This window comes from Mesoplodon densirostris, chromosome 11 (genome assembly GCF_025265405.1).
Source record: "Mesoplodon densirostris isolate mMesDen1 chromosome 11, mMesDen1 primary haplotype, whole genome shotgun sequence".
In the NCBI taxonomy this organism is placed as follows: Eukaryota; Metazoa; Chordata; class Mammalia; order Artiodactyla; family Ziphiidae; genus Mesoplodon; species Mesoplodon densirostris.
Genome location: NC_082671.1, coordinates 70,207,580 through 70,450,670, shown reverse-complemented (window position 1 = coordinate 70,450,670; position 243,091 = coordinate 70,207,580). Strand labels below are relative to the sequence as shown.

The following is a 243,091-nucleotide window of genomic DNA, read 5'->3' as shown; positions in this document are numbered from 1 at the left end:
TGAAGGGCCGGCTGATGAGGTCCCACTGTCTCACTGCTCTGGGCTCAGTCCCTGCCCTTGAGGAGCTCATAGCCTGGTGACCTTGGCACTCGTTATGTTAGCTCTCGTTGTCAGCCTAGCGCTTGGGACGTGGTACTAGGGAAACGTTTATGGGATTGAATGGGGTGATGGTTGAGACAACCCCGCTGCTGGCATGATGAAGTGTACAGATGGAGGCAAGGTCCGTGTCTGGCCTGGAAGCAGAGCAATGGACGTGGAGTAAGTGAGGAGCGATGGCTGGGCCCTGCGGCCGGTGAGGGCGGGGTGGTGACGGAGGTCAAGGACAGGGAGTCAGGCAGCCCTGAGTTTATGTCCTCATTCTGTGACCTCCTACTTGCAAGCTAGTTCCCTGCTCTGAGGCTCAGTTTCTTTATCTGTCAAATAGGGATAATAGGATCTATTTCAAGGTGTTGTCCTGAGACTCAGGAAAGGTAAAACATGCAGGTTCTCAAGTGCATGCACGCTGGGCACTCACACAGTGTGACATGAACAGAGGTCTTTGGAGAGAACGGATATAAATTATAGAAATATTTTATAGAGACACAGTTGACAGATACAGAAATAAATACAAGTTGCCTTGTCTTAGATTCATAGAGACGAAAGATAGATTTTTAGGGGAATTCATGAATTTACTCATTCTGTGGACAGTGCCTGAGTGCCTGCTCCGTGCTGCCTGTCTGCTGGCCACCAGGGATACAGAGAGGAATCAGGCACTGCCCCTTGACCTTGAGGTTCATGATGGCCCTGAGGAGGAGATGGTAGATAAACACCTAATTCATTGTACCCAGTAGTGGTCAGCCTTGGGGGGTGACAATACCAGGGGGTATCCTCTTAACTTTTGGCAGGGAAGGCTTTTTCTTGACCCAGAAAAAGTTTGAGAACTAAAGAAAAAATCACTAGCTTCAAAGTATGTGAAGAAGGTGGCAAAATAGAAATTAGTCAAAATTTTAAATGAAGAATCACAAAAGTCCTTTAAAACTTGTTTAAAGCTAAATGATTATATTTATTGGGTTGGCCAAAAAGTTCATTTGGGTCTTTCTGTAACTAACATCTTACAGAAAAATCAGAATGAACTTTTCGGCCAACCCAATAGTATGTGATGTGAATACATTTTAATGTGTTTGATATGATGTGGGATCAGTTTGGTACCCGCTTATGAAATGATTCTACACACCAGGGACTGAAGGTGCTTAGCAAAGGGAGCTGTGCCTGCGGCAATCAAGGAAGGCTTCTCAGTGGAGGTGATATTTGGGGGCAAACCTTAAAGAGAGAGAAGGGGTTGAACAGAGGGAAAAGCAGCCTAATGGCAATTGAAGTAGAAGCAGCCTAGTGGCAACTGAAGCAAAGGCACAGAGAAAAGGAAGCACGTGGAGAATTTGGGAGAAGAGCAAGATGTTTTGGACTTAGGGTATGGAGAACAGGGGAGGGTCCAGAGTGACACTAGAAAGGTTGGCAGGGGACTTTATCTTGAGGACAGTGGGGAGCCATGGAGAAATTTTAAGAAGGAGAGGGGGGTGGTGACACAGTCAGACTTTTTAAAGTTCACTCTCAGAGCATCATGGAAGATGCATGCTGTGGGGGAGGAGAGGGAGGTGCTGGAAGAGACTGGAGGCAGGGAGGCCAGCTGAGAGGCTGAGGTGTTAATCCCAGTGGAAGATGATGAGGACCTGTGCTGGAACAAGGCCAAGATGGAGAGAGAAGGGGAGGAGAGATTTAAGAACTAATCAGGCAGTGGTTGGGGTGAAAGATGCTGCTGGAAACAGGTAGTAATACCAACACCTGCTATTCCCCGAGTGCTCTCTGTGGGCCTGGCGCTTTCGTGATGTATCTCCTGGCTGAATCTTCATAACAGGAGACAGGCTTCACTTAACAGAAATCTGCATTGTGTTATCCTTCAACTAACCATAGTCCTAGGTGCCCTATGTTTAAAAAAATGTTGGGGAATTCCCTGGAGGTCCACTGGTTGGGACTCTGTGCTTTCACTGCTGAGGGTGAGGGTTCAATCCCTGGTTGGGGAACTAAGATGCCGCAAGATGCATGGATGACCAAAAAAAAAAAAAGTCAAAAAAACATGTAACTGAGATATAGACAACTTAGAAAATATAGAGAAACAAAAAGAAGAAAGTAAAACTCACTCTTAATCCCATTGTTCAGAGAGTGGTAATAGTTTGATGTAAATGTTTCCACACTTTTATCCCTGTGTATGTGCAGCTATGTGTGCATCTGAATGTGCCTATGTGTCTGTGTGAGCAGTTCAACACACAGCAGATGAGCTTGTCTCTAGGTGGAGGACACAGTAGGTGTTTGGGGTTTATCTGTGTACGTGTGTGTGTCTGAGAGTTTGGGTTTACATCAGCTTCACGGGCAGCAAGCTGTTCTGGTCCTTATTTATTTTTTAAAATAAATTAATTTATTTATTTTTGGTTGTGTTGGTTCTTCGCCGCTGCGCGGGCTTTCTCTAGTTGCTGCGAGCGGGGGCTACTCTTCGTTGGGGCATGCGGCTTCTCATTGCGGTGGCTTCTCGTTGTGGAGCATGGGCTCTAGGTGCGCAGGCTTCAGTAGTTGTGGCACATAGGCGCAGGCTCAGTAGTTGTGGTGCAAGGGCTTAGTTGCTCCGCGGCATGTGGGATCTTCCCGGATCGATCCCGTGTCCCCTGCGTTGGCAGGTGGATTCTTAGCCACTACGTCACTAGGGAAATCCCATGGGTTCTTATTTATTTTTGCTCACTGGATCTTTCAGGGACTGAGAGAAGCTGGCTGAAGTCCCCTATTCTTAACATGCTTCAATTTCTCCTTGAATCTTCTAGAGTTTTCACTTTATCAATGTTGACACTATGTTATTTGGTGCATAAATATTTATATTTTTATATCCTTATTATGTTCAGTTTTAGCTTTATAAATTTTACTTTCTCATCATTGTTAATGCTTTTTGACCTAAATTTAACCTTGTCAGATCGTAAGGCTGCAAGCCCTGGTCATCGGTGTTTTCTTGGTATGCCGTCACCATCAGCAAACAAATACACGCTGTAGATATTTAAACGTTTGAACTCCAGAGGCCAACAGAACTGAGCTGGAATCCTGATTCTGAGATTCAGTGGGTGTGTGGCTGGGGGTGAGTCCCTTAATATTTTAAATCTTGATTTTCAATGAAAGAGACTAAGAGCCACTTCACAGCGTTATTGTGACTAGAGGAGAAAAGTCTTGCATTAAAAGTAAAAGGTTGTTGGGACTTCCCTGGTGGTTAGGACTCCCCGCTTCCACTAAAGGGGGCTGGCCTCCGTCCCTGGCCCTGGCGGTGTGGCACGGCCAAAAAATTAAAAAATAAATACAATTAAAAAATAGGGGGCTTCCCTGGTGGTGCAGTGGTTAAGAATCTGCCTGCCAATGCGGGGGACACGGGTTCGTGCCCTGGTCTGGGAAGATCCCATATGCCGTGGAGCAACTAAGCCCGTGTGCCATAACTACTGAGCCTGCGCGTCTGGAGCCTGTGCTCCACAACGGGAGAGGCCGTGACAGTGAGAGGCCCGCGCACCGCGATGAAGAGTGGCCTCCGCTCGCCGCAACTGGAGAAAGCCCACGCACAGAAACGAAGACCCAACACAGCCAAAAATAAATAAATAAATAAAGTTAAAATCCTTTAAAAAAAAAAAAGGGACTTCCCTCGTGGTCCAGTAGTAAAGAATCCACCTTCCAATGCGGGGGATGCGGGTTCAATCCTTGGTCAGGGAACAAAGAGCCCACATGCCGCGGGGCACCGAAGTCCACGCACAACTACTGCGCTCTCGAGTCTCAACTAGAGAGAGAAAACCCACACGCCACAACTAGAAAGAAGCCTGCGTGTCACAACTAGAGGGAAACCCTGAGCGCCCCAACTAAGACCTGATGCAGCAAAAAAAATAAGGAAAAATAAATAAATAAAATAATAAAAAAATAAAAGATTGTTTCGAGTGGGCACCCGCTGTCTGCAGGGCCTTGTGCTGTCAGGGGTTCGAGGATTTCTGAGTAGCCGCTTACAGTGTTCCTGGGTTGAGAGCACTTTCCTATGCAGAAATGAAAACAGTGCCAGGTGGGGCACCCGATTTCTGCACAAGTGGCTGGGAGAAGGGCTGCTGGAGCTTGGAGGATGGAGACAAGAAGCCCAAAGGTCTTTGGGGAAGGCTCGAAAAATCTGGAAGGAACTTGGATTTTACTAGTAACAAGAGCTCCATTTTTCAGTGAATAAAACCAAGAGGTCCAGTGAGGGTCAGGGATAAGCCTGAGGTCACCAGTGGTGAGCTGAGCTTGGGAACTTGAACCTGACTCCTGACTTGAGGTCCAGCACACAGTGCTGGGCACCCCGGGAGCCTGTGGGGAGCAGTACGACAGCAGTGACTGTGTCTGGCTGGCCCCCATCCCTTCCTCACTGGGTCTTCTGACAGCACCTGCCCCAGACTGCATCTGGGGGTAGGGGCACCTCCTGAGAGGGCGGCGGGTGGAGGGAAGCAGGCAGACCTATGCTTGGAGACATAGCAGACCCTGAGGGGTGGCTGTGTGGCTCCCGGGCAGGAGGGGGCACCCAGCTGCAGGGACCGGGGTCTTAACCTGTGAGGATGAGCCAGAAAAAAGAAGGCCCTGGGCTCAGAGGAGGTGGGGAGAGGGGCAGGAGCCATGATAGCCGTGGTAGCTTCCTCCTTCTTGGTGGAGAAGCCGAAGCATCTGGTGGTCAGAGGCGGGGGGTCAAGCTGGGCTCAAACTGTGGAGCAGCCGCCGTGCCTCCAAGCCCCGCTTCCACAACTACAAGATGAGGGTGGGAACGATGCCTCCAGGGGGTTCTGGTGGGGGGCAAACAGCATAGCTGGGGCCACGGGGCCTCTGGTTCCCAAGAAGGCGGGCCTGGGGCACTCTGCTCCTTACAGGTGCCGTGCACACGCAGCAGGCCCTGTAAATACTTGCTGAATAGTGAACACATGAATACCTGAGTGAGGGAGAGAGGGAACTAAAACTAGTTGTAGCCGAGGCCGATTTCTGTCCTGAGAACATTGTGAATTACAGTATTGTCGGCTCCCTGTGACCCGCTGGCAGGATCATGCCCCACTCAGAGTGCGGTCTACGTGTTACCACATTCCCCCTTGTCTCTCTCTCTCTAACTCCCTGCCCCCCGTTTTGTTTTGGCCAGGCCACGCAGCATGCGGGATCTTAATTTCCCAGTCAGGGATTGAACCGGTACCCCGTGCAGTGGAAGTGTGGAGTCTTAATCACTGGACCACCAGGGAGGTCCCCCCGCCCCCTTTTTAATGAAGCCATTTGTATTTTATGGACCCTTCTACTGTCTCTCTTGGACCAAGGCAGAGAGAACACCAAGAAGAAACCAGGAAGGTTCTCGTTGTTATAAGATCTGGTTCAACCTCTGGAATTGGGGTAGGGGTGGGGCCTGGATTCCAGTGGTTGGGAGGAATCGGGGTGTAGCTCTCAGGTGTGACCAGAAGCTGAGACCTGGTGACCCAGTCCCTAGGGAGGAGATGGCAGACACACTGGTTAAGAGCAAGGCTCTGGAGTAACCCTGGGCACGCTCAACCTCCCTGTGTGTCAGTTTTCCCATCTGTAAAGTGGGGAGAATTACAGTGCCCCCTTCTGGAGCTCACTGTGATCTATGAAAAGCACTTAGAACACTTGGAATACAATACACATTCCTTTAACAAACATTTATGGAACACCTACTAGGGGCCCTCAGGCCACATCAGTGAACAATAACAAAAATACAAACTCCAATTGAGGGAAACAAACAAAACCCAAAATAAGTTCATCGTATATGATGTAATAAGGGGGGAGGTCAAGCAGGGAAAGCGATGTCAGGGGTGGAGGGAAGGGTGGCTCACAGCTTTAATCAGGGTGATTAAGGTAGGCCTCACTGAGTAAAGACCTGAGGTTTTTGGGGTAGTTGAGCATAGGGGTGTCTGGAAAGAACATTCCAGAGGGAGGGAGAGTCAGGACACAGGCCCTAAGGTGGGAGTGTGTCTGGGGTGTGGAGAGACAAGAGCAGTGAGTGAGGGGGCCTGAGAACCGCCTGAGGGGCAGGGCAGGAGCCGGGAGACCAGTGAGGAAGCAGCCGAGGTAATTCAGAAGATAGGTGGTGGCAGCAATGGCCGGGTTGGCGTCAGCGTAGCTGTGGGTGGTAGGCAGATTCCTGGCTGTGTTTGTTTCTCCTTTTTAAAAATTACTATTTTGGGGGCTTCCCTGGTGGTGCAGTGATTAAGAATCCGCCTGCCAATGCAGAGGACACGGGTGCGAGCCCTGGTCCGGGAAGATCCCACATGCTGCGGAGCAACTAAGCCCATGCACCACAACTACTGAGCACATGTGCTGCAACTACCGAAGCCCGTGCGCCTAGAGCCCATGCTCCGCAGCAAGGGAAGTCACCGCAATGAGAAGCCCGCACACCGCAAAGGAGAGTAGCCCCCCCTTGCTGCAACTAGAGAAAGGCTGTGCGCAGCAACGAAGACCCAACGCAGCCAAAAATGAATACATAAATAAAATAAAAATAAATTTATAAAAAAATTAAAGATTACTATTTTTGACAGCTTTATTGAGGTATAGTTGACATACAATAAACTGCACATATTTAAAACGTGCACTTTGATGAGTTTTGACACATCCGCATACACGTGTGAAACATCACCACAGTCAAGAAAATAACATATCCATCACCTCCTAAACCTTCCTCCTGTCCCTTGGTCATCCCTCCCCCCACCCCCACCCCATCCCCAGGCAACCATGATCTGCTTCATTCACTGTAGATTTATTCACATTTTCTAGAGTTATATCTAAATGGAATCATACAGTGTGTACTCTTTTTTCTTTTTGGCTTGGCTTCTTTCACTCAGCATAATTGTTTTGAGTTTATCCATGTCATTGTGTGTATCAACAGTTTATTCTTTTTATTACTGAAGAATATGCCATTGTATGGATAGACCCCAATTTGTTTATCTGTTCACCTGTTGATGGACATTTGGGTTGTTTCCAAATTTTGTCTACTACAAATAAAGCTGCTGTGAACTTTCATGTAAAGTCAGTGTGTACATATGATTTCATTTCTAGAAGGTAAATACCTAGGAGTAGAATGTCTGGGTTGTATGCAAGGTGTATATTTAACTTTTTAAGAAACTATCAGGGCTTCCCTGGTGGCGCAGCGGTTGAGAATCTGCCTGCCAATGCAGGGGACACAGGTTCGAGCCCTGGTCTGGGAAGATCCCACATGCCGCGGAGCAACTAGGCCCGTGAGCCACAACTACTGAGCCTGCGCGTCTGGAGCCTGTGCTCTGCAACAAGAGAGGTCGCGATAGTGAGAGGCCCGCGCACCGCGATGAAGAGTGGCCCCTGCTTGCTGCAACTGGAGAAAACCCTCGCACAGAAACGAAGACCCAACACAGCCAAAAATAAATAAATAAATAAATATGTATATATATGTATATATATATAAAAAAAGAAACTATCAAACCGTTTTCCAAGTTAGTTGTACCATTTTACATTCCCACCAGCAGTGTATGAGAGTTCGACTTCCTCCACAGACTTGGTATGGTCAGCCTTTTTAATTTTAGGCCATCTAATAAATGTGTAGTGGTTTTAATTTGCATTTCCCTAATGATGAATCATCCTGAAAATCTTTTCATGTACTTATTTGCCATCTGTATATCTTGTTTGGTGACGTGTCTCTTCAAATCTTTTGCCCATTTTTAAAATGAGGTTGTTTATTTACTTATTATTGAGTTTTGAGCGTTCTTCATTATTCTGATCAGAGTTTTTTGTTAGATGTACAACTTGCAAATATTCTTCTCCCAGTTTTTGGCTTGTCTTTTCATTATTTTAATTGTGCCTTTAGAAGAGCAAAATTTTTAAATTTTGAAGAGGTCCAATTTATAAATTTTTTCTTTTACGGGTTGTGCATTTAATGTTGTATCTAGGAAATCTTTGCCTGACCAGGGTCCCCAAGATTTTCTCCTATATTTTCTTCTAGAAGTTTTATAGTGATCTGCTTGGAGGTGATGAGATGTTGGTTTTTTTTTTTTTGCATATTGTGTGTGATAAGTGTCAAGGTTTTTGTTTTTGTTTTCTTTTTTTTGTTTTGCCTTTTGTTTTTTGGGTTTTTTTTTGCAAGTGGCTATTCAATTGTTTGAGTACCATTTGTGGAAAAGACTCTCCTTTCCCTGATGACTTGTCTTTTGCACTTTTGTTGAAAATCAATTGACCATATGTGTGGGTCTATTCTTAAACTCTCTGTTTTTTTCCATTCATCTATAAGTCTTTCTTTATGCTAATACCACACTCTTGATTATTGTAGCCTTATAATAAGTCCTGAGATCAGGCAGTATAATTCCTCTGATTTTGTTCTTCTTCAAATTGTTTCCACTATTCTAGATCCTTTGCATTTCCATATAAATTTTAGAATCAGCTTGTTAATTTCTCCAAAATAGCTTGCTAGGATTTTTATTAAGATTCAATTAATCCAATAGAGCAATTTTGGGGGGTGAATTGATATCTTAACAATATTGAGTCTTTTAATCCACGAACATGTTATATCTCTCTATTTACGTCTTCTTTAATTTTTTTTTTTTAATATTTATTTATTTGGTCGTGCTGGGGCTTAGTTGCGGCAGGCCGGCTCCTCAGTTGCAGCATGTGAACTCTTAGTTGTGGCATGCATGTGGGATTTAGTTCCCTGACCAGGGATCGAACCTGGGCCCCCTGCATTGGGAGCGCAGAGTCCTATCCACTGCACCACCAGGGAAGTCCCTAATTTCTTTTTTAAAACAATAAATTTATTTATTTTTATTTTTGGCTGCATTGGGTCATCGTTGCTGCATGCGGGCTTTCTCTAGCTGAGGCAAGCAGGGGCTACTCTTCGATGTGGTGCTTGGGCTTCTCATTGCAGTGGCTTCTCATTGCAGTGACTTCTCTTGTTGTGGAGCATGGGCTCTAGGCGGGGGGGCTTCAGTGGCTGTGGCACGCGGGCTCAGTAGTTGTGGCTCGTGGGCTCTAGAGCGCAGGCTCAGTAGCTGTGGCGCATGGGCTTTGTTGCTCCGCAGCACGTGGGATCTTCCTGGTCCAGGGATTGAACCCGTGTCCCCTGCACTGGCAGGTGGATTCTTAACCACTGTGCCACCAGGGAAGTCCTTCTTTAATTTCTGTCAACAATGTCTTATAGGTTTCATCTTTTGTCCAGCTTATCCCTAAGTATTTTGTATTTTTATGCTATATTAAGTGATAAGGTTAAAATTTTTTTTAGTTTGAAATAACTTTAGACTTACAGAAGAGTTGTAAAGACAGTACAAAGAGTCCTTGTATATCCTTCATCCAGCTTCCTCTAATGCCCTTTTTTGTTCCAGGATCCAAGCCAGGATCCCACATTGCATTTAGTTGTCATGCCTCCTTAGTCTCCTCCCATCTGTGACAGTTCCTCAGGAGTCTTTCCTTGTGTTTCATGACCTCAACATTTTTGAAAAGTGCTGGTCAGGCATTTTGTAGAATGTTCCTCAATTTGCGTTTTTCTGATATTTTCTCATTATTAATCTGAGCGTATGAATTTTGGAGAAAACCATTGCATAGGGGATGTCTCCTTCTCATCACGTCATATTAAGGGGAACATGACATTGATAAGCCTTATTAATGGTGATGTCAACTTTGACCATTTGGTTAAGGTTGTGTTTGCCAGGTTCCTCCACTGTAAAGATACTATTTTTCCTATTCGTACTCTGTTAGAAGCGAGTCACTCAGTCCAGCTCACAGACAAGGAGAGGGAAATTAATCTCCTTTTCCAGCACCACAGGGTTTATTCTAGGCTTTCCCCATTACTTATTTGTGATTTCTTTCTCTAACAGTGAGAAATATGGCTCTCATTATCTGTAGCATACTTACCTATTTGTTCAAACTTAGTGTACATATAAAATTGCCTCAGAATTGCCAACCCATGCCTTGTGAAAAACTAATTTACCAACGTATAGTATTTGTATACAGTTCCTTTTGTTTCTTGCTTTACAGTATCTAGTAAAAATACCATTGTACAAAGTTACTTAGGTCAGGTCTTTTCTTCTCTAGCCTCTTAAGTCTTATTATATCATGCTTTTTTTTTTATGGAGTACTCATTTTCTTTTTAAAAACGTTTAAATTTATTTATTTATTTATTTATTTAGCCCGTGCTGGGTATTAGTTGTGGCATGTGGGATCTTCGTTGTGGCATTTGGGCTTCTTAGTTGCGGCATTTGGACTCTTAGTTGCGGCATGCATGTGGGATCTAGTTCCCCGATCAGGGATTGAACCCAGGCCCCCTGCATGGGGAGTGTGGAGTCTTACCCACTGGACCACCAGGGAAGTCCCATGCATTTGTAATATGAATTTATCCCTAAGTATTTCACATTTTATGGTTTTATTTTAAATGATATGTAAAAAATTTTAATTTCTGTTTTCCCAGTAATTGTTTTTTTTTTGTATATTGATATTGTATTTTGCAACCTTGTTAAACTCACTCATTTTTTTATAGTAGTTTTTTTTGGTAGATTATTTAGGATTTTCTATATAGATGATTATGTTGCTTGTGGATAAAGGTAGTAATCCTTCTTCCTTTCCACTCTATATGGCTTTTATTTCATTTTCTTGCTTTATTGCGCTGGCTAGCACTTCTCGTACAATGTAGAATAGAAGTGAGATTGGGCATTCTGGATATATTTTGAAGATAAAGCTAAGGTGATTTCCTAAAGGATTGATATTTAGTGATTATTATGAACACTGGCTTTCTTCTGCTGGAGGAATAGTCAGTGCCCACAGAAGGAGCCTGAGGCCCCAGCAGGAGTAGTAGGGATGGTTTGTTGGGGGCAGGAATGGTCAGGGTGTTGTCAGGAGGTCCCTGCTTAGCAGAGGTGAGAGGTGGGTGAACAGGAGACTTTCCTATGCATCTTACTTCTTCCAGTTTGGGCTTAAATGTGAAGGGACTAAGAGGATTCCATGTGATTTTTTTTTTTTTTTTTTTTTTTTGAGGGAAGACGGGCTGAAGTTCACTGTGGGATTAGCTCCCAAATAGGTCGTTTAGTACTCCTCTGTCCCATAATCCCAGATTCCTAATTTGAGTGTCCATCCCAAAGCAGTTAAGTAGGCAGGATTCCTGGATTTGGAGTATGGAAACTTGGGTTGGAATCCTGGCTCTGTAAATGCCAGCTGTGATCCAAGGGGAGTCCCAGCCTAAGTTGCCCCATCTATGGGACAATGTTATGAAGCTCAGGGTGGCTGTGAGCACCACAACCGTCACCACCACCAACAGTAATAAAAATGGTCACAGCTATTGAAACTTACTACTTTGTGCCAGGCTCTTTTCTAAGTACCTTATTTGGATCAATTCATCTTCCCAAGTACCCTGTGAGATGGGTATTTTCCTTATCCCCAAGTTGCTAACAAAAAAGCTGTGGTAAAGTGGTGGAGGAGGGTGTCTGATTCCCGGGCGCCTCTGGGAACTGTCTGTCGTGCCGGTGCTGCCTCCTCAGCTCAAGCATCACGTCCTCCTGGAACTCTCCCTTGACTGTCCTCCTTACTACCTGCCATGCACCAGCAGTCTCAGGCCCACTTCCCTGGGCTCCCACACACTCATCACCTGTGCTTCCCCAAATTAGGGACTATGTCTGGCTTATCCTCACATCCCAGCATCCAGTGAGGAGCTCAGCACCCACTAAGACATCAGAGAATGAATCTTTTGCCCTGAATGCACTGCTCAGGCAGCAGCCCAGGTCGCCATCTTGTAGACCCAACTGTGGCTCTGGTCACAGCCTTGGGGGGTCACTAAGAAGAAGGCCTCCACCAATGAGGCCGTGACTCCAGACGAAGCCCCTGGCCTGAAGGCATCTTGGAGTCTGCTCCTCCCTTTGCGCCAGCCAACTCCAGGATGCTCCAGGAAGTGCTGTGCATGACACCCGCCCCCGCTCGCCACCTCCCAGAGAAGGGACCATTGTGTCCGAAGGGTTAACGAGGGATGAGAGGAAGGGGCCCTTTAGCCATGATGCCCTCTGACCTTTCATAAATCAGAGGGGCTAGGGGACGAGGGGGCTGCTTGGCAGGACTTGGTGGGGTGGGGGCTTAGAAGCAGCTGCGCGCGACGTTGACATTGTTCCCACCATTCTAAGTGCAACAAATCCCTCTATTGTGTTCCTGGTTTATCTGGTTCCTCTTGTTTATTAGCAGGGCTCCTTTGGCAGTGGTTCCAGCCCTGGGCGGGTGGAAAGAGTGCTGGCACGCACCGTGGGGGGAGGGGGCCGGGAGGGGGCCCTCGTCAATGCCCGCATTGTTCCCGCGCTTTTTGTTTCTACTGTAATGACATGTTGGAAGAGAGAGAGGAGGGAAAAAAAGACGTGAGTTGGGGAGGGAAGAGGAGGGCAGAAGAGAAAGAGGGAGCAAGGGCCCTGGTGTGGATTGATGTCTGGGCTTGGGCGGATGTGCCGGCAGCTGGGCGGCCGGTGGATGGAGCCAGGCCGGGGTGCCTGGGGGGCGGTGGCGCAAGGGGCCATGCAGTCCCCCATGCCAGCCTCTGCTGCCTGGCACCAGGTCCCCCCACCATCCTCCAATACTCCTGGGGCAGCTGTGGGGCCATGTGAGTGGGAGAGGTGCCAGGGTCTGGGGTCCACATCCTGGTGTGTCTCTGCCTCGCTGTGCCACCCAAGGCAGGCCACTGAGCCTCTCTGGGTCTTGGTGTCCAAGGTCTACAAAATGAGGATGATGGGGGAGAAAGGCTGCTCTGGCATTTTGAAAATGGTGGCATGTCCTCCCAGTCCTGGGTGTGTACTTCTGAGCCTGCGGCGGAGTGGGGACTCACACTGGGGCAGAGAGCCTGGCACTGCCCGAGAGTGACAGCGCCTGATGCCAGCTTGGCAAGGTGGGCCTCATCTCCCATCTACGCCTGGTCCAGACAATGTAGAGGGCTGGTGAGAGGAGCCTGAGCAGGGGAGGGTGGAGCTCTGGTTCCACCTGGTTGGGCTGGGTCTCTCCCTCCTCAGATGGTGGGACTCTGGGCCTTCCAGGTGTGGCCACCTGGGCTGTATCTAGGGGGCTGCTGGGTTGGGAGGAAGAGTTCAGAGCATGTGAATGAGGCACGAAGCCTCCTTGACATCTCGGGTCTGGAGGGGCCCTCCACTTCCTGCAGGCCTCTCCGTAGCACCAGCCAACAAGTCCCCCACCTCTGCTGGCACACCTCCAGGGACATGGAGCTCAGGCCTCTGCATGCGGCTCGTCCTGTCCTTGCCCAGCCCAGAATTTTGGGAAGTTCTTTCTGAAATGTGTCTCCCTATAGCTTCTGCCTTTTGGTTCCAGTTCTATTCATTGGAACCACAGGGAACAAGTTAAGCCTCCCTGAGAATCCGTTTCCTTGCCTGTAAAATGAGAAGGATAGTCCCTGCCCTCCTGCCACGTGGCAAAGGCTGTCATGTGGCTCTTGTGGAAAGTTCTCCAGATTTTCCTAGGCTTCAGCTAGGGTTTCCTGTCCTTGGGAAGGGAAGGTGGGGCCGTTGCTTCTGTGAATAAAGGCAGAGTTTTCTGAGAGGACTGGCTCAGGGTGAGGCCCCAGGCTTTGGTCAGGATCCGGGCTAGGCTGCAGTCAAGATTAGCACTCAGTTTGGGGCCAGGGTCAGGGCTCAGGCTGTAGCTGGGGTGAGTTCATTCTGGGAGAGGGTAAGGGCTCCGTCTGGGGTCAAGATCAGGATTCAAGCTTGACCCAGGATAAGGGTTCATTCTGGGGTCAAGATCAGGATCATTATGGTTTGGGACAGGGCTCAGTTTATAGATAGTGTCTGAGACAGTTTATCCTGGAGCTAGAGTAACGGCTCAGTCTGGGGTCAGGTCTCAGCCTGTGAACAGGGGAAGTGTTCGTTTTTGGTGTCAGGATGAGGATCCAATCTGTGGCCAAGAAGGCTTTACTAGCATCCATTTTGGGTTTAGAGTCAGGCCTCTGGTTGTGGTCAGGGTCAGGGTCAGGCCTCAGGCGCAGGCTGGGGTCGAGGCTCAGACTATCACCCAGGTTTGATGGACAATCTCTAACTGGAGTCAAGGCCCGTCTGTGGCTGGTCAGAGCTCAGCTGTGATATGGGTCAGGACTCAGTCGGAGGCTGTGTTTTTTACTATTAGGTGACATTGTTTGGGGCTGAACTCTTGAATATGCTTTTTTTTTTTTTTTTTTTTTTTTTGCATCTCTCTCTCTAATGGCTCAGCTCACCAACGTTTTTCATGGCAGACCCCAATCTCCAGAAGCCGTCACCAGAGCTGGCAGCACCAGGGTGTGCCAGGAGAGCACAGCACAAGGGTTGCCAGTGAGGCAACATCTCTCCATGCAGCCCATGGGAGAAGACCAGAGTGCGATACATGTGAGCAGGGGAGGCTGGGGGTCAGATACGGGTCAGGGTCAAGATGGCCTGGGCAAGTGAAATCCTCTCCAGACTCTCCAGAGGTGTGAGAACCAGGCCACTGCCCTCAGGATTTCCAACAGATTCTTGGGGGTGGTTTGGGGTTGGGAAACATGGCTGATGTGGAGAAGAGTGGCCAGGGTGGAAGAGGGTGGAACAGGAGAGAAAGAGCAATTTCAGGGGCATCTGGCCCTTCTTTCTGTGCAGACATGCCTTGCATGGTGAATCGTGAATGTGTGTGTAGACGTGTGCAGGTATGTGGGCTGGGAGTGTGTCAATGGAGAATTACTTGTGCCTGTGGGCTTGTGTGTATGGATGTGCCTATGTCTGGGAGTGTGATGGTAACAGCATGCATGTGTTTGGGGGGGCATGTGTATGGCTGTGGGTGGTGTCATCATGGGGGTGGGGTGACACTGTCCTCCACCCTCTACATTCCCTCCGTCCCCAAGCTGCTGGTGCCCCTTCTTCAGCCCTCAGCCTCGGCATCCCCCGAGGGTCCTGGCCATCCCACATGACTGGCATCTGAGCCCTTGACAGCCCATCAGCTGAGAGCCCGTGACCCACTGTCTGGTAGCAGGAGGCACTCCGGGAGCAGCCCTCTCTGGAACAGTCCATGACCTCGCCAAGAACGTCCTCAGGAGGCGGTGGGGAAGTGAGACTCTCAGGTTATGGGTCCTGGTTATGACCCTGTGGACCACACACCTCCCAGATCACCCAAGCACAACCTAAATTCACAGGAACCTGTCGAGGGAAATAGACCAGCCCAAGGCAAACAGAGGGGGTCCTATGGGAGGACAAGGGTGGGCACAGAGTGGGGGCACCAGCTGAGGCCAGGCCACTGTCAGGGAGGAAGGTGGCATCCCTTCATCACGTGGGTGTGGCGGCTCACTGCAGCTGGGATCTTCAGTGCCTTTTGAGAAGGTCAGGTGGTATTTGAAGGTCTCCTGCTTATCCCCCCGGCCCATTGCCACTGTTTTCTTGGTTCTTTTTTGCCATCACCGTCCAGGAGCCGAATAGGTGGAAGATGGCCCCTGGACATTCCTATGCCCTGGTCCTCTTGTGTTCTCCTTCTCCTTTTTCTTAGCCCCCCTACCCCCAGATCTCTGGGGTTTCTTTCTCATCCATAGGTCAGCTGCACATTCACTTACCTCAAGGTCATTATAGGGTGTCATTGTCTGAAGGGACTTGAGTGCCACACCCACACGTGCGGCCCGAGTAAGAGGGCTGCTCTGTGTATGTCACTCCTGCCCCTTCACTCAACCATTCACTGAGCCCTATCGTGTACTAGGCCCCCGACCAAGCATCCAGGGCACAGAGGAGGGTCCTTGGGGAGCCCACTGCCACCTTGGGGGACAACAGCCAGCAAGGGAGGGCTAGGCTAGGGGGCTGCCCAGCTGGGGAAAGGCGACCTTGAACCTTATTCAGGTGTGCAGATAAGGAGGAAAAGGCCAGGCAGGGTGTGTGTGTGGTCGGGGAGTGGCCCAGAACTTGCTGATAAAGAGGGAGCTTGGCCTCGGGGGTGCTTTGCCGAGCTCCTCCTCATGGCTCGTGGGGAGAAACTCCAGAATAAATAGTATAGTTCAAGGGTTAGACCCAGGTGATGCTTTCTAGCCTTGTAAACTTGGAGAAGCTAATGAACCTTTTTTTTCTTTTCTTTTTAAAAAAGATTTATTTTGTACTTATTTTATTTATTTTTGGCTGTGTCTGGTCTTATTGTAGCACGTGGGATCTTTCGTTGCAACGTGCGGGCTCTTTATTGTGGTGTGCAGGCTTCTCTCTAGTTGTGGCGTTCAGTTTTTCTCTCTCAAGTTGTGGCGCGCGGGCTCTGTAGTTTGCAGCACGTGGGCTCTAGCTGAGAGAGTGCGGGCTTAGTTGCCCTGCAACATGTGAGATCTTAGTTCCCTGACTAGGGATCGAACCCATGTTCCCTGCATTGTAAGGCAGATTCTTTACCACTGGACCACCGGAGAAGTCCCGCTAATGAACCTTTCTGAGCCTCAGTTTCATTATCTATAAAAGGGCATAATGGCATCTGTCTCCTGGGAGAGGTGTGAAAATGACAGTCTCACCTCTTCCGTCCTTTAAATGGGGCCACAGACTTCATTACTCTAATGGTCCAAGCAGCTGTCTCTGACTTTTTTTTTTTTTCCACGCCGCGCCGCATGGCATGCGGGATCTTAGTTCCCAGACCAGGGATGGAACATGTGCCCCCTGCAGTGGAAGTGCAGAGACTTAACCACTGGACCACCAGGGACGTCCCTGTCTCTGACTTGTTTGATTGTGTGTCCTTCTCAGTAAAAATGTGGGGGGCACAATGTCCCAAATATATACAAATATTCCTCACTATCAGAATCTGTCTAGCTCCTGAGTTTGAAGGGCAAGAATCCAATGCCAAGTTTGATTACTGAGGTCATTATTGAAATACATTTGGTTCCTGAGTTTGGGGTATAAAAGATATCACAGAATCTATTAGAACAGAATAGCTAGAACAGAATCTATTCAGTTCCTAAGTCAGGTCTCAAGGTGTACCTGTTTGTTTATTTATTTACAAATTATATACGTGTACTCTATATTAAACATATGCAAAGTAGAAGTTTCCAAAAAATGAGTCAAAAATTTTTTTAAATTATTTTATTTTATTTATTTATTTTTGGGCTTCCCTGGTGGCGCAGTGGTTGAGAGTCCACCTGCCGATGCAGGGGATATGGGTTCGTGCCCTGGTCCAGGAAGATCCCACATGCCGCAGAGCGGCTGGGCTGGTGAGCCATGGCCGCTGAGCCTGCATGTCTGGAGCCTGTGCTCCGCAATGGGAGAGGCCACAACAGTGAGAGGCCCGCATACCGCAAAAAAAAAAAAAAAAAAAAAAAGTTTTATTTATTTATTTTTGGCTGCACTGTGTCTTTGTTGCTGCACACGGGCTGTCTCTAGTTGCGGTGAGCGAGGGCTATTCTTGGTTGTAGTGCGCGGGCTTCTCACTGCGGTGGCTTCTCTTGTTGTGGAGCACGGGCTGCAAGCACAGGGGCTCAGTAGTTGTGGCTCGTGGGCTCTAGAGCACAGACTCAGTAGTTGTGGTGTACGGGCTTAGTTGCTCTGCTGTATGTGGGATCTTCCCGGACCAGGGCTCGAACCTGTGTCCCCTTCATTGGCAGGTGGATTCTTAACCACTGTACCACCAGGGAAGCCCAAGAGAGTCAAAATTTAAATGGAAAGAAATGCTAATATTTTCTTTCTGCACCCCACTGGGTCATTTTGTGTTTCCCCTGGGGTGCCTTACCCCTCTTGGAAGATTCCTAGGCTGAAATGAGAGGTGTTGAGGGGGAAGGATGCATCCAGAGAGGTTATCCCAGAGGGTCTGAGGGAACCTAGTCACAGAAGCCATTGGTTACCAACACACTTCACTGTGCATCTGTGCCTCCCCCACCCTGTGCTGGGCCTGAGGTGTCAAGGAGGAGACACAACATCTGCCTGAAGGGAGTCGGTGATGTCTATTCATCTTTTTCTATTGTTCTTAACAGGTTACACAGAAAGAAAACTGTTTCTCTTTTTTAAAAATTTATTTATTTTTAATTGAAGTATAGTTGATTTACAATGTTGTGTTAGTTTCAGATGTACAGCAAAGTGATTCAGTTATATATATACATATACACATAAATTCTTTTTTTTTTTTTTTTTTTTCTTTTTTTGCGGTACGCGGGCCTCTCACTGTTGTGGCCTCTCCCGTTGTGGAGCACAGGCTCCGGACGCACAGGCTCAGCGGCCATGGCTCACGGGCCCAACCGCTCCATGGCATGTGGGATCTTCCCGGACCGGGGCACGAACCCGTGTCCCCTGCATCAACAGGCGGACTCTCAACCACTGCACCACCAGGGAAGCCCTACACATAAATTCTTTTTCAGATTCTTTTCGCATATATGTTATTACAAAATACTGAGTACAGTTCCCTGTGCTATACAGCAGGTTCTTGTTGTTTATTTTACATATAGTAGTGTGTATATGTTAACCCCAAACTCCTAATTTATCCCTGCCTCCTACCTTTCCCTTTTGGTAACCATAAGCTTGTTTTCTGTGTCTGTGAGTCTGTTTCTGTTTTGTAAATAAGTTCCTTTGCATCATTTTTTTTAAGATTCCACATGTAAGTGATATCATATGATATTTGTCTTTCTCTGTCTGACTTACTTCACTTAGTATGATAATCTCTAGGTCCATCCATTGTCTATATATATATATATATATATATACCACATCTTCTTTATCCATTCATCTGTCGATGAGCATTTAGGTTGCTTCCATGTCTTGGCTATTGTAAATAGTGTAGCAATGAACACTGGGGTGCATGTATCTTTTCGAATTATGGTTTTCTCTGGATATATGCCCAGGAGTGGGATTGCAAGATCATACGGTAACTCTATTTTTAGTTTTTTAAGGAACCTCCATACTGTTTTCCATAGTGGCTGTGCCAATTTACATTCCCACCAACAGCGTAGGAGGGTTCCCTTTAAGAAAATAGTTTCTTAAACTCTAAAAAGAACTTCCTTGAAAAACTGTCTGTGCCTGGTGCCTTTTTTTCCCCAGTGGTAAACTACACATGACATAAAATTTACCATGTTAATGATTTTTAACTGTACAATTCAATGCCAGTAAGTACATTTACAATGTTGCACAACCGTCGCCATCATCCACCTCCAGTACTTTTTCATCTTCCAAACAGAAACTCTACCCATTAGACAATAACTTCCCATTCTCTCCCCACCCCACAGCCCTTGATAACTACTGTTCTATTTTCTATCTCTGTGAGTTTAACTACTCTACGTATCTTATATGAGTGGAAGCTAACACTATTTTTCCTTTTGCGTCTGACTTCTTTCACTTAGCATCACGTCTTCAAGGTTCACCACATTGTAGCATGTGTCAGAATTCCCTTCCTTTTTAAGACTGAATGACATTCCATTGTATGTATAGGCCACATTTTGTTTATCCATTCATCTGTCAGTGGACACTTGGGTTGTTTTCACCTTTTGGCTATTGTCAATAATGATGCGATGAACACAGGGGTACAAAAGACCTGTTTGAATCCCTGCTTTCAATTCCCGGTGTCTTTTACAGAGAGGATTCTTTGACAAGTTTTCCTGTGGTTCTGGGTCCAGTGATCACAGTTTTGTAAATTACAGCATGCTGTGAAGCTGGTCACAGTTGTATGTGGGAGCACAAGACGTTATGGCGGCGCAGGAAGGTAGGGGAAGGGACAAGTGGGGGGGTACGGGCACTTGGTGGCTGACTCAGGATTCCCCAGGCCGACGGTGTGGGGAGGGCGACGCTGGGAGGGTGGCTGGAAGGTGGTGCATCTGCGCAGGGCACGTGAATCGACCTGGCTGAAGAGTGGGGAGAGCGGGGCAGGGACCAGGCCATGGAGGGTGTAGTCGACCCTTCGAAGAACCCGGGTTTCTCCTGGAGGGAAGAGAAAGCCAGGGAGATTCTTGGATAAGCTTGGGGGGGGGGACCTAGGTAAGATTGTTCCACCCCAAGGTCAGGCTCAACTGCAGGTACCTCCCTGAACCAGCGGAGGCCGGGTGGAGAGGAGGCCTCTGCCCCACAGTACGTTTCTCCCTTCTTGGTGTCTCCCGGCCTCTTGCCCACCCGAGGGGCCTGGTCTCCTTTCTGGTCTCTCCGGCCGCCTTGAGAAGACATTCTCCGGCTGCTTGACTTCTTCACGCATTTGACATTTCAGTCTTAGCTCAGTCCCCTTCCCCAAGAAGCATACTGGATGTGATTCTGTCTCCACAGACACATGTGCATGCACACTCACTGTGCACTTGCACACAACCAGAGCACCACGCACACATGTGCGTGTGCATACAACACCCCTCACTCCTACATGCACACGTGCACACAGTCACACACACACTCACACATAAACACACTCTCCCATATGCGTGCACACATGTGACCGCAACACTCACACACACACAGTCTCCCCTCCCCCACTTCCTCCCATCTCTCTCGTTTCCAGACTTCTGGGGGGGTGAGGGGCAGAACTAACATTTACTGAGAAACCACGGGGTGTCAGTCACTGGGCTCTTCCCACGTCTCCTCACGATGGTCTTCCTGGGTGGTTACCATCGCCGCGTCGTACAGGTGCACGAACACCTGGGGAGCTGACGGTCCCCCAGGAGCTGCCGGATCCGAACTCTGCAGACCCCCGCGGCACTTTTCACGGCCAGCTCAGGGCTTTTCCCTGTCATAGACTCACCTCATCAAGTTGACCCCAGGGTCAGAGCCACGTTCTCTCCTCTTGTGTCTCCTACGTGGGCTGGAACTCTGAAGATGCTCAATAAATTCTCTTAGGACTTCTCTGGTGGAGCAGTGGTTAAGAATCCGCCTTGCTACTGCAGGGGACACGGGTTCGAGTCCTGGTCCGGGAAGATCCCACATGCCGCGGAGCAGCTAAGCCCGTGCGCCACAACTACTGAGCCTGTGGTCTAGAGCCCATGCTTTGCAACAAGAGAAGCCACTGCAGCGAGAAGCCCACGCACCGCAACTAAGAGTAACCCCTGCTCGCCGCAACTAGAGAAAGCCCGCGTGAAGCAACGAAGGCCCAACGTGGCCAAAAACAAACAAACAAACAAACAAACAAACAAATTCTCTTAAATCAATGATTCTGACTTCTGACTGCAAAGGGTGGTCTCAGGTGCCTCAGCTGTGTCCTTGTGCTGTCCCCACTGCCTGGAATGTCCCCCCACCCCACTCTCAGACTCCCTTTCAAGGCCTGGCCCTGGGGCCACCGTCGGGAGACGCCCCTCAATATCCTTGTCCGCCATGTTTGCGTCGTTCAGTTTGGGCCTCACCTCCCCACGGGACTCTTTCATGCTAGTGGTTTGTTTATTCATCTGTCGCCCCCATGGGACTAGGAGCTCCCTGGGGACAGGGCTGTCTCCAATTCACCTTTGGGAGCCCAGATGCTCCTGTGGACCACACACAGCAGGCTCCTCAGGAATGTGCCTCGGTAGGGAGAACAATGCAGCAACCCGAACCTTCTCTGAACATGCATTTGGTTCAGGTCCAGATGAAGGGGGGCTCTCCTGCCTGCTCTTGGGAAGGCTTTGGTGGAGGCCTCCTTACAGGTGCCACTGCCTGAATCCCCCATCGCCCCAGGCATGCTGCCTTCAGATGCACCAGGCTGGGGAGGATGCAGGCGTGGTGGGTGCCCTTGGCCATCCTCCTGGGCACTGAAGCCCCGAGTGGGCAGCTTACGAGCAGAGCCGCCCAGTTTCTTCCTCTCTCCTTCATGCCTAGGGCAGCCGGCTTGGTTGACCTTGGGGACCTGGGGCCCCTTCCCTGGGTCCCCTTCCCTTCCAGCATGGACAAGGCAGTGGGTACAGATGCAAGAGTCCAAGGGACTTGGGATCAGCCCGTTCTCTGCCACCAGCCACCTCTCTGGGCCTCAGTTTCCCTCTCTATACCACTGGAGGGGGGTTCCCTGACCCTCGGGCCCTCCCCAGCTGTGCCCTTCTTGGACTGTGAGATTCTGAGAGCCGAGGCGGGAAGGAGCGATGGCCCCTCTCTCCCCACCACCTCTCCCTGTCCCTCAGGGTCACCCCAAAGACGCCCCCTCCCCCGGCTCCCTGGAACTTCCCTGCAGCTGCAGGCCTGGTGAGACAATTGGGTGTTTTAGAGAAATACATTTTTGGGCTAATTTGCCATGCATAAGTGTTTCTCTTACCCTTTAAAGGCGGAGAACAAAGAGGCCTTTCTGCACCCGGGCAGGCTGCTGGGGAGGGGACCGCAGCTGTACCGGGCCGAGACCCTCCTCCCTCCCTCATCATTGCGAGCGCCCCGCCATGCCGCCCACCGCCCCCCAGGAGAGACAGACTGGACTTTCCCAGCCTCCCCCAGCCCCCTGCCCCCACTGCCTCTGAGGCCCCTCTGGCCCTGCCCCTCCCCCGCCCCCACCCTCCCACCAGCTGCCCCAGGCGAGAGGGAAAGTGTGCGCGGGTGGGAGGATAGATGGGGAGGGGGCACGCGGGGAGAGAGCAGCTTTCCACGTGGCTCGCTGGGGTGGTGATGGCCTGGCGGGGTGTGTGTCAGAGTTCCTGCGGCTTATGCCCTATGGTTACAGGGTGCATGATGGTGTCCGTCATCGGGTGCATCGCCAGTGTGTAGGGGGACACGGCAGTCACTGCCTTTGTTCACTCGTTCATTCATTTGTTCATTCATTCAGCTAATCACTATTGAGTCCCCACCATGGGCGGGTCTCGGGTGCGCCCGTCCCAGAGGGATAGAGAGGCCCCGATGATTACAATGAAGCGCACTAACTTCACATGCTGCTTGGAGGGGGTGGCACCTGTGGGAGGGGGCTTCATGATCGACGGTGCAGAGGCATGAAAATAGGTGTGTCGTCCTGCATGGGGATGGGGCCCTTGTGCATAAGGGAGCACAGAGGGTCAAGAGCAGCCTCCTGTGCTGGTGGGGATGGTCCTAAAGCCGGGGGATTCTGCAGCACGCCCTCCCTGACCAGAGTTCACCATCTGCACCTTTGCTCAGGCCGTTCCTCCACCTGGAACCCCTTCCTCTCACTCTCCTCTGTTCTGAGGCCACACCTCTCCCCCTGGCTCCTGACCCTCCGCCATCAGGGCTGGCCCCTCAGCTGTCCTGGTCTGTCTCCCTGGCACACCCAGAGACAGCCTGAGAGCTGCTCTTTCCCTGTCTGCACCCTCCCCCATCTTCAGAAGCTCACGGAGGACATGGCCTTGGGTGTCTTCCCAGCACCCAGCACAGGGGCTGTGCTCAGGAATGGAGCAAGGAGGGCTGGGCGACCCTCTTCTGTACTTCTAGCAGCAGCGCTAATGTTTCCTGAGCACTTACTGCATGCCAGACACCAGATGCAGGCACATCTGTCAATTCACTCAGCTGTGACAACTACATAAGGTAGGCACTGTGACCTACCACTGTTCTACAGATGGGGAAACTGAGATACGGAGAGGTTAGGATTTTGCTAAAGATCATCCACCTCCCAAGACAGGAGGCATCAGAGTCTGGGCTGTAAACCCTTACATCAGCATCGCCCAAGAGCCACCGCTCCCTGGAGCCTTCTGGGATGGACTGGCCCACCCTGGGTTCTCCTTCCCACGTCCTGTGGTTTGCTCTGTTCGCTTCATGCCTGGGCCCTGACTCTGCCCCTGTGCCTGTGAGAGACTGTGACACCCTGCGTTGAGCTGCAGGGTGTCGCCCCACGAGAGCCAGGAGGGGCTTGGTGACTTAGACAAAGAGGCAGGGCCAGGGTGGGAGGCCTGGCCGCACAGCGCTGCCTTAGGGGCAGGGATAGCCTTTGGTCCTTGGATTTCAGAACCAACAAGGGATTCAGAGCCCCTTCTAAAAATCCCACCTGGTCCCCCCTTGCTCAACAGGCCCAGTGGCACAAGTGACACCTCTCTGCGCTCCAAACGCCAGCGCACGTTGACCGCTCCGTCGCTTCAGGACTCTCTGAGTGTGTGTGTGTGTGTGCGCGCGCGCGTGCGCTCTCAGGAGGTGAGGAGAGGGCAGGGGGTGAGAGGGCCGCTGGCTCCACAGCCACCTGGGGAGGAAGGGGCTGTCATGTACCCCACCCCCCAACACATGCACTCCTGGATGCACGCACCCTATGAAGGTCAGAGCAAAACAGGCAGAGAGCGGGATGTGGCTGTTGACCCCCGGGGGGCTCCAGGGGAAGCCCGGCTGTGAGGGGCAGGCGGCTCCGGGCCTGTCTGAACAGGGACGCTGAAACTAGCCAAAGGCCTTGCAAGTCCTGGCTGCTCCATCACGGCCCGTTGACTGGCACTTATGGGTGCTGACTGCATGCCTGGCCTGTGGGCAGGGCCAGGGGTGGGTGCGCAAGGCCCCTGCCCTTTCAGAGAAACGCCTGGTCTGAAGGAAAAGAGCACCCAGGACAATGGAGCCCAGGGGCCTGAGCCTGAGCCGTGTGTCGGCTGCAGGGTGTTTGCGGGGAGAGGTGAAGGCAGCAGAGGAAGGGGTGTCACCCACTGGGGAATTAGGGAAGGAAACTAGAAGGTGAGAGGCTGATGGGGGGGCGGGAGGGGGATATATTCACAGACCCTTAGAATGTGAGAGGTAGGTCCGTGGAGATTACCTCGTTCAAGTCTAGTTCATACAGGGGGGAAACTGAGGCCCAGGGAGAAGAGGGACTTGCCCAAGACAGCGACGGACCCAATTCAACAAGCAGTTCCTAAGCCTGTGGGGCACCAGGCTGAGAGATCAGCCTTAAATAAGGGCCTGTCGTGCCTCAGTTGGCCGTGGTTCAGTGGAACGTTGGACACACAGACAGATAAGCACTGCCCAGAGCCATGAGCGTGACCATCAAAGAATGTACAAGGCAGAGGGGTGAGGGGGTGATGGAAGACTATGATCTGGGCAAGACCTCCTGGCAGAGGTAGCATCTGAGTTGGGCTTTGAAGGGTGAAGAGGAGTTCAAAAGGCTGAACAGGGAATGAAGGGATTCGTTTCTGGGTAACCTGGGTGGTTTAAGTTGATTCTTGCTTCTGCCACACCAGTCTGTTCTCCATTAACACCCCATTCCGTTGGAGACCACAAGCAGGCTGGGGGTGGCAGGAGGGTATTGGTGTGCTTCTGTCCTGAGGCAGGGGAATGGATTCAGGGTTTCCCAGAGCCCCAGGCTCTGACAGAGTAAGGAGGATTTCAAGAGGCAGAGATGAGGGAACGGCATTCCAGAAGAAGGGAACAACATAAGCAAAGGCCTATTCAGCAAGGCTCATCTGTTTTTCTGTAGCTGGAGCACAGGGGCAGGAAGGGAGCAGTCCAAGATGCAACATGAAAGATTGGCTGATGCTGGGACTGGACTGCCCTGTGGCAGGAAGGAGATCCCACTAGATTTAGCACAAGAGCAACTCCCCCAGGAGCCCAAGACTGGGCTGAGAGAACCCAGAAGCCTCCAGCGGAAGCCAGGAGGTGGGACTCCTGGACAGTGGTGTGCTGGTAAGTGCTTACCAACCAGCTCTGTCAGGGAGGGGGTGGCCATAGAGGGATGAATTGCCAGTGTTCACACTGTAAAAACTCCCACCAGGGCCAATTTCAAGCTTCCAAGGTGACATCAGCAGGCTTGGAAAATTCCAGAAGATTTAGCAATTGGGTCTCATGAGCTGGTAGGAGCTGATACCAGCGCACTACTGCACCCTGAGTTTTAAGCTGTAGTTCCAGTGCTCAGCCCTCCTTCTCTCCTGGTTCACTCCCAAGGTGACCATAAATGGGAGCCCGAGGATGCAGAAGTACAAAAAGGGACCACTCCGTGGTCTGTCCAAGCTCAGGGGCCTCCGCCACAGTCTGAGACCCCAGGCCCTGTGGGTTTGAGCCTTAGCTCAGCTGCTCACATGCTGGGTGACTCAGGCCAACCCCTCCCTCCTCTGTGCTGAATCGCTTTTGCAGGATCACTCCTGGGATGGGAAGATGGCACAGTGGGAAAGAGGGGATGGGGCAGGATTGGGCTGTGAAGGCCATGGGAGCAGGGGCAACGGTTCCCTGGGGATAGGGGACAGGCCCACCCCCAACCCCTCTACCCCCAGCTCATTTGCCTGACAAATCCATCAGATCACCAGTAGGGGGTGGCACAGGTGAGGTCCTGTGAAGTGAGGGGCTTGGGAAGGTGGGGTGGGGAGCAGGGTAGGAGGCCCTGGGCGAGAGGTATGAAGGTGGGCTTACAGAACAACACCTCAAACCCTGACAATGGAAGGGTGGGCTTCTGGGCCTTGATACATGTTGGTGCCTCTGCCTGATGACGCCCCCTCCCTTTCTGTCACTTGGAAAACTACTCATCCATCAGGCCTCCGTTCCAGAACACCTCTACCAAGAAGCAGAGCTTAAGAGCACGAGTTTGGGCATCATCAGACCTGTGAGGCCCTGGACCATCTGCTTAGTTTTCTCAACCTCACCTGTCCAATGGGGACAACGAGGCTAGTAGCTTGTAGGATGGTTGCAAGGGTTACATGAGATGCACATGGCACAGGAGCCCCACTTCTGATAACCGTGATATTACTATTCCTTGTTACTCCCCCTTCCCCCATGCCCTCTGCACCCCCCCATTGCCTCGTGGATACCCCTGCGATCAGGTTGCAGTTATGGCCATGTCTGTCTCTTCCAGGGGACACCGAACCCCTGAAGGTGGGGACTGGGTCTGATTTGCCTCCGGGACTAATCCTGGCCAGGTCCCCAGCCTCGGCCATGACATCGACCCATGCAGTGTCCCGGCCAAGTGGCTGCTCCTCCCAGAGCCTCCGTTTCCTCACCTGTGACCTGGATGATCTCTGAGGTTGCTTCCAGCCCCAAATGCTGTGAGTCTATGTCCCAAACCCAAGTCACCATCCTGCCCCCAAACCAGCCCCCACCCCGCTTCCCCGCCCCATCAATGGCTCCACTGTTCTCCAGCGACCCCGGCGTGAAACTTCAGAGTCATTTTCGACTCATCCGCCCCTTCATTCCCCTGCAGCTAATCATCAGCCACGACAGTTTTTCCCTCAAAACGCTGCTCACATCCGTTGTCCCTCCCTGGTAGTCTAGTCCCCTCTGTCTGAAGTCTGGATGATTTCGTCTGCTTTCTAACTGGCCAGTGTCCCCTCACCTTCCATCACACCCAGCAGAGCTCCGGAAACGCCACAAGTACGCTGCTCCTAGGAACGCACCCCTGTGACCTGGCACGGGATTAGCTGCCCTGACTCTGTCAGCGAGGACCGGACTGCTCCCTCAGGCTGCGTGGGCCCGGGGGAGGCTGGGGTCTCGGTCTTGGGGGTAGAGGGAGCCCCGGCTGGAGTCTGGGGGTGCACATAGTAAACGCTGACCCTTCCCCGGCATGTCCCGAGTGGGTCACCTCCCGAGACAGCCCTCCTGGCACGCACAGACATGTCCACGCACACGTTGGCTCAGTCACACCTGTTGACTCTGTTCTTTGTCATGTGTAGTGCTGAGCGTGGGCAGGGACTCCAGGATGGTTAAGACACGGGCCCTGCCCCCATGGAGCTCACGCACTTGTTGGGACACTAAGATGGCTAATGCCACACCCATCAGGTTCTTCCGGCCGGACGTACCAGGGGCAGTGGGTGCTGCTCAGTCCCCAGGAATCAGGGTGCTTCGCAGAGCAGGGACCGTTCAGCTGGGTCTTGGAGGATGAGGCGTAGTTCGGCTGAGGAATGATGTTTCCGGCGGGGCAGGCAGCCTGTCCACGGCGTGGGTAGAGGGGCTGGGAGGCATTCGGCGTGGCCAGTGCTGAGAGGGACCGGGTGGGCCAGGGACTGGCTCCCCGCTGCTCAGGGGTGAGCAACGGCAGGGACCCCTTATCGCCATCTGTAATTCACATCCCCTGAACGGAGCTGACTCCCCCAGCCACGGAGGCAACTCCTCTGTAAAAAAATCAGAGTGACAATCTGTGGGCCTAACACTTTACAGTTTACACAGTGCTGTCCTTCCCTAGGTCCTTGTCTTTCTTTCCTGTGAGGTGGGACTGGACAGGGCTTGTTGCTCGCATTTTACAGATGAGGAAGCTGAGGCCCACAGAGGGGTAGGAGCTTGCCCAGGGTGACCAGCTGGTCTTGGGCAGAGTCAGGCCTGGAAGTTCCCTGGTCCTGGATCCCAGAGTCTAGAGGTTGCTGGGAAGAGAGGGAGGAAGGGAGGGGGCTCAAGCCTGGTGTCCCAGGTCCTCCTGGGGAGGGGCAGCCTCTGTGGGACTAAATGGGCCGATAGGTCCAGCTGCGGGGAGCCCAGGACCGAGGATCGTGCCCACTGGGTCTTGCCAGGGCAAATCATGCTGGGCTGGCCCGGCCTCTGCCACTGAGCCCCCTTCTGGGGTGCGCTAGGGGTGGGGGTCTGGCCCGAGGAAGCGGGAGGGACTGGGTGGCGGATTTGTGTTTCCACTTGATTTCCTCAGTTGTTTTCCAAGAACGGTGGCAAGATCCCCAGGGGCGGGGTGGAGGCGGGGAGGCCACCGGAAGGCACCGCGGCCCCGCTGCCCGCCCCCCACGTGACTCCCCTGACTGACGCCAGTGCCGCGTGGAAGCGCCTCGAGGCTTCCGTCCTGGCGAGGGTGTGACGTGGGCCAGGGCACCGGGCCCGCGCTTGGTGACTTCCCGCGTGACCCGCAGCGTCTCCAGTGCTCTTTCTACTGGGCCCAAACCTTAGACTGTGAGTGCCTGCGATAGCCACCTGACCCCGCTTGCAGCACAACCCCATAGCCGGGCACCCAGGACCCCAGTTCTCCCAGTTCCCCTCCGACCTCTCCAGCTGCCCCTCTCAGCTCCATGGCCAGTTCCCCCTCCTCCTGCTGCCTTGCCACGGGCCATCGGTCCCCGACTGCCCCAGCCTGGCCACCTTGGGCTCACGTCCCTACTGGTTGTCTTTCCTGCCTTCCAGGGCTGCCCTCGCTCCGGTCCCTGGCCTCAGGCCTGGCCTCTCCCCTTTAACTCCGCCCTGCGTCCTGGGCCTATTTGCACCTTCTCAGACTGGTGGCGCGAGGAGTGGGGTCAGCTGCTCCTGGCTTCAGGATCCGCTCCGCCACCTCCTGGCTGAGTGGCAGCAGTTGAGTTGCAGCCCTTCTCTGTGCTTCAGTGCTGGGTCTAAGGAGATAAAGGTGCTTGGCACAGGGCGGGGTGGGGGAGGTAACGAAAGAGTTCAAAGGAGCCAGGCTTCTCCCAGCGTTAGAATCCCAGCTCTGACACCAGCTGTGCACCCTTCAACAATGATGATGACATCTCCCTGAGCCTCAGTTTCCTCCTCTGTAAAATGGGTATAATAATGGTTCCTTCCCATTGGGACGGAATGAACTACTCCCACAGGTGGAATTCCCAACCTGGCTAGGGAAGGCTTGCTAGAGGGAATTGTGCCATACAGCTCTGAACAGTGGGTCAGAATCAGCCAGCAAAGACAAGGCGGGTGGGTGCTCCACAGGGAGGGCAGGGCTTGAGCAGAGGCTGGAGATGGAAACCGGGAGCTTTAAGCCCAAGGCTGGAAGAGGTGGAGGTGAGACTCAGAGCTCTGGCCTAGGAGGGGCTGGGGCTACCCAGGATCCCACCCCGGCCTCCCCAGCCCACCTTGCCAGCCAGGGCGCTACCCTCATCTTTCCTGCTCTCCCAGCTGGTTCCCTGCTCCGTGCCTTTATTATGCTGGTCCTTCCACCTACAAGCCCTCCTGTGCCTCCTGGCCTATGCAAACCCTACCCATCCCCCATGATACGTACAACTACAGCTTGCTTCCTCCAGGAAGCCTCTGGACCCCCTGCCATGGCCATGCCCCTCTCCCTCCCCCACTCCTTCTCTCTCCTGCTCCTGTTTTCTCTCACTCCTCTGCAGCCCTGCCTGTTGCACAGATCCACCATGTTAGACCATCTTGTAAGTGGTGCACAGGCCTGGAAGCCAGCAGGACCCCGTGACCATTAACCACCGTCAATAGCGCCTCCCTGCCAGCTTTACACTCACCCCAGTGCATGCACAGCTCTCACCTCATCTGATCCTCACCACCACCCTCTGGGGCCAGAAAGGATGAGGTCCATTTGAGAAATGAGGATGCAGAGGCTTGAGAGGCCTGGGCTGCCTACAGCAAGTCAGTGGGGGCAGACAGGATCACAGGGGTCTCTCTCTCACCTGTCCCACGGTGTCTACCACAGCTGGGGTGCTTTCTGTTCAGTTGGAACCCCCAAATCTGTCCTGTTTTGTCCTTCTGGGCCTCACAGCCTCCCTCTCCTACCCACTGGCCCCTCTGCTGTCTGAAGCCCCCTCATACTGTCACTACTTTCTGTAGCAACTGCCCCGCCCCACCTCACAGCTCCAGGCACTTGACAGGGCTGAGCTGGGGCCACAGGTGCATCGGAACCAGCAGAGGTGCAGGGAAGGACCTAGCATTCGGGGTCGGGAGGCACTGCCCCTTCAGCTGGTGACCATGTGCCATCTCTCATCTCTTAGAGCCTATTTCCACCCCCTGAGGATTGATCTGTACCCACCAGACCTGCGAGGCGCATGTGGTGTTACAGATGAGGAATCTGAGGCTCTGGGAGGCCAGGGACCTGCCTGAGGTGGAAGGCAGGGTGCTGAGCCCCTACTTTTCTGGGCTGTTTGCTGATGTCACAACACAGTGGGGCTGGGGGGAGGGGGCTCCCGAGAGCCCTTTGTGAAGCTCGAAAAACTGCCTGAAGAAGAGGCTTCGTTCTTCGACCAGGGGTCCACAGGCAAGGATCACGCTCCAGTGGGTCCCCTTCGGACGCCTGGGACCCCAGCATCTGTGAACCGCTCCCCACCCCCGGCGGGGGAGCCTTGCTCTCTTTAGGGCCCTGCCTGGCCCAAGGACCTTGTGCCCCATTCTTAGCACCTAGAGAGTGCTGGGCCAACACTTAATCAGAGAATGGTTGCACCTATGATGGCAGGGTGGGAAGCTGGGGAGGAGGAGTGCGAGAGGGGAGCATGCAGGGTTAGGGGCTGCGGCAAAAGTCTGCTGGGTCTCCAGCTCGCGCCCTTGACCTCTGCCGTTTATCTCGCACACGGCAGCCAGAGAGTCCTTGTTGAAATGGAACTCAGACGACACGAGACCTGCTCCAAGCTCCTGTGGGCCCTTCACACCTGGGCCCCTCCAGCCTTCCCGGTGATCTGACCCCCCGCTCACTCTACTCCAGCCACTCTGGTCTCCTAGCTCTTCTGAGACTCACCAGCCCAGTCCCTCTCAGGGCCTTTGCATGCACTGTACCAACTGACTGGAATATTCTCTGCCCAGACGTTCCTCCTCTCTCCATTCAGATTTTGTTGAATGGCACACCCTTGCAAGGGCCTTCCCTGACCACCATTTCTTTTTTTTTTTTTTTTTTCTGTACGTGGGCCTCTCACTGTTGTGGCCTCTCCCGTTGCGGAGCACAGGCTCTGGACGCGCAGGCTCAGCGGCCACGGCTCATGGGCCCAGCCGCTCCGCGGCATGTGGGATCCTCCCAGACTGGGGCACGAACCCGTGTCCCCTGCATTGGCAGGCAGACTCCCAACCACTGTGCCACCAGGGAAGCCCCCTGACCGCCATTTCTAATGTAACCCCTCCTGTCACTCTCTCCCTTTGCCCTGCTTTGTCATCATCGAGCTTGTAGCCACCTGCCATTAGCCTGTTTACTTGTTCATCACCTGCTCCCTGAGGGCAGGGTGGTCTGTTTGGTCCACTGCTGAGCCCCAGAGCTGGGTCAGTGCTGGGCACAGGGCTCCACGTGTATTTGTGGAGGAAGGAAGGACCTCTTTCTTCTGCTTATTCATGGGGTGCCTCCCACACGTGGCCCAGTGTCAGGTGCTTTTAGAACGACGGGCATCAGCAGAAGGGACCACAGCTCACCTCAGCCAGGCTGGCCCCAAGGTACACGCGAAGAGCCCAGAGCACGGTAATGTCTACCAGTATCCTTTGCCTTCATAACAGATGTGGTCTCTAGAAGCCTGAGAACCAGGGCTCGTGGGTAGAAGTGGGAAGGGGAGAAAGCTGGGTGGGGCTGAAAGAGATTTAATTAAATTTTAGAAAAAACTTACAGCAAAACTATGCAAAGATGGAAGGGACTTGCTCAGGAGGAAATATACCGCCTGTCAGCAGAGGGAGGCTGGTGGAGGCTCGGCAGCCCTGGAGCGGGGACCAGCCCTAGGACCTGCGGCCCTACTGCCAGGACTCAGAGTGGAGGGGTGCCCTCGGGGTGGGGTGGGCCAGCCTTGAGGCTGGAAGCAGGCAGGGGGTCACACATCTGGCCAGGCCCAGGCAGCAGAAGCCATGGCTCCAGTCTCTCGTCTAAAGGTAGCTGGGCCTCGGCCAAGTGGCCATCTTGGGGCTCTGGGCCCTCCGACCGCAGACCAGGCCTGGGAGACAGGAAATTGCGGGCTCAGGGCCGGAAAGGCCCCCCAGTGGGCCCTCGCTCCCTCCCACCTCCCAAAGTGGCCTCGGGCTCCTGCGCCCCGCGCCCATGGGGTTAACTCTCTCCCTGTCTCTCTCTGCTCCAAGTTGTTTTCCAAGCGAGGCAGAGAATGGTTCTCTTGTTACCAACATGGCTTCTGGGCATTGGGTAATGTGCTCCTTTTCTCCCGGCTGCTCCACAAAGGGACCTTTTGTTCCCCTCCCTGCCCCTCTCTCTGGCTCTTCCCCGGCCCCCCACACACCCACCCGCTCCGACTCCCTCCTGCCCGCGCCTCCCGCCCTGCACGGCACCCCCGGGCCGCCAGGAGTGACCGTGGCCTGGCCGTGGCGCCCTCCGTCCCCTGACGCCCCGCGAGCGGGCGCAGGGCCTGGTGGCCGAGGCGACCGCGTTGCGGGTGGCCAGGTGGCTTCTGGGAGGCCACGGGGGGCAGGGTACGGGGTGCCTGGGGCGCCATGTGAGTTCTTGTGGTGCACCTCCTGTCCCAGGGACGGGGACCCTCCGCCCTCCACCCCAGGCCTCTTCCCTGCTCCTAGACAAGCTGCCCCTCCCATCCACCATCCCGCTCCAACGGCACAGCAGACTTGGGGTGGGAGTGACGACCCATCTTCCCCCCAAGGTGGAGGCTGAGGCTCAGAGGGTGAGTGTCTTAACCAGGTGCTACAGCTGGATCCAGCCGTGTGCCCCTCCCCCCAAAACCTCCCTGAGAAAGAGCCCTCAGGATGCACCCCGTCCCACGGGAAACACCGAGATGGGTCTGAGCCTCCAGCGAAAACCTAAAACCAAGTTTTCTGGAATTTTTTTGAAAATGAAACAGAATGTGTCCAAGATGGGAGTGTCAGGAAGCCAGTCGGTATTGAAGTGCCTGCTCTCAGGGAAGACAGTCTCTGTCTACTGTCCCCTCCCTTTCCCCTCCTGACAGCCCTGCAAGGCAAGTGAGGATGGGCTGACGACGCATTTTTCAGATGAGGAAACTGAGGCACAGAGAGGCTGCCCAGCCAGGACTTGGGGCTCACCCAGGTGGCTCCTGCCCTGGTCATCTCTCTCCAGCGCTGCTGCCCACCCACCCCTTGAGAGGTCTGGGGCCTTGGGGAGGGGACTTAGGCAGATCCCAGCAACCCTGGTTCCCTTGTCTGGAATCACAGAAGCCAGAGGCCTGAGGAGGTTATACTCAGATGCTCCAAATATTCACCAATTCCTCCATCTCATGCTGTCCCCGAATTTACAGTGACGTGAAACAAAGCGAAGTGACCGCTCGCGGAGCGCCCGCACGGTGCTAGCAGTGTACAGTCACCTGTAGCCTCCGTGCTGGGCTGGGGCCTTTGGTCCATGGCAAGAAGAGGTAAAATTGGTTGACATGGTGATGGATGGGATGGGTGGGGCAAGGGGGCCAGAGGGAGAGGGAAGCCCCTAGTCCTGCCCTCAAGGAGCCACAGTCCAGGAGGAGTGACATATCAGTAAAGAGCCAGCATGTTGCAAGACAGGCAGCCTGGGAGCTCATCACCAGGCTGGGAGGTGGGATGGGGGAAGCAGGGCTTCCTGGAGGAGGTGACCGTGCATGGAGCCTCAAAAGATGAGTGAAAGTTCACCAGGCAAAGAAATCTAGAGAGAAGGTGGGGATGGAGCTGGTGTCGGGGGTGAGGCTGGGAAGACAGCAAGCGGTATGTGTTGGTGTGGGGAGGCCCCACTAGGCCCGTGTGCTGGAGCAGAGAGGGGGCAGGGAAGGTGGGAGAGCTGGGCAGAGGGAAAGAGCCATGTGGGATGCAGAGGGCAGGGAAGAAGGGCTCCTGAAGACTGCACTGGATCCTGAGGGCAGTGGGGTGGTCACTGAAGGATTTTAAAGGGGTCGGATTTGTGTTCTAGAAAGATCTTATGGGCTGGATCTATGCCAGTCTGGTTTATGACTGTTTTCCCAGCACCCAGCTCAGTAAAGGGCACACAGTAGGGGCTCAATAAATGTTTTCAATCAATACATGAATGCCAACAGTGTACCCTGAGGCTGTGGTTGACTCCAACACTGGGACCTTGGGCCCTCAGTTTCCTTACTTGTAAAATGAGGGTAACAACATCTGCCTCTTGGGAGGTGAAAGGAAATAGCACGTGCAAGGCCTCCCTCGGTGTCCTGCACGTGGTCAGCCCGCCATGACCCAAGCAGCATGTTCTGTGTGCAAGACAGAGGCAGGGACCTGGGTCAGGAGCGGCGGAGTCACCCAGGTGAGAGAATCACATTAACAACAACAATAATGTTTATTAAGGGCTTAAATTCTGGGACTCCCTTAGTGGTCCAGTGGTTAAGATTCTGTGCTTCCATTGCAGGGGCGTGGGTTCGATATCTGGTCGATGAACTAAGATCCTACATGCCGCATTGTGTGGCCAAAAAAAAAAAAAAAGGGCTTAAGTTCTTCACGTATTTTATTCATATAATCTTCAAGACAAGTGAATGGAGAAGGCAGTATTTTATAGGTCATCCCAATTTTATCGTCCAGGAAACTGAGGATCAGACAGGTGAGGTGACTGGCCCGAGGCCCCAAAGCCAGTGAGTGGTGGACAGAACTGCACTGGACACCAGAGCCCAGCTTGTGACCACTAAGCTGGTGATGGAGACAGGTCAGGGCAGCCGCCAGGGGCAGGAGAGGTTGGGGGACAGAGTCAGACTGATGGACCAGATGGTGGGGGCAGGCCTGGGAGAGGGAGGCATCAAGGATGCCCCTAGGTTCTGGCCTGGATGACCAGGTGGAAGGTCATTCCATTTCCTGAGTGAGGGACACAGCAGGATAGGCAGGCTTGGGGAGGAAGGACACGCTGAGTCTGAGGGGCTGTTAGGGTGTCTGGGTGGGTATGCCCGGGAGGTCTGGAGTCTAGGCGGGGTGGTCTAGATGAGGGCGAAATGAGCTCATAGGGCAAGTGGAAGGCATGTGGGTGGATGGAGAAGTCCCAGCCCTGGAGATGATGTCGACAGCAGACGTTACACAGCGTTGACTCTGGGCCAGACATGATCCTAAGCCCTGGTATTATTTAAATTCTCCCAGCAAACCCTGTGAGGGAACACCATTACCATCCCCATTGTATTGATGGGGAAACTGAGGCAAGAGAAGTTCCATTTGGAATGTCCTGAATAGGTACACCTGTAGAGACAGAGAGTAGAGTGGTGGTTACCTAGGGCTGGGGAGTTAAGGGAGTTGAGGGATGATGTCTAAGGGGTACAGGGTTTATTTTGGGGGGGGCGATGAAAATGTCCTAAAATGATTGTGGTGATGGCTGTACAACTCTATAAATATACTAAAAAACATTGAATTGTGTACTTTAAATGCGTGAATTGTATGGTATGTGAATTACATGTCAATAAAGCTGGGGGAGAGAGAGGCGCCCAGCCAGTAGAGAGAAGCAGGGCTTGGAGGGGCAGGGGAACCTCAGGAGCGGGAAGGAGGGCGGAGGTACAGAGGCAGTTTGGGTGAGAAGCTGGGGGAGGATGCTGTCTGCAGCATCAGCTGCTCCCGACTGGTCCAGGGTGTGAGACCTGGACGTTCCTTGGGGTTTGTCTGTCCAGGTTCCCTGGTGACCTGGTCCACACTGGTTGGGGACCCGGCCCTGTGGGTGGACGGGCCCTTCTGGCAGTGGAGATCACAAGAGGAGTGCATCATCCTTTGGGACCTGGACATCCTTGCCCCTGGATGGAGATTTCTCCACCTCAGGAAGCAGTAAACCCCCAACCAGCAATTTTTGGAGGCTTGTTGCACCTGACTTTGGGTGGAGGCTGGGCAGGAATGAGGGTAGGAAAATGCCTCAGTTGCTCTTCCTGAAAGAGCGAGACCCCCAGTCAACAGCTCACCCAGAAGTTTCGCACCTCAGCTTCTCCCACAAGAGGGCCCCGGGGTCTGCTGGGAGTCCAGGAGGACGGGAGGGTGTGAAGTGAAGGTTGGGGTATGGCGGTCCCCCTCCCTCCCGGCACTGATGGTGGTCACCGCCAGGATCACATCCAGGCCTCCTGACTGAGAATGGGAGTCCAAACTGCGCCGGTGCCCAGGGCTGCGACTGACCCATGGTCCCAGCCAAGGATGGGGATGCGTGGAGAGGCTCGAGGGGCCCCCTGGGCGTGAGCCAGCCATGGGGCATCTGAAGAGCAGGAGATAAGGCAGCTCTGGGCAGCTCCCCAGGCCTTCTGTGGCCACAGCCGCCATGCCCCTTCTGTTCAGGGTTCATTCAGCACCCCTGCACCCCCGCCCCATGCCTCAGGACTTGTCTCCGTGATGCAGGAGGCTGGCAGGGAGACTGGGCTAGTCCTGCGCTCAGGACCTCCATGGGGCCAGGAGCGGGGCGGAGCACGCGTAATTCCTTCAGGAGGCTGAGGCTCAGAGGAGTCTTGCTGGAGTCCCCACACCCCCATCAGGCACTTCTCCCTGGGGAGCCCCTCACGGCCCCACTCAGAGCCCATTTCTTCTCCTTTTTTTTTTTTTTTTTTTTTTGCAGTAAGCGGGCCCCTCACTGTTGTGGCCTCTCCCGTTGCGGAGCACAGGCTCCGGATGCGCAGGCTCAGCAGCCATGGCTCACGGGCCCAGCCGCTCCGCGGCATGTGGGATCCTCCCGGGCCGGGGCACGAACCCGTGTCCCCTGCATTGGCAGGCGGACTCTCAACCACTGCGCCACCAGGGAAGCCCCCTCTTCTCCTTTTTGATGCAGTTGTGGTGCTTTGATTTCCTAGATCAGAGCAGAATCGAAGAAGATCATTAGAAACATGCATGGAGGGAGGGTCCAGAAAGAGGGAAATAGTTGCTAAAACTCAAACATTTGCCGAGAGGGTCTGTCTTATATTAAGTATTCTTATCATAAAACAAACACAAACCACAGTTGCTGACTTGGCTTTAACAACATTTGTAGCGCACTCTAAGGGAGGACCCAGAGCCACTGTATAACCACAGGCCACCTGTGGGCACTGCCAGGCGGCTGGTCACAGGACCCATGGATGCTGTCCTGGCTGTCACTGCTGAATGCCTTGATACAAGTGGAGGCTGCATTTGTAGGACATTTTGTTAAAGCAAACTAGGTATAAATAAAGACTTATGTCCACAGATGTCTATTGCAACTCACAGAATAGTGAAAAACTGGCCACTGCCTTAGTGTGCAGCATTGGGGGCTTGGGGTTTGGTGAAATGAATCACAGCACCTTCCTATGACAGAATGTGATGCAGCCACTAAAAATGATGCTTATGAAAAATTGTAATAACATAGGAAACGCTTTTGGTATAAAACCAGGATACAAAATGGTATAGGCATATATATTACATCAATAAAAAGAGAAAAGGAAAAACTAGCTGCTGTGAGCTCAACTTCATTTCACAACATATAAGGAAAAAGCAGACAGAAAACACAAAAACGCTCACCTTATTTATTTCTGGGTAGTGGGATTTAGAGTGATTTTTAAATTTTTAGTACTTTGTCTTTTATTGTATTTCCAAATTTCTACAATAAACACCTTCAAGTTTGAAAGTTATTTGAAATAAAGGCAAGGAGTGTATCCTATATTTAAGAAAGAGTCTTTTTTCTCTGGAAAATCTTTTTATGTGGATGTGAAAGATCTTGGACTGTATTTAATACTCTATATTTTTCAGCTTGAGGTAAGGAGCTTGAATCAGTTTAGGAATGCATTTGACTACAAGTAACAGAGAGCAGATTGGTTTTTCTCCATAACAGGAGGTCCCTGTTAGGCCAGCCAGGGCTGATGTGCTCAGCGATGCCGCTGTGGAAGCAGATCTCCCGTTTTCCACCCAGAAACCACCTCTTTCAAGCTTCTGTCCCCCATGCCGTTTCTCAATATTCTGGGACTGAGAACAGCTTATGCACACGCTGCCCCACCCCAGCCCAGTGACATTAGGATGTTAGAGAACCTCAGGTGGACCAGGCAGCCCAGGTCAGGGTATGCTTGTGGGAGGCTGTTCCTGAGGAAGTGACCTGTCCAAGGTCACACTGCTGCTCAGTGAGCTGAACGACCAAAGGATGGATGGTCACATGGAGGCCGGATTAGAACATGGCTCTTCCCCAAACTGCCAAGTCGAACCATTTGACGTGGCACAGGAGGACCTGGAAAACCAGGCCCTGTGGACCTACTTACTCAGCACTGAACTGCTGTGGCTCACAGACACCTCACTGGTTTTACTCTGAGCCTTTGCTTATACTGTTCCTTCTGCCTGGAATGCCTTTCCCTGCTGCCCCCACCCTCTTTGGTCTAACTTCTGCTCACCCTTTGAAAATCAGCCCCAGCATCATTTCCTCCTGGAAGCCTTCCTGACCTCCTGGCTGGGCTAGTGGTCCCTTTTCTGGCACTCATAGTACACTGTGCTTGCTGCTTCTACCACACTTGGTTAGACTTTTCTGTTCACGTGCTGACTCCCCTCCCCACCAGCCTCTAGCCCCTTGAGGGAGGACTGCATCTGATTCATCTCAGCATCGGCCTGGCCCCAGTCTGGGCACATTTGAGCAGGAAGTCATAGGACTGGCTCTCCCTCTGCTCCTGCAGGAGCCTTGACAAGTCATAGCCCCGTTTCCCTGCCCCAAATGTGGGGGAGTTGGGCTTCACCAGGTCCCTTCTGAGACCCAGTCATCCTTAAGAAGGCAGGGCTGTTGGTGGTGCCCGAGATCCAGTGGGGCAAGGGGCCCTCGGTCAGGATGGACGTCCCCTGTGGCCACCTGCCCTGCTTAATGGTAGGGACGGGTTGGGGTGGAGGGCTGCATTCTGGGCCTCAGCAGACCAGCCTCCACCAAAGAGGCTGGCCCTGTGTCCCCGCATCAGGGAGGGCGGCCCCCAGCACTTATCAAAGGCCAGCAGGGCCCCCTCCCTCGGAGGATGACTGGGAGGGGGAGGGGATGTCCCTGGGGCTGCTAAGGCTGGGCCACTGCCACTGACAAGCCGGCCATCCGTCAGCCAGCAGCACAAAGCGGCCATTAACCCCTGCCCCCTGCCCCTTTTTAGCCACTTCCTCTGGAGGGCTTTCCCCCTCCCCATGGAGAAGGGAGAGGAGGATTTCTGTTAAGCCTCCCTCTTCAATGAGGGGCCCAGGAGCTATGGCCCCTTGGCTGGTTTGGGGAGTCGCAGCTCTGTGTCCCTCCCAAAGCTCGAGGTCCCAGGTTTCCAGCTCCATCTTCTGCGGCCACCTTGGGGGTCAGGTGGTGCCTCCTCCCTCTGCCACCCACGGGAGTACCCTCAAGCCAAAGCAGTGTGTATGAGGAGAGACAGAGAGGGACCCTGAGAGAGAGACAGGGATAGGGATGGAGAGATTCTGCGAGACACACTTTAGACTCAGGGATGGCTCCTTTCCATTTACACAGAACATTCAAAGGGACATTACAGACAAGTCCTCCTTGTGAAATTCAATGCGGGAACCGTAAGTAAGATATTAGTGAAACAAATCTGCAATGAATAAAAAGGATATATACCTCATAACAGAATTTTGTTTATCCCGGAAAGGGAACCGTGGCTTTACATTCGAAAGTCTGTAATGCCATTCATCACGTTAATAAATTAAGGGAGAAAACTCATATGATCATCTAGGCACTGGCAACAAATTTCAACATCTACTTCTGATAAAAATGTTTTAGCAAACTTGGGACAGAAAGGAATTCCTTAAACTGATAAAGATTACCTACAGAAACCAGCACATAGTTCTTAAAGGGCCAACAGATACATTCCTTAAATCAGGGACAAGTTTGCCCTCATCCATGCATCTATTCAACATTGTACCTGAGGTTCTATCTGGAGCAGTAAGACATGAAAAAAATAAACAACAACAACAAAGTATAAGGATTGGAAAAGAAAAAGTAAAACTGGCATTATTTGCAGGTGATACGATTGACTACATAGAGAATCCAAAATAATCTACAGACAAATTATTAGAACTATGAAGGAAATTTCACAGAGCTAGAGATAGGATATTCCTATATCAAATCAATATCAAAAACCCATTGCAGGGACTTTCCTCGTGGTCCAGTGGGTAAGACTCTCTGCTCCCAATGCAGGGGGCCGAGTTCAAACCCAGGTCGGGGAACTAGATCCCACATGCCACAACTAAACATGTCGCAACAAAGATCCCACGTGTCACAACTAAGACCTGGCACAGCCAAAATAAATAAATTAATGAATTTTTTAAAAATTGCACCTACAACATGTGGATGGATGAACCCTGAAAACACGACGCTAAGTGAAAGAAGCCAGATGCAAAAGGCCACGTATTATGATTCCATTGATATGAAGCACCTAGAATAGGCACATCCATAGCAACGGAAAGTAGCTTAATAGTTGCCAGGGGCAGGGGAGAGGGGGGAGATGGGGAGTGACCGCTAATGGATATGTTTCTTTTTTGGGGTGATGAAAATATTCTGAAATTAGATAGAGGTGGCCGTTGTACAACCTTGTGAATATAAACTGAATTGTACACTTGGTGAATTTTCTAGTGTGTAAATCATATCAATAAAAAGTAATTGCATTTATAAACAACAGAGCAAACAAAATATAATTTTAAAAAGTCCTCCACTTACGATAATAACAGAAATTAAATATAACAAAATATTTACAGAGAAAAGCATAAAATATTACTGAGGTATAGCCACGCTGGAAAATAGTTTGGTAGTTTCTTGAAAAAGAAAATGTCTGCTAACAATATGACCCATTTCTGGGCATTTATTATAGAGAAACAAAAACTCATATCCACAATGATATATGTACATGATTGTACATGGCAGCTTTATTGGTAATAGTTAAAAATTGGAAGCAAACTAAATGCCTTTCAGTGAGTGAATGATTAAACAAACTGGTACCTCCAGACCACATAATACTACTTGGCAATAAAAAAGAATTCACAATCAATACATGTGAGGATCTGGATGGAGCTCAAGGGAATTATGCTGAGTGAAAGGAACTATCTCAAAAGGTTGCATGCTGTGGGGTGATGTTCTCAAAATGACAACACTGTAGAGATGGAGCCCAGATTAGCGACTAGAGGAGTTGGGGAGGGGAAGGGGGGAGATGGGAGTTGCTATAAATGAGTAGCGTGAGGGGTCTTGTTGGACAGAGTTCTGTATCTTGATTTTGGTGGTGATTATATGAATTCACGCAGTTGATGAAATTGCATGGACCTACACACACACACACACACACACACACACACACGCACAGAGGAATGCGTGGAAAACTAGTGAAATCTGAACAAGGTCTGTGGATGGTACCAATGTCAATTTTCTGGTTTTGGTAAAGTGCCATGGTTATGTAAGATGTCACCATTGGGAGAAACTGTACTATTTTTGCAACTTCCTGTCAATCTATAATTCTTTGAAAACAAAAAGTAAGACAAAAAAAATTACTGGCAGACATTAATGAAGACCCCAAAGATTGGCTGGAAAAAAAATGAATGCTGGGATGGGAGTGGGCAGGATTATGGTTGAAGATACAGTGGCTGAGAGGTTTAATTGGTAAAGCTTGGTGCTGGGTAAAAAGAGCTTTGTTATCCTTTTTTTGTCTAATCTTGTGCATTTGAAATTTTCCTTAATGAGAAGTAAAATAAAGAAACTAAAATAAATGCAGAGAGACAGCCACTGACTTGCATAAGGAGATTCAATATCTTAAGGATGTCAGCTCTTCCCAAATTAATGTCTAGATTCAGTTCAGTCCTGATCAAACCCCAACAGGGTTTTGGTAGTGTTTGTCAAGCTGATTCTAAAAGCAGTAAGAAAGGGCGGAGCACTAAGAATAGCTGAGATACTCCTGAAGAATAAGGTAGGGGCACTTGCCAACTAGCCAGGCTTATTATAAAGCTCTAGTAATTTGGCCAGCGTGGTATTTATTGGAGAAAGATGGACAGCTAGACCGATGGGACAGAACAGAGAGCCTGACACAGACCTGACACGTATGGATCCTGAGGGCGGGGTGGGGGGCAAGTCAGAGGGGAAAGAGGGAGAAGACACAGTCACAGCTGTGTCCCATGCCATCCCCACCTCTTCCTGTGGGGCTGGCTTTGCTCTTAGCATCCCAAGATGCCATTTCACACTTGGTGGAACTCAAAGAGGGCCAGGGATGCCCAAGGTCTTCTGGCTCTGGTCCCAGTCTCTTTCCAAAGTGGGGTCCTACCAAACCTCCCAGCCCTGTGTCTGGATCATGGGCCCCCATGCTGAGCCTGATATAATCTCTGGGGGGTGTTCCTGGAACTACATAGGTATTAACTTCCCACTTGAGACTGAGAATCCCTGACCTGGAGAAAGAGAAAGAGAGAGAATGACAGAGAGACGGGGAGAGAGGGGGAGAGAGCCAAAGTCATTCCCTCAGCAGCCAGCATGGCTGCGCTGCCAGGGGCGGGGAACAATCAGGCACTGTCCGCCTCCCTCTGCCCCCCGGGCTCCCACTGGCTTTCATCACTGACCTAACCCGGGGGGCAGAGCACTAGGCGGGGGCGAGAGGGGAAGGTCAGGGGTCAGCCCATTACATGCCAAGCAGAACTAGGAATAGAGCTGCCTTGGGGGTGGCTGGGGGAACTCGGGGCCCCCCAGGGGCCTCTGGCCAGAGGCAGCCGATTGGAGGAGGCAGGTCGAGAAGAAAGGTGAGAGCTGCCCACGGAATGAGGGCCATGGCTCCCTCAAAGCTAGGAACGGGCCTCTGGAAGGATGCAATCTAACCCCCTGCTCACCCACTGCTGCCCTAGTGGGAGAGGTTTCCTTGTCCCTAGGGGGATCTGGCCCCCACCGGACCAGGGCTCCCTTCTGCCTCCCCAGCCCAGCTTCCCAGTCGGGCCACCCCTGCAGTCTGATTCCCCACCTCACTTCAGACTCCGGGAGGGGGAGGCGATGCCCCCGCCTCCACGACAGGCGTCTCTGGCTCCCTCAAGCTGCCCCTAGGGGCCTGTGCACTCCAGCCAATGCACAGATCTGACTGATCTGTCCCTCCTCTGCTCTCCTCCTGTGGCACCTCAGTGCCAGGCTGATAGGGTCTGGGGTTCTGATTCTGAAATTGGAGACCTCCACTACCTCTGACCACTGCCTGGTCTCTGGGATCCTAGTGACAGAGTTTTTCATTCATTCATTCATTCGTCAGGTATGCATTGAATGTACTACTTGCCAGGCGCCATGCTAAGTGTTGGCAACAGAGGTGTGACCGAAACAGGCCAGGTTCCTGCCCTCAGGGAACTTGCAATTTGGAGAGAAAGACAAGAAGCCAGTTAACAAGCAAATAAATGTGTAACCCAAACTGTGCTCCATGTCAGGTGGGAGATGAACGGATGTTCTGAAAGAGACTGGCCAAGGGCTGTGCTTTAGCTGGTGCTCACCGAGGGCTTCCTGGAGAAAGCGACGAGGTAACACGAAGTAGAGATGAGGATGAAGTGAGGGAGTAGCACACCCGGGGGAAGAATGTTCCAGGCAGAGGAAGCTACAAGAGTAAAGGCCCTCAGGTGGAAACATTCCAGCATGTTCCACGAACAGCAAGCCACCAGAGGCCCTGAACAGGATGTGAACAGGGAGAAGCAGCCAGGCCCAGATCTCTAGCTAAGGACCTGAACTTTATTCTGCCTGTGATGGAAAGACATTAGTGGGGTTTGGGCAGGGGGTGTCATGGTCTGACTTAAATTTAAAATCAGCACTCAGGCTCTTATGGTACCCATTTTACCCATGGAGACTAAGGCTCAGAGAGGTCAAGGGACATTTCCGGGGTCACACAGCTGCCACGGAGCCAGTGCTCTGTCCAGCCCATCCACCAGCTCCCACGAGTCCAGTTACACCCTTTCCCATTGGGCTCCCCTTTTATTTTGGGGTCTTGCCCAGTGCTCTGAAGTGGGGAATGTTACCTGGGTCAATGCCTGCCACTCCCACTCATGTGACCTCTGGCAGGGCAGGACCTTGCTTTTCTTGCCCCCTGATGTGGAAATGGCCAATACGTGTTAGCTTCTAGTATTACTGCTATTATCTGTTTGCTTTAAAAACCCATGCTCTGGGCTTCCCTGGTGGCGCAGTGGTTAAGAATCCACCTGCCAATGCAGGGCACAGGGTTCAAGTCCTGGTCCGGGAAGTTCCCACATGCCGTGGAGCAACGAAGCCCGTGTGCCACAACTACTGAGCCTGCGCTCTAGAGCCCACGAGCCACAACTACAGAAGCCCGCGTGCCTAGAGCCCGTGCTCCGCAACAAGAGAAGCCACCACAATGAGAAGCCCACGCACTGCAATGAAGAGTAGCCCCCGCTTGCTGCAACTAGAGAAAGCACACACGCAGCAAGGAAGGCCCAACGCAGCCAAAAATAAATAAAGAAATTAAAAAAATTAAAAAACAACCCATGCTCTAAATCTCTATGCTGATGATGAGTTGAACTGAATTCCACCCACCCACTCCTGGTTCCTTGACCTTTACAAGGGCCCATGAGGCCAGGGGTGAGTCAGTAAGGAGTCAGGCCTTGTTCTGGGGCCAAGGCAGCACTGAGTGGTGGGCACGTCAGGCATAGCTCAGCACCCATTGCCCACAGACTCCAAAGACTCCCCAGCCAGCCCTGAGCTAGGCGGGGTAGTGATAGTTACAGGAATGGTGCTGGCGGGGTCGGGGGCGGGGGGTGGACTCCGGTGCCCCAGGAGGTTTTTCTCCCAATGGCCACTGGGTGGCAGCACTTCCCCAGGAATATGGGATTGTGGGGGGCAAGCTTTTCCTGATTGAATCTGAGGCTCAGAACGGTTAGAACCTTGGAGGAGACCTAGGCCCAGAGAGGACTTGCCTGGGGTCACACAGCTTTCAGTGGCCGGGCCAGGCCAGGGGTCACCCTCCTGCCTAGGATGGACTCTGGAGCAGCAGGAGGGTGAGGGGTAGTTCTCCCTGTGCTCTGGCCAGGACTTGGTGGTAGCCTCATCATGCCTGTCACTGCCCCCGCTGTCTGTCTCCCCTGCCACACTGTGATTCTCTGAGGACAGGGGACTGTGCCTTGTACCCACTATCGCCTGCACCAGCTATGTCCTCTGCCTGGGTCACCCTGCCCCTCTTCTCGACCCGGGTCCCACCAGCACCTCCTTCAGGACTCAGCTAAGATGTCAGTTCCTCCAGGAACCCTTCTCTGGCCTTTGTCCTGGGCAGAAGCCCCTCCTATGGGCCTACAAAACATCCTGGGCTCCTCCTAGGTGGTGAGGCCCCCAGGGCAGGGATCGTTGATGTAGCTGAACAGGCCCACCCTGAGGGTGCACAGACACTGTACATTCTGAGCCTGTGACACAGTGGTCCTCAAACTGCAGGAGACGTTGAAGCCACCCATGGAGCTTTGTGAAAATGCAGCCTCCGGGCCTCCCTGGTGGCGCAGTGGTTGAGAGTCCGCCTGCCGATGCAGGGGATACGGGTTCGTGCCCCGGTCTGGGAGGATCCCATATGCCGCGGAGTGGCTGGGCCCGTGAGCCATGGCCGCTGAGCCTGTGCGTCCGGAGCCTGCGCGTCCGGAGCCTGTGCTCCGCAACGGGGGAGGCCACAACAGTGAGGGGCCCGCATACCGCAAAAAAAAAAAAAAAAAAAAAAAAAAAAAATGCAGCCTCCAAGGTTTCCCCTTTCCCTGGAGAATCTGATCCAATAGGTCTGAGATAGAGCCCAGGAGCCTACATGTGAGATACTTCCCAGGCGAGTGTGAAGCAAGGGCCCGAGCATCCTAAGGCCCTCGAAGTGTGCCATCAGCCCTGCCCTCTGAAGTAGTTAGGCAAAATGATTATAATGAGGAATGACAATAAAAACCTCTGATGTCATTAAAAAGTCTACAAATAATAAATGCTGGAGAGGGTGTGGAGTAAAGAGAACTCTCCTGCACTCTTGGTGGGAATGTAAGTGGGTGCAGCCACTATGGAGAACAGTATGGAGGTTCCTCAGAAAACTAAAAATAGAATTACCATATGATCCAGCAATCCCACTCCTGGGCATATATACAGACAAAACTATAATCCAAAAAGATACATGTACCCCTATGTTCATAGCAGCACTACTTCTGCCTGCGAGAGGTGGATTAGAGCTGAGCCTGGGAGATGGGGAGAGCAAGGAAGAAAAGAGGAGGTTGGGCATCTTGCCCTCACCTGGGGAGAGGGACTGGAGTGGGCTGGGTGGGGGGTGGTCAGGAGGCTTGAGGGACACATGTGTCATGTGAATTGTTTACAAAGCACTCATACCCGTTTCTCTTTTTTATCTTGATCTTTGGGAGAGTCATTGTCCCCAGTCTACAGATATCTGAAGCTCAGAGTCAGGTAGTGACTTGCCCAAGATCCCCTAGCTACAAGATGGCAGCATCTGGGCTTGATCTAGGGCTACTGTGAGGTGGAAGAACCACAGTCCACGTTAAATTATCTGGGTTTGGAGACTGCTGTTTTGTTTTTTTTTTGTTTTTTTTTTTGTTTTTTGCAGTACGCGGGCCTCTCACTGCCGCGGCCCCTCCCGTCGTGGAGCACAGGCTCCGGATGCGCAGGCCCAGCGGCCATGGCCCACGGGCCCAGCCGCTCCGCGGCATGCGGGATCCTCCCGGACTGGGGCACGAACCCACGTCCCCTGCATCGGCAGGCGGACTCCCAACCACTGCGCCACCAGGGAAGCCCCAGAGACTGCTGATTTTTTAAAGTCGAAATTCTGGCCTGCAAACAGGGCTTGGAGGTCCCAGCCCTAGCTCTGCTGCTGACCACCTGGGAGACAAGGGCAAGTGCATCTCTGAGCCTCAGTTTCCTTACCTGCACAATGTGGCTGACAATACTTGTTCTTCTCTCACAGGGTCAAGGTGAACTTTGAAATCCTGTGAAAGTGATCTGAACAGCAGAGCAGTGGGTACATGGGAAAGTCATCGCTGTTGTGGCGTTCTGCACAACTGCTGAAACTCAGATAGTTCCCTAAGGAGGGGGTGGGGTGCAGCTCCCATCAGGCCATGGGATATGTGGATAATCATCCTTCTGCATTTCTCCTTCCTCTGCTGCCCCTGGGAGGAAGCTGGACAGGGCTGGGCCCATGCTGCCTGGATGAGGCAGATGCCAGCGCTGGGTCTCTGGGAGTACCAACCCTCCCCAGGGAACTTACTTTACACAATACCAGTGGCAGCAGAGGTTGTTGGGGAGATGAGATTTGGACCCTTCGGCTGGGAAGCACTGATGGCGTTTCCTGAACCTCAGGTACACAGGGGCTGTTACTCTCAAGGGGATCCCAGGGGAGCTGCTCAAGACTAAGGAAGGAGTGGGGGTGTGAGGAGTCTTTCACTAAATATCACAGAAAGCATTTCCCTCAGTGCTCTTAGTTTGCATTTGGAGAAAGGAGGCTCGTAAAGGAAAGGGAAGGGAATCCAATCTGTCAGTAGCAGAGCCACTGACCACAGGTGTGCAGGTGTTAAGACGGGCACTGAAGTAGGTGGCAGGAGTCTCAGGGTCGAGATCTGGATCTTATATTAACTGTGGGTGGCTCTGGACAAAACCTCTTCCCCTCTGGCGCTTAGTTTCCTGGCCTGCAAAACTCCTATTAGGCTGGCATCTCGAAGTATCCTTCCAGCTCGGACACTCTCATTCTAGTAGAGGAGTGACGGCACCCTAGGACGGGGTGCTGAAAATGTGAAAGGGAGAGTGTCGGGGTTTGTAGTCCACTGAACTTCTCTGGAGGTCTCCCCGCCTAAGGATGCTTCCGTTGCTACGGCAACCAGCCAGGCGGCTTGGTCCCCCCGGCGTCCCGCTGAGGAAGCTGGGAAGAACCCTGACCTTACCAAGATGGCGGCGGCCACAGGGCAAGGGGCGGGGTTGAGCGCCGTCGGCCTGTCCGGACGTTTCCTCTGTTTCCGCTTTTTCATGCTAAAGAGGAGCTTCCGTCAATACTTGTTCTCTTTCCTCGTTCTGGGAACCCCGAGAGGCAGGGAGGGAAGGGTTGCCTGTAGGGACCCAGGCAAATACCCAGTGCGGGAAGACGGGACTTCCGCGTCCCCCCGGAAGTGACGCGACAGTCGCGGCCGCCGACAGGTGGAACGGCAGGTGCGTTCAGGTGCCAGCCTGGCCCGGACCCGGCTGTGGTACTGGCGCTTCCGGTGAGCGACAGAGGCGAGCTCCCAAGGGCCTGGAGACCCGTGGGGCGGGCTCTGGAATCTGAGGCCCCGCCCTGGCCTGGAGTCCCCCCTGTACCTAGTAAGAATCACTTACCCACCCCCCACCCCGGGGACTACCCCCATCGTCCGGAGGGGAGGGGGAGGGCCCGGCTCTCCCAGATCGCCGGGGTTGGGGTTGGCATTTAGGCACTTGTTCCCTAAGCCCTGTGCTCTTTTCTTTCCCGGATCCAGTTCCCCATTCCCCTGCCGAGTTGGGCAGTAAGCCAGCCCACTGAAACTCTCGGAACCATGTTTGCAGACTTGGATTATGACATCGAGGAGGATAAACTGTGAGTATGTTGTTACCCCAAGTCCCACTAGTGCAGGAGCCCCAGGTCTCTCAGGTGCCTGGACTTACCAGTTCCACAGACCCTTGCTTCTCAGCAGATTAGGTCTCGTACTGTAGCAGAAATGAATCCTGCCCTTCCAGGAGCTCACCGTCTGTAGGGGGCTGTGGACACATTGATGGATAAATACAGTTCGGGGCCATAAGGGTGCTAATGGAGAATGACCTGGCTACGAGGAGAACCCAGCAGGCCAAGCAGTGCCTCTGCTGGGGTGTTCAGGGAAGGCTTCATAGAGGAGGTGACAGTTGAGCCACATTTTGAAGGATGAATAGGAATATCATAAACATACTTTCCTCCCCAGCGTAGATGATCAGTGGAGCAGATTTTCAAAAATTAAGTTAGTTTCCTTAATAGAATATATCCTCCCGCAGAGCAAGGACTGCGTCCAATGCCTTTCTGTGTCCTCAGCACTTAGTATGATGCTCAACATCAATAGGTTGTTAGCAAATATTTGTCAAGTGAATAAGAGAATAAATGAGAATATTTACCACAAAACATAAATAAGTGCTAATGTATAGTGAAAACTGAGAGGTAATTGAATACAGCAATTGACAGATGGGTGATGGATAGTTTAACAGGAGAAGGCTTCCTGGAGGAGGTGACTGTTATGTTCCATATGTGCCTGAGAAGGTGACAAGGATAGAGTCTGACTCAAATCTTAGAGGGAGAATGAAAGAAAGGGAAGGGGGGCCCATTTTTACGGAGTGCCTGCTCTGGGCTGGGTTGGTGTTAAGTGCCTTCCATGTACTTTCTTCCAAGAACTTTGATAAAGTGGCCATTTTTTATCCATACCATTTTATGGATGAGGAAACTGAGATGCAGAGAGGGTGACTTACTTACCCAAGTCCCGCAGCTGATAAATGGCTGAATTGGGATTTGATCCCCCATCAGCATGGCTCCAAGAGCTCTGTGACGTTCCAGCACAAAATGCTGTCTTTTTGGCCAAGTGAGAAAGAGAAAAGGCTGTGCAGCACTTGGAGGCCCTTGGGAGTTTTAGAAGGCCTGTCTGTCCCCGTCCCCTCCAGTCATCCTTTCTCCAGGGGACTCAGCTGCACGTGCTTCTCTCTCCAGCGGAATCCCTACTGTACCTGGGAAGGTGACCTTGCAGAAGGATGCTCAGAACCTGATTGGGATCAGCATTGGAGGAGGAGCCCAGTACTGTCCCTGCCTGTATATTGTCCAGGTATTAAGTGCTTTGGAGGTGGAAGGGAGGTGCTGGAGGCGGCGAGCCACCTCCCTACTTGGGCGTGACAGAGGTTCATTACTCCACTCTGCACAGCTGACTCCTCATTCTCTTCAGAGGGGCTTCCCCGAACACCCACTGTCAGTAGGTCCGCCCTTGTTTTTCTCTATCATTTCAGTCTGTTCTTTTCCTTCTCAGCACTTATCACCATCTGTACTCATGGATTTGCTCATTAGTTCTGTATCTAACTTCTTTTCCAGACTCTTTGCACTATGAGGGCAGGATCCCAGTTTGCTTTTTCACTGCAGTCAGTACCTTGTACAATGCCTGGCAAATAGCGGACCTTCAATAAAAATGTCATCAGTGAATCAATAAAATCATCAGCCTTTGGTACTAACACAAGTGAAGCATAATGGAAAGACTAAAAGACTATGAAATAATAATGGCCTGAGTCCAAGTGCAAGCTTCCCTGCTTATTAACTAGTTACTTAAGCTCTCTGGGCCTCAGTTTCCTCACCTGGAAAATGGGGATATAAAATATGTAGATCTGGGCATCTTTGGGTTGTTGTGAAGATTAAACAAAATGACATCACACAATGTCCGGCCCTTAAGCAGCACTCCCTCGATAGCAGCTGCTATTATTTTTATGACAGTTCACTTTCCCAGATGATCTGCCAGCGATACTGAACAATTCTGTGGTCCTTATAAGAAGGGATGCCCTGGTGATATTCTGTCAGCTGTGACGCAGGAGTGGGGACAGGCCTCGTTTATTATGTGGCTGGTCAGAGTCAGTGATCTTTCTGTAGCCTTGGAAGGGAGCTTGCCCCGCTCAGACATAAACTTGACCTGGATTCCAGCTATGTTTTAACCTTCTCAGCTATGTAGCCATTGGTGGCAGATGGGAAACTTCAGTTTCTCTGAGGATCTTGCAAAAGAGTCACTTCTAAGGCCTAGAAGGTGGAGATTCCCTGGATCTGGTCTTGCCTGCTTAGCGTGTGGCCTTTACGAGCGCTTTGGCCTCCTCTGGCCCAGGAGGTGTTAGGGAGGCCTCCCCCAGGCCTGGCCTCCTTGCCATCTCCCTGCTCAGCCTCCCCTGCCACCTCCCCCTCGCCACCTGTGGGGGGCCAGGTTTGTTCTTAATATGAGCTGTGATTATAAAATAATAGAATTGATTTTTTTCAAAAGTCCATTTTATTTTTAATCAAAGGCTATCTGACTTGCTTTGAACAAGTCAAGAGTACTAAAAGGCTAGTGTCAAATAAGCAATCCCCTCTGCTTGACGCCTTCTCACTGCCCTTCCCCCCACCCCCGCCAATCCCAGAAGCAACACTGCTTCCCACCCTTTTAGCTGTTGATTCAGGTGTGAGGTCCCATTTTTCCCAGTAAGATGCTTATCCTGTTATTTTTTGGTTTATTGCTTGTAAACATCTGTCAGCTTTTCTCAGTCTAGGAGACAAAAATTTAGCTTTCTTCCAAAACCTGCTTCTTCTCACTCTGTCTTCCCAACATACTTATCGTGTCAATTTTGGTTAAATCAGTATCAGTACAACAGATATTATGTTCGGGAAATATTTTCTGAGGGCCTGGCCAGGCTCTTTCGTAGCCACTAGAAACAAGAAAGCAAGAAAACAGAGACCCCGCCTTCAGAGAGCTCAGAGCATAGTAACATGCTGTTTTTTTGTCTTTTTTTAAAAATGGCATAGTGTTTGCATATGACCTCTGCACATCCTCCCATATAGTTTATTATTATTATTATTATTATTTTAAATAAATTTATTTATTTACTTATTTATTTTTGGCTCTGTTGGGTCTTCGCTGCTGCGCATGGGCTTTCTCTAGTTGCGGCAGGCGGGGGCTACTCTTCCTTGCGGTGCACGGGCCTCTCACTGTGGTGGCTTCTCTTGTTGAGGAGCACGGGCTCCTCAGTAGTTGTGGCACGTGGGCTCAGTAGTTGGGGCGCACGGGCTTAGTTGCTCCACAGCATGTGGGATCTTCCCGGACCAGGGCTTGAACCCGTGTGCCCTGCATTGGCAAGCAGATTCTTAACCGCTGTGCCACGAGGGAAGCCCTTGTGTGGTTTTCTAGGTGAGCAGACCCAGGTCCTGGCCCAGGTCCCTAGCCAGCTAAGTGGTAGAGGCCAAGTTAGAAAGCAGATCTGACAAGCTCCAAAGCATCCACATGCTCTCCTGCTGTACCAGATGGCACTGCCTGAAGACTCTAGAAATGCTGGTCCCTGCCCGCCCTCCCCCCCACCCCCGCCTTAATCCCTGCGGCTGCTTCAGGGGGGCCCAGAGGCTTCAGTGCGGACTGTCTGCCAAAACCCGTGACAGTCTGGGAAAAGTCCGCTGCTGAAGCTCCAGCAGGATGTGGGCAGGGAGCCAGTGGCCGGTGCTGAGGCATTGGCATTCCCGTGTCCTCCATGTTCCCCAGAGAAGGGGTCGTGGAGCGTTGTGTGGGTGGGGAGGGAGCCTGGAGTTGAGTCTGTCCCCCTACTTTCTACCTTGCCTTCCACCCACCTAAGGATGTTTTCAGAGGTCTGTTTCCTGGCCTGCTGGCAGTTTCCAGCAAAGACTAGCTCTCTTTCATCAACCCCCTCTGCAGGCCCTTGGATCCCCACTGTTCCATCTTCCAGAAACGGCTATATATCTTTTATTGTTGTGATCTCCTTTACCATTCTTTTTCAAATAATTATGATGTTTTTATTGTGATTCTTGGAAGGTAGCAGAAAGAAACGTTTGTCTTAATTATTTCATTTTTTTCTTATAATATTAACGTATATGAAACATCATGAAATATTCTTTCTACGTGCTTTGCATAGAAAACTTGGAAACTAAAGATAAGGTATAGAGGAGACAGCTAATAATTTTGGCATCTCTCCTAGTGGTTTTTGCCTGATGTGACTTTTGTATTCTTGGGTCCGTCTCTGCACACATCTGTGTAGCCTGCTCACCCCTTGCCCTGAGCGTCCCCCATACATCTGTCCTTTAACAGACACATTCAGCTGCACTCAGCCAGTGAGTGCAGACCCTGTGTTAGGGGTCATCTTGGGAGAAGGGGCTCACATGTGTGGCGGGGCCCTTGCTCCTTGGAGACAGAGATGAAGCGCAGGAACTGATAAGTGGTGCCTTGGGGCTCCGAGTCAGCTCAGTGCAGCGTTGTTGGAAAAAATCTCAAGAAATGGCTTGGGAGGAGCAAACACTCCTGTGGTCGTGTAAGGTTTGGTGTATTTGATACCAGAAGAGGAAAGTCTCATCAGTCGCATTTACCTCCAGTTCCCCCTTCCCCTCCCCCAAGAATGTGGGTCACTCGTTTTTGGTTGTTAGGGTGTTTTCTCCCCTTGCCCTTCTCCAGCACCACTTAAGGGATAGAGGGTAGAGACCAGGACGGAGCCGGGCGCCGGTTGGGGTGGAGGGAATGACTGTCCCCCACCAGATTTCTTCCCAGCTTTCCTTTTCTCCCCCCCCCCCTTATGCACCCACAGGTGTTTGACAACACCCCAGCCGCGCTGGACGGCACCGTGGCAGCTGGTGATGAGATCACCGGGGTCAATGGCAGGTCAATCAAAGGAAAAACTAAGGTGGAGGTGGCCAAGATGATTCAGGAGGTGAAGGTAAGGGCTGCTGCGGGACTGGGGGCACAGAGGCCCTTCTGAGACCTCCAGCCTGCAGGGGGCCTGGAAGGGGGGACTGGCCCTTTCACAACTCCCTCCTCGGTGCATCAGGGTCTGGGTCACATCCCGGCTCCCTGGGTTTCTTCCGTGTTCATTCAGTAGATACTATTTATGATCCAGGATTTGTGCTGGGCCTTGGTGAAAGAGTGGGCACCAGGACTGAAAGGTCCCCATCCTCAAGCTCCCAGGGGAGCTGTCAGACTTGGAACCACTCCTCAGGGCAGGCCAGTGTGTCCCCAGTCAGGGCTGGAGCCGAAGCTGGAAGTCTGAGGTGAAGCTACCTGGGTCAGTAGACATCCAGTAAATGTCCACCGGGCCATGCTGGGCCCAGGAAGTTGTAAGAGGGAAAGAGGGACCCCTCCCCCCAACCCCCGTCCCTGTAGGAACTTTCAGTCCCCTGGGCCCTGGGGCAGCCTGGGGCAGCTCCTGGTCCAGCGGACGGTCTCCCGTTCTGCAGACCACACGGCACTCTGCCTGCTCCCAGCTTCCCCCTCCCTGCCCCTGCTGCTCCAGGCCAAGGCCTCTGCCCACAGGGCCCCTCTCCCCCTGAATGGCGGGCAGCATCCCGGCCAAGCCCGGAAGCCTGCAGCCCGTCTGCCATTTCCGAGAGAGTTTTGCTGCTAGTAGCCCTTGGGAAACCAAAACGGTGAAGGAGGTGCAAAGCCACAGGATGGTTTAAAGATCTGAGAGTCCAGCGTCCCAGCTGTATGTTGAGCTTGACCGAGTGTTTGAGCTCCCTCAGCCCATCCATCCAAACCTCTCCTCACCTCACCTCCCATCCGTCCTCCGTGTCCTCTGTACCATGTTTCGTTCTGGTACAGAAGTGGGGTGCATGTGCCCCCTCTGGATCCCCTCCCTCATCCCCCCATCTCTACTCACCAGAGCCCTTCTCGTCCTCCCAGGCCCGTGTCGCGCCAGCCCCTCACGTTGCCCACGAGAAAGGAGCTTTTGGTGTGTGAGCACAGCCTTGCCATTGCACAGGGACTCCCCAGCTCCCACGTTTGGGTGCCAGGCAGAGATACAGCCCCTATTTTACTGGTGCCCAGGGTGGGTGGAAGGGTTTGCTTGTGGTCACACAGCCGGACCAGAGCCCAGGTCTGACTGCCGCTGCAGCGCTCCTTCCTTTCCCCACGGCGGCCCTGAGCATGCTGCGCTGCAGCCCGAGAGCCTTTGGCATCTACCCCTGATTCACTGCGTTGGGTCACTTAGGAGGCAATTTTGAAAGCCTGTTTTGCATTTGAATGGATTCTGTCCCAAGTTCAAAGGTCTTAGGATTTCAAGAACACAGAGAGAGTGATCTGGGTGGCCTCACATGGTCAGGGGAGGCTTCTCAGGAGGAGCACCACCTCTCTTCCAGTCAACTAGACTGCAATTCATGTAATTTCCCTGAATTGCATCGGCCTCCCTTGCTGGCCTCAGGCCCTTGGGGGCTGGGGCTGCCCCTGCACCTGCTTCCTCCATCCCAGCACCAGGCACAGAGAACGTGCTGGGACAGTCTGTGGAGTGAATGGAGGGAGGATGGGGATGGTTTAGAGCGCGGGAGAAGATCCTCTGTGTGGCAGGAAAAATGATGTCGCAGAGGTTTGGAGTGTGGCCATGGCATGGGGGTGGCAGGGGCACAGGACATCAGAGATCGCCAGGCTGCGAGCTCAGTGTCAACAAGGACCTTGTCTGCCCTTGTCCCTGCTGATTCTCCAGGGCCTGGTGGGTGGTGAGAGAAGGAGGGACCTTTTTCCAGGGCTCAGGATTTTTTCATGACCACAAACTCCAGGGAAAACAGGCCTCTGCCGGGAAGGGGCTTGGGGTCCGGGGGACTCTGTCACAACTCTGCTTGTCCTGCTTTTCCAGGGGGAGGTGACTATCCACTACAACAAGCTGCAGGCGGACCCCAAGCAGGGCATGTCCCTGGACATTGGTAAGCTGGGCTGGGGCAGTGGCGTCCAGTGGCCCTGTAAGCCCCTGTTCTGCATTCTTATGACAATGCATCAGTACTCACATGGATGTGGTCTCTGACTCTTCTGACCAAGCCGATCCAAAGGGCCTGGGAGGACCCAGGGGTGCTCCCCCTGCAGCTGGTCCCAGGAACCTGTCCCTGGTTTCTCCCTGCCCTGTGTTTTACCCCCTTCCCCCAGCCACCTCCTCTGGGACCTTGCTGCCCTAGGGTTGTCCTTTGTAGGGCAGCCCTCCAGCTCACCAGACCCAGTCCCTCACCCTTCTGAAAGGGAGGGCAGCCCAGCCCTGGCCTGGTACCTCATGCCCACCTGCATACCCCTCCTCAGCCCTGGCCCCTTCTACGCACCTGCTCCCAGAAAGACTCAGGGTCTGAACTGGACCTCAGCTTTGGGGCAGAAGCCAGCCCTTCTGCCCATAGCGTGCCCTGGGACATGTTGCCTCCTGCTAGGGGGTCTAGGCCTTGGTTCTGAGGAAGCTTCAAGGCTCAAGAGCTGGACAGTAGCTTCAAGGTCCTCTGGGCCAGCCACTTCATTCCAGATCAAGGCCCGAGATCCAGAGAGATGCTGTGTCCCCTGGGTGAAGGCACACCCAGATCTCTTGGCTCTGGGATCCAGCACCCTTTTCCTACACCCTTGGGCCAGAGCCTCCTCCTGGTTTTTAAGGAAAGAGGCTAAGGGCAGATCAAGTCTGTCCTGGAGGTTCTTCCTCTAAAACCCTCTGGTCCCATCCTAGTCCCCTTCCAAGGACCGAGTATGTGACCACATACGCAGTAACCGAGTCTGGAGCCTGAGGCCAGTTGTCACTGATGGTGCCTCTGCTCCCGGAAGTGGAGGAGAGACGGAGGAGAGGTTCTCCGTGGTCGGCCTGTGAGCTGGAATCAAGCCTGGGCAGCTCTGGGCTCTCAGTGGTAGCCAGTAGCCACTTTGAGTGCCAGGCCCTTGGTTAAGCGCTTTACATATTTACACTCCCAGTCTCCCAGTGCCTCCCTCAGGTAGAGAATGAACAGGGCGGGGGCCCAGAACCCCTCACTGGGACCCTCCCTACTTCACAGTCACCCACACACCAAACCCCAGTTCAGCCCCTTCTGCCCCTAGTGTCAGTCCCAGTGAGTCACGATGGGGCAGGGATGGCCTGGGGGCCCAGACTATCTCACTGAGTTCCTTTCTCACCTGGTCCCAGTGTTGAAGAAGGTGAAGCATCGGCTGGTCGAGAACATGAGTTCGGGGACTGCAGATGCTCTGGGCCTGAGCCGGGCCATCCTGTGCAATGGTGAGTCCCCTCCTTCCACCCCCTGACCCTTGGTCCCAGAGGACTCAGGCCCAGGCCTCAGGGGCGGGGGCACCGTGGCTGCCCACCAGGCTGCACCCTTGGAGGCCTCTCCTGCTTCCAGAGCATTCACAATAGTCAGCGTAGGCATCTTACAGCCAGTGTCCTCTATTCCCCAGCAAGGGTTCACAGGCCCAGGTCACAGATGAGACGAATTCCTGTTGGGGAGGTGCCTCCCTTCAGCTCCCCAAGCTGGTGCCTTCGCCACTTCCCCCAGCTGCTCTCACGCAGCCAAGGCCTACCCCCCAGCACCCCCCGCCCCCCCCCCCACCGGCCCGGTTCCACCCTGTGCCCTCTTGTCACCCCAGCATGCACTGCACTGCTCCCGCACTGCCCGCTCTGCCCCACCTCTCTCCAGGAGGTGGCGCTGCTGCCCACATCCCAGGGCTGGAGGTGGCTGCCTGCCTCGGGCTGGGGGAAAACCGCGTACACGCACATTCACGCCCACGCGTGTGCGCGCGCACACACACACACACACACACACACACACACACGCTGTCTCCCCAGGGGGCCAGTGAAGCACTCGGTCCTGCTCCTGCTGTCACCAGCCTGAGTTTATAAATAGCAGCAGCTCTGCTGTGTACGTGTGGGGACAGATATAAATACCTACATACATTGTAGGCTCAGCTGGGCACACTGGGCTTTATTGGCTGGGATGCGGGGGAGGAGGGGTCTGAGCTTGTTCCAAATGGGGTACAAAAGTGGCGGCTGCTATTTCCAGCTTCTTGGTGTCTATAAATCCCTGTTACTGTAGTTACCATGCGTTGGGATGAAATTAGAACTGGTTGTTGTGTTTTTCCCCCCAGACCTTGCAATTTCCCCAGCCTTAAATAGGGTTTCTAAAATTGAAGCTGTCATGATGTCCCATGACCCAGCTAAAAACAACAGCATGGCGCTTACGTGGCTCCTTCCCTGCCAGTCTGGCCGGGGGCCAAGGCTCTGGGGAGCCAGGGCCTGGAGGCCAGCCCGGTGGCCGAAGCCTCCTGAAGACCTCCGAGGTGCTCCCTTCCAGCCCCCAGAGCCTGGGCCTTCCTCCCTGACAGCCCAACACACAGCCACCTTCTCTGCTCAGAGAAAGGCCCAGGCCCGGCTTCTGCTACTCCCCTTCTCTCCCGCCACTCTGAAAACCCTGGCCCAGGTCAGTACAGGAGACTGGGGGACAGAGGGCACCCCAGCCTGCACAGCCCTCGCTGTGTGCCTTTAGGCAAGTTGCTTTACCTCTCTGTCCCTCGATTTTCTCTATAAGATGAGCAAAGTAGTCTCTGCCTCAAAGGCTCATGTGGAAGAAGGACTGAGCTGCGTGGAGGTCACTCAGTAAGGCCAGGCCCTGTCTAGGAGGTGCCGGGCAAGGAAGCCACCAACATGGGCCCTGCCCTGCGTTTGCTGCCAGTGCTCCCGGTGGGGAGTTGGGGGTGGACCTCAGCCCTGTTGGAGTGGAGGAGGGTGCCACTCGCTGCTGGTGGGAGAACCACCCACCCCAATCTGGAATGCGGCCCCCTCCCTGGCAATCCACTTGCTCTCGTTTTGAGCCCTTGAGGTGAGGCAACTGCCCCTGCCCCTCAGCTTACAGCCCTTACTGTCCCTACCAGTCATGGCCTGGCCAGTGTCACTGCTGGACTATGAGCCTTGAGGGCACAACTCAGATTTCATTCACCACGGTCATTCCTGAGCCTAACAGGGGGTCTGGCACACAGTGGGTGCTCAGTAAACTACCTGTGAAGCCAGCGAAGATGATCACCGGGGCCCGCTCCCATGCAGGCTCTTCCTCGAGGCCCTCGCTGAGTTTCTCTCCCCTCCCCGGATTGCTCTCGTCTCTGAGCCAGCGGTGGTGGTAGGGGCTGCCTTTGAGCCTACCTTAGAGTTATTGTCGGGGCGTCCCGTCTCTCCTGCTTGTCTCTGACTGCCTTGCTCCTTGGCTATCAGCAGGGAGTATGTTAGAAGTCCCAGGGCCTTGACTGCCAGGCATGGGCCTGCCTTCTGCTGGCCGTGGGGAGCCACCCGCGGGCTTGGCCTTGGGGACGGCCCAACTGGTTTTCACTCCTGATTTCTGGAAGTACCCGCATCCTCTTGATCTTTCTGCCCCTTTGCTGTGTCCCAGCCTGCTGGGGTGGCGCTTATCTCAGGAGCATCCTGAGGGCTGCCCTGCCTGCCCCCACTTGTCTGGGTGTGCCAGGCTCTCTGCAAAACACCAGTGAGCCAAGCTGACCCTGAGGTGCCAAGTCCCCCTCCCTGGGACCACATCCTGTGCTGCTCCTCTGGGGGCGACCTTGACCCTCCCAAGCCTGGCTCAGGTGACCTGTGGGGCTCTCCTCTGACCCTGTGGCTCTCTGATCCCCACAGATGGGCTTGTCAAGAGGCTTGAGGAGCTGGAGCGGACCGCCGAGCTGTATAAAGGTGGGCAGGTGCACCCTCCGGCTGGCAGCCCCGTGGTGGTGGGGTATCCCGGTCTGGAAAGTGCCTAGCACTGGCTCTGCCCTGGGGTGGAGCTCTGGAGCCCTGCTCTAAAGATGATGGCAGTGGGGGCAGAGTGCCAGCCTACGCAATTCTAGGAGCATGGCCATTAAATATTCATAAGGAAAAAAAATCTTAAGACATACTTCTTTTTTTTAAAAAAAACTTATTTATTTTTGGCTGTGTTGGGTCTTCGTTGCTGCTCGCAGGCTTTTTCTAGTTGCAGCGAGTGGGGGCTACTCTTTGTTGCGGTGCGCAGGCTCATCACTGTGGCTTCTCTTGTTGCGGAGCACGGGCTCTAGGCTTGCGGGCTTCAGTAGTTGTAGCATGTGGGCTCAGTAGTTGTAGCACGCGGGCTCAGTAGTTGTGGCTCGCGGGCTCTAGGGTGCAGGCTCAGTAGTTGTGGCGCATGGGCTTAGTTGCTCCGCGGCATGTGGGATCTTCCCGGACCAGGGCTTGAACCCGTGTCATCTGCATTGGCAGGTGGATTTTTAACCACTGCGCCACCAGGGAAGCCCAAGACATACTTTTTCTGATTGTAGAAGTAATACATGCCCATAAAAATCAAATAATGGCACATGTAAACCTAATGAGAAGAGTCTGAAACCCAGGAGCAGTGAGGGCCTCGTGGTGGGGTGGGCGTTTGGAGGCTGTGTCCTGGGCCAGTGTGGTCCCCACCATGTGCCCCCAGCCCCCTTGGTTGGGTCTCTCCCACAGGGATGACAGAACACACCAAGAACCTCCTACGGGCCTTTTATGAGCTGTCGCAGACGCACCGGGGTAAGGATGCCCCAAACCTGCTGCGTGACCCTGGAAAAACCCTTGTTGCTCTCTGGGCTCAGCACCTCCCCTACACCCATACACTGAGGGTGCGACCAAGCTCCTCCCTGGGGCCTTTCTCATGCCCATGCTCAGGCAGACACCGCAGCATCTGACCTCAGGCCAGGTTTGGGCTGGGCACTGTCTAGATGCTGGGGTGTAGCAATAATGGGGCCAGCCGGGAGCATGTAGACCAGCTAGTCTTTTTTTTTTTTTTTGGCTGCACCACACGGCTTGTGGGATCTTAGTTCCCCGGCCAGGGATTGAACCTGGGCCCCCTGCAGTGGAAGCGCAGAGTCCCAGCCACTGGACCGCTAGGGAAGTCCCCTAGACCAGCTTGTCTTCTGTGGGGCACAGTTACTCCTCCGGGCCCTGTCCCGTCTATCTGTACTGCCGCTTACAATATACGAGGCCCTTCCTTGTTTGTGATCTCATTTCCTACAAGTTTGTTATTAGTTGGGCAGGGCAGCTACAGTTAACCCCATTTTGCAGTTGGGAAAACAAAGCCCAGATAGAAAAAGTGGTCACGCAGCTCCTTAGGGGCAGAGTTGACCTAAGGCCCAGATTCCCAGACTAGTATTTTGCCCCCAGACAATTTCACCTCCTTCAACCTTGACCCAGCCTTCTCCATGGTCTGGTCGCTGTGGGGAATGAGGGCCAGCTCCCTTGAATGTAGACCCAGCTTCCTCAAGGTGTAGACTCCGGTGTCTACACCGGAGTCTACATTCCTTGGGGATGTAGGTCCAACTCTCTTAGGGGTATAGATTCACCTTTCTTGAGGTGTAGACCCATCTCCCTTGGGACATAGACCTCGGGCAGACCTTGGCCTCCAGCCTGCCACACCCCCCGCCTTGCTTCTCCCCAACAAATCCCTGGCTTCTCCGTTAAGGGGTCAAGTAGGGGCAGCCTTCAGGACAAACTTGTCACGCAGCCTTTGGGGACGTGTTCTCCGTGATTGGGGTGCGGGAGCCCCAGCCCGCTGCGAGTGAGGCTTTCGTGAAGTTCGCCGACGCCCACCGCAGCATTGAGAAGTTTGGCATCCGGCTGCTGAAGACCATCAAGCCAGTAGGTCCTGTGGAACGTGTGTATGTCAGCACGTGATGGGGGAGGGGGCAGTGTGGTGAGCAGAAAGGATCCTGTTCTGGACTCGGAGCACCGGGGGGCTGGTCCTGGCTTGGTGTCCTACACAGCTGACCATGGGTGAGGCACTCCTCCTCCGTGGCCTCAGCATTGACCTCCAGGCTCTTTTCTGGCCCTGGCTCTACCAGAGTTACAGCTTGCCCTTGACCTAGTCTGTCTTCTCGTCCTTGAAATGGACAAGGCTGTCTAGGAGTGCCCTTTGGCTCTGACACCTGAGTCCACTAGAAGGATTGACACATCAGTGCCATTCCTTGCCACCGTGGCCAGCCTGACCCCTCTGCCCATGGGGACTTAAGCGTCCGCCCCATCCTCCCCTTCCAGATGCTGACGGACCTGAACACGTACCTCAACAAAGCCATCCCAGACACTCGCCTCACCATCAAGAAGTACCTGGACGTGAAGTTTGAGTACCTGGTAAGTGGTCTCCAGCCTCTGCGTGGGTGTGGGCCTGGCCTGCTGGAGTCAGAGCCCACCTGGAGATTTGCCCCTCCTCAGTCGGCCACACAATGGCTAGCAGGGCAGGTCCAGAACCTCGGTCACATCTGATTGAGGAGGTGGGACCAGGGGCCTAGGGAGGTGCTGGAGAATCAGGCAGCAGCCTAGGCCCTGCTTCAACTGTTCAGAGGAGCCCCTGGGAGCCTGGGTGGGTAGAGCCCTCACTCTGGAGCACTCTGACCCCATGGGAATTCTTTTGGTCACTTTTAACAATGGATTAGACTAGGTCAGTGGTTATAAAGTGGGTACCAAGGGATGTTAATGAGTTTTATGTTCAAATAATAATTCTGTGGTGAAAGGAGATGAGGAAAAATACTCCATCAAAGAGGTCAAGGTCCTTTGCTTGAGGACTTGTCAGAGGCTTTGATAGACCCATACGTAACATGGGCCTTCAGGGGCCTTCCCAAGTTCTTTGGACCATGGAACCTTTTTTCCCAGAGCATCTCTTGGGACTTGAGTGTGGTAAATGCTGGCCTGTCTCTCAGGCCCTTTCCACCCTCCTAGATGAGTGCCCTGGCTGTCCTGAGTCTCCCGAGCAAAGACCAGTCTGACTGAGGGGCCAGCCTCTCCCTGACACGTCTCGGCTCATCCCAGCTGAGGGTGCGCAGGGCCCATGAGGCCTGGCATACCGGCTCCTCTGGGTGGCCGAGGGGTACAGCGTGGCATGGGAGGAACTGGGGACATCAGGGTGGGCACCCAGGTGGTGCAGCCCCTCTGACAACCTGGCCTCACCTGTCCCACAGTCGTACTGCTTGAAGGTGAAGGAGATGGATGACGAGGAATACAGCTGCATTGTGAGTGCCACGGGGGGAGGGGGCATGGCTGTGGTATTGGAAAGGCTCGGGGTGCACAAATCTTCCCCTGCCTACCTCACAGAGCCCCAAGAATGGGCTGCGTCTGCCAGGGACACCAGGTGGGCCAGGCCAATCCAGGAGAGGCCTGGGGGTTTGGCCAGGCTCTTGTTTCTGGAGATTGGGGCGATCCCCCCACCCCTGGCCCCTCCGGGCCTCGGAGTGCTGGCCAGCTTGCTGTGGGACACTCCCAGTGCCTGCTCCCAGACCAGTTGCCCCCCAGACTTTGTGGGGCTCTTGCAGGGAAGAACTGACTTTCCTCACTCCTGAGAAGTGGTTTTTTACTTCTTTTTAATTTTTTTTTATAGATTTTTAAAATTTTTAAATTTTTTTTAAATGTATTAATTTTTGGCCGTGTTGGGTCTTCGCTGCTACGCGTGGGCTTTCTTTAGTTGCAGCGAGTGGGGCTACTCTTCGTTGCTTCTCATGACAGTGGTTTCTCTTGTTGCAGAGCACAGGCTCTAGGCACATGGGCTTCAGTAGTTGTGGCGTGTGGGCTCAGTAGTTGTGGCTCGTGGGCTCTAGAGCGCAGGCTCAGTAGTTGTGGCTTGCAGGCTTATTTGCTCCATGGCATGTGGGATCCTCCTGGACCAGGGCTCAAACCCTGCATTGTGTCCCCTGCATTGGCAGGCAGATTCTTAACCACTGCGCCTTCAGGGAAGCCCGTTTTTAATATTTTTGATATCAGGGTCCATCTATGACTAAATATTCATTTATTTAAGGTGGCAAGGGTTTGGTTTTTTGGTTGTTTTTTTCCACAAAGCTATCGCTAAGCGCTTCTAGCAGTCCTGGCGCCTCAGAAATGGGGAGCCATGGTAGCTTTGAAGGGTGCCATGCTGTGCAGGGGTGTGAGTCGGCTCTGCAGCCTCCCGCCCCCACCCCCCTCTGCCCCAGAGCAGGCTCCCCACCCCGCCCAGGGTCCCTGACATGCTTCCCCTGCCCCAGGCTCTAGGGGAGCCCCTGTACCGCGTGAGCACAGGCAACTACGAGTACCGCCTGATCCTGCGCTGCCGCCAGGAGGCCCGCGCTCGCTTCTCCCAGATGCGCAAGGACGTGCTGGAGAAGATGGAGCTGCTGGACCAGAAGCACGGTGAGGGGTGTGGGCTGTGGGCGGGTGTCTGGCCCGCGGGCCACACCCTGCCTCGGGCAACCCCTACACCATCCTCTCCCCATTTCACAGCTGGGAAAACTGTGGCCCAGAGAGGTACAGTACTTACCTGAGCTCCCAGGGCCAGCGCATGGCAGAGCTCTGAGTCAGACCCAAGATGGGAGCTTCCTGAAGCCTGGCCTGGGTGGGACTGGCCGTGTCCCGTGGGCTCCTTGGGGTGTAGTCCACCATCCCCTGACCCTGGCAGGGCTCCTCCACTGCCTGACTGGGAGCTGGGAGGCGGCCTGGGTTCTGTGCAGGGCTGGGCAGCCCTGGCCTAGCCCCGTCCCGGGGCACGAGGGGTCAGTGAGGTGCATGATGGGGTGCCCAGGCGGGCAGGGAGGGTCTTCTCCACGCGCAGGCAGCCCCGGCCCACTGGTGCCCATCTGCCCGCCCTCCTGCCCCAGTCCAGGACATCGTGTTCCAGCTGCAGCGCTTCGTGTCCACCATGTCCAAGTACTACAACGACTGCTACTCAGTGCTGCGTGACGCCGACGTCTTCCCCATCGAGGTGGACCTGGCCCACACCACGCTGGCCTATGGCCTCAGCCAGGATGAGTTCACTGACGGCGAGGACGAGGGGGAGGAAGACGAGGAGGACACGGCAGCCGGGGAGCCGTCCAGGGATGCGCGAGGGGCTGCCGGGCCCCTGGACAAGGGCGGAAGCTGGTGTGACTCCTGAGTGCCCCCTTGGGGTGCGGATCTGGGGGGTAGGGCGAGTGGGAGGACGGCAGCACGGGAGTGGGGGCAGGGCTGCCGCACAACAGGGTGGTGCCTAAAGGCCTGCTGGCTCGGGGCGCCCGCCTCCCTGCTCCTCTGTCCCAGCACAACGAACCCGGGCGCCCGCCCAGGAAAGGCACCGGGCTGTGGCCTGGGACCTGGACGCTGGCCCCTGCACCTTCCCTCCCCACCTCCCCAGCCAGCTGGAGAGCTTGGTCTCTGGACCTGCCTTAGGAAGGAGAAAGAGGGCAGAAAGGAAGAGGGCCTGGAGGTGGCAGGGAGTCCAGGAGCCGTTCCTTGCGGGCACCTCCACTGGCCCCCCGGAGACCTGCCGGGAGGGGGCCGCGGGTGGACCGCCGAGCTTGGGACCAGGGTTTCATGCGCACCCTCACCTTGCCCTAGGCCGGCCCCACCCCAGTCCACACTCACCTCGGCGGCCTTTATTTGTTTTATTCCCTCGCTCAGCCACTTCCCTGGGGAGGGGCTGGGCGCTGGGCCTGTACTGAATAAACACAAACCCAGATGGAGCCGGGCTCTTTGCAGTGGCCTCAGACCCTCTCTCCCCTCGACGCCCCCCTCTTCTGCCCCCTGATCACCAAGGCAGGGCAACAAGGTTTACTGACATTCCCTTTATAGCACTGACTCCTCACAGCACTTCTGTGGATTAGCACTGCTGTCCCCATTTACAGATGGGAAACTGAGGCTCAGAAGAGGCTTGCTCAGGGCCACATGGTGTACAGGGACAGAGTGGGATCTGGACTCAGATCCATCAAATTCAGAAGACTCCACTTTTCCCCCTGCCTCCCAGGCTTTCTGCTCTGTGGAGCCTCTTACATCCTCCCTCATCTTTGATCCTTCAGTGCTTCTGGCCATGAACTCAACCTTTATCTGGGGAAGGGCAGGGCAGATACTGGGTCAGGAGGACCCGAGGCCCCACACTGGGGAGAGTGTTAAGGGTGCCCCGGCCATTCCAGGTTGCCTGTTCTGCCAGGGCCAAGGGGAGAAGCCCAGTGGGCAGTACCACGCTAGTACCCCATGTGTCCGGCTTCACCTGGACAGTCCCAGTCCACACCTGTGGTCCTAGTGTAATTATTAATAGTGGCCCTTTTCACTCGCAAAGTGTCCCTGTTTGGACAATGAAATATGTGCTCGTCCTGAGAATGGGAGGGGTGCAAGAGGGTGTGAGAGGTGGGCAGGGTTCACAATGGCCGGGGCGGGGGGTAGTTTCCTGCTTATTAGGTTTGCGTGTGTGGGTCCTGGGCAGAGAGAGACCTGAATGGGATCCTCAGGCAGGATTGGGAGTGTGGAGAGAGGGATGGGCTGTCACCACGTAGATCCCCTAGAACTGTCAGACTATACCACCTCCCTGAAGGGGCAGCCAGTGTGGAGGCCAAGGGCACAGGCTGGAACCAACAGCCTAGGTTCCAGTCATAGCTTCTGTGACCCTGAGCTACCTCCTCACTTCCTGTGCCTCAGTTTCCCTATCTGAGTGCGGCTAAAGAGGGTACCTACCTTCTTGGGTCCTTACTGAGGATTAGATGAGTTAACATTTGTGAAGGGCTTAGCACGGTGCCTGGCACAGTCAGTGCTCTGTGAGGATTTGTTAAACAAAACAAGATGTAGTCACTGTTGTAGTGGCTTAGGGGAAAGCACAGACACAGTGTACGTTGGCCAGGCATCTGCAGGGGCTCCCCACACCTTCCTGGGACGTGGATGGAAAATGAGCCCAGTGGGGAGGGGGTCACCAGTGGAATAGGCTCCCCTGAGGAGTACGGATGAATGGAGTCAGGGTCGGCGGTGGGAAGGCTGCTTCCTCCACTGGGCCCGGGTCACCAAGCTGGTGATTTGGAGGCAGGGAGACAAGGAAAGGGGTGTCTGGTTTGTGGGAAGAGAATGAATACTTAAATAGATCTCTAAACCTTCCTAGCCAGGGTGAGACCTGGAGCTCCCTGCACTTGACTCACAAGTGCCATTGAGGAGCTATCCCTGGGACTCCACTGGCGTTGGGGGGAGCAGATGCCAGGGTCCGCAGTGGCGTCCCTAGGGACACGTCCAGAGCAAAGGTCCCAGGACACCCGAGTTTATCCCCTAGAGAGAGGAGACCCAGAGCCGGGCTGGAAGAGGGTCCCTCTTAGGAAGGTGAGGGGGCGGGGCAGGTGCCGTTCCCCCCTCCCCCACCCCCCTGCTGTCCACAGGATGGAGTCATAGCGTCAGGTACTCTCCACCTCCAGGGCCAGGATCCAGCCCCAGCCCTCCACTCGGACCTGCGCGCTCTCTGCTCTGGGCTGCTCCAGTGGCAGGTGCTGCCAGCAGGGGCTTCAGTGTACAGCTCCGAGCAGCGGGGGCTGGAGCTGGGACACTTTCCCCTGCCGTCCTGCACCTCTGCCACTTCCACCCCAACACCCACGGTTGGGGGGGGTCGGAGGGCCCCAGGGAGAGCCTCTCAGACTCCCTGCTAACCCATCCCCCAGGTAGCAGCCAGAGGCGCAGGAACAGAACCTCTTTCAGCTCAGCTTTATGGACTTAAGATTCACACAGGCCCAGACCCTGCCATGCACAGCAGCTTCACTGCGGGGGCCAGGGCCAGTGGGCAGATGAGGGAGGCAGCTCCCGGCATGGACCCTGGGGGTGACCACCAGAGCAGCCTCCCGTGTGCCAGGCCCTGTTGGGGCAGCCGGGGCTCTGAGAGGGGAAGCCCCATTCCTGAAGCCCCTGGCCACCCCACCTAGTGCCCCCGCGCTACACAGACTCGGAGTCTAGCCCCGGCTCTGCCTCCAACTCGGGTTCCGAGGGCCCAGTCCCTGGGCTCGGCACCTCCAGGGCTTCGAGGCCACCGGGCTCCTCGGCGCTGGTAGGCAAGGGCTCAGAGTCCACTTCAGCCTCAGCATCCTCCGTGTCGCTGGCCCCGCCCTTGGTGCCTGGGCTGGGCGTGGCGTCCTGAGAGCGGCGCAGGCAACACTTGGTGGCGACAGCCATGAAGATCCCGGCCAGGGCCACCTCAGAGCCTGCCAGGTAGAAGATGATCTCGTAGTTCTTCAGCGCGTCCACCAGGCGGCCTGCGGGGAGGGCGGATGGGGAGGTGAGGGCCTGCGGGGGAGCCCACCCTTCACACATACACCCACACCCTCAGGTAAGGGCAGTGCTCTTGGTGGGGCCCACGGGTAACACACACACATGCCCCAGTCTTTGTTCCCATTTCACAGATGCAAAAATCCATGGGGGTTCTGCCATTTGAGATCTTAACACTGTCACTTCACCTCCCTGGACCTCAATTTCTTAAGTGATATGGGGCCTTTGGCGAGGCGGCACTTCACAGTTTACAAGGGACCTCCTGTCCTCAGGATTCCAACCCCACATGTACCCTGGAACTTGCCCAGCTGGGGATATTTGACCTGTGAGGGGGGAGTGCACTGGTCTTAGCCCTGCTCTCCTGGGGGCCCCCAACTCTTGTTCTTTCCATTCCACTCAACCTCCTTGGTCTTCAGGAGCCTGGCTCAGCTCTCCCCACAACCCCCAGGCCTCCCCCCTCCCAGGAGGCCCCGTGTACCCAGGACTGAACTATCATTAGCATGGGGGCTGGGGACAGGGCTTGTAGAACTCCTGTTGCCTTCTGTGTAGTTTCCAAGTTTTCTATCACAAGTACATGTTACTTTCATACTCGGCAAAATCTTTTCATTGCAAATATTTCCCCTAAAGTGTGGTTCCTCAGTGGGCTCCCCCCTCTCTCGGAGGCATCCTTGTGGCTGTCCATACCAGGCTGTGACCCCTCAGTCTGTATCTCTGAGGCCTTGGGGAGGTTCCCTGGAGTCCCCCAAGCCAGCTGCCCACCTGAGCCCCTCTGAGCAGTACCCCAGACTTGCCTTCCTGACCCCTGCCCAGCCAGCCAGCCCCGCCCCTTCCACACACAGCCCCGTGGTGTCCCTCACCTTCTTCTCACCCCACGTGCCTTCTCTGCCTATTAGATCCACCCCAGGGTCACCCAAGAAAATGGAAGATGTGTCCCTGAGCCTCTGGCTGGTTTTATAGCTTTTGGTGGTTGGGCTTGGGGGCTGCTCACATAGGGGTTCAGGTTCAGTGCAATTCCCACTGCACTGAAGTGGAAATTCAGGGTCAGGTGAGGTGACAAAGCTTGATGACGGCACTCAGCTAGCCCAGCCCTGCAAGAATGGGCAGCTCACCTCATCTCGGGTGCAGCCTGGGCCCTAGCAAAGGCAGCCCCCGTCATTGCTCCATCCTACAGCCTGACCTCAGCTCTCTCCTGCTCACAGGCAGGCTTCCTGCTGTTTCAGGGATGACCTGACAACCCAGCAAGACCCTAATGTCCCCCACCCCCACCTTTCTGATCCTAGCTCCTGCCTTACTTGTATAGGAACAGTGTCCCCCAAACACTCCCTGTGCCCTCTCCTGGGGGGTCCTGCCCTGCCCCGTGAGACTGCCTTCATGCCAGCCCCTGCAGGAAGCCTTCCCCTACCACCTCGTCAGGAGGATTTCCTATGATGTGTAGAGCGCCCAGCAGGCAGTGTGCACAGCGGAGACTCCCGTGCCCCGCCTCTCTGTGAGCGGAATGAGCCCTCCCACTCTGCTCCTGGTGCCCCAAGGACTCTCCCTATTCCAGTCACCCTTAGAGGCTGGGGAGACTAGAGCACTCAGATACAGTGTTTCAAAGGTATGGGCACTGAGCACTGGGCAGGGCTCCACTCTGATTCTGGGACTGCAACCTGTACTGGGCCTCTGGGCCTCAGTTCCCCCACCTGCAAAAGGAGAATACGCATCTGCACTTCACAAGGCCTTTGTGCCATCTGCTGGAGATGAGCCAGTGGGCCAGCTACTATCCGTGTTGGGTTCTTCCTGGCACATTTCCTGGCGTTTCCATCCCCACCCTGAGCTGGTAGTACCGCCTGGAGGGGAGGCTAACTGGCCATGGTAAGGGGAGTCTACCCCACCGGGCTGTCTCTCCCCCCTCCCCACCCCCCATGGGTCCCTTCCCCTCTCTCATCCCTGGACGTTCCATCTGGGATAGGGAGGGGGCTTCCCTTGGGCTTAGGGGCACTAGGCCGCGTCACCCTCTCCTCCTGCGGCGCGCACCGGCAGAGGGCGGTCCGATGAGCACAGCCACAGCCTCGAGGAGTAGCACCAGGCCCAGCGCACTGGGGAATCGGGCCGCACCCACAGCCGCCATGAGCACCTCGAACTGCAGGGCGCCCACCATGCCGTAGGAGAGGCCGAAGGCGACACAGAAGGCGACAAGGGCGCCGTAGGTGCGCGCGCGCGCGCTGCTCAGGTCCGTGAGCCCGTTGGCCATCAGGGCCAGGCTGAAGAGGTAGGCGACATGCGGCCGCAGGCGCGCCAGGCCGGCCAGGGCGCCGCATGCAGGCCTTGCCACGATGTCTACGAAGCCCACGATGGAGAGCAGGAAGGCAGCCTCGGAGTCAGGCACGCCCGCGTCCTTGGCGTAGTTCACCAACAGGATGGCGGGCACGAAGAGCCCGAGCGCCATCAGGAACTTGGTGACGGCGTACACCGCGAAGGCGCGGTCGGTGCACACGGTCACGTCCAGCAGGCGCTGGCGGGTCCGGCCACCAGAGGGCGCCTCGCGCAAGCGCAGTCCCGCACTGTCCGCCTCCGCCTCCCCGGGAGCGTCGCCCGCGCTGTTCCTGCGCGGCCGCGGGCCGGGTGGCGGCCGCATGACGGCGCCGCACGCGCAGCAATGCAGCAAGAGGCCGCCGAGCAGCAGGAAGCCGCCGCGCCAGCCGAAGTGCTCGAGCAGCTGCTGGCCGAGCGGCGACAGCGCCGACAGGAACACGGGGCTGCCGGCCGCCGCCAGCCCGTTGGCCAGAGGCCGCCGCCGCTCGAAATACAACCCCAGCATGATGAGCGACGGCTGGAAGTTGAGGGCCAGGCCCAGGCCTGTGGGCGAGGCGATGCTGTGACGGGCTCCCCGAGAGCGCCCCCACCCCAGGCCCCGGCGGGAGGGAGGGGCGAGGTCCCGACAGGGTGGGCAGACCCCGGGGTGGGGGGTGGGAACGGGGCCGAAGGATGAGGACCGCCCCTCGTGGGGAAACTGAGGACAGGAGGTCTTGCAGCAAGGGCTGCTGACCCCCACTGCACCCCGACCCCCACGGGGAGGAGAGCAGTGGGTGCCCTCACCTGTGAGCACCCCAGCTGTCAGGTATAGCTCCAGGAGGCGCGTGGCGAAGGATGCTAGGACCATGCCGGCCGAGGCCAACAGTCCACCCACCAGCATCACCGGGCGACAGCCAAAGCGGGTCACGAGGATGCTGGACACCGGGCCTGTGGGCAGGGCAGGATCACCAATCAGGCTGGACCCCTCTCTGGTAGACACTCCAGGCTTTGTACCTCCCAGCCTTGAAAGACAGCTTGAAGGAATGAGGTCACCCCCGGTTCAGAGAGGGCAGTGTTGTGGCCAAGGTCACTATCTTGGCTGGGACAGACCAAAGAGGGGGGATGCAGGGGAGGAGCCTCTATACTGGTCCCCAGCCCTCCTGAGAACACGGAACATAAAGCAGAAGGGGTGGACCCCATTCTCTTTATTATCTTCACAGCTGGAATCACAGCTTGAGCTGCCTTCCTCCCCAGGCTTCCCCCATCCCTCACCTCCACCCCTCCACGCTTCCTGGCCAGGATAACTCCAGCATCTCCCCCACCCCACAGGTGGTTAGAGCTTTGGGACTGGGAATCTTATTTAGATCTTAGTTTTCCCACCTGTAACACAGGCGGGTGTGGGTCTTTTGACAGAAACGGAGGGGCCCTTCCAGCTGGCCAAGCTTGACAGGTCAGCCACCTGGGTGTGGGCTCCACCTCTGGCCGCTGCCACCCTCCTGCCCTCTGCTCCCCTCTCTGGTGCTAATGTTTCCACAGGAAGGAAGGGGTTTCCATGCCCACCCCGAGGGGCCTGGGGGAAGATGCTCAAGGGGTCGGGTGTCTCCTGGTCCCTGATCCCGATCCTCAATCCTGGGCCTGGGGGAGGGGGGAGGGATCCGCGAGGGGCGCTGACCTGTCCCGTAGAGCATGGCGAGCATGATGGAGGATACCCAGGCCGTGTCGCTGTAGCCCGCGCCGAAGTCACGCATAAGCGCGTGGAAGAAGACGCTCACGGCCTTGGGGAAGCCATAGGCGAAACCGGTGACCACGAAGCAGGCGCCCAGCACGGCCCAGCCCCAGCCGCCGTCTGGGGGGCCAGGGCCCCGCCGGGGGCCTCTAGTGCCCATTGTCACCGCCTCTGCTGGAGGAGAGGGGACAAGAGGGAGCGGCGAGGGTCTGTAGCCCAGACAAGAAAGGGGGATGGAGACCCCGGTGTGGGGAAACTGAGGCACAGGGCTACCCGCGGGAGCCCTGCTCAGGGAATGGAGCCAGGAGGGGAAACCGAGGTAGGACCTCACCCCGAATCTCCCCTCCTCCAAGGGGCGTGAAGGATGAGGGGTGGGTAATAGAGTCGTTCCCACCTGAGTCAACTTCAGGAAGACTCCCTCTGGAGGATACTCCTTGCCCCTCAGGACCTAGTAGTGTCAGGAGAAGGGGTTCGGATGAGTGGGAAAGCCAACAGCCAGTGTGTGACTGGAGGCATGCGTGGGGACCGGCAATGTCCCCAGGGTGTACATGTGGGGGTCTCAGGGCAACGGAACAAACAAGGTGTGGGGTGGAGGGGGAGACAAGTGCCAGCGGCAAAATGGGCGGAGTTCATTGTCCTCCTTGGCCTTGGGGTATGTACCTAATTTTTCTCAGTGATCAGGAATGTCTGTTGTCATTTAGAAAATTATGAAAGAAAAACCAAAACATGTTGTAACAATATTAGCCTTGTCTCAGAAGCCAAGGGAGCTGAGTTCCAATTCATCCCAGCTTAGCGATGGACTTGCTCCGTGACTTGGGCAGCTCCCCTCCTCTTGCTGAGCCTCAGTTTTCCCACCTGTAAGGTGGGTGACTGAACACCCCAGACCAGCTGGGGATCTTGGTGTGGGGAGGGTCAGATCTCTGGCTCCACTGGACAGATGCAGACCTTTGAGGGGGCACTGGGAGAGAGACCCTCTGCCCTCCAAACCCTTAGCAGCCCCCAACCCGTCCACATTTCCAGAGCTCCACCCAGGGGTTCACACAGCACCCCCATTGCCCCCATAACAGACCAGGAGGGGGGCCTCACAGGCAGGATGGACCAGCCCACAGCTGGAGCCTCCCTCCCTCCTGCAACCCCTCTGCGCTGGGGTCTCCCGCCTGGCCTTGGGCAATGCCAAGGGCCCCGTGGGACTCTGCCCCTGCCCCACCAGGACCAAGTTCTGGCTTGGTCACCACAGCTGCAGCCACCTGAGGACCAGGACAAGAGATGGTCCCTGACAGCTGTCGCTGCACACTTACCTGAGCCGTCCCGTGGGTTTGGGTGTCCAGCCTCGCATCTCCTGAGGCCTGCAGGGAGGGGCCGCCCCACTGGCTCCCCTGTGAAAGCCTAGCCTGATGGGGGCTGCAGCTGAAGACTCCCAGGCTTCCTGCAGATCAGCCACTCAACAGCTTGTTCCCCCAAGCCTGGGGCTTAGTGTTCCCCACCCCCATCTCCTCTAAGAGGCTTTCCACGGGGAGGGGAGAAGGGCCAGGCAGCCACCGCAGCACAGGGCCAGGCTGGGCCGCATGGTGGGGCTCCCTGTCCCAGGCCCATCCAGGGAGAGCTAGAGATAGGGGGGCCCCTTCACCTCCTGGAGCTTCGGGCAGAGAACACAGAGAGCCCTGCCCTGGGGGGTCCGAGTGGTACAAAGGGCACAGCCCTGCCCTGGAGAGACCCCACCAGCCCTAATCACCTCAACTCCTCGCCTGCCCTCCGCCCCCAGGCCACATTCCAGGAGGGGCCTCCATGGCTTTCCCCTGGATAAGGCTAATCCAAGCCAGAGCCTGGGACTGAGGGGGTGGGGATGGGCCAGAACAAAGGGTGCTGTGTCCCAGGGCACCGGAGGGTGACTTGCTGATGGTCCCAGGCCTCAGCCACTGCCATCCCTCTGGCTCTAGGGAACCCACAGCAGAAATGAGCCTGGGCCAGAGATGGGGGGGGGTACAGCTTGCAGGAGTTAGGCCAGACCTAAAGACAACTTAAAATGAGGGATGCGAGGGGCTGGGAGTGAGCGAGGCCTCCCAGGGAACTGCCAGTGACATTTAGGACCTTCCGGACTCCCTTCTCCAGTGGGAGGTCTCCATCCCCACCCTGTCCCACCCTGTCCCCCAAGTCAGACTCCACCAGTCCCGCTGCCATGTCTCACTTGCTTTATTTCTCACCGTTTACAAAAGTTAAACAGGGGAGGTGTGTGGGGCAGGGGAGGGGGTGTGCAAGGGGCTCCTCCTCACTGGGACAGAGAAGAGGGAAAGAGGTTGGGGGGCATGAGGCAGGCCCCCAGGGAGAGTCTGGGGCCCCTGGAGGGGAAGAACTGGTTCTGTCCCCCACTTCCGGCTGCTTTATTTTGAAGTCCCCAGACCCCAGGCCAGTGCCTTTGGAACGGCTCAGGCTGGGGCGTGGTCTGGGGAAGGGCAGCTGCCCCCGGTACCAGGGCCCCGGCTCCTTGGATCCACTGCTGCTGCTTCTGCTGCCGCCAGCTCTGGGCAGCCTCCAGGCAGGTGTTGGGGGGACGACCTCAGACCCCTGGTGGAGGAAGGCACCTCAGTGGATGAGGGGCGCTGAGCGGTCATTGGTGACGGTGGGACGCAGCTTTACGGTGGCAAAGGGGTTTGTGCCCCTGTTGGGGGAGAGGAGGGGGTGAGAGGTGCCCAGGTCCCCAGCTGGCTGTGGATCCAGGGAAGGCAGCTGGGCATCTGAGACAGGTGTCCCCCCTACCTCCTGTCCCCGTCGGTTCACCTCCACTCATGCCCACCTTTGTTTCCCCTCCACAGCCCTCTGCTGAGCCCGGCCCCCTCTGACCCTCACTCAAGGACTCACCGAGGGAAGAGCTCTGGGGGTTGCTGCTCCCAGGACATGAGTTTCTGCAGGGAGCGGGGAGGGAGGGCCAGGTTTGGGAGGGAAGGAGCAAGTGAGCCCCTGCCCCCGCCAACTCCCCAATCCAGCAGGGCAGAGGACTGGACCAGAGGCCCCTGCAGCGCCAGGCTTCTGGGAAATGAGGGCCAGCCTTCCGAAACCCAAAATGCTGTGGGTTTCAGACTTGAGGAGCCTCTGGGCCAAAGTGCTATCTCCCAGGGCTAACACCACCCCCAGGGGGGCCTTTTCCAGTGCTCCCAGCAGGAGCCCGGGGCTCCCATCCACTAGAGGAATGCATTCCCCCCAGCCTCCACCCCAGACTCAGAAGCCCATCCCACCCCTCCCGGCACAGATGGGCAGACTGAGGCTGGAGTGAGAGGATCCCCTGCCAGACAGCCAATGGCAGGGCAGGGAGGGTTACCTGGTCTCCAGTCTTCCTGCCCACTGGACCACCCCAGGGCTGAGGGCAGACTGGGGGAGGGGGCTCACCTTGATGTCACTGGCCACCCCCATGCTGCCCATGCTACTTCGGCGGCTGCCAGGCAAGGGTGTAGGTGTGGGGCTGGGGGTGCGGCTCGGGACCCGGCTCGGGGTTCGGGAGCGGGACTGGCCATCCCAGTAGTCTGAGGATGCTGTGGAGTTGCCTGGCCGGTCCAGGAGGTCATCAAGGCTGTGGCTGCCCCGGAGTGGGTAGGACCTGAGCCCAGAGAAAGGAGGGACGGGAAGGGGGTCAGGGGTCAGGCCCTGCTGCAACCCCCACCACCCACCCCATCTGCTGGGCTCCTGAGCATCTTACATCCTCCTCCCTTGCCCCTGGGTGAGAGGAGACTGTTGGCTTGAAGGCAGTCCTGAGGGGAGGCAGAGGGATGGACACATGACCTTCACATGTAGAGAGATGGGGGTGCCCTTTCTCCAGGAGCTGAAGGAGGTTGGGCTAACTACGGACTGCAGCTCAGAGATGCCCTTCCTGGTGGGTGGGGCCACCCCCCACTGGAGTCCCCGCCCCTGCCCCATCTCTGACCACAGCGGTACCTGGAAGGCAGCTCATTCATAGGGCTCATGGGGTTCATGGACGTCACTGGGTTCAAGGGGTTCGTGGGATTCATGGAGGTCACGGGGTTCAAGGCGTTCATGGGATTCATGGGCAGCTCCTCCAGAGGCTTCACATAGGCCTCGGGGAACCAGCCGCTCCTGTGGGGTGGAAGCAAAAGGCCCGACAATGGTGGTCAAAATACCATTTCTAAGAGGAGTAGATGTGTGCCAGGCCTGGCTCTAAGAGTAACTCATTTCATCCTTTGAAGGAGGTCTTTCCCGACATTCAAAGCCACTCATCCAGCCTCATGTCCCACCAGGGGCTGGGGCGCCTTAGAGAGGAGGGAGAAGGAAAGCATTGTATCCAAGGACATGTGGTGACCAGCTTCATTCCCTACTTGCTGAGTACCCACCACACGAGGGCCCACCGAGAGCCAGATGCAGTCCCTGCTCCCCAGGGGCTCCCAGCCAGCCTGCGGGGGAGACAGACCCACAAACAGATGATTACAAGGGTGAGGCAAAGGGGACCGGTGGGGGGGACCAAAGGCAGCTGTAGGAGCCCAGAGGAAGGGGAACCAGAGCCGGGGGTGCCTGGCTACCAACCCTCCACCATAGGCCCTCTGGTCCCGGTGACCCCAGCCACCCTGCTCTTGGAGTCTTTGTCTGGCTGGAGGCTCATTACTGCATCTCCAGAGCAGCCAGGGTTGAGGGAAAGGCACTATGATCGATGTTCCTTAGCCTTTTCAGACTCCACGGAACCCGTCACATTCTTGCAGAACATCTGGGAAAGTGTTCTCCAAACAGCCACCTTAGATCCCCAAACCCGATCAATAACATTCTCACCTATAGGTAACTGGAAGCTATTTCAAGTCAAACTGACAGAATAAAACCATTTCAGAACGTTTTACTTCTGTTTTCACCATAAAGTGCTTACTGATGAAACTTGCCATTGTTTTCCCTAACCTGAGTCTCAGAAAGAATAACGATGTCCCGGAAACGCGGTTTGAGAGCTCAGATCTAGGTGGTTTTATAATCAGGTCCCCAGGAGGTTTGCTACACACCTGTTTTGGGGACTTTCAGGGCGGCACCCTGCTGCCCTCTGACACGGGTCTGCAAAGCAGGTGTTTTTTCCACTACTCGTGCTCTTAGTCGCGTCTCTACCCACCGGCTCCTCTTTCCATTCCTGATCCATGCGGTCACCTGCCATCCACCCATCTATCTACACGTCATCCCATCCATGCATCACCCATCCATGATCCATGTGGGCAACCACCCAAGGACCACCAATCCACTAACCCATCCATCAGCACTTGCCCACCTGCCCGCCTCTCTATCAACCCACTCACACACCTCTCCAATCACCCATTAGTTGATACACGCACCCCACATCCGTGCATCCTCCCATGCCCCCTTCCATCTACCCGTCTGCTCACAGGAGCATGCATCCACCTGCCATTATGCCCTCATCCATCCTCCACCTGTCCATCTACTAATCACATGACCATCCCGGCAGGCACCCTCACATGCACCTGCTGACTCCCCTGTCGACGCTCCATTCATTCATCCCCTCTTCTTGTCCTCATTCATTCCTCTCTCCTTAGCATGAGTGGGCGTGGGCACCACACAGTCTCTTGCCCATAAAGCCCTGTGGGGGGCATTGCCTGGCTCCAGCAAGCTCCCACCTTCCCCTTTTTTTCTGGTAGAAACAGTGATCCCTACTTTCCTCCAGGCTTACCGAGACTGCAGTGTACTCCCTCGCCTCCCCCTTCTATTCATGGTGTCAAAAGCAGCCCCAGTTTATGTTCTTTAAGGATTTCCACTGCGCCTGGCTGCAAGGAGGTGAGCACACTCAGCTTGCAAGGTCCCAGCACCGCCCCTGCACCTGGCCCCCCTCCCTGTCCATTCCCTCCGTCAGAGCTTGGCGGACTCCCTCAGGGTAGAAGGCAAGCTGCCCCCTCTCTTAGTGTAAAGCGCACAGCAGGTGCTCAAGCAATAGGGTTTCTGTATTGTTCCCACTTGTGAGAGAACCTTCCCATTCCCCATCCTCTACCACCCTCTCAAGGGCCACCACCCTGAACTTGATAAAGAGACTCTTCCTACCCTCGTTGAATGGATGAGGAAACTGGTGTGGGACGAGGAGGGGATGGGGGATGGGTTGTTCGAAGGCCCAGGGACAGCCTCCATCCTGGAAGACTCAGTTGCAGCTGGAGCCCAGGCTTTCCGGTCCTCCTTCCAACCCACCCTGCGCCCCGAGGCTCCTACTCACGTGGATGAGCCCTCCAGCTTGCCATAGAGCCAGCCGTTCTGGGCCTCCGGCACCAGCACCTCCACAACGTCTCCGGCCGAAAAACGCAGCAGCGTGTGGTTGGCGCCCTCCGAGTGGGAGACCAGGGCGCGGACTCGCCGGGCGCCGCCGCCGCCCCTGCAGCCCGGGCGCTCGCCGAAAGAGTTGGAGCGCGAGCGCTCGTTGCTGCTGCTGTAGAGCGAGGCTGCCGAGGGGCAGGAGAGCGCCGCGGCACGTGGGTGGGAAGTTCTCCCTGGCGTCTACCCTCGATCCCTCCTGCTGCAGCGCAATCTCGGTTCCTCTTCCCGGCCCCGGGTCCCCAACCTGGGTACCTGGCCCTCCCTCTGCGTTTCGGGGGCCGGGGGTACTCACAGGCGGACGGCGTCCGGGGCAGGGACCGGCGGTCTGGCTCCAGCTGGGACGCGTATCTCGCCTCAGTGGGCTCGGGGCCGTGGGAGCCGGAGCCGTGCCGGCTGCGGGGGGAGCCGAACTCTCCCAGAGGCCTCTGGGGCTGCGAGGGGAGACGGGCAGGGGAGGGTGGGGCGGGGAGGGGCGGGGCCGCGGGGCCCTAGTCCAGCCCCCACCCCCAGTCCCAGGCGTCGGCGTAGGGGTTCTCTGGCCTGCGGCCGAGCAACCACGGGGGCGTCGCGCCGGGGCGGAAGGGCCGGCCGAGGGGCGCTTCGTAGAACGGGACCCTCGGGGGGAAGAGGCTCCAGGCGGAGGGCCTCAGGCCCCAGGGCCCCGCAGAGGGTGCCAGGGGCGGCGGGGGCGCGAACGGCGGCGGGGGCGCGAACGGCGGCGGCGGGGGCGGGGGCGCCCAGGGCCTCACCATGTCCAGGCGGGTGGGCGTCAGGCGGCCCGAGGGGTAGGGCGGCCCCAGCACGGGGCCCAGCAGGCCCGGGGAGTGGGCGCGCGACGGACTGCGGCTGGCCTCCGACTGCTCCTTCCACAGCAGCACGCGGTTCTGGAGCATCCCCCGGGCCTGGCCGGGTGGGGACACGGGGGTCAGCGAGATCCAAGCAGACCCCAGAATCCCGGGGACTCAAAACTGGCATCCTAGACCCGGGAACTCGGGCCCTGCAATCTGAGGATGACCGGACTTTCCAGCTGGAAGGAACCAAAGATCGCTGTGGTCACTTTGGGTTCACCCACTGGCCAGCCCTCCCGGTCTTTTGTCAAAGGCCCCTCACTTTTCCTGGAGGAGTTTCCCCTGACCCGTCTCTCAGTCTTTGCTTTGACGGGGGCTCTCCTACTGTCTGATGCAGGGGTAGGGGTGCAGTCCAGGCTTGGCTACAGAGATGGAGTCAGGTATGTGCACCTACCCAAAAACTGTTACCAAAGAACCCAGTCCCAGAACTTACCCTGGAATAATCTGGAAAAATATATTCTCTCACCTCACGGGGTTTGCTAAATGGATAGAGCGAAGCCGGCATAGGACACTTCAACTAAGCAACAGACAGTGGCAAATTTCTGATGACATCTTGTGTGCTCCTGGATCCAACTGTACCTGAAGCCCTTGAACTTCCCAGTGACTAGAATAATAAACACCTTTTCTGTTTAAGCCAGTTTGGGTAGTTTTCTAAAAGAAGCCTTCCAAATACTTTTTCCAGTCTATCCCTTTAGTCTACGTAAGCATCCCTTTTCTAGTATCACCAATACACGGGCATCTAACTCTGCCTGAATACCTTCAAGGACAGGAAACTCAGCCGCTGACCACATAGTCCATAGCAACTTAGGGTGGGAAGGTTTTAAATGTTAGACCTGCTGTTTGTATTAATCATGTTTTTAATTTTCTGTACTTTATGATGCTTTGACATCGTGGGGCCTTGTTAATCTGAAAAGACTGCACCTCACAGGGCTAGATAATTCCTAGAGATAGTAAACAGTTTGCTTGGAGCACACCTTTCATATGCAAACCAACCAACCCAAAACGCATATCCCCAATCACCTCCTTCTAATTCACACACCAAACCAAAGTTTCCCCTGCCCTAAATCACCCAAGCCAGGTACCAGACAATTAGAATAACCCCTATAGCCCAGAGCCCACTGAAATTATTCAAACCATCCAATCCTAAACTTACTTAAACTTGCTTACCCTTCTTTGCCCATCCCTTCCCATGGAAACCATAACAAAGGTTCTGGGCCATGCTTTCCCCTAGCTCCTTCTGCCTCTTGACCAACCCCCAGTGCTACTCCCATGTGGCCTTGGGTAGTGTGTCATGACCCTTTCTCTTGGGAAGTGTGGTATGTAATAAAACTTCTTTCAGTGGGATTGACCTCTCTGTGTTGTCACTCAGGTCATCCTAGGTACAATCAAAACACTCTGCTCTCCAGTTATCAGTGTCTCTCCATTTTCTACTCCAATACTCGCTCCCTCAAGGCCAAGTTCAGGATTGTCACCTTAGGAATAATAAAAGCTTCCCTTTGCTGAGCATTTACTCTGTGCCAGGCCCAGTGTTAAAGACTTTACCTCCATTATCCTATTCGATTCTCCCAGTAGCCCTGCGAGGTAGGTGCCATTATTATCTCCATTTTATAGAAGAAGATGCTGAGGGTCAGAGCAGTTAATGACTGGCTCGAGGTCTCTCATCCAGTAAGCAATGGAGTGGCCTGTACTCGTCTGTCTTGAGGAAGCTTCCTGTGACTACATTTCCATGATTTTTCCCTTCATTCTGGCCCAGCTGCTGAAAATTTGATCTCAGGCAGCAAAACAGAAAGGCTCAGCGCCTCAAGTCACAGGAGCAACTAGTTCAGTTGGTGGCTAGGTGGCCGCCCCCTCTGTTGCCTTGCATAGTTAATTAGCAAAACAGCCCAAAGACAAAACTCCAAAGGCCTTTGTGCGCTTGTTTCAGAGGCAGTAAGCAAAGTGAGACCATTAAGTTTTGCTTATCATATTTAAAAAAGGGTTTTTGTCCAATTTGAAAGTGCCTGCCAGGGTGCTAGGGGATTCTCGGAGTAATGGCCTCAGCACCGAGTCCTGGCCTGGATGGCACTCAACTTCACTGGCTCCCCTCAGCCCTGCCTTTAGGCAGTTTAGCCAGTGGTTGGGAAGAAACATAGAGGAGACCATGGGAAAATGTTAAAAATATTTACAGAGTGGAAAAGCCATTCTGGGACTTCCCTGGTGGTGCAGTGGTTAAAAATCCGCCTGCCAATGCAGGGGACACGGGTTTGATCCCTGGTCCAGGAAGATCCCACGTGCTGTGGAGCAACTAAGCCAGTGCACCACAACTACTGAGCCTGCGCTCTAGAGCCCGTGAGCCACAACTACTGAGCCTGCGTGCTGCAACTACTGAAGCCTGTGTGCCTAGAGCCCGTGCTCCGCAACAAGAGAAGCCACCGCAATGAGAAGCCCGCACACCGCAACGAAGAGTAGCCCCCCGCTCGCCGCAACTAGAGAAAGCCTGCATGCAGCAATGAAGATCCAACGCAGCCAAAAATATAATAAAAATTAAAAAATTAAATTAATCATGTAAGAAAAATATTAAAAAAAGAAAAGCCATTCTAAGTATGATACAAACCCCCTAAACTATAAAAGACTGATAAATTTGACTAAATAAAAATAATTTTTTTACCATGGCAAAACTCACAATAAGCAAAATCAAATGATAAAGGACAAACTGGGAAAATAATTTGCAACTCATCACTGTGAAAGGGCTAATTTCAGTAACATATAAAGAGCTCCTACAAATTCATAAGAAAAATGGAGGAAAAGATACTGACCTGTCACAGTAAAGAAAATCAAATGGCTCTGAAACATGAAAAGATGTCAATCTCACTTATAAGACAAGCGTAACAAGTGTAAAACTACACTGAGATACCATTTTTATCTTTTTGATTACCAAAAATCAAAGTTTGCTCACATACTGTTGTCAAGGAAACAGGGAATCTCCGTCATTGCTGGTGGAAGTGTAAATTGGTACAGCCAATGCTTATATCCCTGGACTCACCAATCCCATTTCTAGGCATTTATCCTAGAGATATACTTACACAACTGCGATAGATCCAGAGAAGCTGACGGTGAGGTAGAAAGGCGTGTTATTGACTAGACTTGGACTAAGCAAGGACCGATTATTGGAGACAGATGAGAAAGACACCTTACTGTGCTCAGGCACTTAAGAGTTCTTTAAATCTTGTGCATTCTGCGTACAGATATGCTTAACAGGTACATATTTATGCTTCACTGTCCTAGGAGTTAGATCGTGTATGTCCTAAAGCCCAGCTGGGTCAGACAACATGCTACCTATTCCCCTGTACCTAGGGGAAGTCTGGTTCATTCAATCCACAGCTCCCTCCTGAGGGGGCGATCATTCAGCAGGAGGCAGCCAGTGGAGGAGTGAGCTCTCCTCTTAATATTGGAGGTTAACTGTTCAAGACACAGGCGGAAAGGAGTTTTCTTCCAAAGAAGATGTACACATGGCCAGTGAGTACGGGAAAAGATACTCAGCATCATCAGCCATCAGGGAAATGCAAATCAAAACCATAATGAGGGGCCTCCCTGGTGGCGCAAGTGGTTGAGAGTCCGCCTGCCGATGCAGGGGATACGGGTTCGTGCCCCGGTCTGGGAGGATCCCATATGCCGCGGAGCGGCTGGGCCCGTGAGCCATGGCCGCTGAGCCTGCGCGTCCGGAGCCTGCGCGTCCGGAGCCTGTGCTCCGCAACGGGGGAGGCCACAACAGTGAGAGGCCCGCATACCGCAAAAAAAAAAAAAAAAAAAAAAAAAAAAACATAATGAGGTACCACCCCACACTCACTAGGATGGCTATAATCAAAAAGACAGGGCTTCCCTGGTGGCACATTGGTTGAGAGTCCGCCTGCCGATGCAGGGGACACGGGTTCGTGACCCGGTCCGGGAAGATCCCACATGCCGCGGAATGGCTGGGCCCGTGAGCCATGGCCACTGAGCCTGCGCATCCGGAGCCTGTGCTTCGCAACGGGAGAAGCCACAACAGTGAGAGGCCCGCGTACCGCAAAAAAAAAAAAAAAAAAAAAAAAAAAAAAAAAAGACAGTCACAAGTATTGGCAAGGATGTGGAGAAACTGGTAGCGGGAATGTAAAATGGTGAAAGAGTGTGGAAGTTCCTCAAACAGTTAAACATAGAGTTACCATACAATCCAGCAATTCCACTCCTATATACCCATGAGAAATGAAAACACACGTCCACGGAAAAACTTTTACGTGGATATCCAGAGCAGCACCATTCATAATAGCCAAACAGTAGAAACAAGCCAGATGTCCATCAATTGATGAATGGGTAAGTAAATGTGGCATATCCCGATGATGGAATCCTATTTGGCAATAAAAAGGAATGGTGTATGGATACATGCTCCAACACTGACGAACTTGAAAAACATGATGTTCAGTGAAAGAAACCAGTCACAAAGGACTACATATTGTACGATTCCTTTCATATGAAATTGCCAGAAAAGGCAAATCTATAGAGACAGAAAGTAGATTAGTGGCAGCTTAGGGCAAGGGGGAATGGGAAGATCAAGGAATGACCGCAAAGGAGTACTGATTTTTTTTTTTTTTTAGCAGTAATGAAATGTTCTAAACTTGACTTGAGGCAATGGATGCACAACTCTGTGAATATACTACACCACTTGTTAAAAAATATTTATTTATTTTGGCTGTGCCGGGTCTTAGTTGCAGCATGTGGGATCTTTTAGTTGCAGCATGTGGGATCTAGTTCCCTGACCAGGAATTGAACACGGGCCCCCTGCATTGGGAGAATGGAGTCTTACCCACCGGACCACCACGGAAGTTCCTATACTACACTGCTGAATTGCACACTTTAAATGGGTGAATTTCATGGTGTGTGAATTATATCTCAATATAACCGTTTAAAGGAAGAAGCAGCAGCTCCTCCCTGAAGGATCACTCAGTGGGGGTGGGGTAGGGTGGGAGAAGGCCGAGCCCTGAGCCCGGGGCTGGGTGCGGTGGTGAGAGTGGGAGAATGTCAGCCGGGGCTGGGATCAGTCACTGGATCCAGCCACATCTCACACCTCTGCTCAGCACCAGATTTCTGATCCCTGGGATCAGAAACAGAGACTCAGGGAGGGCCTGGCAAGGTAAGGACCCCGAGGTGGGGAGGCGGGAGTTGGCTGCTGGCTGTTGGGGGCAGCTGACTGCAAGCACTCGGGTCTCCTGAATGGGAGCCTTTGTTTTCATCTTTGGAGGGGAGAGAGCAGGGGCAGGAGGACCTAATCCCACTGGGCTCCTGCATATGCCAGGCTCCACCATCGCACCCACCTTCTGCAGGGGTGATTATTTCCCTCCTTTTCCAGATAAGAAAATGAGACTCAGAAATGAAATCACTTGCCAGAATTTGCAGCCAGGGCACAGTATTTGGGAAACTGAATAAGAATACAAAGAAATGGATATAGAAACTAAATAAGACTACAGAGAAATAGGAAGTAGTAGAAAGAGCAATGAGGCTGGGGGAGGGGCAGAGGAGCCCGTGTTTGTGGCCAGGAAAGAGAGGCTGGCTGGCTGGGTGGGTCTCTCTCAGATACCAGATAGAACCAGAGCCTGATATGTCATCTGGGCTCAAAGACTATGTGTTGAATAAATGAATGAATGAACAAATGACATTGGAAAAATGCAAGGATTTTTAGGGAATGATGGAAGGATGGTTTCCCAACAGCCCTGGCCCCTCCCCTCCTGTAGATTCCATCATCCCCCTCCCCAGAGGGGTCAACAGCTGGGCCAGGCCAGGGAGGTAGGCAAGTCCACATGCAAGAAGGGTGATTGGGAGGCTTTGGCCCCTGTTGGACTTTCACAGAAGGCAGGACAGAACTTTGACCACCAGTGGGCTGGCAGGGGCCTGAGGATCTGCAAGTGAGAGGCCAGGCAACAGGGCTCAGGGGCCTGAGCAGTGCAGTCACAGAGACACTTGGGTAGGGCAACATCAAGTGTCCCTCCTGAGTGTGCTCTGAGAGGGGCTGCTGGCTTTCCTGAGTTCCAGGCATCCATAGACTTGGGCAGCTGCTAGCCCATAAGGTACTTCTTTGTAATTTAGAAACAGATGTTCTGTCTGGATGGACAGAGCCTGGTGGGTACACATTTGGTGAGAGAATGGCCTCTTTTTCTTTTAAATTTTCTTGATAATTTTTTTTTTTTTTTTTTTTTTTTGCGGTACGCGGGCCTCTCACTGTTGTGGCCTCTCCCGTTGCGGAGCACAGGCTCTGGACGCGCAGGCTCAGCGGCCATGGCTCACGGGCCCAGCCGCTCCGCGGCATGTGGGATCTTCCCGGACTGGGGCACGAACCCGTGTCCCCTGCATCGGCAGGCAGACTGTCAACCGCTGCGCCACCAGGGAAGCCCTTCTTGATAAATTTTTAAAAATTGAAGTATAGTTAATTTACAATGTTGTGTTAGCAAAGTGATTCACACACACACACACACACACATACATTCTTTTTCAGATTCTTTTCCATTATAGGTTATTACAAGATATTGAGTATAGTTCCCTGTGCTATACATTAGGTCCTTGTTGTTTACCTTTTTTATACATAGTAGTGTGCATATGTTAATCCCAAAATCCTAATTTAACTCTCCCCCCACCCTTTGCTATCGCCTTTGGTAACCATAAGTTTGTTTCTATGTCTGTGAGTCTATTTCTCTTTTGTAAATAAGTTCATTTGTATCATTTTTTAGATTCCACATATATGATATGACATATATCATATCATATATCATATGACATATATATGTGGAATCTAAAAAATGATACAAACGAACATATGATATTTGTCTTTGACTTACTTCACTTAATATAATAATTTCTAGGTCCATCCATGTTGCTGCAAATGGCATTATTTCATTTTTTATGGCTGAGTAATATTCCATTGTGTGTGTGTGTGTGTGTGTATATATATATATATATATATATATATATATATCACATCTTCTTTAGAGGATGGCTTCTTTAGAGGATGGCAAAGGTAATGATGCTCCTTTCTTCAGGCAAACACAGTCTGCAACCAGTATGTTCAGCTTGGAGAGCACAGCATAGCTCTACTCTCAGCCAGGCTTCCTTGTGCAGTACACAACCTGTACAACCTTCCCTAGAAGCCCTGTCTGCTGTGGTTCTCCACATGAGAGGCTGAGTGACAGCTGATGCTTGCAAAAGGAAGACCTGGGGCAGAGTGGGGTCCCACTGGGTAGAGATTGCTCCATTCTCCTGTCCCCCACCCCATTTGCCAGCACCACTGCCTGAGTCCTTGCAGTTCAACTCAACCCAGAGTGGGAACAGGACCATGAGGAGGCAAAGGAAAGAAACAAGGCACCTAAGAGGACCCAGTGGTCAGCAGGGAGAACACAGCAAACCACCCCGGCAGCTGAGAGGAGGGAGTGACAAGCTTAACAAGGACTTGATAAGGGTACTTACTGCCAAACAAAGACCTTCTTACCCAGACAAAGCATGATGTTAAGATTTAAAATTGAACAGATGAACTAAAGAGAGGACAGTCCGGGGTGGGATAGGGAGGGTGGGAGGGAGACGCAAGAGGGAGGAGATATGGGGATATAGGTATATGTACAGCTGATTCACTTTGTTATAAAGCAGAACCTAACACACCATTGTAAAGCAATTATACTCCAATAAAGATGTTAAAAAAAAAAAAGAGAGAGAGAGAGAGGACAGTCCTGTTGAGAACAGAATCAGTCGCCTGCAGGTCAAGGAGGAGAAATATCTCAAAATACTGAGCAAGAAGAAATGAAATAGACATAGTGGGGGGAGAAGATGGTCACAGATGTGGAGGCTCAAATGATTGGAGCTCCAGAAAGAGAAAAGGTAATGACGGCAGAGAGATAATAATTAAAGAAACAGAAGAGGAAATAGCTCCCCAGACCTGAAGAAAGACTTGAGCCTGCAGGCTGAAGGGCCACCGACAGGCACTCATCTAGGTGGTAGCGGGACAAGTTCCCGAGTCGCAAGGACACAAAGAAAATCTCCAAGCATCCATAGAGAAAGAGCCTGTTACTTAAAAGGGAAAGGAGACAGACCAGCACTTGACTTAGCATCTACAACACCGAGCACTAGAAAACAGGGGCAAATCATCTTGGACCATGAGAAAAAAAAGGCTGCAGCTCCTTCAACCAGCCAATATGCCCTCACCAGCAGGGTAAAAGTGAGACATTTGCAGAGATGCAAGGATTCCAACAGTGTATATGCAGAAAATACTCATGCAATTTCTCCAGCCATGCCAATTAATCAAAACAGAAACCTCAAGACAGTGGGAGGTGAAAAGGATTGAAAACAGTGGTAAGCATTGTGTCTGATCCTATGTGTGGTGAAATGTTAGTGGACGATGGTGGTGCACTGGCCATGGTAATACATGTAATCTAAGTACAGATTCTTGAGATAGAAGGGCCATGCTGCAAAGAAATGACTAGTGAGGGTCTGGAACTAAAAGTCCTGAAGTTTCTTGGCAAAACCAAGAGGTGGTGGTTTGGAAGGATGAGAAGAGGAGTACAGACTTTACAAGCCTCATCTTAGAGCACCAGGGAGGGCAGGAAAATCCTTCTCAAGGTCTTCTCTTATGGGGTGAGGGGAGCAAAGGACCAAGTAGTGTGTGTGTGTGTGTGTGTGGGGCGGCATTATTTTTTGAAAAACATAATAGACAAATATATATGATTATGAGGTTCACAGAGTGAGGTCATCATGAGCAGAGATGAAAAGAACAATAGGCTTTCCAAAATAATAAAGGGGAGAGGGATGTGGAATTAAATAAATTAAATGAATCTCAGCTAAAATTGGGGTAGGGGCAGGCCTGTAGGGGGAGCTCACATACCCTGCTATGTAGCCTCAATTATTCCAAGCAGGAAGAGGAGCAAGCCTACATCTCCCACAGGAAGTTGCTGCCTACTTTGTTATCCAGCAGCAGAAGAAAACTTCTCCCCCAACCCCGACCCCTGTGACAGCCCAGCCAATCAGACTGTAGCAGCCCAACCAGTGAGAAACCTCCATACTTTGGACTCCCAGCTTCCTCCAATGGACTCTTTGGTTATTACAGCCCCTCCCAACTCCTCTCTTTCCACCATAAAACAAGCTGTCAATCCCTGTTCTCTGGATTTGCGCGTGGTCTGCTGTACTTCACATATCGTGAATTGCAGTTCCTCTGACTATTCCTGAATAAACTTGCTTTTGCTGGTAAAATAACTGGCTATTATATTATTAAAGTTGACAGAGGAATGTATACTTTATCAAACTGACAAGAACAAGAATGGGAGAAAAAGAGGAAACGACAAAGTAAATACAGTTAACTCAAGTTATCCAGAAAGAATAGAGCAGGTATATCAGTTGTTAGGTTAAACGAGAATGAACTGAATTCTCCTATTGGAAGACATAGATTGTCAGACTGGTCAAAAGTCAAAACTGAGCTATATCTTTGTAACATAAAACACTTAAAGATAAGAAAAGAGAAAGTAGGAAGGGCAATAGTAATGTCAAAGTGGAATTAAAAGTATCAGACTGGATTATGAGATATATACATAAATGGCAATATTTACAGAGAAGGTATAATAGTCAAGTCATAATCCCCACCACACTAAACAACATGGCAGCTAAATGCAGAAAGCAAAATCCACTAGAAATACAATGGTCTAGAAGATCAGACAAAGCAAGACCATAGAAGATTTAAATACCATGATAAAATTAATAGACAGTAATTGAATAAACCTATGAGTTAATGATTTTGTGAATAGTGAGTGTATGTAAACAGGACTGAAAAAAATAAATGGTCCATACATGAATGAATAAATGCAGGAATTATTAGTGAATGTGAGAATTTAAAAAAATCATGACAATAAATGAATGAATATGTGGTGATGCGAATAAAGAAATAGATGGGGAGAGTAAATAAGTAAAATAAATATCTCCAGGGTGGAAGGAAAGAAGGGAATGGGGAGGAAGGGAGGGGAATTCCCAGGCAGCCAGCTCACAGAGAGCACAGCCCCCAGAAGGCTTCATTTAGCTGTCCCCCAGCCCCAGCTCACCCGGCCAAAAAACTGCAGGAAGGTGTTGGAAAGCAGCAGGTGCTTCTCAGCCAGGAAGCGGTAACGCCGCTTCTCTTCCAGTTCAGCTGCCCGCTGACTCTCAGACACGAAGGCCTGCATCTGCGCGTGCAGCCGGTTCACGCTCTCCTGGGGGAAAAGGGGATTCTGGCTGGAGGCAGGGGGTGTCTCCCTCATCCCACTCCCACGGGTGCCAGCTGTCTGAAGCCTCTCTCTCCTTCCTGAACCAGCCACCTCCTCCTGGAAGCCTCCCCTGAGCACCCAGCCTGCCCTCGCTTCTGGGCCTGCCCTCTCATGTGTATCCTCATCCTCATGAGCCTGGGTTCTGCCTGCCCTCTGGCCCGGGCACTTCTCCCAGGTAGGACTGGTGTCTGAGCCATCCTTCTGTCCCCAGTGCCAGGCACAGGGCCAAGCACAGAAGTGAGGCCTAAGAGAGTTGGTTTAATGAAAATGCAAATTAATTGATTAATAACCGCCTACTTGGGAGCGAAGATTTCAAAGAGGAGAGATATGAGCTTATTAAAGGAGCCAGAAGAGGAGGCAGGAAAGGAGATAGAGGTCTTGGAGACGGAGGCCAAGGATGGGGCCCTGAGCTTGGGAGGAGGGGCTGGCCTTAGTCAGGGGGCAGGAGGGCGGGGGAGGCTGGCGGGGCTGCTGGTGGATTCTGCCTTTGCTACCTTGATCAGGAGCAGCGTGACTGAGGGCCTCAGGTTTTCTCAATGAAGTAGGAGAAGGCAAGGAGGCCAGGGGAATGCGGGGAGGGCCAGGCAGTGACAGGACAAGGAGTGGCTCTGAGGGTGTCCCTGAGACAGTGATGCCCACCTGCCAGGGGCTGGCTGACCTCTCCAGCTATGCTTGCCACACAGGGTGGGGCAAGACACGCTCCTGGGGTTGGGCTGGTGCTGGGTGGGAGAGCGCCAACGGGTGTTGGGGGTCCCCTCGGAGCCCGGTGTTGCCCCCCAGCCCCTGCACCTTCATCTCCCGTGCATTCTTGTCCCTCTTGCGCTCCATACGCCACAGCTGGGACATGCACTTCTCCAGGTTGGCGGCTCGGTGGCGGTACTCCATCTCGTAGTGCTGGCGGCTGTCCTTGGATGGGGTGGAGAGAGGAGGGAGACCCCCGTGTCAAAGAGCTCAAGGCACCTGGCTTATGGGCCAGAGTACTGGACCTGGGCAGGGGCTCAGCTGGGAGCATGTATAACCTGGGGCCAGTCAATGCCCAGCGCTGGCCTCAGTGTGCCCATCCCTCAAAAGGGGAGAGACGGTCCTGCTGGTGATGGGCTGTGGGGCCAGGATGCGTGGCCAGACTCACTTTGATGAACTGCATGTCCAGCTTGGTGTTCTTCTCCATGTGCTGCAGCAGGTCTCCATGGAATGTCTGCACCTGTGTGGAGTGCAGGGTGGGGGTGATCAGGGCGGCCCTATCATCCCCAGGCCCCAGAGTTCCTTGCACTGCTCACTCCAGTACATTGCCCACTACGTTCCTAACACACCAGGCACCTTGCCAATCATCAGAGAAATGGGTAAAACAAGAGCACCTATTTGGAGGGAGGATTAAATGGTTAAACATACAAAACATTTAGTGCAGTCCCTGGCTTGAAACACATCCTCCATAAATGTGTCAACATCTTCCGGTTCTTAGTCTCAGTCTGTGCCTTGATTATGCCTGGAATTTCCTACCAGTCTTCAAATACCAGCTTCACTTCCCCCTCTGCTGGGAGGCCCTCCTGACTCCTCAGGCAGAATCCATCACTCTCTCATTTTGTTTCTGGCATGTGTACAACTTGTTTGTTCATTGTTCGCTCCTCCAGCCATAAGATGGAATTTCTTGCCGGGCCCCTGGTCACAGCCCGTTTGTATGGGCAGCATGAACCAGGTCTGTCCCATCTCTGAGTCCCCGGCACCGTGGGCTGGGCCTGGCCCAGCAAAAGAGCTCACAACTGTTGAGGGCTTCACTGGGGTGGCAGGTTCCCGTGACAGGTGAGAAGGAGGTGGCTGACCACCTGGGTGACCAGGAGGACCAGGAAGGCTATTGGGCTCAGGCTCAGAAAAGCTTTGTTCTAGCCGTTTTGGTTCTGCCTCCAATTTGCCCTGTAACTTTGGATGAGTTGCTGCCCCTCCCTGGGCCTCAGTTTCCCCATCTGTAATGGGAAAGTTTTGCCCAGATGGTCCCTAAGGTCCAGCCCTAGGACCCAATGAGCTTGATTCTGTGGGCCTTGGTGGTCAGCTGGCACGTTCCCCTGTGTCCCCCATCAGTGCTCCCTGGGTCACTCCGTGTTGTTAGGACATCAGACCTAAATCCTTTCTTCTGTACTCTTTGCAAAAAGGAGCATCTCCCATCCTGCTGCCGCCTCTGGGGACACTTCCAACTCTGCTCAGCCTTCTCTGTCTGCCTGACCTTTCCCCTCAGGAGTCCCTGCTCAAGAACCCTCGGTGGGGGACTTCCTTGGTGGTCCAGTCGTTAAGACTTCGCCTTCCAACGCAGGGCGTGCAGGTCCGATCCCTGGTCGGGGAGCTAAGATCCCACATGCCTCGCGGCCAAAAAACCAAAACATAAAACAGAAGCAATATTGTAACAAATTCAATAAAGACTTTAAAAACAAACAAAAAAGAACTCTGGGTGGATCCTGCCTCCTGCCACGGGGGTCCCCAAGCTGTGCTGTGGCAGCTCTGTCCCTCAGGAAAAGGAATGCCGGTCGTCAGGAAAGACCAGTAAATTATAAAAGTTCTCAGTTTTTCTTCCACAGATGTTTCTGAAACCTTGCTAACTACTGGTCTATAAGGGAGCTTTGGTGTGGCCCCCTCAGGACTAGCCGGGCCTTAAACCCCTGAGTGTGGCTGCCAGTGTGTGTTCTGGGGGGGTGGCACGGGATCAGTGTTACAAACCTCTCTGAGTCCCTATTTCTGCCCCATGGGGGCCCTTTTCTGCTGGATCCAGGCAGTAAGGACGTGAGCCTTCCTGACCTATACCTCCCAGTTGAAGGTTCTGCTCCAACACAAGACATATGTTCCTGAAAACTGCCACGTCCTGCCAAATCGCCCGATATAAACAACAGGGCTTATGGAAGATGCAGGATTGGGGCTGATGCTCAAAACCCAGGCAACTTGGCAACCAGAGCACTAAGAGAGATGGTGAATGGTACCTGGAGAGATGAACTTGAACCACGCCTAAGGCCGTGGAAAATATTAAAAATGCACAAAACCAATAGAATGGACACACCGGCAACACCTGAATTACTGCAGAGCTGGCATGCTGAGGTGATGCAGGAGGAGGTGGGGCTGTCATGATGGTGGAAATGGGAGGCTGCGACACCCACCCCCAGCTGAGAGACCCGGGAGGCTGGGAGTGCTTGTCCTCCCCAGGGAGGCCTGGGTGCAGGAGCTCTTTTAAAATGTTCTTAGGGCTTCCCTGGTGGCGCAGTGGTTGAGAGTCGGCCTGCCGATGCAGGAGACACGGGTTCGTGCCCCGGTCCGGGAAGATCCCACATGCCGCAGAGCGGCTGGGCCCGTGAGCCATGGCCGCTGAGCCTGCGCGTCTGGAGCCTGTGCTCTGCAATGGGAGAGGCCACAACAGTGAGAGGCCCGCGTACCACAAAAAAAAAAAAAAAAAAAAAAAAAAAAAAAGTTCTTAAAATGCAGCCTGAAGGGCTATTGCTGTCAGTGCAGCAGACAAGTTGGGGGCTTTACCTTTCTTCCTAATTCCTAACTTTCCCCTCCCCTTGCCTAGGAAATGTCACTTATGAACAAGCCACCTTCCATGTCATAGGATACGGCTCTGGCTTCTAGTCGCGTAGGGACTAAGTCACACCACGGAAACATGCATTAGAGCAGGACAGGTGGGTTGTAATTCTTCTCATTACCAGGGCTTGGCTGTGATCGCCAACAGCATAGAGGACACAGACCCAGGATGCCCCAATCAGACGGGGCCCAGGCATCAGTGGGTTAATGGAAAGTCGTCAAGCTCCCGAAGAAATGGATCTAATAAGATGTTGATACTTGAAGAGAACTTTGAACTCTTGCTGTGGGGGAACCACAGGACTGCCTATAATTAGCAGGTGGCTTCTGAAACAAGGAAGACACCAAACCCAGGGCAGGCTGAAGAATTCCCAGCAAGTCGGAACAGAGGCTGCCGTGCCCTGCTCCCCTCCCCCTGGGACACGCTCCATTAGTGGGGTCCTGTGAGCCCCTCAGTACAGAAGCTGAGAGCAGACCCACTGCTGAGAACATGCACTGTAAGTTCTAGGTATGGAGTTATTCCAGTAACTTGAGAAATCCTTTTGCTTTTGATACAGGAAAATCCCTTTGAAAGAATTGTCTCTGGGGGCTGACCCCAGCGCCTTTCTTCCCATTTGCTCTTGATCACCCTCCATCAGGCTCCTGCCCCACCACGCCAGCAAAAGTGTTGTTCTCAAAATCACCGAGACGGCACCTCACTAAGCCCCATGATCAATTCTCAGGACTCACCCAACTCGCCCTTTCATTATCACTGGACACAGTTGGCCACTCGCTCCTCCTGAGACAAGTTCCTCCTTCATCTTCCAGCCCACCACCCTCTCCTTGTTTTCCTCACACGCCCCGGCTGCCTCTTCTCTGTCCTTTGCTCAGTCCCCCTCATCTCCCCGGTCCACGAAGGTTGAGTTGCTCCGGGGCTCAGCCATGGGCCTCTTCCCTTCTCTATCTACACCACTCCCTTGGTGAGCTCATGCAGCCCACTGGCTGATGCCTCCCAGATGTATGTCCCAGCCCAGATCCTCCCCCAAACTCCAGTCTCATCCATATGACAATATGGGCTCCATTCAGCCAAGAGGAAGAGACAAATATTGAAGATAGGCTATGAAGGTCTAACACACAGATAATAAGAGTCTCTGAAGAAGAAACGCAGAGAAAGAGAACAAAAAAAAAGTCTAAAACTTGTAATTCAAGACAAGTTTCCTGAAATTAAAAAAAAAGAAAGATTTCAAACTACATATTGAAAGAGTACACCACATAGCTAAGAATATTGTCCTAGACTGACCAATATCAAGACATAGTCTGGAAAAGTTACTAGATGTAAGAAAAAGAAAAAAATTGGGCATCTAAGGCAAAAAAAGCAAGTGATTTACAATGGAAGAAATAGATTATCAGACTTTTCAACAGCAACATTCAAGATGAAAGAAAAAGAAAGAAAAAGAAAGAAAGAAGGAAGGAAGGAAGGGAGGGAGGAAGGAATGAAATGTGAGCCAAGAATTTTATATCCAGCAAATCTGACTTTCAGGTATAAGGAGAACAAGCTGTTATCTTGGTGTCAGAACTCAGAGAACATTGTTCACAGGAGCCCTTCCTGGGGGGACAATCAGAACAAGGCCAAAATGATGAGAAAGACATGGACATGCGGTTTGAGGTGAACATTAAATATGTAGTTACTTGTAAACAAAGATCAATGAGGGTGAAAGGGGAGCAAGCAAGGTGCAGCAGCTCTGGGTCCTGACAGTGTAGACAAAGCGCAGCTGCAGGTACCGCGTTTTTCACACATTGAAGATTTGTGGCAACTTTACGTCGAGCAAGTCTATCGGTGCCATTTTTCCAACAGCATTTGCTTACTTTGTGTCTGTGTCACATTTTAGTAATTCTCACAGTAGCTCAGCCTTTTTTTATTATTGTCATAATCTGTTATGGTGATCTGTGATCAGTGATCTTTGATGTTACTATTGCAAAACATTACGACTTGCTGAAGGCTTATATGATGGTTAGCATTTTCTGGCAATAAAGTACTTTTAAATTAAGGTATGAACATTGTTTTTTTTGACATAATGTTATTGTACACTTAATAGACTACAGTGTAGTGTAAACATAACTTATATGCACAGAGAAACCAAAAAATTTGTGTGACTCTCTTTATTGTGATATTTGCTTTTTTGTGGTGGTCTGGAACAGAACGCACAATATCTCCAAAGCACGCCTGTATTTTGAAAGGGGGGAGAGGCTGGGGAGAGCAAATGTAAAACAGATTTTAACAGCTTTCAGAAACCATATTGGTGGTGGTAGAATTACTATCATTATTCAGAGACTGTTGTGTATATGTAACATGAGATAAAGCAAACAGTAACTATGGGATATTCTTTTTTTTTTGGCGGTACGTGGGCCTCTCACCGTTGTGGCCTCTCCTGTTGAGGAACACAGGCTCCAGACACGCAGGCTCAGCGGCCATGGCTCACGGGCCCAGCCGCTCCGTGGCATGTGGGATCTTCCCGGACCAGGGCATGAACCCATGTCCCCTGCATCGGCAGGCGGACTCTCAACCATTGCGCCACCAGGGAAGCCTAGGACTTTTTTGGGGGGGCGGGTGGGCTTCACCGCACGGCTTGCACGATCTTAGTTCCCTGACCAGGATTGAACCCGCACCCTTGTCAGTGAAAGCATGGAGTCTTAACCATTGGACCACCAGGGAATTCCCAAGAATCAGGATTCTTGATGTGGAACAAAAGAGATACTGGTGGAATAGGGAAGAGGTTAAGTAAAAATCTAGTGCTGGGCCTCCCTGGTGGCGCAGTGGTTGAGAGTCCGCCTGCCGATGCAGGGGATACGGGTTCGTGCCCCGGTCTGGGAGGATCCCATATGCCGCGGAGCGGCTGGGCCCGTGAGCCATGGCCGCTGAGCCTGCGCATCCGGAGCCTGTGCTCCGCAACGGGAGAGGCCACAACAGTGAGAGGCCCGCATACCGCAAAAAAAAAAAAAAAAAAAAAAAAAATCTAGTGCTGAATCTGAATTGGAAGATCAGTATGAATTTATGAAGTGTTCTATCTTTAACTATATGTACTGTCACGTATGTATGTGTATATATATGTTTGTACAAATGTTTGTATGTATCCATGTGTGTATGTATCTACGTATATATGTATGTATCTAGGCATATATCTATGTATCTAGGCATATGTAGCATATCTATTATATGCACATATGTATGTACGTATGTCTGTATAGCACTGGCCACTGAAAAAGGCTAGGAGCAACGATCAACCCAATGGACACCCCTAGTGCCCAGATTATGGTCTTGAAATACCACTTTCCACCAAAAGCAAAAAGTAAAAACAGGGCTTCATGGGGAGATGGCTGATTCTATGTGTAGAGCAGCAAAGTACCAGATGTGGGCAGAACATCTTGTCAGGCTGGATAGCAAGGAGACTGTCCAAACCATGAGAGTTACGCCAAAGGACTCGTGTGCCAGACTGAAGAGGCTTCTGCTGGTCAGAGCGGGGACATTTTCAACTTCAGTGAAATAATGATTGCAAAGGAGTAAAACACAACAGATATGTTTAGATCTATGATACTGACTAGATACTAAAAAATATTATAATGATGGTACTAGTAAAAAAATAAAGCTAACCGGTCACCTTCAGAGGATGACAGGGAGCAAATTCATGATCTTTTTTTTTTTTTTTTTTTGGCGGTACGCGGGCCTCTCACTGTTGTGGCCTCTCCCGCTGTGGAGCACAGGCTCCGGACACGCAGGCTCAGCGGCCATGGCTCACGGGCCCAGCCGCTCCACGGCATGTGGGATCTTCCCAGACCGGGGCGCGAACCCATGTCCCCTGCATTGGCAGGCGGACTCTCAACCACTACGCCACCAGGGAAGCCCCAAATACATGAGCTTGAAAGCTGACAAGGCGGGAATAAGCCTTTATCCTGTCTTTCCCATAAGAAGCATGCCACTGGGTAAAAAATAGCACATAAGAAGAAACGTCTCTTTAGAGAAATATTCCAGTTCATAAGTGAAAGAGCAGCAGAATAGCAGCATCTTGTAACTCCCACGTATGAGTGGGTGTGGACACACAGCCTCCATTGTTGTTATTGTCACAAGGTGGCAGGAGCCACATGCCTCCTGATGGAAGAAGCCAGCACCCACTCTAGTCTTGCCAAACAGATGGAACCTGAGTCTGATCAAGCTTCTGGGTCCAGAGGACAGAGGAACAAGCTGAGCTGCATGAGGAGTGTTTGGAAAACCAACAGGTCAAAAGGTCCCAGGCCCTTCAACAGATAAATGGTAAGGAAAAGAAAGGGATGGAGGGGGAGCCAGTAGATTAAAAGAGACTCAAAGACATATTTAAAAAAAGAGAGAGCAAGACAAATTCTAGCATCCAGGGACATACAATTGGGTGATCAATTACGAAGAAACACAAGGCAGTGTCGGACCAGTGGTCACATTTGGAGGAAGAGGGGGTCTGTGATTTGATGGGGGCATGTAGAAGGGCTCCAGGAAAGGCTGGCAAAGTTCCTGACCCGGGTGGGAGTTTCAAAGGTGGTTTGCCTTATAATGATTCATTAAGTTCGAATTTGTTCAGTGACACTTTCTGTGCCTGTATTTTAGTTTACAGTAAAAAAGATTTGGTTTTTGAAAACCAAACTTGAGTCAGATCCTGTCATTCCTTTGCTCTATACACTCAGAGGCATGGCCGGAGTTCCGACAATGCCCTCAAGGCCCGGCCCCTTTAGCGGCTGGTCATCTCCACACTGGCCTTCGCTGCCTCCACTCCGGCCACGTGGGCCTCCTCAAGCCTTCCCATGTGCTGATCCCTCTGCCCAGAACACTCTTCCTGCAGGTGTCTCCCACTCACTCCCCACCTCCATCAGGCCTCTTCTCAATGTCACCTTTCTAGTGCTGTTCACCTTGAGCATCGGTTAAAAATTGCATCCCTCCAATACTTTCTACCCCCCTTCCCTGGTCTATTTTTCTCCATAGCTTATTTTGCACCTAACCCATCACATCTGTACTCACTTACTTGTCCTGGGTTTTGTCTGGTTCCCCCTTGGGGAGAGCAGGGGGTTTTGTCTGCTGTATCCCCAGTGCCCATAGCAGTACCTGGCACAGGGCAGTAAATAGTTGTCGAATGAATGAGCCCAAGGGGGAGGTGGCCTCTGGTGTGTTCAGCCCAGTATGGCTCTGGCCAAGGGCCCTGCCCTGTTGTCACAGCCAAGACACTGGTACCCAAAGAGGGCAGCTCTCCTTACACAGCAGGCCTGGGTGACACTTGTCCGCGTCCAGCCCAGGTGTGCCACAGGTGACATGGAGAGCCATCAAACACAAGGACAGGAAGTTGCAGGCTGCCAGCGTGACCCGTGCTCTGTAACTCCCCGCCCAAGCCCCAGGAGGTGGCACGGGCTTAGCGCTAAGCCTCAAAGTGCCTAGGAGAGGGACCCAGGGTCCTGGTTTTATCGAGTGTAGTGGATGCACGTTTTCTGCTGGTGAACTTGTTCCCCATTTCAACATGGTTACCAAACTGATGAGTGTTTTATGGTGTCCCCAAAGATTATCCAGACCTCCAGTGGTTTCCCACACACACGTTTGAGAACCGTGCACTTCCACGATTAGTTGAAATTTCCTTCCAAACTTTCCAAGGTTCCTCACGCCCAGCCCCGCCCACCTTTCCCTCTCTGCCTGCCTCCCATCCCTGGCTCTCTTCTGCCCGATGCCACGCTCTGCACATGCTCAGCCCACGGCAACCTCTGGAAGGCCCTCTCTTCTCCTCTCCCTCTGGCCCAGCCCCGCTCCCTTTTCAAAGCTTATTCTTTCCTTCCCAGTCAGTGAAGCCCTGCTTGGTGCCAGGTCCCTGTCCCAGGCCCTGGAGTTACAGAGAAGACCGCGTCCCAGCCCTGGCACAGCTTTCAGTCTTGGCAGGGATAGAGACGGGGGTAAATTCTGCTTCTAATGATCATAGCTAAGGTACATAGAAGGCTACAGGTGCCAAGGTCAATAGTTTATACTTATTAACACAATTAACGCTCACAAGAACCCTGCAAGGCAGTTATTATGATTATCTCCATTTCACAGATAAACTGAGGCATAGGGGTTAAGTAGCTTGTCCCAAGTCACAAGGCCAGTAACTGGTGGAGCTGGGCTTTGAACCCAGGTGCTCTGGCTGCAGAGCTGGTTTTCTTCACCACTACTTGCTAAGAATGGATAGAAGCATCTGTTGAAGTCCAGAGGGAGGAGAGACTGAACTTGCCCAGGAGTCAGGGGAGGCTTCCTGGAGGAGGGGGTGACTGTGCGGGCCAGCAGGGGTGGGGGTGGGGGTGGGTGGGTCCTAGGCTGAGAGAACAGCGTGACAGCAGCCCACGGTGGGGACGCCAGGCGTGTCTGCAGAGGGCAGCTCTTCCGGCTGGCTGGGCTGTGACTGGGGGTGCCAGGGAGGCTGCTGGCTCAGCAGGACCTGGAACCCCTTACCGAGGGGCTGGGCTTAGTTCTGCAGGTGGCAGGGCCATGGAAGGGTTTTCTCCTAGGTGTGTAAGGTCAGATCACTGGCTGCTCCCTGGGGAGGCAGGTAGGGGCAGGGCCTGCTGCACGTGGGTGACGGTCCTTTCGCTTCCTGGCTCCTCCACTCACTCTGGAATCTTGGGCAAGTGGCTAGATCCCTGAGACTCAGTTTCCTCCTCTGTCAAATGGAGATAGAAACGGCACCTGCCTCCCAGGTTGCTGGAGCTTGACCGAGATGTGCAGGTAAATGTGCCCAGCAGAGCCGGGCCCTGGCAGGTGCCCAAAAGGGCAGCCGCTGTTGTCGTGTCACCAAAGTCCTCTCTGAGGAAGGGTGTGGAGGCCCTCGTCCCCCATAGAACGCAGCCCACTCTCCCACGTGACCCCTCCAGGCTGTGGGGTCTGGGACTCACCACCACCTCCAGGTCAGAGTTCAAGTGCCGCTGGGTGTCGGACATCTGCACCAAGATCTCACCTGGAGGCACGGAGAGCAGCAGCTTCAGTGCGGGGACCTACCCTGCCCGCCCTCCTCCCACCGGAAGCTGTCAGAAGGGCCTGCCCAAGGCTGGATTTGGGGACCAAAGTCCAGGGATTCCCCATATGACTCAGCGCCTCTGGCAGCACCTGTCCCAGCCCTGGCAAAGTCCTACAGGGAGGGGAGGGGAGGGGCCCTGGCTCCAGAACAAGAGTCTGGGCTCTGGGCCTTGGGCTGCAAGACCTGTGTCTTTGGGGGGGACTTCCTGGAAGGGCCAGACTGTAAAAGGAAACCTCTCTGGGACCTGAGAATGGAGGCAAGGCCGGTCCCGGACCTGAGGGGAGGCACCAGGGAGGCAGGCATAGGGGGGCCCGGAGCCTGGAACACAGGAGGAGGCCAGGGGAGGGGGAGGGGGCTAGGAGGATTGTCCCCCAGGCCTAAGAAGACGAGTGGGGGAGATGGGGGGGAAGAGGCGTGCCTCACCCAGAATCTGTGAGGTGGAACTCTGCAGGGCCTGCTCCCCGATCTTCTGGATGGCGTTGAAGTACACTTCTGCCGCCTCAGACAGAGCTGTGTGGAGAGAGGGATGCGTCCAGCCCCAGACCCCTCCTCCATGTGCCCCTCCCCACTTCTGGAGGCCTCTCCTTGTGGCAGGAGAGAGTGTGGAGGGGATGCCTCGGGCTCTGGCGTAGGTGTGTGTGAGAGGGACGGGGTGCCCCGGGCGGCGTGTGTGGAGAGGTGACATTGGCCAGAGGAGGGGGGGGGTGGAGGAGGAGGGGGTGAAAAAGCGGGGGATGGGCTCTCCCTGCGCGGCAGGGCACAGGGCAGCTGCCCCCAGCACAGGGCCTCGGCCTGTGTCTGTCTGGGAGGGGGCGGGGTGCGGGCATCTGTGTGTCGTGAGGCACAAAGTGGGGCTGGGGGTGGCATGGGCTCAGGTCACTGCTGTGAGGACTCTGAAGTCCTAAAGGGCGGGGAGGGATTGGGTGACACTCAGCTCTGGGTGTGTCCCTGGCTTGTCCAGCCGGCAGGTGGCTCACAACCCTCTGCTGATTAGCTCTGGGGGTGGGGCAGTTGCTGGGAAATGGGGGAGATGGGAGCTGTTTGCACAGGCGCTGAGCGAGTGGTGAGGTCTGGTTGTAGGTGGCTGGAAGGGGGGCTGGTCGGGGTGCCAGGCTGGGGGTGCAGAGGTGGCCTGGGTATGGGAGTGGGCTCAGTGGCAGCATCAGGGTGACATAGAGAAGTGTGTGTCATTGGGGTTTTGAGAGCCTGCAGGGCCGGGCACTCACCGTGGAAGGCCCGGAGGTAGTTGTTCCCCAGGTACACCAGGTTCTCCAGGGCGGGGTTGAACTGCTCCATGATGCTCTGGAGTCCAAGGGTGATGAGAGGGAGGGTGGAGATGGGGAGAGGAAGACTGAATGATGGGCCTCAGGATCAGGGCACCCCCAACCCCAGTGAGAAGCCTGACTCGTGGGAGCCCACCTAGAAACTTGGAGTCACCCAGAATTCTGGCTCTCGGCTGCAAGGACCTCAGAGGCCAGGATCCAGACCGGGGTCCCCTTGGCCGGCTCCAGATCACCACCTGCCCAGAGGGAACTTGCACCTGGAAGGTTCTCCTCCCACTGGCTGAAGCCTGTGGTCTGTCACAGCGCCCAACTGGGCGTGGCTCAACGCTGCCTTGAGTTCAGCCACCTCAGGGGCAAGGGCAGACCTTGCCCTGCTCAAAGAAGAGCCCCTGGGGAGCAAGACTGTGGCCGGGTCCCTTGGGCCGCTGCAGGCCATGGCCAGCTGGAGAGCACTCTGGGTAGAGGACTTAGACTTGGGTCTTGATTCAAATCTCAGCAGCCCCTCTTCTTCCCTTGGTGACTTTGAACTAGCTGTTTGGCCTCTCTGGCCTCACTTTTCTTATCTATCAAATGGGGCGATTATTTTCTACCCCAAAGATAGGGTGTTGTGAGGTTTACATGTTGAAAGCGTCCTGCACACAGGAGGTGCTCAGTAAATGTCTATGGAGACTGCAGCAACCCCCCGGAGTCGAGTAGAAAGTTTGAGTGAGCGGCTCAGAAACCAGACAGAGACAGGGAGACACAGAGAGAAAGAGACAAAGAGAGACTCCCCTACCCTGGGGTGGCCAGGTGGCTCTTCGGGCAGGGCCCCTGCTCCCAGCTAAGGCCACCCTGGGCCCTGTCCTGCTTCATCCAGTGTTTGGGAGTCTGTCTCAGCAGTCCTGTCACTCACTGGATGAACCCGTGCTCTGGGAGCCTCAGGTTGGGGCTGGAGTGGCCGACTGCCCCCAGGGATGCCCACCCCCATGCCCACTGCTCAGCTCAGCCTGGTTCTGGGCCTTCTTTCCTGGAACAAACTGCTGCTATGCTCACTCTCTGTCCTCCAGAGCTGGCCGACCTTCGAGCCCTGGGAGCGGGGGCGGCAGCCGGGGCCTGGGCCACGCACACACTCACCTTGTAGATGGCCATGGTGGACCTGTAGAACTGGTCCATCTCGGGGGCCATGGAGTGGGTGCACCCGGGCACTGAGTAGAAGGCTGGTGGCACTAGCAAGGCTGGGAGCACTGGGGGTCGGTACCCTCCAATGCCCACTGCTCAGCAGGCTGTGAAGGAGGCTTCAGAGTGGGACCTGGAGATGGAGGGCTGGCCAAGGAGGAGGTGGCAGCTTAATTATTCACCAGCCAGGGATGTCAGAATGCGATCTGGGGCGTAACCAGACCCGGCGGGGAAGGCATTCTGTGACGCGGGCGGGTTCGTGTGACCTGCGCTTCAATTATTTACCCCTCTGAACCGCGGACTGGTGGGCACGCGTGGATGGCCACTCTCCCGGGTCACCTCCTCTTCAAGGAAGAGCCTTTCCCAGGCCAGCAGGGACCCCTAGCTCTGAGGGACCCCCGCCCTCCCACCTGCCTACACTGGGCAGTGCCCACCCTATTGGGCTCGAGCTGTGCAGTGACCACCCCCGGACCCTCCCTGGAAGTCCGTCCCTGCAGGCGGAAGGCACCCATGGCTCGTCACTGTTCTCAGGCCCCCTCTCTACCCTGAGCCCCTCAGACCTGCAGCCCAGGGGCTGAGGCTCCTACGCCCGCTGCCACCCGCCCAGAGACGTGACAGCACAAACCATGGAGTCGCACAGGCCTGCGGGCACGCTTTGGCCCTGGTCACTTGCTGTGTGACGGTGCCCGAGCACCCTGCCCTCTCTGGGTCTCATCCCCTCCTCTGGCAAGTGGGGCTCTCCCTCGCCCTCCACCGTGGGGCAGGCAGGCCTGACGGCCGCCTCTGCACACCCTCAGGCCCTGATTTGGAGAGACCTAAAGAGAAGAGGTGTCCCTGGCTCGCGGAGCCTGGTAACCAGAGCTTCCATCCGTCTGCGTGGGCACAGGCAGGTGACAGCCAAGGCTGAAGGTCAAGGCTGAGGGGGGCTGGCGGGTGGGGGGCACTCACGCCACAGTGCACACAACACAGGCAAACCAGAATTCAACCATTTATTTCACAGTTTGGGGTAGTCCCTGGAGCCCCTCTCCAGTCATAAACCACTTTCTGTCGGGAAGAATAACTGAAGTCCCAGGAGTGACTTTGAGAGCTGAGGAGGGCTCGTGGGTGGGTGGCTGGGGTGTGTGGAGGGGCAAAGTCGAATGGGACGCCCCACTCCTAGGTTTCCCCTCCCGATGGGGTGGTGATGGCCCGTTTCTCTGGCTCCACCCCCAGCGGAGAGGGCAGAGGGTAGAAGGGGTCTCTGTAGCTCCAGGGGCCCGGGAAGAACCTGGGGCCCTCTGGGAGGCCTTAGTGTTCGAGCTACCCTGGGGGTCAGGGAGCAGCCTGAGTGAGGCTTGAGGCTTTCTAAGCTGGAAGGACACAAAGTGCCAGCAGGCGGGGACAGAGGGGGAGAGAGGCCTGAGGACCAGCCCTAGGCAGGAAGCCCGGTGCCCCGCTAGGCCGGGTCTGTGGACACAGAGCCGCCTGGGCCTGGCTCTGCCCAGCCTCCCAGCTGGGCCTGGGTGGGCGGGGTGGGGTGGGGATCGTTGGGGGCCCGGCGGCCTCACGGTGAGAGCAGCAGCTGGATGAGCTTCTGGAACTGCTCCCGGTGCTCGTAGATGTAGACCTCAGTCTCCCAGAGGGCGTTGACCAGCACCGTGTCACTGACCTCGTCCAGCATGATGTCTGTCCCCAGCTGGGGATTCAGTCTGTCCGGGTCAAGGAGGAGCGGTCACCCCCAGGACACTTGGCCTGGGTAGGGGATGAGAGCTAGGACTGGGGCGGACTCGGGACACAGAGCAGCTCCTTGGGGAAAGGGAAAGTCCAGGCTGGGGACTGGGGCCAGCAGAGCCCTCACCTGAAGTACTGGATGCCAACCATCTCGCACCAGGCCCGGGCCCGGTCCACGGGCCGCCCATCCGGATCCGTGCACTGGTAAGAAGAAGCCTCTGTGAGCATCCAGCACACACCACACACACAGCCCCTGCCTGGGGTCCCCAGGTTCCAGGTTGGCTTAGCGCCCTAACAGCAGAGTGACTTGGGGCAGATCCCCCTTTCTGGGCTGCAGTGACTGTCCCAGCTATGCAGAGGGGCACGGTCTGTGGCCTTGACAGGTGGCTCGGCAGCGTTCAGGGTCAGTGAGCATGGAGGGGCTGAGTGGACAGGCCTCCACCTCCCTGCCCCCTTAGCTTTTGTCCATCTGACATTCTGGGCTTCCACATGGGCTGTGTTTAAAGGAAGAAATCCACAGCTAAAAAATGCTTGAAAATCCCACTGGAGGTGGTCACCGAAGGTCCCTGCCAGCATTGAGACACTGTATATAGGGGAAGGGGAACCCCCCCTGCCCTGAGCTGGCTGAGGAGGATCAACAGAGCCCTGCCATCCCCATGACACCCAGGGTCCCCCGGGAAGCCTCATCCTGGGGCTGAGATCCCGAGGGAAGTGGGCCTGGGGAGGGGTCCATACTCACACAGTCCACCACCATCTTGCTCAGTTCCTTGGCCCCAAAAACAGTCTTGGCCAGTTCCCAGGGGTTGCTGGGACGGAAGACGTCCACACAGGTCACGGGCACCTGCGGGGACCTCCCTGTCCCCAAGGAGACGACAACGGAGAGTTTCTTCACCTTGTTGCCCTGACCCTGTTGGGACAGGACAGGTCAGAGGCGGCCTGCCCCACAGATCGGGGGCACCCAGGGGTAAGAGAGAGGCTCCCCGGGGGATTGTGAGGAGGAGTCACAGCCTGTGCTGCCTCTCCTTTGCTTCGGAACACGTTCTCCTGCCAATCTTCTGGGCGACCTCGGCAACCCACCTACCCAGGCTCCCCATGCACTCAGACGGGTGATGTTTGAGAACCCTTCCCCATCCCCCAGTCTCTCACTGATTCCCTCTTCCTCCAGGAAGCCTGCCCTTCCACATCTGGCCCCTAGAGGGCGCCCACCTCCCTGCCGCCTGCAGCTTCATCAGGGGCTTGGTGATGACCTCAGTGACAACTACAGCCAACAAGGATGGGGCACACTCAAGGTCAGGTGCTGTTCTAAAGGCTTCACAGATAAGAGGCCACGGAAGCCTCACTGACAGTCCCCAGGCAGGTACTATCAATAGCCCTGGACAGCGGTTGAAGTGAAGCATGGGCAGAGACAGGCCCCAGACCCAGAGGCCCCTGCACCACACTGCTTCTCCTAACCTGAGTGGGCCTTGCCCACCTCTGCACTAAGCTCCTCGGGCTGAGGGCCGCTTCTCTTCCTCTGGATCACTGACTCTGCACTGCCCCATCCCCAAAGGCCTCAGCATGGGCTCCCCTCCTCTGTGAGCCCTTTCTGAGCCCTCATGTCTCTCAGCAGGGGTGATGCTCCTAGGCCCCTGCACAGTTCTCTGTCACAGAACCTAAAACACTCGGATGGATGTGTTCTTGTTTATGGACTGTCTCCCCTAAATATGAGCTCCCCAAGGGCAAGCGTGTGTCTCCAGGCCGGGCAGCGTGGCTAGGCCTGTAAACTGGCACATACTGGTATGCATGCTGTCCTCCCCACAAACAGCAGATGCTGTTAACTGATTATAACACCCTTCACCACCTAGTCCGGATTGGGCCTCAGAATCCCTCTTAGCACAGTGCTTTGGGCAGACACCACCAATCAGGCACGTTCGAGTGTGACATAAAATTGCTGTTAAGTGCACAAATGAATGAACGCATGAAGAAAAGCCATTTGCTCTCCCAGGAGTCAGCCCAGAGTACAGTCAAGGTTTGCAGAAACAGGAGAGGCCGCTGTGGGCGGTCACGTCCAGCCCCTCCAACCCGAGGTGGCTCTCACCTTGCGGATCAAGTCCTGGTTGTACTCATGGATTTCCGTCATGGCGTCCAGCGTGGGGTTGTTGGCCAGCAGCCCGCCATCCAGGAAGCGCCCGTTGGGCCGGAAGTAGGTGGGGGCTGCCCCACTGCTCCGGGCTGCCCGCCACACCAGCTGCTCTGGGGGTGGGGGAGGAGGGGGTCCAGTGGCACAAGAGATGTGTGTTTCAGATCTAAGGGTGTGTGTGTGTGTATGTGTACACGTGGCACTGTGGGAAGAGGGTGAGGTTGGGGACTCTTCAGAAGCAGGACCGACAGGCCATGCTGTCTGGCCCCGCCATCCTGGTGGAAGGCAGGGTGCAGCCTGCCTGATGGCTCCCTGGCTCTGCCAGCCCTCAGCTGATACCCTTGGGAGGGAAGACCAGGGCAGTGGGTGGGATGGTGGTGGGCTGGGGGTGCCTGGCAGCAAGCTTGCGACTCCCATCCACCAACCTGCAGCCTCTCGGGCCAATCACTTCCCACAGATGCATCAAACATGGTTTTAACCTGAGGGTTGAGTTGGAGGCTTTAGGTTAACGTTCTGGCCGACATGAGGCTCCCGTACACACTCTGGAGCCTCATAATTCCGGAAGAGGTGGAGTTCAGCCGGCTGCCGGTCGGACAGTGTCCCGGTCAGCATCACCCTGGAGAGAAATAAGGTGCAGGACACTGAAGCCACTGACCAATCCGCCCTTGACAATCCACCTTTGGCAATTTTTGTCCAAACTGCCGATGCACTAATTCTTAAACTCAGCATTCCTACTTCTGGGAACCCATCCTAAGACACTCCCACATGTGCGGGGAGATGGGCACACACTAGGCTATTAATGGCATTAAAGCAAACGACTGGAAACTAAATGTCCACCAGTGGGATGGTTCATGCTCCACGGCTCCTCTGTGCAGTGGGGTCTGAGTCGCTGGAGAACGGCTGAGGTATTGCTTCAGGTACTGATGGATGGTGAGTGCCAAGATTTATATTTAAGTGGAAAAAGCAAGGTTCAGGACAGTGTGTGTAATATGCCACCATTTATTTAAAAACAAAACCCAAAAGACTATATCTATCTGCTTGGTCAGAGGGTAACTCTGGAAGGACCCATGTGCAGTGAGCTGCCTCTGGGACAGGGGACTGCTTGGGGGCTGCAGATCCAGGACAGGAGTCGGGGGAGACTTTTCAGCATGTCATCTCTGGTACCTAATCAGTGTTCTACCATGTGAGTCTACAACCTATTAAAGAAGACTCCTAACTCTCTCAAGAGACTCAGACATCCTTAAATACTGAGGGGAGTGTAGACTGACACAGCCCCCTTGGAAACCAATATGTATTCAGACCCTTACAAATGTCCTGGCTCTTTTTTTTTTAATTTATTTTCTTTATTTATTTTTGGCTGTGTTGGATCTTCATTGCTGCATGAGGGCTTTCTCTAGTTGCGGCAAGTGGGGGCTACTCTTCCTTGCGGTGCGCAGGCTTCTCATGGTGGTGGCTTCTCTTGTTGCGGAGCATGGGCTCTAGACGCACGCGGGCTTCAGCAGTTGTGGCACATGGGTTCAGTAGTTGTGGCTTGCAGGCTCTAGAGCGCAGGCTCAGTAGTTGTGGTGCACAGGCCCAGCTGCTCTGCGGCATGTGCGATCTTCCTGGACCAGGGCTCGAACCCGTGTCCCCTGCACTGGCAGGCAGATTCTTAACCACTCTGCTACCAGGGAAGACCTGTCCTGGCTCTTTGATCTGGGAATTCCGTTTTGGAAAATCCAGCCTAAAGTAATAATCTTGGTTACAATGAAAGCTTTTTGTTTAAGGCTATTCATGCAGTGTAATTTATTACAGTGAAAAGTGAATGCTCTACATGGAAATAATAGGAGGGAGTGCCTAAACAATGGAATGTTTTGCAGCCACTTCAAATTACAGTAGCAAGGAGTTGAGACTAACACAGAAAGGTGTTTGTTACAATGAAAAATATAAAGAAAAGGGAACAAAAACTATGCATGGGAAAAAAAGATTAGTTTTCCACCTCTAAGAATCTTGTGGAAAGGTTATTTGAACATACCTCTCAATGAACAAAAAGCTAAATGCTGGAAAAAAAATTTTTTTTGATCTTAAAAGCACAGAAGATTGGGCGATTGGGATTGACATGTATACACTGATGTGTATAAAATTGATGACTAGGGCTTCCCTGGTGGCGCAGTGGTTGAGAGTCCGCCTGCTGATGCAGGAGACACGGGTTTGTGCCCCGGTCCGGGAAGATCCCACATGCCGCGGAGCAGCTGGGCCCGTGAGCCATGGCCGCTGAGCCTGCGCGTCCGGAGCCTGTGCTCCGCAACGGGAGAGACCACAACAGTGAGAGGCCCGCATACCGCAAAAAAAAAAAAAAAAAAAAAAAAAATTGATGACTAATAAGAACCTGCTGTATAAAAAAATAAATTAAATAAAATTCAAAAATTCAAAAAAAGAAGCACAGAAGATCTGATAAGATAGAAAGGAAAGATGAGGGTAAACTCTGAGGATAAGCAAGAATTCACAGAGGTAAATGGAGCACAGACCCATCTCTGACCTGAAGGCAGACACCAAACTATCAATTTGAACTTCCATGCTGATGGCCTCATGGGGCCAGAGGGACAGAAGTCAAAGCCCAGGGTTCACTAAAGTTTAGGGATCTAATGGGAGACCCTCCCCACATTAGGTTGTAATCCCAAAGGGCTACCCCCTTGGATAAGGGTAAACCAGAAATAAACCTGCCCCTTTCCCACCCCTGGAGGCTGTGAGTAAAGTTGGCTGGCATTAAACAAAGAAAGGAGAAAAAAAAGAAAATCCCTGAAAATGTATAACCACAAACTAAACCTCCTACAGATCTGTAGTCTAAATTCACATCACCTGGGGGGAAGTTCCAAAACCTTCATGCCAAGAATTTAGTTACAGTGACCCTAGATGCTACTGAACGTGGGTACCTGGAAGATACAACATAAGACACTCTGGAGAAGATACCCTCATTCTAGGCTTCACAGAATCTGCACATATTTCTCAACACTAAGGAATACCACACAGTTCCAAAAAGGGTGGGGAGGGGGACATCAAGAAATAAAACACTATGAATAAGAATAAGCATAAACAACACAAACAGAAAAACATACCTACATAGACAGCAGTTATTTGAATCCTCAAACAAAGACTGTAAAACAGCTATGCTTGGGACTTCCCTGGTGGCACAGTGGTTAAGAATCTGCCTGCCAATGCAGGGGACACCGGTTTGAGCCCTGGTCTGGGAAGATCCCACATGCTGTGGAGCAATTAAGCCCATGCACCACAACTACTGAGCCTGCACTCTAGAGCCCGTGAACCACAGCTACTGAGCCCACGTGCCACAACTACTGAAGCCCGTGTGCCGAGAGCCCATGCTCCACAACAAGAGAAGCCACCGCAATGAGAAGTCCATGCACTGCAATGAAGAGTAGCCTGCGTGCCACAACTACTGAAGCCCGTGTGCCTAGAGCCCATGCTCCACAACAAGAGAAGCCACCGCAATGAGAAGCCCATGCACTGCAATGAAGAGTAGCCCCTGCTCGCAGCAACTAGAGAAGGCCCACGTGCAGCAATGAAGACCCAATGCAGCCAAAAATAAATAAATAAAATAAAATTATATAAAAAAACCCAAACAGCTATGCTTACAATGTTGAAAGACATCAAACACAAGCTTGATAATATTTTCAGGGAATAAAAAACTATAAGTAATGACCTAGAAGATCTGAAGAAAAAACAAAGAGTACTTCCAGAAATTTAAATAAATAAATTAATTAAAACTCAATGAATAGGTTAAATGAAAAATCAGATAAAGTTAAAGAGAGAATTAGTGAATTGGAAAATAGGTAAGAAGAAATTATCCAGAATGCAACGCAGAGAGATAAAATGAAAGAATATACAGGAGAAGTTAAAAGACATGAAAGACAGAAAAGCTCTAACATTTTCAACTGGAGTTCCAGAAGGAGAGGCAAGAGAAAATTAGGCAGAGGCAAGGTTGAACCAATAATGACTCAGGCTTCCAGAACTGAAGACAGACATGAATCCAAAGATTTAAAAAGGCCAACAAATCCCATGCAGGATAAATTAGAAGGAATTCATAACTAGATATATCATAGTACAACTGTAGAACACCAAAAACAAATAAACAAACACATAAATAAAAGCATCCAGAGGAAAAAAGACTACTTACTTTCAAAGGAGTAAGAGTTAAATTGAAATTGACTGCAAGTGTAATAATGGATGCTAAAAGGTATAGAATGATATCTTTCTTGTTCTACAAGAAAATCACCAGCCTAGAGTTCTATACTCAACAAGAATAAGAGAGAAATAAAAGAATGTTCAACTGATAAGGGTGAAATACAACTAGTTTCAAATGATGAGAGTGAAATAAACCTATTTTCAAACAACTCTGCTAGTGGAGAATTCACTGCCAGCAGACCATCTCTACGGGAAAGGCAAAAGAAGGTACTTTAGGCAGGAGGAAGGTGGTCACAGGAAGATTGTAAAGCAAAGAAGTGATACACATGTATACATACACACACACATATGCATACTCATATACATACACACATACATGAGCTGGAGCCAGCTCATACTGGCTTGTGAGAACCTATTGCTAAATCTCATGAGCTGGTTGTTAAACTGTTGGTAGCTTGAAATCAGCCATGGTGGAGGTATTTATGCCATGGGAATTGGCCAACACTACAAACCAGGGTTTTATCCTCCTAGAGATCTGGTTTCCCAGCTCACCGCTAGATAAATATAAATAAACCTCAACTTCAAAAAACAATATCTTGTGAGGTTTAAGAAAACAAGATAGATTTAAAATTCAGAAAAGTAATTAGTGGGTTGGCCAAAAAGTTCGTTTGGGTTTTCCCATAAGATGGCGTGGACCTAGAGACTGTCATACGAGTGAAGTAAGTCAGAAAGAGGAAAACAAATAACATATATTAACGCATATATGTGGAATCTAGAAAAATGGTACAGATGAACTGGTTTGCAAGGCAGAAATATAGACACAGATGTAGAGAACAAATGTATGGACACCAAGGGGGAAAAGTGGGGGGTGGGTGGTGGTGGTGGGATGAACTGGGAGATTGGGATTGACATGTATACATTGATATATAGAAAATGGATAACTAATAAGAACCTGCAGTATAAAAAATAAATTAAATTAAATTCAAAAAAAAAAGAATGATTTGTGCCGTCCAAATTCTTCTGCAATTTTCTTAAAAAAAAAATCCTTGATTATCTGAGGGGGGATAATGGTATCAATTAAATTTAGACTTCTATAATACGCACTAAAAAAAAGACAACAGAAATGAGTGCATAAATTTCAAACTATTGGGTTGGGGGTGGAATGTAAAGATTAAAACTATTCAGTAAATCCAAAAGAAGACAAGAAACACGGAACAAAATAGGATAGCATATGTCATCCCCCAAATATGAGTAATTATGTAAGTATAAATGCATCAGCCATATAAACTATTAGATTAACTATATGAAGGTTCTGATAGCCAAATCAATCAGCTAAAACAAACTTAACTAATTAAATAACTTAAATAAATATATTACTATGCAATAAAAATCTATAAATAGGCTAAATGCACAGATTAGATAAAGAACAAATCCAACTACAGGCTATTTACAAGAGAGACATGTAAAACATAAGGATCAAGAAGGCTGAATTAAAGCATGAGCACAGACATACCATGCAAATATAACCAATGAAAGCTAGTATAACTATATTAATATCAGATAAAATTAAGGTAAAAAGTATTCTTAGAGAGCTTCCCTGGTGGCACAGTGGTTGAGAGCCCGCTTGCAGATGCAGGGGACACGGGTTCGTGCCCCAGTCTGGGAGGATCCCACATGCCGTGGAGCAGCTAGGCCCGTGAGCCATGGCCGCTGAGCCTGCGCGTCCGGAGCCTGTGCTCCGCAACAGGAGGGGCCACAACAATGAGAGGCCCGCGTACCACACACACACACAAAAAAAGTATTCTTAGAGATAAAGAGAGCTCCTTCCAGTCACCAGAAAGATTCATAAAATCTTAAATTTACATGTACTTAATCTCATAGTGTCAAAATATTAATGTAAAAATTGACAGAAGTAAAGGGTCAAAAGGCAAATCCCCAGAGTGGAAGATTTCAATGTATCTCTCTCAGTAATTGACAGAAGAAGTGGACAAAAAAATTAGTATACATACAGAAGATTTGTAAATTTTAACAATGTTTCTAGCCAATATGACTCAATCCACATGTATATATATTGGCATTCAACGAAGAATCCACATTCTTTTTTTTTTTTTTTTTTTTTGCGGTACACGGGCCTCTCAGTGTTGTGGCCTCTCCCGTTGCGGAGCACAGGCTCCGGACTCGCAGGCTCAGCGGCCATGGCTCACGGGCCCAGCCGCTCTGCGGCACGTGGGATCTTCCCGGACCAGGGCATGAATCCATGTCCCCTGCATCGGCAGGCGGACTCCCAACCACTGCACCACCAGGGAAGCCCCCACATTCTTTTAAATTACACATGGGAGATCTACAAAAACTGACTGAGGAAGGCCACAAATCAAGTCTCAATAATTTTAAAGGACCAGAATCAAACAGAACATGTCCCCTGGCTACAAAGCAATTAATAGCAAAAAGATAACTCGAAAAATCCCTAAGTTTAGAAATGCCATTTTTAATAACCTATGGTTAAAAAATAATGATACATATTAGAAAATATTTTTGAACTGAAAAATCATAATTGTGCTTATAGGCTGTAATTAAAGCAGTACCTGGAGGAAAATGTTTAGATTTACATACGTGCACACACACACACACACACACACACATAATATATATACATATATTATATAGTAGAAGAGAAAAAAACGTCAAAAAATCAATGAGCAAAACATTTATTTCAAGAAGTTAAAAAAAGAACAGCCAAATAAGCCCAAAGAACGTACAAGAAGGACTAAGTATATAAGAGCAGAAATTAATGAAACGGAAAACGTACATACAATAGAGAGCCAATAAATAGCCCAAAGTTGGTTTTTTTTTTTTTTTTTTTTCTTTTTGCGGTATGCGGGCCTCTCACTGCTGTGGCCTCTCCCGTTGCGGAGCACAGGCTCCGGACGCGCAGGCCCAGCGGCCATGGCTCACGGGCCCAGCCGCTCCGCGGCATATGGGATCCTCCCAGACCGGGGCACGAACCCGTATCCCCTGCATCGGCAGGCGGACTCTCAACCACTGCGCCACCAGGGAGGCCCTTAAGTTGGTTTTTTGAAAGACTAATCCAATTAAAAAACTTGTAGTAGCAAGACTATAATTTGAAAAGAGGAGGTGTAAATAATCAGGAATGAAGAGGGCCATCACAGCAGATGCTGCAGACACTGAAGATAATAAGAGAATTTTGGAACAACTCTATGTCAGTAAATTTGAAGATTTATTATGAAATGGACATATTCCTAGAAAAACATAATTTAACCAAAACTAACTCAAAAAGACATTTAGAAACCCTGTATAGTGTTATAGCCATTAAAGAAATTAATTCCGTCATTAAAATTTTTCCTACCAAGCAAACTCCAGGCCTAGATGACTTCACTGGCAAGTTCTACCAAATATTCATGGAAGAAATAAAATCACTATTATATTAACTCTTCTGGAAAACAGAAAAAGAAGAGACACTTCCTCAAAACCAAAACCCTGCAACCTAAAAATGGGAAAGAACAGGTCAATCTCACTCATGAACATGGATACAAAAATCCTAAACAAAATATTAGCAAATTGAACCCATCAGAATCCTCTCTGTAAAAGGCACCAGGAATTGAAAGCAGAGATTCAAACAGTTTTGTGTATACCTGGGGGGCATAGCAGCATTATTCACAATAGCTAATAGGTGGAATGAATCAGATGTCCATCAACAGATGAATGGATAAACATATGGTCTACACATGCAATAAAATATTATTCAGTCTTAAAAAGGAAGGAAATTCTGTCACATGCTACAACATGGATGAAACTTGGGGACATTATGCTAAGTGAAATAAGCCAGTCACAAAAAGACAAATACCGTATGATCCTACTTACAAGAGGTACTTTGAGGAGTCCACTTATGGAGACTGAAAGTAGAACAGTGGTTGCCAGGGGCTGGGGGGAGGGGAGGAATGGGGACTTTTTGTTTAATGGGTACAGAGTTTCAGTTTTACAAGATGAAAGAGTTCAGGAGATTAGCTGCACAGCAGTGTGAATATACTTAACATTACTGAACTGTACATTTAAAAATGGTTAAGATGGGGCTTCCCTGGTGGCGCAGTGGTTGAGAGTCCGCCTGCCGATGCAGGGGACACAGGTTTGTGCCCCGGTCTGGGAAGATCCCACATGCCGTGGAGCGGCTAGGCCTGTGAGCCATGGCCGCTGAGCCTGCGCGTCTGGAGCCTGTGCTCCGCAACGGGAGAGGCCACAACAGTGAGAGGCCCACGTACCGAAAAAACAAAAAACAAAGAACAAAAAACAAACAAAAAAACAAACAAATGGTATTTCTAAATACCAACCACAATTAGAAAATGAAATGTTTAAAAATGTATAATTTACAGTAGCACAAAATATATGCAGTACTTAAGAATAAAAATAACAGGTGTGTAAGACTGCTATAGATAAAATTATAAAACTGTACTGACAAACTTTAAACAAATGGACTGTTTTGCTATGTTCCCTAATTGGAAGACTTGGTGTTTTAAGATGTCAATTCTCCCCTAAATAAGCTCACAAAAAACTCTTATATATATAATAGATAAACAACAAGGTCCTACTGTATAGCACAAGGAACTATATTCAATATCCTATAATAAACCATAATGGAAAAGAATATGAAAAAGAATACATGTGTGTGTGTATAACTGAATCACTTTGCTGTACACCAGAAAGTAACACAACATTGTAAATCAAGTATACTTCAATATGAAAAAAATAAAGCATACAGATTCAATGTAATCACAATCAAAATCCCAACAGGATTTGCTTTTCTATAGAATCTGACAGTCTGGTTCTACAATTTCTATGGAAGCGCAAATAGCAACAAGTAACCCACATCTTATACAGCACTTCTACGTGCTAGGTGCTTTTTACATGCTTTATAAACACAACTTTTTACTTCTCATCTAAGCCCCAGGAAGCAGGTAGTATATTATTCCCATGTTCGAGAAAAGGAAACTTCAGGGTACATGCTCTTAACGACTTCTCTAAAGGTTCTCCAACAATAGTCCTGAAGAAGGACAAGGTGGGAAGCCCTGCTATAAACTTGCTATAAACACTGCAGAATAAGGGCTCCGTGGTCAAAAACAGACCCAAGAAGGACCCTGGACCCACTGCAGAGGAAGCAAGGCCTGCGATGTGGAGGGAAAGACACACTTTTCACAGATGAGGCTGGGGAAACTTGGTTATTCATGGGGAAAACAGGAAATTGGATTTCTCCTGATACAAAAATCAACTCCAGGTTGATAAAAGACCTAAAGGTGATAGGCAGATCGAGGGAGCTTCCCGACCTGAGACCCAGGAAAGCAGCTTCATGCCTCCAGTTAAGGAAGGGTTGTTGAATGGATATAAAAAGCACAAATCATGATAAGGAAAACATTTCTAAATTCTGCTGCATTAAGAACATCTGCTCATCAACAAAACACCATAAGGAGAGTGAAAAGACAAGCCTAGAGTGGGAGAAGAGATCCATCAAAGGACTAGTTTTCAAAATATAAAAAAGAGAATTAAGGGCTTCCCTGGTGGCGCAGTGGTAGAGAGTCCGCCTGCCAATGCAGGGGACACGGGTTCGTGCCCTGGTCCGGGAAGATCCCACATGCTGCGGAGCGGCTGGGCCCGTGAGCCATGGCCGCTGAGCCTGCGCGTCCGGAGCCTGTGCTCCGCAACGGGAGAGGCCACAACAGTGAGAGGCCCGTGTACCGCAAAAAAAAAAAAAAAAGAGAATTAAGAAGCCTCATAACCCCCAACACACAACCCAATTTTGCCAAAAATGGGTAAAACACTTGAATAGGAACTTTATAAAAGAGGAAATCCAGATGGCCCCTAAACATATGAAAAGGTGTTCAACCTCACTGGTAATCAGGAAAATGAAAATTCCAATCAACAGAGCCAGTATCTTTCACCCCAGATTTATAAAGACAAAAACGTTATAAAGCTAAATTGGTTTGACAATAACCAATGTTAGCAAGATTGCAGAGTGCCAGGAACTCTCAAACATGGCTAACGGGAGTGGAAATAGAAACCACCACTTTGGAAAACAGCTGGGCAGAATCTAAGGGTTGAGGCCAAGCAGACTTGGCAGCTCTACTCCTAGGCATGTGCCCCACGGGGTCTTCTGATAAGTCCCAAGATGTCCACTGCAGACTCAAGAGGCCCAAACGGAACAACCCAAGTGCCCGTCGAAGGTACCTGGAGAAATAAATCGTGGGGGCATAGTCATATGAGCCCTGAGAATGAATGAAGCACAGCTTCACCCAACAGTAGGGACCATGCTGACAAATGCAGCATTGACAGAAGGAAGGATAACACACAAAAGGATTCCGTCCCAAGCCCAGAGACAGGCGGGACCGGAACTGTGCTCAGGGCTGCATTCAGGTGCCGAAACTAGACAGAAAGTCCAGGAAATCCGGGTCACAGGAGAATGGTTACCTCCGTGGGAGGTGGAGGGAAGCAGGAGCTATGATGGGGGCTGGCACACACTCAAGGGGCTTTTGGACTTGGCTGGTGGTCATATGTGGGTGTCTGCTTTAGAATTATTCAAGGAACTGTTTAATGTCCTTTTCTGAATGTATGTTCTATTTCACTATAAAAAAGAGAAAAAATGTCTAGGATAAAATATACAAAAAATGTTTTTTAAAACATTAACTTTTGGTTAATAAATCATGGATATTTTCCTCTTCTTTTTACTTTCCAAAACTTCCAAAATTTCTTAAAAGACTATGTGTTATTCTTAAATGGAAAAAAAAAAAAAAGCTTTACTATGAAAAGAAATCCTCCCAACTCTCCAGGGCTCGCTCACACCTCACTTCCTCCAGGAAGCCCTCCCTGACCACCTTGTTCTCAGTCCTTTCTCCCCCTTGCTTCCACGGATAGTCAGTTGCTGAACACTTTTCAGGGGTCTGCTCTGGGGCAGGCACTGTGCTAGACGCCGGGGCAACAGAAAAACAAGGCAGCCACGTTCCTGCTTCATGGAGCTCACAGTCTGGCATGCGAGTCAGGCATTAGGCAGACAATAATGTAATTCCAGGATGGGAAATAAATACTACAAAGAAGTGGTGGTGCTGAAGGTTCTTCTGGAACCTCTTAATAAGCACATGCTGCTTTGCGTGGCTGCCATTTTTTTAGGTCACTTATCTCCTAACCAGATCGTAAGCCTTCCCACCTGATGGTTGCATCACCCCATCACACACACACACACAGGCAGTGCCGGGGGCAGAGCTGTGCTCAGCAAGTGTGTGTGTGAGGGACGAGAACCAACCCCCTTTGACCCAGGGATGTGCTGGTTGGGTGGAAAAACATCAGACATGGGTCGAGGGTGTTCTGCACCTGTGTTCCCCAGCCGCCCACCCCCCCAATTCAGCTTTAATCAGACCAGGGCAGGGAGCCCTCTGCTGCCAGGAAGAGCCGACGGGGTGCACGGCTGGGGCCAAAGCCGCTGTGCTCCCGAAAAGGGGGAGGAGGAGGCTTACTTGGGTTTCTTGACATCCGTCATCTTGGTGTGCTCTCCGAACTCCCGCTTCAGGAACTCCTCCAGGGGCCCTGACTCGTAGGGCCGAGAGCCCCGGAACACCTCATCCTTCATGCGGAAGTACACCCCACGCATGTAGGCCATGGACTTGCCTAGGAACAAGGGGGTCGGAGGTGGGGAGAGATGCGAGGGCTGCCCTGACAGGGGGTCTGAGCACAGGAACCAGCGGGGGGTGGGGGGCGGATTTACCAAAGCACCAACCAAGCTGGGGCTCCTGGGACCATCCTCTGCAACTTCCCCCACAGGCAGAAACCCCCTTCAGCAGCCCCAAGGCTCGGCACTTAACCTTGTACTCGTAATTTGTATTTTTTCTTTAAAGAAGGGGTCCTGAACGTGTAAAAGCTTATAAATCTAGATCCACCCCATTTGCCATGGAATAGAAAGACCAGCCCTGTCCCGCGAGAACAGACAGCTTCCAAGGGGCAGGGTGCACCTCACAGCACGGAGAAGCGGCCCGGCGCGCCTCAGCCGGCCCAGGGGTGTGCAAGTGGGGGGCTGCGGAGGGGAGGGCTTCTGCCCGCAGGAGAGGTTGAACTAGGCGTCTTCTCAGATCCCTTCCATAGCCCCCGGGCGCCTGAGGACCCTGGATGGGGGATAAATGTCCCCTGAAGAAGGAAGTGACCCTTTCTGGAGGAGAAACTAGAACCTCTGCCCACTCTGCTCCACGCCCAAATCTCATGCCCAGCCGGGCGGAAGCCAGTCCTGAGCTGGCCCTTCTCTCAGGGAAGACCAGAGAGGGGACACGGGGCCCCAGAGGCCAGGGGACAGAAGTCCCAGCAGCTTGCCGACTGATAATCCTCCTCTTCCCAGAGCCCCATGGGACGCTGCTCTAGGTCACCTCCTGGGCTGGCTGTGCCCCACGTCTGTCCCACGCACACCCTGGGCTGCCAGGCCATGGCCTCCTCACACTGGGAACACCCGGATGCCTATGCCTCCCCCATGGGACCCGGGCTCCTTGAGGTGGGGCGTGCACCTGACTCAGCCCTGCACGCCTAGCACCCAGCACAGGCCTGGCCCGAAGGCCTTGATGTCCTGGAGGGGGAGGGTCCTCTCCTGGTGACTTCAGATCTGCAGGACGAGTTGGAGGGCATGGAACCCAACCCAGGCAGGGATCCCCCGTCAGGGATGCTGAGACAATTCCCGCCGGGCGGTAGCTCGTTCGGAGGGGGCCCCCCACATGCAGCATCATGCAGCCCAGACAGCTCCGTAAAGGAGACATCGCTCGAGCCGAGACAAGGCCTACCCGGAAATCCGTCCAGTAAGCAAAATGCCCCGTCACCTCTGGGAAGCTGTAGTGACAGCAAACTGCGTGGGTTGCCTGTGTCGCTGGGAAGTGCTGGGATGGGCGTCCTTGGGACTCCTAGCCCCAGCAAGCCCCCCAGTGGGCCATGTGACTTTGGGTCACCTCTCCCCCCAGGGCCTCCATTACCCTGTGTGGGTAAAATGAAGTGTGCAGACTAGGGCTCTGGCATTTGTGACCCCACCGAGTCACATTCGTCATTCCTGAGGCCACCAACTCCACCCGCCCTCAGAATGCTTCTCCTCATTTCCAGCAGTTCTGAGGCCCTTCTGTGTCTGTCTTGCAGGGGCATGGCAACCGGTACAAAAATGTTCCCAACGCTAAGAGTGAAACCAGGTCTGTCCTCTGTGGCTGGGTGGGCATCACCCTAGCCCACCCCCCAGCCCTTCCTCCTTCCAGCCTCGGACCCCAACACCCCAGCTACCCACTGAAGGGCCTATGGGCCCTCCCCTCCCCCATGACGTTCTCCGCAAAGCTCGGAGAACAAACTCAGCCCCATTTGAGGGCAGGTCTCGGCCCCAACCCGTCCTGCCTCAGCAGCCCGGGGGCTGCCCTCACTGTGCAGGATGGCCAGGGCCAGGATGCCCCCCGTGCTGGTCCCTGCCACCCAGTCAAAGAGGTCTTTGGTGGCGATGCCCGAGGCCTTCTCAATGGCGATGAGGAGCTGGATGATGACGAGGCCTTTCACGCCCCCTCCGTCCAGGCAGAGCAGGTGGTCGCGGCTGTGGTGGGAACAGCAGTGGGAGAGAAGAGGGTCCCATTACAGCCGGCACTTTGCATGCCGTGTCCCTGAGCACCTGCCCCGTGGTAGCCGCTTGAGCGCGTGGAGACCAAGCCCTGCGGAGCTCGTGTGCTACCGGGGCTTTGGGGAGATGGCAGCGAAGTCAGTACAGGAATAAACACAGTACTTCAGGTGGCCCGCCATGCCCAGCCCCTGCCCCGGGGAAGAAGGTCTCTATCGTCTGTGCTCAGACCTGGAACCTTCCTTCCAGTCTCCTCCTCTTCTTTCTATCCCAGCTTAAATGTCACCGCTGAGAGAAGCCTGCCCGATGCCATTGGGACACTCCCGCTCAGCCCGCCCCTGCCACACCCACTTCTGTGGTGCAGAGCCCTTCTCGATTCCATCCGCAATTGCTTTTGGTCACTTGTTTGCTGCCTTTCTTCCCCCGCTGAGGGCAAGGCCCGGCTCTGCGGGCGGGAGGCATCCCACGGACACACAGCTGGTAGATGAAGGACCTCCGGGGTCCCTCGTCTTTTCCTGGACAAGCTGCCCAGCCCTGCAGCAAGCCCAGAGCGTGGCAGAGGAGGCGGTGCTGTCGCCGGAGGCCTGCAGGGCCCCTGGCCAGGGAGGCTGGAGCAAAGAGGCAAGAGACCTTTCTGAAGATGTGGGGCTGGCAATGCAGGGAGCAGGGCTGAGCTGTGTGGCTCACGGACCTGCGTGGGGAGGTCCTCACAGAGGTATCCTGACTCTTGTCTCAGCCCCACCTCTAGGGAGGGCGCTCAGGCTTGTGCAGACTCCCCAGTCCTGCTGGAGAATCTGCCGCCTCCTTCCTCTTACTGGCAGGGACCTGTCAGTCCTCCCTCTGATACCCTGCTTGGCCCCTGCGCAGGGGTGTGTGGGGGAGGGGGCGCAGTGGGAGGGAAGGGGGAGACAGACGATAGGGCAGGTGCACCCTCAGGACACATGGCACAGGGTGGCCGAGGAAACGAGTGGGCTACAGCAAGGGGAAGCCGAGCCTCCTGACGAGGAGAGGCCCAGCCACCGATGTGGCTGCCTGGTCCTGGGAGCTGCTTCTGGGAGAAGAGAGCTTTCCCTGCAGGGGAGGGCACTAGGGGTGCAGCCAGGAGAGAGCCTGCAGGAGCAGAAAAGGCATGGACTCAGAAGCCCTGGGCTGAGTCTGCTCTGACCTTAAACAAGTCACTTAACCTCAAGTTCTGTATTTGCAAATCAAGGTTACTAATGCCTCCCTAGGAAGGCTGTTAGGAAAACAGGATAGTAAAAAACAGAGAACAAATAAACCACCTCCAGCATTACAGGGAAGGGAGGAGAGAGCACAGCTGATAGGAAACACGTTTGTCCTGGTAACTCGCCAAGCTGGTGGGCACTGATTCTGACAACCACTATCACCAGGGACTGTCCTCAGGGACAGGGCTTGGGTTTCTTCTCTTTGTGCCCATCTCCCCAGCCTGCCTCCTAGAATGGGCCTGGGTATACGGCAGATACTTGGGGAACCAACCCACCACTAGCTCTTGGAGGGAGGCAGGGTAAGGAGTGGGTAGAATCAGAGGGAAGCAGGCTCAGCATCAAGGCAGCTGAGGGCTCTCTCCAGAGGAGAGCTGGGCCATCTCCCCCGACAATCCATGACAGGGTCAGAGAGAGAAGGGACAGGGCCTCAGCCAGCTCCACCGTGTGGCCCGGAGCCGGCATGGTGATTGACGGAGAAGCAGGCCCAGCCTCCCTAAAGACTCAGTCTCTTTGCTGTGAACTACAGAGAGTGCGAGCTACCTTGCAGAGCCAGATACAGAGTAGAAAAAGTCCCACACCTGCTGCATGGCACCCAGCAGAGGCCCTGCCCACGAGCCTGCCCCCGACACTTACGTCCGCTTCTCGTCCCTCATGGAGCTCGGGATGAAGGCCGACTTCCGGGCCCGGGAGATGTGCATGAGGTCCTGCAGTTCTGTGAGGCACAGGGCAGAGCGGGCTGGGGCCAGGTACGTGCCGCTCCCCGCCACCCCGTCGGTCCTGAGGGCAAATCTGGAGCTGTGCCCTTACCCCACTGTCCCTAGCAGGAGCATCTGCCTCCCACCCCCTGGAAGGGCTCTTCATCCCAGGATACAGCAGGGCCAGAGGCCACAGGCCCCTCAGGGAGCGATGGGCTGGAATGCAGAGGGGAGCTCACTGCTCTGGGAATGGCGCCCCACCCTGCCCGGCCAGCTCCCGATTTTTCCTCGCAAAGCCCCGAAGCACGAGCACCCCCGACGTGCCCTGTGTGTACAGTTCACAAAGCGTTTCTTCATGCACAGGAGCCGGTGCTGCTGACAGCCACCGTCACAGAATCATTACCCCATTTTACAGATGAGACTCAAAGAGGTTATACCAAGGTCATTTAGCCAAAAGGGCAGAGTTAGGACATTCCTCGGGGTTTAACTCCATGAAGGAATGGAGATATCCCGACCACTTTCCAGATGCCTCTTGCCCTGATCCCAGGTCTGGAAACTTCCTCAGCGGCCTCAGATCGGATGCACCCACCCATAGCATCCATGTTTTCCCCTGTGCCCAAGGCCCATCCCACGCCCACCAAATGGATTAGCTGCCCTCCTGACAAGCAGCCCGGCCCCAGGTTGCCTGGCCCAGCAGTGTCACGTCATCCCGATTCTGACGGGCCCTTCCCACAGCTGTGCACAGAGTCTAGAAGCAGCAAAGCAGGACGGCAGGCTGGCAGGCAGTGTGTCTCCCCCTCACCAGGGCAAGTGGTCAGAGTGGGCAAGATAAGTGGGAGACTGGCCAGGAGAGGCGTAGACAGAGCACCAGGGAGAGGGACGTGCAGCTGAGAAAAAGGAGCAGCGGGGACTAGAGCTGCAGCTAATGGGGCACAGCGGGCTCTGCGGCCCCTCTAGGCCCAGGGCATTACCCATCTGACGCCGCGCCCCAGGCCCACCATCCAGCCTGGCTTGGGTGGCTGATTGCCTGTAAAATTGAGAGATAACGATGGGGGGCAGGTCCTGGGTGGGGAGGGGCAGGGGGAGGAGAGAGGCGGAGCAGAAGGACTAACTGTGGCTGCCAGCTCTGCCTGTCCTGAGCTCCAGGGTTGGCCGGGCTATCCTGGCTGAAGATGCTGGTGTCTGATTCTCCAAGAGTCAAAAAAAAAAAAAAAAAATTGGGGCTTCCCTGGTGGCGCAGTGGTTGAGAGTCCGCCTGGGCCCGTGAGCCATGGCCGCTAAGCCTGCACGTCCGGAGCCTGTGCTCCGCAACGGGAGAGGACACAACAGTGAGAGGCCCGCGTACCGCAAAAAAAAAAAAAAAAAAAAAAGCACCAGCTTGCCAAGGATCGGTCTCTGACTGCCCTGTTCAGGGAACCCCACTCCCAAACAATTCAGGGCCCTGGGTGGGCCAGCCCACAGGAAGCCCAGAGAAGGTCTCCGCCTCCTCAGGGGCTGTCTCCACGGACACCAAGGATGCACGGGGCAGATGCTGGTTGCCTGGTCAGTAGGTCACAAAGGGGCCGGAAGAGGAGCACACAGGCCCCAGGCCTGACAGAGGTTCAGCAGCGTGGCCGAAATGCTCCTGGTCGTAGCCAGAGGGCCAAGGGCTCGGAGCCGCCACCAGCACTCCTCACTGCCCACCCAGCCCGCAGGGCACGGTGAGGCCAAGGGAGTGCCCACCTCATGGGTGTCCAGGGCACCCTTTGGGGGGAAATGCACCGCGGGCCATTAGCCAGGGACCCCAGCAGCCTCTGGGCGCTATGGGTTGCTGGCTGCACCCGAGGCTGACAAATGCTGCCCACCCTCCTTTGCTTCCTTCAACAACTTCTCCCCTGGGGCCCCGTCTCTTTCCCACAGGGACTGCTCTGACCCGAGGGCCTGGGAGCCAGGTAGAGAGGAGGGGAGCTGCCTACCTAGGTTGTTGAAGCTGATCGGTGGGGGCTGAGATCTTTCCAGGGAGGAGGAGTGCGTTGCTGCGGAGCACTGCTCCGCCGAGACCCCCTGGACGAGTGGGGAGTGGCAGTCGGCGCCCACGGTTCTCAGCAGAGTTAGGAGCGCCTTCCTGGTGACGACTTGTCATGTTTGGGGAGGGGGAGATCGCACAGGATCAGAAACTGTCGACGTGCAAGTGAGAGGTCCCTCCCTTCCACACATCGTCCCCTCTCCCAGGCCACCTGGGTATGTGGGGGGTCGGGGGTGCCCCAGAGCCCTGATCCCACCCTGACAGGGCGTGCTGACTCTAGTCTGTTATATCCAAAGCAGCTGCCTGGGGCTGGGGCGGGTCCTGGGAGTCGGACTTGGAACGTGGAAGGAGGAGGTTGGTGTTGCCTGGCCCGAGTATTTGAGGAAACCCCGCTTTCCCTTCTACACCAGTCAAGAAAGCAGGACTCCCACCTCCACATTCAGCAATTCTTGAGGCTTTCAGAGCTCAACAGGAACGAACCAGCCAGTGGGCATTTACTCCCATCTAACGGATGGGGTAACTGAAAACGCGCATGCACGCACATGCACACACGCTTGCTTGCAAACGCTATCAGGTACACACCCACAGCAACCTCCACAGTTCCCCGAACCTTCCAGAGGGCACCAGCCTTCTGGTGAGGAGGATCTGCTCTTTCCAGCCCTGAAGCCAAGGCTCACTGAGCCAGCACGCAGCACATGCATGGTGCCTGTGTGCACGAGGGGTGCACACGTGTCATGCAGCACATGCATCAGCTAGTGGCTGTTCTTGTAAGCGGTTCCGTCAGTGAATTCCCCAAGAGTGGGGAAGAGGGCTGCTGCTGCTGCTGCCTACCCCGCCCCCCACCCCCCCGAGTCCTGGCACCCTGAGGCAGGATGGTGGCCGCACAGAAGAGGACACTGCCTTGGCAAGCCCCCTGGGGCCCCCATCTAGTGGTCAGGGGCCCTGTTCTTGGGAAAAGGAAACTTCCCCTCTGGGCCTCCCACTGCTCCTAGCCACTCTGTGCAGGGAGCAACTGGGGGCGGGTATGGACAGGATGTGGGCAGCTGATGGCTGGGACTTCCCTGCTCCCCAGTCCCTGCACCCCGCACCCACCCCTGCCCAACTCTGGTCCCAGAGCGTAGAACACATACGTTTGCTATTCTTGGAGGCTATGAACGCGGGAGTTTCTCCAAAGTCATTCGGGATGTCCACCTCTGCCCCAAACACAATGAGGGCCTTGATCATCTCCATGTTGTCTTTCTGTTGGTGATGGAGTAAGGGGGGAATATGCAACAGCTCAGGGAAATGAAGACAGAAAGGACCCCAGCCTCTTCCCCTCCAATCCATCAACTTGGCGGACCTCTCACCAGCATGGGGAGAGATACTGGAACACTTCTGACCCCCACCCGCAGTCAATCTCATATTGCACAGTCTACAGTTTGAAGGCCACTGCCCTGACAAACAGGCTTACTAGTATCCCCAGGTGAGAATTTAATAACCCAGGAAGAAAATGGAAGTGATTCACCCAGCACCCAGCCCCGCCAGCTCCTTCTCTAAAGAAGCAAAACATCTATGACCCCGACCCAGGAGCCGTGGGGCCACTGAAGGGTCAGCTGCTGGTCCCTTGCAGGACCAGCAGGAGAGGGTAAGTGAGGAAAGGCCCCCATTGAGTCCAGGGCCCCAGTTCTGAGGGGGAAACCGAGCACACATCCACCCTGATGGCAGCCCCCTTCCCAGAGAATGTGCAGTGAACGTCTGGAGGCTGGGCAGCGGGGGCTGGGCTGGGCTGGGCTGGGCGTGGTTTCCCAGCACAAACCAACAGACTGGCTGCCAGGAGACCTGAGCGCTGGGCTTATCACCTCCCTCTCGGGGCCTGACTTCCTTGCCTAGAGAATGAAGAGGTGTGTCTAGAAAGCCGTTTTCCAAACTGCTGTTCATGCACCATTAGGATGTATATGGGCACAGGTAAACGTGTGTTTCAACCATTAGTTATGTATTTCTTCTCTGGTTACCTTTTATTTGTGGCACTGGTTTACCACCTACGGTGGTAATATAACAGTTCCTTCAAAATAAATTTAAGTAAGCTTAAAAGCAAGCCAAATTAAAGCAATGATTAAGTACATAATTGTAAAAGTGGTTCGTGAATCCGCCCAAAACTGCACACATGGTATGCAGGTGACTGGAGTATGGAAGCAATGGCCTATGTCAGCAGTTCTCAAAGTAAGAACTGTGGACCCCTATGAATACGGAGACCCTTTAGAGGGTTCAAGAGGTTAGAACCATATTCATGAAAACATCAAGGTGTTGTTTGCATTTGCACTGTGTTAACTTTTACACCGATGGTGTAAAAACAACTGTGGATAAAACTGCTGGTGCCTTAGCACGAAGCAAGGCAGTGGCACCAAACTAACAGTCATCATGCTTTTCTCCTCGGCCACGCACTCATCGTAAAAAGTAAATTCGGGCCTCCCTGGTGGTGCAGTGGTTGAGAGTCCGCCTGCCGATGCAGGGGATACGGGTTCGTGCCCCGGTCTGGGAGGATCCCATATGCCGCGGAGCGGCTGGGCCCGTGAGCCATGGCCGCTGGGCCTGCGCGTCCGGAGCCTGTGCTCCGCAACGGGAGAGGCCACAACAGTGAGAGGCCCACATACCGCAAAAAGAAAAAAAAAATAAATAAATAAATAAAAATAAAAAGTGAATTCATTCATTAAATAGCCACCTTCACTTAAGAAGGCCCTTGATGAAGCAGTAAGAAATGTTAATCTTACTGAGTTTCGACACTGGTGTATTCGGTGTCATAAAATGCACAGTATGCACAAGGCATTTCTGTGGCATAACCACGTATGATGGTTGTCTCGGGAAAAGCACTGTGTGACTGTTTCAGCTGCAAGCAGAATGAGCTGCTTTTTTTGCAAGAGAAACTGTTTTCAGTCGAGAAACAACTGGCAGACAAACTACAATTGTTCAGCGCTGGGTATCTAGGAGGTTATTTTCTCAAAAATGAATGCGGTGAGCCTATCACTTCAAGAAAAACAGCTGGCAGTACTTTGTGCCAGTGACAGAACTCAAGCTTTCAAACAAGAACCGGAATTCTAGAACACTGTTCTGTGCGATGACGGGCTTGACAGCTTCCCCAAATTTAAAGACTTTTCTGATGAAATTGTGGTGATATTTACAACTGTGGGGTTTTGAGACTGTATAACAAAATGGGTCAACATTTGGTAGCTAGGCAAACTCAGCAAACCAGTATTTTCCAAGGATGACACGAAGTCGTGCAGGGGTAAAAGATCCAGGCAAAGTGCAAAAGATGCCAATGGTTTTCACTGTAACAGAGAGTGAAAAGTCTGAGGAGATGATTTCAGAGTGTCTACTGCAACCAACTTGTCAGAAACTACCACTTGTCAAGTTTTGGTGCAATATGAAAGAATATCCAGGGGGAATTCCCTGGTGGTCCGGTGGTTAGGACTCCACGCTTTCACTGCCGAGGCCCAGGTTCAATCCCTGGTTGGGGAACTAAGATTCAATCCCTGGTTGGGGAATTAAGATCTCGAGAGCCATGGAGAGTGGCCAAAAAAAAAAAAAAAGAAAAAGAAAAAGAAAAAAGAAAAAAAGAAAGAATATCCACAATTATCTGCAAAGGTACAACTACATATCTTTTCCAACCATGTACATATCTATGTGAGGCCAGAGTTTCTTCATATTTTTAACATATGCAACAACATACTGAATAAATGTAGCAGAAGATAGGAAAATCCATGCCTTCTCTGAAGCCAGGCATTAAAAAAATTCACAAAAATGTAAAACGATGCCAACTCTTTTCAATTATTTTTTGTTTTGGAAAATAAAGTCGATCTTCCATAAAAATGTTACTTATGTTAGCATGGGCTTGGTAAATTATTGTTATTTTTAAATGAATTAATAAGTATCTTGAAAATCCCTCACTTCTAATTTCTAATATGGTAAATATGGATAGATAACATTCAAATAAACAGTTTTTGAGATTCTCAATACTTTTGAAAAGCATAAAAGGATCAAACAGACCAAAAAGTTTAAGAACTGCTCAACTACGTAATTCAAAGGGCCCATTCAGTGCTAAAAATGTCCACAGTTTTATTTATAGTTTCAGTCTCTTGGGCAACATCCCCTCTACAATTATGACCTTTGGTATAAAACAGGATGTCTCTGACTTTGTCCTAAATCTCCTTCTTTTAGAGTTCCAGGGGAATCTCCTATTCTATCACTCTGAGACATGTCGAACAGAATTATGGGTACATATGGTTTGCTACAGTTATACACACACACACATACACACACGTCTGTAACAAATAACACTCCCTCCCCTGCATTTAGTATGTTCATGCTGTAGTTGTCTAACCAGACTGTAGGGGCTTTAAGGGCAGGAACTGTGCTAATAAACCAGCAAAGGTGATCAGCACCTACCACGGGCCACCAAGATGTGTAAGCAGGCCTGGCCTTCCAGGAGCTTGGCGTCTACCAGGGAGATAAGGGCAACATGCAGTTGAATAGTTTTCCCTGATGATGCAGGGAAGGAGAACGAACGTCTCGGGGATGCTTACTCCATGCCGGGTCTTACATGTGCTGCTTAGACATCCCTCACAGAGTTACCGGGTGTCTATCACTGAATCCACTCAACCACTCTGTCAGGTGGGTACCAACACCTCCATTCTCCAGATAAGGAAGTCAAGGCTGGCAGGGGTGATGTGAGTTGCCCAAGGCCACGGTCAGTAGCCAGAGCTGTATTTTCCCCTCTCACAGCATCCAGATGTCACATGGGGGCATGGGAATGAGAGGTCCTGGAGCACAGAGGAAGGGGCTCTTATTCTGAGCTCAGAGCGGGGCATGCCCCAGCCCTGCTGGTCGCCTGCACCCCTGCCGAGTAGGCAGTAAGCCCGGGGCTCACCGATATGGCCAAGTGCAGCGGCGTGTTGCCGTGCTCGCCCCGGGCTTCGGCGTTGGCCCCGTGGGTCAGCAGCACCATGACACAGTCGAAGCGGTTGCGCATGACGGCCACGTGCAGGGCTGTGTTCCCCACGGAGCTGGTGCTGTTCACATCGCAGCCCCGTTTCAGCAGCAGGCGGGCCATCTGCGGAGACAGGGTCCCGGCCCGAGTCAGCAGGGTGCTCAGAGCAGCTGCGGCCTGTGGCAGCTGGTGGCACCTGGGCAGGGCCACTTCCTTCAGGTCTCGGCCTCTGGAAAGCTCCAGCAGTGGGAGGAGCCAAGGTGGCAGGCCCCAGTTCTGGGGGTGGCCCCAGATCTTGCCTCCCACACTGGCCTCACCCCAGGAACTAGGGGACAAAAAGCTGAAGCTGTGGTGACTTTTTCAAAGGGCTTCAGGGTCCTTTCCTGGAGCTCACAGGACCCCATCCCTCCCTGCAAAGGTTCCTCTGGGCCCTGCCCCAGAAATGCCCCACTCCCTGCCACCCTGCCCAGGACCCTGAAAAGATATGACCCCATCTGGGCCTTGGCAACACACACCCCTGCTCACCCAACAGCCCCGGAGAGCCTGGACTTTGGACCCTGACAGACCTGAGCCCAAAGCTCAGCCCCACTTCATCCCCATTGTCTGAACTTGGAAGGGTCACTGCACCCCTGTGCACCTCAGTTTTCTCTGCTGTGAAAATGGGAATGCAAGTTCCCACCTCAAAGAGTGTGCTGACAAGGAACATGAAAACATACAGGAGGGCCTGACTTGGTGTTCAGCTCCTGGTGTGAAGGTATCCACAGTGGTTGTCAGTCTCTTCCCTCCTGGCCTGTCACATTTACGAGTATCCTATCATCTTTGAGGGCATCCAGTGCACTGATAGCTGTGCTTCCTGGAGATAAGTGATCAGAGACCTCCATCCTCCCAGGGGGTCAGAGCTTAGCTCAGGGAGAGGCCTCAGAGGAGATGCTGGCCAGGCTCTCTATAGACGAAGTTAGAGCCACCATCATCATCACCATCAGCATCATCAACATCTATCACCTTCTATTTGCGAGGCGCTTGACAATTTATGAAGAATTTTCTCACGCACTGCTTTGCTGACTTCACGATACCTCCAGAGGTAGGCCACAGATCCCCAATCATACACGAGGAAACCGCAGAGGGGACACTCACCTGCAATGCCAGGACGTCATCCCTCCTTGGGCTTATCTCCTGGGCCCTCAAGTGCCACCCTCAGAGACCTCTCAGGAACCTCCTTCCTATAGGTAGCTAAGGAACAAAGGGCTCTGGGACCCTCCCCCTGCCCCGGCTCACCCTCAGACCTGCTTACCTCTGCGTTCTTGGCCCAGTGGAGGGGGCTGGCTCCATAGCGAGGGTCTTTGCTGTGGATCTGGCTGCTGTCCATGCTGACAATCATTTCAGCACACCTGGGGAGAGAGAAGCCACGTGGGAGTGAGGAAGGCCAGCGGGGGCAGCCTGACACTGGAAGAGGCCACGACTCAAGGCTTCATCTACTGGTGAGGGAGAGCTCCTGCAAATACAGTTGCAACAAAACCAACCAGCATGCATATGGTGATACGGCAACGGTATCCTGAGCCCCTCAAGGCACATCTCAAGCCCCCTCCTCCAGGAAGCCTTCCTTGATGACTTCAGTCAGCAGTGATCACTCTCACTGGTGCTGGCTGCAGAGTCAGACAGGCTTGAGGTTAAGCCCCAGCTTCCCACTGGTGACCTCTGGAAAGTGGCTGGGCCTGTCTGCAACATGGGTGCCTGTGACTGGCACACGGCCGCCCTCTATCCTCCCCTGCCTCCCAAACGGCTGGTGTTGCAAGTGGTGACTGCGTCCTGTAGGAGGCAGTAGGCGGGGTGGTTACAAGTGCAGCTGCTTTCCACTCCTAGATTGATAACCACAAGAACTGAAAGCAGGGGCTCAAGAAGATATTTGTATGCCAGTGTTTACTGCAGCATTACCCACAATAGCCAGAAGGTGGAAACAACCTAAGTCTCCATGGATATATGAATGGATAAGCAGAATGTGGTACACACAATGGAGTAATTCTGCCTTAAAAGGGAAGGACGTTTTGATACAGGCTACGACACAAACGAACCTTGAAGACATTATGCCAAGTCAAAGTGGGGCCCTGGGCCCCACCCAGCTCTCCGTGAAGCTCGGCTGAGCCAATACCAACAGCAGAGGGGCCCCCAGATTGGGGCTGGGATGGAACCAGTCCCAGTAACCCTGACACTTGGGATTCTTGGAGTATGAATGCACGGGCTGCCACGTGGTGACAGAGAGATGTGCCCCCTTGGAGCCCTGAGAGGAGCGTGGCCGTGTGCAGGGCACACCCGAGGTATGAGACGACTCGTGTTATCTCATCTGCAACAATCCACACGGGAGGCCTGGGATGTGGTTGCAGGTGTCTGATGAGGGAGCAACCTGGGCCACATCGGGACCTTGGAAGTAACCTGGACCAAGAAGGTGACTGAAGCCAGTAGGGTGGCTGGAGCCGAGCTGGAACGGGGCCACTGTGCCAGCCCTTGGGTATGGGAGAGCATCACTCATCACGTGTGTCCATTCAGGTTGCAACCTGCAACTCAGTAACGGGGTGGCTGGGAGTGGGAGCTCTGGGATTGTCTCCAACCATTTGGTCAAGTCTTCCCGAAAGTTCTAGTTCATCTTGGCTGTACGAGGAAGAATCAAGGAAAGGAGGGTTTGTCCAGGCTTGGACCAGACCTTCAAGGGGACACCAATGCCCTCCAGGGGCCAAAAGGTGGGTGCAGACCCCAGAGGAAGGAAGACCCTGAGGGAGGGTGAGCGTGCCTGCCCCCCACCCGAGGGCAGCCCCTCTGAGCTTTTTTCTTGCTGCCCGTCTATCGCATGGCTCTGGAAAGTACTGGGCGACTTCTGTATCCCCTGTCCTGGGCTTTCTCTCAACCACTTCTGTAAGGCACAGTGCCCGGGACTGAGGGACCACCTGACTCATTCACTCATTCATTCATTCTAGTTACTGTATCTGCTGGGTAGAATTTTGGGATAGTCATCTCTTTTATCCCTCCTACACACACACACACACACACACACATGTGCACACACTGCACATGGAGGAGAATTATCCTGAGACCAGGTTTCCCAGGGCTGGGGAGAAAGGAAGAAATGAGTGGTCTAGATCTCCCCAAGACATGGGCCTGGCACCTGAGTCCCAGCAGTGCCACCCCCCAGGAAGGAGGGATGCATCAGGCGGATGGGGCCCTGGGCCACCTTGCTAATCATTCCTAGGTTTCGAGTTGGGCACAGAAGCTGCACCAGCACAGCAGCCACGAAGGGGCTGTTCAGATCAGATGTGGTGGGACAGGACGGAAGAGGATCCAGGTCACATGGACCCTTCCAAGCCTTAGGGTTGCGTGAGATTCTAGCACTGGGGCATCACCTGGGGGAGCGGGAAAGGGGGAACCCCAGGGAAGTTTAAGACCGTTTTTCTCCAGTTTGGTAGAAGGAGGCTCACGGTCAGAAATTAAGGTGCATGACTGGGCAACTTTCAAAGTTCTATTCTCTGCACAGCAGAGTTCATGGACCGAGATTCACACTCCCACACATTTATCAAATACTTTCTTTGTACCCGGGCAGCCCTTGGCACCAGGATCTGACACGCACCTAATGAGCCTGTGGAGGCCACTGCTCGCCTGGGCAGGGTGACTGGCAGCGCAGATTGGAGGCCCCTCGGATCACGTGGGGCAGGGCAGGGTCTTACCCCTTCTGGGAGAACTTCATGGCCATGTGGATGGGGTAGCCATTGGGCCCCATGATGTTGCAGCGAGCGTTGCACAGCAGCAGCACACGGACCATCTCCTGCTTCCCCAGCTGGCAGGCCAGGTGCAGTGGGGTCAGCCCTTGGTTATTCACCTGGTTCAGGCCAGCCGATGCGTTCTTCCCTAGGAACTGACAGCAAGACCTCGGGGTGGGCAGGAGGCAAACACAGCGAGGCCCCTGGCCTGTCCCTCTGCTGACATCCACCGCTGTGGCCGTCCCTCTCTGGGGCCTCAGGGGTAGGGAAGCTGGACTCCATGAGAACACTGACAAGAACTTCAAGAGAAGCCACCAAGAAAGGAGGCTTTGGGGAGAGAAAGAAGCTGACTGTGCCAGTATTGCCTGGGGCGCTGGTCTGGCAGGACTGTGGCGTGTATGAAAAATTTCTCAATCAGGAAATGTAAAAGAGGTTGTATCTAGGATGGGCACTGGGGGTCTGAGTGGGAATGAGACTTGCTTTCCATTGCATATCCTTCTGTCCTGCCTGAATTTTTCAGCTACGTGTAGGTATTATTTTTTCATTAAACAAAACACCAGTATTAATAAAACAGCCATGAGGATTTTATCTCCTCGACTGTGGTTGAAAGCTGTTTCCCTGAGGTTAATTATGACCCCTGTGTACCCCTGTGACCGGCTGGGTCTGTGGACAGGCCAGGGACACAGCAGGTGCTGGCCGAGGTGCTGGCATCCAGGCCCGATTCAAGGGCCAGCCCCACTGCTCACAGCTCTGTGGCACCCCTCCCCAGGCACATACCTTCGCTGAACCCCAGTCTCTTTGGCGAAGAGAAGATGATGATGGCCCCCACACACAGAGGGTGTCTTGAGAATTAACTAGAACACATATAACACTGAGTACAGGGTCAGGCATGGGACCAGCGGTAAAGGACAGCTATTGATAAGAGTGTGTGCCCGCCCTCTGAATCGAGGCAGGTTCTACGTGGTGCTGTGCTGAGCACACAGTGGGGTCTCAGTAAGGGCAGAGTTCAACAGTGGGTATAGAATTCCCTTCCCTGAGAGCACTAATCCTAAGACAGGAATCCATATTTTCTGGAATAATGTGGTCCCATTCTGATGCCAAGGCACAGAGAAGGATATAACCTTTAGAAGAATCTTCTAATTCTAGGCAATAAAATACTGCCCAGTATTTTGTCTTTTCTATTTGATATATAAGGTAGCCTTTTCATCATTTGATCTACTTGTCTACAATTTTTATTTTTTATTTTTCTGCCCAGCTAATCAAAAATTTAATGGAAGGAGTGCCTTTGGTGCAAATGCCTACAGGAGCCAGATGGAGTTTTGTTTGTTTTGAGTTACTGTAAAAAGTTAAGCTCAGGTCCTGCTGGACCATGGGCGCCTCCAGGCAGGGGCTGAAATTCACCCGGCCCAGGGGCCCAGCCTACCGTGAGTGCTCAGGAGAAGCTGAATTAAACTGACTGACGGGACTAGACCTTGAGCTCAGTTTGCTGGGTTGGAGGACTTTCCCAGGGTTGTAGGAGGAAAGTGGCCGAGGATGTGTCTCCTTGACAAGCATGGGGAGGCAAGTGCCAGGTGGGGCTACACCCTGCATGAAGGGGCTCAGGCCTCAAGGATCAAAGTGGGGACAGTGAGAGGCCCGGAGGGACACCTGAGCCCAGAGGCCCAAAGACAGCTGCAGCCGTGGTAAGGTGTGGCCAGAATCAGTCGCCCTGTCTCCACCCCTGCTCACCTGTAGCACTTGGGAATTGTCACTCTGGACAGCGTAATGGAAGGCGGTCTCTCCGTTGTTGCTGGTGACGTCCATCTGGGCGTGGCAGTACTGCACCAGCTCCACCAGGATCTCCCAGTCGCCCTTGCGGCAGGCCAGGTGCAGGGGAGTGCAACCCTCCTCATTCTCCCTGTTGTTGGCGCAGCTGCAGGGGAGGGCCGGGGAGGTGAGGGGTATGGCACGAGGTGGGCGGGACACTGAGAAAGCCAAGTGCAGACGCAGGGGAGGTGGGGGAGGAGCCCAAGAGCATTCGTGCCCTGCTCAAGCTGGCTGGTTCAAACTCAGGGCTGAGTCACAATTTACCTGTAACTGATGTGATCTGTATCAGTTTTTAGTTCAGTTTGCACACCTGTATGAGGGATGTGCCCTAGGGCCACACCAGCCTGAAGTGGGCAGTGGGGTGGCATAGAAAGAATCACAGAAGGCAGAAATCTCACCAACCTCGGGCAATTCACTTAACTTTTCTAGGGTTCAATATCCTTATCTACAAAAAAATAAAAATAATACCTGCCACGCCTGCCCTAGGAAATTGATAGAACTATTGTGAGATCAAACACCATGATGTCCAAGATCATGCCGGTAGACTGTAAAAGGCAGTGAAGATTTTTGAGCTTTGGGCCCGGCAGCTGAACCAAGCTGTCTGAAGCAGAGAACTGGAGGTGTGGCTACCTCAGGGCAGGATGGTGAGCTCGAGTCCTCTGGCTGGCACGGGGCCCTCCCCAGGGGCATGTTGGCCGAATAGACATACGAGACTAAGTGTTCCAGCTTCCAGAAGGGCAACCAGACCTTTGGAAAGAGACACCAAGGATCTGAAGCCTCTTCAGCCCTCTGCAGCTGAGTGACCTTGCACAAGTCACATAACGTCTCACTGGGATGACACTACTTCATGGGCATGTTGAGAGGATTCAAGTTCATGGTGGGTATAAAACAGCTACCAGGGGCCTGGCACCTGGCAGGCACTCCAGAAATGTTACCTTGTGCCTTCTGGCTTTAGTCAGCATTCCCCTGCTCTAACCCAGAGGCAATGCTGCCCCTTTTGAAGTCAAACGTTCTGGGCAACCTTTGAGTTTATGTAGGGGAATTGAGGCTGGACTGAGACTCCCCATCCACACCCAGTATCCCCAGGGTCCTGCCCTCCTGTCCCACCTGGCCAAGCCCCCCGCCCACCTGATGATGCCGCTGTGATGGAAGCACTCTCGGATTCCCAACTCCACCGCCAGGTGGGCCACCGACCAGCTGGGGTGGTTGCGGATGAGGTCGGTCAGCTGCTGCAGGACCTCAACATGCAGGATGAGGTTGGAGCTCTCGTAGAAGGGCGGCAACTGGGAAGAAAACTGCTGGAAGTTCACCAGGGCATCAGCCTCTGTCTCCAGCTGGAAGAGCCTGAGGAGCCAGGGCAGAGGAGGAAGACACAGAAGTGAGCCGGGAGGGACCCTTGGGCCGCGCCCTTGATGGAATCTGAAGACTTGGGTCCCTGCAAACAGGTGCTTGCCTGCTTCCTGCTGTGGACTGACCTGCTCCAGCTGGACTTCCTTCCCCCATCACACACACCTAAATGGAGTTGGGGCTTTCTTTTTATTTGAAAAGATTTCCTTTCCTTTCTTTCTTTTTTAAAAAATATCATCACGTATATTTCCACAAGCATTGTTGCAAATCCATGGTCCAGCATGAAAGCAAAACTCCCCAGGCACATGAAGAGATAAGAAACCATGAAAGATGGGACTTCCTTGGTGGTCCAGTGGTTAAGAATCCACCTTCCAATGCAGGGGACGCAGGTTCTATCACTGGTCAAGGAACTAAGATCCCACATGCCGCAGGGCAACTAAGCCCACGTACTGCAACTACTGAGCCTGCATGCCACAACTAGACAGCTTGTGTGCTGGAACTACTGAGACCCCGCACTCTGGAGACTGCACACCACAACTAGAGAGGAGCCAGCGTGCCACAACTACAGAGAAGCCTGCACACCACAACGAAGAGCCCGTGAGCCACAACAGAAGATCACACATGCCGCAACTAAGACCCAGTGCAGCCAAAAATAAATAAATAAATATTAAAAAAAAAGAAAATATGAAAGAAAACCAACAGAGACAATATACAAGAGAAACAGATCTATAACTGGGGGTCTACAAATACTGAAGTTACCTGACACAGACTTTAAAATAACTATGACAATATTAGGATAAAATAGAAGATTTACAATTTTGGCAAAACACTTTAAACTATTAAAAAAAAAGAACCAAGTGGATATTGCAGAATTTAAAGATACAACTGCCAAAATTAAGAGCTCAGTGTTTAGGTATAATGGCAGATTGGACAACGCTGAATAGAAAATTAGTGAAAAGGAAGACAGGTAAGAAAAAAGTAAACAGAATAAAGCATGGAGAGACAAAAGCTTGGAAAATACAGGAAACTAGATAAAAGACATAGAATACATAATGAAAAGATGTAACATACATATAAGTGGAGATACAAAAACAGAATAGAAAAAGAATTGTACAGAAGCCATATTTGAAGAGTTAATGACTATGAACTTTCCAAAATTGATGGAAAACATTATTCCATTAACTTAAAATATTCTATAAATATAAATATTCTATAAATTTATTCTATAAATGCTCCACCAAATCCACACTTACTTTCCTCCCACTGAGCCACTGAGAAGTGGGAATTTATGTATCTTTACCCTTTAACCTGGCTTTGTAACTGCTTTACCAAAAGAATATGGCAGAAGTGATGCCGTCCTAGTTTCTAGAGCAAGGATTTAAGAGACTGGAAGCCTCTATCTCTTTTTTCTTGGGACCTGGCCATCATACCACAGGGAAGCTGAAGCACCATGGAGATGACTCCTGGCCCTGGACCCTTAACCCTGGATGAACTCCCAACCAACAGCCAGCATCAACTTGCCAGTTGTGAGTCATCTTAGAAGTGGATCGTGCAGTCAAGCCACCCCAGCTAATACTATGTAGAATCAAACTGAGCCTTTCCCACTAAGCTCTGCTCAAATTGCAGATTTGTGGGCTAAATAATTGATATTGTTTTAAGCCACTAAATTTTGGGAGAGTTTGTTGCATAGCAATAACTGAGAATGACACATATTGGTCAACATATTGTAACGTAGCAATAACTAACACCACATGTACCATGTAACAACCGCTGAAAACAAAATGCAAAGAGAAAACATTAAAAATAGCAAGAGAGGGCTTCCCTGGTGGCGCAGTGGTTGAGAGTCCGCCTGCCGATGCAGGGGACAAGGGTTCGTGCCCCAGTCTGGGAAGATCCCACATGCTGCAGATTGGCTAGGCCCGTGAGCCACGGCCACTGAGCCTGTGCATCCGGAGCCTGTGCTCCACAACGGGAGAGGCCACAACAGTGAGAGGCCTGCGTACTGCAAAAAAAAAAAAAAAAAAAAATAGCAAAGAGAAAAAAGTTTTCAGAGGGCAACCATCAGACTCAACAATGAAGCTCAACAATGGAAGCCAGAGATAATGAGATGACATCCTTAAAGGGCTAAAAGAAAATAAATGTCACTGAGAAATATACACCCAGAAAAAAAAAAAAAAAAAAACTTCAAGTATGACGTTGAAATTAAAATATTTCATTAGTCAAACAAACAAATGCACCAGAGACAGACTGACTGACTGTGACATTAGCAGACCCAAATAAAAGGAAATACAAAAGGATTTTCTTCTGGTAGAAGAAATTTGATCCTAGATGGATGGTCAAAGATGCAGGAAAAAAATTAAGCACCATGAAAATGGTAAATATGTGAGTGAATCTAAATAAATATTGACAGTATAATGTCTTGTTGGGTTTAAAATTAAAATATTAATAAAAAACAATACATGGCATAGAAGTCTGGAGTGGGATAAATGGAGTTAAAGGGTTCTAAGACCCTTGTATTGTTCTGGAAGAGGCCAAAGTACCAATTATACTTCAGTAAGGCCAAGGATGTGTGTTACAATCTCTAGGGTTCTATCAAGAACTGTGAAGGGTACCATACGACCCAGCAATCCCACTACTGGGCATATACCCTGAGAAAACCATAATTCAAAAAGAGTCATGTACCAAAATGTTCATTGCAGCTCTATTTACAATAGCCAGGACATGGAAGCAACCTAAGTGTCCATCAACAGATGAATGGATAAAGAAGATGTGGCACATATATACAATGGAATACTACTCAGTCATAAAAAGAAACGAAATTGAGTTATTTGTAGTGAGGTGGATGGACCTAGAGTCTGTCATACAGAGTGAAGTAAGTCAGAAAGAGAAAAACAAATACCGTATGCTAACACATACATATGGAATCTAAGAAAAAAAAAATGGTCGTGAAGAACCTAGGGGCAAAACGGGAATAAAGACACAGACCTACTAGAGAATGGACTCGAGGATATGGGGAGGGGGAAGGGTAAGCTGTGACAAAGTGAGAGAGTGGCATGGACATATATACACTACCAAACGTAAAATAGATAGCTAGTGGGAAGCAGCCACATAGCACAGGGAGATCAGCTCAGTGCTTTGTGACCACCTAGAGGGGTGGGATAGGGAGGGTGGGAGGGAGGGAGATGCAAGAGGGAAGAGATATGGGAACATATGTATATGTATAACTGATTCACTTTGTTATTCACCATTGTAAAGCAATTATACTCCAATAAAGATGTCAAATAAATAAATAAATAAATAAATAAATAAAAGAACTGTGAAGGGTTTCAGATTTTACCCTACTTGCAAACTAACAAGTTAGCCTGACACAGTTTCATGGATGCTGGCAGAAGACACAAGGTTCCTGGATGAAAGACAAAGGGCAATTTATTACTCACAGCAATAGCATTTGTGCCAGAGTATCAGCATTTGTGCCTATTCCCTGGGATCCATTTCCCAGAGGGTGACATGAAGAGGGTCAGGTGACACCTGCTCATGTTGCATTAGAAGACAGAAACCCTGAGTGTAGGGAACTTGAATCTGTTATAATCATCAGTGAGAAAATCTGTCTAAGCTTTGCTCTGGAGGAAAATATTATCTTTATTATATAGAAGAGTAAGCAAACCTACCCTTTGCTCGAGAGAAAGACCCTACCTCTATCTTCCAAGGCTGTTCACAATACAAACATCCTTGTAAAGACAGTATGGAACAAAAGTAGTCAGAGTCTCTGCTTGTAAGAAGTACAGAAACACAAGAGACCCAAGGAGAACTACCTCTCAAAAGTTATCATTAAAAGATAATAATAGAGTATAAATTTCCAAGCTAATAGAGATGGAAAAATGGAATAATAAGAAAACATTCAATTCATGAATTGCAAAAGCATTATGCCAAGGGAAAAAACTCTGATTCATAAGACTACATGCTGTATGATTAAAAGATAAAACTATAGGGATAGAAAGTAGGTCAGTATTGGGGCTTCCTTGGTGGCCAAGTGGTTGGGAATCCACCTGCCAATGCAGGGGACACGGGTTCAAGCACTGGTCTGGGAAGATCCCACATGTCGTGAAGCAATTAAGCCCGTGCGCCACGACTACTGAGCCTGTGCTGTGGAGCCCATGAGCCACAACTACTGAGGCCCACGTGCCTAGAGCCTGTGCTCCACAAGAAGAGAAGCCACCACAATGAGAAACCCACACACCACAACTAAGAGTAGCACCCACTCGCCACAACTAGGGAAGGCCTGCACGCAGCAATGAAGACACAACAGAGCCAAAAATAAAAATAAATAAAATAAATAAATTTATTTTTTTTAAAAAGTAGATCAGTGTTTTCTAAGGGCTGTGGTGGGTGCAGAAGCATTACTACAAAGGAGCATGGAGGAAATTTAAGGGATAACAAAAAAGTTGTGCATCTGGATTGTGGTGATGGTTACATGAGTGTGTACCTTTATCAAAATCCATTGAATGATACACTTAAAATTGGTAAATTTTATTTTTTGTAAATTGCATCTCAATAAAGCTAAAACAAAACAAAACAAAAACCAAAAAATAAAAAGAAGACAAGAAAGAAAGGAATAAAGAAAAGAAAATAGGTGGAAGAATAACAAAAAAAAAAGCAAACAGTAAGACGGCAGATTTAAACCCAAATATATCAGAAATACATTAAGTATAAATAGACTAAATGTTCCAAATAAATATAAGAAATAACAGACTGGATAACAGGGAAAAGAAAAGACAACTACATATTCTTTACAAGATTAAAATTATAAGGAAATATATAAATACTAACCAAGAGAAACCTGGTGAAGCTGTATTAATTTTAGAAAAAGTAAAGCTTAAGGTAAAAAGAATTGCTGGACACAAAGAGGGACAATTCATAATGATAACAGTTTCAATTCACTAGGAAAATATGATAATTATGTATCTAATAATAAAGCTCCAAAATAAAGTCAAACTTGACAGAATTAAGAGAACTAGACAAATCCACAGTCACACTGATAGATTTTAACATACTCTACTAGTTTCTTACACAACAAGCAGACCAAAAAAAAAAAAAAAAAAATCCCTATTGGATATAGAACAATTAATAAACTTGACCTAACAGACATATATAAAGCACTATTCCCATCAAGTACAGAATACACATTCTTCTGAAACACACACACAAAATTATAAATATTGGACCCATGCTGGGCCATAAAGCAAATCTAAACAAATTTCAAAGACCTGAAAATATTTAGACTATGTTCTCCAACCATGATGCAATTAAGCTAGAAATTGATAACAAAAAGATAATGAAAAATTTCCCATATGTTTACAAATTAACCAAGATACATACAAATTATCTATGGTTCAAACAAGAAGTCATGGTAAAATTTAGGAACTATCTTGACTCGATGACAATGCAAATATTACATATCAAATTTGTGAGACGAACTTCCACTTCTGCCTATGACAGAGGAGTTTGTACCAGACTAGCCTTCCTGGTGAAAACAAATATAAAGGCAGGATTAAATTCAAACAAATATTTGAAGGTTCTGGAGAGAACCAAACGCAGGCAAGGCATAGTGGGCCCGGATTTTACAGAAAAGGGAAGCACACTGAGGTATGCCCCACATTTTTACTCAGGGAACTGAGGTAAGCCCCACGTTTTTATTCAGTTTTAAAAAAAAGAATAAAGGTAAAATATAGTCATTTTTAGGAATAGAAAAACAGAGAATTCACTGTCAGCAGACTTGCACTAAGAGAATTAAGCAGAAAGAAAACTATCTCAGATGGAAGCAACATAATGCAGGAAAGAATAAAGAACACTGGAAAAGGTATTATGTGGGCAAATCTAAATTGACTGTGTTTTGGGATTTTTTTTTTGGCCGTGCCACACGGCTTGTGGGATCTTAGTTCCCTGACCAGGGATTGAACCTGGGCCCTCATCAGTGAAAGCATGGAGTCCTATCCAGTGGACGGCCAGGGAATTCCCTGAATTGACTGTTTCTAAGAACAATAAAAATGTTTGGGGGTATATAGATAGAAATATTTACATATATATTTAATTAAAATGAAAATACATCACAAAAAGTTGATGAGATGGATAAATGGAATTGAAATATTCAAAGGTTTCTTCACTGCCAGGGAAGTGTTAAAGTACCAATTTAAGGTAGACTATGGGACTTCCTTGGTGGTCCAGGGCTAAGACTCTGCGTTCCCAATGCAGGGGGCCTGGGTTCCATCCCTGGTCAGGGAACTAGATCCCACATGCTGCAACTAAGAGTTCACATGCCGCAGCTAAAGATCCCTCGTGCCGCAACTAAAAAAAAAAAAAAAAGATCCCACACGTGGCAACAAAGATCCCACATGCTGCAACCAAGACCCAAAGCAGTCAAATAAATAAATAGATAAAATAAATATATTTTTAAAAAGGTAGACTGTAGTAAGTCAAGGATGCATTTTGCAATTTTTAACTACTTAAACATTAGTAAAACAGCTAATGGACAGGGGAAATGACATTAGCATACATACAGCAGCATTTGGCTTAAACGCAGTCTTGGTTCTTTGAAAAGACTTTAAAAAATCAATAAACCCCTAACAAAGCTCAATGAGAAATACAGAAAACCCGAAGTACCGTCTTTTCAGATTCTTCAGATGTTAAAAAGGAAAAAAGAGGACATTATGAACAACTTTATGCCAACGAATTTGACATTTCTTGATAACAAAACATACCAAAACTGATACAAGAAGGAGAAAATCTGGTAGTCCTGTATCTGTTAAAGAATTGAATACATATTGAAAAGCTTCACACAAAGGAAACTCCAGGCTCAGATGGCTTCACCCATGAATTCTTCCAGACATTTAAGAAAGTAGTAATATCAATCTTAAACAATTTTCAGAAAATAGGAGAAGGATTACTTCTCAACATTTTTTATGCAGCCAGCTAAAGCTGACACCAAAACCTGCTAAGAATGTTTTTTAAAAAGAAAATTACAGGATAATATCTCTCATAAACACAGTGCTGAAAATCCTAAACAAATATTTGATTTAATCTAGCAATGTACAAAAGGGATGCTACATCATGACAAGGAAAGATTTATTCCCAGAATATATGGCTGCATTAACGTTTCAAAACCAACCAACCACCCAAATCAATGTATAATTCACCACACTGACAAAATAAAGGAGAAACTAACGAGCTAATAAATGCAAATCTCAATTGTTTCAGTATGAGCATCTGATAATATACAACACCCATTCGTGAATTTTTAAAAAAGAAAGCTCTTAGAAAACTGAGAATAAAAAGGAATATCCTTAATGCAACAGAGGGTATCTGCAAAAAACTTAGAACAAACATCATGCTTAATGGTATGATGTTGAAGCTTTCCCTTTTGAGACAGGAATGAGATAAGGATGCTTGCTTCACCATTTTACTCGTCATTCTTACCAGTGTAGTACGGCAAGAAAAATAAATTAAAAGTATAAGGATTGGAAAGGAAGAAGCAAAAACTGTCATTATGTTCATGATGATATGATTATGTTCTCAGAAGATCCAAAAAGTCCTATAGATAAATTATTAGAACTAATAAATGAGTTTAGCAAGGTTGCTGAACACAAGGTGAATATACAAAAGCTCAACTGCCTGGCTATATACAACAACAAACAGGTAGAAAATTAAATTTTAATAAATATCATTTATTATAACATCAAAACATGTCAAACACTAGGGATAAATCTAACAAAATATGTCCAAAACGAATGTGCAGAAAACTACAAAGAACTATTGAGAGAAATTAAAGAAAACCTAAATAAGTGGGAGGGTATTTCAGGTTTATAGTCTGGAAGACTAGACAATATTAAGTTGTCATTTCTTACTGAACTGATCTATAGAGTCAGTGCAATACCAATCTTAAATCTCAAGAGCAGAGGCTTTGTTTCTTTCTTTCTTTGCTTGTTTGTTTTGTGGGTGGAACTTCTTTGTCCCATAAAAATGCAAAGAGCTGAGAATAGCCAAAATAATCTTGAAGGAAGTGAGAACTTGTTCTACCAGATATCAAGATTCATTATGAAGTTACAAGACAGCATTGTATTGGTGCAAGAAAAGAAAAATAGAACAGTGACTAGAAACGAATCCATTCCTACAGGGAGGGACGCCTGGATTTATGTCCAATGGCATTATAGAGCAGTGGAAAAGAACAGTTTGTGACAAAAGGTCCTGGGAGGGCTTCCCTGGTGGCGCAGTGGTTGAGAGTCCGCCTGCCGATGTAGGGGACACGGGTTTGTACCCCGGTCTGGGAAGATCCCACATGCCGCGGAGCAGCTGGGCCCGTGAGCCATGGCAATTGAGCCTGTGCGTCCGGGGCCTGTGCTCCGCAACGGGAGAGGCTGCAACAGTGAGAGGCCCACATACCGCAAAAAAATAAAATAAAATAAAAGGTCCTGGGAAAACTGAATCTCCAGCTGAAAAACAAGAAAAAGAAATTTGAGTCCTATTTCACACCATACGTTAAAAAAAAAAAAATTCCAGGTAGATTATCAACCTAGTTGTAAAAGCAAAACAATAAAGCTTCTAGAAGATAATATAGAAAAATATCCGACTTCCCTGGTGGCACAGTGGTTAAGAATCCGCCTGCTAATGCAGGGGACACGGATTCGAGCCCTGGTCCGGGAAGATCCCACATGCTGCATGCAACTAAGCCTGTGCGCCACAACTACTGAGCCTGCACTCTAGAGCACGTGAGCCACAACTACTGAGCCCGTGCGCCTAGAGCCTGTGCTCCGCAACAAGAGAAGCCACTGCAACGAGAAGCCTGCGCACCGCAAGGAAGAGTAGCCCCCGCTTGCTGCAACTAGAGAAAGCCCACGCACAGCAACAAAGACCCAACGCAGCCAAATAAATAAATAAGTAAGTAAATAAAAAGATACATGCACCCCAATGTTCATGGCAACATTATTTACAATTGCTAAGATATGGAAGCAACCTAAGCGTCCATCAACAGATGAATGGATGAAGAAGATGTGGTACATTCCATACAATGGAATACTGACTCAGATCCAGGCCCTGTCCTTCCAGAGCTCTGTGGTCTGGTGGGGGAGACAGATGTGCAAACAGACATGTGGCAATCTGTGGCAAGAGGGGCGGACAAAGGTACAGACACTGCTGAGGGAGAACAGAGGGGTGAGCACAGGCTCACAGAGCAGGGACACATGAGTCACAGGCCAAGGTTGCGGGAAGAGCATTCTTAGCAGATGGAAAAACAAGAGCAAACAAAACGTGTAAAGAGTGAAGGTCTGTCCGGGGAACATGAGTCTGACACAAGCCCATGTACCCCACATTTACCCCACTGAATGCTGGGTCCTGATCCACCTTTTCTGGCTACTGCCTGAGCCCTTGGAGGGCAGAGACCTGCCACTGGTGGAGATGGGCTGTGGGCTGGATAAACAGTGAACGGGCAAACCTTAGGGTGTGTGTCCAGGCAAAGTCCCAGTACAGAGGGCCTCAAAAGTCAGTCCCCTGGGCTTCCCTGGTGGCGCAGAGGTTGAGAGTCCACCTGCCGATGCAGGGTACATGGGTTCGTGCCCCGGTCTGGGAGGATCCAACATGCCGCGGAGCGGCTGGGCCCGTGAGCCATGGCCGCTGAGCCTGCGCGTCCGGAGCCTGTGCTCCACAACGGAAGAGGCCACAACAATGAGAGGCCCGTGTACCGCAAAAAAAAAAAAAAAAAGTCCCCTTTCGAGAAGCAAAGATCACGTGTCACACACGCTTTGATCATTCCTCCCAGGATCTCTGGGACGTGCAGCCCTGCTTCTGCTGAGATACCAGCGAGGGGCTGGCGGGGTTCGTCAAACAGCATATGTCACAAATCAATGTCAGTAGTAAATGATTAACTCGTACCAGGAAGAGAGGTATGGACGTTATCACAATGTACATGGCGGTGCTACAAGTGACCACCATGGGGCTCACCCCAGAAGAGCCAGGCGCCTGGACCATATGTCAGGCTGGGGGCCCAGGATGGGCCCAGCTCATCACACTGCAAAGCGGCCTGCCTGGAGGAAAAGAGGTGGGTTCTGGAGCCAGGATGTCTGTACCCCAGCTCTGCTATGAGTGGCTTTGTGACCTCAGGCAAGTTACCTAACTTCTTTGAGCTTTGTTTCCTCCTCTGTAAGAAGGGGTCAATAATAGCCCTACCTCTGGGGACTGTGGTGAGGACAGAGGGAGCTAACAGTTAGACCAGCGCCTCACACGCACTAATATAACGTGATACTAGCATTGCTGCCGTCTGTATCAGCCAGCATCCAACTCTCCACCCATAGGGGTGTCGTGGGACTCCCAGGCCTTAGGGAATAAAACCTGAGGATTCGGAAGACCCTGATCCCCTCCCTCAACCTGAAGCTCTGCAGTTACAGAACAATAGGAGCACCTCTACCTGGAGGCTGGAAGCAGGACCCTGACAACTCCGTCCAACCCACTTAAGTACTTTGGGGACAAAGCCCTCCAGGAAAGCAAAGGAGGAGACTTAAAAGACAGAAGCTCGGCCCCCTGAAGAGGAAGTCCAGTACACCAAGCCTTCTCTCCACAAAGCTCAGGGTGTTCGGAGCAGTGGGGGACCCCCCACGATGACTACCCCCAGTGAAAAGCCCAGGGCTCTGGCACAGTGCCCCCATCCCCCCAACAGCCCTCACTGCCAGCGACTCCCAGGTCTTGGCATCACCATTTCTGCAGCTCTTCAGAACCTCCGCTCCAGCCTCCCACCCTCCAACCTCCATCCCTGCCTCCCAGCTCACTCCCTGGACGACAGGACAGCCAGGTGGGTGAACGAATGAAGCAGGACCATCAGCACTAGCCCAACTCAGCCCCAGTCTGCCAAGCTCCCCTGGACCCTGCATTTGGGGTCCTTGGTCACTCCTCTCCCCTTTTTCCAACCGGCCCTGCAGCTACTCAGTTCCCTCAGCCCTGTCCTGGATTCCTACACGTTCCTCTAGCCCACAGAGGGGGGCCCAGCATGCCCTGAGAAGAGCAGCTGTCCACCCCTTCCAGGCTCCCCTGAACAAACCTCGGCCAACCAGCCCCTACAAGGACAGTCACGCCTTAAGGACCCAGGGCTACAGGTGATCCCCGGGCCTTCCCCGATTTGACCTTCTCGGCTTCCCCATCCTTCCTCCCTCCCTCCATCTGTATGGGTCAAGCCTCGAGGCAGGCAACAGTCCTCCAGCCCCAGCCCCTGATCCCGGGACCCTGATGGGCCGGAAGGTGTCGAGTCCAGGAAGCCCCTCCCTCCGTTTTAAAAGCAGCCCCACCCACAACAGACCCCTCAGATGTCAACCTGAAGAAGCTGCTCTCGGCCAAGGGACCTCCAGGCTGAGACCTGGGAGGAGTCAAAGGAGAGAAGCGTGTGTGGGGCACTGGACCATCACCCACCGGAATCCACTCTGGGGGTTCCTGGGGTTGACCAGGATGCAGTCCCACGTGCGACTGGGAGCGTTCTGGAACAGAATCAGCTGTCTTTCTTCCTGGACCCGGCTGCTCGAGCTGTAGTCCGCCACGGCCACCTCCTTCACCCGGAATGGGTTGGAGAACAAGTTGGTGACGCTGCTGAGGGTGCTGACCAGGCGGCCAAAGAACTGCATCCTCCGTGGGGCCGGCGGGGAGGCCCCGCCACCTTCCCCCTCAGTCTGGAAGAAAACGGGGTCTCTGGTCAGCTGGGCTCGGTCTCCCATGCCCACCTCACCACGCATGGGGGTTTCCTGCATGGGCACCCAGGTGGCTCCCCATCAGCGCTGCTCCCCGGATTCTGGGCCTGGAGGGACCTGGAAAGGAGGGGAAAGAAAGAGAAACAGCACTGAGTGGGAGGGAAGAAGGGTTGACGAGAAGTTCCAGGGCTGCCACTGTGCACAGGTGACCAGCACTGTCCTGCCCCCGACCCAGTTTCCCCAAAAGAGACTCAGTTTTCTCATCTGCAGCGTGGGGCTGTTGTGATCAAAGGAGATGGCAGACATGAACGCACGTGATGGGTGACACTGCCCTGTGCAAACGGGGTGTTCTCACCCTGTAAAGTAGGGCGTCGACTTTTGGGAACTCAAAGAGCTTAGCACTGGTCATTTGAATTCCACAAACAAAACCAGTGTCCCCTCTCTACTGGATGCCACAAAGGGACCAGTGTCATCTCACACTCCATCGGGGGCATTTGTCTAAAACCTCTGGTGCCTGCTACCACGGGCTTCCCAAAGAGCTCTGAGAGAACGCAAAAGCAGGCTCCTCGGAAATGAGCATGAACGTAAAGACTTAGAAACAGTGACATAGGTTTGGGTGGAAATTTTGTTTCCTACCCACAGGGTCACAGGTTCTGCTATGGAAACTGTCCCCAGTTTGGATAACAGAATCAGATGTCTTGTTATTTCCTGGATTCCCAGAAAGCACACTACCTTCCTCAGGCAGTGCCACCAAAGCTGCATGACAACTGGCTGGAGGCCACCCCTGCCTCTGTGCCAGGATGTCACCTGCCAAAAGAGCAGGTCAGTTGCAGGACAGAGCATGCGAGTGTGGGCACCGTGGGAGAGAGTGGACATGTGAGTGGATACTAGTCATACCCTGGCCTATGGGTGGAGGGAGGATCAACGTTAGGGATGAAAGGAAAAGCAAGAGGCCTATGAAGAATCATCTAAAAAGGCAGTAAGGGTCATCAATAATCATCACATCAGGAGACGCTTACTAAGCACTTACTAGGTAGTAGGCCCTGAGATAAGCACTACACGTAATTGTCTCATTTAATTCTCACAAATTGTACGAGGCAGACGGCCAAAGCACACAGTGCAGCTTGGGAGCAAAACTGCATTCAAATCCCAGCCTCACCACTGACCAGCTGTGTGACCTTGGACAAGTTACTTAACCTCTCTGAGTCAGTTTCTTCAACTGTAACATGGGGATCACAACAGTGCCTAATAACAGTACCTGGCAGATAGTAACTTTCAACAAACATTAGCCCTCTTTAGTTGCATCACCCCCTTTTACAGATAAGGAAACTGAGGCTTAGAGACCACGATTGAAGAGCTTTGAAAACGCTGTGAAGCTTTGTAACGTCTTTCCTTTTTTGATGTGGTGCGAGCAGATCGTGAGAGTCAGTTTCTCCTCCTTTAAAACGAGGACAACGCTCGCCTCTCATGTGCGGTGAGGATTAAATGAGAACGTTCGTGAGGATGCTTAGACCTACGTCAAGGTCCTTCTTTCTTCCACGCTTGGGAGCTGAAAGGACAGAGGAGCCGGGTACCTGTGCCTTTCCCCACAGCCAGGGGAGAGGGGCTGGGACCCCAAGAGAAGGCATGGGACTTGTATCCGGAAAAGAATTCCCCCAAAACAGAACACATGGCATGCACAGCAATATGCTTTATAACAATTTCTGTTTTGACACAGAAATGGAAGCAACTTCAATACCCAGCATTAGGGGAATTGTAAGTTACGACACGTTACCCCCAAGACGCCGTGTGGCCACTAAAGGCTGCTACTGAGAAGGAAGGTGGTAACAACTCAGGGAAAGCACGTGGCATCATTATAGGCTCGGTGGCAATGAGTCCATGATGCTCCCTGTGCTGTTCTGGGCTGCGAGCTCGGCCTGCGAAGCCACTGCCTGCCCGTCCTGTCTCTCCCCATCAGTCCCACCCTGTCAGCTCCAAACCACACGCGATTCCAGAAAGCAATGCTATTTCGCACCTCCTTGCCTGTCTGCATTGCTTTGTCTATCGAGAATGTCTCCTTTTCTAGCTGGAAAAGCCCTGATCCTCCTGCCAGACTGTACACTTCACAGCACGAACCACACCAGGCACTCATGTGGCTCTTTCTGTACTCTGGCCCCGTTGCAAGATCTTTACATATATTAATCATTTCGTCTGCACCACCACCCTATGAAATCGTTACCATGCTTATCCTCATTCAACATATGAGACAATCAAGGAACAGAGAGGTAAAGTAACAGGCCCAAGGTCGCACGGCTAGTATGTAGAGGAGTGAGGACTGGAGCCCAGATGGGCTAGCTCTGGAGTCTGAGCTTCGTATGGGCAGGTACTGGGTCTTTTTACTTCTATCAACTCTAACACCAGACTTGGCCCAAAGAAAGTTTGTTAAAACATAATCTAACTGAGTAAAAATTACGCACAGCAAAAAACAAAACAAAACAAACGAACAAAAAAAACTGATAGAAAACATACCAAAATACTAAGGGTAGATGAGAGTATTAGGTTTATGGGCAAATTTTTTTTCTTTCCCCTATTTTCCAAATGGTATAGAAAATTATTATATTTTTTAAAGAAAGTGGGAGTGTAGGCTGAGCCTCTGGGGCCTGCATCTGGGGAGTCAGGGGGCGTGGGCGGGTCAGGCCTGGCTTAGAAAAGCAGCACAGAGGCTTCCCAGAAGGCAGGCTGCAGCACCCGGAGAGGGGCTCACAGGGAGCTAGGGAGTCAGGAGCATCCAGCGCCCGCGGCCCACCTGGGTTAAGGAGGAGAGTCACTGTGAGGGTCCAGCTCGATGGAAGGCAGATGCCCCGCCCCAGAGGAGAGCCTCCCTCCTCAAGGTCCCCAGGGCTGGTGGCGAGGGTGCCACCCCCCACACTGACAGCAGCCTGGCCCCAGAAAGGACAGGGCTGGCCCTCCTCCAGCCTTCCAGGGTAGGCGTGAGGATGAAATGACACAGTGGAGGGAAAGTGGGACGCTGGCCACTTTGGGCACACAAACAGTGGCCACTGTCATCACGAGGTGGAAGAAAGGAAATGAAAACCCTGGGCCACATCCTGGACCGATTGTAGCAGGCTGGCCTCGTTTCTGTCCCCTTCCTCCTGTCCCCACCACCTCTGACCCTGGAGCCCAGGTTCTTTCCGGCATAGCTGCAGGGATGGGCACCGGGCTGGGGAGCAGCTGCTGCCACTCGGAGCGTGGAGGGTCCCTGCGCACACGACCCCACCCACACCCCTCACCCCACCCCCTACCCATCCCTGACCCCTGCCTGGACTGTCCTCCCCGCCGTCTTCACCTGCCCCAGAGCCTGCTTTCAAGAAAGCGCTGTCAGACAGATAAATAACCCCCTTCTCACCCTTCAGGACTCAGTTTACGTGCCACCTCCTCCAAGAATCACACCCTGCGCCTCCCCTCCTCCCAGCCCCAGGCGCATGTGTGCCTTCCTCCGTGCCCCACCCCGCCCAGTGCACGCCCACTGACCACTTAGCCTGGGATGGTGATGCCTATCTGCTGGCTGGGGGGAGGGGGGCCCATCCCCCCTTTACGGATTTATCCAAGCACCTGGCATGCTGTTCCCGTCTCACAGTGGGCATCACATAAATGTTTGGTGAATGAATGAGAACAAATGAATGAACCAACTGGAGGCCCCAGGGGGCCAGCACCTCTGAGGCACCCCTCCCTCCTCTCTTCACCCTGTGCGGTGGTAACACACCACATGTCCCATTCCTCACCCACTCTGTCCACAACAGAAATGCCCAGGAGCTCACCCCAGCACAGGGCAACCTTTATGGGGCACCTGCTGGGCTTTGATCTGGAAAATTCAGTGCTTGAAGCTGAGCTCATTCATACTCCAGACAGAGAAACTCGTCAAGCTCACTGCTGGACCAGAGGGGCAGGATGGCTGCTCAGGAGGTGCGTGACAGGACAGCCGGGCCAGGTGGCTGACCTCACGGGACGGGCCACATGGGGATTCTGGAAGCACACACAGAACTGCTTGAGTTGGAAATCAGGCTTTGTGAGCCCCAGCTGCTTATGACAGGATGTCCCATGATTGGAACGACTGGCACAGCACAGCCTCCGGCGCAGCCGACGTCACCCCCGTGCCCTGCCCTGGCAGGACGGGCTGAGAACACAGGGTCAGATCAGAGCACTCTGCCTGCCCTGACCCCCGCGGACTTCCTTCCTGCAGCGCTTGCCATCTGCACCTCCCAGCCCACAAGCGCATCACCGCATGCTGGCCCACGGCACATCCTCTCACAAGACCACCTCGCTTTATGGCTGGCAGGGGGTTTTCACGTCTGTTAGCTGCCTCAAAGCTCACAAATGCCCATGAGACAGGGACGGTGCGATCGCTATCCCTGTTTGGCATAGGGGGTAACAAGGCCCAGAGAGAGGAAATGGGAGGTGTTGCCTGGCGACTGGACTCACGCCTTCTTCCTCGGACTCCTGCCAGCACTAGGCAGAGAGCCTGCACGGAGCACGCAGGTGCTCCATTAGTGCACAAGGAAAGACAGGATGAATGTAGACATCAGCTGAAACACCATTTCTCCCTCTCATCCGAGCGTCTGGGCCTCCAAGGCTGCCTCCAAACAAAACATCCCTCCAAGTGTTCACCCTGACCCCAGCTCTTCCCAGACTCTTCCCTAAGCCATCGAGGAATGGGGGAGGGCTGGTTCCCGTCACCTCACACCCAGCAACACTGCCCCATTCATCCAGCACCCACTGAGCACCAGATGCCTCACCAGGTTTGGGGGTAATGATCATATTTATTCCTCAAAACACTCATAAGAGAAGGCATACTTCTTCCCATGTTACACACAGGGAACTGAGGAACAGGAGGTGATGTAACTTGCCAGGATCTGAACCCCATTAGTTGGAATCCAGAGCCCCAGCTCGTAATCCTCAAGCTGCCTTCAGGAGAAATCCCGAACGGAACGTGGCTGAGTGAGGCTTGATGTGCAGACCCCTGTGTGCCAAAAGCCAAGGCTCTCATGGAACAGTGCACTGCCATTCATATGAGCCAGAGCAAAATGGTCTTTCCGAAAAGGAAAAGGTGTCTCTTTCACCCACTTTGTTTAGCTGGACCACAGCTGGAAGCAAACTGCCCAGAACTGCTGCTGGAGTTCCCCACCACGGGAGACCCCGATGACTTTAGGACGTTTTTGGGCTGGTGGCATGATACAGGGTGACCATTTTACGATTCACTCTACAAATATTTATCAAGGACCAATTCTGTAGCAGGCACTGTTACAACTGCTGAGAACACACTAGTGAACAAAAAAGATAAAATCCCTGCCCTCCTAGAACTTCTATTTTACAGGGGGCTATAACAAAGAAGATAAATAGGCAAAATAAAGACATAGTTTCAGAATGCTGATTAGACGCCAAGGAGAAAAATAAATGAAAGATGGGAGATAGGAAGTGTCCATGTGGAGATTAAAATTTTAGATAGGGTGAACAAGTCCTCACCAAGAACTTGACCTTGAATAAAGACTTAAAAGAAATGAGGGCAAAAGTCATACAGGTATGTAGGTGAAGACTTTTCCAAGCAGAGGGAAGCGCATGTGCAAAGACCCTGGGGCTGGACCATGCCTGGTGAGTTCCAGGAACAGCAAGGAAGCCAATAAGGTCAGAGAGGTAACAGGCAGCCAGGCAGGTACATTGAGAGGAGAAGCTATTACAGGGCTTGGAGCAAAGGAGTGATATTAACTCTGGCTGGATGAGGGGTGTAGAGAGGCATCAAGGATAATCTCACAGGTCTTCCCTGGTGGCGCAGTGGTTAAGAATCCACCTGCCAATGCAGGGGACACGGGTTCGAGCCCTGGTCCGGGAAGATCCCACATGCCACGGAGCAACTGAGCCCGTGCACCACAACTACTGAAGCCCGCACGCCTAGAGCCCATGCTCTGCAACAAGAGAAGCCATCGCGATGAGTAGCCCCTGCTCGCCACAATTAGAGAAAGCCCGCACGCAGCAACGAAGACCCAACGCGGCCATAACTAAATAAATAAATGTATTTAAAAAAAAAAAAAAGGATACTCTCACAGCTTGAGCCAGAGCAACCGATAGAAGAATACTGCCATTTCTTAAAGATGGGAAAGTGCGTGTGAGGGACAGATTTTGGTAGAGATGAGGGAAGGGATGAAGGGGATGGATATCGGGTGCTTAATTCTAAGTACTTTAAGTTTGAAATTCCTAAGTTTGAGATGTTGAGGGAGCAAATACGTGTGTGTCTATCATTCAGCGGAAATGTCTGGACCGGACTGGAGATATAAATTTGGAAGTTGGAGTCAGAGTAGAGATGGTACTTAAAGCTATGTCACTGGATGAGATCACCAAAAAAAAATGAGGATGGACAAAAAAAGAGAAGAGGCATTTAAGGCCTGGACCTATTAAAATGCTCTCCCAGGAGCCACATTCTATAAAGTGAAGCTTGTAACACAAGACCTCCCCTTCACTACAGCCCCTACCTCCTCCCACACACACCCAGTACATGCGTGCAGACACACACACCGCATTTAAATTTCTCCTTCCTTTATCTCTTGGTGATGTCATTCTGCTGAGTGAGAAGGAAATTCCCTTTTTTTTTTTTTTTTTGGAAATTCCCTTTTGAAGATACTGTCATTTAATAAGAAAGTAACCCACGTAAGGGAAAAAGTGCCCTGGGCACTTAGACAACAGTAGTGACCCTTACAGAGCAGAGCAATCTGACCACAGGCTCTGGTGTTATAAAGTACTCTCTTCAGATTCTAGCTCCAACCACATCAGTTGGTGTGAACTCAGGCAACTCAATCGCCTTCTCTTCCTTATTGTGTTAAATGGGAGTAACATTGGCTATGAAGGTAGCCTAGAACATAGCAAACAGTCCACTAATATTTGTGAAATAAATGAGGAATGAATGAATAAATGGTAAAATAACATATAAAAGAGCCTGACTCATAGCAGATGGTCAATATATCTGCCAAATGCTAAATGCAAGATTTGTCTTTCCCTCCTTGATTTTTCATTCTATCCCTTTCCCTTTTCTGCCAATGACACAATAGCAAACCCATGCATTTGTACAGGGCCATGCTGGTTATAAAGCTTTGCCTTCTACATTTTCTCAAATTTTGAACCTCATGGCAGCCCTAGGAGGGCAGGAAATACAATCCCCCTGTCACAGATGAGGAAACTGAGACTCAGACAGGAAATGGCCAACAAACTCCAGGAAAATTTTAAGGCAGAGACAATAACAAAAACACTGCATTCAGCCCAAGGGTGGAGCATCTGTGGTGCCAAACCAAACTTGCCTGACATCCTGTTGGGTGGGTAAGAGGGCAGGTGAAGGGAAAGACTCAGAAGTTTAGGGGAAGGGAAGGTATTTGAGGTCGTGTGAGTAGTCCATACAAAAAATGAGCATAGGGGCTTCCCTGGTGGCGCAGTGGTTGAGAGTCCGCCTGATGATGCAGGGGACGCGGGTTAGGGCCCCGGTCCGGGAAGATCCCACATGCCGCGGAGCGGCTGGGCCCGTGAGCCATGGCCGCTGAGCCTGCGCGTCCGGAGCCTGTGCTCCGCAACAGGAGAGGCCACAACAGTGAGAGGCCCGCGTACCGCAAAAAAAAAAAAAAAAAAAAAGAGCATAGATCCCTGAGCCCTATGCCCTCCCTGTCCCACACCCACCGGCCTACCCGTTCCAGTCACATGGTCACAAGGGTCACACACTTCCTGTCACCAGCTTCCAGGTCATCGGTAGGAGCAGGAGATGGACACAGGACTGGGGGATTGGGAGACTCTGGGGTGAATAGGCTATGGGAAAGGAGGGAGCATGGGGGTGTAGGCACAGATGAAATCTGGAGGCACCTGGGAGACAATAAGCAGGGAGAAGCAGGGAGTTAGAAATGGGGAAGAGTGATGGAGAACAGGGCAGACAGATGGAGGGACACAGAAGACAGAGATGCAGTGGGGGATCGGGTGGGAAGACACAGAGGCGGAAAAATCGGGAGCACTTAGAAAGGCACAGAAAGAAAGCTGGGAACAATGAATGGGAACCAGACTGAAAGCTGGGGGCACAAAGAGCCACTGAGAGCTGGGGGACGACGGGAAGGGGTTGACTCAGAAAGTGAGGCACGGGATAGAGGAGAGACGCACAGGGAAGAAAGAGGGGGAACCCAGGGTCGGAGCTGGGGTCCCTGAGGGAACACAAGTTAGAGATGAGACAAGAGCGGTCACAGGATGGGAGCTGGGGACGCTTGGGGATCAAAGGGTGGAAGCTGGGGGCATTTAGGGGTCAAAAAAGGGTTAATGGAGGACATGCCTCGGAATCGGGGAACAAGAGGGAAGCCTGCGGGACGGTCGGGATGAAGCCCAAGGAGTCTGGGGCACGGAGGTTTGGGAAAGGTGCCCCTGGCCCCGCCTTCCCCGCGCCGTCACTCACCTCGGCTTACTCAGCACTTCTACTTCCTTCTACTTCCGCAAACTGACGAGCCCCGGGCCACGTGACAAGCCGGCCACGGCTCTCCGCCAGTCACTGAAGCCTGTGCTTCGCGAGAGGAAGGCAGGGGCGGGGCTCCGCCATCTTCTATAACTGCCCAATGGAAGGGGCTCCCATGGCCGAGGGAGGCCGGGCTTTGGGCTGAGCCAATCCTCGGCGGCAGGGCGCGGCCACGTCTGTGCGGGGCGGAAGGTTCGCGTTACCGCTCCTTGGCAGACATGTTAATGGGGGGCAGGGGTCTCACCGTTCTCCGCCCTCAGCCCACTAAAACGGTCAGAGGCCTGAAGTCTGAACCTGATTTTTACGACGGCTCGTAAAGACAAAAACAAAACCAACAAAGATGTGTTAGGGCATAACAAGCAGGAACCTGCTTTGATTTTGCCGGGTACCTCCAAGCTAAGGTTGCCAGATTTAGCAAATAAAAATAAGGGATTAAATTTCTATTTCAGCTGAACAATGATTTTTTAGTATAAGCAAAAAATACTTAGTTATGGTAAAAAAAAATTATTCCTTGGTTTCTGGCAGCCCTTCCCCAAGCCGATCTCAGGAAATATTGCAGCACTTTTAGTAGAAACTTGGGCAAATGACTTGGTCTCTGTGAACTCCTCATCTGAGAGTGAGCACAGTAATACCTCATGGGGTTGTTATGATGACTAGAGATAAATTAGTCCCCCTGCCTGCACATAGTGGGATTTCAATAAATGACAGCTGTGGGACTTCCCTGGTGGTTGGTCCAGTGGTTAAGGCTCAGCGCTCCCTATGCAGGGGGCCTGGGTTGCATCCCTGATCAGGGATCTAGATCTCTCATGCTGCAACTAAGAGTTTGCATGCTGCAACTAAAGATCCCACGTGCTGCAACAAAGACTGGAGACAGCCAAATAAGTAAATAAAAATATTAAAAAATAAATGACCGTTGTTATCATTAGTAATGCTGAGAATGCGTTAAATAGAAGGGAGGAGGCTGGGTTTTAGTCACAAATCTGTTTCTGACTGAACAGATCATGTCCCCTGTCCAGCCTGCCAGGCTTGGTTGGACACATTTTCTTCCCCCTAATTATTCCCCAACCTTAGATCTAGATAAATTGTCCAAACTGCTCTCTGTTGGCATGGGAAGGGTAGTTTCTGTTTGTTATTCCTGTGAATAGAAGAATATTTCTGGGGGGCTTCCCTGGTGGCGCAGTGGTTGAGAGTCCGCCTGCCGATGCAGGGGACACGGGTTCGTGCCCCGGTCTGGGAAGATCCCACATGCCGCAGAGGGGCTAGGCCCGTGAGCCATGGCTGCTGAGCCTGCGCGTCCAGAGACTGTGCTCCGTGACGGGAGAGGCCACAACAGTGAGAGGCCCGTGTACCGCAAAAAAAAAAAAAAAAAAAAAAAAAAAAAAAGGAATATTTCTGCCTCTCTGTCGCAAGATATCAGTGCCCAGACTGGGGGCAGCCAATGTAACTGGGGCAAGATTTAGTTAAGAATCTAGTCAAGTTAATAAAACTAACCACAGTAACTACTATTTGTACAGAGCTTTGCCAGTTACAAAGTAACTTGACTTCACATCCATCATCTGGGGATTGTAGTTACTCTTGTCCATATTTTACGGGTGAAGAAACTGTTCCTTTAAACTAAGATTTGTTCAGAGTTTCAGCTTTGAGTTGAGAGAGTGGGAAGAAGACTCAGAATTCTCAGTGAAATGTATCTTGCCCTCCGCACCCCAAACAACTGAAGTTAGGGCGATGGTTATCAGGGAGCTTCCACCCACTGCTGAGCAATCTGACCTGGGAAACCTCAGAGGTTCAACAGGATGAGTCCCATTCTTCAGCAAATACTCTCCCGTATTCAAGGTGAGTCTACAAGGCAGGTTTGGCAACACAGACACACAACTGAATCTGAAATGCAGAAAAGGCCAAGGAAGAGAGATCAATCATCTGGATCAATCTTTAGAAACACTCAAAGATCCATAGAGGAAATTAATAAAATATAGTAGAAAGAAAGTAATAAATAGAAGAAAATAATACAATAGATTCAAGGCCTGATGAAGTTGAGTGCCCCTCCCTTGGGTGTTTCTGGTGAAAACTATTAAATGAGTGGGTAAAGCAAGAGATGAAGAATCCAGAGTTAGTAGGTAGCACTGAATGAGCAAGCAGTGGAAAGGGAGGGGGCAAGTAAGCATCGAGAAGGTACTCCTTTCAGTTTCTGCTGGATTTTGCTTTGGAGCAGTTCAAGTCAAAGAGCTTCTCTTGAGGGGCTGTGCTAGACCCTGCAGCTACAATCATCCCAGAGCCCAAAGTCGACCCAAGTCCCCTCCTCAAAGAGTTAGATGGAAATTAACAAACATGCTCAAGGTGAATTTTACACTTTTACCTTGTTTGATCCTCATGACAATCCTGAGAAGTAGTACGATTATCTCCACCTTATAGATGGAGAAACCAAGATTCTGTCAGGGGAAATGATTCACAGAGTCACATGTCAGTGAGAGGCAGAACCAGAATCAAGACCTGTCTTGACTTTTCTTTCCCTACACTGCAGGAGGACCTACTATGTGTCAGGCAGTGTTCTTGGTGCTGAGGAAGCCACAGCAGAGAAAAGAGACAAAATCCTTGCCCTCACAGTGTTCACAGTCCTGTTGGGAAAGACAGACAATAATCAAGACAGAGAGGTCAGACATAGAGTGTGTTTTGCTAAAGTCTTTGGGTGAAGTGTCATGATATTACCATCTTACTTTCCAAAAACCTAGTGTGTTGAATCTGGGGTTGTGTACATGAGTGCCTTTGTACTCATTCTTCCATTTTCTGTGTGTTTGAACATTTTTATAATTAAAAAGTTGGGAAAAAATACAGTGTGTTAGAAGGTGATAAATGCTATGGGGTAAAAGCAGGGAGGGGAGATGGGAGGATTGCAGCTTTAAAAGAGTGGCCCAAGGGCTTCCCTGGTGGCGCAGTGGTTGAGAGTCCGCCTGCTGATGCAGGGGACACGGGTTCGTGCCCCGGTCCGGGAAGATCCCACATGCCATGGAGTGGCTGGGCCCGTGAGCCATGGCCGCTGAGCCTGCGCGTCCCGAGCCTGTGCTCCGCAATGGGAGAAGCCACAACGGTGAGAGGCCCGCGTACTGCAAAAAAAAAAAAAAAAAAAAAAAGAGTGGCCCGGGGGACTTCCCTGATGCTCCAGTGAGTAGGACTCCACGCTCCCAATGTAGGGGGCCCAGGTTCCATCCCTGGTCTGGGAACTAGATCCTGCATGCATGCCACAGTGAAGAGTCCACATGCCACAACTAAAGATCCCACGTGCTGCAACAAAGACCCGGCACAGCCAAAATAAAATTAAAAAAAAAAAAAAGTGTGGTCAAGGAAGGCCTGATTGAGAAGGGAGACTTTTTTTTTTTAACATCTTTATTGGAGTATAATTGCTTTCCAATGGTGTGTGAGTTTCTGCTTTATAACAAAATGAATCAGCTATACATATACATATATCCCCATATCTCCTTGAGAAGGGAGACATTCAAATAAAAACCTGAGGGAGACGAGGGAGCCAGCCCTGTGATAACCCAGGAAAGTGTTCCAAATGGAAGGAACAGCAAGAGCAAAGGCCCTGAGACAGGAGTCTCCTTGGTTTGTTTCAAGAAAAACAAAGAGGCTATTAAGCCTGGAGTAGAGTGAGAGGGAGTGTAGTTGGCAATGAGGCTGAAGGGAAATCAGCGCCTGTAGGACACTGTGGACAATTTTTAAACTTTAGCTTTCACTCTGAGGGAAATGAGGAGCCACGGGGAGTTTTTGAACACAGGAGTGGCCTGTCAGACTTACTTTTTTTTTTTTTTTTTTTTTTTTTTTTTGCGGTACGCGGGCCTCTCACTGCCATGGCCTCTCCCGTTGCGGAGCACAGGCTCAGGATGCGCAGGCTCAGCGGCCTTGGCTCACGGGCCCAGCCGCTCCACGGCATGCGGGATCTTCCCGGACTGGGGCACGAACCCGTGTCCCCTGCATCGGCAGGCAGACTCCCAACCACTGCCACCAGGGAAGCCCCAGACTTACATTTTAACAAACTGTGTCTGTTCTGTAGGAATAGACTGTAAGGGCAAGGCAAAGGCTGGGAGACCAGTGAGAAGGCTCTTGCAGCAACCCAGGTGAGAGACGATAGTGTGACCACCATCCCATTTAATCATCACAACTGTAGAATCATTACAATCGGGATTTGTATTATGATAAAATGTGTAAGGTACAGAGGGCTTTGTGAGAAGGCATGGTTGAACTCTGTCTTCTGGGAAGATTTGTGAGATGACTCTTGAACAGGGGTGGGCAAACTATCCCACCTGCCACCTGTTCCTGGAAATAAAATTTTATTGGAACACAGCACCATCCGTTTATGTATGAATATGCTTTCTACAGTGGCAGAGTTGAGTTATCATGACAGAAACTGTATGGCCCACAAAGCCTGAATTATTTCTATTTGGACCTTTACAGAAAAAAAAAATTATCAACCCTTGATCTTAAGTTGGGTTTCAAAGGTTGAATGGGAGTTTGCCAGCTGGATTAGGAAAGTAAGAAAGCCAGGTGGAAAGAGCCATATGGGCAAAGGTCAACATCATGAGATTGTGTGGATTGTTTGGGGAACGGCAAGAGGCCAAGTGTAGCTGGAACCTGGTATGTGAGCAGGTGAATGGGCAGGTGAGCCCCAGAGGCAAGGCACAAAGAGTCACGAGTGCCAGGCTGAGGATGAGGACCTTGCCCTGTGGGCAATGGGAGCCCCGGAATGGTTACAGGCAGGGAAGTGACTAGAAAAAAAAATCATTCTGCTGCAGTGGAAGAGGTGACTGGAGGGCACAGAGGCCACGAGGCAGCTGTGTAATGATTACAATAATGAGGTGGCTCTGATTTGAGGAGGGGGCCATGGGGGCTTGTGCCTTCCTCAGGGAGGAAACGAGTGCAGGTGACCTTGAGCTGTGAGGCTGCGGCCACGTGTGCTCCCAGTCTAAGGGGGACGGCCAGTCCTGACCAATAAAGGCAGGATTTCCCCAGTTGGGGGTCCCTCAGCCCAGCTCAGGGGCTCACAGGACAGACTGTGGGCTGAGGGGAGGCTGGTTCTCAGGGCCAGGGGGCCAGGGAAGCTTGGCCAAGAAGCTGGCCCGAGCCTGGGTCCTGAATGATGGGGAGGGTCTGGAGAGGCTGCTGAGCAGACGGCATTTCAGACAAAGATTCAGGCCATGTGCTGGTGATCATGCAGGATATGGCTTCTCAGGACGAGGTCCAACGGGGGGTTCATGAGGGTCAGAGTGTGCAAAGCCTTCATCCCTTTCTTCTTTCTCCTGGGCTTCTCATCCTCACTTAAGCTTCTTCAGTCAGCAATTACGATTTATTCCCCCCTGCGCCGTGCAGCATGTGGGATCTTCCCCGACCAGGGATTGAACCCGTGTCCCCTGCAGTGGAAGCACAGAGTCTTAACCACTGTACCACCAGGGAAGTCCTCAGCCAGCAATTATGAAGTGCCTACTACTGTCTGCATGGCCTCACTCCTGGTGGTGTGGGGTCACACAAAAGATATCCATTCCTGTCCTTAAAATTCACAGTTGAATACAAAGTTGCCTCAAATACAGAGATAATTGTTTGTTGTGAAAAAGCACTGGAATAAAGGCAAATACTGTCTTCCGGAAGAAATCACGAAATGATAGCGGATGATGTTCCAGACTCTGTCAGGCAGGATAGGCTAGGGAACACTGCAGTAACGAACAACCCCACAGTTTCGTTGGCTTAACAGGAGTTAACATCTTTGTTCACACTGTACGTCTGATGTGGGAGGGGTGGTGGGCGGGGCGTTCTGTTTATCAAAGTCACTCGGGAACCCAGGCTGAGGGGGCCTCTGCTCTACACGGGGCTGGGGATGCGGTGAATCAGACCCTGGGTCTTAAAACTGCCACTCAGAAGTGACACCTGAGTCTTTTGCTCACATTTCACTGGCCGAAGCGCATCACATGGCCATACCCAACCTCAAGTGAGCTGGGAAATGTAGTCCTGCCAGGCGGCCAGAAGAAGAGGAACCAGGATAGTTGCAAATATCCCAAATAACTACACTGATTGACAAGGCAATGAGGTTCTGTTTTTGTTTGTGATGACAGAAACCTCCCTGCTTAATCAACTGTAAATCATATTCCCAGTCTTCAGCCTAAAGTTTTCTAAAATGTATATAAATTAATTTAATATGGCAATACCACCATAATTTTAGAGCTTTCTGGAAGAGAGGACTGAGTAAGAGGGATAGGGTTCTATGGGAATAAGAAGAAAGAGACCAGAATGAGTCAGCACTCTCTTGATGGTAAGCCACAGAAACCCGACTCAAATTAGCACAGGCAAACAGGCAAAAAGACTGGAAAGTAACCAGAGAACCTCCCAGAATCCAAGAAAGAGGTGACCAGCCAAATGCTGGAGGGACCTCACGGCGAGCCTTAAACAGGCCCTCCACGGCCTCTGTCTTTCAGCACATCCATCTCACTCTCTTCTCTGGCTTCTTCTGCCCGGGAGTGAGGAACGTAGCCCCCACACCACCTACAGCTCTCAGCACTGGAAATGGACTGAGTTTCTTCCCTTAGTTCCTGGAAACGACTCTCATTGAGTCAGCTTGGGCTGTGTGCCCACCCCCGAGCCCATCAGCTCTGGCAGCTCCCACTCTAGCTGGGCATGCGTAGAGTTATCAGGAGAAAAGAGGGTGCTGGGCACACAGCATCCTACAGAGGCCCTTTCAGCCCTCAAGGAGGTGATTCCAGGATAGAGAAGACCACCAGAGGCCAAGAGCAGAGAGGGGGTCTGAAGCCTTGGGTGATGACAGGGGCCAGGCACAGTGAGTGAGGTGGCAGGGAGAGGAGGTGAGGTCCCGAAGGAAGAACATGGGCAGAACCCACTGGACAACCATGCGTGTTTGAATTATCCTGGATGATCTACATTCTGTGCTGGTGGTCCTCGTTTATGTCCCAGGGGCTCCCAAAACTCTGCTGTAAATCACACGTTTGTGAGCAGGCTGAATCGAATAGTCTCTGGGACACAATAGTCATCAAGGGGAATGGCAGGGACTCCCTGAGGATTCTGCCTTTGGTGGTCAGGCAGGGCACAGCGGACAGCCAGCGAGTGGACACAGCCTCCACTATCAGGGCAGAAGCACCTTTTAGGAAATTAACCATACCCTCTCCCTCCCTCCCTCCCTCCCTCCCCTGCCCAGCCTGCCCTACTGCTCCAGCCTAGGACAGGCCCAGTCCCAGCGGAGCAAGGGCAACTCCTCCATTCATCCAGCAAATAGTTACTGTGCCACAACTGCATGATGGCTGGGGCTAGGCACTGGGGACACAACAATGAAAAGATGCAGTTCTAGTCCTTAAAGAACCTGTGGATTAAGAGGAGAAGACAGCCACAAAAACACAAAACACGAACTCGGAGGGAAAAGTGCCATCGTGCAGGGGACCATCCCTGCTCCTGTGAGGGCAGGAGCCTGGGTCCGCCCGGGGGTTATTCGGGAAGCTCATTGAAGAACGTGACCTGCGCGCTGGGTATTGAAGGACAAGCTGCAACTGGGGAGGGTGTTTCGGTCGAGGGGTCTACAAGAGCCAAAGCGTGGCTGTATGGAAGAGCCCGGAGGGAGGGGTGAGAGCTGGGCCGTCAGAGGAGGCAGAGGCCAGACCTAGAAGGTCTGTGGAGAGAGTCTCAACTTTGTTCTGAAGGCAATGGGGAGCCATGGAAGTTTCTGAGCCCAGGAGTGTCCGGGTCCAATTTAGGTTTTAGAAATCTCTCTCTACTTTCCCCCTGGAGGCTGGATTAGAAGGTGCTGGAGGCAGGGAGACCAGGCAGGAGGTCGTTGCCATGTCCAGGAGGAGAGATGCTGTGATTTGAACGGAGACCATGGCTGAGCGAAGAGAGCGAGCATGGAGGGAAGCTGAGGAGACCACGGGGACTTGATGACAGGTTAGCTGTGGGACTGAGGGACGGCGGTGAGGCAAGGATGGTGGCCTGGTTTCTCTCTAGGGTGATTGATTGGAAGGTGGTATCACCAACCCATCTGAGAAATGTGTGGGGCGTGGGGGTGCAGGCTGGGAGGGTAACACTGAGTGGCGCTGTGACTGTGGTGGGTTGGACATACCGGGAGAGGGGGGTGGGGGGTGGGGGTGGAGGGTGGAGGGATGGGGGGAGGGCAGGGGGAAATCCACATCTACTGTGTAGCTGTTTAAGAAGATCTGGTCCCTGAGACACAGAGGCGAGCAGGTGAGAGATTAGGGAGTCATCAGCATCAGATGCCGCCTGGACTCTCGAGGGGGAATAAGATTCCCCTGGGAGAAGAGACGCGGGCAAAGGCGGGAGCCCTGAGCATCACTGATCACTGAGAGGTCAAGAGGAACCAGAGACGGAGACTGAAAAAGGAGGAGAGAAACCCATGCCTTGGAACCCAGGGGCCAGAGTGTATCAAAAGGAGGAGGGGAGGGAGCAACAAGGTCCAGGGCTGTCAAAGGACAAGACAGATTAGGACGGAACATGGACCCCGGATTTAGCAACAGAGAGGTCACGTGGACCTCAGCAAGAGTCCCTTCAGAGGACTGTGGGGACCGGAGTGAGGCTGGGAGGGGAGGGGGCAGGGAGGGCTCAGAGGCAGTGAGTGGAGACTACTCGAGCGTCTGGCCATAAAAGGGAAGAAAACGCAAAGGTGGGGTGGGTGGAGGAATGAAATGTAGGGGGGTGGGTGTTACAGATGGCAGCCGCTTGGGGAAATTTCAGGGCTGAGAGGACAGGAGCCGGAGGGTGAGTCTGAGGGTCCAGGAAAGAAGAGAGGGAGGTAACTTTGGGGCCGGAGGAGGGACAGCTTGTGCCGGGACTGAGAGGGAGGGGATGAACAGTGCAGGGAGCTGAGGCCGGGCCTCGCAGGTGGGGGTGAGGACGAGGCCAGCGAGAATGGGGGTTGAAGAAAGGAGGCGGTCATCAGGGACCCCGAGTGCCTGGCTGTGACTGGAGGATGACTTTGCAGTTGAGTCTGTGGGTGTCGTGTTCATGGTGGTAGTTTCTCTGCGAAGCCCAGAGCAGCTGGGGGAGCAGAAGGGCAGCAGACAAACGAGGTACCCAAGGTTATGGGTTTACAGGCTCGGGGCACGGAAAGGACTCAGACTAGGAGTGGCAGATTTCCAAGTATACTGAAGCTGTCAGGAGGAAAAAGTTTTTAGAGGGAAAATATGATGGAGGGGTGGGAGAAAAAAGGGCATCTGTACAGTTCTAAGTCTCAGGGCCCTGAAGTGTCAGTTTGCAGAGTACATGAATAGACAATTCACGGAGAAGAAACTCAACTGATGAACAAAAGTATGGGAATGTATCCAAGCCTATTCATATTCAGAGAAATGTAAATTTAAACAAGACAATGTTATTTGCCTAGAAAATTAGCAGAACTTAAAAAATAGGAACAGGGACCTCCCCTTGGTCCGTGCTTCCATTGCAGGGGGCATGGGTTCTATCCCTGGTAGAGAACTAAGATCCCACAGGCCATGCGGTGTGGCCATAAAAAAAAAAAAAAAAAAAAAAGGGAACATCCAAGCCTGGTGAAGTGGCAGTGAAACGCTCATATTCACACAGAGGTCGTGAGGGCCTTTATTCACTGGGGTGTCCTGAGCAAATGGCATTGCCTCTCCGAGCCTCAGTTTCCTCATTTGCACAGTGGGGACAAGAAAGACACTCATCTCACAGCGTTTTGTGAGACAAAAGGTTTACAAAGGAAGTGTCTTATAAACGGGACAACAGTAGTTACTATGATTGTCTGGATTTGTTCAAACTCATTTTTCTCCCTGCTGGACAATCTCTAGCCCAGACCCAGGACCCTTGCAGACAGCAGCCCAGTGCAGGGACACCCTTTGCCAGCCCCTCCCTAGCTTGCCTTATGATTTAAAAGTAGGAAGGAAGAAGAGGGGGAGGAGGGTACAGGATTCCGCCACAGGAGGAATGGCCCACGTGACAGGGGACATCTCTCCAACAAAGCCCATGGTTATGCCTGTCCCTGGGCAGTGGGAGAGAGCATGGCCCTTGAGTCAGGTCACCTGAGTTCAAGTCCTCCTCTGCTGGGGACTAGCTGTGTGATATTGGGCAAGTTTCCTCACCTCTTAGAGTCTCAATTTCCTCACCTGCAACATCTAACTCCTAAGATGTGGGAAGGGCATCGGGCACAGCACACCCAGCAACAGGAGGGTAACCCCCTGGACAGTTAGTGAACCCATAAATCAGTCAGAACCTCAGCTTGCCTTATTTATCTACTTTTTTTTTTTTTTGCGGTACGCGGGCCTCCCACCGCCGTGACCTCCCCTGACACGGAGCACAGGCTCCGGACGCGCAGGCTCAGCGGCCATGGCTCATGGGCCCAGCCGCTCCGCGGCATGTGGGATCCTCCCGGACCGGGGCACGAACCCGTGTCCCCTGCATCGGCAGGTGGACTCTCAACCACTGCGCCACCAGGGAAGCCCTATTTATTTACTTTTTATTATATAGCATTTGATTTTTTAAAAACTTTACCTTCATAGAATACATTTTCACATTAGAGATTCCCACAGTGGGAAAAAAACAACTTACTACTTATAATTTTATATTTGTGGACAGATTATTTTAGGACCAGTAAAACAAACACATTTGAGGATTAAGTCTCAGTTTAGAATCTGTAACAATTTGAAACATCTATAAAGGGACCTCTTCCCTACATGGAACTTCTCTATATTCAGAAACTCTCCAGGCTCTTCTTCCTAGGATTTAGAAATCAGTAATGTGAAATATCAGCATTTCTAATTTTCAAATTTCCCTAGGACACATAACCATTGGTAACTGGTATCAACTGAACAGAGAGGGGATGTTTGCAAAAGCTAAACACTGCCTAATTTTCTGCAAAGTCTTTACTTACGAAATAACAGTCTTTCCCTTTCTCCATCATCCTAGGACAAATATAGATGCTTGATCGGATATTGAGAGTAATAAAGCTGAATTCCCTCTAAGAGTTTGGTAAATTAAAAGGCAAAAGCTCATATATAATGTTTAGTTATACTGTGAGTCTTGTGAGAAGCTGAGAGACACCCCATTAACTCCCCAGCATACAGAACTCAGTCTGACAGCTTTTTGGATACAAATCTTCTCACATCTTTCCTCAAAGATTACATTCTAAAAATAACCAGGTGGGGACTTCCCTGGTGGTCCAGTGGTTAAGAATCCGCTTTCCAGTGCAGGGGATCCCACATGCCGTGGGACAACTAAGCCCTTGCACCACAACTATTGATCCCGCACGCCACAACTAGAGAGAAGCCCGCGCACCGTAAGGAAAGATCCCGCGTGCACAACTAAGACCCGACGCAGCCAAAAAATAAATTCATTAAATATTTAAAAAATTAAAAAATTTAAAAAAATAACCAGGTGATTAGGAGAAGAGGTTTGTCTCACCAGCGGACTTATCTGTTATTTCCTTGTTATTGTGAGTTGAATGGCATGACGGAGCAAAGGCGAGCTGGTCTACAATCAATTCTCAAGGTATTATGTCTAAAGGGTCAGAGCTTCCACAGCATAGCCACAGCTTTGCAGATGCCCGCATCATGACAGTTGAAATAACAAAGCCCACCCAGCAAAGGTGAAAGCCGAGGGCACCAAAAGGCCTGCCTTGACAGCTTTCTGCCATGCATCCCCTCGAACATACAGCTGGTCCAATGCCCCGGTGACTATGAAGAGTGAGGGCTGCCACAAGGAAGTAGTGCATCGCAGAGCAAGGATTCAAATAAGCAGCTGGGGGACTTCCCTGGTGGTCCAGTGGGTAAGACTCTGCTCTCCCAATGCAGGGGGTCCAGGTTCGATCCCTGGTCCGGGAACTAGATCCCACATACATGCCGCAACTAAGAGTTCGCATGCCGCAACTAAGGAGCCCGCCTGCCGCACCTAAGACCCAGTGCAACCAAATAAATAAATATTAAAAACAAACCAAACAAACAAAACACAAATAAGCAGCTGGAAGTAGGCCCAGGAGCAAAACACTGACAATCGTCTCACCAATCCAGTGGAGAGATGCAGCCTTGGAAGCAGAATGGTGGTTGGGTGACAGGTGAATGTGCTGTATTCCACACCATCCTGAGGTAGGTCGGTCCTGGAGAAATGCTGAGACCTGAGCCAGTCTGACCACTGGGATTTAGAGGAACAGAGCTCGCCCTCCTCTGGCACCGCAGAGGACACTCAGCCTCCAGAGAGTCCCCATGTCGCTCCTGAAGGCTCAAGGTCATCCCCAGAACATCAGCTTTAAAATGAGGATGATCGTTTCTGCCCCACCATTCCGCCTCACTGGGGAGGGCTATGGTAAGAAGGAAAAGTTGATAAGCTGTGACAAAGCGAAAGAGAGGCATGGACATATATACAGTACCAAACGTAAGGTAGATAGATAGTGGGAAGCAGCCGCATAGCACAGGGAGATCAGCTCGGTGCTTTGTGACCACCTGGAGGGGTGGGGTAGGGAGGGTGGGAGGGAGGGAGACGCAAGAGGGAAGGGATGTGGGAACAGATGTATATGTATGACTGATTCACTTTGTTATAAAGCAGAAACTAATAAAAAAAATTTTTTTAAGTAAAAAAAAAAAAAAGAAGGAAAAGTTGAATTTATAAAGATATTGAAATGTGATAAAAAGTACAGATAATTTTTGTTTCGGATGATTGGTTTGTTTAGCAGTGGGAGAAAAGGTACACTATGGGAAAATATATACTATGCAAACAGGTTTAGGCATTTAGCACTGTGCTTGGCTCAAAGGAAGCATCTCATAAATGTAATAGGAATAAGTATAGTCAGAAGTAATAAGCAGTAAGAAGAAACTGACATGGGCCATGCGGTGGGTGGAAGAACTGGGACAAGATAAGGGGCCTGAAGGTGCCAAAAGGGATGCCTCTGATTATCACTCCCACCTAGTAGAGGGCCCTGCAGGAAATGTGGGACCGGGCTCAGCTGATGGAGCTGCCCTGCAGAGCGGAGCAGGGAAGGCCCCAGAGTCCAGGGACAGGCATTCATGGGGGCCTGGAAATCAAATCTCAGGGCAGGAAGGGCCTCCAGAGAACAATCAACAGGGGAACCTTGAAGCCAACCCTGGTCTCCTCCATAGCAGCTCAGATTCTAGCTGTTTGATGAGGAGGGACATTCTGCAGAGTCAACTTTCATGTGAAGAAAGTTTACTGTGGTTTGAGATTGTTTAAAAACCACTGCCCTAATTCTACACTCTCACTCTGCAGGTGGAAAACTGAGGCTCGGAGCAAGGAATGCCCCACTCTGGGGTCAGCCAGGGGTGCGATCTGAGCTGCAGATCCTGGCTTGGGTCAAGCCTGGTTACTGAGCTGCTACTATTGGGCAAGGTGCCTACTGTGCACCAGGGTCCCACAGGGACCTGCTTGGGTGCTGTTTGGTGTTTTGGACCCTCAAGCAGGTGAACAGGGACTAGCTGGGCCGGTTAGAGGTCTGCTGGGCTGCGCTGGCAGAGGGTGGCTCTATCCCTAGAAACTGGCAACAAGGCCACTCCCTGTTGACAGGAGGTGGGGTCTCTGGGCAGGGTGAGGTCTTCACTGGCTTCGAGTCACTTACCTGGGGAAGACGCAGGTTCTCAGAGGGAGTGTCCTAGGGGACTCCAGAGGACTCATCTCTCTCTAACCCAATATTTATTCATCTCATTCCATACGAGGCACTGTGCCCAATGCTTCTAAGTGTGAATCCAAGAAATTGTTTCACAATCTATGAAGCAGGCGTTATTAGTAAACCCAGTTTACAAAGGAGGCGGGGAGAGGTTAAGTCACTCGGCTGGTGGTGGGTGAGGCTGGGATTTGAGCCCACAGGCTAACTTGAGAGTCCCTACTTAATTTTTCTTTTTTTTTGGGCCGGGCCGAGTGGCTTGCAGGATCTTAGATCCCACACCAGGGATTGAACTCAGGCCCTTGGTAGTGAAACCTTGGAGTCCTAACCACTGAACCGCCAGGGAATTCCTGAGAGCCCCTACCTTAAACTAACAAACAGGGACTTTCCTGGTGGTCCAGTCGTTAGGACTCCACATTTCCACTGCAGGTGGCACAGGTTCGATAGGGGAACTAAGATCCCACATGCCACGTGGCACGGCCAAAAAAAGAAAAAAAGAACCAACCAGAAACCCACTTCTTTATTAAACCAAAGATTGCAGGAATGATAGAGAATTTCTATATGCGCTTCACCCAGATTCCCCAATTGTAAATATTTTATCACATTTTCTCAATAATCCGCTCTCTCTCAATCTCGTTTTGAACCATTTGAGAGTAAATTGCAGATAGATGCCCCTTACCTCTAAGCACTTCAGTGTGTGTTACCTAAAATCAAGGACATTCTCTACCATGACCATAGGAAAATGATCAAAATCAGGAAATTAACATCGATACGATACTATTATCTAGGCTTCAGACGTTATTCAGATTTTACCAATTATCTTAATAACGTCCTTCACGACAAAAGAAAATTCTGGATCACACGTCGCATTCAATCATCTCCTTTGGCTCCTTTAATCTGGAACAGTTCCCCTTTCTTTATCTTTCATGATCCTGTCATTTTTTCTAAGCATACAGTTCCAGTTATCTTATAGAACTTCTCTCAGTTTAGGTTTGTCCGATGTTTCCTCACGAGGAGAGTGAGTGTATGCATTTGTGGCAGGAACACCACAGAAGTGATGCTGTCGCCTTCTCCATGAATCATTTAGGAGCTACACATGTCAATTTGTCCCATTCCTGGTGATATTAACTTTGGTCACTTAGTGAAGGTGGTACCTGCCACGTTTCTCTGCTGTAAAGTTATGAGCATTCTATTTGTAATTAATAATTGTCCATGGAGAAATACTTTGGACCCCTGTAATATCATGTTCCTCATCAAACTTTTGTGTCCACTGGTGATTCTTTGAGGAATCTATCATTACTTTGTGGTCTTAATTGTCATTTTCTAATTCTGTCCTTCTTTTTACTTGAAGGAGGGGTTTTCTCATTTATTTATTCGTATCAGTTTGGATTCCTCTCTTATTCAGTAGGTTATAATCCATGGTTACTGTTACTTCTTTTGATGTTCAAAGTGTCTCAGATTTGGCCATTAGGAACCTCCTTCAAGCCAGAGAGCTCCCACTTTTAAATATGACATTGCACCATGTCCCTTGACCTTGACCAGAAAGGGAGACACATCCGCGGGGAGCAGTCCCTGCTGGGTGGATACTGAAGCGCTGACCCCCTAATGCAGGCAGGCAGGGGATGGGAGAGGGTTTAGGCAGCCTGGTGTCCAGGGGTGTTGTGCAGACCTACTGGGGATTCATTCACTAGTTGAGCACCTACTATGGCCTCAGCTTTTGAAAAGCTCATTGAAAATGGGGGGTAAAGAAAACAATCGCAATTGTGCAGTTTCTAAAACTGAGAACTTTTTACCCCAAGAGGTAACATGAGTGGCTCTCCTTGATATGTAAATATAAGGTAAGGGGAATTGTTTGAGTGCCAGACATAACTGCTGCAATATTTGGTCACTTGGGAAGCTAGTGGGCCAATCTGCATATGAAACCCCAAGGCCTTTGGGAGGTAAGGGATAGATGTCACAATCCCAGGTGGACAAAGGCCCAGAGGCAAGGAAGCATAGCAAGGGATCTGAAATCAAATTACACTACATCAAAGGAAGAGGGAGACTTGCTGGTGACCAGGGCTCCACATAAAGACCTCCTAGTTGGGGAGGTCCTATGCCCTACTCAGTAAGATAAGGTAGGTGCTGTGATGTCAGTTTCAAAAAAAAAAAAAAAAAAAAAGACAAGGTTCTTGGAGTGACAGCAGGCATTTCAGGCAATGGAAACACCATGAGCAAAGAAAAGAAGGAACTGGGACACTCTCCCGTTTTGCCCCCAAAACCGCCTCTTTTGGGTGGAGCTCCAGGCCCTGAATACATCCCCACATTTATGCTGGGCCCCACCCAGTTGGACAGAGCCCCAAACGTCTGGATCAGGAATTAGTTAGGTCTGGATTCAAACTCAAGTTCTTATACTTCCTGGCTGGGTGACTTTGGAAAGTCACTTTACCTCTCTGAGACTTCACTCATTTATTTCTTCAACATGTGTTTATTGAGGGCTTACTATGTACAGAGCACTGCTCTAGGTACAGGACGTGAAGTGGTCAGCAAGATAGACAAGGTTCTACCTTCATGGAACTTACATTCTGGTTGAAGACAGACACTGAATAATAAGCAAATACATAAGCAAGATAATACCCTATGGGAATATTAAGGTAGTATAAAAACGAATTTCAGAGGTGGGGGCTCCTTCAGCCAGGGCTGTTAGGAAAGACCTCTCTGAGGCAGGGACATCTGAGCTGACCTGAAAGATGAGAAAGAGCCAGGCAGTGAACAGAAGAGGAAACAGCAAGTGCAAAGGACCTGTGGCAGGAATGAGCTTGGTGTGTTTGAGGAACAGTAAGAAGGGCAGTGTGGCTGAAGAGTAGTGGTGAGGGGAGAGAGACGGGAGGTGAGGCTGCAGCGCTGGGTAGAGGCCAGATGGCTTAGGGCCCTGTATGCCAAAGAGAGGAGTACAGTTTATATTCTAAGTGCAAAGGGAAACCTTTGAGGGCGTTAAGCCAGAGGGTGGGAGAGTGTGAAACAATCTGATCTTTGTTTCGAGAAGAATATTGGTGTGCGAAGAAAGCCTTTAGGGGCAAAGTGAGGAAGTTATCAGGAGCCCTCGGCCATTGTCCAGGTGAGTTGATGGTCCCTGGATCAGGTGGTAGGACTGCCGGTGGCCAGAAGTGGTCAGATGCAGGGTAGTGTTGGAGGTGGAGCCAGCCTGACTCATGAAGTGAAGAGGAAGGAGAGAGGGATGGAGCAAGGCTCCTAGGTCTGGGCTTGAACAGCTGATGTGGGAGAGACTGGAGGTGTGGGTTGCTGAGGTAGGGTTAATGCTCAGAAGTTGGATTTTGGCCGTGCAGGGTATGCAGGCCCCATCTGGTACCCACGTGGAGGCGTTGAGTGGGCAGTTGGATACAGTCTGAAACTCAGAGAAGCTGTTCGCTCTGGAAATACAAATTTGGAGCTCCTGAGCCTATAGATGGCATTTAAAACCACGAAACTAGATGAGATCATCAAGGCAGAGGGTGTAGGTCGAAAGGAGGAGGCCCAGAGCTGTCGACTGTAAAATGAGACAAATGACACCTTCATCCGAGCGGCTTTAGTGAGGTGTCACGTGAACGCCCCTAGCCGCGCTCTAACTGGGATTGAAAATTCCGGGGGCGGGGCCTGGATGTGGGCGGGGCCTTCCGGGGCGGAGTTGGCCGGGGGCGGGGCTGAGGAGCTGGGAGGACGCTGCGGGGCCGGGGGGCGGCCGGGTAGGTGACGTCACCGCATGACTGAGTTTTTATGAATGAAAGGAATCCTGTGAGTGAGTAATTCCGGGAAGCTCGCCTTACAACTCCGCGCGGCCCCCTGCGCTTCCCGCCCCACAACAAAACTCGGCGCGTCGCTCCCGGGAGCCGGGCTCGGAGCGACCCGCGGTCGGGACCTGAGAGGAGACTGACCAGGGCGCGGGCCGGGACAGCAGCTCGGAAGGCAGCGGAACCCACGAGTGCCAGGGACGCCAGGCGAAGCAGGCCGAGAGGCGGGTGAGGGTCGCTGGTCCTGGACCGGGACGGGCGCGCGGGACCCGGAGGCGGCAGGGTCTCCGCACCCCGGGAACGTGCCTGGGGCAGGGCGCCGGGGCTCACTCAGTCGGTGCTCCCGTGGATCCCTCGCCGGGACGGCTGGCTTGGGAGTTGGGGCGGGGGGAAGGGCAGAGGTCCGGCGGGGCCGAGACGCGGCCGAAGCAAGCTTGGCGGGGTGCGGGGGTTATGGGCCCCATTTTGGGGGCGCGGGCCGAGAGGCGGCGAAGCCGGGCAGGAAGGGACAGCGCGGGCTGGCGAGCGTCAGCGTCCGCCCAGGCGGGGCCGGGAGCGGTGTGTGAAAGTACGTGACTCGGTGAGAACAGTCCCTGGACCGGTGCCCGCTGGCCGTGCGTGCGCGGTTTGTTTACGTCTGAGGGCGTGCGTGCGTGTGTGTTCCCTGGCCACCTTCCTGGGTATGCCGTCAGGTGCGTGCTTGCGCCGTGTACCTTGGGGAGTGTGAGTGTGTGTGTGTGTGAGTGAGTGTGTGTGTGTGTGTGTGTGTGTGTGTGTCCGCGCGCTCCCAGGAGGATAAGGACCCTGGCGCCTGTGTACCAGCGGAGCGTACCTCGGAGAGAGAGTGACCACAGGAATAAACACGGAATAGGGACGCAGCTAGAGAAGCGGCCCAGTGCATAGTCACAAGGGGTCCGGGAATTCTCTCCCGGTTGTCTCCTCTCCACCAGCCGGCGGCGTTCAGGCCCTTGCTCTCCCCGGAGTTTCCCAGGACCGCAGCCATGTGACCCGCGGTGTTTGTCCCCCGCCCAGAGCCGGCGCCTTCAGCCACAGGGTGGGGCGAAATATCAAAGATCCCACCGGGCTCGTCTGGGCGACGAGGTGAGGGGGCCACCCCTGGCCCCAGCACCCTAGTGGGTCTGGCAACAAAGTAGGCTGGGGTCCAGGTCCTTGTCCCCAGGTTTTCTGGCTAGCTGGGGGTAGATAGACTCTCCCCTCAGGACTCTCCTTCATCCCCAGGGTTGCCCAACCCTTCAGTCTCAGGAGAAACAGGAAGAGCCAGAAAAACCCACGGCAAAAGTCGGAGGTAGGAAGGGATACCACGCTTCCTCTGGGTGGTCTGGGTTCTAGAGGTTGTACCTGCGGATCTGGGAGGGTGAGAACCCAAGGTTGGGGTGGAGCTGGTTTCTGCCCTCCTGGTGGTTTCAGTTCACAGGTGGGACTAGTCAGACAGACCTATGGATGACTGGAACTGAGGAGAGAGTTGAGGGCCTGGGCCAGGCATGGAAAACAAGCAGTGGGACTGCTGGTCTTGGTTCATGAGGAGTTAATGCGAGAGGGGTGGGGCCCCCAACCTCGCCCCGCCCCCTCCCCATCAGCCCCCTGCTGAGGGAGACTGAGGGGTGGGCTGGGGGTTAGGGATTCCTTGGTCCTATTCTGCCCTCCCTGTCCTCCCACCCACAAGGCTACAGAATCATGGGGGTTGGGAGGAGGTCATTGAGCTTGATTAGATTACCTTTTTAAAAAAAATTTAATTTAGTTTATTTATTTTTGGCTGCATTGGGTCTTCGTTGCTGCATGTGGGCTTTCTCTAGTTGCAGCGAGGGAGGGCTGCTCTTCGTTGCCATGCATGGGCTTCTCATTGCAGTGGTTTCTCTTGTTGCAGAGCACAGGCTCAAGGCGCATGGGCTCAGTAGTTGTGGCTCCCAGGCTCTAGAGTGCAGGCTCAGTAGTTGTGGTGCACGGGCTTAGTTGCTCCGCAACATGGAGGATCTTCCCGGACCAGGGATCAGACCCGTGTCCCCTGCATTGGCAGGCGGATTCTTAACCACTGAGCCACCAGGGAAGTCCGATCAGATAAACTTTTAACTTTGAATCTTTGAGCAGCTACCACAGCTGGGAACTTCCGTGTCCCCATCTGCAACAGGAACTAGGTAACATCCAAGGTGGTAGGATGGGAGTAGAATGGGGGAGGTTTGGCAGCCTGCACACACAGCCTAATTTCCAGGGGAACTGTGGGAGAGAAAGCAGAGCCGACCGCCCCAGGCTGAGGCCAAGGGTGTCCAGAAATATGTGGGGTCTAAGTAAGGGAGGCGGCCGCCAGGAGCACAGGAATCAAGCAGGCCCATCCTCAAAGCTGGGCAGGAAACATCCCTGTGTAGGGCTAGGGACCAGGGGGGTGGGAGGCAAGAGGGAATGGCTGGTTGACTCAGTCATAGATGGAAAGCTAGTGCTGAGAGGTTTAACCTCCCATGGAACCACCCCTGGGCCTTCAGTAGGGCACAGGACCCAATGTCGGCTCCCTTGGCCTCTGTGCCTCCCTCAGTCCTAACACTTTTAGCCTGCATTGCCATGGAGCCCATCAAGGCCTAGATGCTGGGGATAACATGGTGAACAAATCAGATCCAAAGCCTGCCCTCTGGGAGCTTACAGTCAAGGAAGGGAGACAAAGTGGAAGGAAGAGCCACTAACCTAAATGCAAAACCACAGCTGAGATGGGTGGTATGAGGGGGAAGTCACTTTTGTTAGAAAGTATATAACAGAGCTCTGACTTAGCCAGGGCAATCAAGGAAGGCTTCCCTGAGGAGGTGACCAGTCAGCCAGGTTGTCAGTTCAAGTGATGATCATCTATGAATGCCTTGAGGGCAGGGGCTTTGATTCAACTTTGGGTCTAAGGAAGCCCAGCACTGAGCCTGGAGCCTACAGGGTAGGTGCTTCTTGGGTGTTTTCTGATTGAATGAATGAATGAGCACTGGATCAGTATTCTGGTAGAACTCCACAACACCTAGAGAAAAAGGCCTGGGAATCCCAGGGAAGCAAGAAGCCTGGGCATGGGCTGTAGGATTCTTGAAGCAGTTTCCCCAAAGCGAGCAGATACTTCAGGGTCCAGGTGATATCCTCCCCCCACCCCCCTCCACACACCCCCCGTGTGACCCTCTGGGAAAAGTGCAGAGATGGTAGAGTTTACTGGGTGCTCATTCATTTGTTGTCAGCCTGAGGATCCTGGAAGAGAGTGGGGAGAGAACATAGTGGAGGCCTGAAGGGCTGGAAGGGAGGCTGGCATCCTAGGGTTTTGAAATGGGCCGAACATGATCAGGTTTATAGGTTTGTGTCAGTAATGCTCCCTCTGACAGCTCTTGGGGGAGGATAGATGGTGGGGTCAGAGGTGGAGGCAGGCACGACTAGAGGCCAGTGAGGAGGTGGCTTTGGTCATGGTTCAGCTGAAAGAGGAAGTGGTCCCTGGCTATGCAAGTGGAGCAGAGGGAGGGTTGAGGCTGATAGTCTCTGAGTTTGTGTTCTCATGCCCCTGCCCCCAGGAAGCCTTCCCTGATTTCCTTTCCCTTCCTCCAGGGTCTCTACTCTGCTAGTGGTCTTGGAGCTCCAATCTGGGCCAGAATCTGGCACTCTAAACTCTGAGACTGTCAGTGCTAGGAGGTACCTTAGGCTTGGTGGTTTGGCTTGTTGGGCCCAGAGAGAGGGAGTGGCATACCTGAAGTCACACAGCAGGTCTGAGCAGGTGGTAGAACCTGAGCTGGACCCCCAGGCTCCTACTTCCCAGCTGGGTTCTCCCAGCTTTGCTCCCCTTCCAGCAGGGAGGAGGCTCCACCAGTACTGGCTGCCAAGGCCCAGGAAAACACATTTTTTCCCTCTGTCCTCACAGAGGAAGCAAAATGGCTCAGCAGTCAGCGAGGAGCCCATGCCAGCGGGTGGGCCGTCTACTAGGGGGCCGGGGATGTGGCTGCTGACTGGGCAGGGCAGCTGTCAATCCCCCAAGAGTAAGTTCATTCTCCAGGCCTCCAAGGGAATGTTAGGAACCTGCAGACCCCAGAGGTCAGCTACGCTGGCCTCAGGAAGAAAAAGGGAAGAAGCATGGCTGGGGGCGTGGGGGAAGTGCGGTGGCTGGCAATGAAGAAAGAGCCCTGAGCTGGGGGTCGGGACTCCTGGGTTCCAGCCCACCACTGCCACCAAACAGCTGCCCGGTTGCTTCAGTTACAGAACAAGGAGGTTGGATCAGCTGCTGTCTCAGGTCCCAGGTCTACCGGACTGGCCGAGGCAGCCTGGTGGAGGACCCTGGCCCCTTGACTGACAGCCCAGCAGCCCCTGGCCTGAAGTTGGAGGCTGAAAGCCTGAGGTTATCAGAAAGGTCCCCCTTCTTGTGACTTTCCCTCTGTGATTGCCTGACTTTGCTGAGCTAGGACAGTCCTGCACAAACATAGGTGCCTCAGCTGACATCCAGCATGTGCTTGAGGGTGCTGAGGCTAGGACAGGAGGAGAAAGATGAAAGGAGGGAAGAACAGGTTCAAAGCTGCCCTAGGGGCCCAAAGTACTTAGAATCACAGCCAGCAGAGGGGGTGGGGCCTTCAGCCATTAGATAGAAGAGGGGACGGCCAACAGTTTCCTCTTGGGCCTAATCTGGAGGGCTGTGTTGACGAGGATTCTGAGGTTGTGTCCAAGCTCAGTGGAAAACAGTGCTATGCTGAGAAAGATTCAGGGGCTGTGTCCAACCTTAGTGGGAAAAAGTGCTGTGATTGATTACTGATGTCTGTGTTAGGAGTGGAGGGAGGGGTGATGGTGAGATAAACCAACCATCTGCCATTTCTGATCTTGTCTAAGCCTCTTGTATTTTACACGCTAATACTATGATGATTGTCCCCACTTTATAAGTGAGGAAGCCAAGGTCCAGAGAGGAAAAATGACTTATCCGAGGGGACGTGCCTCCCAAGTTGTGCATCAGCCATAGCACCCAGTGCTCAGCACCCAGCAGGCTCTTAGTTAGCCTATGTCAGGAGAGGCTTCCCCTCTCTCATTAGGCTCTCCGTGTAGCCCAGACTGCCTGGGTGTCACCTAACACCCCAGCTCCCTGAACAACCGGCCAGGGCGCCTGGATATCTGTATGTCATTTGCATATCCCTAGCAGACCCAGTACAAATCCTGGCACATCAGAGCTGGGCAGCCTCAGAGACTGGCAAGTCCTCAGCTTCACAGGGTTGGGGAAACAGGGCCCAGAGAGGGTGCCCTGTAAGAGCCACACTGGGAGGAGACACATGGCTCAATGTGGCCTCAGTCCCAGGATCCACCCCCTGTTAGCTGTGTGACCCTGGACTACTCTATTGACATCTCTGGCCTCACAGGGTTGTTGGGAGAACTGGGGTGATGATGGTGTGAAAGGGATCAGGATTCAGTCCTGGGGCCTTTACAGATGTTCAGAATTCCTCCTGACTTGGGGGGCAGGCAGCCATTCACCTGCTGTGTGACTTCAGGCAAGAGATGCCCCTCTCTTGTCTCCACCTCCCCTTGGGTGAAGTGAGGAGGCAGGGGCCAGACGGTCTCTCAGGACCTTTCCTGTGTGACTCTGGCCAGGCAGGAGCTGCCAAATCAAAGCAAGGTCCCAGGAATCGCTACAGGCCCAACCCCTCCTGGACAGATTCAGCAATTCTAATAACCACCCAGGTGCTCACTGACATCTCCAGTTGGTACCACTTAGTTCCATCAAAACCCTGCGAGGCAGGTATTGTTTGCATCCTACAGATGGGAAAATGGAGACCCAGAGAGGTGGAGTGGCTTGCCCACAGTCACACAGCCTGGAGAAAAGAGAGATGGGACTCAAACCCAGGCTTTACCCTTAATCCCGTGTTCCTCTCCTTGTTTCCCATACCTCACCTGGGAGCCAGTCATGAGGATAGAATCCCTTCTGCTCCCTTCCCATCCTCCTGGTGTCTGTGTACCATCCCCGCCATGCAGAAGCCAGGAGGCAGATGGAAAGCAGGAAGAATCGGAGGTAGGGCCAGGAGGTTTGTCTCTCGATGGTATTCAGCAGGGCTTGGGCTTGGCACTCGGTTCAGACTCTGACAAGCTGGGTAATGGACAGTGTCATAGACCCATCCACACTTCACCGGTGCCTGCTCCCTGCCAGCCCCTGTGCTGGCAGCCTCAGCACCCAAAGCTGCCTGGGCCTGGTTCTTGCCTGTGGAGCTCCCTGTCTGGTAGGGAGTCAAGGAAACAGACCATTACAACGTAGGGGAGAACAGCTGGGGTGGGCGGTGTTGAACAAGTCCTAGGAGCCTGGGAGGGCTTCGTGGAGGAGGAGATGTCTATGTCCAGGGCAGAAGGCTGAATAGTAGGAGTCTGCCAGATAAAGTGGGGGTGGGGGGAGAAGTGTCACAAGGTTTGGGGTGGCCCAAAGGCAAGAAAGCATAGGGTGAGAGGAAGTGAAAGCAATTCTGGGACTTCCCTAGTGGCGCAGTGGTTAAGACTCCATGCTCCCAATGCAAGGGGCCCAGGTTCGAACCCTGGTCATGGAACTAGATCCCACATGCATGCCACAACTAAGGACCCCACGTGCCGCAACTAAGGAGCCTGCCTGCCGCAACTAAGACCCAGCACAACCAGATGAATAAATTAAATAAATAAATATTTTTTTAAAAAGAAAGAAATTCCTTGTGGCTGGAGTGCAGAATGGAGGCGGGCAGTAGCGGGAAATGAATCTGGGGTGCCTGTGGGTTAGTAAATGGGGTTATGTGATACGGCACAAGGAGTGGTTTAGCTGGATAGTTAGACCTCTTTGAACAGGTGGCACTGAGCAAAGACCTAAATGATGAAGAGTCTGTGGGGAGATAACAGGGAAGAGAACAGTAAAGAGAACAGCAAAGGCCCTGAGGCTGGAATGAACCACTCAGTGAGGCCACTGTGGCTGGACCACTGGGGCAGAGGAAAGTGGTATGAGATGGCTTCTAAGACAGCAGGGGCCTTGAATGCCAAGGTAGTGTGTTTGGGTTTTATTCCAAGTGGGAAATAAAAGCTGACCTTGTCCTCCTGTCTCCCCTAGGTCTCAGCCCAGAGGGTACCTTCTGCAAACATGTCTGTGGATCCCTTATCCAGCAAAGCCCTGAAGGTGAGAAGGCAGCCCTTATTGTCTCTGGTCCTCCCCTCCCTCCCTGCCCACCGTGAGCTCCCATCCCAACTTCCCCTTCAGTTCCTGGAATCCCCAAGAGTGGCTCAGCAGGCATCAGGCTTTCATGAAGCCACTGAAAGGGCCCTGGGCTGGGAACCAAGAGGTCAGGGCTCTGGCCACAGGCTGTGTGCCCCGAGGCAGGTCACTTCCCTCTCTGGACCTGCTTCCCCATCGGAACAACGTTCCCTGGGCTGTAGGACTTCAAAGGTGCTTTCCTGGGTTTCTCCGGTCGCTGGGTTAGAATCCGGGCTGAGCTCTGGGGTGGCTCCTTTTGTGTTCAGATCCCGGTTTGGCCCGGTTTCCCCTTTCGGGATTACTGCTCCACTTCCGAGTCTTGGAGCAAGTCCAGCCACCACCTCAGTTCCCCTGGCGGTGAAGGGGGAACACTAGCGGTGGAGGGGAGCCGTCCCCAGCACCTGCTGCGCGCCAGGTCCAGAGCTCTGGGCCCGCAGGTCGCACTGTGACCCTGGGCCTCAGTTTCCCCGTGCGCCCGACCTGCTGCCCGCAGATCAAGCGCGAGCTGAGCGAGAACACGCCGCACCTGTCCGACGAGGCGCTGATGGGGCTGTCGGTGCGCGAGCTGAACCGGCACCTGCGCGGGCTCTCAGCCGAGGAGGTGACGCGGCTCAAGCAGCGGCGCCGCACACTCAAGAACCGCGGCTACGCAGCCAGCTGCCGCGTGAAGCGCGTGTGCCAAAAAGAGGAGCTGCAGAAGCAGAAGTCGGAGCTGGAGCGCGAGGTGGACAAGCTGGCGCGCGAGAACGCCGCCATGCGCTTGGAGCTCGACGCGCTGCGCGGCAAGTGCGAGGCGCTGCAGGGCTTCGCCCGCTCCGTGGCCGCCGCCCGCGGGCCCGCCGCGCTGGTGGCTCCGGCCAGCGTCATCACCATCGTCAAGTCAGCCCCGAGCCCCGGCCCGGGCCCCGCCCCCGGCCCCGCCGCCTGCTCCTAGTGGCCGCTGAGCCCCGCTCGCTCCGCCCACGCCCATTCTCCAAAACACAGGCCCCTCTGACCCCAGCTGCCTTCCCTAAGTGCCTAAGCGCAGTCTCTTGTCTCCAAGTGCCATATCTCTGCAGCCACCAGCCCCCGTGGTGAACACACACGTTCCCTCCCCAGAGCCTGTCTTCCTCCTGCGGCCCCTGAGACTGGGACCTAATGGCCCTGGGGAGGGGCAACGGTGATGAGATAGGAGGTAGGTGGGGTCTGGGTCTGGGGTTTCCTCTGGTAGAAAATTCAGCCTTCTTAGTTTGGGAGGAGGGAATTACAGAGCGGATTAGAGAAGGGCCATCGAGGGGAAGACGGCTACCCCTCATTTTGTAACTGCTCAGCTTGTGCCATCAGCCCCTCCCCACCCGCCAGGGATACAGGACTAGGCTTGGACCGGTATGGGTCTTGTGGGGCTGTCTATCTGGGAAGCTGATGCTCCCGCCTCCGCCTTGCACCCGGATGCCTGGCCTTCCAAAGCTGGAAGACTCATTAGAAATCACCTAGTGAAGCCCACTTAACAGATGAGAAAACAGGCCTCTATCGGACGTGCCCAAGGCCACATATGCTTAGTGGTTGAGCTGGAACCCTGTCTTCCCACTGCTGCCCTGAGATTCCAGCCATGGTTGTCAGGGGGACAGCAGCCAGGGCCTGAACAGGTGGTGAAAGGGCCTCCGAGGCCTGGGAGATGGCTCTCTGTGAGTCAGGTGAAGAGAAGTAGAGGGAGAGAGAAGGTGATGCAGATGGAAGAGAGGGAAGGAGCTGGCCAGGCTCAGCCCTGGGCTCTCCCTGCAGCCAGGGAGCTGGCCAGCCAAAGAGAAAGGGGACCAAGGAGGTGACCACTGTGGCGGTGGGGAGATGAGAAGACAGATCCTATGGTTCTGCAGCCTGGGATAGGGGTCCTTAAAGGGAAGGGTCCCACCTGTCCACCCTGTGGGATGGGGCTGACCACTGCCATTGATCGCCATTCTCTTGGGAAGCCTGGCCTGAGCCTTCCCCCCACCCCCACCCCCACTATACAGCTGCTCCTTCCTGCTGTTTATTTATTGCACGAATCTAAGTTATTCTCCCCAGCCAGAGCCCAGCGCCCACTGCCTGGGAAAAGTGGTGTGTGGCCCTGAGCTGGACTTTGTATTTTATATCTGCAAATAAATCACATTTTATCTTATATTTAGGAGAAGCCGGATGGCAAAAACAACCAAAAAATGTTTTTTAAAAACAACTGCCCGGCCCCTGGAATTTATTTATTTTTCTGACTTACAGTAAGCGAGTTATCCGCCTTCTGTATTTTGTAGACTTTCTGAATAAAGTCAAGTTCTCTTTCCACAGTTTAGAAGTGTATGTCCTGGTCTATGTTTTTTTGGGGGTGGGGGTTCTGAGTGAGGGGCCCAAGAGGGGGTTCTGCTTTCAACCCCAGGCAGGCCCCTCTGCTGGGTGGAAAGTTTAGCCCCAATTTGCAGATGAAGGAATTGTGCCCCATCACTAGCTCTTGCACCCAGGCTTGGTGCGGGGGGTGGGTTAGGTGGAGGTGGAACCGGGCAGGGTGGTGCCCAAACATCTGTCCTTCCATCTGGTTGCCTGGGGCCAAGGAGCTTCCTTGGGGAAGGCAGAGCCAGGAGGACAATGATATGGAGGGTTAAATTCCCTAGGCATCCCTTCAGCAAATAAACAGTCCCGCCCAGGGAGGAAAATTCCCCGATTGAAGAGTAATCTTTCCAGCCTTTCACGCTGAGGTCAGATTTTCTACAGCCAAGTAAAAAATATTCTCCTCGTGTTCCAGAAGGCATAGAGAAGCAGGGAGAGAAGTGGCTTCCTCAAGCCCCGCCTGCGGGCCTAAAGCATAACGCTGTGTCTCATCCTAGGCCCCAAACTCCCTGTAATTCAACCCAATCTGCTAGCCCAGTGGGGTGTTCTGTGGTCTGTGGGTCAGGGAAATCGAGGTGTGTTTTTCTCTAGCTGTATGACCTTTGATGACTTATTTCGCTTCTTGCAGCCTCGGTTTACCCATCTGTACAAGTAAAGTACTCTAAGGGCGTAGGTGTGACAAGCACTGGGAACCTGAGGGGCTGCAAGCTTTAACACGCAGAGTGAAAGTCTACCCCAGCGCACCTGACAGTGGTGAGGAGGATTTCTGCGTGGCTGGGTACGGAGGGATGGCGGGGCTGGGAGAAGGATGCTCTTGTCGAAGGTGCAGGATCTGAAAGCTGGGGAAGGGCCAAACCACATGGTTTGGGTTGGTCCACAGGCCTTTCTCCCCTCACAGGTTGGGGCCCAGGATCCTGATCCAGAGACGCTGAGCTCAGGCCGGCAGAAAGGGCAGCAGGAAGCTGTCAGGGGGACGAGTGGAGGTTGGCTGGGCTGGGAATTGCCCCCACCCACGCTGCATTCCTGAGTGCCCCCGTCAGCCAGGCCAGGCCCCAGGAAGGCATGCGGCGGTGGTAGGAAGGTGCCAGGTGTCTGGCGCATGCCCACTGCCCCACAGGCCCTGCTCCAGGCCTCCTTGCCCCTGGGGAAGGCGCCTCGGGTCCCAGGGTGGAGGGTGGGCCCAGGGAGGCAGGAAGATAGCCTGGGAGGCATGAGGACACTGGGAAATCTCTTCCAACCCCTGGGAGACACCTGCAGGAATGGGGCTGCCAGAGTATGGGCCCCCCTATCTGGTTGACCAAACTGGGTACGAGGTATCAACCCACTGTGCACGCCAGCCCTGTGGCGTGTTGAGGAGGGTGGACCCCTAGTGACCAAGGCTGCCACCATGTCCCACTGGCCAGGGGAGGGGGAGACACTTTGTCCAACAGGGGCCTGGACCCCAACTTCAGTCTCTGGCATTGGGAATCCCCCCATCACCGACACCTACACCCGGAAGGAAAGGGGTTTCCTAGGACACCCTTGTCCACAACCACTAAACTCACCCCCAAACACATACAAGGGAGCCGAGGAAGAGGAAGGAAAAAGCCTTACCCACAGGCAGAGGAGATTTCAATACAATCTATATTATCTCATATATATATTTCTTTCTCACTGTATTTGCTCACTTCTGTCACGCATTTAAAATGTCACAGAGACCAAAATAGAGTGGCTTTCTGGTGGAACTCATGGCAGTCATACACGAGATACAAAACTAGGGGACTCTGTCTTCTCATACATCATACAATTAATTTTTCAAGTATTTTTTATGTACAAAGAGCTACTCTACTGGGGAAAAAAATTAACAAAAAAATAAAAAATAAAAAGACAAGGCAGATTACACATCCTAGGAAGGAGGGGTGGAGTGGTCGGGCACGCGTTCCCAGCCCCCATCCCCCCAGGGGCTGCCAGCTCCCTGCCACGGAGCCCCGCATCCACCATGCCAGCGGGCAGGTAGCAGGGGAGGCAAAGACCAGTGGGGCAGGGAGTCAGCAGCACACTTTGGCCTGGAAGGAGAATCAGAGAAACAGATTCATGAGAGCAGATGGCGGGGGCAGACAGAGGTCCTCCTGGGACGGCCTGCGCCAACCTGCTGCCTCCTGCATAGCCTGCCACCACTGGCCAGGCCCACCAGGGGCCTGAGAGCTGGCCTCCGGTACCAGACATGCAGGCCTCTGTGCCCGCCACCTGCAGGGCTGGCTTGGTCACTGAAGGAGGCCGGGGAAGACTACTGTGATGGACCCCCACCTCCCGATCTCGGCACAGTTCAGTCCAAGGGTGGCCAGAAGGAGAGATGCCACAGTGAAGTTCTGCGCCCACAGGGCAGGGCCCTTCTCCCCGACTCTGCCCCCTCCTCCAGGCTGTTGCAGCCCAAACCCACGTGCTCTCTGGGTTTCAAGTGACAGAACGCTCTGCCTGTATGAACGTGCATTGTGTCCCATCACAAGGCTCTTCCGAAGACAGTGGCCAGTGTAAGCCTGGCCTGCCTGGGGGCTCTGGCCCCGGGAGGCTCCATGATATGGGCGTGGAGGTGGGGGAGGGGGAGGGGATTGGTGGTCCTGGCCACCCGAGGCCTGTCCAAGGGCACTTGGCCCAGCACTGCAGGATCCTCTGAGCGCCAGCAGCTTAACAGGGGGCCCCCAGGGAGTGTCTGGGACAGGCTGAGGGCCTAGTGAGGGGGAGCTTTCATATGTGACTAAGGCACAGAAGAGATGGGCCTTGGGGCCAGACGAGGCAGGACACCAGGCCGTTTGAATACGGGGCCAGAGAGAGGAGTCCCCCATCTCCTGGCTCCCCGCCACATGCCCCATCCCTCCCTCCTCCCTCCCGGAGGACTGTGCTCCTCCGGAAGCTGGAAGCTGGTCTGAAATGCGGAGACCAGACCCTCCCCAGGAAACAGGAGGATGCAGCCCTAGGGAGAGACCAGGATCCAGCAGAGGTGCTGACTGCCCAGCCTGGGAAGGAGGGGTGAGAACCCCTGACCCTTTGAGTAGCTGGGAAGCAAGGGCTCTACCCAAAATGCCCTCAAGAGGAAAGACCGCAAGTGGGAGGGCAGTGTGGGCGGCTGGCTGTCTTCAGCAGGCCAGGAGGAAGGGGCATGAGGCAGGCAGAAGGTGCAGCCACAGAGAGGACACTCAGGAGCCCAGATGCACCTGAGCACCCTTCTGAGGTGGGACCCATGGCTCTGGGTGTCTGGCTCTGATCCCTGCAGAGTGCCAGTTAGGCCTGGGTCAGGAGGAAGGTCCACAGAGAGCATCCGTGTTCCCTCCTCCCTCCTCCTGCCCAGGGTGAGGCTAATCTAGCATCAGACGAGGGGACAGGGGAGGGAGCAGGCGGGAGGGAGAGCCCGGGTCAGAGTATTGCACGGTGTTTGGGGGAGGGGCTGTACGTCTTGTGGGGGAGGGGCCAAGAAGGCTGCAGCCGCTGGTCCACAACACAGGCGTCTGGGCCTGGGCACGGCTGGTCCCAACATGCTGTCGCCAAAGGACGAACCGCAGGGGCACGGGAGCCGCTCCCACTGTCCTCTGCCCATCGTCCAGGCAGTAGAGCCTTGGCCTTGTATAAATATTCCTGAAGGCTCCTGGGTGAGCCTGGGCCATCCTCTGGGCAGACAGCATCTGGCTGTTCCTCTTGAAGCGATATGTGTTTCTGGTCCAATAAATTAAAGGGCAGTGCCGAAGCTGTGGCAGCCTGCCTCCCAGCCTGGATGTGAGGCTGGAGGAGGGGCACACCCTGCCCTGGGCCAAGGTCCCAGTCCTTCCCCGCCAGTAGCCGCACCTAGAACTCGTCGTCAGAGCTGAGCAGGAGAGTCTTCTCGGTGTCCCGGGCGCCAGTGAGGCTGTGGGAGCGCGAGAGGCCGTGGGCACCCCCGCGCCAGGTGGGCCCGGGCTCCAGGGTGGACTGCTGCGTGTACTGCTGGTAGGCGGGCGAGAAGTTGTGGATGGCGTCCTGCACGATGTCGTGCGGGTTCATGGTCTCCTTGAGGCTGCTGGAGATGCTCTTCATGGGGGCGCAGCGGCCTGCAGGGCGGGAGGTGGGGGTGAGGGGCCCGGGCAGCGGGAGGCAAGGCAGCCTGGCCCCCTGCCCCTGGTCCTGGGACCGAACCCCCTGCCCCAAGGCTGTGTCATCTAACCAACCCCTCCTGGGACAGAGAATGGGGTCCCCGACATGAGAAGGGACAAGCAAAGAAATGGCTCCTTTGGCAGGGTGCAGAGTGGAGCGCACCCCCGGGGAGAAGGGAAGCAGCCACTTGGGGAAGTCTGGCAGGTGGGAAGGGAGCTGGGGTGGAGACTGGCGTGCTGCAGGCGTGAGCCCGAGAGCCCTGGGGAGGCCAAGACAAGCTCCGCACCAACTGAAGACAGGGAGTGGAGGGGAGGGGGCCCAGGCTCCACGGGCGCTGGCCCATGCCCCTCTCGCCTGCGGGGTGCTCCCCTTCACTCTGGGGAGTGGACCAGGGACCTGCTCCATCAGGACAGGCTGACAGGGGCCTGGACCCACAACGGAGCAGACATCTTGGCTCTGACAGGGCAGGGGCCACCTGCCTTGACGTGCTTCCTCGTAATTCCCTAACAAACCATCCGCAAGGGCTCTGGGGGGGCAGAACTGGCCCAGGCCCCCAAACTGAGATGGAAGGGGTGAGCCCGACTCTGGTCCCAGGTCTTCAAGACTCAAACTTGCATGCTCTTTTCCCCTTCACGCTCTCTGCCACGGAACAGAACTAAACTCCCGGGTTCCCCACTAACAAGCACTGTGCTGCATGTTCCAGGACAATGAGAGACCAGGACGGAAACAGGAAAGCTCTACGGAGGGCAGCCCTTGGAGGCGAGTGCTCTGGGCTCTGCCGCCCAGGGGTGCCTGGGGGGGAGGGGGCGGGGACACAGCAAAGGAGCTTGGGAGACACACATGCTGGTGACAGGGACCAGGACTGACGTGCAGGACAGACGTGCAGACTGAGAGCAGAACCTACCGTAAGGGCCGTATGTCGGCACTGCCCGCGGCCAAGCCCGGGGCAAAAGCGGGGCAAGGGGAGGGGGAGAGGAGCCAGAGAAACAGAGAAGACAAGAGACAGCTGAGTGAACACCTCGTGCCCACCGCCGAGGCCGGCACCGCACCACGCACCCTGCCCACCCCGCCCCAGGCCCTGCCGGCACCCAGGCAGCCCGCTGCCCCCTGGGGGCCTGGGGGGCATGTCCACCTAGAAGACTCCTCCTTCGGGGCTCACGCTTTCTTCTGGTGGGGGACAAAGAGTGGACCCCCAGAACGCTGGTCGGAGTTCCACCTCCCCACTAAAGTAGGGACCGCCCACCCCGCTTCTCCTCAGGCTTGGCTAGAACTGCTGAGCCTGTGTCGCCTGCTTTACAAACCTCACAACACTCCACAGACGGGACATGGAGGAGGGGGCAGGTGACGTGTACTGACCACACCACGGCTTTGCACCCAACCCTGAGGGGCAGAGAGGGATCGGGCGCCGCAGTTAGTGGGTGGACAACCAGCCTGGGACCAGCACAGTGGTGGACAAGGGCTCGCAGCACCTTTCCCGGGCTGGGCTGGGCTGGGCTGGGCTAGGCTGGCATCCCCGCTAGAGCTGGATGCCTGACAATGCTGTTTCTGGCTAGAGCTGGATGTGTCTGGGGGCGGTGGACGGGAAGACAGCCCAGGCAACCGCGGAGAGCCTCTGCAGGGCCACTAGTGCAGAAGCGCCAGCTTGAACCATGTTAAACCTCAAGGGTGTAGAAAGGGTTCTTGGCCATGGCCTCAGACTCCTGGCATAAGGGTGACTTTCCCAGGGGCAGAGGGTGTCAGGACCAGGTCGAAGGGACATCGCCCTCAACACTGGGAGGGTGTCAGCCAGATCCTTCCAACTGGGGGCCTGGTGGGAAGCAGGTGGGATACCAGCTGGCAGCGGTGAGCCCTGGCCAGTACAGCGCCCAGCACTAAGTGTAGAATCCAAACCGGAAAAAGTACCTAGAGTGCCCAGGCAGCAAGTGTCAGGTGCCCAAGAGTCGCGAGGCCTGGAGGGTGATTCAGTCCACATGCTTCCAGCAGCCTCGGGTATTTTAAGGCCTCTTCCCAACCAGGGAAAGAACACGGCAGGTAGGGTGAGAGGTGGGGGCCCGAGGAGCCCTGCACAGGCCAGGCCAGGCCACTGCTTCCACACTCTGCTCAGCACGCCGCTCCCCGGGGCCCGAGGTGGGCACAGGCGGTGCGCCTGGGCAAGTGGGTCCTGCTTTCAGCCCCACAGGCAGGGAGCTGGCAGCTGCCAAACCCCTGGGCGGATGTGTTAGACCAGGAGGCTTCCTCCTCCCCAGGCCCACCCCCCCACACACGGGGTGAGACAGTTCAGGCATCCCGAGCCTCCTCTTCCTCCTCCCCCCTGAGCATCCCCTCTCTGCCCAGCAGCAGCCAGAGGTAGCCCCCAGCCCCTGCTTCTCCAGCCAGCAAGTTAGAATCACCTGGGGATCTGTCAGCACATCGTGCCAGGCCCAAACCCAGGCCAATTATGCAGAATCTCCGAGGGTGGGGCCTGGACAGCACGGACTTCTAAGACTCTCCAGGGCATCTTAATATACAACTGAGGTTGCCAACTGCTGTTCTAACAAAGCGAAGATTAGCAGGTGTAAAAAGAAAGCTGTTAAAAGCTATTACCATCTGAGTCTGTTTCTTAGAAGGGATCAGGTTAAAAAAAAAAAAAAGAGCTTTAGAGACAAGGGAATTACAGGACAAAATGGATAACAGCGTTCGATGTCAGGAACCCTTAGGACCTTGTTAATTCTAGGGTCTCTGTCCTGACCTTCCCATGGGGATATTGTGCTATATCATCTCCATACTCCAGATCTGCTGCAAGAGACAGGTGGGTGTAGCTTCCAGGACCAGTCCCTGACCCTGACACCTTGTGACAGGGGACAGGGGAGCCTGGACCTCTGTGGCCCCTTTCCTACACCTGGGATCCCTGACCTGACCCATCAACACCTGAAGGACCCTGGGAGGCAGGAGGGGCCCTGGGGCGGAGCCGGGAAGCACCCTTCCTACTGCGGGGGTCGACTCCAGGACCCTGGCTCATACCTTGTGCGTCCAGCCTCTTGTCAGCATAGACCTTGTAGGTGAAGGCGTGCCGCAGGGCCAGAGCTGCAAAGAACATCTCCACGCAGATGATGAAGTCTTGGTAGCCAGCAGCCACGGTGCCCTCACCCACCGACACGCGGGCCGAGTGGATCTTGGGGATGGCCCCGCACTTCTCCAGGATGGCCAGGAGCATGCCTGGAAGGGGAGGTGTGGAAGGGGAGGCATGGGCGTCTGGTCCCAGACTGGACCCCCTTCCCCATCTCCCTTCCTCCTTATAGCCCCCCAAATGCCACACTCCCCAGGGAGGTTGGAAGCAGGGTCCACAGTTACTCCTGTTGGGCAGGGATGCTGACACAAGCCAAGGCCTCAGGAAAACCACACTCCCCAGGTCCTGGCTGGACACCACCTGGATTGGATCCCCCTGTCCAGGAAGCAGTCCTGCCCAAGGTCATGGCTCCTGTGAAAGGCCCCTGAGGGCCCAGACGTCACACCCCACAGGTGCTCAGTGGACAGAGGTCCCTTTGAGCTCCAGGCCAGGATCGCCTAGGGACAGCCCCATGGCCTGGGTCCTCGGGGCACTGGGGACGGTGGGCAGGAGGAAGAGGACAAGGCTTAGGGGACAGGGAGGCACAGGCCAGCCTCACAGGGGCTGGGAGGAGGCTCACCTTGCCAGAAGGAGAGAAAGATGACAGACTTGACCATGAAGAACTTGAGGACGGGGCTGTAAGGGCTGAGCAGCTCCCGAGTGGCGAAGTAGAAGAGGAAGAGGGCGTACAGGGCCAGGCTGACGGAGATGTTGTAGATGATGGTCACGTAGAGGTAGCCGCTGGTGACGCTGCGGGAACGGGGGCATTCTCTGGCTTGAACTGACCCTTCTGCGGGACAAGGGGCCTCCTTCCTCCCTTTGCCCTGCCCACATGCCACTCTGCACAGCTCTCAGCAATGCTCCCCGAGCCATCAAAGGGAGGGGACAGGTGATCAAAGCGGTCCAAACACTGGGGGAGTGCAAGGGTGAGCACCTGCAGGACAGGCCAGCCCTGCCACCTGCAGCTCCGGTGCCCACACTCCTGGTGGAGGACTCCAGGTGTCCTCGGGGGCGGGGCCTCAGACTGACAGTCAGAGGGACACGAAGTTCAGCTTTGCTCTTTGCACTTGAGCCAAGGGACGTCCCCTGTGAGCCTCTGTTTGCTCACCGGCCCTTGGGGGCTGTCGTGTAGGGTACAGGGAGCGTGTCTGAAGTGCGTGCAAGCTCAGGGCCATGTGGGACACGTGGTCACTTTCACTAACCCCCTGCAGTCTTGTGTGTGCGTCAATTCACACAGGAGAGGAGACTCGAGACGGGCCCCTCAGGGCTCTGGCCCTCTCGCCCCCTGCACTGGGATGGTCACTGTCCCTTCTTGCTCTCTCCAGCCCCCACCCGGCACCACTCTGCAGCCTGAAGGTGACAGATGCTGAGCGCTCACTCTGGTGCCAGAGGCGGGGCCAAGTGCGATGGCATCACTGCCAGGCTCCGGCCTCACAATTCAGGGGTGCAGCAGGCGGGAGGAAGGCCAGGGTCAGGCTTGGCCTCCACTCAGAGGATGGACACGGGGGTGGGGCAATCTGAGGCCACACCCTTCCCTTGGCCAGGGCATGATCCTCGGGGCAGAGCCGCCCACTCCTCCCCACACGCGCCCTGGGGGGACCCGCTGCTTACTCAAAGTCACCGTCTCGGTACTTGCCGAAGGCCTGGAGGACCACGGTGCTGACAGCCATGAGTGGCTTCACCACGCAGAACTGCAGGGTGGCCTGTTGCAGAGAGGAGGTCAAGAGTCAAGGATAAGCACAGAAACCACGGAAGAAGCACCTCCTCTGGCCAGCTGGGCCTGGGCTGGATGCCAGGGGATGGGGGCGGCCCAACCTCTTGCCCCTGGGGGAACTGCTGTCAGGAGGGGAAGGCAGAATACACACGAGACAGTAACAGGGCGATGCAGCTGCGTGAGAAGACAGGAGGGTGTGGAGGAAGAATGGCAGAGACGCAGGAAACAGAGATTCCACCAGAGGAGGGGCCACTATGAATGTGCCAGGGACGGGGGGAAGGGCAGAGGGAGCAGCTCATGCCAGGGGTATGAGCTCGGCCCAGGGGCAGAGAGCGGACAAGTGCAAGGGGTTAAGTTCTGGTGAAGGGCGGCAGCAGGGAGGTGGCCCCAGAGAGCAGAGGCGGGTGAGGGTCTCCTTGTCTACCCTGGGTCTGGCTCCCTGCCCCATGCTCTAGGCCTGGGTCCAGGGTTTACGTCAAGCTGGGGTCTTACTGGGGATGGAGATGACCCCACAGGAGCACAAAATAGGAAGCAGCCTGAAGCCCAAGGTCCGGAGTCCCGACAGGTGTCTGAATTCTGGCCTTGCCCACTACCGCTGCGGAGGCCCAAGTGGGCGGTCACTCAGCCTCCGAGTGCTTGCTCACGGTAGATGGTTGTTACCAGCCCCGTGTTGCACGGTCGCTGTGCAAGGACTGGAGAACAAGACCGCACGGGGTGTCCTTGGAGGTCTCCCACTTCTGAGCACTCAGCAGAGGCCTCTGCCACGGGAAGAATCCCTCAGCCAGGTTTCCACAAGTCCCTACAGAGGCACCAGTAAACGCCAGAGGTACCCTTGGTGCCCATAAAATCACGAGAAGCACCATTCTCTTGAAACCAAATAAATCTAAGCCACAAGGCCTCTTCTGTGGAGATGGGAGTCATTTAACAAGGCTAAGCTAGTGTGGTTCCAAATGGGACAAGGACCCCAGAGCAGAGAAAGTAACCTGTGGAACCCAAAGTTTCTGACCCGAAAGAGGCTCGAGTGCAGTTTGCAGGGGAGCCCGGGGCGGCCTGAGCCGTGTGGCTGCCAGGAGGAGAGGCACGTGTGACGGGGGCTAGAGGGGCGATCCTGCTGTCAGCAAACCCCACAAAACTCCCCTGCCCCCCACCCCCTAGAAGCGGGACCAGCACGCTTTGGGGAAAGGGAGGCTCAGCAGCGTGTCCCAAGCCAGCCCTGCGAGCCTGCCGGTAGGCTGGTGCTATCCCGGGTCAGCTCACTTGGTGCTCACGACAGCCCCGTGACGTATAAGTATTGTCATCATCCTCAGGGTACAGATGAGGAAACTGAGGCACAGAGAAGCTGAAGTGGCAGAAGAGGCAAACTCTCCAGGAGACTCAGACCCGGGCGCCGGCACGACAAAGCTGCGGTGTCCTCTCTCACGTGGGAAAGCGGGGAGGAGGCTTCTTCAATTCTTTCCTTTTACTACCTGACCCTGCCACTTCCAGGAGCAGCAGTGGAACATGGAACATCAAAGCCCACAGGGCTGGGGAATAATTTGCAACAAGGCAACCCAGGTAGTGATCTGGGGTCAAAACTTCATACCCAACATCACCATCAAAGAAGGCAGTGAGTCACAGCTGGGCCGGCACTGGTAAACCATGGCTCGGACAGGCCCCACCCTGAACCCAGGACAGTCTGAACTCCTTCCCTGCAGGTCCTGTGGGGAGGTTTTGAATTTAGAAACACCCTAGGGAAGGAGGATCTGGAAGCAGAACTGGAGACTGGCCCGTCCACGCAGTGCTTTGTGGGTGCGTGTGCACTGCAGGCATGGCCCCGCCCAAAAGGGAGCAGAAAGGCCAGTCCTCCCGCAGGTCATGGTGATGGGCCGTGGGTTTCATTTCCCCTCGTGATGACGTTGCATGATGCTGGACGGGCTGACAGGCCCTGTGGAGCCCCAGAGGAGACTAAATCGAGGTCATGCCAGCTGGGCGTGGTGCCTGACTTCCTCCCGAGCAAGGGACAGCGGGCTCTGAGCCAGGGCTGTGTTAAGGGCTTTCCCTCACCTGTTCCTCAAACCACCCCTTGAGGTAAGTATCATTACGCTCATCTCACAGAAGAGGAAACCAAGGCTCAGAGAGGTTTCGTACTTTACCCAAGGTCACACAGTCATAGGAGAGGCTGGAATTCAAACTCAGATGGTCAGACACCCAGACCCACGCACTTATGCACAACACCACACTGCCTCCACCCAGGCCACTTGAGGCCACTGGGGCGGCAGCTCTGGAAACTGGAAGCTGCCAGACTGCCTGCCAAGTGGGAAATGGGGGAAGGGACCAGAGGCTGCTCAGGCCTGTTTTGTCATGTTCTTCAATGCAGAAACCCTCCTGGCCTCTAGCCGCAGCTGATCAGAAGTTTTCAAACCGAGATTCTAGAATCACCACGCACTTCCTCAGACACTCACACAGCACAACTTGGTCAAAGTGAGCAAGAGTCTGGGACCACTTCCTGCCCACGGCTGCATCAGGCACTCCTGGGACACCTGTTGCTGCCCCTCTGAGCACACCCCACCAATGCAGGTGCATCCCTAACAGCTCAGGGAGTGGGTGCTGGGGCTTGGGGTGCCTCACAGGAAATGGGAACCCTGCAGGTGGGCCCTATGCCCGTCTTTGTCACTATGTCAACCAGGGACAGCACGGCCCCTGCAGCTGCTACTCCAGGGCACAGACCCAGGATCCTGGTGCCTGGCCTGCAACTCTTGACCAGGGCAGTTGCTGGGGGTACCCACCTGCTTGCAGAACCGCAGAAATCCGATGGAGTAAGTCTTTCCCCAGAGGCAGCATGTGCCATACATACAGCTGGACCTGGAAGAGACAAGCAGAGAAGGAGTTGGTGAGCAAAGAGCCAGACTCAGGAAGGTAGGGCTGGGGGAGGCCACCCTCACCCTCCTGCAGATCCAGACAAGCTGGGGTAGGGCGGGGTAGGGTGAGGATGGGGCTTGGATCCTGGGCAGTCTTTGAGCACAAGGCCAAGCACAGGGAGAGAAGCAGGAGAGTATTTGGATATGCAGTAGGGTATAGGCAGGAGCGGGGCGACACAGACCTTGGGATAACAAACCAACTTAAAAGGCACTGAATGTAAAAACTACAGGAGGGAGAAACAGGCAAACAGGAAAGGATAGGAAGAGAGAGAAGGAGAAAGAGCCAGACAGGCCCTCCCAAGAGTTCAATGAATGGCCTCGCTCAGGAAGTGTGGGAGAGGTCAAGGTCACACGGGCAGAGATGGTCTGTGTGACCGGTTGATGCCAGGAGAGCTTGGAGAACGTCAGGCCCAGGAAACAGGGTGGTGTGGGGGGCTCTGGGGGGACTTCATACTCACTCGATGGGCTTCCCTCTGATCTCTGACATGATGGAACTTTCCCCCCCAAGGTATTCATAGCACAGGCTCAGGAAATTATAGATGACCAAGGCTGTGAAAACAATGTCCAGAAAAAAACCACTCAAATCAACAGGATGGATAAACAGATGGTGGAATTCTAAACAGCAACGAAAGTGAGAGAACCAGTCACAGGCAGCAACGGGGAGGGAACCTCAGGGACATAAGAATCCGCAGTGAATATTCCATTTGTAATCAAAATCAGTCACGGCTAAATCATGCTGTTCAGGGACGTGCACACACACTGCTGGTCACACCACAAAGAAAGGCAAGAAAGTGATCACCACCAAATCCAGGACCTTGTGGGGAGCTGTGGGAGGGGAGATCGGGATGGGATGCTGGGGGCTTGAGGAGCTGGCAGTGTGCGTGTTCTGGGTTTCGGCTTTACAGTTATTTATTAGCTTTATGCACTTTTCTGTTTGTGTGTCACAGATCACAATTTTATGACAAAGCAACAATAAAATTTTCTCTAGAGGGATCTCAGGAGAAATTCTCAGCAAGAATGAGGTAGAACCCCTTATGCATTCAACAGCGTGTAGCGGCATCTTAGTGAACACAGCATGATAAGCTGTAACAAAACCTATGAGAGGGGCTTCCCTGGTGGCACAGTGGTTGAGAGTCCGCCTGCCGACGCAGGGGACACGGGTTCGTGTCCCGGTCCGGGAGGATCCCACATGCTGCAGAGCGGCTGGGCCCGTGAGCCATGGCCACTGGGCCTGCGCATCCGGAGCCTGTGCTCCGCAACGGGAGAGGCCACAACAGTGAGAGGCCCGCGTACCGCAAAAAAAAAAAAAAAAAAAACCTATGAGAGGTGCACAAAATATAGTGCAAATTTCTTAGGAAGCTGGGCGAGCTCATCCTGAATCATGACACAGCTTGACATCACCCACAAAGATCCAAAATTTACAACAGCAACCCAGGGCACAGTAGAAGTACACTGTAAATGCTGCAAATACAGCACTATGTTGTAATTGGCCTCCTGGTCAGAGGACTTCTGCGGGGTCAGCAAATGCAGGCTGCTGCCTGCAGGGTGCTAGAAGCACACAGAAGTGCTGGGAGCCAGGGAGCCAGGGCATGGAGAGGAGGACAAGGTGTACAGCGGAGGACGCCACAGAGGAGAGGACGCAGGGGGCAGATCAGGGACCTAGCGCAGGGGTACAGGAGATGCGTCCAGCGCAGGAGTGAGGCCAAGGGGAGGGTCAAGGCGGGGTCAGGGGATAATAAGATCAAGGGAGTGGCACCAGCAGCCCTGCAGCCAGTGGGCTCCTTCTCATCTGACCAGCCAACCCCGGTGCAGCGGAAGGGCCTTCAAGGCCCCCCTGTGCAGCCCCCAGGCTCAGCTCAAGATCTCTCACCAGGTGGCTTGGTCCCTGCCCACCCGTCACACTTCCTTCCCAGCAACACTGGGTGCCCCCGTCCCCTCGGCAGGGTCTTGTGCCCTCCATGTTTCTGCCCTTGCAGATCCTACTGCCTGGACGCCCTGCCCTCTGACCTCCTAGTACGGTCAACCCGTCAGACACCACCCACCATGAGAAGTCCCCCGCCACCACCATGGGGGCTCGTGCGTCCCCACCCACGGAACCTACCGGTTTGCGGACAGATGCTGTGCCCCCGCCCCGCCCACCCCCGGAGTGTGATTACCGACTGGGAGCCTGCTTCTCCCTCGAGCGTGGGCCCAGCCCTCGGCACATACTAACCACACCACAAACGCTTGACTGCCTGAAACTGGAACACAGGAAATCCTGGCCGTACGTTTGGAGGTAGAAGTTGGCCTTCAGCAACGTGGAAAGGAATATATTTGAGGGCTGCACGCCCCTCAGTTGCTCTAACCTAGTAAGGTTTCATGTCTGGGGCTGGGGAACAGGGGCCCAAGCGGCACCCTGCATAAACATGACCCATACATAGCACCTGTCACCTGTGCTGCAACCGTCCCCCTAGAGACACACAGCAGAGGGTTTGCAGTGTAACTCTGCTGGGAGCCTCTCTGTGGCTCAGTTTCCTCATCTGTTAAAATGGGGACAGAAAGAGCCCCTACGGAGTTAGGAGGTGGTAGGATTTCAGTGAGTATGCAAAGTGCTCAGAAGAGTGGCCAGCACTCTCAGTGTTGGCTGTCACGGCCACTATTGTTTATCTGCTGTCCCCTGACGGGGCTGAGGGCCCTGTGAGCTGCCTGTCTGACACGGAAGTAGCTCAGGATGTTTGGTGGCTGCAGGAATCTCCACCGACTGGGCTCCAGATCACTCTCCACTGACAGAAACTTTGGGGTATCTGAAGGCAGGGGGGGTGAAGGGGAGGGGGGCATCAAGCCCAATCTGATGTCAGCCTGCTAATAACCTTTGTCCAAAACCATATAAGGCCAAATAGAGTGGATGCATCCATTCCAATCTGGGTCCAGCTGTATTGTGGTTGATGGTATTTTCCAAAGGCAGCCACATCCCATGACAATGACACTCCTCTCAGAAGGTGGGGTCTTCTTCCCTCTTTTTGCATCTGGGTGAACTGGGGTGACCAGAGCGGAAGCGAAGCTTGGTGACATCTGATGCTGGGGTTAGAAAAGGCCTCTTTCTTCTGGCTCATCCTCTCTTGAGATGCTTGCCCTTAGACCCAGCCACCATGCAGTGAGGAAGCCCATGCATGGCCCACGTGGAGAGTCCACATGGAGAGGCTCATGTGGGGGAGGAACTGAGGCCCCCAGCTGACATCAGCATCAACTGCCAGACACATAAGTAAACCAGACATCAGATGATCCCTCCCTCAGCCTTCAGGTCTCCAGCTGAGGTCCAGGTACCATGGAGCAGGACCAAACTGTCCCCAACATGCCCTGTCCAAATTCCTGATGTGCAGTATTCATGAACACAATACATGGCTGTTTTACACTAGTCTGTTTTGGGGTAGTTATGTACACAGCTACAGTAAGTGGAATATACATAAAACCACTTCCGGAGTTCCCAGGACACGCCGTGATCTCTCACACCTCCCCTTGGTGGCACATCCCGATCTCTCTGCTAAACCCCAGAGGCAGACCCAGCTCAGATGCCACCTTGTCCTTGGTGGCCTCCCCTGTCCTGTCGCCATGCTCACATCACACCCCACAATCTCTCTGCTGATCTGTCTGATCCTTCCAGGACAAGAGGCAGCATAAAGCAGCCAGAAAGCCATGGATCCCGGGGCCAGACTGCCTGGGTATGAATCATGGCTCCACCACTTAGGAGCTGTGTGGTCTCAGGCAAGTTTCTTAAGTGCTCTGTGCCTCGGTTCCCTCATCTCTAAGCCGGGGATAACAACAGCTTCTTCCTGGTGAGGCTGCTGTGAGGATGGGCCTTAGGGGTGGGAGTGTGAAGCCTTATCTATAAGGCTGTGCTCACAATGAATAGTCCATAGTGTTACCCACTGTCTTCTGTAAACACTGTAAACGCCTTGCAGGCAGGAACCTAGGCCCACCCACAACAGCTACCAAAGGGCTTGACACTTCTGTACTCAATCAACATGGAAGGAACGAACCTTCCCCAAGGTAATCAGACTTCCAGTCCCCAAAGACAAAACCCTCAGGCGAGGCCACAGGGGCCCAAGGTTCATCAGCCTCTCTGTCCAGAACCACCAAGCTAGGCTGTCCTGCAATCCACTCCTGGGAAGAGCTTGGTGCCTGAGCTCATGTCCTTTCCTGTGTCACAACACACACGGCACACTCCTGATTATGTGGTCCACCTGTCTGTCCATATGCAGCTCTGCACTCAACTGGTCAGATCATCAAATTTCATCCACCTCTCTCAGTTCAGGACTTTTGACCTTTTCACAGTGCTATGGGGCCAGACAGTCTGGCCAAATACGTTTGCTGACGGTGTCTGTTAAAGAGTCATTAGTGAGTCAATAATGCATCTCGGAGGGCCTCCCTGGTGGCGCAGTGGTTGAGAGTCCGCCTGCCGATGCAGGGGATACGGGTTCGTGCCCCGGTCTGGGAGGATCCCATATGCCGCGGAGCGGCTGGGCCCGTGAGCCGTGGCCGCTGGGCCTGCGCATCCGGAGCCTGAGCCTGCGCATCCGGAGCCTGTGCTCCGCAACGGGGGAGGCCACAACAGTGAGAGGCCCGCATACCACAAAAAGAAAAAAAAAAAAAAAAAAAAAAAAATGCATCTCGGAGAAGGGAGACAAGACAGAATCTCCTCGAGATGACTCAACCAGCCCACACCAAGACCCACTGACCATCTGGACAAATCAATGCCCTTCCGAGGAAATGATAGAGCCATGCAAAATACCATCCCCCCTCCCCAGCAGGTGTGTTTAAACTGGACGACTCAACACACACCCCAGGAACAAACACAGAGATATGCTGGCTCTGGACATCAGAAGAGCAAAAAAGATTATGAGTGGGGTTCTCGACCAGCAAGCAGCACTGTCGCCTGACCACGCTTCTGAACACAGCTCTAGTTCTGGTCCCCTGGAGAGGCCCCAGACACACAAGTGACCAAGGGGCTCACAGGGAGCATCCAGCATGAGGGAAGGGATGGGTTCCCGCCCATCCCACCCCGGCCTCTCTCTCTCACCCTGGAAAATCAGGTACCTGAATTTTCAGCTCCATTCTAGATACCAAATCTTAAAGGAACTAGAGACAAATGCACACGATCAGGGGCAAAGGACCAGAATGGAGATGAAAGGAGGATGGTACTGGAGACTTGAGCCCTGAAGAAAAGACATTAGGGATGATTCTCTTCGTATAAGTGATGACCACCTGCGTCCAGAGGGTCAGACAGGACCCACTCAACCCAGGGGCAGATCCTAGGACTTCAGCTTAGTGTAAGAAACAATTTCTGGCAGGTAGTCTTCAGAGATGAAAGGTAGTGAGCTCCCTGCCAGTAGAAGCATGCAATCAGAGGCTAGGCCGCCTCTGAGCTGAGACATTAAAGGGGTTCCAAGCAACTAGGATTTTACAGGTCCCTTCCGACCCTGAGACGCGAGGCTTTCTTTCCTCACTGGCAACCTCTCCCACCAAGAGCTGCCTGGACAGGAGGCTGCAGACCAAGAGATGACTCTCCACCCAGCCTCCCATCCAGCATCCCCCTTGGCTTGACAACTGCAACCACACAACCCTGAGGGGCCCGAGGGGCTTCAAGAGAGGACCCGCTAAGAAGCATACTCTGACTGTCCCTGCCAGCTGCAGGGGACTGACCTCATGAGTCCCCCACTGCAAATGACACTGGCTACAGGTCACTGACCATCCCAAGTTCACCTCCTCCACACACCCGCAGCCCCTAAAGCTGGCCTCAGGGCCTAGCCCTTTTTGCTGCACAGAAATACTTTGGTTATTTGGAAAGATATATTTCAGAGTAACTTGTGGATGAGCCCAGAAAACTTAATTTTGACCCCTTTGGACAGAAATCTTCTCTGCTCAGTAAATAGGGGCACCCAAACATTCTTTCCTGCTTTTTCTGTGACTGGTGATCACCACTGACAACAACGGATGCGAAGTGCTACAGCCAGGTGGGCGGGGTCCTCCCTAGGCACCTGTCCCCAGACACTGAGCTGCTCTGATGGCACTTTGCTCTTCCTTCCTCATAGCTTTTCTGTCCTTTGCTGTTCCTGCTCATTGATGCTTCTTGCCACCCGAAACACTGATTCTGGTCCCTCTTTCTATTGGTTTCTTCCGGATGTTCTGCCTTTATTCTGATTGGTTGAGCTCTTCTGATTCCTGGCTCTCTCAGAGCCATGGCCAGCAAGGGCCACTACCAGCCCGTGAGTCCTCCTGGCAGCACACTGGCCTCTGGGTCTTCTGTGGTCCTCAGCTGTATTCATCCAGGCTGTTATGCTCCCTACCTGGGAAGATGTTTTACTTGGGCCAGATTCCAGGAAGCTAAGTTTGTCCCAAATCTGAAACTGGGACAGATTTCAGAAAATGAAGCATCATTCTTTGCTTCTTTCATGCATGTAAAATCTCTTCCCTTAACAAGAGTTCACACTTTTGCAGGGGAGAAACTTGTCCTGTATTCCTTCACCAAGCCTGGCACAGAGCAATTCCTGGGCCTCAGAGACCCAGGGTTGAGTCCAGCCTCTGGCAATTACTCTCTGGGTAACTTGGGCAAGTTTCTTAGCCTACGTGAATTTTTTTCTCACATTTGTAAAACGGGGATGATGATATATACCCCACCAGGTAATTGAGAGGTGAGAATGAGCTAACAGTAATGAAAAATACATGGTAAACTGTTAAGTGCCACACGAACATTATTAAAAAAAACAGTGCCGCACGAAACACCTGTGGAGGGCGTCTCCCTCGTCTGAGCTCTGGCCACCCACAGGTCTGCCCACAGAGCTCCCCAGCCTGTCTCAGAGTCATCTTTAGGGGCTACCTCTCACCCCGACCACAATCAAACACTAAATGTAGGTAAGGGGATTGGATTCTACCCCTCCACCATCTGCCTGCCCCCTACACCCTGGTGGCACATTCCTTAGGCTCTGTGAATTCCGGCCCTTACCAGGTAGTAGATGCAGAGCAGGGGCACCGTGGACAAGCATTCACTTCTCCCTGGAAAATGGAAACACTACCTCCAAATTCGCAGGGTTTACCTCCACTCTCCCATGAAATGCCCCTGAAGTGAGAACGAATGGGGAGGAAAGGTACAAACCTTCAAGGACAAGGACACGGCACCAGAGGCAGCAAACAAGGGATGTCGACCAAAGCTCTGGAAGATGCGGCATGGTCACTAGCCCCAGGGACAGGAGGGAGCCAGTGAGAACCCCAGGAACCCGAAGACTGGGCGCACCACGCAGCTCTGATGGCTGTGGGTAGGGGTGCAAACGGAAACACTGGCCTACAAATCTTCACGTGGAGCTCTTGGCTTTTTACTTTCAAGACAGGTTGTGGGCTTCCCTGGTGGCGCAGTGGTTGAGAAACTGCCTGCTAATGCAGGGGACACGGGTTCGAGCCCTGGTCTGGGAGGATCCCACATGCCGCAGAGCAACTAGGCCCGTGAGCCACAATTACTGAGCCTGCGCGTCTGGGGCCTGTGCTCCGCAACAAGAGAGGCCGCGATAGTGAGAGGCCCGTGCACCGCGATGAAGAGTGGCCCCCGCTCGCCACAACTAGAGAAAGCCCTCGCACAGAAAGGAAGATGCAACACAGCAATAATTAATTAATTAATTAATAAACTCCTACCCCCCCCAACATCTTCTTTAAAAAAAAAAAAAAAAAAAAAGACAGGTTGTGATGGTTCTGTCCTCACAGAACTTGGCCCAGCTGAGGACAGCAATGTGAAGACTTGCAGAAAACATAAGAGAGGAAGTCTAAATACCAAGGGGAGATGTCCAAGGCCTTTCCCCAGCTGCACCCATAGCTCAGCCCCTCAGCTCCTTCCTCCCAGGCAGGAGATGAGAACATTATTCTCTGGGAAAACAGGTTCAGAATCAAAGCCTTCATTTGGTGTCTGCCCCACCACCACATGAAAATGGAAGAGGAAACGCCCTGTGTCCTATCACCCAACTGGGAGGAGGCCCAGCAGTTTTAAGCCCCATTCTTAAATATAAAAAATAGTCAAGGACATGAGACATTTGAGGAAAGCTTCTTACCCAAAGGTCAAAGAGCAAAGCAAACAAACAGATGGAAGGAACTCAGGAGACAGAGATAATGCAGGGAACAGAAGAAAACTGTAATTAGCATCCCCAGAGAAAGAAGAACCAATACCAAGAACAAGGCTAGGAAAAAGAGAGTAGGGACGAGCTCCTGACATTTTACAACATGATAAAGGAAATAAAACCTCAACAGAGGGACCTCCCTGGTGGCACAGTGGTTAAGAATCCGCCTGCCAATGCAGAGGACATGGGTTCGATCCCTGGTCTGGGAAGACCCCACATGCCGTGGAGCAACTAAGCCCGTGCACCACAACTACTGAGTCTGCACTCTAGAGCCCGCGAGCCACAACTACTGAGCCCGTGTGCCACAACTACTGAAGCCCACATGCCTAGAACCCGTGCTCCGCAACAAGAGAAGCCACCGCAATGAGAAGCCCGCACATAGCAACGAAGAGCACCCCCTGCTCGCCACAACTAGAGAAAGCCTGTGAGGAGCAACGAAGACCCAATGCAGCCAAAAAAAAGCTCAAAGGTAAAGATTAAAAAACAAAACAAAAAACAAACAAACAAACAAAAAACACCTCCTGAAAAGCAGAACAAAAAAGAGGTGGAAAATTCCAGGAAATTGTAAAGGAAATTTGAGGCTCAATCCAGAAGTGCAACATTCTACTTAACAGGAATTGCAGAAAGGGCTAATAAAGTGGAGGGGAAGAAATTATCAAAAAAACATTCAGGAAAATTTCCCAGAACCACAGGACAGGAGTTGTTTCCACACTGAACTGAAAGGGCCCATCGGGTGCCCGGCACAATGAACATCCCACCTCTTGTGAGGTTTCAGAACAATGGGGGTAAAGACAAGATCCTAAAAGCCAGGGGAAAAAAAAAAAGGTCACAATCATTAAGGATCAGAATCCAGCAGACTTTCCAAAAACAACACTGGAACTGGAAGCTAAGAGAATGTGAAAACATGCCTTCAAAATTCAGAGGGAAAATGATTTCCAATTTAGAATCATAGTCCCACTGAACACCAATCGAATCAACAATATAATAAAGATATTTGCAGATAATTTTCAGATTTCAAAAAACAAAACTCCCATGCAACTTTTTTTCTCAGGAAGCTCCTAGAAGATGTGCGCGAACTAAAAAGAGAGCAAACGTCAAACGTAGAAAAGATGGCATCCAGGGAGCAGGTGATTCAGGACAGGAGAGGCGACAGGATTCCCGGGATGACGGTGAAGGAAAGACCCGGGACAACAGCTGAGCAGTAAGAGGCCTCAAGGGCAACCAGTCCAGACCAGAGCAAGAAGGGCAGGGCTCCAGGAGGATCACCACCCGGAAACCCTAGAGCTAGGAGATGAGCTGATGTGTCTGGCGTCACTGACAGGAGGGCTTCTTTTTTCACTCGACTGAAGCATTTGCGGAATAAAGTAATGATAGAGACACAAAAAACAGAGCAAACCAAAAACCAAGACAGGTAGTAACCAGAGGAAAAATGAAGTCAAACAAGGAAATGTCATCTTGGGACACTGTAAGGCTCAGCTTTGAACAACATTTACAGACATGTAATGATGTACACGCTGAACACAGACTAAGAAAAATCACGATATGGTCACATTAAAAAGATGAAGGAAAGAAAGTGTGTGTGTGTGTGTGTGTGTGTGTGTGTGCGTGTGTGCGTGTAGTTGGAGGTAACATACCTAAATCAAGACCTTCCACAGCAGGAAGTCACTATGTAACGCTACATAAAATTGAAAAATCAAGAAACAACAGTATAAACATATTTTTAGGTTATTCTAGAAAAAGAAACCAGTTTAAAGAGTTTGAAGTAGGATGACTTTGAGAGTGAGGAGTTGGGGCAGTTCTGTGTTTCAAACATGTGCATGTATTACCTTAATAAAAGTAAAATTTTAGTTGTTTTATTTTGTTAAAAAGAAAAGCAAATGTCTCTGTGATGCCCGGCAGAGAGTCTGGCTCTGACGTGGCCTGCGGGATGGGCTGGCTCCAGGCCTCCAGCCCAGTCAATTCCTATCCCACCCGGGTGTTGGGACACTGAGGAGGAAGGGTGGGAGGAGGAATGAACGGCGGGGGGGGGGGGGGGCGGTTCTTTTTGAATTGTAAGGGACACACCCCATCACCAACTCTACAGGGGAAGCTCTTGCTGGCAGCTGCTGGCAGCTGCAGATAAGACCACAAAGGGGGAGGGTCTGAGACACAGCAGAGGTGCTCGAACTGGCCAGGCCAGGGCCAAGCCCACTGACTCAGACATTGCAAGCTGGTGAACTCGGGGGCAGCCTGAACTTCACAGCAGCTGCTGTGCTGTTTGCAAACTCCCTCGGAGAGGCCAAGCGGATAATAGCGTTGCTAGGAGATGTGCTTCGCAGGGCAGCAGGCTTCCCGGGAGGACCTTTACGTGGCTGGGAGGAAAGCTGGGACACGCAGGGCCTGAATAAAAGGGTTTCTGGGGTTGGGGGAGCTCCCAACCATCTGCTGTTGCCTCTGAGGCCTGGAGGATGGTGCGGAGGCCCCGGCGGTGCCCCCCCTTCTGCCATGCGCCCCAGACTTCAGGGCCCAGGAGAGAAAGGAGCCTATACTTGCCCCCCATCACATAGGAGACACCCCCCACCTCTGCCCCCAGCAGGGATCAGCTTTTTGCTTCTGAAGAAACCAGTCGGCATTGGCTGCTCCTGGGCACTGTGCAAGGCTGGCAGCTGAACGGAAAAGGGTTCTCAGCCCCACCTTCCCCATCCCCAGCCTTTACAGCTCCCCAGGTGCCCAAAGGTCTCCCTGGGGACTCCACTGCTTCCAGGAACACCAGGCGCTAGAGCCCCATTTATGCCCTGACCTGGGGATTCAATGAGGCCCCATGTGGGCGAACACAAGGCATGCAGCAGGTGTTCAATAAAGTCCCTTATTCATTCGAAAAATGCAGAAGGAGTGAGCACCCATCACGTGCCTGGCTCTGTCGCACAGGTTCTCCGCCCATTCCTGCTCTCATGCAGCTGACAGCCCACGAGGGAGACGGAGTAAACCGGGCTTGCAGGCTGTCTGAGCTTAACTGCAAACCGCGGTGAGGCCGAGAGGACTCGGACAGAGGGCTGGGAGCGGGAGTGATGGGGAGGCCTTTCTGAGGAGATGCTGGAGGCAAGATGGAGGAGGCTCTGCAGCCACTGGGGAAACGGATGTACCAGGTGGGCGGGAAAAGGGGTCAATGTGACCGCAGGGGCTGGTGGGGCACAGTCTGTGCCTGTTAGGTGCCTGCATTCCCTCGCCAAGTCCAAAGGCACTTCCTGTGCCCTGCGAGTCCTCAGGGGTGCGCAGGTTCAAAGTGGGACAAGAAGAGAGACTCTAGCTTCTTTGGGGATGAGCATGCTGCACCCCAATATCCACTGAGCCCAGGGCCGGGGCAAAGCCCTCTGGGGTCTGGGAAGCAAATAACCAGTCGTGGCCAGAGCTGCTGGGCCTCGGCATAAGGAATACCAGGTCTGGTCACTCTACCCGAAACCAGCAGTGCAGGTACAGGGAGAAACAGGACAACGCAGGACCACGAGAGGAGAGTGGGCATCAGAGCAGGGATCTTGAATTCAAGGGCCCTCCTTCCCATCCCTGCTGGCCTGTGACTTGTCTTGGGGCCTCTGGCCACCCCCTCCTTCACCCACCCACCATCTGGAGATTTTCTAAACTGCAGTTTCCAATCACATCGTATTTTTGTGTATCACCAGTAAAAAGAAAATTTAAGTTTCCCTCTATGTCCCACAAGGCTTTGTATGTCCCCGTCCCTGCTCCCAGGGCAATGCCCTCCAGCTGCTGGCCTCTCCTCTGGCCGTGGCCAGCCCCCTGCACAGCTTCCAGCACCTCCCAGCCCAGCACGCCGGGACTCCTCTCTGCCCAGAATGAAAGCTCATCCACGGTACGACATGGCAGACCTGACTCAATTTCTAAGATGCTGCTCCCTGCTCACCCCCGGCCAGGGCCACTGGGAGAGAGCGTCCCTGTCTCCTCGTGCTGACCGTTTAGGTGGCACAGACGCCCGGAGAGCAGGCGGGTTGAGGGCGGGCTTGCCCAGGGCCCAGCACAGGGCCTGGCCGGTGCTTGCAACTTGGTATAGGAGCGGGTGATGCTTTCACACCGCACATGAGAACTGCCCCCTGAAAGGCAGCGAGTCACCTGTCCCAGGAGCACAGGCTCCTCCGGGGACAAAACCCTCAGAATTAAGACACGCGGGGAGGGAGGTCCAGTCCTGCTACCACCTTACCACGGACCCCTGGATAAGCCCCTTACCCGTCTGTACCTGGGGTTTCTACCTACAAATGGACCACTTATTTGCTGCCCACCCCTCCATCAGAGATGCCGGCACTGAGAAATGAGACACAGGTGGAGGGTCCCTGCCCCCAGGTATCTGTGGAGGTGTTTGGGGGCCACATCACAAAGCACCTCAGCAGGTGAGACTCTGGCTCCATGTGTGCTGGTAACCTGGATGGAAACCGTGAAGGGGGTCAAGAAGTGACGGCTGGCCCCTCCGGGAGGAAGCTGGGAGGAGGGGCTTCTGGCTCCCAGACAAGATGGGTGCACAGCCCCCGGCCCAGCTCTGCACCCCCCTCCCCTGGCCCTCCCGGTGCCGCTCGTGTTGTCCTCACCCTCGTAGCAGTCGCGCACGGTGCCAAAGTACACGTAGTACTGGTCGTTGGTGAAGAAGAGGAGGCTGAGCCAGGAGTCGAAGGCGTAGATGGGCACGATGAAGAGGACGCGGACGATGTAGCGCTGCTCGTTGGGGCAGCTGTAGCAGCGCAGGTGCATGTAGATCTGGGGGCAGAGGGGCCGGGTCAGTCAGAGCCCACGGCCCGCCTTGGCCCGCCTGCTCCACGGAAGGAGAAGACCAGCCCGTGTCTAGCTCCGTCCGCACTAGCGCTGGACCAAGTTACTCAACCCTGAGCCTTGGCGTCCTCCTCTGTAAAGTGTGATGACACAAAACTTCCGCCGTGAGGCTGTGGGAGCATCAACCACAGGGTGCGTGAAGCTTGCAGGCTGCGCGTGGTGGCGCCGGGGCCGCCACGCAGACATCGGCCACGAGGCCACGCCCAAGACCATGCACATCAGCCAGGGATGTGCCGGCATCCACAGCTGTGACGAGCTCCCTGGGGACCCGTGTGCACGGCCAGGTTTGGGAACTGCGTGCCTGGTGCAGAGGAGGCTATTAACATGCGTGTGCGTGTCCCTCCACCACCTGGCCTTTCTAAACACCTGGCCCCTGGGGCACGGAGCTAAAACACAGGCGTCCAGGTGGTCGCCCACCCCACCCCGTCCCTTAACTAACTTATGGTGTAGAGGGCGGGAGGGACGGGACCCTCACTTTCACAGAAGGTGGGAGCACTTCCTGGTTGAATGGCTACAGTAATGGCCTGTCTCATTTTCCCATCTGTTGAACAGGTGCAGTGCTGCCTGCCTTGCTGGGAAGTTGGGAGAATGCATTGCGGTTTTTAGAAAGCAGGAGAAAAAATAAAAGCTGCATACAAATGCCAAGAACTGCTCTAACCACGATGCACAGTCCCAGCAGCCAGAGTCTCTCGTCTCCGCTCCCATGACTTCATGCTTGGCCCAGCCGAGCCCTGGGCTTGGGAGGAAGAGAACAAAGTATTCCCCATCTGCTGTGAGCCAACCGCCTTGGAAGCAGTCGAGTTCTAGAAGGGATGGGGAACACTGGGACCCAAACAGGCTCAGCTGCCCCTCTTCACTTGGCAACCTTCAAACCTTCTTCCTGGGGCAGCCAAGGCACATCCCAGCCCGTGGCAGCCTCCCCGGGGACAGCGAGCACAGGGGACGGGAGACTTGACTTCTATCCCAGCTCTGCCACCAACTCGTACGTGACTAGGCTAGTTCCCCTCCCTCCCCCCTCTCTGGGTCTCAATTTTCTCATCTGCAAAGGGGTCACTGCCATCCTTTGCTCCTGCACAGTTCCCAGGCTCCCCTACAGTTTAGGCTACAGACATGACCAGTTCTGGCCCATGGAAGTGGGCCATTTCTGGTTGAGAAGGTTAAACACCCAGAGTGCTTTCTGCACACATCCCTCCCCACAGTTGTCAGACGGATGATGTCTTAAAAGCTGTAAGATGCTGGAGCCACAGAATGGAAACTGACCTGCACTGGGCTGACTGAGCAAGAACCTGACTCCCCCGGGGTGAAGCCCCTGAGATTTCAGGCTTATTTTTTACTGCAGTGTAGCCTGGCCTGGCCTAACTAATACTTTGCTGGACAACAAACCTTTCAGGACCTCCTTAGAGGGCTGGGGCTCACTGGCTCAGGGGCTCCTGCCCGGTCTGGGTACCTGGTGGCAGGTGATGAGCAGGGCTGTCCAAACGAAGAAGCCAGAGATGGCCTGAGCGGCAGTTGTCATCAGGAACACGGGCTGCTCCATGGCCGTGGGGCTGCCTTCGGGCATCACGGAGACACTGGGCGAGGCTGCTGCTGTTGTGGGCGACGCTGGATCTGGGGCCAGTGCGGCCCCCCTCACAGTCATGGTGCCCGGCAGCAGGGGGCTTCCTGAGAGAAACCCTCGGGGTAAGCGATGAGCTGGCCTAGAGAGAGGGAACCGCAATGTTAGCCTCCTTCCAGCGTCAGTGGCGGTGTTGGAAAGAACCTTCCAGGTCTCTACTTCCACCTTCAAAATGTGTCCAGACCCTGACCATGTCTCACTCCAGCCCCCAGCATGTCTCCCCTGGATTAATGGAACAGGCTCCTGACCAATCTCTCTGCTTCTGCCCTTGCCCGCAGCATCCCCACACGGCAGCCGTGTGAACCTTCTAAGATGTTAGCCAGATTGGGTCCCTCCTCTGCTCAAAACCCTCCAACAGCTCCCATCTCCGTCGGAGTATAAGCTGCTGTCCTAACAGAGCACACGGGCCCTCCATGCTCTCTGATCTCATCACAATTCCCATCTCGATCCTCCCCTCTAGCCACACTGGCCTCCTGCTGTTTCTTGGACACGCCACGCCTGCTCCTGCCACAGGGTCTTTGCACTGGCTGTCTCTGCCCAGCCACACAACTCGCTCCCGCACTTCCTTTAGGCCTCTGCCCTGACCACCTGCTCAAATGTGGCAAGCCCTCCCTCACCCCAGGCGCTCCTGACCACTTTGCTTTGCTTGATTTCTCTCCAGAGCACTCATTACCATCCGACTCCATCTGACAAACTGTACATTACTCACATGTTCATTAACTGCCTCCTGCACCAGACACAAGCTCCCTGAGGGCAGGGGCCCCGTTCTGCTCACGACTGGATCTCTGGCACTTGGAACAGTGTGGGCACACGGCAGGTGTTCAGTAATTACCTGCTGGCTCCGCCCATCTTTACACCTCCGGGTCTAGCAAGATCTCTTTAGCACTGAGGCATCCCCTCTATGGGTATGTGTCTTTTCTTTGCCATTTCTCCCCCGTTTCCCTAATGGCTAACATCCATTCCTCACCATCCAGCTGTGCCGTTCTGGAGACTTTGCGGCCCTTCCCCACCAACAAACGGCTCACCTTTTAATTTAGCTCATGTACCACTCTTCCTAAAAGCCTGTCCCGTTCACTTTCCCCAGTCAGGTACTTCCATGCATTTCACCTGCCTCTGTTGTTCTACATAACACGCAGTTCTGTCATTTGCTCGCGTTTATCCTCCCAAGACTGCCTACTCTTTGAGGCAAGACCACTTTTCCATCTTTAAATCCCCAGCACCGAGCTTAGAACCAAGGCCATTTGTAACGTTTATTTTATTATCTATTGATTTTCACAACTTATTTCAAAAGGAATTTGAGGTACTTCAGAGAGAAGCAAAGACCAGAGTTGAGGAAGCTGGCATAAAGGAAGATCCTGGGTGGGAGAGATGGGCGTGGGTGGGACACAGGATGGCACTCCAGGGTCCCGGGCAGTTACCCCAGGTGGGCTGTCATGTCAGCCCCGCACTCGCTGGTGGCAACAAATGAATGGTTTCACGCTGGATGGTAACCCAGATGTTATGAGAAGAGCTGTTGTTAGGGATCTCCTGGCAAGTTTACAAACAGGGACCAATGCCGGCCGGGGGCTGGAACCGCTCTCAAGGAGCAAAGCCGTTCTGTCAGAACCACCTGGAACTGCTCTCGGGAGGGCTGGCCACTCCTGCCTCCGCGGGCTTCCGAGACCCACGGCCCTGACGGAAGCGCCTTTCGGTGCTGCCACCTGTTGACAGGTTGGGCATGCCGTCCTGGGGTCACGGAGTCTCCTGGCAACAGAGGCCCTGGAAGACTAACCTGCAATGGACCAGGGGACCAACCAACCACTGATGCAAACAGATGCAAAGGTGAGAGTAGAAAGAGCCCTGGCCGGGGCTCAAGTCTCAGCTCCACCCCAACCAGCCGTGTGCCTGCACGGGCTCACTGGGCCCAGAGGGTCCCCACTGCCTGACCCAGAAAATGGCCAAACCCCGAAACCCAACCATCCCAGCCTGAACCCTGAGGTCAGCCCAGATGAGCTCTCCCAGTGCCTTCCCTGTCTGAGCTGATATTCTCAGCCAAAACATTCTGACACCAACGGGAGGTTTCCCTGGGCCTTCCTGGGGTGCACCATGACCCCGCGATGAAGAAGAGGTTCTTTGCCCACCATCTCCCCACCCTTCTGCCCCCATCTGAGCCATGTCTGCTCTTAGCTGTAAGTTATTACCCCAGGAGAGCCCTCTATATTGCTATTTTCCTATAAAAATAAAAGATCTCTAACACACCAACCAAGAGAAGAATCTAGATTAAAAACTCAAAACTGGAGACGTCATCTATATAAGGAAACTCAAAACTGGAGAAGGTGTCTATATAAAGACTGGTGGTGCTTTGAAAAAGAGACACAGTGACAAGTCTAAGAATAGCTCCTGTAAGTACGGTTGCAAAACTGAAAACCAGTGCCAGAAATATTTCCAGAAAAAGAAGATTTGGGTTGTAAATCATCATCTTTGTCTGTCATCCCAAATTAAATGAACAAATACAAGGAAATGGGAGGGGGGGCTTCAGGAAGTACAAATACTCCCCAGTCTTCTCCTTCTGAGCAAGAGCCGGGTGGGTCAAAGGCTGCTTTGTCCTCTACTAACGGCAGCGTTGAGAAGGCCCAGTACAGACTCCCCAGAGGGGAGACCCCTGAGCTCTGACCCCACCCTAACCCGCACCACAGGTAACCCTCCAGGGCATCTATGCAGCTGTGGGAGCTCATGAAGGCTCCGCCCCGTTTCTTGCTGGGACTCTTGCTTCCTCACACTCAAGTGCCCTCCTTATGTAGGTCATCTGGTTCCCAAGAAGTCCACTCAAGAGAGGGCAGGTGACTTGCCCCCAGATTAGACGCTGGACTTAAACCCAGGTCCTATAACACGTTTTAAGTGCCTACTGTCTACCAACCTGGGCCGTGGATGAGCTGCCCTCGGGCTCCAGAGCCCCCTTCCAGGACAGGGCTCACGGCCGTTTCACCAGGGCCCTGACTTCTTCTTGCAGGAAGGAGAGGGAGGTACTTCCCAGGAGGGGAAGCCACAACCTGGGGGAGCACTCCGGCGGCCCGACCCACGCTGGCCATGTTTCGTGCTGGGGGCCCCGTGATATACAAACCATTTACTTCACTCTCGGGTGGCCCTCGCTGTTTGCAAACCATTTTCCCCAACAGGATCTCATGCGTTCTCTCACAGCAATTCTGAAGTAAGTAACACTATCATCTTAGAGATGAGAAAAATGATGTGAAACTGGGTTTTACAGCTTCCTGGGGTAGCACCAAATGACTTGAGGGTTTTCATAATAACCCCCCAAAATACTTCAGGCAATGTTCTGACTTACAGATGCAGGGTCCCCGACACCCAGAGAGGCAGGTGAAGGCAGCTCCTGGAAGGCTGTCTCCCAGAGCTCACCCTGTTCCCAGGACCCCAGGCAGCTCACGGCACTAGACCCCGCAAACTTCAGAGTGTGGGTGCTGGTGGCAGAGGATGTACACTGGGGTCCCATCCTTTCACACTCGGGACGGGCACCTACCTGGAAAGGACTTCTGCCTGCCCGGGTCCCACAGGTGAGCGGGACACTGGTTCAGTGGAGCCCCGGACCTGGGAGAAGTGGGAGTTTGCTCCCCAAGGAAAAGGCCCCCCCCCACCCCCCGGCTGCCTTTCTTCAATGCAGCACACACATGCCAGAGAGGGGGATACACGGATGCAGCTCAGAACCCCAGATGCTCTGGCAGGTCCCCTGTATTTTCTTAATCGACTGAACGCTAAACTTCTGCCAGGGTCAGTCAGAGAGCCTGAGGGGAGATGCTGGAGTCACCTTTCCAACAAACACGTCCGGAGGCCTCTGGATGCTGTGCTGGGCATGGAAGACCCGGCCTCGGCCTCAAGGACTCACAGCTCCTCTTCACGCCTGCTCGATGCAACAGGGGTACCCAGAGGCCTTACCCCACCGCACTGCACAAGGGTGAGTGCCAAGCACCCAGGGAACCCCGAGGAAGCACCAACTGCCTTGGCCAAGGCTGGGGAGAGGGGTGGGGTAGGCTTTGAAGCGGCAGGGACTTTGGGGCAGAGTCTCTATGGAGCGTAACCAAGCTCCAGCTGTGAAGTCACGAAGCCGAGCTCCTGCCAGACTCCACCGCCTGCTGGCTTGACTTCATCTCTCAGAGCTTCAGTTGCTTCATCTATAATATCTGAGGGTAACGACGTCATTGTCGGGGGAGTGTTCTGCTTTACACAAGCCCATTAGTAAATGGAGACAGAACGCGACCAAAAAATGACCATTTTGCAACTCCTAACACAAATAATGGGCATAGATACAGATCATCAGTGGATGATGAAACCACTAAGTGAGAGGCTGATGGGGAACTTGATAAGGGATGGAACAGGCAGCACCCTCCAAACCCACAGTCAAGGTCAACATCACCAAAGAGGGGCAGCCAGAAGTGTGGAGCCCCCTAGTGAGGTGCACAGGCAGCACACAGCACCAACTAGGAAGGACCCTCACCCCAGAAGTGAACTGGAATCAAAACAAGTCGCTACAACTAACCACCAGTATCCAGGAAATACAGAGGGTAGCAAAACAGATGATACCACCAGGAAGTAGCAGCCAAAGCCAGACCATGGGACGGTCTATAGGACAAATGACCTGGTTTCTCCCAGGAATTAGTGGCTTATAAACAAAGGTGGCTGAGGGGCTGTTATAGAACAAGAGCCAAGGAGACATTACAACTAAATGCAATATCTCCTAGACCTTGTTGGGTCCTGATGCGAACAAACCAATGATTAAAAGAAGACATCTTTGAAATACACAGCACACAGGAATTCTTGCCAATTTTGTTTGGTGCATGGTGGGTATGTAAAAATAAAAGTCTTTATCAATGGAGGAAGAATAATCTTTTTAATAAATAGTGCTGGAACAATTGGATATCCAGAAGCAAAAAAGAAAAAAGAAAAAGAACCTTAACCTAAACCCTATACCATATACAAAAATTAATTCAAAATGGATCATGGATTTAAATGTAAAGTGTAAGACTACAAAACTTTTAGATTGAAACCTAGGGCTAGGCGAAGTGTTCTTAGACTTGACACCAAAAGCATGACCCTGTAAAAGGAAAAATTGACTGGACTTCACTAAAAGTAACAACTTTCATGCTGTGGCTCTGTGAAGAGGATGAAAAGACAAGCCATATAGTGGAAGAAAATATCTTCCAGCCACATATCCAACACGACCAGCATCTAGAATACAGAGTATAGGAAGAATGCTCAAAGCTCAACAGTTAAAAAAAAAAAAAAAAAAAAAAAACCCAAACAATCCAATCAGAAAATGCGCAAAAGACATGAACAGACATTTCACTCAAGAAGGATCGTGGCCAACACATAAATAGCTGTTCAACATTAGCAATTAGGGAAATGCAAACTAAAACCACAATGAGATATCACTACCCACATATAAATACGAAATAGTGACATCAAATGCTGGTGAGGATGCAGAGAAACTGGCTCTCACATACATTCCTGGTGGGAGTATAAAATGGCTGAGCAGCTCTGGAAGAGAGTTTGGCAGTTTCTTGTAAAACTAACACGCACCTACCATACAACCCAGTAATCACTTTTAGACATTTATCCTAGAGATATGATTATACATTCACCCAAAAACGTATACACAAATGTTCACAGCAGCTGTGTTTGTAATCCTCAAAACATGGAAACAGTCCAAATGTCCTTCAACAGGTGAAAGGTTAAACTCTGCTATATCCAGACCATGGAGTACTACCCAGCAACAAAAAGGAACAAACTATTGACACAGGCAACAGTCCAAACAAATCTCAGGGCACTACACTTAGTGAAAATAGCCAATCTCAAAGGATCACATACTGCCCGATTCCGTTTATATAACATTCTCAAGATGACAGATCTATAAAGATGGAGAACAGATTAGTGGTTGGCGGAGGCAGCAAGGAAAGTGGGCGCACAGATACCCAGAGGGTAACACAGGGAGTTCCCTCCAGGCAGTGAGATACTTTGTATCTTGATAGTGGTGGTGGTTACAGGGGTCTACAGGAGATAAAACTGCATAGAACTACACACACACAAGAACAGTGAAAACTGAATAAGATCTCTTGTCTAGTTAACAGCACTGTACTAATGTCCATGTCCTGGTTTTGATACTGTCCTACAGTAATTTGAGATGTCACCATTGGGGGGAAAAAAGGTACATGGGACTCTACATACTATTTTTGCCACTTTCTGTGAGCCTATAATTATTTCAAAATTTAAAAGTTTTTAAAGGGTTCTTGTCAAGAAGAGATGTACAATGAACTACTTAAGGGCAAAAAAGAACATGACATCTGGGCTTTTGTTCTTTGAAAAGGGGGAGAACAGATGCAACAAGATTGCCAGATGTTGCTACCTGTTGCAGCTGAGTGATTGACGGGTAGAAATGCATTCTATCAATACTATGCACTCTACTTGTGTTAGAAATTTTCCATAATAAAAAGCTTTAGACTATAGAACAGTAGAATTTTCCACCAAATTTGTAAAGAGATGGGCAGTCACTCAGGAAATTGGATCAGAGATTTACTGGTTATCTTGTAGAAATGCAATCAGAAAGATTTGTCAAACCTAACAACTGAGCTCAACACATCTTTCTTTTACCAAAAAAAAAAAAAAAAAAAAGTTCCAATTCCCCGTTTTTTTCCTATGACCACTGGTTATCAGAGATATGCTTCCCAGGGATGTTTCAAAAACATCTTAAGGCATATTTAATATGTCCCTTCACAGCAAAGGCATGTTATCACAATGAATGAGAAAGGAACTGCTCTTCGAAAGAAACCTCAGTTAGGGCAGAGCTTTCGGGAAAAGTATATGTGAAAATGCTTCTCCTGTTGTAGGATTTTATCACCAAAAACAGTATGTCTGTAACTTACAAAAACGCTCCTATCTGAGCTCCTAAAAGCCTACGTAACAGAATTTTCTAATCTGTTTAAAAATTTCCAAAGCATTTGAGTGGGTTTTGGACTCATGTGTTAAGAACTTTAAAATACCTTCCATTTAGTTCACAAGAACATCTGATTGGCATCAGAGAGGATGGAAATGTACTAGCCAAATTTCAACAAATCCTCTGCGTACACAGTGGATGGGATGGAAAAATGAGTAACCCGATTTAGAAAAAAAGCCAATGATGCATTTCCTCTGTGTACAGCTACATGTCCTGGGCAGGGATCTTTTTCAGGGACGGCGGCCATTAAAACCAAGTATCTAAACAAACGGCTCTTTCCCAGAGCATCAGAGGACAGTTTCCAAAAATAAGTACATGAAGTCAAAAGGTTTTTGTACCACCAACAAAACTTTTTTTTTTTAATTTTTAAAAATTATTACATCTTTAACTCATCCTTTGATTTCTGTTTTTGGTGTAGGTTTTATGATATACATAGTATAACTAACGTAATACAAGTATAGAATAACTTCATCACTATCCATATATTGGGGGTGCATGCCCCCAAAGTTCTACTACTGATAGGGATATGTGGGTAAAGAAGGTCTAAAGAGTGGTGCTGTAAGCAGTGGGAAAAGCCAATCTATGTCATGGCTCTTAACTTTCTCCGCAATGTCTCTGCCCCTGCCCTCCCGCCGCCCTCAGTCCCAGGCTGAATCAGACCAAAAGCCCAGTCAAGGCCCAGTCCTGCCTCTCTTTCCCAGTGGCCCACCTACTGGCAAGGTGGCTCCACACCCGGGCCCTCACTCATCCGCCTCCCTTGCAATCCTAGGCCCTGAGTCGGGGAAACTGAGCTGGAATCTCAGCGCCACCACCCAGCCGGGACTGGATGTCTCCGAATTTGTTTCCTGGGTGCATCGTGCTGTAACCAGGACCCTTGGGCCAAATGAGTTTAGGAATTCAGAGCTTTTCAGACTTTAGGAAGGATTATGGTGCTGTATATGGTGCTTAGGCAGTAACACCCCCAGAGGGCTCTGGGTGGCACCCCGAAATCAAACACATAGTACTTCCACAGAGAAAGGTGAGATATTTTTAAAGACCTTAATTAGTCTCACATCAATTCAGGTCAGATTTTTGCCACGAAATTAGCTTGCTGCAGACTTAGGAAGAACCTTTGGGATTTCGAGCGTTCTGGATTCCAGAAAGGTGGAGAAGGGACTTGGGCGTGGACCATCCTCCAGAGCTCCAGGGAGGTTGATGCTCAAGGAAGCAGGAATCCAGTGTGGTTTATTTTTTCACTTATTTTCAAACATGACCCCATCCCACCTCCTGACCTGAAATCCTTCGAGAACATGTGAGGCTCTGAAGGTGGGATGCAGTCCTGACTCCTCTGCAGAGCCCAGGGTCCTGCCAGCTGGGTCCCAGCCTCCCTCCCTAAGTGCTGGCAATACGAGGTCCCTCCACATGTAGCTCTGGCCCCTGTGCCAACGCACCCTCCCCTCTGCCCTGGTCCTCGTGGCGGGTGACAACTTTCACTCACAGGTCATCCTCAACGTCACGGCCTCACCGAGGGCCGGCCCACTCACTCCCGCCCGGCCGCACCGTGCTCGCTCCATGAGGTTTGTTCTGACAGTGTTCCCATCTCCCCACACCTAAGTCATCTCTCTGTAGGCCTAGCACAGTGCCAGACACACAGCAGGGACCTGGAAGAGAAGAATCAATCAGATGACTGATGAATGTCCGGCATTAAGCCACGTGCTGCACGCTGCCGGCTTTCCGTCACTTGGTCCCCTCCCCACCATCCAGGGCTCAGCTAAGGACCTGGACATCTGGCTGGAGGGAGGGATGGGCTGGGTGAGGGCAAAGGATGGAGGCTGAGTCACACCATCTCACACACATCTTCCATTGTGGAGAGCCACACCAATGAGGGCAAAGGAACTTGTCCTAAGTGCTCCATCAGGACACAGCCTGGTCCACCTGGTGCGAGCAACAGGAAGGTGAGAACCTGCCAAGATAGATACATTTTTACCAGCTGGCACAATCTAGCAATGTTCTGCCAGAATAAGGAAGCTCCCAATCAAACAGGGCTAGGGTCTTCCCTGGTGGCGCAGTGGTTGAGTGTTTGAGAGTCCGTCTGCCGATGCAGGGGACACGGGTTCGTGCCCAGGTCCGGGAAGATCCCACATGCCACGGAGCAGCTGGGCCCGTGAGCCATGGCCGTTGAGCCTGCGCGTCCGGAGCCTGTGCTCCGCAACGGGAGAGGCCACAGCAGTGAGAGGCCCGCGTACCGCAAAAAAAAAAAACAAAAAAACAGAACAGGGCTAGGAGTCTCCTGGGGCAGGAACACTGATCAAGGAACGTCTGAAGGGTGGTCACTCGTCCCTGTCTTCTCCCCAACCAGCCTGCAAGCTTGTGGAGGTCAGAGGTCATGTCTTATGTGTAGCTCTGATCCCTGGCACCTACTGGATATGGTTAGCACTCAACAGGCTTTGGCTGGATAAGGGGGCAACCGAATGAATGTTTGGGCTTTGCAGCTCCTTCCAACTCTAAAACTCTCTGACACCCTCCACCATCCTTGTACCAAGTCCCAGGAATGGCATGTTATCCTACTCCTCCCCCCACCCCCAGATCTTTATTCCCACCTGCCTTTCTAGCTATCCCCTTCTACGGCCTATTACAGTTTGCACGTGGCATGTCTTCCCTGGTCTTTACCATAATTGTGATTAGATTTGTTCCCTTAACATCCTGTGAGTGGGGCTCCAAGAGGGCAGGGACCAAGTACTGTGATGAAAAAGTACTTGTTGAATGACTGCTTTGGGAATATGTTGACAGACACTCAGCCAGGGGTGTACCCAGAGCAGGCCTGTGGCACTCTACAGTTGAAAAAGCACTCCTGACAGCCATGTGGAGTAGGTCTTATTGCAGTCAGAACATCCTGGCAGGGGTATCAAGGTCCCCGGAGAGGGCCTTGGGGAGCACCAAGCCACAAGGTTGGACAGAGTGCACCTTGTGGGTGCAGAAAGCCAGGCTTCAGGGGATCGAGGGAACAGGGTTGGGCAGACCCAGCTCCCAAGAAAAGGGAGGAGTGCCAGTTTATGAATGTCCTCTCCACCTCCTATTAGCTGCCAGAAGGGCACGTGAGAGTACAGGATCGGAGTACAGGGAACTGAGGGGTCTCGAGTAAAATTCAACCAGGCCCTGGCGAGGCCTGATGAACCAAGCCATGCCTTAGCAAACAACTCGGAGTGATGCAAACGCTCACGTCCCCTAACACAAGCCCCACCCCGTCCTTCTCTGGGAGGGACGTCTCAGGCTGACTCCCTTTCTGAAGACACCCACCTTCTCCAGAAAAGCTACAGAGCTCTGTGTAATCACTAGACTCAGCCACCTGCCTTGGAATTTAGGTATTTCAGAGAATCTCACCATCTCACCCAGATTTTATTCTGCCGTTTAGCTTCATGCTTGGGAGACACCTTGCTGTTTTGTGTCTCCCACGGATTTCCTGCCTAGAAGGCTGAATAATGGCCTCCCAAAGATGTGCACATCCTAAACCCCTGAACCTGTGAATATTTTACCTTAAATGGCCAAAGGGACCTTGCAGGTGTGATTAAGTAAAGGATCTTGAGATAAAGAGATTATCCCAGATTATCTGAGTAGGCCAGATATTATCACAAGGGTTCTTACAAGACTGGGAAAGAGAAGCTCTGAAGCTGGAGGAAGGGCCCTGAGCCAAAGAATGCATGTGGCCTCTAGAAGCTGGAAAAGACAAGGAAACAGATTCTCCCCTTGAGCCTCCAGAAGGAACACGGCCCTGCCAGCGCCTTGATTTTAGCCCCGTGAAATACATTTTAGACTTCTGGCCTCAAAACCAGAAGATAATAAATTTGCATTTTAAGTCACTAAGTTTCTGGCAGTTTGTTACCAGCAGCAGTAGGAAACTAATACACCTAGTTTACAGATGAGGAAACAGAGGCCTGGAGGGCTAAAGTCATTTGCCCACAGAATCCTGGTAAATGGCTCCTCACGCTGCCCGTGCCATCCTGTCAGGTGCCCAGATATCCAAGGACTGTTGAAGAGCCATGGGCTCTGGAGTCAGACACCTGGACTTGACTTCCAGCTCTGTCACTTACTCGCTCTGCGTCTGTGGGCAAGTTATACAACCTCTTGCTGCTGCAGCTTCCTCAGCGGTAAAATGGGCTGCAGCCACACTTAGCTCCGAGGGAGCTGTAGGGAAGAAACAAATCACTATAAGGAAAGCACTGAGAACAGGGCCCGGCACCCTACGACGTTACCTGTGCTGATTCACTCCCGTTTCAATCATTGCATCCTTCAGCCAGGCCGGGAGAGCACACTCCCAACGGTCTCTGAGACCCGGGCCAGTCCTGTCTCTGGTAGTTGGCTCTTTTTTTAAATCTTCTGAGGTCATAGTTTCATTCATCAGTTTCAGATCCAAAGCCTTTTGAGCTGCACCCATGAAGTGCTCGCTCGGGCAGCTGCTACACACCCACGGGCCAAACTGGGCTGGCAACACGCTCGCACGCACGTCTCCAGAATACGGAATACGAACGCAGCCTGGGAGGGGTTTTGGTTCTTTTATTTAAGATACGTGGAGGAATCTCCACCTTCGCAGAGCTCACTAGGCAGCACCTGACCTGAGCACGGTTAATCTGAACTGGCCACTGCTCTCACTTCAGTTGCCTGGGGATGACGGGCCCTCCGGTCTCTGGGGGCTGTTTGTTCTGTGGACTTCTGGGTGGCTGTCTTTTGGGGGAGGCTGACCCACATCAGAGCGGGTCAGCAACCCACAGCCTGGCCCTTCTCCAGAGGAGATTAGAGAGAAAGAGCAGCCAAGGGCTGGGCGGTGCTGCCTGGTTAGCCTTTGGAAAAAGGATCACATGCCCTCACAAGGGGGCAGGGTCCCATCTCTCAGTTCCCCTTCGATTAACACGGACAAGCTGAGGCCACGCTAGTGGTTCCACATCTGTCCCTGTTCTCCTGGGGTCAAGTTCCCACGAATCTCTCAACAGGAAAGAAAAACCATCCAATCATGTATCTGTCCTTCACTTGGTGCTGGGGGCAGGGGGTAGGTGCAGAAATAAAAGAGAACAACAAAGTAATCCAAAATCCTTCAGCAAACACTTACTTAATTCAGCCTTGTAATTAAGTCTTTTTTTTTTTTCAATACATACCAGGCCAAATTTTGATCCTTATGGTTTTCTCTCAAATTGAGAACGGATGGGCCAGTGCTCGGTCTCTCTAGCTAGACTCTGTGTCCCTCTAATGAGACCACCTTTTCATCCAGCTAAACCCCACCCAGCCCTAAGCAAACGGGTCCCCTTTGGATGTGGAACCCTGAACAATCCCGCTAGCCCTTGGGTGCAGGCTGTCTAAACTGAGACCCCTGAACCTGCCCTGACCCCTGGGACCCCTTTGGCAAGAAGCCCAGCTCCAAGGGCAGAAATAGAGACATAGATGTAGAGAACAAATGTATGGACACCAAGGGGGAAGTGGCGGGGTGGTGGGGGTGGTGGGATGAATTGGGAGATTGGGATTGACATGTATACACTGATGTGTATCAAATGGATAACTAATAAGAACCTGCTGTATAAAAAATAAATAAAATAAAATTCAAAAATTCAAAAAAAAAAAAAAAAAAAAAAGAAGCCCAGCTCCAGCCCAGTGAGAAATCCTAGCCTGAACTTCATCCACGCCAACGTGTACTGAGTCGGGCGAGTCAGTGTTCCACCCCAGGTACACACCCCACAGGAGTCCATGTGTGCCACACAGACAAGAACAAGAAACTTCACTGCAGGCCTGTTTATAACAGAAAAAGCCTGGACACAACCCAAATGCCTATCCTCAGAATGAATAGTGATGGCTGAACCTTGAACAACAATGGGTCAGGGGCGCCAACCCTCAAATATCCACACGTAACTTACAGTCAGCCCTTTGTATCCGCGGTTCCACATCCTCGGATTCAACCAACTGTGGATCGTGTAGCACAGTATGTCTTTATGGAAAAAAGCCGTGTATAAGTGAACACACACAGTTCAAAGCCATGCTGTTCAAGGGTCAACTGTATATTTAAACAGCGTGGACTTCCATGGCACAGTGAGCAAGGACTGCTCTACACAACCTGGGTGACTCTCACGACAGGTTTTCCTATATGATTCTATTTGCAAGAAGGTCAAAAACAGTCAGTAGTGATGAGGTGTGAACAGTGGTTACCTCAGAGGTTCATGACCTGGATGGAGGAGGCCCCAGGGAGCCCCCAGGGAGCGGCTGGGAATGTTCCACAGCTTGATCTGGACAGTGGTTTACACGGGTATTTACAGAGGTAAAAATCCATCGCGCTGTACATCTAGTTGTGTATTTTACTGGAGTAGGTTAATAAACATACACTTTCAAGCACCTTCTATGTGCTAAGTCCAAAGGGTACCTCTGGCAAGACTCTAACCGCTTAAGAGCTTACAGTCCAGTGGGGAAGAAAATACACTCAAATAACAATATAAGATTGCCTGTGGCCAGTGGGGCAGTTAATGAGAGTGGGCCAAGGGATCAATATTACTCATGAGTCAGGGGAAGTGGTAGAATAAACTGATCAAATGCAGGAGTTTTGGAGGCAGCCAGACCTGTGTCCAAATCTTATTTCTAACTGTGTGACCTGGACAAGATGTTCGCTTTGCTTCTTCATGCTACGGGGGAACCAAAGCTGAACCACAGCACTTCATGGGTCCTTGTGAGGATGAGGGAAAGAATGCACACAAAGCACTGGGGCATAAGACTTGTTATCCCTGTTGCAGGGTGGGCCTGCCCTGTGCCAGGCACCACGGTTCACAGATATGAAACGGGCCCCGCCCCCCATGGTTCCCGATCCCACCACGAGGAGAGCAGCCACCATTCACCCACTCGGCAAACATCTAACAAAACAGGGGCTGTGATGTGGACTTTGCCCTAAAGGAGCCCGCAGCCCAGTGGGGAATCAGACACCCAGGACACAATGTAAAAGGCTTAAGTGCCAATGGAGAGGAACAGATAAAGAAGCAGGGGAGGTCAGAAGGCCAAAAGAGGTGGAAACTGAGCTGGGCCTTGAGAGGCAGAGAGGATTTGGGCATGTGGAGACTGCCAGAGAGGGAAAGGCAAGCAGGCAGAGGGAACAGCATGAGCAAAGGCACGGAGGTGGGAAGGCGAGGAGGCACGTGGAGAAAAGAGCGACCAGTCAAGTGTGGCTCAACAACAGGGGACCCAGTAAACAGGGCCTGGAACAGGGTCTTTATGTGCCAGTGGGGAAGCCCCTGAAGGTTTCAGGGGAAATAAGCATATCAGAGCAGGGATTTACATGACAAGCCAGACAACAGCGGTGATTCAGAGGGGCCAGAGGGAGGTGGTTACATTTCTCCAGGGCTGGGGCCAGGGGTCGGATTTCCCAAGAAATACCTGGTCCCCTTCATGAGACCCAAGCTTGCATTCTTGATTAGCTGATGGTCAGGGGCCTGAATGAGGATGGCTGGTCCTTGAGGGGGTAGCCTTGACCTTCCTGCATTGGGCAAGAGGGTGAGGATACATTTCTTATGGTTCTTGTTTATTTAATTGTATTCATTTTAATTTTTTGAAAAAGTCACATATTCACATGAATCGGCACTCAAAGCGTACGAAGGGTCTCCAGTGAACAGTCTCCCGGCACCAGCCACCATCCCAGAGGCACTGCAGTCACCAACTTTGTGTGAATCCCCAGAGACCCTGAGCACATACATAAGCAAATGCACTTTCTATTTCCCTTCACTTTCACGCAGACGGAAGCACACCAGCCATACATCCTGTACCCGCTACCTTCACAGCACTCTATCTTGGTGGTTGTTCTGTATCCGTGCATGGAGTCTCCATCTTATTTTTTATGGCTGCACAGTAGTCCATGGTTTGGATGGACCATAATCTGTTCCTGGCCCCTGCTGATGGACTTGCAGGTTTGCCTCCAACCTTTTGCTGTTAAAAATGAGGCAGCCATGACTAACCTTGCGCATGCGGTAACTCATCTGTAGGATAAATTCCTGGAAGTGCAACTGCTGGGTGAAAGCCTTCAAGGATCTGTAGTTTTGAAAATGTTGCTAGAGAGGCAGGATACATCTTAATTGCTCATCCAAAAAATAAGCCTAATTATTGGGGAAAATACTGACATGTACTTCCAAGGATGCCCAGATGAAGACACAGTAGAGACAGAGAGAGCACTGGGTCGGGAGATGGCTCTGGACCCAGATCAGCCCCAACTCGCCCAGTGTCCTGGTCCATGGACTCGCATTTCCTCACCTGTGAGGGGAGGGCCAGACCCGTTCAGCCCCTCGGCCATTCCCAGAACGGACAGGCTCTGGTGCCCTGGTCCCAGGGCAGGGGGGAGTGTGGGAGATGACTGGAGTCACCACGACACCCGGCCCTAATTGGTCTCCCTGGGCAAAGGCGCCAGGGTAAGAGCAGGCAGGCCACGGAGCGTGCACCAGAAGCAGGTCTGGCGGGGACAGGTGGAAGTGCAGAGCCCGAGACGGTGGGGTGCTTCCAGTCTAGCTATCCTGAACGAGTGACAAGCACCTCTGGCCACTTGCCGTGCGTGAGCTGTAGGGACACCACAGCCATGCGAGACACACTCAGGCTCCACGACATTTACTGCTGTGTCCATCACGGACCTGTTACGTAACAGCAATGGCCACCTAAACCTCACTCATCAAGCGGTGGCTGGCAGAGGATGGAGGAGGGCCTCTGGATACCTAGTGTCCTCCCTGTGAGTGAGGACAGCTGGGTAAATGCAGCGGACAGGGCAGGGCTTCCTGCCACCCTCACGAATCTGGCTCATCTACTGAGAACTGCGAATGGAAGAAATGGTCTTCCGCCCCCAACCAAGTGGGAGACACCTCTTGGCAAAGCCAAGCCAGCATGTGAGAGGCAGCAGCCTTGCCAGCCTCCCCGTTTCCCAGCCCGTGCTCTGCTCCAACAGACTGGACAGCCAGGAACGCCTCTAAGTCAAATCCTACTTAAATGCACTGAGGTTATCGCTATTAACATTTTTCTAACCACTGCATCAAGCTTTCTTTGTAAAGCAAGTACGTACTGTTTTGCTAAATCTAGATTTTTCACACACCCTATTTGTTTAAAACCTACTGACAAACATGTAGAGATGTACTTCTCTGCCGGGAGGTGAGGCCTTGACGCCAACTGCTCTGGGAGAGCTCACTCCCTCCACTCCTCCACTCACCTGCCTCCATCTGTGCTCCGGGTGGTCCTGCTACCTGGAAAGCCCTCCCCTGCTTCTCCACCTGCCCACCTCCACCGTCCATCAGAGCCCCCAGCTCAACTGCCCTTCCCCAGGGAGCCTGGGCCCCCCGCCCACCGGCAGGCAGAGCAGACTGCTGTCTCCTGGGGCCCCCACAGCTTCGACCGGATCCCTATGAACGCTCTCTCCAAGTCTAAGCAGCAGTTCCACCTGCTGGCCTTCCCAGTGGGAATGCAGGCTCTCTGGGGGCCATGGCTGTGCTGAAGGGGTCACTCAGAGCAGTAAGGGCACAGGATTCGAAATCAAAAACCTGGCTGCTTCCTTCCACAGGATCTTAGGCAAATTCACCCCTCTGAGCCTCAGTCTATCCACCTACAAAGTAGGCACAATAATTCCAAGGTGCCAGGGCCATTGGGAGGATTAAATGAGATGATATATGTGAAAAGCAACTTGCAAACTGCAAAGCCCTACACCAATTCCAGTGAGGATTAGTAATATTAGTACTAATCACAGCAAGATCTTTTTTGACCCACCTCCTAGAGTAATGAGAATAAAAACAAAAATAAACAAATGGGACCTAATGAAACTTAAAAGCTTTTACACAGCAAAAGAAATGATAAACAAGATGAAATACAACCCTCAGAATGGGAGAAAATATTTGCAAACGAAGCAACTGACAGAGGATTAATCTCCAAAATATACAAACAGCTCATGCAGCTCAATACCAAAAAAAACCAAACAACCCAATCAAAAATGGGCAAAAGACATAGACATTTCTCTAAAGAAGACATACAGATGGCCAACAAACACATGAAAAAATGCTCAGCATCACTAATTATTAGAGAAATGCAAATCAAAACTACAATGAGATATCACCTCACACTGGTCAGAATGGCCATCATCACAAAATCTACAAACAATAAATGCTGGAGAGAGTGTGGAGAAAAGGGAACCCTCATGCATTGTTGGTGGGAATGTAAACTGATACACCCTCTATGGAGAACAGTACAGAGGTTCCTTAAAAACCTAAAAACAGAACTAACATGTGACCCAGCAATCCCACTACTGGGCATATACCCAGAGAAAACCATAATTCAAAAAGACATATGCACCCCAACATTCACTGCAGCACTATTTACAATAGACAGGACATGGAAGCAACCTAAATGTCCATCAACAGAGGAATGGATAAAGAAGATGTGGTACATATACAATGGAATCTTACTCAGCCATAAAAAGGAACGAAATTGGGTCATTTGTAGAGACGTGGATGGACGTAGAGACGTGGATGGACGGAGAGACTGTCAAACAGAGTGAAATAAGTCAGAAAGAGAAAAACAAATATCATATATTAATGCATATACGTGGAATCTGAAAAAACAGATAATCTTATTTACAAAGCAGAGGACTTCCCTGGTGGCACAGTGGTTAGGAATCCGTTTGCCAATGCAGGGAACATGGGTTCAACCTCTGGTTCAGGAAGATCCCACATGCCGCAGAGCAACTAAGCCTGTGGGCCCCAACTACTGAGCCTGCACTCTAGAGCCCATGCACCACAACTACTGAGCCCACGCGCCTAGAGCCCGGGCTCCACAACAAGAGAAGCCACCGCAATGAGAAGCCCGCATACTGCAAGGAAGAGTAGCCCCCGCTCGCCGCAACTAGAGAAAGCCCATGTGCAGTAACAAAGACCCAACACAGCCAAAAATAAATAAATTAAAAAAAAAAAAAAAGCAGAAATAGAGACACAGACGTAGAGAACAAATGTATGGATACCGAGGGGGAAGGGGTGGGGTGGAGTGGGATGAATTGGGAGATTAGTACTGACATATATACACTATTGATACTATGTATAAAATAAATAACTAATGAGAACCTACTGTATAGCACAGGAAACTCTACTCAATGCTCTGTGGTGACCTAAATGGGAAGGAAATCCAAAAAAGAGGGGATATATGTATACGTATGGCTGATTCACTTTGCTGTACAGTAGAAATGAACACAACATTGTAAAGCGACTATACTCCAATAAAAATTTTTAAAAACTAGATTAAAGGGCCTCCCTGGTGGCGCAGTGGTTGAGAGTCCGCCTGCCGGTGCAGGGGATACGGGTTCGTGCCCCGGTCTGGGAGGATCCCATATGCCGCGGAGCGGCTGGGCCCGTGAGCCATGGCCGCTGGGCCTGCGCGTCCGGAGCCTGTGCTCCGCAACGGGAGAGGCCACAGCAGTGAGAGGCCCGCATACCGCAAAAAGAAAAAAAAAAAAACTAGATTAAAAACAAGAAAAAAAAAGAGTAACACTAGTACTAAGTAGTACGTTGACATTAATTATATTAATTTCCTCACACACATCCGTTCACCAACACCTATCGTTGTGCCTTGCAGGCACCCGAAATGACAGCTGATGGAATCCCAGGTTCTCTGTTCATTCCAGACAGAACAAAAAACACAGCTGGGGCTTCCCTGGTGGAGCAGTGGTTGAGAGTCCGCCTGACGATGCAGGGGACACGGGTTCGTGCCCCGGTCCGGGAAGATCCCACATGCCGTGGAGTGGCTGGGCCCGTGAGCCATGGCCGCTGAGCCTGCGCGTCCGGAGTCTGTGCTCCGCAACGGGAGAGGCCGCGACAGTGAGAGGCCTGCGTACCGCAAAAAAAAAAAACACGGCTGCTAGAGATGGAGACCAGGAGCCTCTGCCAGTGGCTACAGCAGCAGCAGCCGTGGGGTTAGTTATTTTTCCCCTGGAGCTTTCCTGTAAGAGATAACCCAGAGGGCTTTGGGAAACAGCCCCACCCAGCAGAGTGGAGGTGCTCAGCCACCTGCCAACAGGACAGGGCCTCCCTGGGTGCAGGCTGCCTACAGGGGTTGTAGCAGGAGAAAAATAAAGGCACCAAACTCCACACATTTCTCCCAGGGTGGGGTCTCATTCCACCGGCTTCGTAGAGGTGAGGGCCGGACACACACACACACACACACACCCCTCTATCCATCTTCACTTGCCGGTGAAGACCGGTTCTCCCTCCAAGACAGAAACCAGGCCCTCCTCTTGGGGGCGGGGTGGATTTCAAGGTTTTCCAACCTGGGACCTCATCTGAGCCCTGTGGCAGCCAGGAGGTGGGCAGAGGAGGATGAATAACCCCACTGGAGGACAAGTGACTGGCCCAAGGTCATCACCAGGTTCTCTGACTCTGTGCAGTGCCCCGGCGGCTCCTCACACCATGGTGCCATCCAGCAAAAAGGGTGGACACCTCGTCTTTCCTACAGACCTTGAAATAAAGCACCAAGGGGCTCTGTTTTAGAACTTCTCTGATTCTTTCATATCTACGGCTAACTTTCATGTCATGGGTAAACGCTTGCAACTCGGTGTCATGTGAACAATGAGCTAATGCAAGATGATGCCGAGAAGGAAAATATGCCCACTCTTCAACAGTGATTATTTCTTGGTTATCAGAAATTTGGGGTGATTTCTATTCTTATCCTCCAATCTTTTCTGGGTTCCAAATTTACTATAATCAACAAGTACTATTTTCAAAAGCAGAGAACCCCATTGTTTTTCACAAGCTGAAACACTGCAAACCTTCCATGAAATACTCATTTTGTCGTGTGTGACTTTTTAAAAACATGGTAGAACTGGAAGTGATGTAGGTTAGGAACAAAAGTTTTCTGGGTGGGATCTTCCCTCTCTGGTTTCCGCCCCAGAGGAGAAGGAAAAGGAGGTGACTGTGGGGCTTCCTGCCTCTCAGCCCAGGCCTGAGACCTCCAGACCATTGGACGGAGCCTGTCCTTGAACACACCCAAGGCTGTTTAATGTACCTGTCAGCTCCTGATATAACTCAGTTCTAATAAACAATTCTGTTCTGACCTATCACTTCTCAAGAATAATTCCAGCTTTATCCTGTGTGGCAATGATACTAACCCATCCAACTGTTGGTTTGTTAGGCAAAGCGATTTCAGCACCTACTCTGTGCAAAGCATCGTGCCAGACACTGAGCCACCATTAACCCAAGACTGGAAATACAACCAACCAGACAGAGGCCCCATGTCATCCTTCTAAGTTCTGGCCAAGCATAGGGTTTCAGATGCACTAAAACAGCAGCAAACAGGAATGTGAACAAACGCAGCCTAATTCCAGCACCGCCCCTCCCAGGACTTTGACAAAGCAGGGGCCTAGCACGAGTCCCTGATGAGAACACTGGCAGCTTAGCTGCACTGCATTAAGGTACCTGCACCACATGCCACTCGGCAGAGGTAGACAAAATGGGCAGGGAACATAAGATAATCCGAAACTTGGGGACCATCCAAATCTTCCCTCCAGGGCCCCTCACACTCTACTTCTTCCCCTTCCTGTCCTCTTTGAGGCCAAGAAGATCACATTCAATTAACATTTACTTTTTTTTGCGGTACGTGGGCCTCTCACTGTTGTGGCCTCTCCCGTTGCGGAGCACAGGCTCCGGACGCGCAGGCTCAGCGGCCATGGCTCACGGGCCCAGCCGCTCCGTGGCATGTGGGATCCTCCCGGACACGGGCACGAACCTGTGTCCCCTGCATCGGCAGGCGGACTCTCAACCACTGCGCCACCAGGGAAGCCCATTTACTGAGGGCCTACTACGTGCTGAGCCCCAATGCCAAAAAATTTTGCAGACAAACAACTCAGACCTTTGCTTTGCACATGCTGTTCCCTCTGCCTGGAACGTGCTTCCTTATACATGGTGACAGCGTAAATGTCACCTGGTCAGAGAAGTGCCTACCCAGGCGGGAATGCCTCAATGTTCCCTCAGAGCACCTATGACAACCGGAATGGCTCTCCCCAGCTGGACTCAGCTCCCTGCACTGGCATACAGGCGTGCAACACCTCTTTCTTGAATAAATTAAACAGCCTGTAAGGTAACAATAAAAGCCAGTGTTTACTGAGCACGTACCATGTACAGCCAAATGCTGTGCTGAGGTCCATGCAGACATCAGAGCGTTAGAGCCATATGATGGCTGCACTATTATTACTCCTCTTTTACAAATGAAGGAAATTGCATCATCTCCCGCTATTCTTAAAGAATGGAAATCAGAACCTGGTAAGCAACTTGTCCAAGGCCACGGAGCTAATAAGAGAGCCGCAGCTCCCAATTCTTTCTCCAGAAGGCTCAGCTTACCTCCCTCTCTCCCCGGTGGCCAAAGGGGTGCTTCTTTTACCTGTGCTCCCAGTGACCATTTTTGTCCCCTTCCTGAATTCTCAGCCTCCTCTCCCCAGGCACCCAATTCAGAAGTTTTCCCCGATTCCTCCCCTCACGTCCTACACCCATGGGCTCCCACAGCCAAAGTGGACCCCCCTCAGCTGTGCTTCAGCAGACATCCTGTGCGAAGACCCCTAGCCTTTCAGCCTTGGAGGGAGGGACAAACTGGGGCGTTCAGCTGGCCGCTCAACACCCAGCAAAGCAGGCGGGGAGGACAGGCATCCCCTCAGTGAACCCACACATGAGATCTGGCAGTTAAGCCTGGCTCCCCGCGCCCCACTTCCCACTACGTCCCCACCCCCCTTTGCCTGTATTTATAGCACTGATGAGCATGGGGGCCTGGAGGATGGAAGATGGGGGAAAGGAGCCGCCCACCCTGTCCAGAGCCACAGTGTGAGAGGTCAGCGAGGACCTGCCAGACCCGGGAGAGCCAGGAAGAACCCGGTTCCAGTTCAGGGGGCCACCCCACCGCCAGCCATGGAGGCCAGGGTAGAGCCACCATTACAGCAGTGAGCTCCAGAGCCCCGTCCTGAGTCACACAGGGCTGTCAGGACCAGAAGCTGCTGGAAGAATAGAAGCGAAAGGCAGCAGGGACCGAAAAGGATGCCAGTGACCCGAGGGAAAGCAAAGGAGGGAAAGGCCCAGTCTCCTTGGAGTTACCTGCAGGAATGAAGGAAGAAGGAGACGCGGGCACACTGTCCCGGAACACGCGGCTGAGGCTGTCGCTTCCTTTTTGAAAACTTCAGGGCTCCCTGGTGACCACACTGGGGTCAAGCTCAAACTCCTCAGTGGGGCCTTCAAAGGTCTTCATGCCCTGGGCCCACCATAGCCATGTCTGGGTGAGGTATTTCAGGCCTCCGCACCTCTGCTCAGGGGGGCTTCCTCTGCCTAGAATGCCCTCTCCCTCCACAGGCAGAGGACTCCCCGTCGTCCTTCAAGGTGCAGGAGGTTTCGCTTCTACGATGATGTCGGGCACACCCCAGCGTTAGTGGGGGAAGAGCTTGGGCTCCAAGGTCAGCTCCACCGCCCAGCACGGCTTTACCCTCCTAGGCTGCCTCCTCTGCAAAACGTGAAGGTAACTGTTCCCACCTCACTGCGGTGGGAGGATGAAACTCAGTCGTTCATGAAAGCACTTTGAACTGTGCCTGGCACACAGTAAGTGCTTAATGAACGAGCTGTTGTTCCTGTTGTCCCCCGGCCCCACTAGGGCCCTCTGTTTCCACCACAAGCAGAGCACCCTCTGTCGCATATCTGTTACACGGTGGACAGCCTCAGCCAACCACAGCCTCTTAAAAGACACAGCCCACGACTCAGCACGGTGCTGGGCACACAGTAGGTCTTCAGCAAGTGTTCACTGCCTGTGAAGGTCCAGTGGTAGACCCCCCCGCCGAGTTCTCCCAGGGCCCGGCAGCTGGCCTTCCACAACTCACACGCCAAATCCCCAGTCTCAAGGCCCAGCAGAGTGAGAAGGGTATTCACAGTTACTGGGTTTCAAAACAATAAAGGACCATACTCTGCCTTCCCACTCCAGGGAATTCACAGGGAGAAATGAGCACAGGAGGGACTGGAAATAGCATGGAGCCCCTCTTGGGGAAGAGAGCTCGGCCGGTCCGCCAGAAACCAGGAGCAAAACCTCAAAGGCAGAGGAGGAGAAAACAGCCTCCAGACAGAAGCCCGAGCTCCACAGAACTCGGCCAACACCAGTGAACTAGGACAAGATCACTTGCACCCATTCTGCCCTGAAGCTCTTCTTCCCACCCACTTGGAGGCCTTTAGAAGGGGTTCCTGGTGTAACCCACTACCACATGGGAGCAACTTAAAACACATCCAGAATCCAAAAGGCTGCACAAAGGAGCCAGGTTGCCTGTGGCCAATTCTTGGGGGGAATTGATGGTGACTTCTCCATGCACACTGGCTATGGGGGCCTTGTGTCTGGATTGGGGTCACTGTCTATGTCCATCGCCCCAGCAGACTGGAAGCCCTTAGAGGCCGGGCACCAGGTTCCATTCATCTTTAGACCCCTGTGCCCCTAGCATAGTACCTGGCATGTAGTAGATGCTCAGTAAGTTACAAGGCAGCACACCTAGCAGCAAGAGAGGTCCTGGTTCATGGATGACTCCATGCAGGCCTGCCACATACATGGACAAGGAGTCATGTGCTCCCTCTGGGTCTCAGTTTCCTCATTTGTAAAGAGGGATAACAAACAGTTCTGTACAGCCTCCGAGAGAATTAACTGGGGAAATTTACATGGAAAGCACCAAAGCATCAGAGGAATGCTAGTCATCCTTCCAGTTTCAGCTCAGCTCCCCTCGCCCCCTCCACCCCATGTTGGAACCTTTTCTGCTGGCCACGTTTCCCCTCCTCCAGCACTGAACCCACTCTGCATTCCCTCTATTGTTTTATATTTTTCACATCATTGTGACTACTTGATTCTAAGTTTGATTCCCCGACCGACCTGAGAGGTCCTGGATCCCAGGGGCATCATGTGTTTCTGTTCAAAGCCTAATAAAATGGGCACACAGACCTGACCGCTGGGGCCTTCCCACCCCACGGTCCCAGCTCTGATACACACGGCACCCTCCAGCAAGATGTCCCGATGTGCAGAGCCTAGGGGGCCCACCAAGCACACTGAAAAGGAAGGAAGATAGGAAGGGACGCTGCACACGTAAGCTGTGCAGGAGTCACACCTCTGAGACCTGCGCCGCCTTTGCAGGTGCGTGAGCTTATTTGCCTGGCTACCTCCACAGCACAAGGGCCTCTCCAGGGCACAGATTGCTGCTTCTTTCCTTACATAAAGCACCCAGCAGTCAGATAAATAATACATGACCTTCTCCTCACACGCAGGTATCAGACGTGCAAACACCTGCTTTGCCCCACAGTGCCCTGGGTGTGGGTGTGTGCGTGTGTGGGTGTGTAATGTCTGGCCTTGCACAACCCCAGAGGGGATACGGGTTGGAAACAGATACTCACACCCACCTCTGAACCCCATCTCCTTGCCTTGGCCTGGAGTCAACTAGCACTAGACCCAAGCAGTGTGCCCAGAGAGGAAATGTCTGGGATGGATGCACACACCCTAAACCAGTCTCTGTGGTCCTTTTCCAAGCACATATCCTTGGAGCCCCAGGTTCCTGCCGGTGCCCCTCCAAACTGCTGACCTGTATGCAACGCGTGTACACCTTCATGCACGCATCCCCAGAGGCCTCGCCAGGCTAGCCACCAGCCCAGATCACAGCTACCCGTACAGGGCAAGGCTGACTCCTCCACTCACTAGGCTGTGCCAGGCGCCAGCACACCCACCGGGTGCACACCATCCCACTTGCAAAGGGCCTGTCCATCCGCTTCCCCTCTCTCCCGGCCACCCCCACGGGCAGGTCCGATTACACTCCAAGCGCGGGCCCCGCCACGCTGGCGAGGAGGGGGCAGCGCACACCCACGGGCGGCCCGCGACCTCGCAATGTGGGGAGAGAGCGCAGGGCGAGACGGGCGAGGCCGCAGACGCCCCCTCCCTCCCCGCCAGGCCGGCCACCTTCGTCCGCTCCCCGCCCGGGGACCCGCGGGCAATGCGACCCGCGGGGCGCCCCCCGAGCGGGCCTCTCCAGAACGGGGCAGCCCCGCCGTCCCCGGAAGCCCTCGGCCGCCCCCCTCGGGGCCTCCAGCGCAGGGCCGGTGGGTAGGGTACCTCAGGAGCCCATGGCGGCGTGTGTGCGGGCGACGTGCGGCAGCCGGACTGCGAGAGCGAGGCAGGCTGACGGCACCGAAGCCCTAGTATCTCGCCGCCGCCGGCTTGTCCCGGGCCCAGCGGAGTGCCGCCGCGGCGCGCCTGCGCATCGAGCGCGCCGCCGGGGAGGGCGGGGCGGCGAACGCGAGGCTGAGATCACCCTCCCGGCCTTAAAGGAGCCGCCGTCCCAAACCCCAGGTGCTGGGAGTGATCCCGGCTCTCCTCCAGCCGATCGTAAACCAGTCAAGAGTCGCCTCCCCAACCTGCATCCCACCCCCAACCCTGCCCACCAGTGAGCTTCTTGGGGTGCAGGGACAGAGTCTTGGGCTCCAAGCTCTGTCCCTGGCACTCGCTGGCTGTATGGAGCTTCACCTCTTTTCCTCCATTTGGGCCTGTTTGAAGATGAAACAATATCTAACGGCTATTTGTCGAGTGAAGGATGCATGTGGAATTGTGGAATGAATGTATACTGAGGTGCTGTGTGCAATAACGCGAAATGAAATTGCAAAACAGAGAAAGAGGTTTTTCTTCCCACTCCACCTAGCAGCGCTTCCTTCCTGCCCCACCGCCTCTAGGTGGCCTAACTAGCAAAATTCTTCAGATATCATTCAAACCGCCTAGCCCATTTCTGTTTGCCAGGTTCACACCCAACTCAGTTTAACTAAAAAACATAAAATCCAATCAAGTTCCGGCTTTGGTGTGTTCAAGATCCTCAAATGTATTTCTATCCCCAGCCCAGGCTCCTCCCGTGAACTGTGTACTCACCACCTCATACCTGAGGTTCCAATAGGATCTCAAAGTCAACAAGCCCACAACAGAACCATTTCCTCTCAAACGCAGAGACCTGCACTCTCACAGCCTCCCCACAAGAACGGTTAGCAGCTCCATCCTTCCAGCCCCCAGCCTAGAACTTCTGGAATCATCCTTGAATCCCTCTTCTCACCCCTTTACCCACTGGAGCAGGAAATTATGTTGGCTGTACCTGCAAAATGTATCTAGACTCTAACCTCTTCCACCCCATCTCCACTGCCACCACCCCAACCACTTTCTGTCCAGGATTATTGCAATATTCTTGTTATGCTGAATATTTTTATCCCCCCAAAATTCATATGCTGAAATCCTAACCCCCAATGTGATGGTATTAGGAGCTGGGGCCTTGGGAGGTGATTAGGTCATATGGGTGGAGCCTTCATGAATGCTATTAATGCCCTTAAAAAAGAGACCCCAGAGAACTTTCTAGCCTTCTTTCTGCCATGTGAGAATACGGTAAGAAGTTAGCAGTCTATAACCCAGAAGAGGGCCCTCACCAGAATCTATCATGCTAGCAGGCACCCTGATCTTGGACTTCCAGCCTCCAGAACTATGAGAAATAAATGTCTGTTGTTGATAAGCCACCCAATCTATGGTAATTTGTTATAAGTCTACTTCATTGCAGGAGCCAGAGGGATTCTTTTAAAACCTAAGTCAGAACACCGCACTTCTTTGCCCAAGGCCTGCCATTGGCTGTGCATTTCACTCTGAATAAAAGCCAAAGTCCTTACAAATCCCTGCAGAGCTTTGCTTCATCTAACATTCCATCCACCCAGCGGTGTCTGACCTCATCTCCTCCTCTTGCTTCCCTCCTCACTGACCCCTTGCTGTTCCTAGAACAAATGAAGCACGCTTGGCCTCAAATCCTTGGCACTGGCTGATCCCTCTGCTGGGATTGCTGTTCCCTCAGACACCTGAATGCTCCCTCCTTCATTTTCTTCAAGGGTTTGCTCACGTGTTCCCCACTCAGTAAGGCCTGCCCTAACCACCCTAGTAAACTTGCCAAACCCCTTACATGCAGTCCCGATTCCCCCTTTCCATGCTCTAGTTTTTCCCACATCACTTAATTTCTATCATGACATAGTTTGCCTGTTTTACTGTTTGTCTTCCACCAGTAAAACGTAAGTGCTACAAGGACAAAGATTTTTGTTCTTTTTGTGTCCTGATATAATCCCAGTACTTAGTACAAGGGTTGGTATAGAGAACATGCTTAAAAACTTTCTGTAGCATGAAGAGTCCTCTAGGAAAAATCCTTCCCAGCCCCCAGGTAGGAAGTTGCTCAGGGCTTTCCAGCACACAAACAAGGCTTATCATCAATTGCATCATCATCATTTGTTCATGACTTCCCAGCTCTCCCTCCTTACACATGAACCCCCCCAGGGCAAAGTCCTTGTCTTAATTATCACCATATCTTATGCTTAGCATAGAAGATTTGACATCAGAGCGGTCAGGCCAAACCACACCCTAATTCAAGTTGTTAGCCCCTGTTTATAAAGGGCACTCTGAGTCTCAATTTACAGAGGCCTCAGGCTGACAGGGGCAGGGGCAGGTGGTGGGTATTTTTAGGCTTGGGTTGCCAGAAAGGGGCTCAAAGACAGAAAGTCACCTGGCCTGAGTGACATGGCAGGTCAGCAGCAGGTGGCACTGTGAGCCCTAGTTTGTTGCTCCCTGGCTTTCCTCATCCTCTCCCCAGGCTAATTTAGAAGTAAAAATTTATCCCTCCGTCACCAACCCACTCCGTGCAAATGCCCATTCACCCTGGCTCAAAGATGCCACTCACATCGGCCCCTCTCCCTTCCATGCTGGGGCCACTGTCCTGGTTCAGGTCCCCATACTTCTGGACAATTATAACAGTTCCCCAACCCACTAGTCACCTTTACCCCTGCTCACTGGCTACTGAAGGAGCCTTTCTCCACCTCTAGCAACCAACTACTCTTCCTTCAAAGGACAAATCCGATGTCATCTTTTGGTTCTTTCTTGATTCCCACCTCCCTCACTCTCCTCTCCTCCATTCTGGTCTAATTAGTTTCCCCCCAACAAAAAAATCACAAATAAGCTGAAATTCATCAAAGAATAGTTAAGTAAATTATGGTAGATCCATACAATGGTATGTTGTGTAGATACTGAAACAGCCACTTTACACATTTCAGATAATAAGGGGAAATGATTAGGAATAATACTGACTGGAAAAGGTAGTAATATATTTGCATGATAGCCTGATCTGAACTGTTTAAAAAAAATTTTTTTTTAGGCTTAGAAGAAAGATTGGAAGGAAATATAACAAAATGTTAATAGTGGGTTCTCCTAAGTGGCAGAATTATGAATATTGGTTACCTTCTCTCTCTCTCTCTTCCTTATTTTTGTTTCTCTGTATTTTCCAAAATGTTTGCCAAAAGCATGCAATCTCTTCAAAATAAGAAAAAAGGTTATTTAAAGAAATGGTCTGGGACTTCCCTGGTGGCACAGTGGTTAAGAATCTGCCTGCCAGGGCTTCCCTGGTGGCGCAGTGGTTGAGAGTCTGCCCGCCGATGCAGGGGACACGGGTTCGTGCCCCGGTCCGGGAAGATCCCACATGCCGCGGAGCAGCTGGGCCCGTGAGCCATGGCCGTTGAGCCTGCATGCGCGTCTGGAGCCTGTGCTCCGCAATGAGAGAGGCCACAACAGTGAGAGGCCCACATACCGCAAAAAAAAAAAAAAAAAAAAGAATCTGCCTGCCAATGCAGGGGACACAGGTTCAATCCCTGGTCTGGGAAGAACCCACATGCTGCGGAGCAACTGAGTCCGTACGCCACAACTACTGAACCTGTGCTCTAGAGCCTGCATGCCACAACTACTGAAGCCCGCACGCCTAGAGCGCACGCTCTGCAACAAGAGAAGCCACCACACCGCAAGGAAGAGTAACCCCAGCCTACCGCAACTAGAGAAAGCCCGTGTGCAGCAACAAAGCCCCAACACAGCCAAAAATAAATTTATAAAAAAAAAAAGAAGAAGAAGAAATGGTGTGTTGTTCCCTTCTGTTTTCTTCTCTCTGTGCATCATAATTCATCTGAATGCATCTGTCTCCCCCACCAGACTAAGGGCCTCTCAAGGGTAATGGGGATCAAGCTGGATTATCTCTGCATCCAAAATCCACTCCTAGCATCTGCAGGGGAGTGCAGAGGAAAGAGCCAGGGCCTCAGCGGTGCTGGTGAAACCGTGCACCTCAGATTCGGACTTGAACCCACATGGCTGGGACTCGAACCTGGCCAAAACCCAGTTTTCCAACTGAGATAACACACCTGGTTTCTCGACTTTATGAAGCTCAGGTTCTTGATGTCTCATGGCAGAAAGAATTCAGTGAGAGACAAAGTGATAGGTAAGAAGTGGATTTATTTAGAGAGAAACACGCTGCACAGGGTGTGGGCCATCTCAGAACGTGAGAAAGGCACCAGGGTATGGGGTTGTCAATTTTTATAGGGGTGGGTAATTTCGTAGGCTAATGATTGGGAGGGGTATTCCAGCTATTTTATGAAGGGGCGGGGATTTCCAGGAATTGGGCCACCATCCACCTTTGATCCTTATGGCCTGTCTTGGAAATGTCATGGTGCCTGAGGGTGTGTCATTTAGCTTGCTGATGTGATCATATACTGAGGCTCAAGGTCTAGTGGAAGTCGACTTCTCTGCCATAGTGAACCAATTTGGTTCTAATCAGTTTATGTCATGTCCTCAGGCTATGTCATTCTTTCAAAGGTTGTGCCCTGCCCCCCTTCCCTCCAGTTTCACTGGTGCTAGCTAATGAGTGGCCCAGAGCCCAGAGCACTCTGAATCCATTTACCTGCAGTCTCTGTGTCTCCCACGTTTCCCCAAGGATGCTGTGGGAGCCCTGGCCAGGTGTCCTGGAGAGGCAGTGTGGTATGGAGGGCAGAGCACAGAGCCAGCTCCATTTACTTCCTAGCAGTATGATCTTAGGCACGTGGCTTTGCCTCTCTGAGGCTCCGTTTCCCCAACAATATGTATGAAAATGTCTACACGGTATTTTGCACACAGCTGACAATCATGCTGCAGTCTATAGCATGGGGCTGCTGAAGGCCCAGCTAACTTTTTACCTGAATCAGAACCTTTTGGTTGCAACGGACTAAAACCCAATTCAAACTAAGTTAAACAAAGGAAGGGAATTTAAGGGCTCACTTAATTAGGAAGTGCCAGGCAGAGCTGGATTTGAGGCCTCACACACCGTCATTAGGACACTATTTCTCTCATTCTGTTGGGTGGGTGTGTGTGTGTGGGGGGCTCATTCCCAGGTGGTCTTTACCCCGCAAAGGCACAGAGAATATGTCTTTCCTAAGAATTCCGAAAGTTCTGTTCCATACTTGCCTCGGATTGGCCCATCTTGAGTCTCTTTCCCATCTCTGAGCCAATCACTGTAGCCAGGAACTGCAGTGTTCCAATTGGCCAGGCCTAGATCAATGGCTCCGCCCCTGGAGCCAGTGGGAGGAGTCCGTTCCTACTGAACCAAAAGCACTGAGACGGAGGGTGGGCCCCTTAAGGAAAATGGGATGCCGTGACCAAAAGAACCAAGAAAGAGTGCTGGGGAGGAAAAAACCTCAGATGTTCAGCAGCTCAGGGAGTTTAAGTGGCTCTTCCAGGTCACCCAGAAAGGAAGATCAGGGACAGGGCAGAAGTGTAACCTCAACCAGAGCAGAGATGGAGGGAACTACGAGAGCCATCTGGATGGGGTGGCTTTTTGGAAGCCTTTAGCCTGTATGGTGGCCAGACTGCCTGGTTCAGATCCGACTCCACCACTGACAGTCTGTGAGACTTTGGGCAAATCACTAAGCTTCTCTGAGCCTCAGTTTCTTCATCTGTAAAATGGGGTTAACAACCATACCATCATTTCAGGGCTGATGTGAAGATGAAATAACACAAGTAAGGCTGTTAGCACAGGGCCTGGCATGCTATAAGCACTCAGGAAGTGCTGGGGTTTTTTTTTGTTTTGTTTTTTGGCCTCACTGCATGGCACGTGGGACCTTAGTTCTCTGACCAGGGATCGAACCTGCGCCCCCTGAATTGGAATTGCGGAGTCTTAACCACTGGACCACCAAGGAAGTCCTGGAAGTGCTGTTTTTAATATATATAAACAGTAAGAAGGCCTTTTCTGAAATTCCTGTTTGCAACTGAAAACATAAACAGGCCCAACTAAGATGATTTTGATGAACTTGCCTCAAACTCTGCCATCAGTGAGTCTATCCCCAGCAGCCACTTTGTGTCTGGTGTCAGGGTCTTGCTGCTACTGTTCCCATCACCTGGAACACATTTCTTCTCACACCCTTTCCTTTCCCTAGTTAATTCCTGCCCCTCCCTCAGGTCCCTGATAAAACACTGGTTCCCCCGGGTATGTCATTAAGTGGAAAAAAGAAAATATCATACAGAACAGTAAGTATTAGGTGTATCATTTATGGAAATATATGTGTGTATGTCTATTTCTGTGTGTGTGTGTATGATTTAAAATGCATAGTAGGGGAGACTTCCCTGGTGGTCCAGCGGTTAAGACTCCACACTCCCAATGCAGGTGGCCTGCGTTCGATCCCTGGTCAGGGAACTAGATCCCACAAGCCGCAACTAAGACCCAGTGCAGCCAAATAAATAAATAAATAAATAAGGACTTCCCTGGCGGTGCAGTGGTTAAGACTCCACCTGCCAATGCAGGGGACACGGGTTCGATCCCTGGTCCAGCAAGATCCCACATGCCGCGGAGCAACTAAGCCCGTGCGCCACAGCTACTGAGCCTGCACTCTAGAGCCTGTGAGCCACAACTACTGAGCCCGCGTGCCACAACTACTGAAGCCCGCACACTTAGAGCCCGTGCTCCGCAACAAGAAGCCACCACAATGAGAAGCACATGGACCACAACAAAGAGTCCCCTGCTCGCTGCAACTAGAGAAAGCCCGCACAGCAACGAAGACCCAACGCAGCCAAAAATAAAAAAGAATTTTAATAAAAATAAAAATAAATAAATATTTTTAAAAATAATAAATAAAATGCATAGTAGGGAATTCCCTGGCAGTCCAGTGGTTTGGACTCAGTACTTTCACTGTGAGGGTGTGGGTTCAATCCCTGGTTGGGGAACTAAGGTCCCACAAGCTGTGCAGTGTGGCCAAAAAATTAAAAAAAAAATAAAATGCATAGTAATTTTCTGGAATTCATGAGAATGGACCCTCACATGAACAGAGGGCAAACAAGGACCAGGTCTTAGTCATCTTTGCTCAGAACCTGATGCAAAGGGTCATCATCTACATCACAACTACTTTTCATTGAGCAGTTGCTATGTGGCAGGCAATGTACTAAGCTCTTCATTATCTCAACAAGCAGCAGTGACGGCCATTTGGCAGATGAGGAAACTGAGGCACAGACCTTGGCATCATTACTTGGCCAAGGTCACACCTGAGCAACCCGGCACACAGGGAGCCCTCGTGGATGTTTGTTAAATGAACCCAGAAGCCACAGTAGCCCCCACAGGGAACTAGGAAAATCAGCCAGTGAGAGAAAATGCTTCTGACTTCACAAAGCCTTTCCTCTTAGGGTGGTGATCTTCAGGGCATCAATGGCCATCAGCAAGCAGAACAAGGCCATTCCTGGGGACACCATCTAGGTCGTGTGTATGTGCGTGTGTGAATCAGGGATGTGGCTGCTGATGATTTACAGGTTGCTGTGAAAAGACCCTGAGTTGGAGACACAGAGAGAAGGAGCTTCCTCTTTCTGCCTGTCAGTCACACACACACAAACGTGCACACCTGTACCTCCAACAGAGTTGAGGTGGGTCCCACTTCAAATTCACCTAGCCAAAACAAGCAAAAGAAAACAGGCCAAAGAGAAGGATTTACTGCCAGTTTCCTTGGAATCACTAGGAACTTGTTTCAGATTCTCTACAAAATCCCAGGTTGCAGCCATCTATCCTGAGCACTGCCATCAGGAAAGGGAGGTCCTCCCACAGGTCAGGGACGTGCAGGAGCTGGGGAAGCTCGGTCCAGGGTTTCCTGAGAAAGCCTTTAATAAGAGGGAGGAGAGGAGAGGAGGAGCAAGAGGCCTGGGGTCCCAGTCTCAGAGCTGCAGTGACCTGGAGGGCATGACTTCAGAGGGGCTGCACCTTGACCACAGGTGCTTTGAAGATGTTGAGATGAAAGGCTTTGGGAGGCATAATTATCTGAGATGCTATTCTCCCAGGGGCCTGCAGGAGCCCAAGTTACTATCTGCAGACATCTGTTGTAGAGGTCCCCAGTGGGGCCTTCTTAAACGGGCAGTACCCCATCCCATCAGTGTCTCCTGCATGGGTAGCGCAGCCTCAGTGAAGCCAGGCTCCAGATGTGCAGCTTCCTGAACCTCAACAGGCTACGGGACATGGCCTCACATGGGACAGTTGGGAGGACAGGGAGATGCTGTTGGTGCCTCAAGGCTAGGGTGAAAGGAAGGATGGCAGGGAGCAGGCCAGAGGAAGAGGAGGAAGGTGGCTCCGTGTCACCATGGCAACATTTATCCTGCTCACCAGACCCCTTCTCTCTCACCAACTCACCTGCAACCAGGAAAGCAGGACCCAGAGAAGTGTGGCTTGAGCGAGAGTAGATGTTTGGTGATTGGGCAGCTTGAGGTTGGAGCTTGGAATGGATTTACTCCTTGGAAGGATTAGATGGGTTCCTGCGGGAACCTGTGTTGCAGGCTCTGGGAAAGAGGATGTGACATGGGGGCTCAGCATTTTGGCTGTTAACTATTCCTGTATCTGTTTCTGAAATAGAGTGTGGATGGGGGAGGGGGAGGCAAGGGAATGAGACAGAACACAGGAGTGGAAGGCTCTCCCCTTTGCTAAAGCTAAGCTGGAGTGACCCCGCCCCTGACTGGAGCTGACGGCAGGGATCTGCCCCATCCACTCCTCCCTGGGAGGCCCTGGCTTGCGGAGGGAGGGGGGAAGGCATCAAAAGGTAGGTAGGAAAGGAGAGGGAATGCCACCACCTAGGAGGCAGCAGCCGCGGGGCGTGGATGGCTCGTGTTTTACCAGGGGTGGGGGTGGGGGGAGGAGTGAATGAACCAAGTTCAGAGGAAGCCTAGTCCCTCCTTTTGTCCCAGACCCAGTTCTCCCGGTGTCTCCTCCCCACCTTCCTCCTCCAAACCGTCTGCCATCCAGTCGTCAATCCCCCTCCTCAAGGGTTCTTTGGCCTCCAAACAAGAGCAGACCTCTTGGCGTCTCAAAACCACCTCCTTCCACGCCTCACCCTCAGCTGCCTCTTCCCCCCACTTCCCACCCACCCCAGTCGAAAG

At 52.5% G+C, this 243,091-nt stretch overlaps 6 protein-coding genes and 1 pseudogene across 24 annotated transcripts; 2 read left to right on the top strand and 5 right to left on the bottom strand.

The window, feature by feature from the left end:
* The first annotated feature begins 48,068 nt into the window (after nt 1–48,068).
* Nucleotides 48,069–65,045, top strand: PICK1 (protein interacting with PRKCA 1). 5 transcript variants are annotated; one of them, XM_060112052.1, is made up of 13 exons: nt 48,069–48,456; nt 48,609–48,706; nt 49,835–49,946; nt 53,428–53,556; nt 55,465–55,531; nt 56,749–56,838; nt 59,236–59,289; nt 60,064–60,126; nt 61,097–61,230; nt 61,627–61,719; nt 62,544–62,594; nt 63,597–63,741; nt 64,211–64,376. In XM_060112052.1, exons 2-13 carry the CDS (start codon nt 48,666–48,668, stop codon nt 64,285–64,287), a joined length of 1,056 nt encoding a protein of 351 aa, XP_059968035.1. In that variant the 5' UTR covers nt 48,069–48,456; nt 48,609–48,665; the 3' UTR covers nt 64,288–64,376. The 5 variants fall into 5 exon arrangements, with proteins under 5 accessions (XP_059968035.1, XP_059968033.1, XP_059968031.1 ...); XM_060112048.1 differs by having other exon boundaries at nt 48,071–48,306; nt 64,206–65,045; XM_060112049.1 differs by having other exon boundaries at nt 48,071–48,359; nt 64,206–65,045.
* Nucleotides 65,046–67,257: 2,212 nt separating this feature from the next.
* Nucleotides 67,258–71,747, bottom strand: SLC16A8 (solute carrier family 16 member 8). The gene is made up of 4 exons (XM_060113612.1): nt 71,534–71,747; nt 70,666–70,809; nt 69,604–70,425; nt 67,258–67,574 (listed from the first exon to the last, which is right to left on the bottom strand). Exons 1-4 carry the CDS (start codon nt 71,745–71,747, stop codon nt 67,258–67,260), a joined length of 1,497 nt encoding a protein of 498 aa, XP_059969595.1.
* Nucleotides 71,748–73,766: 2,019 nt separating this feature from the next.
* On the bottom strand, nt 73,767–102,021 carry BAIAP2L2 (BAR/IMD domain containing adaptor protein 2 like 2). Its single transcript, XM_060112928.1, has 14 exons — nt 101,971–102,021; nt 100,801–100,876; nt 99,998–100,084; nt 99,453–99,514; nt 90,127–90,198; nt 89,787–89,903; nt 88,797–88,943; nt 78,625–78,777; nt 78,168–78,306; nt 77,778–78,000; nt 75,512–75,670; nt 74,969–75,176; nt 74,444–74,487; nt 73,767–74,243 (listed from the first exon to the last, which is right to left on the bottom strand). Exons 1-14 carry the CDS (start codon nt 102,019–102,021, stop codon nt 74,168–74,170), a joined length of 1,614 nt encoding a protein of 537 aa, XP_059968911.1. The 3' UTR covers nt 73,767–74,167.
* A 966-nt stretch (nt 102,022–102,987) lies between these two features.
* PLA2G6 (phospholipase A2 group VI) lies at nt 102,988–155,652 on the bottom strand. Of its 10 annotated transcripts, none has more exons than XM_060112572.1 (17): nt 155,570–155,652; nt 154,824–154,995; nt 146,855–147,243; nt 135,194–135,409; nt 133,988–134,171; nt 132,227–132,414; nt 129,808–129,904; nt 128,457–128,639; nt 124,687–124,795; nt 121,490–121,568; nt 119,449–119,612; nt 117,532–117,682; nt 106,321–106,457; nt 105,800–105,954; nt 104,462–104,629; nt 103,850–103,923; nt 102,988–103,700 (listed from the first exon to the last, which is right to left on the bottom strand). In XM_060112572.1, the coding sequence occupies exons 3-17, from the start codon at nt 147,184–147,186 to the stop codon at nt 103,556–103,558; spliced, it is 2,382 nt and encodes a 793-aa protein (XP_059968555.1). In that variant the 5' UTR covers nt 147,187–147,243; nt 154,824–154,995; nt 155,570–155,652; the 3' UTR covers nt 102,988–103,555. The 10 variants fall into 10 exon arrangements, with proteins under 10 accessions (XP_059968555.1, XP_059968562.1, XP_059968565.1 ...); XM_060112579.1 differs by lacking the exon at nt 154,824–154,995 and having other exon boundaries at nt 146,855–147,108; nt 147,193–147,243; nt 155,570–155,590; XM_060112582.1 differs by lacking the exon at nt 155,570–155,652 and adding an exon at nt 123,507–123,665 and having other exon boundaries at nt 154,824–155,539.
* An 11,487-nt stretch (nt 155,653–167,139) lies between these two features.
* On the bottom strand, nt 167,140–167,834 carry LOC132499079 (succinate dehydrogenase [ubiquinone] cytochrome b small subunit, mitochondrial-like; annotated as a pseudogene).
* Nucleotides 167,835–173,034: 5,200 nt separating this feature from the next.
* MAFF (MAF bZIP transcription factor F) lies at nt 173,035–182,488 on the top strand. 3 transcript variants are annotated; one of them, XM_060113768.1, is made up of 4 exons: nt 173,035–173,236; nt 178,900–179,006; nt 180,054–180,119; nt 180,688–182,488. In XM_060113768.1, the coding sequence occupies exons 2-4, from the start codon at nt 178,902–178,904 to the stop codon at nt 181,126–181,128; spliced, it is 612 nt and encodes a 203-aa protein (XP_059969751.1). In that variant the 5' UTR covers nt 173,035–173,236; nt 178,900–178,901; the 3' UTR covers nt 181,129–182,488. The 3 variants fall into 3 exon arrangements, with proteins under 3 accessions (XP_059969751.1, XP_059969753.1, XP_059969754.1); XM_060113770.1 differs by lacking the exon at nt 178,900–179,006; XM_060113771.1 differs by lacking the exons at nt 173,035–173,236; nt 178,900–179,006 and adding an exon at nt 173,866–174,314.
* A 1,656-nt stretch (nt 182,489–184,144) lies between these two features.
* TMEM184B (transmembrane protein 184B) lies at nt 184,145–234,078 on the bottom strand. Of its 4 annotated transcripts, none has more exons than XM_060113354.1 (9): nt 233,957–234,078; nt 208,714–208,963; nt 207,029–207,194; nt 194,781–194,871; nt 194,191–194,266; nt 191,323–191,414; nt 190,292–190,461; nt 189,627–189,821; nt 184,145–186,583 (listed from the first exon to the last, which is right to left on the bottom strand). In XM_060113354.1, exons 2-9 carry the CDS (start codon nt 208,903–208,905, stop codon nt 186,342–186,344), a joined length of 1,224 nt encoding a protein of 407 aa, XP_059969337.1. In that variant the 5' UTR covers nt 208,906–208,963; nt 233,957–234,078; the 3' UTR covers nt 184,145–186,341. The 4 variants fall into 4 exon arrangements, with proteins under 4 accessions (XP_059969337.1, XP_059969338.1, XP_059969339.1 ...); XM_060113355.1 differs by lacking the exon at nt 233,957–234,078 and adding an exon at nt 207,903–208,002 and having other exon boundaries at nt 208,714–208,802; XM_060113356.1 differs by lacking the exon at nt 233,957–234,078 and having other exon boundaries at nt 208,650–208,716.
* Nucleotides 234,079–243,091: the final 9,013 nt, after the last annotated feature.

What these genes read in the sequence shown, in the direction of transcription:
- MAFF (XM_060113768.1), top strand. Translation starts at nt 178,902, where the DNA reads ATGAGGATAGAATCCCTTCTGCTCCCTTCCCATCCTCCTGGTGTCTGT. An exon ending in GAAAGCAGGAAGAATCGGAG is followed by an intron (nt 179,007 to 180,053) that starts GTAGGGCCAGGA and finishes TGTCTCCCCTAG; the next exon opens with GTCTCAGCCCAGAGGGTACC. An exon ending in TATCCAGCAAAGCCCTGAAG is followed by an intron (nt 180,120 to 180,687) that starts GTGAGAAGGCAG and finishes TGCTGCCCGCAG; the next exon opens with ATCAAGCGCGAGCTGAGCGA.
- PICK1 (XM_060112048.1), top strand. Translation starts at nt 48,666, where the DNA reads ATGTTTGCAGACTTGGATTATGACATCGAGGAGGATAAACT. An exon ending in CCTGCCTGTATATTGTCCAG is followed by an intron (nt 49,947 to 53,427) that starts GTATTAAGTGCT and finishes ATGCACCCACAG; the next exon opens with GTGTTTGACAACACCCCAGC. An exon ending in ACGTGAAGTTTGAGTACCTG is followed by an intron (nt 61,720 to 62,543) that starts GTAAGTGGTCTC and finishes CCTGTCCCACAG; the next exon opens with TCGTACTGCTTGAAGGTGAA.
- SLC16A8 (XM_060113612.1), bottom strand. Translation starts at nt 71,747, where the DNA reads ATGGGCACTAGAGGCCCCCGGCGGGGCCCTGGCCCCCCAGACGGCGGC. An exon ending in GACAGCTGGGGTGCTCACAG is followed by an intron (nt 70,426 to 70,665) that starts GTGAGGGCACCC and finishes CCTCGCCCACAG; the next exon opens with GCCTGGGCCTGGCCCTCAAC. An exon ending in CATCGGACCGCCCTCTGCCG is followed by an intron (nt 67,575 to 69,603) that starts GTGCGCGCCGCA and finishes CCCTCCCCGCAG; the next exon opens with GCCGCCTGGTGGACGCGCTG.
- TMEM184B (XM_060113354.1), bottom strand. Translation starts at nt 208,905, where the DNA reads ATGACTGTGAGGGGGGCCGCACTGGCCCCAGATCCAGCGTCGCCCACA. An exon ending in TGCTCATCACCTGCCACCAG is followed by an intron (nt 207,195 to 208,713) that starts GTACCCAGACCG and finishes CTCTGCCCCCAG; the next exon opens with ATCTACATGCACCTGCGCTG. An exon ending in CTTTCTCTCCTTCTGGCAAG is followed by an intron (nt 189,822 to 190,291) that starts GTGAGCCTCCTC and finishes CTCCCCTTCCAG; the next exon opens with GCATGCTCCTGGCCATCCTG.
- PLA2G6 (XM_060112582.1), bottom strand. Translation starts at nt 147,186, where the DNA reads ATGCAGGAAACCCCCATGCGTGGTGAGGTGGGCATGGGAGACCGAGCC. An exon ending in AACCCCCAGAGTGGATTCCG is followed by an intron (nt 135,410 to 146,854) that starts GTGGGTGATGGT and finishes CTGGCTCCTCAG; the next exon opens with GCTCTTCCAGCTGGAGACAG. An exon ending in GCCTCCAACTCAACCCTCAG is followed by an intron (nt 105,955 to 106,320) that starts GTTAAAACCATG and finishes CCCCACCCCCAG; the next exon opens with AGCAGCTGGTGTGGCGGGCA.
- BAIAP2L2 (XM_060112928.1), bottom strand. Translation starts at nt 102,021, where the DNA reads ATGGCCCCCGAGATGGACCAGTTCTACAGGTCCACCATGGCCATCTAC. An exon ending in AAGCTGGAGGGCTCATCCAC is followed by an intron (nt 75,671 to 77,777) that starts GTGAGTAGGAGC and finishes TCCACCCCACAG; the next exon opens with GAGCGGCTGGTTCCCCGAGG. An exon ending in ATGAATGAGCTGCCTTCCAG is followed by an intron (nt 75,177 to 75,511) that starts GTACCGCTGTGG and finishes CTCTGGGCTCAG; the next exon opens with GTCCTACCCACTCCGGGGCA.